This window comes from Phyllopteryx taeniolatus, chromosome 12, assembly GCF_024500385.1.
Source record: "Phyllopteryx taeniolatus isolate TA_2022b chromosome 12, UOR_Ptae_1.2, whole genome shotgun sequence".
NCBI lineage: Eukaryota > Metazoa > Chordata > Actinopteri > Syngnathiformes > Syngnathidae > Phyllopteryx > Phyllopteryx taeniolatus.
Window position 1 is genome coordinate 12,158,260 of NC_084513.1, and position 251,756 is coordinate 12,410,015.

The 251,756-nt window shown below is 39.8% G+C and overlaps 9 protein-coding genes across 31 annotated transcripts in view; 3 read left to right on the forward strand and 6 right to left on the reverse strand.

The window, feature by feature from the left end:
* fign (fidgetin) overlaps positions 1-13,000 on the reverse strand; it is a 78,441-nt gene extending 65,441 nt beyond the window's left edge. For both annotated transcript variants that reach the window (XM_061793144.1, XM_061793143.1), the window contains exon 1: positions 12,842-13,000. The gene's annotated coding sequence lies outside the window, so the exon portion shown is untranslated. The remainder of the gene's footprint in view (positions 1-12,841) is intronic.
* A 22,658-nt stretch (positions 13,001-35,658) lies between these two features.
* grb14 (growth factor receptor-bound protein 14) lies at positions 35,659-67,727 on the reverse strand. 11 transcript variants are annotated; one of them, XM_061791562.1, is made up of 18 exons: positions 63,010-67,586; positions 62,793-62,924; positions 62,509-62,694; positions 60,395-60,518; positions 49,839-49,995; positions 48,394-48,515; positions 48,221-48,295; positions 46,103-46,240; positions 43,843-43,953; positions 43,669-43,764; positions 42,978-43,040; positions 41,815-42,090; positions 41,409-41,525; positions 40,536-40,602; positions 40,180-40,267; positions 39,947-40,040; positions 39,307-39,583; positions 35,659-38,992 (listed from the first exon to the last, which is right to left on the reverse strand). In XM_061791562.1, exons 3-17 carry the CDS (start codon positions 62,661-62,663, stop codon positions 39,437-39,439), a joined length of 1,830 nt encoding a protein of 609 aa, XP_061647546.1. In that variant the 5' UTR covers positions 62,664-62,694; positions 62,793-62,924; positions 63,010-67,586; the 3' UTR covers positions 35,659-38,992; positions 39,307-39,436. The 11 variants fall into 11 exon arrangements, with proteins under 11 accessions (XP_061647546.1, XP_061647544.1, XP_061647547.1 ...); XM_061791560.1 differs by having other exon boundaries at positions 62,787-62,924; XM_061791563.1 differs by lacking the exons at positions 62,793-62,924; positions 63,010-67,586 and adding an exon at positions 67,596-67,727.
* Positions 67,728-67,826: 99 nt separating this feature from the next.
* On the reverse strand, positions 67,827-98,246 carry cobll1b (cordon-bleu WH2 repeat protein-like 1b). 6 transcript variants are annotated; one of them, XM_061791553.1, is made up of 14 exons: positions 97,785-98,037; positions 97,317-97,397; positions 82,665-82,853; positions 80,658-80,862; positions 80,345-80,570; positions 78,517-78,561; positions 78,337-78,431; positions 77,674-77,910; positions 74,703-74,832; positions 72,890-73,016; positions 72,704-72,786; positions 70,045-71,318; positions 68,421-68,564; positions 67,827-68,348 (listed from the first exon to the last, which is right to left on the reverse strand). In XM_061791553.1, the coding sequence occupies exons 1-13, from the start codon at positions 97,823-97,825 to the stop codon at positions 68,427-68,429; spliced, it is 2,871 nt and encodes a 956-aa protein (XP_061647537.1). In that variant the 5' UTR covers positions 97,826-98,037; the 3' UTR covers positions 67,827-68,348; positions 68,421-68,426. The 6 variants fall into 6 exon arrangements, with proteins under 6 accessions (XP_061647537.1, XP_061647540.1, XP_061647539.1 ...); XM_061791556.1 differs by lacking the exons at positions 97,317-97,397; positions 97,785-98,037 and adding an exon at positions 98,044-98,246; XM_061791555.1 differs by lacking the exon at positions 97,317-97,397.
* A 62-nt stretch (positions 98,247-98,308) lies between these two features.
* Positions 98,309-108,111, reverse strand: slc38a11 (solute carrier family 38 member 11). The gene is made up of 12 exons (XM_061791571.1): positions 107,883-108,111; positions 107,687-107,807; positions 106,984-107,058; positions 106,763-106,897; positions 105,802-105,867; positions 105,606-105,712; positions 105,448-105,527; positions 105,236-105,306; positions 101,747-101,908; positions 101,557-101,669; positions 100,017-100,148; positions 98,309-99,927 (listed from the first exon to the last, which is right to left on the reverse strand). Exons 1-12 carry the CDS (start codon positions 107,892-107,894, stop codon positions 99,688-99,690), a joined length of 1,314 nt encoding a protein of 437 aa, XP_061647555.1. The 5' UTR covers positions 107,895-108,111; the 3' UTR covers positions 98,309-99,687.
* A 2,899-nt stretch (positions 108,112-111,010) lies between these two features.
* scn1laa (sodium channel, voltage-gated, type I-like, alpha) lies at positions 111,011-150,815 on the forward strand. 3 transcript variants are annotated; one of them, XM_061792397.1, is made up of 27 exons: positions 111,011-111,295; positions 120,398-120,714; positions 120,965-121,083; positions 121,280-121,369; positions 121,459-121,587; positions 122,485-122,576; positions 123,285-123,548; positions 124,279-124,342; positions 124,998-125,139; positions 127,118-127,321; positions 130,355-130,603; positions 132,892-133,236; positions 133,894-134,014; positions 134,101-134,339; positions 134,423-134,596; positions 134,674-135,030; positions 135,196-135,678; positions 141,603-141,729; positions 141,808-141,962; positions 142,119-142,292; positions 143,992-144,114; positions 144,425-144,700; positions 144,788-144,844; positions 144,960-145,097; positions 147,035-147,139; positions 147,224-147,494; positions 147,591-150,815. In XM_061792397.1, the coding sequence occupies exons 2-27, from the start codon at positions 120,451-120,453 to the stop codon at positions 148,736-148,738; spliced, it is 5,910 nt and encodes a 1,969-aa protein (XP_061648381.1). In that variant the 5' UTR covers positions 111,011-111,295; positions 120,398-120,450; the 3' UTR covers positions 148,739-150,815. The 3 variants fall into 3 exon arrangements, with proteins under 3 accessions (XP_061648381.1, XP_061648379.1, XP_061648380.1); XM_061792395.1 differs by lacking the exons at positions 111,011-111,295; positions 120,398-120,714; positions 120,965-121,083; positions 132,892-133,236 and having other exon boundaries at positions 121,107-121,369; XM_061792396.1 differs by lacking the exons at positions 111,011-111,295; positions 120,398-120,714; positions 120,965-121,083; positions 132,892-133,236 and having other exon boundaries at positions 121,107-121,369; positions 133,897-134,014.
* A 5,322-nt stretch (positions 150,816-156,137) lies between these two features.
* LOC133486770 (tetratricopeptide repeat protein 21B-like) lies at positions 156,138-169,361 on the reverse strand. Its single transcript, XM_061792398.1, has 29 exons — positions 169,236-169,361; positions 167,966-168,095; positions 167,767-167,877; positions 167,526-167,692; positions 167,334-167,456; positions 166,509-166,666; positions 166,106-166,190; positions 165,915-166,013; positions 165,638-165,830; positions 165,476-165,573; positions 164,516-164,716; positions 164,323-164,452; positions 164,082-164,239; positions 163,698-163,922; positions 163,333-163,571; positions 163,061-163,133; positions 161,518-161,628; positions 161,279-161,414; positions 160,804-160,910; positions 159,246-159,434; positions 158,959-159,069; positions 158,788-158,869; positions 158,528-158,678; positions 158,291-158,449; positions 157,977-158,172; positions 157,631-157,855; positions 156,996-157,116; positions 156,796-156,863; positions 156,138-156,702 (listed from the first exon to the last, which is right to left on the reverse strand). The coding sequence occupies exons 1-29, from the start codon at positions 169,257-169,259 to the stop codon at positions 156,625-156,627; spliced, it is 3,948 nt and encodes a 1,315-aa protein (XP_061648382.1). The 5' UTR covers positions 169,260-169,361; the 3' UTR covers positions 156,138-156,624.
* A 147-nt stretch (positions 169,362-169,508) lies between these two features.
* Positions 169,509-184,256, forward strand: ttc21b (tetratricopeptide repeat domain 21B). Its single transcript, XM_061792934.1, has 29 exons — positions 169,509-169,716; positions 170,552-170,681; positions 170,782-170,892; positions 170,972-171,138; positions 171,225-171,347; positions 171,497-171,654; positions 172,112-172,196; positions 172,322-172,420; positions 172,509-172,701; positions 173,811-173,908; positions 174,052-174,252; positions 174,351-174,480; positions 174,557-174,714; positions 175,894-176,118; positions 176,184-176,422; positions 176,558-176,630; positions 177,878-177,988; positions 178,071-178,209; positions 178,969-179,075; positions 179,286-179,474; positions 179,628-179,738; positions 179,825-179,906; positions 181,348-181,498; positions 181,587-181,748; positions 182,612-182,807; positions 183,056-183,280; positions 183,376-183,496; positions 183,615-183,682; positions 183,761-184,256. The coding sequence occupies exons 1-29, from the start codon at positions 169,693-169,695 to the stop codon at positions 183,836-183,838; spliced, it is 3,954 nt and encodes a 1,317-aa protein (XP_061648918.1). The 5' UTR covers positions 169,509-169,692; the 3' UTR covers positions 183,839-184,256.
* Positions 184,257-187,398: 3,142 nt separating this feature from the next.
* galnt3 (UDP-N-acetyl-alpha-D-galactosamine:polypeptide N-acetylgalactosaminyltransferase 3 (GalNAc-T3)) lies at positions 187,399-197,320 on the forward strand. The gene is made up of 11 exons (XM_061792379.1): positions 187,399-187,842; positions 189,357-189,898; positions 191,331-191,503; positions 192,012-192,161; positions 192,248-192,482; positions 192,548-192,665; positions 194,026-194,226; positions 195,408-195,539; positions 195,747-195,848; positions 195,960-196,112; positions 196,209-197,320. The coding sequence occupies exons 1-11, from the start codon at positions 187,840-187,842 to the stop codon at positions 196,320-196,322; spliced, it is 1,923 nt and encodes a 640-aa protein (XP_061648363.1). The 5' UTR covers positions 187,399-187,839; the 3' UTR covers positions 196,323-197,320.
* A 242-nt stretch (positions 197,321-197,562) lies between these two features.
* Positions 197,563-229,440, reverse strand: csrnp3 (cysteine-serine-rich nuclear protein 3). 5 transcript variants are annotated; one of them, XM_061792380.1, is made up of 6 exons: positions 229,195-229,440; positions 228,551-228,591; positions 207,454-207,622; positions 204,127-204,386; positions 202,743-203,039; positions 197,563-201,635 (listed from the first exon to the last, which is right to left on the reverse strand). In XM_061792380.1, exons 1-6 carry the CDS (start codon positions 229,199-229,201, stop codon positions 200,628-200,630), a joined length of 1,782 nt encoding a protein of 593 aa, XP_061648364.1. In that variant the 5' UTR covers positions 229,202-229,440; the 3' UTR covers positions 197,563-200,627. The 5 variants fall into 5 exon arrangements, with proteins under 5 accessions (XP_061648364.1, XP_061648367.1, XP_061648365.1 ...); XM_061792383.1 differs by lacking the exon at positions 228,551-228,591; XM_061792381.1 differs by lacking the exons at positions 228,551-228,591; positions 229,195-229,440 and adding an exon at positions 227,455-227,610.
* Positions 229,441-251,756: the final 22,316 nt, after the last annotated feature.

Here is a 251,756-nt window from a genome sequence, read left to right on the forward strand (position 1 = left end):
TAGAGCTCTACCAAGGTTGAACCATGAACAAAAGCGACTTGCGTTAACAGCTCACTTCCTGTTTCATGGTAGATGAGGTAAAATGACACGACCAAACTGTTTTCTAATTCAGGGATATGTGTAATGGTTCTAGCTTGACTTCAATGGAAAAAATACACAAACATTTTCCAAATTGGGTCGCGTTGTGTGTTTGTCAATTTATCATCACAGTGAATGACTTAAGGCAGTGAATTAAATATTCAAACTGTGTATAATGTAACAGACAGATGGCTTAAAATCCAGTACAGTACATTTGCTTTGTACAGTTCAAATTGTATTTAACTTTAAAGTACAATACATTTGGATGTACAGTGGACCACCTAATCACAGATTTTTTTTTAACCTACCTCCCTTTATTCACGTCAATCCCCCAAACGTTGTAATGTTAAATACAATACTATACATACTATAAATGTATTTCAATACACACTTATATATAATACTTTTAGCCCTTGCACACACTTTAGACATATTTAAATTTGTTAAAACACACTTACACACAAACAAATGTTAGATTATTTTTTTTTAATAGCAAATACTATATCTATTGTAGTCCCAGTGTACATTCATGTGCCTTTAAGAGGCAGGGCCTGGCAGGGTGGTGTGTGACTTCAGCGATTCCGCATGACTGTCTGCGCGTGCATTGACGACTGTGGCTCTCCTTTCTCACATGTGATGACATTATTATATTACATGTCCTAGGTTTACAGTAAAAGTTTACCATAAAAGCCCAAAAACCACAACGGTATAGTGGGACTCAAACGATGACAGACTCTGCAATGTGCGATGGAAAAAACAATGACAACTCAATATATGATCATTTGTGGCATGATCTAACTATGGTGAGGATTAATACAGCCACGGTTTTACCACTGTGAACTGCTTCAGCAAAGAGAGGCTGTGTAAGCTGGCAGAGAGACGGTTTTGTACATTTCTGCTGCCCTGTCGCTTTCTCTGCGGGGTGTCTCCTGGGAAAATCAAGGGAAGGGGTGAGGTCGCGGGGAGTGGGGTTGGAGGCGGGGGGTAGGGGCTCTGGCTGCAAACACACACACACACACACACACACACACAGGAATCACATCTCTAAAAGGCATCGCAATGTCGGCTCACTGATGCTGCTTATGTGTGATTAAGCATCTGCCTGCAAACAGCCCATAGTCTGATGACCCTGTTGGTGTGTATCTCTGAGGTGTTGTAGCACTCTCTCTCTCTCTCTCTCTCGCTCTTTCACTCTCTCTCTCTCTTGCAACCTTCACCCCCCACCATGTTTTTCCCTCTGCATCCCTCCCAGATGCCAGGGACGACTGTCTCAACAAGAATCGCTCCCATGTAAGAGGCAAGGCACTGCTTTGTGAGGCTGCCTGAAACTGACATTAATCCACTTTTTCTTCAATAGACTGACAAGAGCATGGGATGGGTGGTGTCACACTTTGACAGTGGAGAGGCAAAGTTTGGCTCTGGCAGGCCTGCTAAAGCACTGCTGCTGCCTGTAACAGTCAGAGAAACACAAATTGGAGATCCAGGGGAAATGATCTGTAAAGAACGTGCACGCCCATGGTGTTAAAGTACAGCTGAAGAAGGGAGATACACAGTATAAACAAAGTCCTGTGTTTTATAGTCATTTATTGTTCTTACACACTTTTTAAAAAGACTGACCAACAATCAATAATACTATTATGTGACATTATTAAGCCAGGATTTGTCAACAATGAAATTAAGTAATCATACAATTACAATGTAATTTTCCTGTGAACTAGTATAATGTGCTCTACTAAGCCATTTTACCATTAGTATTCAATGTATTGTATTTCTCACGATACACCAGCATAATATCAATACAGCGAACCCCTCCAAAATTGCAGGTCACTGTTTGCACCCCTGCTACATTTCGGATTTTTAAGCAATTGTTTTTTATGTTGTTGTTTTTTACAGTGTACAGGCAAGTCCGAATTTAGAGTTACGCGCCTTCAGTTGAGTGTCACATTGTGTCGCAACATTCCAGGCAGCACTGAACTCTACTGGATATACAGCAGTACATGCAGCAAGAACAAGAGGTAGAGAACGTTCCAGAAACTAAGCTGCAGTAGGCTAAAAGTCGTTTTGACGGAGCAGCACGAATATATGCCTCCGAGGATTGTTGTATGCTGTTTGTATGTGTTGCAGCTCTGTGTGTGTAAAAATAGCATTTGTGTGAAGGTTTATAATTATTGTAACAACTATGCTAATTTCCCTTTGCCCGTCTATGGCGTTTTGCATTGTATGTTGTCACTTAGGAAGCGGACTTGCATTTGATGAAATTACATAGTTTGCTAAACATTTAGTTAAAATATACATTTAATTCTCTTCTGTTTTATCTGTCAGTTTTACAGTAATCTGCAACTGGAAGTAGTGAGAGATAGTGGCGTGACGGCCGGTACGTGGGATGATTTAAAACAAGTATAATAATGATGGTGCATTCAATGAATTGATTTCTTTAATGATTCAGAGGGTTGGATGCCCGCTGTTGAAATAAGTCTGTCATCTATCATCCACCACACATGGCCGAGGAGCTCACGTGTCTGTCTGCTTGCATGTGCCCCTATCAAATTCCAAAATTGCATTCGATCACCTGCGCCAAAACTTTGACGTGGTATGAACAGGCGCAGGTTTACATGGATTTTCTGACACCAAAATCTTACTCCGCCAAACACATCTCCAAGGGCATACCCTCACTGCACCGAGAAGCCCAGCTTGGCACAGACAGGTCTGCCAAATAGGTAAAGACGCGCAGCGAGTCTTGCGCTTGCACAGCAGCTGAATTATGGTAATATCATATAATATTGTGGATTATTATGTCATTTCCACCTTTCTTAGGATTTTCAAGGTTTTGAGTTACAAAAAGGTTATTAAACTATTTTTCCTCTGTTGTTCTGAATGAGTTTCTTAGAAATAAATGTATTAGATACTTATGGGTAAATGAGGCCCATTTCTGTCATGCTAGCAATATTTCCAGGGTGAAGATTCCAAACTGTTCTGTTAATAATTATCCAATGAAGGATGTAACACGGAAGAGGTAATGTGCTGTGTAATATGAGGCCACTCAGCTGTTTGTCAAGTGAGTGTGCTTCACATCTTGGCTGGCTTCAAACAAAAACTCTCCATCTCTCTGACATCTGCAGGAATGTTGAGTTTCACCAGGACCCCTCAGTATGTATCAGCCCATGTGGGGACGATTGTTTTATTAAGAGGAATTTGACCAGGTCACATGCAAAGATTAATTATATGCTCTATACAAGCAATTTTCTTCAGACAACCAAATTATGCAGCAACATAACTCAATTTTCACAACACTTGTGCAGCTGCTTGGCTGCAATGATGCAGGACTCCTGGTCCGTTTAAACCCAGTTGTTGACTTGATTACTTTAAAATCCATCATTAGATTATACACTCATGGGCTATAACATTGGGTATACCGGTTAGCTAATCTAATAAACTATGTAAAAAAAATGCATATAAAAAAATATTTATGCATGGAGATGCTTAATAGCGTAAGAGTTGCTTGACTTAATTTAAATGATCAACAATGTGGAAAATGAATGATTTCATCCATCCATCCATCCATCCATTTTCTACCGCTTATCTGAGGTCGGGTTGCGGGGGCAGTAGCTTTAGCAGGGATGCCCAGACTTCCCTCTCCCCAGCCACTTCATCCAGCTCTTCCGGGGGGATCCCGAGGCGTTCCCAGGCCAACCGAAGGATGTAGTCTCTCCAGCGTGTCCTGGGTTGTCCCCGGGGTCTCCTCCCGGTGGGACATCCCCGGAACACCTCACCAAGGAGGCGTCTGGGAGGCATCCGAATCTGATGCCCCAGCCACCTCATCTGGCTCCTCTCGATGTGGAGGAGCAGTGGCTCTACTCTGAGATCCTCCCAGATGACCTAAGCGGCCGAAATGATTTCATCCGTCCATCCATTATCTGAGCCGCTTATCCTCACAAGGGTTGCGGGAGCGCTGGAGCCTATCCCAGCTATCATCGGGCAGGAGGCGGAGTACACCCTGAAATGGTAGCCAGCCAATCGCAGGGCACGTCAACAAACAACCATTCACACTCACATTCACACCTACAGGCAATTTAAAGTCTTCAATTAACCTACCATGCATGTTTTTCCATGAATTTAATTCATTTATCTTACGTCATGTTGCTCTTCTTGAGACCTCAAACTAGTTGAGATTGAACAACAGCGCCTCTGGAGGTCTGTTTTGCCTCAATTGCTTCAAGACATAATTAATTAATCAATCAATCCACAAAATTACGTACCGAGTCAGAACACACAAATGTCTTTATGTTGCTGCTTACAGCCTATAAGGGACAGGTTGACACGGTATCTGGGGATCGCAATGATATGATATGACATGATGTGAGGTATTAATTGCCATTGTATCGCTCAATTATTTTCAGCTTTGGTTTCAGTTTAGCCACAACATTTCTCAGCATTCATGCAAATGCTGAAGGAACTGTAATTTCTTGGTCCAAATATACACTAATACTTTGACTTAAGAGTGCCCTAACCTACCAGTTTTTCTAGATACGAGCTGTCACTTGGTTGATTTTTTTAATTTGTATTGAGAGCAAAAATTTGAGCGAGATACGACAGAGCACTTTCAGCCGTTTACTGAATGGTACAAACAGTCAAACACACAAATACAAAATGAAACCATTAGCAAAGAACTACAGTCAGCCAAAACTCACACACAGAATCTCGCACGAAGACTAATCGGCCATTTTCCTGACATCACTCACAAGACCACACCCCTTAAAGGCACTTATATAACACCACAGCTGTTGTTGTTAAGACTCAGTTTGCTCCAACGTACAGTAAAACCACTTCATAAAAAATCTGTTTATTCCTTTACACTTTTATTCTGTTTTTACACTACAGTGCTTTTTTATTTATTAAAAACACAACAAAAATGTGGGGAGGAGAACAAATTGTCATTTTATTCTAATAGGGGGAACATTCATTTGAAATAATAGTAAATTCAGTTACGAGCTTGGACACACAAATAATTAAACCCGTAAGTCACCATAAGTGGCATTTTATTTGAAAACTGCCCGTAGGTGTGAATGTGAGTGCAAATGGTTGTTTGTTTGTATGTACCCTGCGATTGGCTGGCAACCAGTTCAGGGTGTACCCCGCCTCCTGCCCGATGATAGCTGGGATAGGCTCCAGCACGCCCGCGATCCTAGTGAGGAGAAGCGGCTCAGAAAATGGATGGATGGATGGGTTTTGTACTGGCATCATGACATGTAACTTATTGGTGTTTGTATGGGGAATATGCACACCATTGTGGAGACATAAGAGGTCTTCAAGGATTTCGCTGATAAACATTGAAGTGTTAAGGAAGTATGATATGGTGTTGGTGGAGTGGGAGACATTGATTTGACAATTGATCCCAATTGTTCAAGCAGATATTCTGTTTTGTCATGCACCACTAATTGCATTTAAATGAATAAGATAGTGCTCCTAGGGTGATAACTGTACATTTTTCAGTGTGGCGTTACTCTCCATACCCTGTGAGACACCAATTACATCAAGAGCTTTCCTAGCTGCACAAAGACTCAAAGCTGATGGGGAGAATCAGTTGAGTCATTTGGAGGCCTTGCATATCTAATGTTCGGGTGATGGCAGATGCCTTCACCCTACATTAAAGTCACCCTATGAGAACGAGTGGCCTGTGAAAAAGGACTACAGTAAAACTGACAATGGCAGCTCTGGTTTTTTTTCTACATTTATAGCGCCCAGCAGGTGTCAGCTACAGCAGTCGCTCTGCCCCCAATGACACCCCATGGCTGGCCATCTCTGACGCATGAAAGAAAAGCAAGGAGATGGATCGGGCTGGGTGGGGGATGTTAGCTGCCGTCTGGGATTAGGTACCTGAGTCTAATCTTGAGGGGCAGTGGGCTCCAGTGGCGGTAAACTGTTTTCTGGGGGAATTTCTCGCCGCCTCGACCAGCTGATTATTTCCAGATTTTAGTTCTGCCCGAGCGGAGAAGAGATCTGCACAGTTTTGCCAGGCGTGGTTGAGAGTTACACTCAGATGAGTTGCAAGCAGGTGTTAGCACTAACCATTCACTAAATGTTAGCATCTTCAATTCTAAAAGTGTAGAGGGTAAATGTGGTAAGGAAAAAAACCCAAAAAAAACAAAGGCATTCAGTTCTCTATGCCTTCCCCCTTCCACCCGTGTCAGCACTGCTCTGTCTACTCTTGCTCATTAACCTTGCTTGTTCTTCCACTTCATAGAACTGCTAATATGCCCACCACCCCCAATGCTTAGAAGTCTCTGGAACCCTTTGAATGAGGGTAATACATGCAGGCATTGAAATACTGGGGAGATATTTGCCTCCACCAGAAATCAGCTACATTCACCACCCAATTCATTAGGTACACCTACAGATGAGATGTATAAATAAATCTCCTCACAAAGATGCATGGTCTTCTTTATTTCTTCCAGCAAAATATAAATGTGAAAAATAAATAATTGTTCAGTAAGTACTAGTTAAAGTGACCGTATGCTTGAATTTATTTGAGTTTTTATTTTTTTAATAACTGCAGAAATTTAGTTTTAATAGCAAGCAGTTATGTAATGTAGTTTAGGAAGAAGATAATTGTGGGTGCTGGGGGGCAGTGCAATTATGAAGAGTATGATTTTTAAAATGATGCATAGCTAATTGTGAAATATATTATATAAACAGTATTAAACATGGATTTTTATTTAGAACATTCTTATTTAAAAAAAAAACGTCTTGTTTGCATAGTTAGCAAAATCTTGTGTGTAGCTGTCATGTAATATAAGCCTGTTTATGACGATGAGGTACAGAAGATCATGAATAGCAACGCCTCATCCCTCCAATATGTGTGGTTTCTCATATTCATTCATTCATCATCATCATTCATTAGTAAATGTTATTTTTTAATTGTTTACACTATATTGCTGCTGCCCAGTGAAGTCAATTTTACAACAATTTCAGACATTGTTGACCAAATGACCCTGCATGCACTATCAACAGTGTAGCTAAACACAATGAACATGTTTTATAATGGCATTTTTAACAACAGAACTGTCCTTTAAAAAGATCATTCCTTTTCAGATGGCACTTCCCCCATTTACATTGTTTTGAAGATGAGCAAAACATCACAAGACGATCAAGACAAGAACCGAGCACCCACATTTTGTTAAATAATTAAGTGCCAACAACCTTGGATAACAAATGGAATGTTTTGAGCATATGACGGACAATAAAAGTATAATTTTACTGATCACAGTCTGATTGATGCATGCAGGTAAATATGAACAAAGACATTATTCATTCAGCTAATTTCAATGTAAAATATATCTCTAATAATTTTAGAAATCTAGTAGTGACAAATCAACTTTCCCCATTAAATTGAATCATGATATTAATAAATTCTGGCCCACCCCCACCAAAAAAAAAACCAATAATGAAAATAGCACTCTGTAATATAGCAATCTATAAAAACATAAATTGAAAGTGAAGAATTAAAAAGTTTGTGCATCATGATGAATTCATTATCGCTCCTTCTGGTGTGTGCAACATGGCCACCAGGTGGCAGTATAATACAAGTGTGCCGACAAATGAAGAAGAGGTTCACGCAAATATTGCAAGTGACTCAGTAATCTGCAGTAATACGGTAACAGTCATTTTTCACAGAGGATAAAGAATATATGCCTGTGAGTATTGTTAAATTGTCTGTCTAGATGTGTTGCTGCATCATTTGTGTTCAAACAGCCATTCCTCCAAGTGTTATAACACTGCCACATATATGCTAGTCGTTAGCCTATCTATGGTGTTTCCCATTATGTTTTAACATTAAGCGAGTGGACCTAAAGTTATGTGGTTGTTTGAAATACACTTGTGTCTTTGTTTTATGTTTAGTTTGACAAACCTCAACTTGGAGTGTCAAGGTTCTTTTTTTTTTTTTTGGAACATGTCATTATTAAAAGGGACATCGGAAAAAAAAGAAACTTGTTTCTCATTCGAACGAGAAAGTTTAAGTTATTTACACACACACTAGTGTCCTCTTCTGTTGTCGTTCTCTCAGCTGACGTGCGCTGGAAGCAAGTTGTAAATAAGCTACTTTACGGCTACCCGAACGCAGGAAGCTATCGCTAGCAGGTAAATAAGCTACAACTCACAGGTAGACGTTTCCCATTCAAATGAGAAACTTTCCTGTTCGAACGAAAAACTCTCTCATTCGAACGAGAAACTTTTTCATTCAAAAGAGAAAGTTTCTCATTCGAATGAGAAAGTCTCGTTCGAATGAGAAACAAGTTTTTTGTTTTTCCTTGTCCGTTTAGGGGATCCGTATACAACAAAGTAATGGCTGTGAAAAGATGCAGGTGGTAAAGATGTCTACTATATTTTGTTGTAAACCAGTTTGAAACTGAAACGTGATGTAGACAATTGTCACTGGACAATAAAATAATACTAAAAATACTACCAGCACAATGGAAAATGCAAAACAAATGTCGAGCTTATGCAACATGTACAAGTTTCGTACACAAATAAAAGTGTAACAGTGCACATAATGCACATACAGAACCAGTATGTTCTGTCAACAGCTGATATTTTTGATAAACTAAATGCTAACGACATTAACTAGAGTCTACGAGGATTAAAAAATACAACAACAACAACAAAAACAAACGCAGAGTCGTGTCCATACAAATTGATTGCCAAATGGTTGATGGTATGTTGCAACTGTTGGTTACCATAGGAACTATACTAACTACACTCATGCCCTGTTATTACAATTAACCCATTTCACAGCTCTTTCTGATTGTGTTATTTGACTATTATTTATTTTACAATTTATATACATAAATTAGAGTGAAATAAAACTTTTGGTGTAAAGCAGATTATGTTTCTTTATTTCCTACTACAGCCACTTCAGGTGATGAGCTTGGTTTTAAAAAATGATGAAAAGACAATTTCCCAAAACAGCGTACTGTTGTCAGTGGCGTCAATGGCCGCAATTACTATTGTTACAATTATTTTTCTTGACACCTCACAAACCCCTTAGCCACATGTTCTTACCTGCTTGTCCTCCAATTTGTGTAATTCTGAGCCAATCAGCCATCTAATTTTAAATTAATTACCAGTAAGGTCCAAATACCAATTTGATGACGTACAGACTGGCATGGACCTTTAATTACAGTTGTTCTTTTTTTTTTTTAAACGTCTTAATCACATTTTCTGCAAGAATGTTCAAGTTGTGGAAATATGTAATGCCAATAGCCGCTTGAAGGGACTTTTACTGTAACCATGACGACAAAGGAAAGGTCCTATAACTTTATGAAACTGGGAATATTAACACTGCAGTTCCTCTCAGCCTTAACAAAGGAAATATGGTATTGTAAATCTTAACTTTAACCAACCGACATTTGACTCTAGTAAATTATGTTACCCCCCTTTGGGAATGTGGGCTTAAAGTAGATTGTGTGTGTATATACTGTAAGACATTTTGGTCTATATAGATGTTTTAAATCACATAATTTGCAGAACATGTAGTTTTACTAAGAAATAACACTTCAGGGTAGTGTTAGTTAATTTTAAGATTGTCTCAACATCTATTGTATCCAGGGAAAAATTCAAATGTACACATCAACAAGAGAACACTGGGTTTCTCTCAGAGGTTTGAAATTAATTAAGTTTAACATTCAACCACTATCTGTCATCCATAATTTTTCTAATGAAATAATAATGTTAGATATAACTTAACAGAACATCCAGAGAGAGATTATCACATCCTGTTAGAAATTGTTCAGTATTTAAAAAATAATAATTATAATGGATAAAAAGACTATACACCCTTGTTCAAATGCTGGGTTTTTGTGATCTAAAAAGTTGTAAAGGTCGTAGGTTGCATTAACGGTGGAAAAAGTTTTGAAATGATGTAGCTCTGTCTTATTTTTTTAATCACAAAAACCTGTCATTTGAACATGGGTGTGTAAATTTTTTATATCCACTATCATTGATCCTCTATGCACTCCAATAGCCCACCAAGGAAGTTTAGTAAGACACAGGGGTCTTTCTGCTATATTGCGGTTCAGAATTTGCGGCCCCGGCTACCCGCGGATTTCAAATGTGAACAATAAATTATTGTCTCGCAAAGTCCTCGTTATATTGTAACATCGACACAGTCTACTGCTGGCGGATAATTTATGCTGTGCACTCCAAATCATGAACGTCATAGTCATCATACTGCTGATTCATCATCTTCTTCACTCAAGTTTTATACAGTCACTGCTAAGTACACTGAAATTTATTTACAGTACGTACAGAGTGGACCCGCACTAAAATCCGCAGGACATTGACACCTCTTATAATTACATTGGAGGAAAAAAAATAATAGAAAACTTAAAAACTTTACAAGATTGAAAAAAGAAATTGAACAAAAATGTGTAAAAAAATCTGCCGACAGGTGCATCTGTGGGGGCCGAACCGCGAATAGGCAGAGTTCCAGTGTATTAATTTTGGGTTTATGGGTTTACAGATACGTACGATGTGTTTAAAGAGTAATTTATGGTTTAAACTACAGGAAAAAAAAGTGCCAGGTATTCATGGATTTTCACTATCGGCACAGGTTTTGGAACATAACTCCTGTGAAAATGAGTGTTTACTGGAACTTATGGTTTTCTTATCAGTGTTCTGTCATTTAAATTTTATATAGATTCATTGATTTATTTAAGTAGAATGACACAACCTTTAACATTTATCCAGGGTTGGGACACTTGCGACACACTGCACTGTCAAGGGGCTGGGTGTTGTTGCAATTGACCAGCAAGAAATTGGGTAATTTAATACTCTTTTTTTTTTTTTTACATTAATAACATTCTGACAGTCACAATCAATACTGAGCATTACTACCTTTACAAAGGAAGAAATTGAGCTACAGTCTATTAGTACAGGACCTCATGAGAGAATGCAGGCATACGTATTTTCCAACATTACTAATCACTAATAACCAAGATTTGGGTCATTCAGCAAGGACAATGATTTTAGGTTTATTTCTTTAAGGACATTGTTTTGTTCAGTCTCCACACAATGTGTGACCATGGCTGTTGTTTCATTATGCTTTGCTCACTGAAACACATACGGCTAACTGACTTGAGTGGGTGCTCTGACAAAATAATCTAATTAGTAGGTGCAGAAAGACACGGGGAAATCAGAATGACCCTACAATCATAGGACAAATACGCCTACCGAAGCTTCAATTCTCTCCTTACTTAAGCTTAAAGAGTATATCAAAGCTCTTTGTTGTCTCTATTCATCGCCATTTGATGGCACGTTCAACACTGTAAAACCCTCAGCGCTCGCTCTAATGATGACAAAGGAGGCCAATATGGCAGAGGGATCCAGGGGAATTTTACAAAATCCTCATTTAAAGGTCTAATAATTAAGCTATTGATTAATTAGTACTACATTGATTTACAGTCACACTTTATCAAACCATGACGCTCTAATTACAGTGCCATTATGCCACAGGCTGACCTACTCCTTTTTTTGTCACATGTAATGAAAAAGCATTTCTTTAACAGCCTTTTAAATTTTTGACCTGTAAAATTTTAATGGGGACTATGGTGGGTGTTGAATGTGGATTGGCAGTAAAGTCATGGGTGGCTAATGTCTGTGAGGCTGGTTAAGTGGCTGTACACACACCGGGGGCTGAAGAACCTCTCTAGAGGGATTGGTCAGGATTGCTCTGCTTCAACAAATTAGTATCCGAAAAAATACATTTAATGGTCATAACAAATCCTGGCTTTTGTAGTGTTTACATTTCAAAAGGGTGAAAACAGTAGTGGTGGACCTGCAACATGTTTTGAAGATGCCTCCGTAGCAAAATCATCTCAAACATGGTGTGTGCGTGGTGGTTAGTTAATGAAGAGGTGTTGAACAGGAATTGAATATGAGGTTCCACTCCAGTGTCATAAAATGGCACTTCACATACTCAGGAACCCGCATTTTCCTCCTGAAATTCCAATGGGGACATGAGTGTGTGGTAAAACCATCAACGCAGTTTCGCCTAAACATTGGAAAGAATCAGGGGGGTACAGTCTTGGAATGTTGCACTTTATGTGGTGCCCCCTTGGCCTGCTAAGTATCAGGGTGGGGCATTTTCATAAACCCTCCTTCTGTCTGTATGCAGAAACAAAAGAGGCTGAAAATATTCAGCCTGACTACAGGATGTGTTCTCCTTCCTCGACATGCTCAACACATGCAATAAAAACTCCCTGTTGTAGTTTAACAGAAGTGTCATGAATTCAAAATGTAAAAAAAAAATGGAGAGACACCGGTATAATTATAGTACTTAACTTGAAAGGGGACATATTATGTAAAACTGACTTTTTAATTGCTTGTATACACACATTTCGGTGCTGCGGAGTGCCTGCCCACCCATCAAGTGTGAAATTGTACAACCAAGTAAATGTTTTGTAAGCCTCCTATGTCAGAACATATCTTTACGTAAGCCATTCTGATCTGGGCCCTACTATTACTACAGTAAGTAAAAACATGACCCTCACACGTTTCAGTTTCTCCACCCATGATTAGCAACTCAATGTGTGCCACCAAATTTAATACATGTATGTGAATTTGCCCTTCAGAAAAACAACATCGTTAACACTGTTTAGGTCTCAATTAGTATTTCTGCTTGAGCTACTTCAAATGTGCAAACATTAGCAACAGGTCAGCTAGCCTAGCATGACAGAATAAAGGTAAACATCTCTCAGTGCGTACTCACCTAGATGTGGCAGGTTATAAGCCCAGCTTCAAACACACTCACGCCTTGCACTGGAACAAAGGTATGTTATTAGGAACAATATAAAAATATAACCTTGTATTTTGAAACAAGGAGGGAAAATAAGTTAGCTTTTGCGCCACTTGACAACTGGACCTTTTCTTCGGTGGAGCTCTATAGGGGGTATTTAACATCTCTGTTGTGCTAGGCGCCATCTAGTGGCCTGGCGAATGACTGCACTTGTAATTGGATCATTTTATAAGGCAGAATATAAATTAACCTTGTAATTGGATCATTTTATAAGGCGGTATATAAATAAACATAGAAATCGGGCTATCTGATTTAACACAGTTAACTTTAAGTAAAAACGGAAGGTATCTTTAGTTTTTAAATTTTTGCAATTTATACACTCAAGTTGTTGTTTGTCCCCATCAATGCATATATGCTTGATGTAAAATGCATTTATCATGACTAAGGAAGTCCATCCATCCATTTTCTATACCGCTTATCCTCATTAGGGTCACGGGTGTGATGGGTCCTATCCCAGTTAACTTTACCCGGTACACCCTGGACTGGTTGCCAGCCAATCAATCGCAGGGCACATACAGACAGACAACCATCGACGCTCACATTTACAGCTGTGAACAATTCTGGAATCTTTCATTAACCTAACATACATGTTTTTGCAATGTGGGAAAAAGCCAGAGTAACTGGAGAAAATGTGCAGAACATGCAAACTCCCAACAGGAAGGCCGCAGCAGCCGAGCCTGGATTCAATTCTCAAACCTTGAACTGTGATCACTCGGCTCGAGTAAGTAAGTACATTTTGTTTATATCTCATTTTATCTCATTAGGAATGCGCATTTGTTCTCAGCCTCTTCTGCCTCTTCCTCTGTTTTGCCTCCCAACACTCCTCTTCCTCTTCTTTTCTTTGGCTGTTGTCCCCGTCCAATGCCTTGTCCTTCCATTGTCAGACATTTTAACATTGTGTTGTGCTGCAGCTATATATACAGTAGATCATACTTGCCAGTTGATGGTTAGTCAAGATTCACGCTGGGGAAAAAAAAAAAAAAAAAGGTCTGATGGAAAAGTCCAATGGATATAATTTGACATATAAGGACAACCTGTTCATCCATTTTGCATGTAAAGAATATTGCAATGGACTACGTTCAATGTTTTTCAACAGAGAACACTAGAAAACATTTCGATCAACATGACATAAGCAATTGATAATGTAGGAAACAGCGGAGAAAACAAGTTTCACACGTTCCACTTCAAGTTGTGCCCTCTTGAGTTCACAGAACTCTCTGGTGTAAATGGAAACCCTTCAAAGACTGTATTTATTGACATTAATATAACATGAGAGAGAACCTTTTCAGGTTAAAACATAATGGAGCACTTTTCACAAATATTCTTCACTTAAAGCCACCCACATGGTTTTAAATGCTTTACAGATGCATATTACATGATCTATTGTGTAGATAGATAGATAGATAGATAGATAGATAGATAGATAGATAGATAGATAGACAGATAGATAGATAGATAGATAGATAGATAGATAGATAGATAGATAGATAGATAGATAGATAGATAGATAGATATTTAAAAGGTTGAAGCTGATATCGTTTCATATTTTAATGAGCATGAACAACCTCCGTGATTTTGCTGTATCAGAACCTATATCCACCCCACCTTTGTTTGCACCCTGTATTTGCATTTCAAAGGCTGCCCCTGGGAAGCCGCTTTGCATATTTACATCTGATTAACGACTTTAAATGAACATGTCAGAAAGCGAAAAGTGTTCACGGCTGACATAAAGAGGCGCCGTTCCGATTCCGTACCACAGGCTGCGGGAACGCTTAATGCGGGAATGCTTAACACAAGGGGGGATTAATTATAGGATATCAAATTACACATCTCGGAGTAAGTTTTATGACAAGAGCCAAAGTAGTAATGTAAAAATGTCCCCGTATACCTAAGAAGTACAAAGTGCCATATTTCCTCCTGGCCTTTTTACTCTTCTGAAAATATGCGAGACGTTTGAAGTTGAAGTAAAGCGTCCAAGGAAGGGTTTATTTGAACTAATGCTCGTGTAAGAGTGGAACTAGACACCAATGGGAATTGAACGTCTAACTGCCTCACAGCATCGTCTAACGCCTAACGTATTGTGTCATATTATTCTTGTTTCCTACAATAATTCAGCGCCGCTAGAGGCAGTACTAATTGTTTTCTGCTCGTTTCCTTACCATCAAATATTATAGCGAGTGCCGTGGCCAAATTACATTTCTAAATTTGCTGTACGACCATGATCATCTATATTTTCTTTGATATAGGTTTTATTAAGTACATCCTTTCTTTTCAACCCAGATGCTTCGATGGTAAGAGAAAAATTAAATAAAGCCTCAGCATTTATAAATATCAAGGTACCTTGGCCTCCATTTCTTTTTGTTATATTCTTCGATGTCCTTTTATTCTATTGCAAGATCATTTGGGTTGGAAATGCCCAGGATGCTGTTTTACAAGCTATTGATTTTTCATCTCTCACCATAATATTCAACATGTAAATAAGTTTTTCACTGATTGGATCGATGTTTATCTTAATTTGAATATGACGTAAGACCGCAGCTGTGGCGTAGTCTACACATCGAATGTGTAATTTGTTTCTACGGCCGACAGCTGTAAACAAGTCGTACTTACCAGATACACTAATTTCCTCGCTCAACATTCTCCAGGTCGGCTCATTTTTCAGCAGGAGTGCCTGGTGCCAACAAATCACAACGATCATTGTATCCGCCATTGTTTGAGGATGTTAGGAATCACACAGCGTTTTCTCAACACCGATTGGCTGTCTCGACACAGCGTCAATCAAATTTGAGTTGAGTGAGCAGGTAGTTGAATATTAATTGTCAAGTCTACGTCGCCGATTTCAAATTCAACCGTTTTGCAAGCGGTTTGGTTTTCAAAAGCTATTGCATACAATCGACAAACCGCACAGATGTCACACTTAAACTATGTCACAGACTCCTTTTGATCCAGGTTAAGCATAAAACAGTAGGGAAAAAAATGGAGTTTGATGGCACGGGATGATCATTTAAACAGGTAACATGTAAGTTTGCATTGTTAAGAAGAAGTATTTTTTGTTGCGTTCTTTGTTCTGCCGAGCTCCTACTTGGTATAAAATATGAAATAACTATGTGATTATTAATTGGGCCCATTGTAATTTGAGGGTTGTGGCTCGCATATTGTTGGCAGCTCTCCACGGGCTCTGTCTGTGCAGGAACGTGTCGAGGGGCTACCCGCCGCGATGCCTCAGCCATTTAGAGAGCAGCTCGCCACTCGCCCATCGGCATACCAATGAGCGGGGTTAAAAAGGCATGGCTCCTCTCAGAGACAGCCTTCCTTCGCTAGCTCGGCTCCAAAGGGTCTCCACGGACTAATTTCCAAAACCACCTCTTAATGTGGGCTTGTGTCAATCACCTGAACAGACAGCTTCATCCCCTGATGTGGAGTACTCACACAGTGCAGCCCGGACCACCAAATGCACTCGTACTTCTTTGACAGTGCAAAACCATATGGAAAGATAAAGCTGTTTAATGGTTTCAACACTTGGAACACGGCAGCTTTGTCCACATTTACATTCGGTCATTTGCATCACTGTGATAATGGACTTTTAGAAGAACACGCATGGACATTAGAAGTTAAAAATCAAACAATTTCTGGATGACTCTCCAAAGTTGATACTTGACATTGAATTAAAATCACTTCTGTTTGCATTTTAATAGATGGGAATCTAGAAAGTTGTACTGTCTGTTATTAAGTTAAAGCTGTTGATGTTAATTTAAAAAAAAAAAAAACTGAAAAATGTAACTACGTTGATGGAAAGCTGCATCACAGTCAAAAGAATACGAATTGTGAAAATAAAGTATCAAAATCAAGTAAAATATTGAAAAACAGTTGAGGCAAAGATAGTTAAAGTAAGATCATGTACTTTCACAGCCCTGCAAACTACAACAATTACAAACGTATTGTTGAAGTATTTGTGAAGTATCAAAGAGGGGTTGACAAGTTTCGAAAATAAATAACTGTTTTCATATTTGTTAAAACAATCATTATGACTTGACAGTAGAACATGATAAATACAATCTGTTCAAAAATCAATCGGCCCTATCTTGTCAAGAGACCAAAGGCTTGACGTACAAGGTGTCAATCATTTGGTGCCGACTTGCATGCACACTCATCGCGGGCACACGCCCTCAGCTTCGCAAAAAAACAAACAAAAACAAAAACTTAAAAGATAAATTTGAGTGCTGTAGTAGCACTCCATTATGAATAAGGTGCTTTACTGGGATAAAAAGGTAACAGGTCAGCACGAGGCAGCAGGGGTTTGCCCGCGATGAGTGTGCCAGCGAGTGTGTGACAAATGATTGACACCTTGTAAGCCACGCCTTCGGCTGTTTTTCCTCGGGCGCTGTGGTTTCTTGTATCTCAAATAAGAGGCACAAGATGGGGTGTGAGACAACTGATTTTTTTTCACAGATCATATTTATCATCATAAAAAATATGCCGAAAAGTATGGTTCCCCCCCAACCCCACACCCACTTTTTTACAATGTGCATTAAGAATTGTTTTCTCTGTAAAGGCAGATCTTGTGATGTACGAGGTGTGTCAGAAAAGTTCCAGGACTTGTGTCACAACAGATACGTTATAAACCCCAAAAATTTAGAACCTTTTCTACGCACTGTTGATAAATCAGCCCCTAGTACTGGGGTCACAAAAGATTTGTTTCAAGCCCAAACTACAAATTATGACTTATCCCCATCAATGGGGGACAGACAATCCCAGCACATCTCCACAGAGACCCTCGTTCAGTGTGTGAGAAGAGGTGAGGCTTGTGGCAACTCATCAAAGCTTCTTCTCTATGACAATGCACCTGTTCACAATGCACTGAGCATCTGACAGTTCCTGGCCAAGAAAATCATCGTCGTGCTGGAGCATGAATGGAAATGCCATTATTCTCACTATTTGTCAAAATGCCGCTTATTGAGAAGTGAGTTGCATGGAGTTTGCTGCCACCATACAACACCCACATCTCGAGTGTGCGCTCGCAGGTCAAAGCAAAAAAAAAAAAACTCAGGTCGCTCGTATCTCAAGGCACCACTGTACTTAAATAATTCCGCTAGCGGTATCATACTGCATTTATGATTTGAAGCTAAACAGTCAAATGTACAGTAGTGTAGCAGCTAGCAGAAATGAAGTCGTCAACTTATATCTCACGTCACGCTTCTGTGGCTTTGCGGCGCACTGAATAGCGGCCAAACCATCCCTCATACAGAGTTTTACCTTTTTGTGTTCCAATCCAAGATGACATACGACACGCGAGATGATGAGAAAACCGTGGGGAGGCTTCCAGTAGATTGATTCTCCCATCGCTTCATTCTTTTCTAGTTAGTCTTTTATTGGTTACAAAGGTAGAGGCGTTGGGAAGCGGCGTGAGAGAGGACTGAACCGGTCTGCCCTGTTTAATCCACGGGGGCATTGAAGGAGGGTGATCACTTCTTAAGCGCACAAAGGCCTACAAGGAAATCATTGGCGTCCATGAGATCCCAAAGCTGATTTAAAGCAGAGATGTCCCAGCTTGGGCTCGAGGCCTTTACCGGGAATAAGGCCATTCTGTAGCATAACAATCTAAGACCCCAGAGGAAAGCTTTATTCATGGTCAAATAAAGTCTCAGGTTTTGGATGTCCTTTATAGAAATAAAGACCTCTTACAGGAAGAAAAAGAGCTGCTGGAATTATTGTTCGCTTACAGGCAGATCAAGTCCATCTTTACTCAATGCTGGATGGATGAATAGCAGACAAGCTGCTTGGAAATGAAATCCTCGGTACGGTCTATTCAACAATAAATAGGAACCTGAAAATAAGGATGGGGTTTACACACGCACCTCACTGAGAAACCAGTTGGTTGCAAAAGAGTTTGCGAAATAATCAGCGTGCTGCTTTTTTTCCCGCAGCTTCAATTCAAAGCTATTGATTGCACTTTTGAGCTTTTATCTCACTGATGATGTGCATTCATTCAAACAATGTTAACATTATTCCAAACTAATAGTTCCATTTATAACTTTTATTGAAAATAAGCCTTTGTGCACGGGCAGAAAACTCCAGCTCTATATTTCTGAGTTTTAAAGATAGAGTGCATAATTAATAAGAGGGAACTCTGACTTTAAGTCAATGAAAATATGTCATTAATGTTATTATTCATTCACCTCTGTGGTGCAGAATTTATATCACAGAGACCTCATGTGTTGAATTCTGATTGCATATATTTCCATTTCTCCGACATCGGGGGACCCGAGAGCGGGTAGGGGGACATCTGGGATGTTCTGGATGAAAAAGACTTGAGTGACGTTGGTGTAAATGAGTCTGGAATATTTTTATTTCCTTTGTGCTATACTTTATACATTTAAGATGTTCATCTACCTGTGGACCCTTTTTGTCCAACTTTTAACTGTTTATTTCATCGGACTTGTATAGACACTAACTGGTTACAACAATTGGTACACCCGCAAAATCTAATGAGGGTGACAAAAAATTAACTGCCATTGTAAAGATAATGCTTCGTTTTGACTGACACTGTCAGAGAGGCATACCTTGAATAATAATAATCAGCAATATGTGTATTATTAGCAGCCCCAGCACCAGGCAGTGCGAAGGCCATCTTGGAATCGCTGTTTATTATAATTCTTCCGAAGAACTAATTGCCTTTTAGGGGGCACGAACACGCCCTAAATATTACTATTTTTATTTTATTTTTTTGCAAAAGGGTGAATCCTGGTTTAAATGTATCCAAAAGCTAATTCAGTAGCACATCTGGAAAAGTTGCAACAACAACAAAAATATCAGCGCTTAACACCACTTTCACCAATAAACTACAAATTTGGGTGGGCATGTCTATAACAGGATGGACTTTGTTTGACAAACTACAATTTGGGAATTTGCCTAGATGGGCCCCAATTGGAAGACGGTATCTGAGATAGTGAAATTGCGAATCTTTTTTGCCCACATCGTTAAATGTGGGCACAGCATGGCATCAAAGATTGTCAATCATTTTAAGGAGTCACCATGAAAAAGTGGTGACAAAGGCACAGTCATCGCTGCTTGTAATTAAGTAGCACTTTGCACAGAGAGAAGTCACAAAATGCTTCACATAGTTAAAACAAAATCATAAGTAAACTTGCTGGCATCAAGCAGAATCCCCGCATCGGCAAAACCAAAACAAAAAAACAGCATGTTTGTTGAGCCATTAGCATTACATTGTCAAAGAAAGCAAGACATTTTTCTAAACTTCAGATTGGTCATTAATTTCTAATAATAACAGACCTTCATGGAGACTGACCAATAATATTGATTTGTGCAACAAATGTGGACTTGACCAAATTCTGCCCAACATATAAAATACAGTTAGTATAGTATAAAGTTAACACAAGAAGAGAAAAAAAAAAAAAGAAGAAGTAGTAGTCACTCAAAACAAATAAAAAGCAATCTCGTCTTTCTGGAAAGCCTGCCCAAACAAATGTGTTTTTTTTAATCAGCTTTTTGAAAATGGCCACTGAAGAAGCTGCTCTCACCTCAAAAGGAAGCGCATTACACAATTTTGGGAGTGAAAGGCTGTCACCTTTACTTTTTTTATCGTGTGTGATTCAGATTAAGTAAAAAGCGATAAATTGTGGTTGTAATTTGCAGTAGTGGCGCTTCGAAAATGCTGAGAGAGGACAAACATTAATATCCCTTTATGATGCGAGTCAAAAACGAGGAATTATTACCTCTGCCAAAGTGAAGAAGCAGGAGCTGTAGTTTTAGCTGATGTTTGTTGGTTGGCTTGCAGGCATACTTAAAAAAACAACAACTGATTGCCAGTGCTGAGGGTAGGTACATGCTGGGGGAGAATCTATAAAAATGTAAATCTGGTTAAAAAATACAGATTGTGCTATCTATTTTTCTTTTCGCCATTCGACTCAAAATGCAAATGGTGGAGTCCTGTTCATCTACAGTATTTTTATTGTCTTACTTCATCCTCCTAGAATTAAAAAGTAGCCTGGGCGTGGGTGCATACGCAACAATGCTCTTAATCCACAATGTGCTGTATGGCTACAGTATGTTCACTATGCTGCTTAAATAGCGAAATACTTTACCAACATATACTATACCAACAAGATTTGAGGACTGCTAAATTTTTAAACCATGATGTCTTTGAGAGCAAACTGATGTAGTTGGAGATGTACTTCAAAGCTATGTGCTGCTGTAGTGGTTATAGAAAACACTAACAAAAAAAAGAAGAAAAAAAGAAGAGAGTCAATTTATATGATAAGAGCTACACTCCATGTAAAGTAGCTTATGTGGCTTACAGTACGTGCACAGTATTAACCTATTATTTGTACTATTTGCTGTAAAATATTTTGACATGATTTTTTTTCTTAATATAAATTACTTGTAGATTATTGCATTCAATAGTCACACCCACATTACGCCATGTCATGTTCCTTTATATATTTCATCAGTTAAAATAAAATAAAAAAACAGAGAGCCTAACTAACGTTTTGTTGATAAATTTAGAAATTTTCACTAATCCCACTTTTTTCTTAATCCTTTTACACATTAAAGACAAGTTTGACAAACATTGGTTATTTTAATCCAGCTAAACTGTTCAACTCTTCTTCAACCCAATAGTTTGGAGCGATAGTTGTTCAAGTCCCTGTAAAGTGGCAAGTACAAATGCCATCTAAAGCTGACACACCACAAAGAAAAGTGTTGTTAACAACCCCGCCAAATTTCAATAATGAAAAGAAAAAAAAAAATCAAACACAAAAAAATGAGGCTTCAAAATCAATCCGTTTTCTCTGCTCTCAAATGCTTTGGGCGTGTCCGCTGAATGCGCTGAAACCACACCTCGGTAAAGTGTCCACTGTCAATTAAATACCGCTTCTATGGCCTGGTTAATTTGTCTAGCTTGTTTCTTATGCCTACACATAACTTCATGTTTGAGCCGAGAAAATCTATCTGCCTAAAGCCTTTGATGGCTGGAATATATCGCAGTGTTTTTTCACGAGGCGCTCTAGTGTGGCCACAGCAGCCTGAAAACCTGGTCCAAATGTTGGTCTCAAGTCAGACTCCACCCCCCCCCCCACTCCACTCTTCTGCCTTCTCTCCATGACGCCGCACACTCACGGCTGACAACGAGGCGCTCTAAAGTGGCCACGCCATCCCGAAGCCACACGCAGGCCGTCAAGTCGGACTTTTATCCTCATTATTCTCCCTCTCTCTGCATAATGTGCATGCACTCATGGCTGACAACGAGGCACTCTAAAGTGGCAACACCAGCAGACTATCTGAAGGGAAGATGAATTTTCACCTTTCAATTGTGCTGGATAACCGCTGATGTGAAAGAAGACGCTAGGGATGGAGGGGCAGATGCCGAAATGAATCATCGATCGCCCTTTTAGCCATGCCCAAAATATCAGAAAAAGTGAAAGGGTGAAAAACTGTTTAAAGATATATCTGGACAATTCAGCACTGTAGAGTTGTCAGTTTTCAGACACAAATCTGAATTCACTTTACAGGCTCTTCTTTTACCCTATTGGTTAGTGTGATAGTTGCTAATACGCTCCTTTCAAATTTTTGGCCCAAGATTGAAAGGGTGATAAACGTTGCTTTCAAAGTGCAGAACAAGAGGTGGCGCATTTTAAATGAAAGTCGTGAAGAACTGGGCAAAAGAAATATAAATATAAGTTTACTTTTGTACATTATATTTTGAATAGTTTAGCAAGCAACCGACATTTTATACACACACACACACACACACACACAAAGCCCAAAGTCCGTTGGCGTTCCTCGCTCCCGTTGCAGTCTTTGGAGAAACATGACAGCAATTACTCTGGCAGCTCTGTGAGTTGTCAACCCCTGCAAACCATTACACGTGAATATGTTGTGATCCCCGTGTTCAGTGTGTTACGGACAAAGATGAATTCCTTTCCTTTTAGTGTGCAGACATTTCTGAGGTCACGGCCGTTCTGTCCATATCCGATTTCCCGGTGTATATTTAGCAAGCCGAGCAAACTGCGGGCCGCAGCAGAGTCTGAAGTCTTCCTCTGTTGTCGGCATATGAGGGGTCAAAGAGGAATCTTTTGAAAACACACAGATAGGAATATCGTCCGGCGCTAAATGAAAGAGGTTTACAAAGTTGTGACTATTCTCCTAAATGTCTGACCAGAGCAAAGAGATACAGTATTCAGGCGAAATACTCATAATTCTACCTACACCTACTCCATCTCTTTTTTACCTTTAGAAAGGTGGAAGCTTCTGGAAGTCAGTTGACAGTCAGATTCAATTAACTTGTTTAATAATAAGGGGCACAGGCTAGGAGTAAGCTGTACACATCAGAGGTCCAAAGGTACGACTGACACGAGTTTGCAATCAGCCTCAAAGTAAACGCACACAAAAAAAAAATAATAAAATGTGTACCTGTATAGAATAGTCAAAAAATAGCGGCAGCAGTCTTGAGGACTTGAAATGGTGTTTAGCCACTTTTATAAGCTGTCCGCCACATAGTGATGTGCATGCATGCATTGTGGAGCTGCTGATAAATTGAATAAGCTCGTGTGCTGTAAATCCCACAGATGAAGGACAAGCTGTAGCTCATACTTGCCACAATCTGAAGGAGGGCAAAGCTTCAGGGTGATGATAGAGAGGGAGGAGTGAAAGCACAGTGAATTCAATGTTTCCTTTCTTTATATATTCATGTCAAAATGGAGATGAAGGCAAACGGATCACTATGGATTGCTGTGTTTTTGTCACTGCTCGAGTGAGCCTGCATGTTTTGCAGTTGTAGATAGTAGTTTTGGTCCGAAACAGGTTGTTGTGTGTCGTATTGAATAAATCTCATTGTGATATCTCGTCCTTTGAAAGTCTTACATGACATACAAGTGTGCAACAGATGTTAAGTGCATGCTTATGCTACGAGTGTAATCTCAAGATTAATTTTTTAATTCCCTACTGCGTGTTGGGAATTAATATGCAACACAATGCACAGTGGAACCGCCAACGTCGAAGGTTTTGGAGAAAATTAGGATTATACAGTATATATTGCCCAAACCTCAAAGGTCCTCGGCTCAGCGAGCTACAATATTTTGGCTTTTTTTGGCAATGTTTATTCTAAAAGATCAGTTGCAGTCATGGATGAAAGTCACAAGAAAGTACAGTGGTGCCTTGAAATACGGGTTGAATTCATTCCCTGACCACGCTTGCGACTCAAAACAGTCATAGCTCAAATCATGTATCACTATTGAAATGAACGGGAACGCCTTTAATCCATTGCAGCCTCCCAAAAAAACAACAAAATGTTTTTAATAAGAAAAACGGGACTCTATAATATTGTACTTAAAACATAGAGTAATGCCATTATTAACTATCTGAACTCAAAGATCTAAGACTTTTTTTTTTTCTATGTACACAAAAGGCTTATTTCGCTCAAATATTGTTCATAACTCTGTGTTCGAGCGCACTTCTCCTTAGCCGAGATAATCCGTCCACCTCACAGGAGTGTTTTGTTTGAGGAGTTTTTATTGTTTCAAATAAATCAATTACCCAAATACTTAATGCGATAAAAGAATAAAACAATGTATTGAGCTCTACATACTTTGCCCACCCCTGGGATGCACATCTGCCTCACAATCCGAGGTTCTGGGTTCAAATCTGGCCTCATTGCTTTCCATGTGGTTTGCATGTTCTCCCCTTGTTTGCGTGGGTTTTCTCAGAGTACTCTGGCTTCCTCCCACGTTTCGAAATCATGCATGTTTGGTTCATTGAAGACTCTAAATCAGGGGTCACAAACCTTATTGAAAGTGAGAGTTACTTGTTGGGTATTGATTAATGGGGCGAGTGCGAGCCGTTTGATACAGACTTCTGAAATAAACTTGCTCCAATTATGTTAGTAATAATCATTTATTTGCTTGGATGGAAGGACGGATCTATGTCAAGACACTGATCATGTTAATGATTTCTCCCCAAAATAATCAACAATGATTTAACAAGATAGTAAATAGATACATATTAATTTCGAGAATCCCTGCTCTAAATTGTGCCCTGTGATTGATGGTGACCACTTTATGGCGTATCCCGCCTCTGGAAGAAAATTTATGGATGAATGCAGTACTTACTAAGATTCAGCGAAACCCTGTGACAGCCAGTCTGAGCATTTCCAAGCAATATCTGAGGAAATAGTCAAATCCAGTTGAACCAGTGTGATTTTAATTTGAATTAATGTTTCCCAAGCAGCGTTGTTTGTAACAGTGCGGCAGCGTAATGAAACTGTAGGAGTACATGTGTTTGATAACCGCAAAGCCTCACCTCTCGGCATGATACAGTCACTCCCTGTGGTTGCTGTGTTGGAGCGTGCCATTAATGTGTCACCGTGCGGGAATGAATGGCTGATCAGTAGGTCGTGTAATATGATTGTGCTGTGTTGATGCTTGTAGGACTTGTGGGACTGGGGCCACACCGGAGCGCATCGGTCACTGATAGAGACGTGATTAGTCAGCAAAGCCTTAGCGAAGACGTACTGTGAGGAGCTACAAATATTCTGACCATTTGTAGAAATTTGGAAGATACGCTTGTTTCTTTGCTTTCTTTCACGATTTTCATTAATATTCACATTCAATGTGTGCTACTTATTTTACAGTTGACAATAAGAGTTCAAAATAATGAAGAAATTCATGTTAGTCATTCTTGTCACTTTGTTGTTGTTTAAACTGGTGGCGAATTTTGGGATGTGCGACACGTGCGGCCGCATAGAGAGGCAATTGCGGCATTTTATCTCGTCGGTGTTATTTAGAGTGACTTTGACCTCAGGTTGTTTTAGCTGTATAAAGCATACACAAATAATATTGGCTAATATTGAGGTCATTATGGTGTTTTAAAATTATTTATTTAAAGTGCCATTTACGTCATCAATAAACAAACGTAGGCCGTTCCACTTGAATTGGTGGCATTTACGTCCCCCGGAAATAAAATGAATAAATGTAAAATAAAGTTAGCTTCACATTTTTTACGTATTTTAACGTAGGTAATGTAAAGTAATGTAAGTGGCCTCCAAATTGACCCTAAATGTTTTATGTGAACTACAGTACCTTCAACACTGGAATTTTTTAATTTGAAGGCGTATTTAGGGAGTCAATAAACAAACAAAGAGTACATGGGCCTAAGGAATGTGTGCCTTTTGCGTCCCCAGGAAAAAAAATATGCATAAATGCACGATAATAGCTAGATAGATAGATAGATAGATAGATAGATAGATAGATAGATAGATAGATAGATAGATAGATAGATAGATAGATAGATAGATAGATAGATAGATCCTAAAAGATTCATTTAAACTACCTTGAAAATATGTAGTATCACATATTAGACTTTACCATGAAGCATATTCATTTAAATCCTTTAGAAATGTTATATTTTTTACATATGTGTGCTACTCTTAACTTTATTTTCTTTAAAAACAAAAAATGTGTTTAAAATTTCACACTTCAGTCATTTCCCTGCATTTTCACTCAGTCCAGCTACCCTAACACATTACCCCCACTGAAAAATGATGAATATTCCACGAGTCACATGGTCCACAGAAAGTTGCATCATTCAGATCCTCTGCAAGCCATGGGAAGGCCAAACGTCACTTGTTTATTTTTCTGTGTATTTGATGATATTCCAACAACGATTCAGGGGGAATCAGCACAGTCCTGTCCTGTTACCTGAATTGTCATTTGTTTATTTTTAAAAAATAATGTTTTTATTGAATCACTGTAATGGGCTAAGGGGCCAACATGCTGTTAGCATAAATGCCATGGCTACATTTCATGGACAATGTTTGCTAAGTCTATGCTAAAAATTCACTCCTGTTACGTTCAGTCCTCTTACTCAAATGAGGAATTCGGTATAATAAAACTGTCATTAAAAAAGTTGCTTGAGATACATATATATATTGAGTAGATCAATATACCAGATTTAGAGTTGAAAAAAGACTTTTATTCAATTACTTTTGTTTTTAAAGAGTTGCAACATGCAAATGGTACCGATTTGGTGGAATGGCCCACAAACAGTTACTGTTTGCAGTATGGTACTGTGTACTATGTATACCAGGTATAACGTACCTGACACATAGGGTTCTATTTTTGTAGACAGTATATCTGCGGCGGGGTGCAAATGCCGGCAGATCCTGTTTTTCTTGCAAGCGCAAGGCTCACTGCACGTGTTTGCCAATTGGGCAGACGGTTTCCGCCAAGCTTGGTGTTCCATCGCAGCGAGGGTTTGCCCTTGCAGATGCGCTTAGTGGAGGGACAATTTGGTGGCAGAAAGTCGGTCGAAAGTTAAATCTGCTCAGACCACGTCTAAATTTTGCCGTAAGGTAAACCGCTTGTCTGACGAGATTTTGGTAAGTTTGATCAGGGCACAAGCAGAAAGACTGAGGACTACGGATATATTTAAGTCGCCGGCGGTTATCACCAGCTCATTCTGTATTTAATAAGGGTACCCGCTCCCATTGACTGTTGCCACACATCAAAGCAGCCCACCCACTCTCTGATCTAACCCGCCCCTGGCGCACAGCTGCGTTGCCCACCGGGCTGAATTTACGCCAGTCACAAAATAGGGCACAAAATCTTGGTAAGCAAGTTGAATTTTAATTATTTTAAATATCCAGCCATCCATTATTAATATCGCTCGTCTTTGGAGAGAGGCGAGGTCTACACTGGATTGGTTGCCAGTTAATCGCAGGGTACATATAGACAAACAATCGCTCACACTCACATTCACACGATTTACAGTCTTCACTTAACCGAACAAACATGTTTTCGAAATGTGGGAGGAAGGCTGAGTACCCAGAGAAAACCCACGCAAGCACAGGGAGAACATGCAAACTCCACACAGGAAGCCCCGAAGCAAAGGAGGGTACAATAATGAATAAATGACAGTAAAATGTGATGTCCATGATGTATTGTAATATGAATCTTGGATTAAAGACAAATTAATGAAATGTACATCTATGAGGTACATGGTAGAGGTGTCGGAATCTCAGTATCGCATATATTAATACACAAGAACAGTATAATGGAGCCACTTTGACTGGTAAACTGCAAACAAAAGAGCTGAATAGAGACATCAAAGTAAGTACACAAACAGAATAGATTACCATAATTTAGAATCAACAACATGCTACACTAACACAGATTTTGACTCTGAGCCAGATTATATGGAAAGTGAATCCGTTCGCAAATGCCCAGCAAAAGGTCACCATGGTATTGGATTTTTTTTTTTTTTTTTCTTCCACATATCTTTCAAAATACCTCCTGGCATTGCAAATACTTTTGACCACTGTGTAATTCTACGGGGAAGGATGAATCCCCACTCTTCCATGCCCCCATCGCTTTCTCTCACTCTCTCCTCTTCACACACACACACGCACACAACGGCTGCCAATCCGTACTGAAAAACATCGCTCTGGGTTATTCATCGATTGGCGAATGAAATGCCAACATAGGCTGCTCTGCTTCTACTTCACTGTGCTCTCAAAAATGGACCATTTCCTCATTCTTCCATGAGGCTTCCCACTCTGTTCAGGAGTCACTCGCACACAATGTAAATGAGAGTGGAGGGGAAAAAAAGAGAGAAGAAGCAGGTGAAGCGATCCAGTATGTGTGCAAATGCGCTCATGCCCATCTAATTCTGCGGGAAAAATACATCTTAAGATTTGCTCTTTGACCTCAGCGCATTTCTTTTCACACAATATAGAGAGCATCCCTGAAGTTAGAGCGAAGCACATTCTACCGAACACGAGCACTCTTGGACGCTGTGCCTAGTTGTGCTGAGTGCTGAGAGACAATTATTCACACAAATGCTACTGTGGATTGAAGAAATTAAGAAATATTTGTCGTGTTATATGTAAAGAATGTAGACAAGAATTCACACAAGTGCTATGCTGCATCAAAATTATTACTGAGAGACAAGTGTCCATACGAATGTAATTGTGCAGCCAAAAAAAAATGTGAAATGCCGAGACGAGCGGTCACATTATTTCTCTTCTGCGTCTTGTGAATCGTATTTCTTTTACGTGAGTGTTGTGAGACCATCATTCACACTAATGCTATTGTGTTAAAAGTAAACCGATTTTTCTTATTATTGAGTAAATACTGAGAGAGACAAGCATCCGCACAGATGCTATTATACGTCAGAAATATTGAGTGAACGCAGGGAAACAAGTGTTCACGCCAATGCTACTGTTTGTCAGGAAATGGGAATGCTGAGATACAAGCATCAGCACTAATGCTATTGTCCTTCAAAAATGTGTGAATGCTGAGAGATAAGCATCTGTGATGATGCTGTTATACGTCAACAAATATTTAGGGACTGCAGAGAAACAAGCTTTCACACTGATGCTATTGTGAGTATTTACAAGTATTTACACTACTGCTATCGTGTGAAAATAAATCTTGATTTTTCGTATTAGGTAAATACTGACAGAAAAAGATTTATACTAATGCTACTGCATGTCAACGTGTGAATGCTAACAAACAAGCATCCGCACTGATGCCATTATACATCAAGAAATATTTAGTGAATGTAAGAAAACCAAACTTTCACAATAATGGTACTGTGAAGTCAATAATGTACGAATCCTTAGTGACAAGTATTCACAAAAATGCTATTTACATTAGCATTAATGCTACTGTGTGTCCAAAAAATAATGTGGAAATGCTGAGACAAGCATTCACACTTACATTACTATGTAAATATATTGAGTGAATGCTGAGAGATAAGTATTCACACTAATGCTACGGTTCAAAAAAAAAACGATGTGCAAAGGGCCAAGAGACAAGCAACCGTATCAAGTGTTTGTGTGCTAGTGTGAATCGATAATATTACACGAATACTGAGGGACAAGCATTTACGCTAATGCCGTTATACATCAAAAATATTGTGTGACTACTCCCTCTAGTGGTAAACAAACGAATCACTGAATTAAATGTTTAAACTGTGCATAATGTCACAGACGCTTAGGATCATTTTAAAAATATTCATTATGAATAAAACCTCTGAGACAAAAGGACCACTGCTCTAATACCTGTAATATTCTTTGGGCGTAAACTGCAATTTCTTGTTCTTCCAGTAATACCCTTCCCAAGTGTTACACTGTCAAACATCTCAGCTTAACTTTTTTTTTTTTTCCCATGTCTCGCTTCCTTTCAAGCCAGAAAAAGTTTCCCGTCTCCAAGTGAGACCCCCTCCTGGTTTTTCCCCTGTCGTTTCCCTTTCCCAAGCCAGCCGTTTGATGGCCTAAAACATCAGTCCATCACCACCAGGAGCTGTGGTTTATGTCTCCCCGCTGTCCATCGCTCACTGTCTGCCTTCCAGTGTGAGCTCCTCCCTGCTGAGTCGAGAGAAGTGAGCAGGGTTTTTTTTTTTTTTTTAAATACATGGAGGAGTGCCTCTGTGTTGTCCAGTTGCTGGGAGGCCACACAGGCTGGTACACTTCAAATCCGCTGTTTGTTCATCTGCGCGTGGCCTAACTCATTCCACTCTGTGGCTCACTCCCTCAAACGTGCGGATCGTTTCCAACTCAACAATCTGAATCAAACGACATCACGCACGTCTTCATAAATGTCAGGATATGCTCCGCTATCATGTAAACACTCGGCCCGCTGGGCTGCGGCTACCTCGGTCTGGCCAGTGGAGGTATGTCTTTCAGATGGGGATTATGGAGGGGCGGGAGGCTGGGGGGGGACGTGGCCTCAATAGGGCTCCCTCGGAGCAAAGCCAGTCCTCCCATGTTAATTTCTCAAGGACATGAAGAACCTCTGCAGCGTTTCAGCTTTGAAGGTGGGCCCAACAATACAATAACAGGAACCCCGCTGAATGAGGAGAATGCACACAGGGATTCAATAGCGCTTCATCTACCTGTGGCTAGGATCACAAAGGACAGTTCTAAGGTGTTTTTTTTTTTTTTTTTTTTTTTTTTTTAAGAACAACAGACAAAAGAAATACGTGCCTTGAGATACGAGTTTAATTTGTTCCGTTACTATGATCGTAATGCTAAACACATTTTCAATGTTTCCCCATTGAAATGAATGGGAATGCCATTAATCCATTCTAGCCTTATCCCCCCCAAAACAAATATTTCTTTCATGTTTTTCCATAAGAAAAACAGCACTCTATAATTGTGTACTTTATAAAAACATCATAATAACAATCGAATAAAATGTAAAGAATGAAACCATTTACGCATCATGATTAATTCATTGCGACTCCCTCTGGTGTGTGTGACTTTGCCATTGGGGGGTTGCAGTATAATAAAATCATGGAGACACAACTCCTGTACGTGACTCAATAAATTGAAATATACCAGTCGTTTTTGTTTTTTTGCAGAGAAAATATACCTGTGAGTATTGTTATATTATCTGTCTATAAGTGTTGCGCCGCCGTTTGTGTTCAAATGTCCTTTGCTTAATGGGCTACAACGCTGCAATACCAACATTGTTTGCTTACGTTTGTTGTGAAGTGATTTCATTGACACCATACGATGCTCAAATTTGGTGCTCGTAAGTCAAAGCAGAAAATCGCCCGAACGACCGGGTGACTCGTATCTCAAGGCACCACTGTACAGTACAGTATACTGAATACTCCATGGCCACAACATTAGGTAGACCTGCTGGAAATTTATCCAAAAAGGATTTTTAGACTTTTTAGATGAACAGGATGAGGAGGAGAACAGAGTAGAATCATTATCATTGGTAATAGTAGTAGTTGTCGTCAGCATAGTGGTATTAGAAGTATACTACTGGTATAGTAATAATAGTATAAATTAATGAATGATTATGACATACAGTGGTGCCTTGAAATACCAGTGTGCCCTAAAGTCCGACTGGTTTATTTGCAGTGGAAGGACAATACCAGTTGGTGGCGCTAATGCACCATTAAGATGGTTTACCAAATAAAGCCCACAGAAAAAGAACAAGGAAGGAAAATACATTGGGTACAGTTGTGTTTTGTTTTTTGGCATTTTCTGCGTATGTGGAGAACATTTACATTTATTACCGTGTTTTATGCATTACAACACTGTTGAGTGCCATTTTTCTTATCAACGAAGAGTTAATGGGGGGGGGGGGGGGGAAATTGGGTTTCTTGGGGGGGCTGGAACAGATTAATTGTATTTCCATTCATTTCGATGGGATAAGACCATTTCAGATATGGTATAATAAATATGGTGTACTATTTGAATGCCATATCTTTACATCCATTTCTAGAATTTCATTTTCTTGATTTGATTTTAAATTGATCTTAATTTGTATACTTTATATATACAGTATATCCGATACCCGTCTATATTATCCATATTTCACCTCTATATATTTTTGCCCTCGTAGAGGCTTCTATCTTTTTTGCATAATTCCATTTTCTCAGCTTGTGAGATGTCAAAGCGTATCGCTGTGCTTTGTGCTAGACTGTATAACTAGGTACGTTATCAATAAAGTGGTTCTATGTTGCTATTTTCCTAAAACTATATAATTATGTATAAACATTGTATAATTAATGCCTCTAACAGTGGCAGTCATATACTAAATTCTTGACATAGATTCTGCATATGCACCAACAGTAAATGCGTGGTGGCTGACTGTGTGTCTCTGTTTGAACTCATATGGATGTTTCATAATTTAAAAATAATAATTAAGTTGGAACAAAAAGAAGAGCTGCAGTCATGCCGAAATGCAATCTTTCTTGTGTTCTTGTTTGGATCAGTTCCTGCAGGATCTGCATTAAATATGAGCATTCATCACTCTCTGTCTGAAACAGTTATTTCACAAGCCGCACTGTCTAGCTCTAATTGAGCCACTTTACATTCTAATAAGGCATCAAAATGCACAGGATCAGGCCAGACCCGGTTCCCTTATGTATTAGCAAAATAGGGCTGTGGATTGGGGGGGGGGGGAGAAAAAAATAACACACGACTCCACAGAGACTTGAATGCTCGTGATTGATTATCAAAACTCCAAATTGCAAAGCCACATCCATTATTTGATGAGTGGATACGATGTTCATGTAATTAACAATGTGTAACCATTACAGCGATTCAAAGGACCCCTCCGAAAAATATATCAGGATTTTAAGACAGGCAGTTTATAGAGCAAGAACTGTCTGGGCAATTATCTGAGACATAATAAATCTGCCTGGCTCATAGTGTAAGAGCCCTTGCGCACCTCGTGCACTGTGGAAGTCTTTACGAAAGGCATTAAGAGAATCCTGAACATTTATACATTAAAAACAGCATCTAACCCAGATATTTCAAATGGAAAAGATTCTTCTGAATAATACAACGTAGGTTCCTACTCAATATGCTTTTTTTTTTTTTTTTTTTTTTTTTTTTATTTTTTTAAAACCAACTACCCGGAGGAGTTTAGCTTGGATTGTAAAAGTCTAAATAAACACAACATACTGTAGCAGTAAAAATATATATATATTTGGGACATTGATCACGATCAAGCATTTAATAAAGAATGACACTGGAGGACACGGTTTTAATAGCAAGGAGAACACGGTTGTGTGTGCATGACCTCCTCGTGACCACAGCAATATTCTCTTTAAACAACATGATTGTTTAGCCGATATCTATAAAAACCCAACGGCCGTAATTGGCAAATAAAAAAAGCGCTTTAACCGCGCCGTATCGGCAGTAGTCGTAATAGTTGTAATAATCCGATCGATGCTGTTGAATGTGCGTTTGCAATCTGAAACTCGGGAGAATATACTGTACTACTATATTCTGTGCATTTTACATAATGGCCTTTGTAGCTAGCTGGTTTAACTCTTTTTTTTTTTTTGTCAAGATGCAATCAATATATAACACACACAACACAACATTATGTATGAGTGCTACTGGCCCGACAGAAGTATAAATATCATGATAATATTCATATTATTATTGTAAGTAGTATTTGATGTATGAAAAGCACTGTATAAATAAAGTTTTACTACTAGTGAAGCACTACATGTTGATTGCGCACAGTTTAGCCTCACTAGTAGCATATAGTTGTATTACAAGTATGCCAAAGTTGTCCTACTAGTGAATAAAAAAACTACTAGTACATGGACCTTAAGCTGGAGACCAAGGATATCGAATACATGCTCAAACGGCTTTCTATAATGAACCCTTATTAAATATCCTTGATGTCCAGTTTAAGGTCCATGTACTAGTGCACCCTTTGCCCGCACTTGTAAGACAATTCAGTGCATTAGTAGAATGACCGTCTTCCTAGTAAACATTTTTCCACTACTCTAATACATTTCTGCATACTTGTAGGACAACTATATGTTACTAGTGAGGGAAAACTGTGACACCTATGTGCTACTAGTTCTACTAGTGATGTGTTTGATGTTGACTGGAGTAGAATTGTATTTCACTAATAGTACTAGTTGCACAACACTGTCAACTACTGCACCTTTGCGTCACTGGAAACATGTAGTTGTACTCCTACTAGTATGCCAAAGTTTTTCTACTAGTGTGCACTAGTACATGGACGTTAAGCTGGACATCAAGGATAATGAAATTAACTATTCTAAAACTGTCAATATCCTTGTTATCCATCTTAAGGTGCATGTACTAGTACACTCTTTGTCCTCACTAGTAAGACAACTACATGTTACTAGTGAGGTAAAGTTGTCAACAAGTACACGTTTGCCTCACTAATAATTTATAGTTGTCCTACTAGACACGAGAACAACTGTTTCTTAGAACAACTGTGTCTCACGAATAAAAAAAATTTTCCCACTACAGAATGACATTTTTACACAATAGTACGACATTTTTGGCATACTAGTAGGACACCTACAAGTTAATAGTGAGGCAAAACTACTAGTTAGCATTTTGGTACTGCTAGTAAGGCCCAGGATGTCTAGTGTCTAGTGTCTGACACATGCCATGACTAGTCGGGCCTAGTAGTGCTACGAGAGCAGCACAAGAGTTTACTGTTAAGTTTTAATTGCATACTAGTGGGCCAAAAGTGGCACTAGTAGTGAAAACAAATGTTACTGCTCCATATGGTAATTTCCTTGAGATGACTTTTGTTAAGATTTGGTGCTTTGTAAACCACCATTGACCCTGAGATACAATCAACAATGTGGACCTTTTTTGGGTGGGTCGAAAACAAAAAAGCTAGCTTTGAATTCCCCCACATATTTTTTTACAATTAATACAGAGCATTCATTCAACTACAGAAGCTATTTTTTTTAATAACAAACTTGCCTCATAATCATTTTTAACATTTGTTGTTTTAGTATTTTCCTGAGTAAGTGATTATTGGACTTAAGGTCTCTCTGAGGTCTAAACAGGGGTAATTATTTTTACTCCGGAGGGACATTTTACTCTGAAGCATTCTTGACAAAAGACTAAGGGGAAAACTCTGTTGTTTTGGCCACTCGTTTATCTGACAACAGCATTTTGTAACTAAAAACGGAAAGTTCAGAAAACGGATCTCAAAGTGGAGGCTTTCATTCCTATCTAAACCTAGAAAAACTACTAATAATAATCTAGAAAAATGGCGAATGCCTGCATAACAATGTCCTGTCAAGACTCATACCTTCCATAAGCCAAATTCTCAACCCAAATATAAGTACAGTTGGACCTTGATTTTATGAGTCACCTTATAGTGTATTGCTTGAGTAAAAGTCTTACAGTGACTGTGACATTTGCTGTACTTAAGTATCAAAAGTCGTTTTGTTATTAAATGTACTTGCTGGGTATTGGAAGCAAAAAAAAAAAAAAAAAGATTAATAAATGAGGTGATTGGATCGATGATTTTATTTATTTAATTTACTTCATTGATTTATTACTCTAAATTGCCCTTAGGCGTGCATGTGTGCGCGAAAGGTTGTTTGTTTATATGTGCCCTCCGATTGGCTGCGACCAGTTCAGTGTGTACCCCGCCTCTCGCCCGAAGTTAGCTGGGATAGGCTCCTGCACGCCCGCGAAACTTGTGAGGATAAAGCGGATGGATGGAAAATGGATGGATGGATAGTTTACTTCAGTGGTGTACAGTAGTTAAAGATCGGCGTGCATATATGGACCACATCAATGCGGCCTAGACAGGCTAACTAATAGCATCGCTGTCGCGTTGGTATGACCCTTGAAAGAACTAATATAACAATACTCAACCGGCACATATATTCTTTATCCTCTGCAAAGAGCAACTAATATTTCTGCAGCTTACTGAGTAGTTGTGACCATGTCCGTATGTCTGCATTATATTGTCCCCAGATGGCCATGGCGGGCACACCAGAAGAGACACAATGTCCACTGAAATAAAGCAAAAAATGTTTAATTATTTACATTATATTACATTATGTTATTACTGTCTGTTTACAATATTATATATATATATATATATTTTTTTTTTATTATTATTAAAAACAATACAAATATTGTTTATTATATACAAACAAACAACCATTCGCACGCACATTCACACCTATGGGCAATTTTTTAGAATTCATGCATGTTTTTAGGATGTGGGAGGAAACCGGAGTGCCCGGAGAAAACCCACGCAGGCACGGGGAGAACATGCAAACTCCAACACAGGCGGGGCCGGGGATTGAACCCCGGTCCTCAGAACTGTGAGGCCGCCTCCTTTGAAACAGCTTTTGAAAATATATTATACATTGTTCAAAGCAATTTGAAAACATAACATGCTCTTTATTGTTCTTAACGTCTTTAAATGTGGGTCACAACTTTGCAACAAAAGGAAAGAGCGGGTCCCAGGGTGACAACACTTGAGAACCACTGCTCTAGTGTTCCTGCTTATGTAGTCAACCTAAATGTTTAGTGCCACCGCTAATTATTTTCCCATGAAAACCACTGGGGAAGTTGACACCTCTGTGAGAGCGCGAGCCGAATACAAGCCGTGTGGTGGTGTGAAGTGCAAAGAGTGCTGCTGGTTGTCCGTGAGGGCCAAGACAGAGCAGAAAGAGAGAGAGAGAGAGCGAGAGAGAGAGAGAGAGAGAGAGAGAAAGGCTGGAAGAAATGCAGTGTCCACAGGCCGTTAGTGTTGGATGAATTCATTAAAGGAGGCGCATTCTCTCCCAGCTGCCATCTCTCCCCCTGCAGCCAGGCGCCGATCAATGGCAGGAATACATCCAAAACAACATTTAGCACAAGACCTAAGAAGCAGGGGTACATTTAAGACTTATGTGTTTGTGCACGTCTCCCCTGGATGTGAGCGCTCCCTTTCAAAAAAGCTGCTATTGAAGTGAAGCCGGAGAGGCGTCGGGGCAGTGCATTTATATCACAACAAAGAAGCTTGTTTAACACGGGTGCTTCCAGACGAGACATTTTGGCCGTTTGCTGTTTGAGCGGGGAATCATTTGCAGGGTTTACTCATAGCGGGATGGGGCCGTGGAAAAATCAGACGTAAGTGAAAGGATGAGTCATTACTTGCACTTGTAATAATTGTACACATCCTTAGAGAAAGGGAATACACGCAAGGCACTTTGGAGTTGGTCAAGTGAATATTACATGTTTATGATCTAATCTAACAAGGTTAGGGCTGTTACTATCGAATATTTTCTAGAGTCCATTACATTACAATGAATGATTGTTTTTGTAATATCTTAAACTATTTTTGTCCCCCATAAATTGTTGAGGATACAGCAACTGGTTGGGTGTGTAACATGTAAGAAAATAGGCAAAAATTCTGATTATGATTTTCCAAAGTAAAAGCAGATGTTTGCAAATTATTATTATTTTGATTAAACACAAGAGATAATCAGTCTGCTTTCATGAAGGATTACAGAAATTTGAGAAGATTCACTGTTGGGAGAATTTAGATGGATTTAGACAATTTTAAGTAAAACAATGGGATCATCAATCATCAAAAGAGTTGTCAATTAATTTGATAATCAATTAATTGTTGCATCTCCAAACAAGGTCGAATACAGTAACCGTATGAACAAAATCTCTCATAATCTCAGTTGTTTTTATGTTGTCATATGTTCATCATTATGATTGTTGTGTCCAGTGGAGCAAAGCACCATACCCTTCTGACAAGTGTTCATTCTGATCATTTGTGCTAACTTGTACTTATTAGTGTGGAGTTGGACCTAATTTTGTAGCCAGAAATTCAGTATGATGCTGTCTATTGTCAGCAGTATCCATCAATGATAATTATTGCAACTTACGTGAACATAAACGTAAATTGATTATTTGACTTATTTGACGACATCAAACTGGAACACAGCCAACAAAATGCTTCTACTACCATCTAGTGGTCATGAGTTAACCTGCACCCTAGGTGCTGCTGCCTCCCACACTGCATCCACAATGTAGGCCACATAATGCCTACATATTCCTCATATAGAATGTATTAAATCACATTTGGCAATATTGGGTTAATGTGTAGCGTTCACGTGCAATATGGACCAACTAAATTTAACTTTAACCGTAGGAGGTTAAATAATAAATAAGTGAACAAAGTGTAGGTAAAGATACACTAGTTAGGAAGCTTATTATATTTGAGAAATATCCACTGGATAAAGCCTGGATTTATTATGTCAAATTTAAAATAAAATCAGGTTATACATGATTTATTGGACGTATTTTCTTGGTCTTTATTAGATCTATTCAAAATATACATACACGTCATCCTATATACTTGAGAATATTTGCTTTGAGAATTTGATGAATTGGAAATGTTGTGATGTTATATGACCGTATCTTATGTTGTAATTTAAGTGGCGTTTTGAAGGGGTTTATAGTGGAACAACAGGTCGGTGCATATCAATAAATTAGAATTTCGTTGAAAAGTTCATTTATTTCAGTGGTCCACAAAGTGAAAGTCATACTATATAGGTGTATTAATCACATATAGGTACTTTTCATGAGGCCAATTTAATTTCTACCTGATTTCTACATACATTTTTTTTTTTTTTTTTTCCCCCTAATATTTCTTGAGATTGTGAATTTTGGGTTTTTGCTTGTTATAATCACCACCCAGTCCATTAACCAAATCCGCTTCCTTGCCCTATTGAGGGCCACGATGGCGTTGGAAGAACAGAAATCCTACCTTGCACCTGTCACAACACATCACACAAAAATATTTATTACAAATGCTTTAGCAGGCGATGACATTCACTTCAATTATTCATTACAACTTGAAAAAATATGAGTGAAGGACAAAAAGATCATTCAAAGTATGTTATATATTTTTTTCTTTTTTTTACCAATAGACTTTGAATATAAAACAAAGGGGGAAAATATTTTCCAACCTTTGCAAAATGCATGCCTAATGTAATAATTATAAAATATAATCATTTAGTATAATACAGTAAGAGCTTACAGTCAAATAAATGTCAAATGTTGCTCTTTCAGCCAATAGACGACGCACCTTGCAAGCCTGTCGGGTCTTTGCATAATTTTGCTTCCATGCACAAGATCACTGCGGGTGACTGCCCAGAAAAGAGGCCTCTGAGAGGAGGTGACTTTGAGGGTTCCATGGCGGCGGTCCCTCCCGGTTGTCACAGGGTGGTCCCGGTGCAGTGTTGTTTGAGTTTGCAGGGCAGCACGCCCCGGTTCAGCTGGTAAAACTCCACCAGCTGAATCAAGTCTGAGAAGCGTGTGTGGCCGTCGTCGAGGCTGTAGGATAACTCCCCTGCGTCATCCACCTGCGGGGTGGTGGGAGTATGAATATGCACATTCAAAGAGGCAGAGGCACAATCAATGAGGAATTCCTGCCTGCGAGTGTCATAGTTAGAAAAATCATCAAATGAAAGGTTTGTGGAATTGTTAACTGGTATTTTTGTGTCTGTGTACATGCATGTGCCTTTAAGAGGCGGGGTTTTTTAGGATGTTGTGTGAAATTGGTGAGTCTGGATGTGAGCCGTGGCTGACAGCAGCTTCAAAAAAATAAAAAAATACAAATAAAAAAAAAGTACATATGCATGTGTGTTCCGTTTATGTATGCAAACACACCTAAGTGGACATGACAACCTAAATGATCATCATAAAAGACAATCCATGGTACTCACAGGTAAGATTTGGAAGTGTTTGACTTTTTGCATGTGGCACAGTGACAGTACAAATGTCTTGGGGTTGCTCTGACTGTCTCTCAGAAGAAATAGCCTGAAAACCCAAACATTTTAACACAATGATTGTATTGGATCTCATTAGATTGTATACTGTACATAATGTTGTGATCAGTGAGACAGTATGATTCGCCCCTCATCATTTGATAAAGTCGTGTCCCAATAGAGCTTCTTACCCATCAACTGGACCCTGCTGAGTGATCAGACGCTGAGCTTCTTCCCGTGACAGCTTGCCATGGAACCAGGGCTGGGCTAAATGGAGAGCTGAAGTGCAGGAAACAATACATCAACATCAACATCAACTTCCTGTAACTTCTGTGGGCACTCAAAGCAAATCAGCACACAAAATGTGTGTGTTAAAATCCAGTTGTATCCGATTACTCAATTAATCGATGGGATAATTGGTAGAACACGCAATTCTAAAAATGTTCAATTGCTGCAGCCCTAATACAGATCCACCATACTATATAAGTAACTAGCAGCACAAGGACTGGTTACAAAAAAACACAAAATGAAAGAAAATAAACCCAACCTATATTTAGTGAGCTCTGGGACGCAGAAGGGCTTCCATGTGCACTCAGACGGTGGCAACCTTTCCTCTGAAAACACACCAAAAAAGATTTGAAGAAGACAATTGAGATTCCATCTGTTTAACATTGTGGGCTCTATTTTTGTAGACGGCGAATATGTGGCGGCGCACAAAAACTACCGTACCCTGATTCAATAACAATTTTTGCTCATTGATACATTTGGAGACCTTGTTTAACTTAAAATTGTCCAAATCCTCTGAATTTCAGCCATTCAAAAGTAAATAATTTTATTCAAAATAATAAAGCAGTAAATAATAATAATTGTAGTAATTATAATAATAAAGCAGACTAATTATCTTTGTGTTTTATCATAAGACATTCGCAAACATCTTTTACTTTAGAAAACTGTTACGGACCAAACCAGGAACTGAATCATAATCAATTTATGCTTGTACATTTTCTGCACTGTCAATTTGAAATTATGTTTTTGAATAAAGGATTTGTTTTTAATCCGATTTTGTCGATTAATCGGAAAACAAAGAATCTACAGATTCATCGAAGCAAGTGACAAAGCGATTTACGCATCCTCCTCTTCTGCACAGAGACATCTCCATGCGAGACTGAGTGCGCCAGATTTAAAGGCAATGAGAGGAGCCGCTTTGATTGGACAGGATTGAAGTCAGCTGTGTTCACGCCCACAGCGATGTAGACTTCCCTTTTTTAAATATGACGGTTTGCCTCTGTGTGCGCAATTACCAACACTCGGTCTAACCCGCCTCCGTGCAGATTTAAGGCGGTCACAAAAATAGAGCCACATGTCTTTCCACATTTGGAGTGTTTTCAACTCCTTTGCCTTTCCGAGGGGTCGAACTCACCCTCCATGCCAGGCCTTCCTGCACGGCCACAGAGAGAACCTCCGAGGGGTTTTCGATCACCCGACTCTTCTGGCCCGAGAAGTCCATGGCCACCAGGGAGTTCTCGGAGATGCTCCGCTGAAAGGTCAGGTTTCACTTTAACACACTTGTGATATAGAAGTACACTGAATGTTGCATTAATTGCTGTCTCTTAATTTTTTATTTTTTTTATTTTTGGGGGGGATGGGGGGGGGGGGGGGGGGGGGGGAGTGCACTACGCATACACTTCCCCTACAGGTGTAGAGGGTCTCGGGGTTACTTTTATGCTACTGTGGTGAATACAAATTAACTGTTGTACAAGTGTACTTCTATCATATTAATAACCAATACAGAAATAGTATGAAGGTAATACATATTTTTCACTGACTGGATATAAACTGGCGGCACGATGGACGAGCACATCCGCCTCACAGTTCTGAGGACCGGGGTTCAAATCCCAGCCCCGCCTGCGTGGGTTTTCTCCGGGTACTCCGGTTTCCTCCCACATCCCAAAAACACGCAGGGTATTGAAGACTCTAAATTGTCCGTAGGTGTGAATGGTTGTTTGTTTGTATGTGCCCTGCGATTGGCTGGCGACCAGTTCAGGGTGTACCCCGCCTCTCGCCCGAAGATAGCTGGGATAGGCTCCAGTACGCCCGCGACCCTAGTGAGGAGAAGCGGAATGGAAGATGAATGAATGGATATAAGCTTGTATTTAGCATTCTTTTTGTGTATCTAAAAATTTGTTTTTTGTATGTTTATTTGTTTTTTTTTAAGTAACGAAATTAAGAAATACATGCTGTTCTTTGGACATCATCAATAATATGGATCGCCAAACTGGGGTCGCCCATGGCAATGCCAGAGGCTTTTTTTTTTTTTTTTTTTTTGCTTTTTACAAGCCCGTGTTCCATCAAAAGGATGTTACTTTCCTCTTTTAAGTAAAATGATTACATATTGTTGCATAGACTGGGTACCTCTACTGTACATGTAACCAAAGAATTATTATGTATTTTTCTACCACAAATTAAATCAACACATTCTGGTCTGCCCAAATGATAATATTAACACTTTTGCTAAGAAGTCACGAGGGAATAAGACAAGACGTAGACAAATACGACTCAGTAGTTAGATCCTCATACTTTGGGCAAGACTGTTGGTCACATGACGTGACCATCCCACTTAAAAGGAGAGGTGGTGAGCTGTCCGATTTGAGAGCACCTGATAGTGTTATTTTTAGAAGACAGAGAGTTCATGAACATATCTTTATGCCATAAATAGATTGTGTTCACTCCCGCCAGCTGGGTCTCAGGCTATTCTGGGACACCATTAAGTGAAGGTGCCTCATTTGTCCTAACTATTTATACAGCAACAACTGCTACTACACTGCTTAGCTTCTCCTTATTTAGTAGTATCACACGATATTTCATTTGACACAATGGACACGATAACATGCTTGAGAAGTTAACGGTAGGAGGTAAACATTTACGAATTTGATAAAATACTGATATTATTCTTGATTCACAATTCACATCTGTGAGAAAACCAGCTTACCATTGGGGAGGCTTTTTGTTTCTGGTGTGGCTGCATGAAGTTTTGGTACAGTTGCATCCCATACTGAAAAAGAACAGTGCATTGATGAATGATATCTTCGACAGTCCTACACTGGAGCTCCTCAACAAATTATACGTGGGTTATTTGATTGTGTTTAAAAGAGCTGGAGGAAACAATTGGGTTTTAGCTCCCAGTCTCCCTCTCCAGCTGTATTCAATCACTTTAATAAAAAAAAAATAATAATAAAAAGTTGTTAACCAACATGTGAAGATTATTTTTTTTGAACGAAGACAATGAAAGTACACGAGTACACGTACTTACATTTGAGTACTCGCCAATACCTGCTGATACTTGAAAATTCTATTAAGTCTTGCAACAGGCATGAAATTTTTTTCGTATCATCAAATATTGATCATACAACACAAAATACAAACTTTTCTTGAACATGGTATGAGTGTTACTCAAACTCTATATACCCAATACTCGAACACATGTTGGAGCAACAACTTGTCAATACGGACATTTTAACATCCAACTGCCTGTTTTTCTAGAAGTCTTGCCACACATTTCACTTAAGCGTTGCCTGTAACAAAAGGTATTTCAGTTATGTGGCATCTCAGTCTGAACATTAGGGGGCACTATGTAAAAATGCACGGACTATTAAAAAAAAAAAAATTGAATCCAAGCCAACCTTGAACAATCGCACGGCTGTGATCCAGCACGTCCTAGTCTGCTCATCATCTGCGCACAGGAGCTTCATATCCCGGGATGAAGTGCACTTTGTGGACTACAAAGACAAGACAGATCAATTTAAAGACACCTGAAACAAAGTAAGCAAATGGCTACGGATGGATAAAAACAAGACCTTAACACAGAAGCCAAATTCAGTGGGAGCCCCGTGTGCTTTTTTGGCTGACAACAGTGTGTAGACATTTGAGTCAGTGAAGTCAGCGATGAACTGAAGATGCCATGGGTCCTGTAATCAGCATTATAAAGATATGTATATTCATATATATTTGTTTCTCTCTCTCTTTTTTTGTCCTGTTCGGTCAAGCAGAGTCGAAAATCTGTATCCCTTTTTTGCCGGAACAGTTTTACTGTGTCACAGTGGAGTTTTTAAGCTTCCGCTGTGGTATTATAATTGAAGTTTATTGAGAATCAGACTTGATCAGTTGAACAGAACAAAGTTTCTAGAAGGGAGAGAGAAACAAAGACAAAAGACAAAGCACTAATTGTAAACAGGATGAGAAAAGTAAATCATTACATTATCTCCAACAATGAAACATTAATATGAGTGTTGTGTGGTGCTGTAGTGCTACACCCTGTGAGGAAAGGACAGGACAAGGACAGGAGAAAAATGAATATATGAAATTTAAGAAAATTCTTTGCTGACAATTACAGTGGTGCCATGAGAGACAAGTTGAATTTCTTTCCGTGACTATGCTTGTAACTCAAAACATTATCTCAAATGATCTTTCCCCATTTAAAAGAATGGAAATGTCATTCATCTGTTTCAGCTTCCCAAAAAACAACAAAAATGTATACTTTATAATGTGTATGTTTCACTTTATAAAAACATGAAGTAATGACTTTATTAAATAGAATGTAAAGAAATGAAACAGCTTTTGCCACATTTTTTTGCTTCAATTCAATGGACATTTTGCTGCTCCTTCTTGTTGTCCACACCTTGCCCGCCGGGTTGGGGGGCAGTGTGGTACAGACATGGATATACTGCACAACTGCAAGGAACAAATTACATAATAACTCGACATCCCCTCAGGAAGAAAATTCATACACCTTGAAACCACCAACAGGCCAATGTCGAAACAGCAGGCATATTTGGACCGTGACAATTTGGGCTAAAGACACAGATGACTTTTTCAATGTCACTGACTAGTTTTATGTTTTTAAAGAAGCATGCTTTGATTTAAAAATAATATTTCATTTATTTTTGTTATTATTTTGGGTATGTTTTATGTTTGACTTATGAATGTACAGCCCTTTCTTCAGCTGTTTTTTTAAGTGCTCTATAAATTAAAGTAAATTAGTTAAAGTAAATGAGTGATAAGGTTGGATGCAAGCATACTGCATTACACGACTAAATCGAGAGACTCAATACTGGCCAACAGTTCCAAAGATGAATCTCTACATGGGGGGAAAAAAAAACAACTCACAAAGACTACCATTGTTCAGCTTTCATGTGACACATTCATGTCTTTCGACTCTCCCTTTTAAAGTAATAGCGCAGCATTTTAGTGTTTGCGCTCACACAAGAGCGATAAACAGCGATTGACAACAAAGGTCCACTGTAGCAGGTTAAAAGATTCGTCGGCATTTTTTAAATAACCTTATCATGACCTTCTTTGAAATTCTTAATGTCAATACCTTTTATGCACACTCTGTGGTCACATGACTACACACACGTGCAGAACCACCACACCACAGGTGCACTTGCACAATCAAATTCAAAGCAATACAAGAGCTGTAGAAACAATTCTGCCTTTACAATGAAGAAATCATGTAATTGTACCACTAACCACAGTTATGCAAATGTATATTTTCATTTTTGAATCTAAAAGTTTTATAGCAATTATTTTAGACCTATTTTCCATGTTTTCATGACCATAAAACTGCCTGTCGAGAAGTTATCAGGAGCATTCTGCCTATTCTTAATGCCTTTAGGCTGCTGAGAGGCAAATCAAGTTCAGCCCGTTCCACTACTCCCTTGAAACATGACCGAGATAGAACACCAGATGAACCGCTGACCTTTTGTGTCGACAAACTAGAACAAATCTACCCAGATAAAAAGATGTTTTTTTTTTTCCTCTATTCCTGTCCCAATGTTTTGTCTACGGGCAGCTGGTAATATGCAATCTCTTCAACACAAGTGCTTGAGTGATAATGATGCTCACTGCTTAGTTGTGAGAGGCATTTATTTGAAATAATAATAATAATAATACACTAAGGCATACTGAGAGGTATTTTGGAATTCTTGTGTTGCAACATGAACGCACCAAAAAAATATAAACAGCTCTCGGGATGATTCTACAACCACGATCAAAAACACTGTGATAAACATATTATGGTCAGTGTTATCTGTCGCTGTTTCACGTTGGCTCACTCACCTTAGAAGTTCCCTTACTGGAGACATAAAGCCCTGACCTCCGCAAGATAAAGTACAACTTCTTCCAGGACTTCTTGCCTGGCTCCTTGGTGTGGAGATGTCCGTGAATCTCTGGGCAAGTGCTGGCGCTGAGAAAGATCTGTTGGTGTGTAAATAAATATACTTGTTCATATATGAAGGCTGAGGAACTTAAGATAACCCTTACAGTACGTACTGTTCAGGCTGGCCCATTTTGACATTTGTCAGCAGTAAAAAAAAAAAAAAACAGTGGTGCCTTGAAATATGAGTTTAATTTGTTCCATGACCACACTAAAAAAGACTATCTGAGATTAGCTTTCCCCATTGAAATGAATGGAAATGCCATTAATCTGTTCCAGCCCACCCACCCCTCAAAAAAACTACAGTAATGACATAATTAAATAGAACGTGAATAATGTAACAGTTTTTGCTGATTTTTATTTATTTATTTATTTATGCTTCAATTCAATGGACACTGTGATGGTCCTTTTGGTGTTTGTTCCTTCTGGGGGAGTATTGAGACACAAATAAAGTTTCAGAACTGACTCAGTAAGCGGCAGTAACTTTTGTCCTTTTTTGCAAAGAAGATATGCCTGCGGGTATTTTTATATCATCTGTCTACATGTGTTGCTCCACCGTTCGTGTTCAAACATGCTTTGCTTTATGGGCTACAACACTGCAACACCAATATTTTTTTATTATCCTGTCTATGGTGTTTGTTGTTAGCATTAAGCTAAACAGACTTTATTAAGGCAAAGCTATCTAATCTCCAAACTCTTAAGTGGGGTCACTTGTATCTCAAGGCATGTATTTAAAATTGCCATTCTTGTGTGCAGGTTCTACAAAGTGTTTGTGCACTGAGGCTTTCCCAGGTCAAATTTGACATTGTCCTCTAAAATGGATTTTAGATTTACCATTGCGTGCTCAATCAAGGAAAATGGTGGGAATCTTGAAACTGTGATACTATTGCACATGCCATAAATTTGTGTATGTTTTTATGGGACAGTGGTAACATTGTACAAGAGGGAGCTTGAAACGGTCCTGAGAACTGTATGTGTTTCAACCACATTTGCACAGGTTCTCGCAGAAACATGCACCTGTTGGTCTTTGAATGGTCAGGGGGGAATCTCCAAAGAGTGAAAAAGTCAAACAACATAAGGATCATACATACTAAACATAAAGAACAGAAGTCATACAGGGGTCATAGGGTGCCTTGGCACAGGCACGAGATCTGCAACTGAAAAAGCAAGTACGGTTCCTGCAAAAATACAGCGCATCCCAAAAGTCACTGTACATATTCATTTCTGGTATCGTTCGGCCAGACATGAGGCCATCAGCATTTGAGAGCTTGGACGTTGCAGTTTTTGTAAGCATACCATTCCCTTGGCCATGATAAGGCATGATTACTACCGCCTAGGAAGAAGCTTTTTCTGTCCCCTACTGCAGTGCCAGTTTGAGAAGCTTTATGGCAGTCCCAGTGCTCCAAAGCATAGTACAAATTATGCGAGCCATGGCGAGTTTCTTAAAACCGAAGCTGTTCTTGACAAAACCGCACAGCTGAAGGCCTGCTATTACCGCCACTGATGAAAACAACGGAACTCCTAGAGCAGGCGTTCACGCACAGCCAGGGAAAAAGTCTATTCCAGAGGGCTGCACTGGAAATCACCATCAATCAAAGCTTGAGTCAGCGGATGTTTCGAAGAGTTATAAAGCTTTACCCGCACTGACTTAAGCATCATAATCTTCCACTAGTCACCTTTTTGCAACACTGCTCCAATGTTATTTGGTGAGCCTTGGGTATGGGGAATGATACGCTTACAAAAACTGCAAAGCCTGAGGTGTCAAATGCTGATAGCCTCACGTCTGTATGTGACCTTCTTCCCCGAACATGTGGTCAGGGAGGAAGTCCTATGAATGACACCTGAAACCAAATGGAAAAAAAGGAAGTGTATTTTAGGACCCCCTGTACACTTTCCCTTCTTTCTGAAACATTGATTGTCAGACAGGCTATTAATACATTTTGACATACTGTATTGACTCGGAACATACTACATATGCATGGAAAATGAACAGTATGTAAGGAATAAGGAGGAGTTGGTACCTGTACAAGTTGAGAGTGATCTACCACCTCATTGGTCTCACCGGATATGGACACCATATGGTCAGGGAAGAAGTCCTACAAGAATTCAAATGGTTGTTCACATTGGCATTGCATAGAGAGATGTGCAAAGTGGTTCAAATGACATGATGCAGACGTTTCTATCACAAACTCACCAAGGGTTTCCTGAAAAACTCATATTTTGCATAATTCTTCCTAAAATTTAGCCGGTTGTCTGCATCCATTCCCCAGCTGGATATCACCTCCATAATTGACTCATGGTCCTCAATCGTTCTCTCTAGTCAGGACATGAGGGGAACATATCATTATCATGTTTTTATTTTTTTGTTTTTCCCTGTTTGCACTACCTACAATGTTATGTATGGTCAAATAAGCATTACCGACTTAAGATATCATTCGGATCAAATAACTTAATAGACAGCTTTGCTAAGACTTCCCAGCGATAGTTTTAGTGGATGATTATCTTTTTTATTAGCCTTGGTGTAATCTCCACATAAAGCATCACCCTGAAGTCAAGGAACTCTGCATGATTTATTATTTTATCATTCAACTATTCAAAAGATTTGATTAAGACTTTTTGTCATGGTCACACATCCATGCTTCATGTTGTATGTAACTAATTATGATGTCTCACATAACATTGACATTTGGGGTCCTTTTTGTCCCCCTTCAAATATATTCAAAATTAATTTATTCTTTTTTTTGTAAAATAGCTTTGAACTGTAGGATATTGCAGTTTTATTCAAATGTATTCAGTTAAATTGTAATTGCTTGGAACATGACTGTCACAGTAATTAGTTGCTTTGTTTAGATTTTAATAACGTTGAATACACTGTAGTATGCTACAGTGGATAAACTTTTAATATAGAAAAAAAATCCTTATTCAATTGAAAAAGACATTTTCAATTGGATTTACTGGAGGTCTGGCTTTTCGTTTAATTTAGTGAAGCCATGTGATTTGGATGAATGCTTTCCCAATTTCTAAAAGTGTGTCTGTGAGCAAGTCATTCTGCACTTTCACTTCACTGTTACGAAAAAGTGAGGCTAATTTACATATTGATAACCTCCACCCTTCACCAAATTTCTCAGCCAATTATTTACGTAGCAGCTATGCTGGGTGAAGACCCAGAGCCACTTTCAAGCCATCGCTCAGCCGTCAGACTTCACTATCTGAAAGACGATTATGCAGAAACAGGTGCGAAGCCCCCTGCTAAGGTTAGCCAAAAGGTAAGAAGAGCTGCAATGGAATTAATTAAACTTTGTAAACAGCGTTAGCTTCTGATAAGCGGCACGCTCCGTAAAGGTGTTGACAAAATGGTGGTGTCTTTGTGTTAGGTGACATGTCCATGTGCTCAAAGTTTAGCGTAAGAAGTGCTGCCTCCATGAGTGAAAATGCTTTTATTGTCTTAATTTGCTTTTTGCCCCCACTCTGCGCTCTGCTCTCGCAAGTAAAATCGCCGCCTCCGTTTGTCAAGGTAACAAAAGACAGACTCACCATTGACCAAGCATTATGTGGGGTGGGGCATACAGTCGCTCTTTTGCATGAGACAAGCCAAACCCAGTGAATTAACTTCCGAGTTTCCGTTAAATCAAGTCTTACCTATTCCCAGATGGGAGAGGTGCTCGTAAAGAGTCAAGCTGTGCTCATCGATGCAGTGGCTCTTCAAGGCAAACAGCTGACATATGTCCCGGGCAACAATGTCACTGGGGACCTCTACCGCTCTGCTGGTGTTATCTTCATTATAAATCTTAATTACCTGCAAACAGAAATGTCAATCAAAACTTTTTTTGTTTTAATTGCAAATAAAGTTTTTTCTTTTGTTTTGATGCAAAATAAAAATGTGCAATATGAAAATATTTAGAATGAATGACGCTTGAGAACATTTTTTTTTCAGCTTGTCATCTTCAGTATCTACTATATATCTGATCATTAAAATTGATCACAGTGATTGTATTTTAAGGCACAAAACTTTAAGTCACACGCATTTGGAACTGAAAAATATAGTATTGCACTTTAAATTTAAATCAACTTGTGAAGACCTAGGAATTATTACTGTTTGATTTTCTACATGACCATAATATTGTTAAAATTATCCTTGGTCCTCACCACAACACTTCCTATGTACTTGTTTCACGCTCCAATTTATTCTGCAGGCGGGATTGTACCCCCTTGCGAGCTGGTTTTGAACTTGGGGCCGTATGTTTGACACGCCTGATATAGAGCAATATAGTTTACAAAAGTACTTGTAAACCTCGAATGTTTAAGTATAAATACTTGCATTAAAATATCTCCTTGAGTTCATGTGACGTTTGGTCAGGACAATGCAATGAATAAAACATCACTGCAAAATATGTTTGTGGTCACACTTTTTTTCTTCTGGCTTCAACATACTTAAGATTTTAAATGAAATAAAACTGATTGACTTCTTCAATTTGCAAAGCCATCTATACATTTTCTGCTTGACTGTCTTTCTGTCTGTCCGCTGCAGCTAGCTTGTATGTTCTCCCCTACTTTCTTCATTAACATAATTTAAAATCAGTAAAGAGGCTTTGAAATCACAGATTTGATGAGTACAAAACCTTGCATATGCAAAGCGTGACTCTAGCATATATGCCTGACAAATGTTGTTCGACATTGACCCCACCTTCCACCTCTGTTTTTTGGGCGCAATTAGGAAATGTCGGTCATATAGCCACGTAAAGTTTTCAGCGGTGCAAAAATCTTATGTGTAGTATTGTGGTTAATTTTGCACCAAACAGTCAGGGATTGCACAAACATTTCTTCCTACTTGTACGTGTGTGTCTGAGTCACAGAAGGCATTGCTCAACTGCATGCATGTCATGAGAGTCAAGAGGAGAGTGGGGGTAGGGGTAGGGGCAAAGCAGGAGCATGTGCGCCGCAGATCAGCGAGGGGAACAAGCCTCAAGAACTCGAATAAATGCCCGTCAGATATCAAAACACGTTTGGGGAGGAATTAATGACAGAGAGGGGTTGTTTTTTTTAATATTGATGAATAAAGAAAACAAAATTGGCAAAAGGGTACTTTTCTCATCCAGGGTAAAAGGGCCAATGCTGAAGCACCACTAGGGGTCTATGTGTACACGTCCCTGCTTGATGTGTATACAGTGGTGCCTTGAGATAGGAGTTTAATTTGTTCCGTGACCACACTCGTAACTCATATCACAAATCGCAAATCATATTTCCACATTGAAATGAATGGAAATGCAATTAATCCTTCCCAGCCTCCCCCATTAAAACAACAAAACATTGTGTAATGTGTTTTAATGGGGGGGGAAAAACACTCTATATTATTATACTTTATAAAAACATTCAGTAATGCCATAGTTAATAGAATTCAAACGAATTCAACCGTTTTTCTCACACATCGCATCAATTGAACGGCCATTTTGCTGCTCCTTCTGTGTGCCTGCCTTGGCCACCTGGGGGCAGTATACGATAGACAGACGTATATCGCTCCTCTCAGCTTGTCTCAGGTCCTTCCAGAGGATAAAGATGACTGTGAGTACTGTTATATTAGCTTATGCGTTGGTTCACCTTTTGTGTTCAAATATCCATTGTATATCCTGTATAAGCGGAATAGATAATGTTTGGATGGATATATGTGGTGCTTCCCAATATGTGTTAGCATTAGCATACATGTACAGGCAACTTTCTTTGTTTGATGTTTAGCTTGACAGTGAACTCCAACTGGGAGCGGCATCACTGTTTGCCGCAGTGCGGCTAATTGTGAAGTGAGGTGAGTTCATAGCGCTCCCATCTCTAGTTTGCACTCTCAAGTCAAAGCAAAAAAGATTAATAAATAAATAAATAAAATCAACGACTCGTATCTGGAAAAATTCTTAAATCCGGTCACTCGTATCTCAAAACACCACCTTACTTTGTTTCCTGGTAGTAAACACTCATTCAGTACTTGTAGCAACGGTTTAACATCCACCATCCAATCAACTTGTTGCATTTCTATGTGGCTCTGCACACTAAGACCTTCGAAAGTTAAACTAATAGCTTTGTAGCTGGTCTGGGAGACAGCTGCAGGGTAAAGGACAGCACATGATTATTACTATGTGGAGAGAAAAAAATGGGACGAGGACAAGTAGTCGTACATGCATGTAAAGAGAGGAGAAACATCAGTGAAGTGTAACAAAACATTTAGATGGCAAGGCAAAAAAAATAAGGGCCGAAATGAAATTAACGGCGGATTTCCTCCTGCGGTGGCCTTCGCTTGAAAAGACAATTATTTGTTTCAGCGCGTCGTCCACTTGACCAAATATATGCCGCTCCTCCAAGAGACGACACATTTATTTTCCCTGCAAGGAAGTGTGGCATCTGTAAAGTTGGCATTGTATTGGAGTGCAGATTAAAGAGGAAGCAGAGCATTCCAGAACAAAAGTTGCATCGCTCCAAGAAAGTGAAAGAGTTTTTGAAATAGATTTATTTCATATGGGAGGAACACAACAAAGTAGTGTCCAGAAAAATGATTTGAAAGAACAAAATGGCGAACTACAGTATCTTCACTGAGTGAAGGAGGTCATAATACAATACAGACACTAACTAAATATAAACACTGTTTATTATTTTTTTTGATGATGACATTGCATTTTGACGGTCCTCACCATGCTCAGGAATTCAAATTTTTGCAAGCGAATGTATTCTTGTGAAAATGTACAGTATGTATTTTAGGATTCCCAAACATGACCCCGCAAGACTAAATCAGTTGTGCACCCTGGAAAGTAAAAAGAAATATATATATATATAAATAAATAAATGTACAGAAAATGTACAGTAATGTATTTTAGGATTCCCAAACATGACCCCGCAAGACTAAATCAGTTGTGCACCCTGGAAAGTAAAAATATATATATATATATATATATATATAAATAAATAAATAAAACACTTATCCCCCCACTACCAGTTTCACTGATCAACACAAAATTTAGGGCACGTCTATTATAACAGGACACCATAACAGGACCAATGCCGAAATTGAACAGGTAGTAAGCTGTTTTAGCACGAAGCAGCTATTTTAGGTGAATTCCAGGGCTCATAAATCAGAAGCATGTATCCTAGACTAGTAATTCCCAGCCACTGTGCCATGGCATATTGGCGTACATGAGCGCTCTTTGTCCAGTTTCACTTAACTGGTCAGAAAATTATTTATTTTACGACAAAAAAAGGTTTGTTCATCTATTTATACCAGCGCCGTATACTGACAGCCAGAACAATTCCATTCTCATCTACTAGATAGCAAATGTTACAATTAACCTTAATACCTCGAGAATAATAGATTCATGCTCAACTAAACAGGTCCAGATGTTACACTGATTGGATAAATGAATGAGGAGACCATCATTATTACAGAATAAAGGTATATACTTTTTGACATTTTTTCAATGTAAAATATCTAGCTTGACTCAATAAAGGTCGGGAAACACCGTCTTAGACAGCTGGGTGATGAGGTGTGAGATCCCCTTCATCTCTGTTATTAGCTTTAAAGATACAATATATTTACTAATTCATCCATATTATAGTGTAATAACGTGAGTATTGTAAATGAGGCAATATATATCAATTAAACAGATAGTCTATTTATCCATCTATCCATCTACCGCTTTCGAGCTTTAAATAAACAATGTTAATGAAAAATTGAACATGATTATATTGTAATGGCAGAATTGGTGAAATACCAACAGTACCATCGGCCGGAGGGGGAAAAAAAGTCAGTAGGGCAAGCAAAGCGTAAATCTACACATTGTGAGCGTGCACGGCTGAACGGTCTTGTTGACCTTATCTCAAGGATGGGACAGTGTGAGCCACTTGGCCAATTAGACTCGTCTGCTTCAACCTTGAACCGCACCCCCGCAGCTGCAGCTCTATCTGAGTGATGGTTGAGGAGGTGGCCTCCAGCTTTGTCTAGCAGCCGCACAAGCAACTGGAAGCGAGTCGCCGCGAAGACGCTGGGAAAGCAAATAACCTTTGCTTAACTGCCCCTTTTCACTTTAATGTCCCTTTTTTTATTGTTACCATCAGTCAACTGCAGCTAAGTCACACACCTGACATTCATGTGAATTACAGAGTAACGTTGCATAATTTGCTTTACAGGCATTTTCTTACCAATGTGGAGATTTAAAAAGAAAAAACAAAAACAAAAACAAAAAAAACGACATCATTCATTAGATTCATCCGGATGCATCCAATTTTTGAGAGCTAAAAATAACTTTAAAAAAAAAAACATTTCTTTCTGCATGGTGTGACTATGATTGTGTTAGCGCAAGAGTCGCCAGCTAAGCTAGTCGTCACAACTCAGTCAGCAAACATCAACAGCTAACATAGCACTAGCAACATCTTTTTAGGCACCAATAGAGTAAAACTCTTTGTGTGTGTCTGTGCATGTGTGAAGGGAATTTAGACAGGAAGAGGTAGGAAACAACCTTTTATGGCGTTTAGCTACTTTTGACATTTTATTGTGGCTTACCTAGCTACTTTTCGTGGCGTTCAGTGTACGCAAGCTACATTTTAGTGTAGCTTATGCTCATAGTTTAGCTCACTACATTTTCCAAGTAGTTTGCCTGCGTTGGACAATCAATTAAGGAGCACAAATGATCTCTATAAGTTGTATTTTTCCCTCATATGTCAGAAAGGGAAATTTCCTTCTTTTACTATTAAAAGTGCCAATCCACTATATGTGGAACGTCATGTGATCAACGCGGGAAATGGTATAGCTGTGTTTGCTACACTAAAGAGCATAACTAGGATTGATGACATGATTGTCTGAAGCTGAACTTGCTAAAATATTCTTTATGACTGGTGTCTTTAGACAAAAGTTTAATACATTATATCATTTATTTACACTAATATGATATCATATGTAAAGATGAACAACGCCTGAATATCAGCTGTGGTTATTAAAAAAAAAAAAAAGACATGGTAGATGTTTGAAATTCCCACACATCCCCTTCGCCATTTACGCCAGCTAGGAGGAAGTGTTTTTACCAGTTTTAGATTGCGCATGTACCGGATTATGTTATTTTTAATATAGGTAGCACTATAATTGGACATAATCTGGTTGTTTTAGAACTGATTATGTTAAAATATAGTTTCCCCAGCTAAATTCCCTATTAAGAGGTAAAAGCATTCAAAATCCAGACACATCAGAGGTCAGCAAGCATTGCTGAACAGAATTCAGGTTCCACTGTATGTTCATTATTCTTATTGTAGTGTTGAAGAAGTGAGTGCACTGCATCATAATAATATAATACATATGTAATACATATACAATATATAGACAGACACACACACACACACGCGCGCGCGCACAGTATATTACAGTAGTGGATCTTATTAGATTGTGAAAAACGAGCAATTTTCATTTTGATTCACGAACCTATAAACATGTGCAATACATAGTTATTGTATTTGGACAGTGATGTAGTTTTTATGGTTATTTCTTGTGAAGATTGAATAATATGACAAATGATATGATAAATATGACATTAGAAATTATAGCGCTTTTTAGCAAAGTACCTCCATTTCCAAGGTCTAAAAAATTCACAATTGACATAGTAACTGTAAATATAACATCTCTAAAGATATAGATCTTTTATAGTCATTGACTGCCTGACGTCTGAAGAATGTACTTTGTGTTGTATACTGTCCGATTTTTTTTCCAAAGAGTACAGTAAAAAACAGACAGCCAAATTGACAAAGAAACAAATAAGAGCACATAAGGTATACTGCTAATTGAAATTAAATTGAAACGAAAGCTTTATCAGACATGTCCTGAACCCTTCATGACTTTGATTTTAACAGAACTAAATTAAAGTCACAAGATAACTAAGATTTGGATTTCTTCTAAAACAAAAAAAGAAGGTTGCACTTTATCAATATAGAGTAAAAGGAATACAACTTAAAAATAATAATAATAATAATAATAATAAATAAATAAATAAATAAAAGATTGAACGTTTAGGTTCCTACCCGCTTCTGAAGACAAAGAGGTGTGATGGCAGGCAAGGTTACTCTTCTTGCATTGAAGTTCATGCTGCAGTCTTCAGAGAATATTTGAAAAAACATCCATACATAGTCACTATTTAGGTTGATATTTGTTTTCGAATGATCAACACCTTTTACCTGAACAGGTACAGACTAGACTTTCACTACTCTATATGGGTAACTTAAGTGGCGCTACATTAAAATGGGAGTGAGATCTGTTGCAATTTAAGTGTGAGAAACAAGTAATGTTTCCTCCCCAAAACACAAACTCCTCCTTTGTCCTTGAGAAAGTAAAAGCTTCCCGTTCTCCCCCGTTTTTTTTCTTTCTGAAAAGACTGCAGCAAACATGTTTTTATTTTCATTTTACTTAAAAAATACAAGGTCAAGGAGGGCAAGAGAAATTTACTTAAATACCTACTGATGGTCATTCATTCACTATTTAGTCAAAGGTTTAAATTGCAGTTGCACGATGCCATTTTTTAATTATAATTTTTTTTTATTTAAAGAAGTTACCTAACGAGTCAGTCATTTATAATCATCCCATTTCATTAGGTACACAACGTCGTAAAAAGCTACACAAGAACTGTATGAGAACTTCACAAAGCTAACAAGCCTGCTTCCACAAAAAAGTAGATCATATCACAGCCAGCCAACCGTATCCTTGATAAGAAGTGTGAAGATATATACACAGAGAACTAAACCCTAAATGACCTTTTCCACCCTGTATTATATTTATGTCCTGACATATATATATTTATAAAAAAAAAAAAAAAAAAAAAAAACAAACATCATGGCTCACAACATAACTTGTGTAAAGTTTTAAAAATGTGTCCAAAACAAAAGGCAAAAGATAACCGGGCATAACATGAGAGTCACCGAGAAAATCTAGTTAGTTTCAATACAAGAACTATAAAAAAAAATGCAAAAATAAAGAAAAAAAACTGTACTTACCTAGTTAATAATAATAAACTGTGAACTGTGACATATTTTCTATTTAACAATACTGTATGTTCATGTGTCTAACTACAAACCATGCATGACTATATTTTTTTTTCACCATTATCCTCCCTCTTTGAATACAAATATAGCACATGTCGTATATTTAACCCCACAGCAGCGAACATGGTGCTTTGGCACCAATCGTGGTCCACCCTCGCCACTCATAAGAGTTGGAAGCAGCAGTAGCAGAAGAAGAAGCAGTAGAAGGAGCACCCTTCCCATAACAGGGTTGACTTTATCTCCCAACACGGCTCCTGGACTGGTGAGAGTCCAGACAGTCAGACGCTGCCACTTATCACAAAGCTAAAATGAATAAGAATTAATGGAGCCCAGATGATGATAAAGTCTCCACTACTCCCATAACAGAGGCAGCTCGTGACACATTGTCCTTGACCGGCCTTGATCCAATCAAGAACCCTGAGCAGGGTCAATTAGCCGGACCGTAAATGTACAAATGCAAGTATGCAAACAACACTGACCTAAAGACGTAGGTGTAGTTATACAGTACTACTCCTTAAAACTGTCACTTGACATATGCATACATAAAGCATACAAAAAGTTTTCCTCCTAGTCTGTTTCATTCCGAGATGATGTTTGCAGTTCCGTGGATTGCAATTTACTATAAATAGTCTCCTAAAAATAGTTGAACTTGAACTGCAATTTAAGCTGTCACAACAACACTGCTTCAGTTCAACTAAAACGTGCAGAAGAATGTGATGTTTATTTACTCCCGCCACACACTCACAGTACATTTTTATTTAAATTGAACCCTTGAAACTACAAGTAGCATCCACTATAAGACAGCTACTATCCCTAATGGATAATTAACCATTTGTAATAGTGGAGTAATGTTATGTTATGGATACAGCTATTGTTAGGTTTGCTGTTGTCTCATGGCCATCCATTGGGTACCTGCTCGTCTTTGTCTTTCTCTGTCTCCCTTGTGGCTGGTGTTCCCTGCTTCTGGAGGTGCGCCTTCACATTTCCTGCTTCTTATCAATATTGTGGTTATTGCTGTAATCATGGGACTATTACTACTGTTGATATGGCAGTTGTTGTGCCCATTGTTCTTACTTCGCTAAGTGCTAGCTCTGGTAGGGGTTAGTCAGTTTTCTTAAATACAGTGGACCCCCGCATACTTGCAGTTCAGCACCCGCTGAATTTATTTTCTCTTTTTTACGTTTTCTTTTTGGTTTTTTCTTATTGGCGGTTTATCCCTGGGTCTTCAAGATTTTTGAGGGTTTTAAAAACAACTTTTTTTTTCACAATCCAATTATAAATGCCGTCAATTATCCACGGATTTTCAATATTTGCGGTCCAGAATAGCAAGAGTCCGCTTTACATCCAGGGGTGCCTTGGGATAGTGTATAAGTAACCCGATGAGATGTACAAGTAATGTACAAGGAGTTTGGTTCTTAATCTGCTCATCAATGTGAATTGGTGCAATAAAGCACTCTGACTTAGTGGTTAGCACGTCTGCCTCACTGTTGAGAGGTTCTGGGTTCAAATCTTAGCTCAAGCCCTCCTGTGTGGAGTTTGTGTGACTTTTTCTGAGTACTCCAGCTTCTTCCCACGTTCATTAAAATCTCAAAATTGTCCATAGCTGTGAATGTGAGTGTGAATAGTTGTTTGGAAATCAAGGGCCCTGCCATTGGCTCACGACCAGTCAATCGTGTCCCCTGCCTCTCACTTTATGGTATGGGTGTGTTATTGACAAAAGCTCGTGGTAAAAAAAAAAACAACATATCTGATTGATGTATGTACAGCATAGTTACTCTAAAATTGGAATTGAAAGCAGTCGGCATCTAATTGTAGTTTATGTGCTGCAGTGTGACAGATGTAGGCTTTATACGTTTACAACCCTGGGAAATGATATAAATTTTTGTTTTTCTATGAAGAAAAAAAAAAGTGAGCAGCATTTAAGCTGTCAGTGAGGAATACAGTAACAGTGTGTCTGGTTATGGGTTTTGACATGCAGTATTGCTAGATAGTTGGTTCCTTTTTTTTTTTTTTTTTTTAATTTACACTATGATTACATTGGATATACATGTTTCCAAATTGTTGATCATTTAAACAGAGCCAATTGAAGGTGCATCTGTCATTGTATTGTATTGTACTTTAACTTGGCAGTCGATCTTAGCTATGAGTTCGGCCTTACAGAGGCCTCTTTGGAGCAAACTACAACTTAACGCCAGCCATACATGTACAGTAAATACTATAATGCTAGTTTTTGTATTTTAGGATATGAATCTACTTCTGATGCAGTTGGCCATCAAAACTGAATTATTGTGTATCACAGGAGCGTGTTCGCACGAGAATTTAGTAGGCGTAAGTTGAAGAAGGCATTATTATTATTTATTTGTTTATTTTATTTTTTATTGGTAAAAACTACAAAGGAATGTCCATAGATGACCATAATGTATTGCAATGGACACCTTCTGGATGTTCTCAGGCAATAAGACTGTAACTGCTCTACCTAATGGGGAAATTGGTAAATTACGGTATCGTTAAGCATTCAACCTTTTGCCAAAAAATATAAATAATAATCCAGATACCACAAAACATAAATGCTAACATGCATTTTGTTTTTTGGTTTTTTTTACATTTTGACCTGAAGTCTTCATACCATTTTCAATACAATACAGTACAGATGTATCCTATTTTCGAAATGTATAGTTGATGAGAATACTCTCTGTGTTGTTGGATCTTTCAGAATGTGTGCAAAAGTGCAAACGATTGTGTATGATTATTTTTTTCAAACGTAAATAAACAAAATATGAAAATGGAAAAAAAAAAGTTTTACTTTCCCCCCCCCCCCCCCAACAACTTCTTTCACTCTTTTTTCAGTCTTGTGTCATTGTCAATCAGAAGATATACATAAAAACAATGATATTAACTGTAAGCACGCTTCTTAACTCACAAACACCAAAAACTCACAAAAAAATAAATATTACATTATTCCGGGAGCAGTCAGAAGAATAACTATAATCCCTATGGAATACTGTTATATTGGAATTACAGTATGGTAATGATAACAACAACAACAAGAAAAAGTAATGGAGAGTAACCAGAGAAATCAACTAACTATACAAAAGCTTAAAATTATATTACTGTACAAATTAATAAATAGATGAAACAGTGCTTACCTGAGTTGCACTTGTTTTGGTCCAAGGTAATAAAGACTCAGGGGCAGAGTGTGAGAGTTTTGGAGCAAGACCTTCAGGAAAAGAAGGTGGACCAGGTGAAACTTCACTGGCCTCTTTTTTTAACCTGGAGAACGGAAGTACACACTTAAAATGAACCAAAGAAATACATCACCTCAGTGGAAAACATGCAGAAATATTTGAAATATTTGCATTCAAACCCAAGTAACTTTACCGGGGGGAAAAAAGAGTTGTAAGTACAACCCCAATAGTAAATACATTATTGAAATAATACCTCCCTGTACACCAATAGTGATTATTATCTTTCTAAACGCAGACCTTTGGATACTGTAATTGCATTGGACACTGATTTCATATTAGAATGCACAATCTAACGTGTAATTGGTACTGTGTGTAATGTAAAATCGGTCAAACTTGGCTGGCTGTAGTCTATGAGCTCAAAGGCATTGGTTAGAAATTGTGTTTGCATCTGATGGAGGAATGCATAGTACATACTGTACAAGGTGTGCAGCCTCAATAGTTATGAAGTCAGTAATACTGTGTCTTGCGTGAAGGGTAGAAAGTCAATCGAATTACTATAGACTGCTAACATGTAGTCATTTTAATAAAGATTATGTGTTTGTTCAGGAAAATGTCTGTTCTAACTTGCAATTTTGTTTCCAACTGTCCAAAAAAAACCATCCAAAAGTAGCTTAATGCTTTGTAACTACAGTACTCAACTGCGTGTATTTCTGTTTCTGCATGTAGCAGATGAGCTATAGCAGGGGTGCGAAAAGTATGGCATGCGGGCAATGAAAATGAACAGTGCATGTAAAAAGTCTACACACCCCTGTGTAAATGCCAGGTTTTTGTGATGTAAAAAAATGACACCAATATGAATCATTTCAAAACTTTTTCTACCATTATTGTGACATATAACCTGTACAACTCAATTGAAAACATAAAAAGGGAAAATAAATATATAATAATAATAATAATAACTACTGAGATAACGTGGTTGCACAAGTGGCTGTGTTCAGAATTAGCCAATCATATTCAAATCCAATGTTAAATGGAAGTCAGCACATATCTGCCACTATTTTAAAGCGCCCCTGATCAACCCAAAATAATGTTGTTGTAGTAAGCTTTTACTGATTTATTTGCTTTCTAGCAGTAGTCTGAAGGTTTTATGCTAACACTAACTGCTATTTTGTAGTGTTCATAATTCCTTCTACTTTATCTAAGGTATGGTTTGGTGTTCTTTTGGTGATAAGCAGTGTTGTGTTTGCGTCAAAGATACCTTTTGGAATTATTGCTCAAAAGTTTAATCTTGGTTTCATTGGACCACAACATATTTTCCTACATGCTTTTGGGAAGTTCTAGCTGAAGAAAAACTGCCCCAAAGGATGAGGCTGCCACCACCATGATCCTCTGTAAGTACAGTATGGTCATCTTTTCGTGATGAGCAGATGTTCGATGTTACTGAAAATAAACTATTTTATCTTGTATCCGCATTTTAACGCTTTTAACTTAAAATTAACATATTTGTTTTAATTGATTTATTTTCAATAAATCAATACAAGACGAAAATAATTTTTTTTACATCTACACATAACATTTTATTTTATTAAATAACTGATGAATTATAATTAAATTATAAATAACATTTCAATTTAGAAATAAGAATGCTTTTGGATTAATTTTCTTATTTCTTTTATTCATTTTATTTTACTTCATAGACACAAGACCTGGCTTATTTGTGCATTTTCAAAATCTAATTTGGCTCTTGAGCACAAAAGTTTTGCCCGTACAACCTTTGATTAAACTTTTTTTTCCCCCCCTTCTTAATATGAGGCGCTCCTCTCTTGACTTTCCTCGCCACTCTGCAAACAGCACAGTTACTGAGTTACTCATTATCTCCCACAAACCAACAATTGCCAGATTTGATTCCATCATGTTCAACTTTTGCTGTTTAAATAATTCACTCGTCCTTTACGTGACATCGGGTGAGCGCATTTATGGTGCAAAGTCTACACTCTCTCCTGCAGCTTATGTATTGAATTTATCTAACATAATTATAAGCCAAAAAGACAGCAGAGTACACCATGTCATCATACCTGTTGCCTTGGCAGGGTGAAGTCCTCTTGACTTTTGGTGTCAGTAAAGGCTCTTGCAAGGAGATGAGAGCCTCGCTCCCATTACTCCGGCCACTCTGGTAAATCTCTGCTTTGGCTCCAAGGCTTCCAGATAAGTCACCCAATGCGTTATTCATATCACCACACTTAAATCCAAGGCATCATCATCTATAACAGGGGAACAGGGGGGGGGGGTCAAAAGAGACCAGCAGTTGAGTGTGAGAGTGTACTGTAGTGTGTGAGGGTGCTCCTCCACTCACGCATACTGTATACATGAGTCATCTGGCTCATCTGCCGCCACACAAGGCTGCCTCAGTAGGGCAAGCCGACCCCTCCCACACAAACGTGATCCATCCATCACGATAAAGATATTTTAGCCAATGCGCGGCCGTCCCCCACTGTGACAAAGCAACCAGTGAAATTAACGTTAATATGATTTATCAAAAAGTTCATTTGAATGGAATTCTTTTTACACTCACGGACTTTGAGCTGCAGCACGGTGGACGACTGGTTAGCACATCTGCCTCACAGTTCTGAGGACCAGGGTTCAAATCCCGGCCTCGCCTGTGTGGAGTTTGCATGTTCTCCCCATGCCTGCGTGGGTTTTCTCCGGGCACTCCGGTTTCCTCCCACATCCCAAAAACATGCATGGTAGGTTAATTGAAGACTCTAAATTGCCCGTAGGTGTGAAAGTGTGCACGAATGGTTGTTTGCTTATATGTGCCCTGAGATTGCCTGGAAACCAGTTCAGGCTGTACCCCCCATCTCGCCCGAAGATAGCTGGGATAGGCTCCAGCACGCCCATGACCCTTGTGAGGATAAAGCAGTACAGAAAATGAATGGATGGATGGATGGATGGATGACTTCGAGCTGTGCGATATATTGTAGATACGCTATAAAATGTTTATCGGACGACATCATCCTCTATCAATCAAGATCTATCAATACTCATTTAAAAATTATTTATATCCTTTGATTTACCTTGCCGCTACGGAAGAAATCATGAAATTTCATTTTAGTCACTGAGCAATACTTCAACTGGATAAATGGCAGGCATACTTTAATAATTTACATTATTTGCACTTTACTGCAGCATTCCTTGGAAAGTGGTTGTACTACCAGATATTTTAAATGGTATTTATTTGGCCACTGGACATTTATGTTTCACCATATTTTCATTAATATCTTAGTCACTGCACCGTGTGGTCTATATAAAATGAATTTTATAAATAAATGCAGAAAAGTTCACATAAAAACCATCTAAAACAATATATTAGTAAAATAAGCAATTTCAAACATCACTGGTCACCATGATAATTTTTTTGCCTATAAAAACACACTGCTGTATACAGTGGACACCCGCTTATTACGGCATTTTCAAATTCACGTTCACAGATTTATTATTATTTTAATTTTTTTTTTAATGGAACCTATGCTCTGTTTTTCGCTGAAAAACAAAACCTATTTTCTGTTTTTGTGCTCAGGCTCAAGCAATAACGGTATTGTTTTGTCGCCATCTTGTGGTATCTTGGAGCTAAGGAACTACAGTAGATAAACGTCTACACACCCCTGTTCAAAAGCTAGGTTTTAGACCAAGCTAAATCATTTTAAAACGGTTTTTTTTCACCATTGTGACCTATAACCTGTACATCTATTTTATATATATATATCTTTTCAAAAGGGGCAGTAAAAATAAACTGAAATAATGTGGTTGCACAAGTGTGCGCACCCTCATAACTGGGCTGTAGCTGTGTTCAGAATCAACCATCAAGAACTGGATGTCTCTCCAAATTGATGAAAAGCCTGGTCAGGGAGGCTGCCAAGTGGCTGACAGCAACACCGAAGGAGCTGCAGGAATTTCTGGCAAGTACTGGCTGTTTGCATGAGACAGTAATCTCCCGTCTTCATGTCAGTTTTGAAATGATTTCCTGGTATATTTTGTATATCACAAAAACCTTGCATTTGAACATGGGTGTGTCGACTTATTGTGTAGAATTTATATCCACTGTAACCAACACACAAACTCTCAGGTTGAAGCAATACACTGTGCAAAATACAACCTCAATTCCAATGAAGTTGGGACATTGTGTTAAACAAATAAAAACAGAATACAATGATTTGCAAATCATGTTCAACCTATATTTAATTGAATACACTACAAAGACATGTAAACATTCAAACTGCAAAAAAAATTTTTAGCAAATAATCATTAATTTTGAATTTTATGGCTGCAACACATTCCAAAAAAGCTGGGACAGGGTCATGTTTACCACTGTGTTACATCACCTTTTCTTTTAACAACATTCAATAAATGTTTGGGAACTGAGGACACTAATTGTTGAAGCTTTGTAGGTGGAATTCTTTCCCATTCTTGATTGATGTAGAGCTTCAGCTGTTCAACACTCCATTGTCGTATTTTAAGCTTCATAATGTGCACACACATTTTCAAATGGGAGACAGGTCTGGACTGCAGGCAGGCCAGTCTAGTACCCGCACTCTTTTACTACGAAGCCACACTGTTGTAACACGTGCAGAATGTGGTTTGGCATTGTCTTGCTGAAATAAGCAGGGGCGTCCATGAAAAAGACGTTGCTTGGATGGCAGCATATGTTTCTCCAAAACCTGTATATACCTTTCAGCATTAATGGTGCCTTCACAGATGTGTAAGTTACCCATGGCCATTGGCACTAACACAGCTCCATACCATCACAGATGCTGGCTTTTGAACTTTGCGTCCATAACAATCTGGATGGTTAGTTTCCTTTTTGGCCCAGAGGACACGATGTCCACAATTTCCAAAAACAATTTGAAATGTGGACACGTCGGACCACAGAACACTTTTCCACTTTTCATCAGTCCATCTTAGATGAGCTCGGGCCCAGAGAAGCCGGCGGCGTTTCTGGGTGTTGTTGATAAATGGCTTTTGCTTTGCATAGTAGAGTTTCAAGTTGCACTTACGGATGTCGCGCCGAGCTGTATTTACTGACATTGGTTTTCTGAAGTGTTCTTGAGCCCATGTGGTGATATCCTTTACACATTGATGTCGGTTTTTGATGCAGTGCTGCCTGAGGGATTGAAGGTCACGGGCATTCAATGTTGGTTTTCGCCCTTGCCGCTTACAGGCAGTGATTTCTCCAGATTCTCTGAACCTTTTGATGATATTATGGACCGTAGATGATGAAATCCCTAAATTCCTTGCAATTGTACGTTGAGTAACATTGTCCTTAAACTGTTCGGCTATTTTCTCACGCACTTGCTCACAAAGAGGTGAACCTCGCCCCATCTTTGCTTGTGAAAGACTGACCAATTCAGGGAAGCTCCTTTTATACCCAATCATGGCACCCACCTGTTCCCAATTAGCCTGTTCACCTGTTCCAAACAGGTGTTTGACGAGCATTCCTCAACTTTCTCAGTCTTTTTTGCCACCTGTCCCAGCTTTTTGGGAGCGTGTTGCAACCATAAAATTCTAAGTTAATGATTATTTGCTAAAAACAATAAAGTTTATCAGTTTGAACATTAAATATATTGTCTTTGTAGTGTATTCAATTAAATATAGGTTGAACATGATTTGAAAATCATTGTATTCTGTTTTTATTTATGTTTAACACAACGTCCCAACTTCATTGGAATTGAGGTTGTACTGCACTGTATACCCGTCCGTCTGTGCTAGAGTTTGCACAAGGTTCCAAATTGCCCTTTACACCTATTCTTACAGTGTCGCAGGCAAGTGTTATTTGGGGCGGGCATTAAGACCTCTTTACAAAAGGTAATATTTGACAGGACTGGCCACTGCAGACATAAACGTTAACTCATCACACGCATGGAGGGAAAATGCCAAAAGTTGATCAGAAACATTTGCTCACAGTCCTTTTGATAGGGAATAATAGACCATAGTCAAACATCACTGAAATTGTTTATTTATTTTTTTGTTATAAAAGAAGGCAGCATGTGGATGTGAGGTGTCTAATGATGAATCAGTCTGGATCTATAAAGCAATAATCCGTAACCAGTGCACTGCACCTTTAGCTATAAATACCTATGACAACTTTCTTTTTGTACAGAACATGTTGCACTAGGTAATTTGCTTTGCATTCAAAGTGCCACTGTCACCATTAAAACATTCGATAAAAGACCATTATCACCAGTAAATAACCATACCTAAAAAACATTATTTTTTTTTTAAACGTGCATATATCCATATACCCTTTCCATTTCAAAAGACTTGATGAAAAGTGTAACAGTCGTGCCTTGACTTAAGTCTTTCGAGACACAAGCCGTTGCGCATGGCTGATATTTTGTCTTGAGATACCAGCAAAAAAAAAAATAAGTGCGCTTCAGACCCTCACCACTAGATGGCAGCAGCAAACTTTGCAACATCCGGCCACAATCAATTCACATTGGTTTACTTGCAGTGGAACAACACCAGCCACGATTGCGTATCATGAAAAACATTACAAAAGTCCCATTTATTATTATTATTAGTTGATGATGCTAATGCACCCTTAACATGGTTTGCTAACCGCCAATAAACCCCACAAAAGAACAACAACAAAGGAAAAAACATCAGGTACAGCCCTGTTTTGTGCTCACATTTCTTGTGTTTGCAGGTTATGTGGTGAGCAAAGTTTATGACTGTTTTTATGCAGTAGAATACTATTGAGTGTGATTTTTCTTATTTATTAAAAAATAAAAATCAAAAAAGACTTTAAAGGGCATTTTGGGGCTGGAGTTACCTGCATTTCTTAATGAACTGCCGAGGTATTGATCAGGACTGTGACTCAGGCAAGTGATTCAGAGGCTAAAAAATGTGATCTGGACATCCTACCTTGTTTTGAGGACCGAACCGTGATCATGGAACAAATTTGTCGTATCTCAAGGTACAACTTTATATTACTCCATTCACGTCATCATGAATATTATGTATTGTTCCTATGACTAGTACTATACAATTATTTATTGTTACAACCCAACACTGCTGTTTTAGACTTCTTTCATTAGACTTGCGGTATCATTTCTAGTCCAGCTCCTTGGAGGGTATCCTCCACCCCTGAAATGAAAAGGTTACATACCTTGTTTCTCTTTAAGTGATGTTTCCCCGCGGAAGTCCAAGTGTTCACATCACCTCCTCGGTGGTGGACAGCGACACAGAGAGTTCTCAGGTGCTTTCGGTGCAATGTGAAATGTATCACACACACCTTGTTAAGTGTACACTCGACTGTTTGCAGTGTCCAATTTCAGCAGTTCATGCAGGAAAAACCTGTCGCGTTGTACACATGCACCAATGACTTCCATGGGAGCTGTTGAAATGATAAAAGCTTTATTGTTTACTACAACAACGTGAGTAGTTCAGGTTTATTCAACATTTGCACACGGCTTTATGAAACTGATACATTTTAATATAAACAATGCAAACGAGGGGCATTTAGTACCACAAGTCAAACCTGGTCTTTACCAACTCATAAATCAACATTTAGATACTATTCTAAATAAACCATAATATACCAATATTATTACAACTCTGAAAACCATCTTTATAATTTATAGAATTGCTCTTACTTAATATCCTGGGCCAGGTAAAACAGTAATGCATTTAATGCAAGACAGCGCATTGCACAAAATAAGACATATATTAAATTATGCATGTCAACTGAAGCCATTAATGAAATGTGAACAATTAAACCAAAATACAGCAATTATCAAAAATACATTAAATCTATGTACACTGCCAAACAAGAGGTTTATTTAATTATTAAAAAAAAAAAAAAAAAAGCTTCTTGTGCCAAAATGGTTTCAGGAAACAAAAACAACTGGATGTTCTCCTCCTGAAAGAAAAATAATTGTAATTTAGGAACGTGAGGTGCAAACATTTACAGTAAATTAAATTAAATTCTTACAGTAGATCATATTTCATCATAAGGCACTGCTATGGGTGACTGTCTCCTTCCATCTATCTGAAAAAGTTCACTCGATGACACTGGTTGTTGTTCGACTCCTGGCAGAGAATCTTTGTCATTCACCACCCCGATCTTCTCATCAACCTGTTAATAAAAATGTGAACGAGAATTTGAAGGCTAAAAATCACTAAAAGGCAAGATGACACCAATACAAATTTTATGTTATTAATTGATCAGAACACATTTAGATTTCAATCTATTAAGGAGAATTAGGGCCACACTAAAAATAGAATAAAGAATCATTCTCATACTTCGACTTGAAGTTGTAGTTACAAAAAATTTACTACTATCACAATCTATAAAATCAATAATACAAGAATGAAACCATGAAATCAAATAAAAATCATACTTGAATGATGCTTAAAATTAAGCGTAGAAATAGATGACACCCACTCTAAAAAGGGTTATGACTCCCTGTATGCGCCACACGATGGAAGCAAAACACTACTTTTGACTAAATGCCGCTCTTCAATTCACTTCAACAGACTATATAGTTCCTTGGCACCAAGATGCCACAAGTTGGTGGCAAAGCACCACTTTTGTCTAAACTCATTTCAACACACTGCGTTGTTGAAAGGAACAACAATACTTCCTTGGCTCAAAGACATCACAAGAAGGATAGAATAGAAATCCATTAATCTATTAATCCATTCCAGCCTCCTAAAAAAATAAAAATAATCATCAACAAATATGTTTGTGATGTGTTTCTTAATAAGTAGAACTCTATAATACTGTCTTTCGTAGTAATAGTGTACTACTGTAAAAATATACAGCAATGACAAAAATAGAATGTAATGAATTACACAGTTTTTAACAAATGTTTGTTTCAATTCAATGGACATTGGGGCTTGCTCCTTCTGGTTTCCATGCCTTGGCCACCTGTGGGCAGTATAATACAGACATACAGATATATTGTACATGGAGACTGTCACCGGTTCTCAGTAAACTGCAGTAATACTGTATGTCGTTTGACTCGTATGCCCGTGAGTATTATTGTACTAACTCTCTACATGTGTTGCTCCACCCTTTGTGTTGAAATATGTATTGCTTAAAGTAATCTAATCAAAGCAAAAAAATATATAAATAAATAAATAAATAAATAGACACACACCAAATGACGGCTCGTAATGCATCTTGAAAAACTCTAATCACTTGGGCCACTCATATCTCAAGGCACCACTGTACTTTTAATGCTTTGACCTGAGCCTTTCAGTGAATAACAGATGACAGTTTCCAAAAAGAAATCAGTGAATAGATGAACCCGCAAGTCTCAAATCACAAATATGCGGGAAAACACTATTTCAATGAGTTCCTCATTCAGGTGTACCTAATAAAGTGCCTGGTGATTGTATGCGCTCTCTAGTATTGTTTTTGTGTTTTTCGTTCGTCTTTGGAGACATTATGTCTCCAAAGTGTTCTCTGTCAATTGACTGTCTGTTGTCGTACTGGAGCGGCTCCAACTACCGGAGACAAATTCCTTGTGTGTTTTTTGGACATACTTGGCAAATAAAGATGATTCTGGTTCTGATTCTGAAAGTGTGAATCATATGTGACCATGACTGACCTTGAACTTCAAAACTGTACTTTGCTCGATGACTGAATAGCGATTTACAGCAGGAGAACAAGGTGTCACCGGAGAGCTGGGTGATTTGGGGCTGTGGGGCAGAGAGTGGCTCCGCTTCACGGCCGAGGACACCGCCTGGGCAAAGCGGGACGGTGTGGAGGGGGAATAAGGCCTGGGGGCTGCAAAGCTCCTCAGCTTCTCCACGCTTAACCCAAAGCTCGGCTCTTTGGCCGACAGACTGCTCTGCCTTGTCATACGCGTGACTCGTGTGTCGTCCCTTTTAGGGCTCGGGTGAACATCAGTCGCAGGAGGAGCAGGAGGAGGCGGTAGCAACATTGCTCGGTCTACTTGGTCCCCCATGTGGCCAGAAGAGGGACTGGCAGTGGGACTCTTCTCTGCAGCCGAAGTTACATAATACCCAGGTGTCTTTTTGTGCTTTGACAAGCGGAAAGATCCTGGCTTTGGTTTAGTTGCGGGCGGAACTTTAGTTGCCTTGACCTCTCCTGGAGAACCTGCTTGTGAGGAGCAGAAGCTGTGATCTGCTTGAGGCGAGGTGCTGTGTGATGAGGCGTGAGTGGCTTCAGCCAGGCATCCATTGACAGTGTTTCTTGCGGAAGTAGTAGTGCTGCTCAGTATTTCTTCCCTGGGTGTATTCAAGCGCTCGCCTGCATCTTCCGTGGCAACGGGGGGCGTCTCCAGTGTCAGTGCGACTTCAAAGTACCTCAGCTTCTCGTTCGATTTCGGAGGCACGATGGTGTATGTCGTCATCCCCACCTTGGGGATGTAGTCCCTGGTTAACTCGTTGGAAGGCTTCGGCTTTGGCTCAGGGTGCGAGGCACCGTTCGACGCAGCTTTCGGGGCAACAAGTGGTGTCGACGTCTCTGAGGCTTGGATACATTTGAGGTCTGCGGGTTGCGGCTCATCTGTTGAAGTGGAGATATCCTTCCTCTTGCTGTCCGCGGACTCCAAAGCAGCCTCCTTGACAGAGGGCAGTTCTTGTTGATGTGGCAGCTCCGGTAGGGGTGTGAAATCTGTTTGCACCTGAGCGTCCTCGCCAGCGGGGCGGGATGTGCCGATAATCTCCCAGCTCTCTGAGCTGACCGACTCCCCCTGGGGGGTGGTGGTGTTTTCCAGAACAGAATCAGCCCGAGATCTGTCTGCATCTTGCTGGAGGTCACTTGATGCATCCCCTTGGTTGTCTTTCACACTCTTGCTTGCAGGGTCTTCACACGTGGACTGGCAGAGCTCGCTTTCAACTTGACACAAGACACTTTCTGTATAAAACAGAAGCATTTACAATGTGAGACAGACCGTGGAAACCTAAAAGCAGTTCAGTTGTTTTTGTAAATGAATTGAGTTTGTGACCTCTACTCCTTGGCCTTAAAAATCTGTTGGAACTTGCGGCATCATCTAAGAAAGTATTATCTATTTACTGCACGAATACTGAAGTGCATTCACGTTTCTCCACAAACATTATTACTGGTATTATTATATTATTTTTTTGACGTTCCAAAACTTCCACATTTCTCAACCGATGCAAAACATTTCAATGTCAAAATATTCAGATCATTCAGAACAGCCATCACATTCCTCAAATGTTCACTTTTCCCACAATTCCTCTAAAAGAAAAACAAGTCAAAATTATGGAGAAATAAAAAAAATTACTCAAATTTGTTTTTCTAAACTGATTAAAATCTCTCTCACTAAAATATTCTATATTCCCAAATATTTCTACTTTATATTTACCGCTATTTATTTATTTCATTTTTCATTTAACCTTTATTTATCCAGGTCAAGCAACTGAGAACAGATTCTCATTTGCAATGCTGTAAAGCAAAATATTCTCCATCCTGTAATTCATTTTTTATTTTTTTTGCAAAGTTTCACATTCATTCCTCACATTTGAATTATTCCTAAATTATTCTCCAGTATTTTAATTCAGCGCGAGCTTTTCAATCGTCGCACGCAATTTCTACAGAATTTGCACTTTCTAGTTTGTGGAGTAGCATCTTATGTGGTAACCTGTTTGGCATTTACAACACTTGTTTAAGTCATCTGTTCAACTGTATTGAATTGGCATGACAATAATTTAGTCTTTTGTTTATGTTCATATGTTATACATTTCTGAACAAGTGAAAGGTTAGGGTTATTCAATCAGAGCAATAAAGTTTTTGATAAATATTTTCACTATGGCTCTAAACTGCTCACAGGTGTGACTGTGAATCATTGTTTGTCTATATGTGCCCTGTGATTGGTTGATGACCAGTCAAGGGCGGCTCACTTCTCAGCAAAAATAAGTTGTGATAGGATCCAGCTCACCAGCAGCCATGAGGAGGACAAGCACTACTGAAATGGATGGATATTTTCACTATTAACTACCTATTAATTTAACTATTTCAAGCATTTCAAACCTTCAAAACAATCCACTAAAATTCAAGCACTGAAACATATAGGACTACACCAGAGTAACCCACATCACTCGACAATTTCCTGTCTGTGTATGGAAAAAAAAGGAGCATTTGTCCATGGTAATGCACAAGGAAATGGATTATACAAATACAAACAACACTTTTTTTCTTTTTTTTTTTAAATACCTACTTAAAACACATTTTCAAAGAAATAAAAACATATTCGTCGATTAGGCACAACAAAGCCATACCCTGCAGTTGAGATGAGTCTGGGGCAGGAGGCACACACTCATCGGTCTGAATTGCTGAATCATTCTTGGTGCTCTGTGGCTGACTGCCAAAATCAAGCAAATTATAGGAATTAAAAGTATTTCTAAGAATGATTAAAAAAAATAAAAAAAAAAAAATTCTGATTTGAGAGGCCTTAGAGTTCGTACTTGCCATCTGAGGATAGATCACAAGACTGATCTTCCCCACGGCCTTTGTCAGACATTGAGCTGACAATGGGGTCTTCTCTTGCAGCTGCTGCCGTCTCCTCCATAATTTCCTCCAGTGTTTTAGCACCTAAAAAGTATATAAAACAGCATTGTGATCGTCACACGCAAATACACTGACAGAAAAAAGTCTTGTGACACCTTTGACTCCTCTTAACCGAATAATCAATCAGACAATTGGTCAGACCCCTTTGCTCCCCTAAGGACATACTAGAAAATTAATTGCATGCTTCCAACCTAGTGGTAACAGGAAAGACCCTTTTATATACAGAAATATACAGGTTTAGATGAAGGTTAGAAAAACAATTGTAATTTTTTAAATATCCATTTATTGTTCTGATGAACTACACTTTCACACTGACCGTCGCAGTCAGGTTTTCTGTTTTTTTTTCCTGGCTCATAATGAACACTTTCAGACTTTCGTTGTAATATTGGCGGCGTAACAAAGGCAGATAGCCACGACCAGAGAATAAAATTTAACACCAGAGGCTGAATGCCCACACCCTTTGTGTTGAAAGCAATTTTTGCTCTCCAGGACCCTGCTGCTGTCATCCCTACACATCCAATTACATGAATGCTCAAAACCACAACAGCTGTGTGATCTTCAGTAAACAAAGGTCAGCTTTACCATCAAGATTTGGAATCACTGCTGTAGATAAACAACAATCCACACTTACACTCACATTATAGGCACTACCCCACCACGGCAAATTTACTTACTGCATAATAGGTCATTTGTGAAGTATTTTTATTTATTTAAGTTTCATCATCATAGTAGTCATGGGTCAACAGTTCACTCATTTGTTTAGTGTTTCCTTTTTTATGTGTGTGTGTGTGTGTGTGTGTGTGTGTGTGTGTGTGTGTGTACTATTCCATGTACAGCTCATTTGATGAAAGTGATAAGGCGAGATCACAAGTGCAGGTAATTTCAGGTCAACCCGAACGTAAGCAGAAAATAACCAGCGATCTTGATATTTGATAAGCAACATAAGACTAAGGAGCTCATGAACATCAGGAGGAGGAGAAATGAGGACAAAATCAGGAATGTCAGTTCAGTGCAGTGAGGTCAAACTTCCTCGAGGTTAATTCAGGGTGGCGACAACGTTTCTTCTGATGTAAACACACAGAGTTTGTTTTTAAAGACCCAGGCAGAAACGCTAAATAGTCTTATTGTTGCTTTAAATTGCTTTGTGTTCAGTCCAGGGTGGAACTTCCCTCACAGGACTATACAATAATGGTAAAATGTGTGTGGACAATTACCGGAAAGTAACTCCAAAGGCGGCTCATTCCACCTCAAGAGAGAAAACTACAAGGGGTTTGAAAACACGCCGTCCTTTGAAATTCAAGGACAAAAGTGGGCAGCCAGAGATTCTTTATTTACTCTGTTTTCCTTTGAGTGGCTTTTATCTTTTAACATTTTAGATTTTTTAACACAACACATTATCAATTGGTTGCCTATTTGATGGCTTCAGTTTACTTGGTTAGTCAATATACTCCAGAGTGGACAACACAACAGGGAAATTTTGCATCAAGGCGCCTAAACAAAATGTGATTAATTTCACTCATAAAATAAATTGAAAGGGCAAACGTCTACCACATTGAACTGCAAAATGTCGTCCACTAGAGGGCATAAATGTCACATAAACCAAATAAACCTGCTGGGGGGGGAATCTTCTACAGCTGTAGGTTGTTCTGAATGTACAGTATGAGTGCAATGAGCCACACTCTCAAAGTTATACATACAACAAAGACTAACCTTGCGCGTTCTCTTGAGAAGGAACTGTTTCAGGGACAGCACCACACGGGGATGTTGGCGGTGGAGGTGCCTTGCGCTTGGTTCTCTTCAGTGAAGACTCTGCAGAGGAGCCGCGACTTAAACCAGAAACCTACACAGCACAAGAAAAATCATTACTACTAACTACACATTATGTAAGTTGTAGGACATTTCATCATAACGTCATATGTAATTCCAGGTGGGAAAAAATGGCTTGAATGATTATTTTAGCCTTCATCTCTCCAGTCCATAGTTTGAATGTGTGAAGCGTCAGTCAAAAATAAGATGCTACAGTTAAAGATAACTGCGGAAAAATCACTCTCACAAACCCAATGATTGAGGAGTCTGTCCCTTAACAAGCAGTGATGCCGGTTGACATTCAAAAATGTGGTCCGATGACATAAGTAATCTAACGCGTTACTTTTTAGAATAGAGTAGTCAGATTACAGTTACTTTGATTTATCTCCCAATAGTTACCGTAATTTCCCGTGTATAATGCGCATTCCCCCCCCCCCGCCCCAAAAAAATTCAAAAATCAATGGTGCCCATTATAGGAATAGGGGGAAATGAAAAACAAAAAACGTTCCCATTGTATTAATGTATGCCGCCATCTAGGTTATGAAGAAGTGGTACACGTTAATTTCAATATGCCACTGCCACCTAGAGGTTATGAGAAAGGTGTACACTTTTATTCTAATATGCCAGCGCCACCTACAGGCAATGATAAAGGTGTAGCCTACATGTACAGTTGTGCTCATATGTTTACATACCGTGGCAGAATTTGTGAAATATTGTTGTTGTTTTTTTTGTTGTTTTTTTTAAATACAACCGACGACTGAACAACAACCATCATTATTTCTTTATGGTTATGTTTTATTTGATGATAATGCTTTTCTGAAATGCTTGACAGTTGAATCCCATTAAAATAAAACTAAATGCGTTGCGCCTGGCCCTTTGTGTTTTCTTTAAAGAATTGTACCCATCTTACAAATTCTGCCCAGGTAATCAAACAAATGAGCACAACTGTGTGTTTTCTCATTTACTAAATAAAAGTAGGGATGTGAATTTCAAAATAAGAGCATGTAAATTAAAAGAAAATATTACGTGTTCAAATAAAGTGCTTAACTTCAGAATTATTATTTGAAAATCATGCATTGTAAAAATGCATTATACAACCCCAATTCCAATGAAGTTGGGACGTTGTGTGAAAGAAAAACAGAATACAATGATTTGCAAATCATGTTCAACCTATATTTAATTGAATACACTACCAAAGACAAGATATTTAATGTTCAAACTGATAAACTGATAGCAAATAATCATTAACTTAAAATTTTATGGCTGCAACACGTTCCAAAAAAGCTGGGACTGGTGGCAAAAAACACTGAGAAAGTTGAGGAATGCTCATCAAACACCTGTTTGGAACATCCCACAGGTGAACAGGCTAATTGGGAATAGGTGGGTGCCATGATTAGGTATAAAAGGAGTTTCCCTGAATTGGTCAGTCTTTCACAAGCAAAGATGGGGCGAGGTTCACCTCTTTGTGAACAAGTGCGTGAGAAAATAGCCGAACAGTTTAAGGACAATGTTCCTCAACGTACAATTGCAAGGAATTTAGTGATTTCATCATCTACGGTCCATAAGATCATCAAAAGGTTCAGAGAATCTGGAGAAATCAGTACATACAATTAAATAGATATTTGCAAATCATTGTATTCTGTTTTTATTTATGTTTAACACAATGTCCCAACTGCATTGGAATTGGGGTTGTACATAGGTAGAAGGGTTTTCCAGAATTTTAATTAAACTTTGGGGGTGCGTATTATACATAGGTGCGCATTATACACGAGACATTACAGTACTCGTTTGTTCAGGAGAAGCAGAGCTTAATATGCTTTTGAATAATAATATGCAATTTATGCTCAGGCAACAGATACTCATCATTAACAAACTACAGTGCTTGGGAACACGAGGCAAGTCAATAACCAAGACACTTGATTCAGTCACGGTGCATGTCATAAGTGTAGACCAATTTTCAGCCTTTGTTTTAGTAATGATGAATAAAACAGACGAAAAACACTCCATTCTTAACTATCCATAACTAAAATGCACACAAGACTAACTACAATATCGAAAAAAGGCGAACTATTTATAAACTGAGCCGTCTGGGGCAATGACATCACGTGACGTGTTGCACGTTTTCCGCACACAGTCAACCCGCGAATACCCAAGCGGCGCAAACACAATGGACGCAGTAAAGAGTCTTTAAAGACGTGTACTGAGAATGGTGTGCTTGTTTATATTTAGGTGGCTATTTGGCATGTCAAGTCTGCTCTAAGTTGCTCATTTAATGTGGCTTCAACTACACTCATGTTCAAGTTATTTTTTTTCATGTTGATGACATAATTCTATAACTCGTGTGGAGTACATTACCAAGTAATGGGTACGGTTAAGCTAATAGTTTTTTTTATACTGTGGGTAAGTGATATTCCTCCCACTCGACAGCTGCTGAAAGTAACTAAAGAGTAACTTTTTTCTAACAGTTACTTTTGAAATCAGTCAAGTAACTAAGTTACGTTTTAAAGTTAACTGTGGCAACACTGTTTAGAAGTGGCTAGTATGCCACCAAGCAGTCTTGAAATTTTCTCTTTACAACTCTTTACGACATTCACTCATTTATCCTCTTCACTCACAGGTTCCGCTGGATTAATTCATATATTTATTTTTTTAGAAATGTGTGGGAGTGAATGAGTGAGTGAATGAATGAATGAATTAATTAATAAATAAATAAATAAATAAACTATTTTGGTTAATATTGTCTGAAAACAGGGCAGGTCAGCAGTAGTCAATTGCGTTTCTGCCATTTGGAAGTATCCTGGCTCCCATTGTCCACAAACATTATGAACTAGTCTATTCTTCATTGCGTTAACGTTTCAATATTTGGTTTACCAACCTCACAGTCCACTGGGATAGTAGGTTCAGAGTAGAGCCTCTGACGGGTGCTGATGTCCGCGTGGCACCTCTGTGACACAAGGATGGGGGGCTGTGGTGCCCGTCTCTTCTTGGGCACGTCACCGACAGGCGATGTTGACGACATATGTGGAGGTGAGCAGGAGCTGGGCAAGGCCACGCTGAGTGGTCGAGGCTTGCTCACGAGCACTGGAGAAGCCGGGGCACTGGCCGTCGTGGCCTTTAAAGAGCAAACATCCAATCAGGACATGATAAGACCTCTGCTCCCGAACAACATGGCACATGGTCCACCAATGGAAAAGCTAAGTCAACAAACCTCCCTCTGAATGTTCAGGTACAGGTATAGGTACACCAACACATTTTAACAAGCCTACAATACTATTTTTATAAATTAAATATTGCTCAACTCTCCAGTATTGTAGTTGCAGAGATGTAAAATGGAAATGCTCAACACTGAGTGTACATTATAACAAGCAATATCCTTTCCCTCTCATGTAGCCAAATAACCAAATTAATATGAAAATATTACCAAATGAGCATTATCTTTGCAAAGCTCTTTTATTGTACATCAGAGCATTGTTTCGGTGTACCTAATGAATTGGCCAGTGAGTATATACAGTAGGCCTATTATTACTGAAAAACTTACCTGTTCAGATGTTTTCTTGCTTTTTCCAAACTTGCTGAAGAGGCCTTTGTTTTCTTTTTCTTTCTGATTTTTATCTTTTCCAGGCATCACTGCCACTGGAAGTACACATTTGTAGTAGGCAGAAGTTTCAAGTAGTGGAAAAAGAAGCAAGAAAATAAATAAAACAGATTTCCTCCCTACCTGCATGTGTGGGTGAGGCTGGACCCGCAGGAAGGTCAGTGTGTCCTGTAAGTGGATAGGGTAATAAATATGGGCACTGCCACTAAAAGAGTGAGACGGCGTAAATATACAGACCCGTTCCAAAAAATTTGAGTATCATGGAAATGTTTATTTATTTCCATAATTCCATTCATAAAGTTAAACTTTCATAGATTATAGATTCAGGGCCCACAATTTGAACAATTTCAAGTATTTATTTGTTTGTTTATACATAATTTGGGCTTCCAACTCATTAAAAACACACACACACACAAAATCAGGAATTCAAAAAATGTGAATATTGTGACGAAATCAGCCCAAATTTTGCAGGCCATAAATGTTTTAAACTGAGTGTCACACACGAATCATTTACTAAACTCAAAGCACCAGCACAGGTTTCCCCAGGTGTCATTAAATTGCTTCAGTTTGGTTCAATTGTCTCAGTTTGGGTTCAATATGGGGAAGACTGCAGACTTGACAACTGGCCAGAGGACCATCATTGATACCCTCCATAGGATGGGTAAGCCACAAAGCTTCATAGCTAAGGAAGCTGGCTGTTCACAGAGTGCTGTGTCCAAGCATATCAATGGAAGGACAAAATGTGGCAGGAGAACATGCACCAACAAAATAGACAACCGTGGGCTTCAGCGGATTATCAAACAGAGAAGATTCAAGGATCTAGTAGAGATCCAGAAAGAATGGAATGAGGCGGGAGTCATAACTTCAAAAACGACCACATTCAGACGCATCTGGGAGATGGGCTACCACTATCCGGTTCCTCAGGTCAAGCCACTTCTGAGCCTGAGCCAAAGTAGGACACGTCTCAACTGGGCCAAGTAGAAGAAGGACTGAACTGTTGGCCAGTGGTCCCAGGTCCTCTTTTCCGATGAAAGGAAAGTGTGCCTTTCATTCGGGAATCAAGGTCCAAGGGTTTAGAGGAAGACTGGTGAAGAACAGAACCCAAGGTGCTTGAGGTCCAGTGTGAAATATCCACAGTAAGTCATGATTTGGGGTGCAATGTCCAGTGCAGGTGTTGGTCAACTCTGCTTTCTTAAATCCAAGGTCACCGCAGCGGTCTATCAGAATGTTTTAGAGGACTTCATGATTCCTTCTGTTGAGGATCTGTATGGCGATGCAGATTTCATCTTCCAGCAGGACCTGGCCCCTGTCCATAGCGCCAGAAGCAGCAAAACCTGGTTTGATGCCCATGCCATCACAGTGCTTGACTGGCCAGCCAACTCGCCGGATCTAAACCCCGTTGAGAATCTCTGGGGTATTATCAAGAGGAAAATGAGGGGCACCAGACCCAAAAACAAAGAAGAACTGATAGCAAGCATCAAGGAAATCTGGGCTTCTAAAACTCCCAGGCAATGCTACAGGCTGATTGGCTCAATGTCACGGCGCATCCAGGCAATGATCAAAGCAAAGGGATTCCCAACCAAGTATTGAAGATTAAAATATCCTTTTGAAAGTACCACATTTTGATTGATTTAATGTGACCCTAATTTTTTTTTTGTTTGTTTACAAAAAAAAAGTAAATGGTGATTTTTTCACAGTATTAACATTTTTTTAAATTCCTGATTTTGTGGGTTTTATGAGCTGGAAGACCAAATTATGTACAAGTAAACAAATACATACTGGAAATTGTTTGGGGGCCCTGAATCTATAATCTCTAAAAGTTAAACTTTTTGAATGGAATTATGGAAATAAAATTTTCCATTATATTCTTTTTTTTTTTTTTTTGCAAAGGGTCTGAATAGAGAATCGCCAAAAGTCATGACAAAATATGAAGCAAACTTTGCTAGTTTACCTCTTGTGTCTCTTGCATAAACCTCCCTGATTGCATAATCATTTAGGGAGCAGGACAAGTCCAAAGGGGCCAGTGAATGCACATCTTTCAACAGAATTGTTGTTGACTCTGCAAATTCACATTTCTCAGATATTGCAGGTAAGAGTTCAGTCAAGGGAACCTGAGGATTCACTCTTAAAATAGTTTTCTGGGTCTTCTTGTAGTTAATTACCATCCGTACAGTGGGCTGAAGAAAAGAGAAGATTTGTTTAAATGACTTTATGGAACACAAAAACAAATAGTTATGTTGACCTTTAGGGATGGTAAGATGTACCTCAGGCTTTTGAGGACCGGTCTTCTTATTTTTATCATCGCCTTTAGGTTTAAGTAAGATCTTCTCTGCATCCAAGGTTCCAATGAGAGCGCTGGGCTTCAGTTTGACGTTGTGACAGCCTGCCGTGATCAGTTCCAAAGTGTAACTTGACGGGTTGAGGCGATACCTTGCGCAGAGCGTCACTAACAAATCCATTAGAGGCTTACTGAAAGACACAGAGAACACAATATTTGCATGGTGGATTTGAAAGAGGAGTGGTGAAACCTCCTGTACCAGTCCTAACATGCAAAGTTGTGTGACCAAAATAAGTGTGCAATGTGTTCTGATATGGGAATGTTAAATCTTTGACTTCTAAGGCCTGCCACACACAAGCCACGAAGCCGAACCTGTTGCGCAGTGTGCGGGGTTGGGCAATTAGTTTTAACAAGTAGCCGACTGTCGGCCACTAGTTTTGCTGCAATTGCTGGTGAACGGCATCGCAATGTCACAGATGTATCAGTCAATCAACGAAGCATAAGTGAGACTGAGGCAGGCACCGCCAAGCCGTAACAATACAATGTGTATAATGGATGCATGGTAGGTTAATTGAAAACTCTAAATTGCCCGTAGATGTGAATGTGAGTGTGAATGGTTGTTTGTCTATACTGTATGTGCCCTGCAATTGACTCGCGACCAGTTCGGGTGTACCCCGCCCCTCGCCCAGTCAGCTGGGATAGGCTCCAGCACACCCCCGACCCCAGTGAGGATAAGCGGTTCAGAAAATGGATGGATGAATGGATGTTTATGTATATATGTGTATAACGTGTGTACTATTGTACGAGTATGTATGTATATACTGTATAGCTAGCTAGACAGACAGACAGATAGACAGAAACACTGAGTGTGCGCTCTTGTGCCACATGACCACGTATTCATACACCTCTACCTAATTATTACAGTAAATATTTGTATGGAAAAGACTTTCAGGCCATGAATATTAAAAATCACGAGAAAAATTAAGTATGGCGGTTACTGGCTGTGCCTTCTTTTGCCATTCGTAACCTCGAAAGGTTTATGTCAGAACCTTTATAAAGCGAGGACCACCTGTTCACTATTTCAAAAGTCCAAATGTCTTCACTTAATGAATCAACGTTTGGACTAGACCCCTATCCTATCTGAATCTTAATTTTATGTCATACCAAGACAGTTAAATTGGACAAATGTATGCGAACAGTTTTCAAATGTTTCTGTTCCACCATGATCGTGCCCCAGAGCAAAAAGCAAGGTCCAGAAGGACAAGATTGTGTGAGTTGAAGAAGATGAAAATCCTGACCACAACCGTAATCAAACACCTTTGTGATGAATTAGATCTCAGATGTAAGTGAGAAAAATGTTCTTCAGTCTTAATGGACAAAAATGTCCACAGACGCACGCCAAAATCTCTAACTTCTTACTTCCTTCCATCTTGATGGGTGCAAAAGCCAGGTGTCCACAGTTTATGTAAAGCTTTTTCTTAACTGTTGCATTGCACTGGAACACAATGCCTCTGAAGGTAATCCTCAAAAGAAATCCCTGAAACTGCTGTGCGGGTGCTAAAACAAGCTTTCAGAGGGAGAAAAGAAGGCAAAGAATTCAATGCGTAATCCTTTCTATTGGGATTAGTGTGATATTTCTCAAGAGGCCAGGGAGCAAGTGATCTATCGCTGAAAGGTTTATAAACAAAGTGAGAGAGAGCGTGAAACTCTGTTGATGGAAAGTCTGGGCGGAGTCGTCTCTCTGCAAGTCTAAAGGTGTATTGACACAGAAATGCTGTATGTACCTTTAGTTCACTGCTATAAGATGATCAGACCCTATAAAGACACTATGAACCATGACCATCTTGAGCCAGACAGTGTTAAAAAACCGTGGGGTTATTGCTTTTATATTACACAAATAGCTGATGGTTGAAAACTGCATTCACAGCCTATTTGGACAAGTAGATAGGTGAGTGTATAATGTTTGTCATGTTTTTGCGTGCTATGCATTTACCTCCCATGAACAGTGGTCATCTTTTCCACACCATCCGGCAAAACAACCACTAAGGAGAGGTCTTTATCAACGAGTTTCTCCTTGTGGTCCATGGTGAAATGAGCGTTTCCTGGATACCACTGGGAGAAATCCGAGGAATCCAAATTCTTCAGTCCCGGCGGGGATGGGGCTTTGCTTTTGGTCGACACCCTATTGTTGAACAAAAATATGTTATTTAATTTGATTGGTAAAAATAGAAAGCATTCTGATAATTGCTTTGAAGCAGCTAATACAAAATCTCTCTTCTGGAAAATATATAAATAATTTCAAGATACCAATCAGATTGAATAGAATGGAATTGGTTCTCCTTGGGGCTGTGACTCTATCACAAGGCAGCCCATTAAAGTTAACATTTCAAACAAGTCACAAGACATCAAGAGGGGATACTGTATATACTCATTAAGCCCGAAGCTGTCTGAAAATGGACACACGTGACCCATAATAAGAGGCATGATAGCCATTTAGCTTGTACAGTATGTATGCTTTTTGACATAAGAAAACATTACATACTCTAGTGCAGTGGATCAAACCTTTTACACCAACTACCTAGCTCCCCGCCCCTATCAACATAATTGGAGGAGGTGGACCAAAAAATGAGGCGGCAAACAATATAACAATACTCACAGGCATATGTTCTTTATCCTCCGCAAAGAACTACTAATATTACTGCGGTTGCAGCTAAGACCAGCTTCATGTACAATATACAGTATACGTATGTCTGTATTATACTGCCCCAAGGTGGCTAAGGCTCATACCAGAGAGAGCATGCACAATGTCCAATGAATTGAGCCAAAACGAGGGGAAAAGTGTATAATTTCTTTCCAACAACTGTAGTGCCTTGAGATATGAGTTCCATGACCACGCTCATAACTTGAAACACAAGTATCCATTATGTTGTACTGTAAATACATAAAAGTAATAACAAAATGTAAGCTCCTGTAACATTATGCAGTTCGGAAAACAGCACTGTGCTAAAACATACTTTAATAATGGAACAATTAGAATGTTAAAGTTGAATAGAATTTGATTAACATAAATGTTTAATATCAAACAGTTTTTAAAGATTAAAAGCAAATGTCTTGAACTTCAAAGTTAAATATAACTGAACTGTAAGGCAGTAATTCTTCGCAGACCCCTAGAGGGAACTCCTGCACCACACTTTGAAAAACACTGCTCCAGTGAGCACAACTTAAAAATAAGCAGGATTCCGCCCACCCCAACTGTAACAAACATTCATAGAAAAGAGTGGAGTAAATCACTGCTCAAACTTGTCACACACAAACAAACACAAATAACCACAGCTTTGCACCAACTTATTTGCTTGTATTGGTTATTTCCTATGATACAGATGTCTCTTCGCATTTACATGCTATTAATAAAATTGAGTTTGATGTGAACTAATGATGAAATAACAGGAAAATAATTTAAATACAATACTCCAGGGTCTAACTGTTGCATCTAGAAAAGAATAATCTGAACTGATACAAGTATAAAAATTTATTGAACCAAATTGAATTCCTTTCCAGGCATTTCGGGTCACTGACACAACTGACAATTTTTGTGTGTGTGTTTTTTTTTTTTTTTATATATTTAGTTATTCCTTAATAAATTACCATTACGGTATCCTCTCATGGCCCCCGCGGTGAAGAAGTGGACAAGCGGAGCATGTAGTCAGGCCAGCCACAGATGAAGCAGGTTTTTGCAGACCTCTTGCCCTGAATTATAGTCTGTTAAAGTCTCATGTGGGGGTACGGAGGAATCTGAGCAATGTGAGGTCACAGGCTATATGTACTGAGGTATGTCTAGCAAGGGATTATTAGCCTTGCTGTGGGGGCCAACAGTCTTTAAACACCATCATATACATGAAAACACTCACAGCACTCAATCACCAAAGGATGTGGATATCCCAGTGTGATAAACTGGCAAGCAATCTCTTATCCGTTTATCACTGAGTACAAGTGTATAATTTGACTAAACTTTACTAATGTTTACAAATGTTCCTTTAAGGAGTCACAGGGATACTGTGTGAACTGAGCTTGTATAACTGGAAATTCAAACAAACAAAAAATATGCCTCGAAAGTAAAAATAAAACTTCAGAGTTTGAACCCCTGTCACGCATAGTGTTGTACAAGACATGGGCATAAACCTCAGGAAACTTTCAGAGACCTCATTATTTTTGCAACACATTTTTCCACCGGGGGCAGTACAATATATACATATAGATTTAAACAAAGACGATGGTCACAACCGCTCAGTAAACTGCAAGAACATTTACTCGTTTTTCACAGAGGATGAAGAATATGTCTGTGAATATTGTTAAATTGTCTGTCTAAATGTGTTGCTGCACAGTTTATGCTCAAATATCCATTGTTTAAAGGGTTATGACACCAACAGGCGTGAAGAAGGAAAACTGGGCCCTGTGCAAATGTATAGAGAGTAGCCTAATATTTCTTCATAGTAAACAATGAGTTTAACAAGCTAATTAAATATGCTGGAGTACATTTGTCTCCATGACTGCGTCTCATTAAAGGATTAAGTATAATTATTTTGAAAAGCAAACAGCATAGGCGCGCTATAGCTTCTTCATTGTATTACTGACAAAACAGGACAAAGAAAAAGGCCAATCTAGAATTTATTGTAATTACTGCTTACTTTAACAGTAAAAACAAAATATTCAGCTTGTAGGCCACCAAAACAGATCACACAGGAACTACTACACCAAATGTTTTAAATAGAGCTGCATCAGCATTTCTGTGCACTTCAACTAATGCAGTCGTGCCATATTTATGCATCACATCATGCGAGATAATGTATTGCTCAAGACTTTAGGATAGCTCAAGAAAGCCCTCCACCGATAACTGAAGGATCAGTCATTTTTCCTTTGTTTTTTTTGTGTTTGTATAAACAAGGGGTGTTAAAGAAGAATAAAGTGTTATCACCAGGTAGAATGTTTGTTTTACTACTAACATTGCTTAATTTTTTTATACTCGTACAACAATTTACAATTACCATTTACAAGGTTTCATGAAGGCCAGTCCAGTGTTGCAGAATGAATCATGTTCAACCTCAAAGGATTCATTGTATTGAAGGAATGACCAAAGCATGCATTTGGAAATGATAAAAAAAAATGTGTCATTAATTATGATGATTTAAAATCAATTATGCAAAAGCACATCCACTAAATGACTATAAAGCCAATTTGATGTTAAGGCTCAACTGTACCAATGTTATTACATGTCCACTTGCTATTGAAAACTGGAATATTCAGAAAACTGACAGGGAATAAAAACCAAAAACCAACAAAAAAACGAATAGACAGTAGCAAAACATACCAAATATTTCCACTCTAAAAACACCACCAGTCTAGTGCAAAGTCCTGATTTCAAGGTCCTGGTTATTTATTTGACATTGACTTTGGAATTATTTGCTGAGTGGTTAGCACATCTGCCACCCAGTTCTGAGGTTCGGTGTTCGTATCCAGGCTCCGACCTTCCTGTGTGGAGTTTGCATGCGCTTAACATGCTAGTGTGGGTTTTCTCCAGGTACTCCGGCTTCCTCCCACATTCCAAAAGAAATGCATGTTAGGTTAATTCAAGATTATCTATAGGTGTGAAAATGAGTGTGAATGATTGTTTGTGGTGTATGTGCCCTTCCATTGGCTGGGTGATAAGTGAACAGCGTTGTCATGTTTCCGCGACACCTCGAGCAGGTGACAGCAGCTCAGACGAGTGTGTGTGAGCGATTTTATGCTCATGGGTTTTTTTTCTTTTCTTTTTTTTTTTTTAAGTAGACGAGACATGTCACAGCTTGACTGTGCTGATGCCTCTTTGACAAGGGCTTCCCATGCTCGCAAACAAGTCTGTTCAATAACACAGAACATACACTTGACTACAGACCAGGAAGTAGCAAGCCTTCTGTCATTGTGTCGCCCCGCTGCTTTCATCATGTAAGGATCTGCTGCTCTTCGGTTGTGCAAACAACAAGAAAACAAACATACTCATCGACCACACCAAAGAATACAAGTCGTACAAGAAAATGCTGCTACAACAAAAGTAATGCTCAGTTCTGAATGACTCTACCAGAGAGTAGATGTAGTACTTGATGTATTAATATAACTGAAGTCAACTTAATTATTGCAGTTTAAATTTGCAATTCTTTATAAATAACATCATGTTGAGATGTGTTTTTTTTTTTTTAAAGCTGTAAGAAGGGCAATTAATTGCTGTGAGCCGTATTGTGATTGGTGGCAGCCTCTGAGTTTAAATGTAGAAAAACAACTACATTTTGTATCCTTGTGTATAAAACCTAAATTTGGTAAGAGAAAGTTTTGGAGGAGGAAAAGACACATCATCCAAAGTCCTTACATTCCAAACCTGATTCCAGCTGGGATGATCCCTTCCAGTCAGTTACATTGCTTTTATTTAAAAACAACAAAAACAACTAAAGATTAAGAGTTAATAAAGAAGCTAAACTTCACCTTCAGCACTTCCGTTATTTCAACAGGCTCCAACACACCAGTCCAATACACCCCACACTTGGGAGTCAAAACAAAATGCAACTGTGACTTCAGGAAAGGTTCCGTGACTGGCAAGCCACAGTATTTTACACACGTGCAAAAAAATGTGGAGAGCAGGTGTGACCGACCTGCTTTCCCCGCTCATTTTGCCAACATTTCATTCCACTCGCTTACCTCAAGCTGCCTCTACTCGGTGTCGCTTATCTCCCGCGAGCTGTCAGACGGACTGAAGGCTATCGAGCAGAGCCTCAAAAGGCCCACCTTAATGCCACGCCTGAGCTGCAGTATCACAAACGCGTCTCCTCCACCTAAATCCTGCTAGGCGGGCTTGGGAAAAGCTGCAGCGCATGTATGTTGATAGCACTCCCCCTGCGGTCACGACAAGAAAGGTGTAAGCAGCTTTGCCTCCCTGTGTAGACATGAACCTGTGGGCGTGGTCACAGGAGCACTGTACATTCCAAGCACGTGGCTCTTGATAACTACCGTAGGTTAATTTGACCATGATACTAGTGTTTTCTAATCATGATTGACCTAATCAGGAATGAGATGATTGTGTTAGCAGAGCAAAGGGAACTGAAGGTTTACAACAAACTTGGAAATATCCCCACTCGAATTTAATTGAATCAGGCTCTGTTTGGCATTTGTTTTCATTTAGAAACAACAACTTTTTATAGCCACACCTTACCCGTGAACTGTGACTCACTCCTAAATCATGTCAAGGGCTTGTCTGTTGAGCGAATAATGGCACAAAAATAATTACATAGGTGCAATTCTGATCTAAATACACTCATAAAATCTTTACATGGTATGCATTTAAAAAAAAGATGCAGCTAGCTAGCAAACTACAATACAAATTGTGTGCTTACTGTCAAGAGTTTGAGAGATGTAGCCCTCCAAGGAAAGGAACAATGAAAAAGTTAAACATTTTAAAATTACACTGGGATGGCAAATAATTATGATGAATGCATGACAACAAATAGAAGTACAGTTAACCCACGCAAATTCACTGTTCGGCATTTTTGTATTTTTTTGGTAACCTTTTTTTTAACAACCTGTCCTCCATCATTTGCTGAAAAATACTTATTGCTTTGGCAGCATCTTGGTGCCAAGGAACTATGCTGAAGTGATTTGAAGAGCTTCATTAAGACAAAAGTAGTGCTTTGATGCAAATCTTGTCATATCTGTAGGCAATTATAAAACAGCAATAGTAGCTATTCGCAGCAGGGCATGGTCCCTAGTCGCTAGTCCTCACGAATAGCGAGGGTTCACTGTATTGCAAATGTGCCCTATTAAGGGTTTAAAAGGACTGTATATGTTTTACACATTGAGTTTGCTGCCACACTATGATTTGGTAGAGCATTTTCTATTACAGTAAACCCCTTCAGATTTGTATTACAGCTGTTACAGTTGTGTTTGTATTCTTTCAAAAGTGTGTTTAAAGACCTTGAAAAAAAAATGAAAGAGTCATAAATGCTATAAAAACATGCCTACGTTGTATTGAAATAGGGTATTTCAAGATCACGGATTTCAGTTATTGCGGGGGTGGTCTGAAATGTAACCCCAGCGATAGAGGAGGGAATTACTGTAATTAGTATTGGTCAAATTGAAAGAAACATTTCTCAGTATGATGCAGTGGGCTTCTACACTTCTCCCACTTACATATGCTGTGCAGAGCCATGGGTGAGAGTGAGCCTATTCCAGCTGCTATTGGGCAAAAGGCGGAGTCTACTCTGGAGTGGTAGCCAGTCTATCATAGCGCACATATAGACAGATAACATTAATACTTGCTGACTCTTCTAGTAGGTTCAAGTTTTGAGAGATTCTTCTTACGTCACAATTTAATGTTGTCTGGCACTTCTCTTAGGTGAGTGGACAGTCATTTGAATGCATTGTATAATGCATACATCTGTGATTCAAGTTTTATAAGCAGCATTATCAGCCGATACTTGTCACACATTATTCATTGATATGATGACAAGGGCTGGTGAGGCTGAGAGAGACTCTTCCTAAACCTGATCTTAATAATAATAACTTGAGGTTTGACTTGTGACAGGTAACTGTGTCGTTTCTGAGGAATCAGTGCCAGCAGAGGGGTCAACGCATGAGGCACAACAGAGTGGGGTTAAGATAATTCAATTTGGATTAAAGATGAATTAAATTGTCCATGCGCGCAGGAAGATGAGACATCGGTATGCAAGCTCATATCTGCTGTCATCTGGGGGTCTTATTGCGACAGCCCTATTTTAAAGAGGAAATAAAAGTCGCCTGGGCAACTTGGGTTGGAAGCGGTTTGCTTGATCCCAAAAAAGGAATGGACTTAATTATTACCGCAGTACCTTGGGATTTTATTTTTTCGACACTTGGAGGGTGAAGACTTGAGACTTCCTTGTGACTTGCGTGTGCATGAATTTTAACCTAGCTCCAAATCTTAGTTGACAGCTTTTTGCAAATACTTCTTCTAGATGCCATCAAATGAAAGGAGGGTAAGTGTTGAGAGGGTATGTGTGGGAGTGGGTCAAAGGGGTGGATCTTAAAGTGACTCACACATGCACAGACTGGCAGAAGGGCGGTTGATCCCTGACGAAAGACATAACACAGCGGGACCATGAGCCGCAGCTGGTAATTTGGTGAGAGGTCACTCACAGTCAACACAAGCTTTTTTTATAAAAAAAAAAAAAAAAAGACTGTGCAGGACAGAAGGAGATTAGTGAGGCGGGATAAAAAGAGAACAAGGAACTCTGGAAGAACTTGCAACTTCCTGTGTCAATAATTTATTAATTCCAGTGTTTTGTATGTACAATATGAGCACTGACCACTACCCAACCCTGCACAGAATATTTCCACGCGCTTGTAGCATACAGCTGTATGCCGTACTGCGACAACTGTTACGACAAAGTGTCATAAAGCCAACAGTGTCCTGATGTTTGTGCGTTTTTTGATATTGATAAAGTTCTTGTTATCATGATGAGTTATCGATGGAAGATGAGATGTAAAAATAACACGTGATTAGCGATTAGTCTACTTCAAGCTCTAAATATCGATGCAGAGTATTGAAGTCGACTCGTCGACCAATTGGTACAACCACTAGTACTAATATTTTACAACAACACATCAAAGAGGCCTTAAAGTGTTAAAATCTTTGAGTGTTTTTTTCCTCACATTATTTGACAGGGTTAAAAAACTGCCTTGTCACCAAAAATGGTTGAACTGCAAAAAGTTGAACTGGAAATTGGGCTTACTGTTTTGTTCATGTGACTTCACATGAAACACACGTTTGACCAACAAGTGCACAGAAAAGATTGTGATTACATTATCACAATTGCTACTGGTGATTTGGACACAGCTTAGTTTTTTGAAAGTTGGACTACAGAAAAGGCACGTATAGTGCTTTATACTATACAATGTCCTTTCATTTGGAATAATGCAGAATTGCTTACAACAGATCTCAGGATGCCATTTGCCCTTTGCTTATCTGAGCAAGTGAAGTTTCTAAAGTGAGTGTAGCAGAATCTTATTTACTTAACACCTAGGTCTCAACTGGAATGAATGCAAAGTTGTGCAACTCTAAGACCAGGAGATCTTACAGTGTTTGAATGTCAGCCCTAAACAACAATTAAGCCTCCTAACTTGACAATTACCAAGAGTCTCTGTGTATAAAGCATGGGGGCCCAACAGACCAGTGTAGCAAAGAATGTTAAGTGGAAAGATTTATATCCCATTCAATGTCAGAGTTGTACATTTTACTCTTTTGGCAACTTGTTTCAGGTCAAGGCAGTGACAGTAAAAATTGTGGAAATCAATTTGAGCCACTGCTGGCCATGAATGACTTGTTTATCTGCACAAATATCTCATCTAAACACTGAAAATGAAGGTCAAATAAATTCTGATAAGTGTGTTATCCAAAATACTGTTATTCCAGATAAGTGAATGTTCCTATTAGCAGCATACAAAGGGCTAATTCATACTGCATTTTTCACAGGGCGAGAGTGGGAGGAATTAACTGTCACGTCCTGGAAGAGATTTGTTCCAGAAGTAAAACTTGTGCCAGTGTTCAACATTGATCTGTGCAGTAGGTCGAAGGGATCGTGGGCAAAGTAGGAATATAATTGTGCACTTTTGAAAAAGAAATCTATTGATCACGTGCAAAAATGGTTGTCTTGATAACCCATGTGATTGTGTGGCATTAAGTATTCTTTGGTATTTACGGTCAATGCGTTGGCTTCAGTGTGGTGACAAAGACGACCCATTATTCCCAGTCCTTTGGCTCGTTGCCAGGTTGTCTGTTTAAATCCTGTGAGGCAGAATGCATCTGCGAGATCAAAAATCCCTCTTTTCACGTACTGTACTCTAACCCCCTTCATGTGCCTGAACAGTGGTTATAACAGCTGCAAAAATATTTTAAACTGTACATTAGCTTATGATAAGGAGAACATTGCCGTGGTAACCTTGGATCACCTACTTTAACTGTGTATTATATTAGGGGACCAGACTGGACAGCTCTCATGCTTGTTACCGTGAGGGTCAACGTTAATGTTCAGTGGTTTGTGCAAGGCTTATACAAACATTGCTACACGCTACAATAATCAGACACTCAGATTCTGAGTTCAGCACATAAATTCATTGGTTTGGCTTTTTCAGCTTCTGTCCGTCAGCTCCAATTCCTTCAGATTGAAAAAAATACACAAATGACAACAAATTAAAGCGACATGCAAGCAAAGGCGACTGCCCTGAATAAGGAAACAGGGCTGTTTATTCCCACACAAACTGTGGTCTTTTGTCATGTCCACTAATGCTAAAGTTTGACAAAGTAAAATTTGGTTTATGCTTCTATGTGAAAGATTAAGCTCATGGTTGTGAGAATCTTATTTAGGTGAGCTATTCGTGAGTGTCTCAACTTCACTTTCAGTCTAGTTCAGTGTTTCACAACCTTTTTTGAGCGAAGACACATATTTTACATCAGGAAAATGTCACCGCACACCCCCCCCAAAAAAAATTCACAAAAAACTATATATACTGAAATAATAATGATCTTGTCTAAACTTGCTCACAAATTAACAGTGTGAAATCTGGTCCTGTTTAGTTGGACACAATGATATCTGTTGTATGAATGGCAACAGGTTACATGTTTAAAAAAAAGAGCATGTTCTGTAATTGTTCTGCCTGACACTGTACATCGCTGGCATATGAGAGATGAACAAAGATACATAGAGAAAAATCATTTTTGGACCAAATAAGTGGAATTGGATAATTTTCCACGAAACAACTGATTAACTCCACGGCGCAGTGGTTAGGAATCAGTGGTCCAGTAGTATTTGTTTCCTGTGTCTTTATGTTTCTGGTCTAGTTTGTTAAAATAAACCAGTTTAAAAAAAATTTAAGTACGTTACCCAAGGGTCTCAAACTCATTTTTGTCACGGGCCACATCGTAGTTATGTTTTCCCTCACATGACCGTTATGACTGTGAACCCATATAAATGTATGATCACTACATATTATTACAACAAATTGATGCATAACGAGTTTTGAAATCAGTGATAACTGTTTGTTCAACTATTACTTGAAAAAGGGAGCTTACAATCTTTTTAAAAGTGAAGGAAATTAGCAATTTTGGCATTTGAGCAAGAAACGAAGTCGATGCATACGTTCCTTTTGCGGGCCACATAAAATGATATAGCGGGCCGGATCTGGCTCCCGGGCCTCGAGTTTGACACCTGTGGTATAGGGGGAACCATCATTTGCCGTTAAAGACTGTGGTTAACTTCTTTTTGTACTTAAAATGTGACTACGCCTATAGTGTTAATATTGTTTCTTATTTTTCTGGAAACAGCTTGACCCTGGAATTTATTATTTATATTCTATTGTTTCTGATAAGAATTTTTATTTTGATTTTTTCCCGAAATCTGAACAAATCAGATTTCAACGGACTGAAACAGTAAATGGTTTATCGTAAACATCCATATGATTTCAGATGGTCAGTATTACTGTTTTAAAATGACCAGTTACCAGTGTGTTTAGTGAGAGACCAGGTGCAAAATCAAAAACTGTTAGCAAGCCAACTGCACAACAAATGAGAAGCAAGAAGAATCAAGTCCCACGGAGAACAAGTAAGACGTGCACCTCTTATTATGATAATTGCGATATGAACGTTTCATACCATTTTAGGTCTGCGACCAACGTCCCTGAGCTAATTTTGTCAAAACACAGATGTACCAATGCACTCTACGCTGAATTTGAAATCTGATTGGTTAAAGAAATACTAGCATTGCTGTTATAGTTTTATTTACATTGGCCAGCACAGCCTATTCTGAAGGCCCTGGGCAGATTAGATTGACATGGCAGCACATTGAGGCTCAAATATTATTGGACAATAAAACCCAACATCCTCATACATTTACTGGAAGCAGTGAAGCCAAGACAAACGCTATGAAATGAAGAGAAGAGACTTGGACTAAATGTTGCATTCAGGTTCATGTACAGACAAGAACACGACGCAGGTAAGGAACTGATTAGCAGCACATGACAAGACCAGGTGAAACTAATCACAGACAACAAGAAGTGTCGAACAGACGTAGGAAACCCTAATTACCTAACTGTGGAAAATAAATAAGGTTGATTGGAAAATTGCACTCTAGCGGAAGCCTACTGCTTCCTTTCACCATCTTTGAATGACACTATTTATATTTAACATTATGAAGGATAATGTTTGTGATATAATTCTCCTGAACGCTCCTGCAAAAACAAGCACAAGTCTCTTACCTCGATATGCCCACAAGCTTTGCCCATCTCTCCTTGGCATAATGCGTGTATCATGTGAGCAGCTGTGCGCTTGGACCGCCCACGTGTCTAGAAACAGCTGTGGTGATTTGCAATACCTTAACTCATTCCACATTCTGCCCTGAAGAACAGCAGCACTAGTATGTGAGCTCATGCTTGAGTTTAAGGTGTGTCCAATTAGAAGGTGCCAAGCCGTCAACACTGAGACTTTTACTGAGTAGATACAGTATGTCTTGATGGCATACAGTCATGTAATCACAGTTAATAAATAGCACAAGCTCCAATAAAGCTTTCAGATGGATGATTGTAGTCACAAAGAAAGACATCTTGAAATGAGTACGTATTCACTTCATATCGTAGCATGGACAGTACAAGATTCAATTTGTTTTGGTCCAATCAGATTTAAGCCTCTACGTGTCAATCTAATCTGCCCAGAATCTTTAGAATCAGTAATGATGGTTGATGTTAAACTATTTTAGCGATGGGACTGTTTCTTTAACCAATCTGATTTCAAATTCAGTGAGCTGGGCTAAGATTACATCAGCATTTTTCCATCCTCTGATTGTTTGGTCAGAGCAAGAAAAGTTCGACTAGCAAAACACATTTGTAGCGATCTGCACATTTTAGTACTGTACATTTAATAATCAGCATCCCCGGTGAGTATGATGTCTATCAAAATTATGTGATGAGATAAATATTGGCGGCACGGTGGACGACTGGTTAGAGCGTCAGCCTCACAGTTGTGAGGACCCGGGTTCAATCCCCGGCCCCGCCTGTGTGGAGTTTGCATGTTCTCCCCGTGCCTGCGTGGGTTTTCTCCGGGCACTCCGGTTTCCTCCCACATCCCAAAAACATGCATTAATTGGAGACTCTAAGTTGCCCGCAGGCATGACTGTGAGTGCGAATGGTTGTTTGTTTCTATGTGCCCTGCGATTGGCTGGCAAACAGTTCAGGGTGTACCCCGTCTGTGACATGGTTTAAGTTTGACATATTTGCGGTTCCGGTCGATTGAATGCAAAAGCCAATAAACAGCACAGGGCTTGCAAATGACCGGATCAAATTTCCATGTGTTTGTGACGTAGGTAGTAACTAATTATTCAAGTACATACCTGCCCACTTCGTGGTTGGTACCGACCCACTCAACCCAGCTGAACGGCAACACGGCATTTACTGGTTTTAAGCGAGCGAGTCTTAGCCGCCACAACATGGCAGAAGCTTCACTCAAATATAACCCTAACATTTTAACATACAACTGTATGTTTTTTTCTAAAAGTCTTACCATACATTTCAATTAAATGTAGCCTTCAAGACAAGGCGCAAGGACTACTGAAGTGATACAGTATCACACCATCACTTACTTCAATTTACTCTTGACTGTTCAGTTTCAGTTTCAGTTTCAGTTTATTTTTGAAAGGGGACAATGCAATTTCATAAAACACATGAAGTACACATGGTTAAAAAAGCCAGAATTAGCCAGAAGGCTAGTTTTCATCTGTTTTAGAAAAGTAAGGGGCGGATTAGCCCACCACCACAACTCACGGGGCATTTGCCTGTCTACCTTTAAGTAGCACATAACTAGCAGTCGGCTTAAAGTGTTGTCATCCATTTGTATCTTAAAGTATCTCCACCCGGCTGACATAGCTCCTACCCAAAAGGTCTATGTCAGGCTGGTGAAGTAGTATCGGTGTCGCTATATTGGAGCATTTTTATGAGTATGACTACAGGCATATAGAGTCCCTAATACTACTGACTTGACAGATTCTATAGGCGCAACACGATAGTGGCTATATGAAGAAGTCAATTAAATCAGGTAAGTCCCCACTGTGCGTCCAAGTACCAAATACACTGCCTTCCACTGCCTAATCTTAAATAATGAGTACGTAATCACAAGCGTGCTAGCAATTAATGTGTCCTGGACCAGAACCAACCCCATGGTTCTGGCTTGGGTCACCATTGGATAACACATGAAGAATAACTTTGGAGGATGCATGCAGTCTTAACTTGACGCCCGTCCACTAAATATTGGCTCCGAAGACCACAGAACATGTGCCATCCCGTTTATAGAAAAGGGTGGCTAACTTCTCTAAATAAACCACAGATTTCGGTTCCCTGCCACTCTTCACTGAGCTGAACTCACTCTGCTAACAGAAATATGAAAACAAATCACACTGAGAAATTATTTTTGTAAAATGTCAAACTCCTAAGTCCTAATTCCTAAATATGATGTGCATGATGTTACGTGAGACTGTACAAATTGCAAGAGATTGTTAAGCAAGCCTCAAAAGGACTACCGGTAATTCTTCTGGGTGTGATTCTGCTTTTTTCATTGACCTCATTGCAAAACTTATTTTAAAAGATTGTCACGCAAAACTTCAGCATTCTTCATGGCGAATGTTTTTCTTTATCTTTGGCTTTCAATGACAGTGACTTGAATGATACTTCAAAATTTGCTTTTAAATGATGGTGGCAGTTGACCCTGGAAGACATTATGTAATTTTTCATACTTTTTCTGGAAAAAGTGTTTTTAAATCCAAAGAAATTGGATGTTGACTATCATCCCAAAATGGATTGTGTTCCTTCGAGGTTCCACTGTGTGTGGCATACTCAAATGGAAAACACTGCATTCTAAGGAATGGAAAGTTAGCATCAGTCAAAACCTCCTACTCTTCCTCTCACCTTCAATTTAAACACCCAAAAAAGCTGCAATATCTCAAGAGTTGCCAATAGAGCAAGTAACAAGCTCTGGAAACTCACTCCTCCTTTTTTAATGATTTCAACCGCTGGAATACAGGCGGTTGACATCATCTCCCTGAACCAGAAATAATGGGAAATTCCATCGTGTCCTCCGCTAAAACTATCACGTGACAATTTAGGATTTTGTTTATAGGATACACAAGTAAGCACATAATTTATATAAGCAAGGAGGCGGATGGGGGGGGGGGGATCATCCGGTTTATCGCAGTAACAGAGGAGGCAAGAGTGTCGTGCCTGCTAAATATTTCCCATGACCTCAGCATATGTTCAAGGCAAATTCTCACTCAAACTGGGTGAGCAGGAAATGGGGGGGGGGGCAAGGGAAGGGTTTGTTCAGAGATCGTTGAAAACATCTACAACAACTGTGATTTCACCAAGATGGGCTCTGTGAAAGGAATGTTAGTCGTGTCAATGACCTTTTACTCACAAAGGTTGCATTGTGAGTACGCACGCTGCTGATGATGGCTCGGTAGGGGTTTGCAGGGACACACCTATGCAGTTTTCATTTAGTCATAAATACAAGGGCCATAACAGCTGGTGAGAGGAATGACAAATGCTTGCTGCTTACCTCTTAGCAGTGCTGCATTGATGAGGCTGTGATAAATGATCATCCATGACTAAACTCATCGGCTTGACAAAATTTACCAGACTGGGGGGGGGAAAATAAGTCATGCTTCATTTTCAGCTTGAGTGTTGCATTAAGGTACACTTTTTTCCATGATAGGCTGAGAGAGATAATGAGATAGGAGATAGAAAGCTAGAGAATGTGGGAGATAGAGCGCGATAGAGATGGATATACATGAGAAAAACAAAGAGAGAGAAATTGATAGATGGTGATGGAGACAGAGAAAGCAAGGGACTGAGGCAGAAAGTGAATGAGAGAGCTGGAGAGAGAAAGATGAAGAAGACAGATGGAGAGAGCGACAGATCAAGAGATACAGAGAACGGGAAAGTTATACTGTAGATAGTGATTGACATAAGCAAGCGATCGATAGATCGATAGATCGATAGATAGATAGATAGAATATGAGCTTACCATAAATTCAAATGTTTTTCGTGGCGGTTTTCAACATCCATGAGCCGTCAGAGGGATGCGAGCTCGTTGTAAGCCGCCACCAACATCAGTTTGGGGACGGAAAACGGGAGCCTCATTCGTCCTAGTTAGGCGTCTTTCGCCTCTTTAAATAAGCCATCCCTCTTTATTTTTCACCGTGTTGATGCCTGACATTCGGATATTCTACCAGTACTGTACTCGAGTCTGGCAACTTTTCTTCCCCATCATCCCGACAACTTACATCCAAACGACGCTGCGACACCGCAACGTCAGGCTGTAAAAGAAGTGGGGCGTTCCTCCGTGCGGTTGGCGTCCATCCTGACGGGGCGTTTCAATCAAATTGTTAGCGTTGTGACATACAAAAGTGGAAACGCAGCACACCCTTGGAAATGTTAATCCGAAAGCCCCCCAAAAAACTGAAGTTAGAGGCAAAGCTAAACAAACACACGAACAAGAATTCTTCTTTGCTGGTTTACTTTTAATGAGCACGTTAAGTGTGTCAACAGTGACACCTCCTGGCAACTAGTGGAAACAACCAGCTATTCCCACTCAGTTTATAAATGTTTCGCAACCTTTACTTAGAAATTTAGGGATACCTGTATTCGGCTTTCGAGTGAAATTTCATGATGGACCTAAAATGCACTATTGAATTCACTGGTGAACTTAGTTTAACCTCTTAACTTTTAATGCACATGAATGCATGTCCAACACGTTCAATGTTTCAGTACTTTTTCCACAACTTGCTGTTTGACAACAGCTGAAAGGGAAAATTCACAACAGGTGTTTGATCCATGAAGCGACCGATATATTTCCTGGTTAAGTTAGAATTGGTATTTAAACAGTCCTCTTCGTCTTGCGGTTCACATTTGAACATCACGAGACCAAGACGACACATATTCTGTTTTCAGAGGAAAGTGAATGATCAACATTAATTAACAAAAAATGATAATAATAAACAAGCGTTGTAGCCCCAAATGGTCATTAAAAACAAGACAGAGGTTTTATTACTAAAAAGTATATTTAGTATTATTGTAATATTATGCAGTTTTAACATCACCACTATACTTAAATATAACTAATTTAAAAATCTGTACTTAAACAATGATTCAATTTGAATCTTTTGCCATGAAAGTTAAATACAAGTTGTACCTAAATGTTTGAAAGGAAACAGTTCTAAAAGATTAAATGCAAATGTATTGTATTTAAAAGTTAAAGCTAAACTGTACTTACAAAATGTACTGTACAGGATTAAAAATAAAAAAATAAGATACTTTAACATTATGCAGTTTAAACATTTAAGTGATTCTGTTCCGTACCATAAGAGAGAGCTAGCGTACCACACGTGGTATTTGTAACACATTTTGAGAATCACTATCTTAGCGCTTCAAAGAGTCAGGAGGTTGCAACAGAAATACAGGGGGATAGGAAGAGTCACAGAAAGACAAAGAAGTAGACTTCTGAAATAAAATAAAAAAACACTTCTTCTTAATTTTGCTGTTCAGCTTCTCGTTAGAGAAAAGCAAGTTGTGCAAAAAGAAACATTGAAATTTCACCCCAAATTCCAATATCACTAACTCTATGCGTGTACTGTAATGTATTTTACATTATAAACATCTCACAGCATACAACCAAACAAACAAAAATCACAAAAAGTATATGTACAGAAATAATGACGATCTCGTCTCTACTCAAAAATTTACATAAGTGTGAAATCTGGCCCTGCTTAGTTAGACACAAAGCTGTTACCGTATTCTGTTGTATGCATGGCAAAAGGTGAATACACGGGTTCATTTTACCTTCTGTCATCTTGTGGAAGAGCATTTACTAAAAGAAAAAGCGATGTGCAGTCCAAAAGAACATTCCAATGTTCTGAGTGTCCTCCTAATCACACAGGCGATACAGTGGTGGAGACATTGGCATCCGCGCAGTAGAACATCTCCACGCCGTGTGAACAGTCTTGGGGGTAGAGGCTCGTCATCGTCAAGCCAGTGATCATGACGAATACCCCGAGAATAATCAAAATGGAGGGAATCAAGTTTTCACGGTGATACCAGCGTCCAGGGGAAAGTTTGAGGAAGCACGCAGAGGGGATAATGAAGATCAGTGGTGTGGCGCTCAGAACACCCTGGTTGATTAAGCAGAACACAACACGAGATTTAAAGGGGGGGGAAAAAACTAGCAAAAAACTAACATTTCAGAGAACAAGTGACTTACATTCAACTCCAAAACAATTCCCAGGCAATCGTAGGCCAAAGATATCGCTGTACAAACTGCAACTATGATCAGAGTTACAGACATGTGTTCCACTTTGGAAAGCTCTCGACCACAAATGGAATTCGAAATCACCTGACAAGAGGAGAATGTGTATACAAACAAATTGCAAGGAACAAAGTTCGTGGTAGGCAGATGATTGGGGGGGAATGCAATGGAATGACTAGCACAGGTGTCAAACTCAAAACTCATCCTTTTTGTGTCTGACTAAAGCAAATTCAATGTCTACGTCATGTTTATGCTAAGTGAGCTTGTTCTTTTCATTTTGGCAGAAAATCTGCACGGAAATTGCACTTTTTCGTCACTTACTTAAATACAAGCATTTTTTCCAAATCTCTTCTTAACATAAATTGAACCAGCTTATGTGCCACCTGGGTTTAAATAAAATTTGGTGTTAAAAATACATAGAAAAAATAAGTGCATGGGCGATTGTGTATATTGTCGGGCGCGGCCCAATGCGTTGGTCACATGATGCAATGTGGCTGCTGTCACCCGCGCGAGCATGGGGGTATAAAGAGGCCTTCAGTCAGCGTTTTATTTATTGCATTACTTATTACTTACTAAGACCTTTGACAAAGAGTTTGGGAAGATGATGTACTCACAGTCGTTTGCTTTTGTGACATATTATAGGCTCTTTTTCCGGACTGTGGGTCGGCGTGAGCACAGACTGTGACGTGCATGGCTAGCACTGGAAACTTGTCCATGCCATTTTAGTCAATGACAGCTTAATGAATGAGCGATTTGAAGTCATAACGACCCTACGTGGGAAACCGTAACCACAATTTGGCAGTGACAAAAATGAGTTTGACACCAAAGCTGTGGAGTGCAGTTTTCAAAGTGGCTAACGCTGAAAATAACTTAGCCCTGGCGAATTTTGTTTCAAACAATGTTTAAAAAAACTGGTGTGAATTTTTGAGAGTCACTTTTTGGGACGTTTACAACAATATTTGTCAACTGAGAGATACATTAAATAGTTTAATCCAAATATTAATTCTGACACATAAATGTTAAATGTGAATGCTACATCCATCCATCCATCCATTTTCTGAGCCGCTTCTCCTCACTAGGGTCGCGGGCGTGCTGGAGCCTAACCCAGCTATCATCGGGCAGGAGGCGGGGTACACCCTGAACTGGTTGCCAGCCAATCGCAGGGCACATACAAACAAACAACCATTCGCACTCACATTCCCACCTACGGGCAATTGAGAGTTGTCAATTAACCTACCATGCATGTTTTTTTTTGGGATGTGGGAGGAAACCGGAGTGCCCGGAGAAAACCCACGCAGGCACGGGAAGAACATGCAAACTCCACACAGGCGGGGCCGGGGATTGAACCCTGGTCCTCAGAACTGTGAAGCAGACTCTCAAACCAGTCGCCCACCGTGCCGCCAAAATAAAAATGTAAAATTAAAATCTAGATATTAATGTTGAATCTAAATAAGAGTGACTATTCCTGTGGAATCTTTTAAAAAGTACAGCTTACCTCTCGAGTAACAAAACACTCCAGCGGAAACGTTGTGATGATGCTGACACTAAAACAGAAGCGACCGAACGTTGCCAAGTTATCATTTCTGCAGTAATTCTCAAATATGTCTCCTAGCCACAGAGAGAAACAAGGCAGTCAATGTATGACAATAAGAAAAATACACATGTGCTGATGTTCATATATATACCTTGCGTGTAGCCCGTAAAGGTGACATAACCTGCCAACGCAAACGTGGCACTGATTATTAGCGCGGAGCCCACCGAGATGTGAGTTACCCGAGTCCAGTTGGTTAGTGTGGGTTGCACCAGAGAGCCGTAGATCAGAAAGCTGTTGTGGTGACATATGAAGGCTGAGAAACACAGGAGCAGAAAATTACAACTCCAATTACCCAACAGAATTAAACCAACACAAGAAACACATTCCCAGTGGTAAAAAGTAAGGACCTCTTTGTACATCGTTACTCTACCTAAGTAGATTTTTCAGGTATCTGTACTTTTTCTGACAATGTTTTACTTTTACTCCCTAGATTTGAAAACAGGTATATGTATTTCCTACTGACTTTGTCAAAATAGAAACGACTTATCGTAGTTTAACACAACCAGTTGAGATCTTGACTGATAGGCAAATGTGTTGTCTTGTAACAGCCTAAAAACGACTAATCTATAAAAAAAAAAAAAAACACAAAAGTAATTTAAAAAAATAAAATAAAAGCAATGTGTATTTTTTCAGCGGCACGCTGACCGGCTGGTTAGTGCGTCTGCCTCACAGTTCTGAGGACCGGGGTTCAATCCCCGGCCCTGCCTGTGTAGAGTTTGCATGTTCTCCCCGTGCCTGCGTGGGTTTTCTCCGGGCACTCTGGTTTCCTCCCACATGCCAAAAAAATGCATGCTAGGTTAATTGACGACTCTAAATTACCCGTAGGTGTCAATGTGAGTGCGAATGGCTGTTTGTTTGTATGTGCCCTGCGATTGGCTGGCAACCAGTTCAGGGTGTACCACGCCTCCTGCCCGATGATAGCTGGGATAGGCTCCAGCACGCCCACGACCCTAGTGAGGAGAAGCGGCTCAGAAAATGGAAAATATTACTGCAGTTTACTGAGTCAATTACAGTATTTGTGAAAGTCTTCTTCTTGTGTTTTGATTACCGTCACACACAACAGAGTCACAATAAATTAATCTGGTATATATCCACCAGACAGTCGCAGGGCTTTTCCACACCGCGACAATGAGGCGCTCAAAAGCGACCACACCAACTCGAATTCCTGGTCCACATGGTGGTTGTCCAGTTGAACATTTTGTTTTCCCCTCACTCTTCCGCCTTCTCTCCATGATGGGCGTCCACTCACGGCCAACGCTGAGGCGCTCTAAAACAGCCACGCCAACATGTTCTTACACAAGTGTATACCATCATTTCTCGTGTATAATGCACATTTTCCCCCCAAAAAATTGTCAAAAGTCAATAGTGCGCATTGTACATTGGTAAATTGAAAAAAAAACTTTAATATTTTATAAATGTATGCCGCCATCTAGACGTTATGAAAAAGCTGTACACTTTCATTCCATAACCCACCGCCACCTAGAGGTTATGAGAAAGGTGCACACTTTCATTCTAATATGCCACCACCACCTAGAGATTATGAAAAAGGTGTAGCCTACACTTTCATTCCAATATGACCAGCGTACGTATGACTGTATATATGTACAGTTGTGCTCATAAATGTACATACGCTGGCACAATTTGTGAAATATTGTTTTTTAAATATGACTGATAACTGAACAACAACCATCATTAATTTCTTTATGGTTATGTTTTGTTTAATGATAATGCTTGACAGTTTAATTTGAACTCCATTAAAATAAAATTAAATGTGTTTCACCTGGCCCTTCATGTTTTCTTTAAAGAATTGTACCCATCTTACAAATTCTGCCTAGGTCATCGAACATATGAGCACAACTGTGAGATTTCCCATTTACTCAGTAAAAGTAGGGCTGTGAATTTCAAAATAAGAGCAAGTAAATAAAAAGAAAGTATTACGTGTTCAAACAAAGTGCTTAACTTCAGAATACTTATTTGAAAAAACTAACAAAATACAGATAATACTTCATTTTCATCATATGGGTCGAAGCAAAATCGTGCCTTGTAAAAATACATTATACATAAGTACAAGAATTTTCCAGAATTTTTAGGTCAGCTTTGAGGGTGCGTATAGTACATGGGTGCGCATTATACACGAGAAATTACGGTATACACTTATACTTAAGTACAGAGTGTGAGTACTTTTGCAACCTCTGCAATAACATTTGGAATCCAGTTGCTTTAATCCATTCATCCATTTTCTATAACGTTGGTCCTCCCTAGGGTCACGGGTGAGCTGGAGCCTATTTTAGGGCACACCTTGGACTGCTTGCCAGCCAATTGCAGGGCACCTACAGACAAACGACCAATTATACTTGCATTCCCACCTATGGACAATTTAGTCTTTAACAAACCTAAGTTGCATGTTTTTGGAATGTGGGAAGAAGCCGCAGTACAGGGAGAAAACCCACACATGCGCAGGCAGAACTGCAAACTCCACCAAGTAACGCCGGAGCTGAGATTCGAACCACAAGCCTCAGAACTATACGGCAGAATTGCTAATCACTTTTGCAATGTGCTTTGCTTTTATGGTGTCCTGAATGAGTCTTTGAGATCCACGACACATGACCGTTGAGACCATTGATATCCTATGCCATGTTGACAATGCTATCTTGCAAAGTGTGTCTTTCCTCGGGGAAGCATTGCTTTCTTTAGGACAAAGAGAACTATCCCTGCCTCTGTTTCCTATCTTTGCAGGGATTTGTTTTTTGTTTTCTCCTTGCTTCAAGTAAATCCCATACGTAATGTTTTTACCATCAATGCATTTTTTTCAGGGCCATTGTTTTTCCTGAGGGAAGGTGATGATAACAGAAACAAAATAGAATGAAATGCTTTGTAAGGAAATAAACTGCTTTTTGTCTCGCATTTGATTTACTGCATTTTGCCATAGGCAAACAATCATTTCAGTGTGGTTATAGAGTCAGTTATTATGATGAGTTTTTTTTTTAAGCATTATATAAAGTATCCCTTAATAGGGCAAGGAACCAAATATATAACTTACGTAGAACCATAATGCATGAGAACAATGTCATTTGTTCCAGCAATGAGTAAAGAAAGGTAATGATCATAATGAAAAAGTTATTAGGAAATATCAGGGAACAAATGCATATTATGTAGAGAGATCATTATTATGTGCTTGTTAGAAATGGTAACTTGAGTAAAAGATCGTACTGTACTGTGTTTCAATAATTTCTAAGAAATTTTATTCAAGAGTGCCTTAGACAGGGTTGGAAAAAAATATTTTATTTAACATTTATTTAAATTATTACTATGATTACTATGATTATTATTATTAACTGTTTTAATAAATGCAAATTTAAAAAATCCATTATACTGTACATACACTTCCTAAAACAGACAGGATAATGAACCTTTTTTTTTTAAAATATTTTGCGACACCAGGAGAGGGTTGCGAGAGGTAATTTACAATTCAAGACAGCGAGAACAACATTTGTTTATGTTTTAAAATTGTCTGAAAACCAAATAAATATTCCATCAATGCATCTGTTCATTTAAATTGGCATCTTGCATGGAAACTCACCAAAAGACATGACGCCGACAGCCTGAATCGCATTCCACTTTGCAAAAAGCCACGGGGCCTCCGTCGGAGGTCTAGACAGAAGCCACGTTTTGTGTTTAGTCGTCAGCCATACCGCAGTAACGCATTCTCACGTTGCAATGTCAGTGCTTAATAAAGGGGAACATTTAATGATTTTTTCAATGACAACAGAATGCATGAATGTGTAATCATACACTTCAGGTCCCAAGGTCACTGCTCTGATAATTACAATGACGAGGATGATGACTGTCAGTATCATTGACAGGAAGGACACCTGGTGACAGACATGGATTTTTTTTTACAGGCAACTAAAACAAATGAGACCTGCAATTCTGTAATAAAGGCACTTTACCTTGCCCAGTTTCTCTATATTTCGATAAAGTGAGAGAGGCAGTGTACATAAGACGGTGGACATTACGATGACAAAGCGGCGGTCAGCGACGATGTGACCTGGGCCAACTGCAGACATAAGCCATTTAAAAAAATATATATATTATTATTTTTATTTTAACACTTTGTATGCTTAAACAGAATTACTGGCAATATACCTCCAGGAATTCTCTGAAATACTTTGGTGAGTGTGTCACCTGTAGTAATGTTGTAGCTGATCATAGCTGTTGAAAGAAAACAGAAACTTAGTGGGATTCCAACTCTCAGTTTACATAATGATTCTAGAAAATGTGCCACAGTGGCACCTCTAAATTTAATTGCTACTGAAGTGGTACAAATCGGAATCCGAAAACAATTTTCCAGAGAAATCTGCCTCTAAAGTTTAACCATCAGACCAGATTTTTAACCCCAGTTGCTGGTTGTGTCACAGTTCAAATAGTCTAAAGTGTGTACATTGTTTTAAACTTTACATTAGTCTGAATGTACACTTATTATTATAAATACTCTATAACTTAGCATTGCTTCATGACATATCAGACTGCAATTTCATTGTAATGACAAGAAAGTTGCATAGCCTGCCTCCTCACAGAGTTACACCAAGCACAGTGCTGGATTTGCGCTAGTCACTAGTAGAGCCCATCATGAAGGGGTTAACTTATTTTAACATTTGAATGATCAGTTTTTTTTTTCACAATTTAACAGCCCACGTATTATCTGTTTGTCACACTAGTTCAAATAACATGTTTTTTGGGTCGATTCTGTCGTTACAATAACAACCAGGGGCAACGGTAAGACTTTGTTGCTAATTAGCTCATATTTAGTTACTTCTCCGACTCTTTCAGGTACTTTATTTTTAGAAAGTGATGAGCAAAAGATGTAGAAACATTTTGTGGTGTTATTGGAGACTTCTGGAGACTCTGGGATTCCCTCTGCAACAGGAGCTGTTCACTCCTTTACATCCAGACTGCGAATGAATGGCACATGCTCAAAGAAACCAGTAGATAATAACCATATACTGTAGGTCGACCGGCATCTTAGAAAGGATACTGTTTTACTCTAGGTTCCAATGGACAAAGGTTTTCTTGGGCTGAACAACATGTAAATCTTTATCCGACTTACCAATGAATGGATAGAGGAACTGCAGCACTGATAAAACGAGGAATCCTGGAAAACCAAATGTGCTTTGGATCAGCGACTGATAGCTGTTTGTCCCTGACAGGTTGCCTCCTTTGATGAGTAGGATGATTGTGTAGTCTGCCATGACAAGCATAAGTATACTGTTACCAATCTGATAAATCTAAATGAATATGTATAATGATGAAAATATTGACTTCACTTACCGGTGATGAATGCAACAACAATCAGAAGCAAAATGCCTAAAGGGAGTCCTGCTTGGTTCAATGCGTACGGTAAACCTGGTTTTAATTAAAATTGATTGGAAACAAACAAACAAAAAAATCTATTATAGTGAGCTGACATACTCATTTCATAGCAACTGGAAATAACACCAACATGACTTAATATATATCTCGAAAATACAAACAACCCTCTGTAGGGTTTTTAATAGTTCTCCGGTTCCACTGTTGATTCAAATTATTTTTAACTGCATTTTGTGGAACGTTATAATTGTGTCAGAGTGGGGCAAATCAGGCTTTCTTGAGTCAAGTGTAAAAAGTAATTGAAACCACACAGGCATGTTACAATATTGCATGCATACATCAAATCCCAGTGCTGTGGCTATGAGCCTTAAGCTGGGGTCACAGAGATTGCTTGACACAGCAGGGATTCAGGTCCTTTTTGGAGGCTGAAAGAGTTAAAAGGGGGCCAAACAGGCGCTGGTCATATGACCAAGAGCTTTTACCTCTGCACAGCACAGCACAGCACAGAATCTTATGCAAGCTTGTGTTTTTTTTTTTTACAACAAGTTAGTGTACTGACTATAAAAAATGCATAATAGAAATAACTATTAAAGACCATTATCACTTAAATCAAACAGGAATTAATTTTACTTCAATTAGTGGATAAATTAATATTCAACCTTACCTATTACCCCAGAGCCGATGATGGAATTGATGAAATTAAAGCATGCAGATATCATGGAATATCTTGCTTCCCTTGTAGCTTTTTGGGAGGAAATTAAAGTGATTCCTTGGTCATTGCTTAACTGGAAAATGGGAAAACAAAGCAGTGTTTAAAGCAGAAAACATTCTCGTGCCTTGTGTTGTATATTGAGGCATACCTGCTGAGCCATTGGGAGCAGTTGCTTGTCCGTAATGATGCTTTCTTTGTGCCTTGTCTTGAGTGCCTCCAGTGAAGAAATGTCACGCTAGTGCTGGGAAAACTTGCCTTTTGACGCCACTCAAGATTTTCAAAACAACTCCACAACGCCCCCAACAGGTCGCGAGTGGACTCAAACTATTAACTTAGGCCAAGCGCAACAGGATGTCACCTCACAGGCATTACATACTATGGCCTTTTATTGCACGCGAGGAAATCTGGTATTAAATGATTACTAATATAAGTGTATTGTAAATTTGACAACCACTTGTTCCAGCTCAGAAAAGGGAAATAATTGGATCAATGCAACGACTAATAAGACAAAGGGCAAGTGTTTTCCCACCGAGAGAATTATTATGTGAATGCTGAGAGGATCAACAGTAATTCTGCATTTTAAAAAATGCTAAATCAGCATTGCTTTATCTCAAGCTCTACAAACGCGAACTTATGGATAGAAGATGCACTGTTGCGATAATGATATCATGGCATTACTGAATATTATAACACTTAACATCTAATCAGATGCCTAGAGGGCAGTGATTGATCCAAAAATTATTTCCTTACTGCAAATAATGTATCTTTGTTCAGTTATCTATGCCATTGACATATAGTAACAGTCAAAATATTTACTTGCTAAATGCTCATCCACAAGATGGCAGAAGATGTCATGAACTCGTGTGTCAATCTGTTGCCATTCATGTAACAGAATAATACCTCTGTGTTTAACTAAACAGACCCATTCAAAATGAATGTTGTACATTTGTAGGACTTTTAAAGTATAATCCATCTATTTTCTGTACTGCGTATCCTGACTTGGGTCGTGGGGTGCTGGCGCCTATCCCAGCTATCTTCGGGCGAGGGGCGGGGTACATCCTGAACTGGTCGCCAGCCAATCGCAGGTCACACATAAACAAACAACCATCCATCATTCACATTCACACCTATGGGCAATTTAGAGTCTTCAATTAACCAACCACGCATGTTTTTGGGATGTGGGAGGAAACCGAAGTACCCGGAGAAAACCCACGCAGGCATGGGGAGAAGATGCAGACTCCACACAGGCGGGGCCGGGGATTGCACCCCAGTCCTCAGAACTGTTTGGCAGATGTGCTAACCAGTCATTCACCGTGCCGCCTATATTATATTATATTATATTATATTATATTATATTATATTATATTATATTATATTATATTATACATCCATCCATTTTCTGAACCGCTTCTCCTCACTAGGGTCGTGGGCGTGCTGGAGCCTATCCCAGCTATCATCGGGTAGGAGGCGGGGTACACCCCAAACTGGTTGCCAGCCAATCGCAGGGCACATACAAACAAACAACCATTCGCACTCACAGTCACACCTACGGGCAATTTAGAGTCTCCAATTAACGCATGTTTTTGGGATGTGAAGGAAACCGAAGTGCCCGGAGAAAACCCATGCAGGCACAGGGAGAACATGCAAACTCCACACAGGCGGGGCCGGGGATTGAACCCCGGTCCTCAGAACTGTGAGGCTGACGCTCTAACCAGTCATCCACCGTGCAGCTATATTATATATTATATTATGAAGTCACTGATGGTGTAGTGGCACAGTCGCCTGACTTTGGTGCAGGCAGAAGTCACTGATGGTGTAGTGGCACAGTCGCCTAACTTTGGTGCAGGCAGCGTGGGTTCAGTTCCCACTCAGTGACAGTGTGAATGTGAGTGCGAATGGTTGTCCGTGTCTATATGTGCCCTGCGACTGACTGGCGACCAGTTCAGGGTGTAGTCCGCCTTTCGCCCGAAGTCAGCTGGGATAGGCTCCAACGTCCCGCGACCCTAACCAGGATAAGCTGTGTTGAAAATGGATGGAAAAAGGAAATGGATATATTATATAATATAATATAATATAATACAATACAATACAATACAATACAATATAATATAATATAATATAATATAATCCATTTTCTGAGCCGCTTCTCCTCACTAGGGTCGTGGGCGTGCTGGAGCCTATCCTAGCTATCATCGGGCAGGAGGCGGGGTACACCCTGAACTGGTTGCTAGCCAATCGCAGGGCACATACAAACAAAACAACATTCACACTCACATTCACACCTACGGGCAATTTAGAGTCCCCAATTAATGCATGTTTTTGGGATGGAAACCGGAGTGCCCGGAGAAAACCCACGCAGGCACAGGGAGAACATGCAAACTCCACACAGGCGGGACCGGGGATTGGACCCCGCTCCTCAGAACTGTGAGGCTGACGCTCTAACCAGTCGTCCACCGTGCCGTTATATTATATTATATTATATTATATTATATTAGCTATTGTTCAAGTTACTGTAAAATGGGGTTTGGTAACAAAAAAAATGCTTGCAATAGCTCAATGTTATCATTCATTATACCATGGAAGTTGACACAAGTGGAAGTTATACCATGGAAGTTGACACAAATGATTTGATTCAGCGGCCCACATAATATGATGTAGTAAGCCAGATGTGGCCTTTGGGCCTTAAGTTTGACACCAGTGCACTAACTGCTCTAATTATTTAATTTTATTTAATTATGGCATTACTATATACTTTATATAATACAATATTATAGAGTGCTATCTTCTTTATTTAAAAAAAAAAACAAGGGGGTGGGGGGCTGCTGGCATTTCAATTCATTTCAATTGAATTAGGCGAATTGAGATCCGTATCTCAGGCACCATTTTGGTTCTCGTCTCGATAAAAGTTTGGTTTCAAGCGCCAAGCATTTTTTGAGTTAGCACCAAAAGTCACCACCAGATGGCAACACCCCCCCTGATGACGTCCTGATAAAGAGAAGCCCCGCCAAACAAATGTAAAGCGTTGCAAAAGCGCCCATTCTGCAACAAATGCTAAGTTTAAAGCTAATTTCACACCTTTAACTCCTCCATTTGGTCGCCTTCTGGAAAAAATAAATACTCTTATTCCTAAATGACATTGTGATCAATGAAAAAAAAACAAAATCACAAATGTTGTATTGCTCAAGTCTATATTTTGTATTGCATTCATACACGGCCAAATATTATTGGCAGTTTCACACAGTAGTCTACTGGATTCGAACGCGAGAAGTCGTGCTGGTGGTGTCTCTGCCCTCTTTTGGTACCCAGGAAGCTGAGAGGTCCACCAGTCAGACAGGCGCACGGAGAGCAGATGAGAGGCTCTCTCTCTGGCAAGCTCTCCTTTTTTAATGGGCTCTTTCCTCTAGGAAGTCATTGGAAGCAAGCTTGTTACCAACCACCAAGACGGACATATTTGTTACTTTTAACAACTTCTTTTTTCTATTCTTTTTTGGGGGCTCTCTGAAGTTCGAAATAGGACATTTTCTGGAGTGTTGGTCATCTGAAAATAATGGAAAACTAATGGTAAGTGCAACTCAGTGTGTTTCTCTCTCTCTCTCTCTATCTATCTATCTATCTATCTATCTATCTATCTATCTATCTATCTATCTATATTCTTCATTTACTTTACATTGACATAAAAATTGTACACTGTAATTTTGTATTAGTATTATCTTGTTTATTGCATTGTAGTCAACAACATCAATCAATGTCTAAGGGATTATTACTGAGCTTTGTTTTGTTTTTAATGTCACTGTTGCCCCTGTTTTGCATGGGGAAAAATGACAGATGAGTCTTTCCTATGAAGCGATTTTTCACCATGAGCTACAGTGCAGTCATTAATGGGAGCGTCAGCAGTGCTAAGGCCACACTCCACCTCTGAGCACTTCCTGTTTGCATGGCTGTCAACAGCCTTATTAGATTGCCGTCAATTACAGACTGTCCTGTTTGCTTTCTTGCCAGAGTGTAGACATCTGTTGCCTATGGAAGCTCGCACGTCAAACATCTACGTGTAGGGAAGTGTGTGTTGGTGGTTCCTTGTCGCCAACGCCCTAAATGAGCAACATCTTAATCGTGTTGTCTGCAAAGCATTGGTGGTGAGCACTTAAGAGCAGTCCCATAGGAGGTTACAGATTCAATACAGTGATCACCCAGTACGGGTTTTCTCATAAAAAGCACATTATTTTATAGTTTCACAGAGAAAGGTCCACCTATCCCCCACCCAAAACAAGGCGAGTGTTTGGAAAGCCATTTGCACATTTATTTAATATATCCATGTACTAGTACGCTCTTTGTCCTCACTAGTAAGACAATTCAGCGCACTAGTAGAACGACTGGGTCTTACTAGTAATGTTTTTTTTCCCACTACTGTATGATATTTTTTCACACTAGTAGGACAACTTTGGCATACTAGTAGGGCAACTACATGCCACTAGTGAGGCAAATGTGTGCACTTGACAACTGGACACAACTAGTACTACTGGTGAAGCGCTAGATGTTAACTAGCAGTATATATAATGTCACTAAGAGTTGTCGACTAGTGCAGTTTTTCCTACTAATAGTAAGACTGTCATTCTAACAGTGCGCCCCAGTTGGTCTACTAGTGCACTGATATGTCTTTCAAGTGAGGACAAAGAGTGTAGTAGTACATGGAACTTAAGCTGTGTATCAATTTATTAGATATCCTTGTTATCCAAATAAACTAGTTGACAACTTGTGCTAGTACCAGTAGTGAGAATGTAAAATTCTACTAGTCAACATCTAACGCTTTATTACTAGTATTAGTAGAGCGCAGATATCAACTAGTACTAGTTTTGCCTCACTAGTAAAATGTAGCTTTTCTAACTAGTATGCCAAGATTGTCTAGTGAATAGAAAAGTAGTGGTAAAAAAAACGTTACTAGTAAGGCAGTCATTCTACTAGTGCAGTGAATAATCTTACTAGTGAAGACAAAGAGCGTATTAGTACATGGATCTTAAGCTGGATATCAATGATATCGGCGGCTTTCCATACATGCCTACTAGCTAGGGCTAGTAGTGCTTCTAATGCACCACAGTAGTTTCCCAGTGACGTTTAATTGTAAGACACATTCGTTCTGCAGGTGTGCTGAATTGTCTTACTAGTGAGGACAAAGAGCATGGATCTTAAACTGGATAGAAAATACATTGTATAAAAGCTCTAAATGGCTACTAGTTGGGTTTAGTAATCTTTCGAGCTCAGATGTGTTGAGTAGTTTACAGTTTACTAGGTACCGTAATCATTTAACAATATTTTTTTATCATTGTTGTACAGTATGTAGAACTGCACTGCATCATAATGAGAGGAGTTGGTACAAAACTAATATTTGGCTTCCCTCATAATAGAAACACCTCTCATTATGACACCATGCAGTTCTGCTAATACAATAATCAACACGTTAAATGAATACCTTTCTGACAAGTAAAGGTCTTTGTAAAGGCATAATTGTAATTGACTATATTCACTTTAAGACCCAGTTGTGAGCTCACATCACAAAGCTTCCAAGAAGTTCCAAAAACGACACTAATATTAATTTCATTTCATTAAAATAATGTGTGTTTGCTGTCAACAATAACATTACATTTGCCAGTGTTGACACAGGCAGCAGTGAAAGCCATCAGTAATTGACATTGTTCTTTCTTCTACTCGCTCCAGCCTCCAAAATACTTCGAATCATCCATTTCATGGGCCAGTTCAGTATTTAAAATAGTGATTTGTTTTAAATATTCAACACTTGCACTGCATGTTTTATAGTCTTGCTGGCTAGGGGAGATTAACAGGGCAAAAGTTAGGAAAAGGGGTATACAGTACATTGAACAAGAATATGTTAAAAAGACATAAAAGGTGCATTGACAAAAATATAATACTGTATTAAGGTTCAGACTCCCACGAAAAGCAAGAAAGCACTGATTAATAAGTAGCTCATTAACAGGAAGTTCATACTAAGCCAAGGGTTATTTTTCAAAAGTGCTCCTAATGTCTACAAAATGTTTTGTTTTGTTTTTTTACTCATTTTCTCAACTGAGATCATAATCCCAATTGAAAACATCGTCAGGTGAAGGACTGTACATTGTGCTCCGGTGAAAGTTGAACGTACGATGATGCTTGGTCAAGTCGGTGATGCCGACAGGTTGCCGATAAAGCGGAGTGGCTCTATTTGAAGCTTCAAAGCGTCAGCGCGTATCTCAAGTGGATTGTAATGAGTTGCTAGCGGACGAATGATGCACGCGTCGACCTCACTGGGTCAACATCCTGTCAAGGTTAACCCCGCATTTGCTCTTTTCAAATGTGATCAGAAAGGCTAAAGTTATGCTATTCACACTCTGTCCTGTCACAGCAGGAGTACTCCCACGTACGAGGTACTTTATTAGTTGTTTGTAAACAAAAGTAATCTGAATATTGTCGCTGTCGGGCAGATGCCTCGCATCTCCAAAATCACTACTTTTCAGGAAATCCAAAAAACCCTGTCTTGCTTGAGTTACCAAATACCTCAACATTTAAGTTGGTATTATACACTACCTTATATTCCTATTATTTACTACTGCGCACCATCATCAACACTACACCAACCCCAAATAATGTTCTATTGCTAATTTAGTACACTGTCATTGAAAACAATGGAACAACCCGTTGTCACATCAAAGTCTCCGCTCACGCCAATCACCCAACCAGACAAATAGTTCACAAAAGCAAATGACTGCTGTTACATCACCTTGACAAACTCTTTTTCAAAGGTCTTAGAGTTATTAGTGATGCAATCAATCATAGATGTCAAACTCAAGGCCCGGGGACCAGATCTGCCCCACCACCTATTTTATAAGGCCTGCAAAAGCAAATAATGTGTGTCAACTTCCATAATTCTTGCGAAAATCTGTACCAAAATTTCAAATTGTCATATATAATATATGATATATTGACATTACAAGCATGTTTTTGTTACCAAACCCCCTTTTACTGTGACTTGAACAATAGTTGAACAAACTATTATCCTTGACTTCTGGTTTAAAAAAAATCATCTTTGTATAGCATTGATGGTTTCTATAATTGCATAGTGATAGTCGTGGTATTAAGAGGTGGATAAAGTCGTGTAAGTCTACACTTAAGGCCCAGGTAACAAATACACGGCCCGCCACTGTTGTCATACGAATACAGGTGCTGACTCAAAAATTATGCCTTCACAAAGATACGTACTGTCAGAGAGATGTTTATTACTGCAGTTTTAGTGTTAGCTGTGTTATAGAACTGCACTGTATCATATTGAGAGGTAATATTTTTCCCCTCTCTCTCTCTACCCTAGCTAAAAAATGTAACCAAAGCATTACAGTCAGCTACGTAAAAATATTAATAAAAACTTGAATGAATATCTCTGACTACTACAATGTCAATCGAATTCAAGCATTGTCTTTTCATAGCACTGGTATTTTTACTTATACTTTATTGAACTGTCAAGGTGTACCTAATGTTGTAGGTGAGTGTCAAAAAGCAAAAGCATGGGGGGAGCATGCAAACTCCAAACAAAAAGGCGAGATTCAAACCTGAACATGAGAACTGCAAGGCAGATGTGCTAACCGCTAGGTCACTGTGACCACTAGATAATTGTTTCAACCAACAATACTCAGGATGTACAGTATTCTGCCTGTAATATATACAACAAAATTCAAGCTATTTGTGGAAAAATTAATAATTTGAATGTATTTTTACAGTGTAATTATTGAGCAATGTTCTATTAGGAAAAACACCTCAGGATGAAATTAGCTCATTTTTTAGTTAATCCGAAAATAACATACATAACATAAATTCCATAATATAATGCACAGGCGAACAAACCAAAACACAGTTAAATTAAATAAAGTATTATTAATTTATCGGTAACAGGAGAGCTCAAGTCAAGAAGACAGAGAGCGTTTATACCAAATGAGGAACTGGATCTAAGATTACCAGGTAAACTATGTACTATATAGAGTAACGTATTAAGTATTGGCTATATGTATTAGGGTTACACATGCAAAAACAGACTCTCTCAATGAATCTTTAAGTTAATATCTGCATATCCATTTGATATCCACTTGGAAATCACTGCTAATAAAGATATATTGAAAGTTTTCAGCCCTCACTCTGCTGCTGCGATTATGTCACACATGCAGCCCAGTGCTGTGGGCACTTGATTGACCAGCTTTGTTTGTGATTGATTTCTTGCTTCGCAAAAGCAAAGTGTGGAAGTATAGTATTACACTATTAAACCGAAGGCAAAAGCTCTCAGTGGCAGAATGCTGCAGTCTGAAGTGCATTCATATTTAATAGAGCAATGGGCTCCCTCACACATCACAGCGGTCAAGCCTATTAGGAGGATGAATCTTTTCATGCTGCTAAGGGAGGGAAGTCTCACCTGCGATCCATCATAGTCATATCAAATCTTAATTTTATCCAGAGGGGGGGCATAATTAGATCTAATTTTACCTCCCTTGGTAGGAATTTCGATGTGTCCTCTCTGGAGCTTGGCTCCTTAAGACGATAGCCTCTGATGAAAGAACTGAATGGAATGGTTTTATTCTTCTAGTTTAATCACAGTCATTTTAAGTATTTGGGGGTGCGTGATAATGATTTTTATTATGATAATAATTTTCCTGATCAGTCGCCTTCTTGGTTTAACTTGAAGAAATCTTTATAAATACAGATATCTTCAAGATCTGTTAGTTGTGGACAGGACTGTGACACGTACATCATCTGGAGTTGTACACGACCAATATTTATCTAATAAAATAACAAAAAATACAAAGAAAATACATCATACTTACCAGAGATGCTAATTATTAAATGTATTAACGTGAGCATGTCGCTACAGACGTGTTTTGCTAGTCATACTCTGACTAACCAATCAGAGGACAGAAATATATCCTCTGAGGCCACTTAAAAATCTGGTTAAAGAATTAGTCCAATTGCCAATATTGTTTAAGTTACATTAGCCAGCACTACTGACTCTGAAGGCCCTGGTAGATTAGATTGACATGACAACACATGGAAGCTGATATCGGATTGGACAAAAAAAAAAAGAAAATCCAACATTCACATACAGTATACTGGAAGAAAACCGTCGTAACAGAAATGTTACGAATATAATTTAGGTTGTAAATGAATGTAAGCATGAATGGATGTTTGTCAATATGTGCCCTGTCATTGGCTGGTGACCAGTCTAGGGTGTACTCTGCCTAAAGTCAGCTGGAATAGGCTCCACTTGCTACCCCATGACCCTATTGAGAACAATACAGTTTTTGATCACGTTCGATTTTCCTTAACAACATTTTCGTCTTCTCGCCCTGATTTACAGTATAATACAGTATATGCGCAACAAACCTCTGCATCCGTTCAAACAGGTGAAAGCACTTCCTTCCAGCACAGGTAAATGACGGAACTCTCCAGCAGGAGACTGTGACAAAGGAACTTTAAAAGTCTACAATGTCTTTTGTTTTACACAAGATGTCTTCAAGAGCTACAAAAGATGACAAGATCCTATGTTTAGGCTTCATTCGTGCATATATCATATCATATTTCTATAAATAAATGATATACATGTATTTAACTTTTGTCCACAGACACCAGCCATAAAGAAAACAACATTCTAGCAAGTTCGGCTTCAAACCATTATGTCATCAACCCCATAGCTATGCTCGTTATCGCAGCATACACGGAAAATCCTCTACCGTTTTCTGGGTTTGGTCACGTGACATTCCGCATACAGCGGATTGGTGGGTTGGGGTTAAACAGTAAAATTAGACTTCGTCACACACACCTATGTTGTAGCAGCCAAACACTGCAAGGTAACTCGCTATTTCTTTGAAGTTGGCTATCAAATTCATCTATTCAAACTATCAGCACTGTAACAAAACAATGCGTCAACCACCAACATGTTGGCCACGGGTGTGCCCAGAGATGTGTGATGTCAAGAGAAAACTATCCATAGGAACTCACTATAGAAAATGGATGGATTCATAAATGGATGGATGTTGATAGTTGAGGCCGATGGAACGTAAGACCAGGAACAAATCCCGATTGCTCATTGAGGTTAGTCGAGTCGGGCATCTTATGTCAGGTATCAGTCAGTCACAATTGGGTTCTTGTTTTGGTACAGCGATATACTTGCCTAACAGCAAGATGTGTTTTAATATGAGCCACTGAGAATTAGAGTGGGCTAACTTCATATCTGTCATTTTGCAGGAGGGTGCTTTAAAGTTTTATAGCTGCAGTAAAATCTAGGGGATTTATATTTTGGTGATTTAGATGACAATGTCTGGAGTTGGGCATGATTTGTCATGGGTTACAGGGAGAGAGAGGTGTGGGGCGGATTCATGAGAGTCGTGTCGGGTGAGTTGGCTGTGACAGGAGTGACCACTTTAGCTGATTGCTCTCCGTTTTTACTCATGCAGTAGGGTGTTGGCCACGAGTGTTGGTTTGTGTGACAATAAAAGAATGACTTCGACCAGCAGTTTGTTGTCAACTCACCGGAGACTGGAGAGCCTGCAGTGACTTTGTCGTCATGCCATTTGTTGTGGACAATTTGCCTTTTGTTTTGAAGCAGATGATTATTTAAAAAGACCGCCAGCTGACATTATGTTTGTGTGTCTGTGCTAGGCAAACTGAAGCGAGACAGCTCCTTGTGAACAAATATTGCATCTGAGCATACATGATCTCATCTAATGCACTGCGTCCGACTGCTAAGATAGAAAACCAAGCAACAGCTTCTTCTGAGAGCCCAGAGCTCAGAAGTCTACTTATGGTTCAAACACCTATTGTCAATTTTGCCGTTCAGCTTCTTGTCAGAGAACAAACAGACTCAACTAATAAATTTCCTGGTTCAATGACATCATGAGACCGAGACGACGCCTAACAATTTATCAGCAGTACTTCGCCATTGCAAGGCTTCAAACTGTATATTCTCAGAAGGAAGTGGCTTCTGAGCTTAAAGTGTCATCAGCAGGTTGCAAAAGAGCAATGGGGCCTCCTCCGAAAGGCTAACCTTCTAGAATTTATACCACCTTTCCTTAATGGAAAACATCATTGGGTCAAGGGCAGATGAAAATGTTGTTTCTTTCTAACATAGGAAAGGACATCACTGTTTAGAATGAATTCGACTCCACTTTTCCTGACCAGTCATCGCGTGACAGCAATTAAATTTCGTGCAAGAAAGTACTATTTTCCGAAGATGGACTACAAAAAGCGCTGCTTTGATCCCTGCATACTTAATGCATTTATTTCAACTAGATTGTCGCCAACAATGAGACTCACTTAAGAGGCTGAACTTACTTCCCCGAGTAGTCTTTCTTAAATGTCAAGTTATCTTATTTTCTGATGGTCTCAATTAGGGGCTACAAAAAAAACTATTATCCATCCATCCATTTTCTGAGCCGCTTCTCCTCACTAGGGTCGCGGGCGTGCTGGAGCCTATCCCAGCTGTCATCGGGCAGGAGGTGGGGTACACTCTGAACTGGTTGCCAGCCAATCGCAGGGCACATAGAAACAAACAACCATTCGCACTCACAGTCATGCCTACGGGCAATTTAGAATCTCCAATTAATGCATGTTTTGGGGATGTGGGAGGAAACCGGAGTGCCCGGAGAAAACCCACGCAGGCACGGGGAGAACATGCAAACTCCACACAGGCGGGGCCGGGGATTGAACCCGGATCCTCAGAACTGTGAGGCTGACGCTCTAACCAGTCGACCACCGTGCCGCCAAAAACTGTTATGATGTTGTCTAATATTTACATTGTTAAATTATTGTTTGGTAGCATAACAGTAACTTACTCGCATTTTGTCACTTATCATCCATAGAAGTTTTCTTGTTCTTCCGTACGCTGGTGTGTCTTTGCGTAGTCAGTAAACTTCACAAGTGGCCTGTTGCTTTAAATATTGCTACCTTAAAGGATTATAGGTAACATCCTTTCGTGAAGGTTGATCAGAAGTAACCTAGTGTAAAGGTTGCATTGAACCACCTTTACGAAGCATTTTTTAAAATTCAAACGACCTTTCCTCCAAGTCAGTCATTTCGCTCGGATAAAATCAGAAAATCCTTAAGCAAAAACGAGAATCCGAAAGAGGCCAACTGAGAGACTGGAGGAGTCACAGAAAGTCCTTTGAAATGTCAATGGATAGAACACCTGTTGTGAATTATGTTCACCTATAAAGGTTATACTGTATTTTAGGTTCATCCTAAAATTTCACGCGAATAAAAGGCCAATATCCCCACCTTTTTGTAAGTAAATGTATACACTTCCCAAATGGGGGTTTGAGTTTTTCCTTGCTTAATTGGGCGGGGGGGGATAGTTCAGGGTATGTCGTCAAGCTCTGTCAACTATGGGCCTGTGAAACATTTTGAGACTCTGTGATTAAGGGCTATACAAATAAACATGTATACTGTATATACAATACTTTTCAAAGTTTGGTCCAAGTGGCCACTGATCTTAGAGTTTCATCATCAGGATTAAAGGGGAAAATTGACTTGTTAAAACCCTTGAAATGACCATTCTTCATCAATCATTCTATCAGCCATTTTATGTAGAGTATAATTCAAAATATGTTCTTTTGCTATGACGAAATAACACTCTTCTCTGTCCAGGCCTTTTTTATGCGGGATGGTAGCTGTGCGCTCTGAAGGTGCAGAATGAAAAGATGGCGCAGCTGCTTGTACCGCCAGGACCAGACAGCTTCCACCGCTTTAGTTGCGAGTCCCTCGCCGCCATCGAGAAGCGGATCGCAGAGGAGAACGCCAAAAAACCAAAGGGAGAGAAGAGAAAGCGCAAAGATGAGGATGAACTCAAGCCCAGTAGCGACTTGGAGGCGGGAAAGTCCGTCCCCCTGGTGTACGGGGAGGTTCCCAAAGGAATGGTCTCCACCCCGGTGGAAGACCTGGACCCCTACTACAGTAATCAGAAAGTAGGTTTGTTCAAGCAATAGACTTAATCATATGAACCGATGGATTTCTCTTTGGCTTGGCTGGGGGGAACAAGGGCCCGAGTAGTCAGGACCGATGTGTCTTGACAAGAAGACAGTAAAAACCAGATGTAAATCAGCAGTCTACAAAATCTGATTAGCGATTTGTTGAGTTTGTTTAGGGAACCACAGTGCAGAGTGGTAAAGTGTAAATTAGTGCTGATATGATTGGTCAACTGTCTTTGTTTCCCAGACGTTTATAGTAATAAACAAAGGAAATTTCATCTTCCGGTTCAACGCTGCTCCTGCATTGTACCTCCTGAGCCCTTTCAACCTCCTTAGAAGAATATCTATTTGGATTTTGGTCCATTCATATCCTTTTTCTAACGTTTGATTTATTCTCAGTGCTCTTCTTATCATTTTAAAGGAGCGAATCTTTGATGCAGCTCTTGGATATTGGCTCTCTTTAGATTGTGCAGGTGTACCTAATGTTTTGGCAAGTGTTGCTTAAGTTACGGATACGCAGTGTTCATTCTTTGTCATGCTTTTCCTTGACACCTGTGTTCACATTGTTCAGCTTGGTGATCATGTGCACTATCATCACCAACTGTGTATTTATGACACTGAGTCGCCCGCCTGACTGGGCCAAGAATGTTGAGTATGTTGTTTCTCTGGTCACTCACTGAATCCTATACTACACTACAAGTGCTGATATTCTTAAGAATAAACATTCTTTCTCTCCAACAGATACACTTTTACTGCAATCTACACATTCGAATCCCTTGTAAAAATTTTAGCCCGAGGGTTCTGCATAGGCAAGTTCACCTTTCTTAGAGATCCATGGAATTGGTTGGACTTCTCCGTCATTGTTATGGCGTAAGTACTTTCACACAAAAATGTATGCACTGAAGTGAACATGTTTTGTCTGGAACAATAATCAATGGGAGCAACCTCACTTGCCGTAACCTAAAGCCCAAATTGTCACAGCCACAGAAGTAGCAGCATAACAGGGAGTCTGTTGGAACTGACATTTCATATACCCATCCATCCATTTTCTGAGCCGCTTCTCCTCACTAGGGTCGCGGGCGTGCTGGAGCCTATCCCAGCTGTCATCGGGCAGGAGGCGGGGTACACCCTGAACTGGTTTCCAGCCAATCGCAGGGCACATAGAAACAAACAACCATTCGCACTCACAGTCATGCCTACGGGCAATTTAGAGTCTCCAATTAATGCATGTTTTTGGGATGTGGGAGGAAACCGGAGTGCCCGGAGAAAACCCACGTAGCACGGGGAGAACATGCAAACTCCACACAGGCGGGGCCGGGGATTGACCCGGGCTTTGCACGGGCATGGCCGCTTTTGAGCGCCTTGTTATTGCAGCGTGGAAAAGCTCCGCGACAACCCGGTGGGATATATTCCAGCCACCAGAGGCCTTAAGCAAATATATTTTCAGTGCTCAAACATGTAGGGAGGTATAGGCATTAGAAAGATGCTAAACAAAGTGGCATCCCTTTTTCAGCGCGGTGTGGTTTCACGCATTCAACAGACACGTCCACAGCGTCTGAGGAAAGAGAAACGGGCTTATTTTGTCATGTTTTTGTAGTCTTATTTTATATAAAATGTTTGTTTCTTTTAATCATTCCATTTTGTCAGGGTTGTTAACATCACTCTTCTTTGTTGTGTCAAATTTATAAGATACATTTATTTTCAAGATGCAGGGATTTTAAGTGGCATGTTCTTCATTCTCAGTTTTAATTGTACATTTTTCTGTAGGTATGTAACCGAGTTTGTAAACCTTGGCAGTTTCTCAGCTCTTCGTACATTCAGAGTGCTGCGAGCTTTAAAAGCTATTTCTGTGATCCCAGGTAAGCCGTAAAGGTAATACACATTGTCATTTACCTGTATCACTAACATTTTATGACAAAGTTAGAGCGAGACCTGCCCCAACTGCACATTTTACACAGAAATGCTCATTTTACTACCGCTTGTTTCTGATTAATAGTGGTGCCTTGATTTACAAATTTAATGACTGAGCTTGTAACTCAATTTACTCATGTCTCAAATTGTGAGTGAAATTGGTGCAGTCCTAAAAAGGTACCACTTGATATTTAGTGAGGGCAGGCTCAGTTTCATAGACTTAATCACAAAAATGCATGATCCATTATGTCTGTCTGGTACTCTTACTGTCACCTTTAGCAACTGCTTTCAGTCACAGTGAATGTTATTCTACATTGACAAAAGTATTGGAACATATTCCATAACTGGCACAGGAAGCGAAAATGAAAGAAAATACATAATTGGGGTTGAGGTCAGGGCTCTCAAGCACTTCCAGACCGAACTCATCGTGGAATAAAGATTTAAGAATTCAGCCCAATCCCTGATTGGTTCGTTAATCGATGAAGAGGTGTGTCCCAATACTTCTTGTTTGGTAGTTTAGCTATAGGCAGCAGTGTTTTATTTCTACTATATGCTCTGTATTGTTGTACTGTATGTCAATTGAGCTCATGTATTGCTTCATTTGTTGCTGCCGTTGACTACTTGACATGGCCTAACAATGCCACTACATTTGGTAGGCTTGAAGACCATCGTTGGCGCGCTGTTCCAGTCGGTCAAGAAGCTTTCTGATGTGATGATCCTCACTGTCTTCTGCTTGAGCGTCTTTGCCCTCATAGGGTTGCAACTGTTTATGGGCCATTTAAAACAAAAGTGTGTGTTCATGCCACTCCACAATAATTCCGCCATCAATGGCACATTTTCCAATGGGACCTACATGGACGGAGCATACAACAACTACCAGGAAGAGGCTTTCAACTGGACAGAGTATTCACTTGATAATAGTGAGTATTTGAAAACTTTGACCTTTCACCCATTCTACCTGTGTAAAAGACGTGGGTTTTCTCCAGGTACTCCGGTTTTCCTCCCACATTCCAAAAACATGCATGGTAGGTTAATTGGAGACTCTAAATTGTCCGTAGGTGTGAATGTGTGCGCGAAAGGTAGTTTGTTTATAAGTGCCCTTCGTTTGGCTGGCGACCAGTTAAGCCCGAAGTCAGCTGAGTAAAGCAACAGCACACCCGCGACCCGAGTGAGGATAAGCGGTTAAGAGAAAGGATGGATTGATGCCCACAATGGCTGACGGAAGAGGAGAAATTGACTTGGTCTTGGACATATTTAAAAATCCATTTTGAAGGCGGTCTTTTCCAGAAATGTTAGCCATTGTGAGGAGAGGTCGGCCAACCATGAAGCTAACTGGCTTGTCTCAGCTCGTTTTAATTATAGTATTGGTGGTTTCTACAACTATGAAGTGGTAGTGGTGGTATTAAGAGGTGGATTAAGTCGGGTTAATACCCACTTAAGACCCAGGCACAAAATACTAGGCCTGTCATTGGCTTCTATGCCCACTGTTTTGTCCCCTTATTAGATCATGACAAACTAAAGCCTCAACAATGACCATGTGTGATGTCATCATTACTTATTCATCACAACTGTCTTGCACTGCAACCGCTCAATTTTTGATCTACATTTGTCCGGGCTTTCACAATAGTGAAACTTCATTGTCGCCAACAGAAAATTACTATTACCTCCCGGGCAAACGGGATCCATTGCTTTGTGGAAACGGCAGTGAGGCTGGGTGAGTTACAACCACAGTTATATAATAAAGGGGCCATATAATGAAAAAAAAAACTTTTAATTGCTTGTATACACATATTTGCGTCTACTCTGTACCCACCCATCGAGTGTGGAATTACACAATCAAGTACAGTGGTGCCTTGAGATACGAGTGATCGACTTTTCGAGGTACGAGTCGTCATTCGGCCAGTTTTTTGCTTTGACTTGTGAGCACAAACTTGACATATGAGCGCTGTACAGACCCTTTCCAAATAAAAAATTATATCATGGAAAAGTTTATTTATTTCCATAATTCCATTTAAAATATAATATTACATCATCCTGCGTCATTTACAAAAGCAGTAGATGAAGAAGTACTGTTCTTCGTTTGTGTCTGCATGACTGTCTTATACTGCCTCCTGGTGGCCAAGGCAAGCACATCAGAAGGAGCAGTACAATGAATTGGATTGCAGTATTTATTCATGATGCACAAACTGTTTAATTCTTTACATTCTATTTAATAATGTTATTACTAAGTACAATATTATAGAGCTATTATTGTTTATTATTCACAGAACAAATTTAACTTGAATTTCAAGGCACCGCTGTATAATGCATATGCTGCATTTTGGTGCAGTATGCAATATGTGACACCTTTTCTTTTCTTTTTAATGTAGGCAGTGTCCAGAAGGGTTTTCATGCATCAAAGTGGGAAAGAACCCAAACTATGGTTACACCAGCTTTGACTCATTTGGATGGGCCTTCCTTTCTCTCTTTAGACTTATGACTCAGGATTGTTGGGAAAACTTGTACCAGCAGGTAAGCCGTAATGTCTGAGAGATTATGAAACATTTTCACAAATGTTTGATTTCATTTAATTTTGATTGGGACAATGCAATTTCATATAAAACTGATGTGACGGCACTGCATTTCATCAGTAAAATAAATACAATACACTCAGTTGGCTCTATTTTCATGACCGGCTGAAGTCCACCGCTGTGTTTGGCGTAACTGCGAGGAGGTGGGTTAGAGCCAGTGTTGGTAATTTCATGAACCGGCATAGCAAAGTGCATTTAAATGTGGGACATCTGCGCTGGTGTGGGATTCATCACAGCCGACTTCAAACCTGTCCAATCAAAGCGGCTTCTCTCATTTCCTTTAAATGTGGCGTACGAGTGGCACACTGATAAGTCTTTCACATGAAGAAGAAACTGATTTGCTCGAGTCCAGGAGGTCAAAGCGCACAAACTACGTTTCTAAGGAACTGCAAGCAGACCTCCACAGCCTGATGATGTGAAGAAAGCTTGGGGTGTGTGTTGGGGGGAGGGGGGTGATCACATCTATGCTGTGGAATGGGCACTTGAAGACCACCCCCCAACTGATCTTTCTTGCATGCCAGTATGTGGGATACTTTTAAAAATATATTAACGACGACAATTATAATAATGCTTTCAATGAATTGATATCTACAATCATTCAGAAGGTTCGTTGCATGATGTTAACATACTGTATTTATGAATGAAATACAGTACATCTGAGCCACCACACATGTCAGCGGAGCTCACATATCTGTCTGCCTGCACCTCCATCAAATTCAAAAGTTCGAAGTGGTCTGAACAGGCATAGTTTAGACAAAACTTTCAGTCACCAAATTGTCAAATGCGACGGGCGAATGTCAAAGGACCCATCCTCGTTGCGTCGGTACACCCATCTTGATGCAGACCGGTCTGCCAAATGCAAACAAACACGCGCAGCAATTCTTGCGCTTGAATGAAAAGATTTTAGGCTCGAGCGCACCTGCGCAGTCTACGTAAATGGAGACCAATATATCAAATATGTTAAGACAAGATTCAGTGCAGTTCTCATTTCATTTAAGTCAACACTTAACCTTCAGGGTGAACAAATTAATTTGATTTTGATTTACAATGAAATCCAAAGCCTGTTACAAAGAAGTTTGATTGTCCAAATGAAGAATGTATTGCTTCACTCTTAATATTCATGGTTCATACGTTAATGGATGTGCTGTATTTCTTCTGTCAGTTTGTCTGAACACAAAAACAGCCCAGGTTGGTCTCTGCCAAAGGCTTCTCACATTACAATATTTGACAAATACATTTTCAAGAGGTTGTTCAAACAAAGCTCAACATGATGCGCAGGTGTGTCTTGACCATCAATGAACAGAGACGAGTCGAGGCGTGACTCAAACAACACAGTCCCGTGTGATAGGTTCTGTCACGCTCTGCTGCTTAACTTTGTTAATGTCTCTCAACATGTCCAGTGAAATAACAATTTATCTGAATACCTTTCAGAATTACGGTAAGCATTATATTTTTTAACAGTACACAATCAATTAAATGAAGGTCCACCATGTGCCCATAAAATGCTAACATTGGCCAAAAATGTCCACCCTGTCATTGTCCACCCTGTCAGCAAGCGCACATATTTTGCTGTCGGTAGGTACGTTGTCTGCCTGCAGTTAATTTATTTCAAAAACAAAAAAGGGTGGAAGCTTGACCAATATGCATTTCTAACAGCATAACATCTACTTAAAACAAGGAAAATGAAGTTAAAAGGAAAATCTCAACTTCTTTTGAGTAATTATACAAATTTTTTTTACAGCAAACAACATTCAGAATAAAGAAATGTACTAATAAGACGTCATGTACAGTAGTTGTGCACAAGGCTTATATATTCCCACTCAGTGATTCCAGCAGGTTAAGCGGTAGAAAATGGATAGTAATTTACTAAAAATTCACAAGAACTGCAAATATAACTATAATTTGTTTGTTCCCGATAGACACTACGGGCATCAGGAAAGCCCTACATGGTGTTCTTCGTGTTGGTCATATTCCTTGGCTCTTTCTACCTAATCAACCTGATTTTGGCTGTGGTGGCGATGGCGTACGAGGAGCAGAGCCAGGCCACTATCAAGGAGGCTCAGGAGAAGGAGGAGGAGTTTCAGGCCATGCTGGAGCAGCTCAAACGACAGCAAGATGCTCAGGTGGGTCAGTTGTTTCACAGAAATGTGACAACGAACTCAAGTCAAAAAATTGCCAGCTTGTTGTAATGGAATTATGGTTAGGTGTTTAAGAAGTTGATTGCAAGAGGGAAGAAGCTGTTGGAATGTCTACTAGTTCTAGTTTGCATTGATCGGTAGCGCCTACCTGAGGGAAGGAGCTGGAAGAGCTGGTGACCGGGGTGCGGAGGGTCCGAGAGGATTTTGCACGCCCTTGTCTTAGTTCTGGCAGCGTGCAAGTTCTCAAGGGTGGGTAGGGGGGTACCGACAATCCTTTCAGCAGTTTTGATTGTCCGTTGCAGTCGGAGTTTGTCCTTTTTTGTAACAGCACCAAACCAGACTGTGATGGAAGAACACATTCGATGACCGCTGTGTAGAACTGTCTCAGCAGCTCAGGTGGCAGGCCGTGCTTTCTCAGAAGCCGCAGGAAGTACATCCTCTGCTGGGCCTTTTTGAGGACGGAGTTGATGTTGGTCGCCCACTTCAGGTCCTGAGAGATTGTAATTCCCAGGAACTTGAAGGTCTCGACGGTTGACACAAGGCAGCTGGACAACGTGAGGGGCAGCTGTGGCAAAGGATGCCTCCTGAAGTCCACGATCATCTCTACAGTCTTGAGCGTGTTCAGCTCCAGGTTGTGTCGGCCGCACCACAGCTCCAGCCGCTCCGCTTCCTGTCGATATGCAGACTCGTCACCGTCCTTGATGAGGCCGATGACAGTGGTGTCATCTGCAAACTTCAGGAGTTTGACAGTCGGGTTCGCTGAGGTGCAGTCGTTCGTGTAGAGAGAGAAGAGAGGACACAACCTTGGGGCGCCCCAGTGCTGATGCTGCGTGTGGATGAGGTGGCCTCCCCCAGCCTGACCTGCTGTGTCCTTCCCGTCAGAAAGCTGTAAATCCACTGGCAGATGGCAGGTGAGACCCTGAGCTGGAGAAGCTTGGATGAAAGGAGTTCAGGGATGATGGTGTTGAACGCTGAGCTGAAGTCCACGAACAAGATCCTCGCGTAGGTCCCTGCACTGTCGAGGTGTTCTAGGATGAAGTGCAGTCCCATGTTGACTGCATCATCCGCAGATCTGTTCGCTTGGTAGGCAAACTGCAGGGGGTCCAGCAGGGGACCTGTGACACTCTTGAGGTGGTCCAGCACGAGACGTTCAAAGGACTTCATGACCACAGATGTCAAAGCGACAGGCCTGTAGTCATTCAGACCCGAGATTGCAGGTTTCTTGGGGAATGGAATGATGGTGGAGCGTTTGAAACAGGATGGAACTTCGCACATTTCCAGAGATCTATTGAAGATCTGAGTGAAGACTGGAGCGAGCTGGTCCGCGAAGACTTTGAGGCAGGATGGGGACACGTGGTCCGGGCCTGCCGCTTTGTTAATCTTGTTGTTTGAAGATGCGTCTCACATCCTGTTCATGGATGGTTAACGCAGAGGTCAGAGGTGTGATTGTGGTCGCGAGTGCGGCCGGGTGGGTGTGTGGTGTGAAACTGTCCTTTTCAAATCTGCAGTAGAAGGTATTCAAGTCGTTGGCTAGTGTGCTATTGTTCTCAGCTTGGGGGGATCGTCGCTTGTAATTAGTCAGCGATTGGAATGCATGCCAGACTGATTTAGAGTCGTTTGCGCTAAACTTATTTTCCAACTTTGCTGCATAGATCCTCTTTGCAATGTTAATTTCTTTAGTCAGCTGGTTTCTAGCTCGATTATACAGGGCCCTGTCCCCGCTCTGATATGCGTCCCTCCTTAGCTTGGCGAAGCTGCTTAAGTTTAGCAGTGAACCACGGCTTGTTGTTGTTGAATGTGCGAAATGATTTTGTTGGTACACAAACCTCTTCACAGAAACTGATATAGGATGTGACAGTGTCCGTATATTCATCCAGGCTGCCAGCTGAATTTTCAAAGACACTCCAGTCTGTGCAGTCTAAACAGCTTTGAAGTTCCATCTTTGCTTCATTGGTCCACTTTTTCACTATTTTCACTGTAGGCTTCGCGCATTTAAGTTTTTGCCTGTACGTCGGTTTTAAGTGAATTAAGCAGTGATCAGACGAGCCCAGGGCTGCACGAGGTATAGCACGGTATGCGTTTTTTACCGTAGTGTAGCAGTGGTCTAAAGTATTATTTTCCCTGGTAGGACAGTCGATGTGCTGCTTGTATTTAGGGAGTTCGTGGTTGAGTTTAGCTTTGTTAAAGTCCCCGAGAATAATGAGGGGTAAGTCCGGGTGTTTTTTTTTCAATTTCGTTGACTTGTTCGGCGAGCGTTAGCAGTGCGGCGTTCGTGTTAGCTTGAGGCGGTATGTAGACTCCAGCCAGTATGTACGATCCGAACTCACGTGGCGAGTAGAATGGTTTACAGTTTAAAAATAGCGACTCCAAATGCGGGCTGCAGTGTGTGCTGAGCTCCGTGACGTCCGTACACCATTTTTCGTTGATATAGAGGAGATATAGAGACATATAGAGGAGATATAGAGGGATATCCCGGCGCCCTTTGTTTTCCCCGATGATTCCATGTCGCGGTCCGCTCGATGAATGTGAAAGCCGGGAAGCATGAGCAAAGCATGCACTCACATTCACACCTACGGGAAATTTAGAGTCCCCAATTCATGAATGTTTTTGGGATGTGGGAGGAAACCGAAGGGCCCGGAGAAAACCCACGCAGGCACGGGGAGAACATGCAAACTCCACACAGGCGGGGCCGGGGATTGAACCCGGGTCCTCAGAACTGTGAGGCTGACGCTCTAACCAGTCTCTACCGTGCCGCCTGACTCCAAATCAATATAAATTAAAAGTAAAGTGGAAAAACTTCTATAGAAAGCAGACCTATTAGGATTATTAACATTTGTACTTTTGTTTTGGCATTGTCTTGAAAGGCCATCAATGTATTCATGTTAAATGTCACAACATATAATCCAATAACAGGGATGCTTTATTGTGTTACCAGAGATTAAATTGCTTTTCTGAATGGCTTTTTCTGATTTAAAATGCGTGGTTTCTGAATCTGATATTTTCTTCCGCGCTCTCCAGGCTGTAGCAGTGGCATCAGCAGTGCACGGTGAGGTCAGCGACCACGCCGGTGTCATGGAGAGCTCCTCAGAAACCTCCAAACTCAGTTCAAAAAGTGCCAAAGAGAGATGCAACAGGCGAAGAAAGAGAAAAGAGGAGGGCAAGGTCCCAAAGTCCGAGTCTCAGGAGAGTATTAAGAAGTCCCGATGTCGCTTCTCTGTGGAGCCCAATATACTCCACTATGACATGAAGTGCTCATCAGCCCACCAGGTTCAGTACCATTTGTAGGGTGATCTGTTTGTGGTGTTTTGTCTTGTCTTCAAATGTAATGTCGCTCTAAGGGCCTGATTTACTAAGCTTTTTATGTGTAAAATTGGCTCAAACTAGATGTTGACGCTGATCTACCAACAGGGCGCACCCAGGATTGCGTGTAAAATAATCATTCAATATCAATTACAGTGGAACCGTTGAAGTGGAATACAATTTGGAATTACTCTATACCAACATTTGATGGGGAAAAATCTGACCCTAAAGTAAACAAATTGTTGAGTTTCAACCATCGTCATCATGAATGACAAGGTTAGCTCAAACTGAACCAAACAAACGGCAAACTGCCACAGTTCTTCTGAAAGATTAAGATTAACATATTGCATAATACCTCAAGCTAAGAGCTCAAACCAGTAAGCAACAAATAACAGCTTTTTTTTCCCCTTTATCCTTGGCTTTTTACAGTTTTTTTGCAACTCTTCTTACAAAAGAAATACAGTGGTGCCTCGAGATACGAGTGACATTACTTATGAATTTTTGAGATACGAACCGTCATTCGGCTGAATTTTTGCTTTGACTTGCGGGCAAAAACTTGAGATACGAGCGCTGTTTGAACAAGCTTCAATTTGGAAAATAGGGAACAATTTTGGAAAAAAGCTGAAGCTGGGCGAGCACAGAGGTTGGGTCAAATGTAGATACTGTAGGTATAGTTGTAGTTGTGTAGTATTAGCATTTTAGCATCAAAGATACTGTTACATCTCTGTGACGCTGAATTTTAATTTGATACTTCTAATCACTAGTCTTACTGTCTGAAGTGTTAGTACCTGGGACACCTGTGGTAACTTTGGACACAAGTCTGTGTCCAAAAAAGATTTACATTTATGTGCCTCTTCATTTAAAAATGATTAAAAGGCAACCAGACCCAGATATCCTAATTTTTTTTTTAAATTTCAATTTCATTTCAAAAAACACCTTGGTTTTGTCACACGAGTGTCCAGAAAAGCCCCCCCTGACAACTACTTTTGATCTAATTTTCCTTTTTGTTTTTTGATCATTGTTATAACCAGGCCTAAAGGCCTGACAAGTAGTCTCTGCCCAACCTGTAGCACACAAAACCCCTGATATAGCCCTCCCTTGCTTCAGGTCTTTGTAGGACTAACCTGCAAAAAAAAAAAACTCTCTCAAAATTAGAAAGTTGCTTCACAAATAAAGTAATTGATTAATAAAACTGCTCCTCAAAAAAATCTTCTAAAAAAGTTATTTTAAGCCTTGGTCGCGATGTCATAACCCTTTTAAGCAACGGATATTTGTGTTTTCCTTAAAAACAAAGCATTATTTTAGTTTTTGGGGGGGAGGCTGGAACAGATGAATGCTATTTCCATTCATTTCAATGGGGAAAGATGATTTGAGTGGTTTGAGTTATGCGTGTTGTCAAGGAACAGATTAAACTCATATCTCAAGTGTATGAAAATTTGTTTTGGAATACAAAAAAAAAGGGATGTCGACTTCAGTGGTTCCACTGTTTGTACCAAATTAATACCAGAAGACTTATATGTAAATACAAATTTAAACATTCTCTATCTCAAAAGGTTCTAGTATTCATGAACTGCATTGCATTTACCAGGCACAACACTAGGTCTACTTGCACAATCTAAGGAGCTGTATCAAAAATTCTGCATTCATAACCTTCGAATGACACTGGACGATAGGTGTTCATTTACTCACAATTTAATTAACATGCCATTGGATTGTGTAGGTCTACCTAATGTTATGTTTATGTAGTGAGTACAGTCTTTGAAAACACTCCATATCTTTTTGCTTGCAAATGTTTTGTCATGCACTGCATGTCCACGCTGACGTTCTTTATTCAGTAATACATGCTGTTGTTATTTTTATTAAATAGAAATCAAGCCTGAATAGCAAGCTTCATATGCTCATGGTGCATCATTATCCTGAAAATCCAAATCTCCATCTTCATCTTCTGAACTCTTCTTTGCTGATGATGTCACCAAGATGCTTTTTAAATTTGGTTTTCCTTGAAATGCTTTTCACCAGTACAGCCACAATTACTACTTTCTTCCTCCTCCACCTCCTCCTCATCATCATCCTCGTGGTTTTGAGTCATTGCAAATATGGTTTTTAATTTGCCTTGTTTTCAATGCCGATTGCGCATTGGTCATCATCATCATCATGCCACTCTTCATCTCTCCACTAAGTCCCATTAATGTCATCAGTTCATAAATCTTCCCGTATATTCGTCCTTGCTACTGAAGAATATCTTTCTCTCTTAGTCCTTTCTGAGTATTCACGGACATCCATTGTCATCCAGACGGAACAGCAGGACCAGCATTTTCAGTTTCCAAAGCCAATCACGAGATGTCGGCTCAGAAAATGAGTTTGCAGATGATGAGAACAGCATTTTTGAGGACAACCGGAGTCGAAGAACCTCTTTGTTTTTTACCCGGGGGTGTGACCGCAACAGCAGCAGTATCAGCCAGTCCAGCTTCTTTCCACATCCGCTACTTTCACCCTGCAGGATGAAGCAGAGCACTGTAGACTGCAATGGAGTAGTGTCCTTAATGGGTGTCGAGTCAATTCCATTATCACCTATGGGGCTCTTTCATCCTAAACTGACAGTAGATATGGCCTCCAATAGAGACAAAGTAAGAAAGGGTTGTCCCGTCTTGTTTCACCTCTGCCATATCATCAGTAATAATTCTTTGCTTGTTGTCTTTTTCCTGTCTGTGTTGTAAAGCATGCATATTTAAATCAATTAAAAGGGTATTTATATTGCTTATTCACAAACTGCTTTCATTTTTAATTTTACAATTAAAAAAAGACTGTCAGTGCCTGGGGTACGAAAAGCTCAAAAGATAATAGAGCCTTGGCATTGGCAGTGTAAATTTGCTGAGAAATCAAATTTCTCAAACCATTCTGGAACACCAAAGAAAATGACTTATATAGCAAACCCAAGATACAATAAGAGGATGTGAGGAGTATAAGAGATGAAATCAGATGATAGAACACCATGTTTCTTCAGTTCAATTCAGTTCATTTATTGAATTTCTATTGTAAAGGGTTCCAGAATATCTGACCCAAACTGACCCACTTTCAGTACCCATTCATATACCATCCCCCAAATACCCTTGATCAGGGCAAACTGAACTGAACTGTAAGGATCGTCCAGCGATGGAAAAAGTGATACAGTATTTGCTTTTGGACTAAATACAGATACTATCACGTCATATGATAATCCTTGACTCACTCAGTATTTACAGAAGTGTTTCTCCCAGCAGGCTGACACCACCAACACCGAAGGCGGAACAAACCAGGAATGTATCGACTTTCCTGAGGACCCAGAGGCCAGGGACAGAACTCACAGCGTAGCAAGTGTCATAACCAGCACAATGGAAGGTAAGTTTTGGATGCTGCAATATTTGTGTTGGGTTTTCATATTTTAGATGTTGAAAAACGCCAAACCTAGCTTTTATTTACAACAGAGCTTGAGGAATCGAGGCAGAAGTGTCCTCCCTGCTGGTACAGTTTTGCAAACACTTTCCTTATCTGGCAATGTTGTCCAGTCTGGCTTAAGATAAAGAAGGTGGTCAAACTAATTGTGATGGATCCATTTACGGATTTAACCATCACTATCTGCATTGTACTCAACACCTTATTCATGGCCATGGAGCATTACCCAATGACTAAGGATTTCTCCAGGACACTAAGTGTTGGCAACATGGTGAGTTAAGGAACATATAAGTATGTTCATTAACAATTTAGTTACCATGTTTATGAAAATAAGGTATTTCTGTTTCTTTCAAGGTATTCACTGGCATCTTCACGGCTGAAATGGTCTTCAAAATCATTGCTATGGATCCATACTATTACTTTCAGGAGGGATGGAATATTTTTGATGGAATAATTGTCAGTTTAAGCTTAATGGAGCTGTGTTTGTCCAATGTTGTTGGAATGTCAGTCTTGAGATCATTTAGATTGGTAAGTTTCAACATGCAAAACATTCACTGAAAGAAGTTGTAGATTGTTTTTCTATCATTGTCTTTTTCTTTTCACAGCTGCGAGTATTCAAGTTGGCCAAGTCTTGGCCTACTCTCAACACCCTGATCAAAATAATTGGTAACTCTGTGGGAGCTTTGGGCAACCTGACACTGGTGCTGGCCATTATCGTCTTCATCTTTGCTGTAGTGGGCATGCAGCTGTTTGGGAAAAGCTACAAGGATTGTGTGTGTAAAATCTCCAGAAACTGCAAACTGCCCCGCTGGCATATGAGTGACTTTTTCCATTCATTCCTCATTGTGTTCCGAGTGCTTTGTGGAGAGTGGATAGAGACCATGTGGGACTGCATGGAGGTGGCTGGACCAACCATGTGCATCATTGTCTACATGATGGTCATGGTTATTGGAAACCTTGTGGTACATTTCCATCTCTTGTGGTCAATTCATGAGTCATCCAAATCTATAGATCAAGCTAATTTATGCAGTCAATAGATTTTTACAATAACACTTACTCTATGTAAAGTTATTGCAGTCTTACATTATTCAGACTTTGATCTCATTGGTCTTATTATGCTTTGATAGGTGCTGAACCTGTTCTTGGCTTTGCTACTGAGTTCATTCAGTGCAGACAACCTCGCTGCCACTGAGGACGACAGCGACACAAACAATTTGCAGATCGCCATTGCACGGATACACAATGGCATCGCCTTTGTTAAATCCCTGCTTCAGAGCACCTGTAACAGTCTCTGTCTACAGAGCAACTCGCAAATACAGGGAGAGGATAAATCATCCCTTGAGGATTTCTACAAAGGTTCAGAACCCAACGGTATCCCTAACCATACCATTAAAGAGCTACCGAGGAACGGAAATGGAGATGTGACTGGAGTGGACAAAAGTGGGGACAAGTACATTGTGTGCAGCAAGACTGATGATTCCATAATGTCTTTCATCAACAACCCCAGTCTGACTGTCAATGTTCCTATTGCACTGGGGGAGTCCGACTTTGAAAACCTCAACACAGAGGACTTCAGCAGTGTCTCATCCGACGCAGTGGAATGCCGTGTGGTAAGGATGCTCTTAAAATTTCTGTCTGAGTTTATGATCCTTGAGTGCCAAATATTTTTTTGTATGAGGAGTGTGGTTCTTGACCTGCTCAATGTGTTACCTTAACATCTGTTGTGAAATGGCACTGTATAAATATCATTGACTTGACTTAATTTGACCATCTCTAAACTTTTGAATGTACACATCCTAAGTGTTCAATGTTTGTGTACTTTTTGCTCAACTTGCTGTTCTCTAACAAGGAGCTGAACATCAAAATGAACAACAAATGTTTGATCCACAAGCCGACCGATACAGTTTCTAGGATGTCCACTACTATGCCTGTCTGTGACTCTTCCAGTCTCTCTGCTGCAACCTGTTGACACTCTAAGCTCAGTGGCCACTGCGCTCTGAGAATGTCCTGTTTGATGGCGAGGTACGGTTGATCAATAGTTAGATGTCGTCTTGGTCTTATGATGTCAAGATGTGAACGGCATAATGAAGAAACTTGTTTAAACGCCAATTCTAATTGAACCAGGAAAAGTCCATTAATGGGTCCATCACCCATTGTGAACTTTGCCATTCAGCTCCTTATTAGAGAACAGCAAGTTGTACAAACAGTACATTTAGAGAAGGTCAAATTAAGTTCACCTGTTAAGGTTATAGTTCATTTTAGATTCATCCAAGCCCAATATCCCCAAACTTTTGTGAGTAATATCACAGCCCAGGGGCCAATTGAGGATGATATTTTAAAGCCCTCTACTTGAGATCAAAGTGTAGCGTTAGTGCGGTCTGTGCGTTTTTTTTTTTTTTTTTTTAATGATTTATAATCTACCATAGCTCAGGTTCATGGTTGCTTTCGGCAGTGTTTGTTGACAGTTAGGCAAAGTGAATTAGCAATGTTAGTCACTTGGTTGAAATGTAATTCCGAAGTGATACCAAGTGGAAGGAAAATGTATCCTTTCAGCTAGTCCCCGTCATGTCTTTCTCAAACCTGCCGTAAAGAGAACGGTTGGTGACGAGCACAGCCAATTTCAGGAAATACGGGAGACGGAATGTTTTTTTTTTGTTGAGTACAGGTGCACTGGTGGCATGACTCAAGTGATAGTGGTCTTCTCCCAACCCAAAGATTGTTTATTCGATCCTCGGCCCCTGTGACCATGTCCAAGTATCCTTGCACAAGATACTGAAGTGTTAAAGTTCTTTGAGTACCTTGAAGGTAGAAAAGCGCTACACAAGTGAAAGCCCACTATACCCCAAACGTCTTATATGCACAACTAAAGCGCTAAAGAAATACAGCATCAGACGTCATTACTCAACTAAACATGCTGATGAGTATGCAAAATAACAGGGAGATGATAGAGGGTCACGATCATATTCTGAACTGTTGATAATAAAGATTGAGAAGATTGGATTAGTTGTACCATACTTTTTTTTTTTTGAATTCTTGAAACACGTTTTGTGGAATAAACAACCCAGACACACCCAGTGGCCTCCGAATAAATTGAGTTTGAGATCTCTGGTGTAAAGGGTCCCAAAATCCAACCCAAACAATCCCACTTTTAGTTTTTTGAATCACAGCGGTATGACGGGGTACTGTTGATTAGTCAACATAGAAGGGTCTGTTTTCTTCCGATTTATCATGGATTAAATTATATGAGATGATGCCACACTGTGGAGGTAGCTTACACAGCAACCTACATATCCGGCAGGGACGAAACACAAGCATTAGCAGGGTTTACCAGATCCAAATCATAAAGAGCCGAATGAACTACTGCATGAGAAAACATTTGGCTTTTGTGGTCAGATGGAGCTAGTTAATCGGAAGAGAACAAAAAAAATAGAAAACACCATGGGCTTCAATGGCACTAGAATTCCAAGCCTTTTTTTTTTCTTGTCTACAGATACTGTCAGCAATCAGCAATTCGTGGCATTATGTTCAATTTTATTGTTGAATTCATTAGCAGGTAACTGTGTCCTTCTGGTATGATGTCACATTATTTACATAAATGTAGCTATCACAACCATACACAATGCATGGCATTGTCTAGCCAGAGTTTATATTTTCAGATCATGGCCAAGCTGAACTGTACCAACGTAGGGTATGGACTAATTGAGCACTGAAAACAAGAGTATAGTAGTTTTCTTTATCTTAGGATGTTATTGCTGCACCAATTCCATGAAAGTAATAGATTTTGTGGTAGCGAGATAATAGTCCTATAAAAACCAATGGACTATCCAAAGTGAAGATGCATTTTCGGGGTGTAGGCATAGCTAGCTAGCTAACTGCGCATCACAATTGCGCTGGATAACCGCTGATGTGAACAAAGGCAGGAGGGGCGACTCATGCCGGGGCCCAAGTGCGTCACTGCGCCCCGTTTTAGCCACTCCCCCATAAAATCTGGAAATCTGACATCATGAAAAACTGTTTAGCGCTAAATCTCCACAATTGAGTACTACAAAGTTGTCAGCCTTTTTTCAGCAATTATCGTCAAAAATTTATAATGTATTTAGAAACAAATCTCTGAATTCACAATGAGTGCCCATATAGACAGCAAAAATTCCAGAGCACATAATACATCATGCACCATTCAGGTCTAAAGGACCAGTTTGTCTTGTTTTGAGGCAAAGCTTACATTGCAGAGGAAACACTCCACCCTTGTTTAACACGTTACCCTAAAATATGTGCATTCCACAATAATGTTTAGGAAGAAGGCTTGCAAGAGCACTTTACTGTACATTACACTCATAATGGAGATATAATCACACAAAAAACCTTTTAGCCGACTGGACTTTCTCTTAACTTAATTGCCCTCCAATGTTTGTGTCTTCACCGATACTGTTCATTTTTATTCTTTTAAATATTTAACTTAACTTATGTTTCTTCAAATGTCTGCTGTTTTAATACTTTCAAAGGTGAGTTTTATATTTCATATAATGTAGTAAAACAATAATTGCTTGCTCTTAATTTTTGCACAAATTCATCACAAATAACTGAAAGATTTAGAGTGGTATATTTAAAGCTTAATTGACAGCACAAACACATTAACTTTAGTGCTCAGAGCATATCCCAGTTACATGTTTACATCATTCCCCACACAGCATTAGCCAGTCCCAGTATATCCGAGGCCTCCTCCAGTATTTACCAGGAAACCTTTCAGGCTGTTCTCATCCTCTAACTCTTAGCAGACACACCCTGTGCAAAGGCTGGGAGAGGGCAACTCTGCTTGGATACATACGCTAACATTATGACCATGATTAGATTTGATTTTGATATTAGTTTAAAAAGCCTGCCTTTACAGAGATGATAAAGCTTACTTTTATAAAGTATTAAATCTACGTTTATTATTGTGATTGTAGTTTAGCATGGTGTAAAACTGCACTGTCATGTTTTTACACTGTACAGACAAAACTACTGGGACATCTGGCTATTACAACTACAGAAGTGGAAAGTTTGTTAAATTTAGTTGCTGCTTTGCAGTATGCCAGTTTCCTTTGTTCTTTCCACTAAATTTTGCAGTGTGTCCGTGGGATTTTAGAATTGTTGGGACTGAGAAAGGGCCTGGATCACAATCTTTATTCTTGTTCAACCCAAAGGATGGGCTTGAGGTCTGGGTTCCGTGCATGTCTTTATAGCTCTTGCTTTGTGGACTGGGGATGGCCTGCTTTAAAAGAAAAGGGCTTTTCCCAAAAGGTTTGCACAAACTTCTCCACAAGCATGAAGCTGTCCAAAAGGTCTTGGCAATATGAATCATTAATATTCAGGGGGAAATAAGATGTCTTGTCCAACTTCTGATTGATTATTGGATTGATTAGGAAGTGTGTCTACATACTTTTGCAAAGATAGTGTAGTTTGCCTGGGTCTTCAGCATACATTTTTAATGATTTATATATGCTTATGTTTACTGTAAGCACATTCTGTGGTGTCCCACAGCCTCCTAAAGGTGTTTCAGTGTTGGTAGCAAGCAGCAAAAATCAATTAAATTAAATTCAAATTAGTGTTGTTGTTTTTTTTCAAAACTCAGTTAAAAAAATAACATGGGAAAAAAATATTCTAAGGGACAGTATAAAATACCAGCTCAAACACCAACTATGAAATGTAATATTTAACATTGTAATTCAATTTCAATTTTGTCGTAATATGTGGATTTCTTAAAATGTGACAATACATGACAGTGCCATGCAAAATGCTTGAAACTGTTTAATCTCCACAGAATCAGAGCAACACCCATCCCAACAATAACCCCAAGATATAGTGATACGTTGACTTACAGGTGCCCCAGAGCTATAGTCACCCATACACTTTCAGCCATTTATTGAATGGGACCCTCAAACACACAAATACAAAATGAGAACGCTCGCAAGGAGCTACTGTAGGCCACAACTCACCTTCACCTGTCACTCAAATACGTTTGCTCGTACGCCATGTGCTCAAGTGTCTGTAGTCAGCTACTGGCTGAATAATGTGTCCTTCTAAGAAATAGCTAATGTTCCCGTCTGTTATGAGGAGACTCACACACACCACCACCGAGCGAGGCGCGTACAGGATGCCTGCCGCGGTCGAGTGAGCTCCTTAGCACGTGGGCTAGCGAATGGAATAAACCGTTAACTTTCCATGAGTTTCTCTGTTATGTGGCTCTACATGCGGCACATGGAGCCATCCTTTGGAGTATTGGATGGACCCAACGCCGGTCCATCAGCCCACTTGCGGTTAATGGCTAGTAGCAGGCCAATTCACAATTGAGTTGTCCAACTCGCCGTCGGCTCGCTGCTTGAGCCCCGCATGGGTCACCAAAACAGAGACACCGTGGCCCAAATAACACATAACACGTCAGGGAAGGTGCATTTTTCAGGTGGTAGGCATAGCTTGATGGCTAACTGCACGATGTAGTGGTAGAAATCGGCCAAGCTAAGCTATTACTAAGTAACTTGCAATTGCAGTGAACAGCCACAGACGGTGCTCGGGACTTACATAGCAGTGGAGGACCGACCCATGATGTTCCCTGGTTGTGTCAGCGCACCCCCGTTTAGCAAACCAAAAATCCTGAGATGATGAAAAACTGTTTTAACACTATATCTTCATTTTCATCACTTAACTTCAAACATATTTAATGTATTTGAGGGGAAAAAATGAAAACACTTTAAAGTACTTAATGGAACATATTAATGGCATTTCAATTCATTTCATCCATCCATCCATTTCAATGCCAATTATCCTGTTCAGGGTCGCAGGGTGCTGCAGCATATCCTAGCTGACTTTGGACAAAAGGTGAACTACACCCTGGACTGGTCATCAGTTAGTCGCAGGGCACTTATAGAAACAGAAAACCAGTCGCACTAACCTTCACACTGTCACTGAGTGAGAACTGAAGCCACACTGCCTGTACCGATGTCAGGCAGTGACATTAATGTACACTACACCATCAGTTACTCAATTCATATCAATGGGGAAAATTTATTTCATATAGGCTACAACTAAATTGAGTTATGAGCTTGGTCACAGAACAAATAAAATTTGTAAGTCAAGGTAGCACTCTATTTGTACTCCAAAGAATTGAAAACATAAAAAATAGTCTCAATTTGTAAAAAGGCCTGCCAGCATTGCTTACCTCAGTTCACCAAAACATTTGTGGGCAATAATTGACATATTCATTAAAAATACAAGATAGGGACATAATTTAAAGTTAAATAAACGGGCTTTCTAGCACTGTTACGAGAGAGAAATATTCTACCAAATACAAATTGTCAGACTTTGTGTTTATGTAAATTATTTACCAATGAAAATGTGACTGTTTTGTATGTTCTTTTGTGTTTTTAACATTTTATTCAAAGGGGAAGTATTAGGTTGGCAGACTGAGATGTCTTGCTTATATCAACACCTGCCATTTATCATGCTTCTGTTCTATGTTAGTCTCATGTCAGATGCTTGTTTGGATTCATCCATTTAGACTGTCGATGACGATGGCCAGCTCAGCACCTCTGAGGGCAGCACAGTAGACATCGGGGACAAAGATGGAGACTCTCTAGACTTTGAATTAGAGGAATCTATGGAACCTGACGCCTGCTTTCCTAACAGTGAGTATCAGTCCAAACACAACCACGACTGATCTTTGCGGTCAATTTAAGAAGTGCTTGTCCTTTGTTCCTGATCAGGCTGTGTACAGAGGTTCCAGTGTTGCCAAGTAAATGTTGAGGTGGGCTGGTGGAAAATATGGTGGACTATCAGAAAGACCTGTTTCAGAATAGTGGAGCACAACTGGTTTGAGAGCTTCATAATCTTTATGATCCTGCTTAGTAGTGGTGCATTAGTAAGTTACTTTCTTACTGTATGGCTGTAATGACCATGTGCAAATGCAATAGTGAGTGACATGTTAAGAATAAACATTTCTGTAAAGGACCGCAACAGATTTGATTATTGCTGAAATACTGTATGTAAACATATTTACTGTTTTATTTCAAACCAGGCTTTTGAAGATGTCTACATTGAAACCCGTAAGAACATTAAAGCAATGTTGGAGTATGCAGACAAAATGTTCACCTACATCTTCATCTTGGAGATGTTACTGAAGTGGGTGGCCTATGGCTATGCCAAGTATTTCACAAATGCTTGGTGTTGGCTTGACTTCCTCATTGTTGCTGTAAGTTGATCTATCTTGAAGAACTGTTAGAACACCAATACTTATGCCTGGATAAGACTACAGGATTTTAGCCCCATCATTGGACCGATTTGCTTTCACGGAAGATTTCCCAGATGGGGCTTGACATATTTTGTTGGGAATGACAAATTGTGGGACCAGCAACAGAAAAAGCTCTATCCCCTCTGATCTTTCTCTTAGACCTCAGTACCTCCAATAGTAGCTGGTCAGCTGACCTGAGAGACCGAGCAGGAGCATAGGACTGGAGTATTTAAAGATTTAAAAAAAGAATGCTAAAATTATATCTAAAGTGCACAGTCAGCCAGTGAAGAGAGGCCAGAATCAGAGTTATGTGCTCCCTCTTATAAGTTTTAGTTACGAGGCGAGCAGTAGCATTTTGAGTCAACTGAGGATATTTGAGACAGGGCTGGCTGACTCCAAAATAAAGTGCATTACGGTAATTCAGGCAAGATGTGGTAAAGGCATGAATCGCTGTTTAAAATTGCTGTTGTGCAAAAAGGGGCCTCACCTTTGCCAGCTGCCTAAGGTAAAAAAAATAATAATAATTTTTAAAGAAAAACGCTGGACCACTGCACCAATGTGTTGGTTCAATTTAAAATCACTGTTCAATTTAAAAACAATGTTCACGACTGTTGTTTCACTATTGTGTCAAGAAGCCCAAGTCATATGCGGGGGACTTTCCAAGGGCCACTGGGACCAAACACCATCACTTCTGGTTTCTTTTCATTAAAATTAATAAGGAACCTGGGTGATACATTAAAAGTTGTCTGTCCTCCTCAGATTTTTGGCATTCAATTTGTGTTTGTTTATAGCAGTACGTATGATACTTCAGATTACAACGCGTGTCAAAAATTACAGTATATCTTCTTTCTAATGTTGATGAAGGTTTGACATTTTCTCATGGATAAACTCTTATTCCTGATTGCTTTTTTGAATAATCTCTACGGTGTACTTGGTGCATTATATACGGCTACGCATTTTGATTTAAGATGTATTACTGACTAAGGAATTACTGTATGTCTGGAACATTTTATAGTGTTGACAAAAGTGAAAGAATTTAACTCCTAGACCCACATTTAAACAACTCCACGACAAAAATGTAAAGTATGCATCTTCCTTTGCCCATAGCAACAATTTTTCTTGAGCCATGAAAATATATCCTCTTAAAGCTTCCAGTATCTGGAATATATCCCACCGGATCATTGCGGGGCTTTCCATGTCGTGATGAGGCGCACTAGCCACCAGCTAGCTCGCGTGTTAGCAGGGTTGGGCCGAGTAATAATAAATCGCAATTGTGCCAGATAAACACTGATGCAAACAAAGGTGCTCAAAATCTTATACAGTGGGGTAGGGGGGACTCATGTCTGACGCAGAAGTGTGTCACTGAGCACCGTTTAAGCCACGCCCAGAAAATCTGGATAACTGAAATGGCATAAAAAATGTTTAACGCTAATGTTCCACGATTGAGTACTACATAGTTCTCAGTCATTACACGTTGTCAGCAATTAGCTTCAAACAAATAGCTAATTCACTTTAAGGAAACCCTGCTGACTAACAAATAAACAATGCAATGAAATATATCCTCATTAGCAAAGGTCATGATCAAATGTCTGAAATGCATGTGTCTATTCAGCCAATGACAGGACTGCAAGCATATTTTTGTTGTGTGTTTGCGTTCCAGGTTTCACTGGTCAGTCTGACAGCCAACGCTTTGGGATTTGCTGAACTTGGGGCCATCAAATCTCTGAGAACCCTGCGAGCTTTGAGGCCCCTGAGAGCCCTTTCGAGGTTCGAGGGCATGAGGGTGAGTCTTTTGGAAACTCTCATCAGCTCCATGTCATACATCATTGTCACCTGCTACGTTACTAGTCCATTTGCAAGACCTGGAGAGCAGATGCATATGACCAATTCACCGCAAACTGTTTTTACTGTTGATTTGAGAAAAGATTACCATTGATACTAGTCTTAACACACCTAGGTTTCAACTACCTTCAACTGTGATAAAATTATCCCTGATAACCTGAACTCAGTGTATCCTTTTTGCGCAATGAACAGAGCTACATGTATTCTGCCATTTGATTGATTATATTTGTTTTTGGTTTGGTGTTCTACAGGTGGTTGTCAATGCTCTGCTGGGGGCGATTCCTTCCATCTTCAATGTACTGTTGGTGTGCCTCATCTTCTGGCTCATCTTCAGCATCATGGGCGTGAACTTATTTGCGGGAAAGTACTATCGCTGTGTCAACAGAATCTCAGATGAGCCTTTCTTGCCCACTGAAGTGCAGAACATGACACGATGTTTGGCCTTAGGGAAGGACGCTGCTCGTTGGAAGAATATTAAAATCAACTTTGACAATGTTGGACTGGGTTACCTTGCACTGCTGCAAGTGGTGAGTTACAGTTACATCAGCATCTGACTAAATGAGCTTCTAAATATGATGACTAATTTTAATAGATAATTTGGAACATATACACAGGCTACCTTCAAGGGCTGGATGGACATAATGTATGCTGCGGTAGACTCGCCAAGCAAGGTGATAACATTTAGTTTGGCTTTTACAATGTACACAGCATAGGATTCAGTTTCTTTTTTCTATATATGGACCAGAAACAAATGATCATGAATGCTTCTGTGTTGTACTATTCTAGAATGAAGAACAGCCAGCATATGAGATCAACCTGAAGATGTATCTGTATTTTGTTGTTTTCATCATATTTGGAGCCTTCTTCACACTCAATCTCTTCATTGGTGTCATAATTGACAATTTCAACCAGCAAAAGAGAAAGATAAGTTATTAGTATTTTAACCCAGTAGTGTATATGATTTTGACTTACAGTGTAACCTCTTAGGTCAAACCAATTTCATTTGGCCTGACTACCATTTGCCTCATGCAGTGCAACACACTTATTGCACAGGTGTGCTTTAGGCTGGCCACAATAAAAGGCCACAGCTTTAATGATTGGTGTGTACAGGGGAGGAGATGTGTCAGAAAACCAGTCAATATCTGGCGTGACCACTATTTGCCTCAAGACCTTTCTGGTCAATCTCCGCATAGTACAACCCCAATTCCAATGAAGTTGGGACATTGTTTTAACATAAATAAAAACAGAATACAATGATTTGCAAATCATCTTCGACCTATATTTAATTGAATACACTACAAAGACCAGCTATTTAGTGTTCAAACTGATAAACTTTATTGTTTTTAGCAAATAATCATTAACTTAGAATTTTATGGCTGCAACACGTTCCAAAAAAGCTGGGACAGGTGGCAAAAAAGACTGAGAAAGTTGTGGAATGCTCATCAAACACCTGTTTGGAACATCCCACAGGTGAACAGGCTAATTGGGAACAGGTGGGTGCCATGATTGGGTATAAAAGGAGCTTCCCTGAATTGCTCAAAGATGGGGCGAGAGAAAATAGTCAAACAGTTTTAAGACAATGTTCCTCAACGTACAATTGCAAGGAATTTAGGGATTTCATCATCATCTACGGTCCATAATATCATCAAAAGGTTCAGAGAATCTGGAGAAATCCCTGCATGTAAGTGGCAAGGCCAAAAACCAACATTGTATGCCCGTGACCTTCGATCCCTCAGGCGGCACTGCATCAAAAACCAACATCAATGTGTAAAGGATATCACCACATGGGCTCAGGAACACTTCAGAAAATCAATGTCAGTAAATACAGTTCGGCGCTACATGCGTAAGTGCAACTTGAAACTCTACTATGCAAAGCAAAAGCCATTTATCAACAACACCCAGAAATGCCGCCGGCTTCTCTGGGCCCGAGCTCATCTCAGATGGACTGAGGCAAAGTGGAAAAGTGTTCTGTGGTCCGACGAGTCCACATTTCAAACTGTTTTTGGAAATTGTGGATGTCGTCTCCTCCGGGCCAGAGGAAAAGAACCAGCCGGACTGTCAAAAGACAGCATCTGTGATTGTATGGGGCTATGTTAGTGACAATGGCATGGGTAACTTACACATCTGTGAAGGCACCATTAATGCTGAAAGGTACATACAGGTTTTGGAGAAACATATGCTGCCATCCAAGCAACTTCTTTTTCATGGACGCCCCTGCTTATTTCAGCAAGACAATGCCAAACCACATTCTGGACATGTTACAACAGTATGGCTTCGTAGTAAAAGAGTGCGGGTATTAGACTGGCCTGCCTGCAGTCCAGACCTGTCTCCCATTGAAAATGTGTGGCGCATTGTGAAGCGTAAAATACGATAACGGAGACTCCGGACTGTTGAACAGCTGAAGCTGTACATCAAGCAAGAATGGGAAAGAATTCCACCAACAAAGCTTCAACAATTAGTGTCCTCAGTTCACAAACGTTTATTGAATGTTGTTAAAAGAAAAGGTGATGTAACACAGTGGTAATCATGACCTTGTCCCAGCTTTTTTGGAACGTGTTGCAGCCATAAAATTAATGATTATTTGCTAAAAGCAACAAAGTTTATCAGTTTGACCATTAAATATCTTGTCTTTGTAGTGTATTCAATTAAATATAGGTTGAACATGATTTGAAAATCATTGTATTCTGTTTTTATTAATGTTTAACACAACGTCCCAAGTTCATTGGAATTGGGGTTGTATGTCTGCTGGGATGTTTGACTTATGAGGTTTCAATGTATTTCCACAGAAATCAGGTATTTTTATTTAGCTCAGTAAATAGTCGCTTTGCAGTTATTTAACATTGCTCGCATCCGCTCTATACTTTGGAGGTCAAGACATCTTCATGACTGAGGAACAGAAGAAATACTATAATGCCATGAAAAAGCTGGGCTCAAAGAAGCCACAAAAACCTATTCCCAGACCATCGGTTTGTAGCTTTAAAATCTAATCTACATTCTAAAACTTTGTATTCATTATCACCTTAATTACATTCTTGCATCTTCCATTTCAGAACAAGATTCAAGCATACATATTTGACATCACCACAAAGCAAGCATTTGATGTTGTGATCATGGTTCTTATATGGCTTAACATGGTTGCTATGATGGTGGAAACTGATGACCAGTCAGATAAAAAGAAAGACATTCTCAGCTGGATCAACGGGGTCTTCATTTGCGTCTTCACGGGCGAGTGTTTGTTGAAGATGATCGCACTCCGCCAGTACTTTTTCACTAATGGTTGGAATGTGTTCGATTTCATTGTCGTCGTTCTCTCAATTATTGGTACGATTCATTTGCCTTTACTGGGGCGTTCCAGTGAATCCTAATTAGTGAATAGGATTTTGTACTTGACTAACAAATATTTTCTTCCTTCTTTAGGTATGTCTCTCTCAGAGCTGATTGAGAAATATTTTGTGTCACCAACTTTGTTCAGAGTCATCCGACTGGCTCGAATCGGACGCGTGCTCCGCCTTATTAAAAGTGCCAAAGGAATCCGCACCCTCTTGTTTGCCTTGATGATGTCACTTCCTGCCTTGTTCAACATTGGTCTCTTGCTTTTTTTGGTGATGTTTATCTATGCCATCTTCGCCATGTCAAACTTTGCTTATGTGAAAAAGGAATCAGGCATTGACGACCTTTTCAATTTTGAGACGTTTGGCAACAGCATGATCTGCCTGTTTCAGATCACCACCTCAGCTGGGTGGGACGTCCTATTAGCTCCCATTCTCAACAAATATGAAGACGACTGTGACAGTACCATGGAGCATCCTGGCAGCGCTGTCAAAGGAGACTGTGGATCTCCTTCTGTTGGCATCGCCTTCTTTGTGAGCTACATCATCATCTGCTTCCTTATTGTGATAAATATGTACATTGCAGTTATCCTGGAAAACTTTGGTGTGGCCACAGAGGAGAGCGCTGACCCACTAAGTGAGGATGATTTTGAAATGTTTTATGAGGTTTGGGAAAGGTTTGATCCAAGTGCAACCCAGTTTATGGAGTACAACAAGCTGTCTGAGTTTGCTGATGCCTTGGACCCACCATTACGCATAGCCCAGCCGAACAGGATCGAACTAATCTCTATGGATCTTCCCATGGTGAGTGGCGAACGCATTCACTGCCTGGACATCCTCTTTGCTTTTACTAAACGGGTTCTTGGCGAGGGTGGAGAGATGGACATGCTAAGGGCGCAAATGGAGGAGAGATTCATGGCTTCCAATCCTTCCAAAATGTCATACGAACCCATCACGACCACCCTTCGCCGCAGGCAGGAGGACACATCAGCCGTGATCATCCAGAGAGCTTTCAGAGAGCATTTGAGGAGACAGGCTGCTGACAAAACATTTGCAGAAGCCAAAGATGAGATTCCAAATGACGAAAAGCCAGTTGACAAAGAAGATCCAGTCAGGGACAAACTCAATGAAGTTTCTGGTTCAGATATAAAGGAGCCTTCAACCTATCAACCGTCTGAAAATGACAATGCTGAACTGGATGTCACAGGCAAAGACGGCACTGAGCATGATTCATAAAAAATGTCGGAGATGCCTCAAATACATTGTACGTAATGACAAAATGTTTACAATGGCATTAGACTCCTTCTCATAGTGTGGATATCGATGCCAAGCTGACTTGAGCTCATGAGCCTAAAGGTTGGTGCCTAAAAGGGTAAAGCGGCTCATTCAGCAGTGAAACCATTTTCTAAGAGCGAGACTGTTTGAAGGGGATGGGCAACATTTCACAAGTGTTCGAAAACTAGTTCAAGCTTTACTTTTTATTGCAGCTAGCTTTGCTTTACAGTGTCTTGGATTATAACTATCACCGACTGATCAATTGTTTTGCCTACTTATTTTAAAAGCACTGTCAGGATGTAATTTCTTGTAGAATCCATCGATTGCCTTTTCTCACACTTTTTTTTCAAACTTTAGAAATCTGTGGTTTGTTCAGGGGGAACAGAATTGCTGTTACGCTAGCTGTGTCTAGAATACTTGAAAAATCCAACGGACAATGTCAGACAGCCAATGTGGATTCACAATTTTTTTTCCCAGAATTATGCATGCAAGAGCATTTGGTGTGGAGCATATTTTCATCAGCTGCTTGCTTCGTGATGCAAAGCAAATCATGACATGGCTGTTTTTTTATAAATACAGTGGAACCTCCAAAGTTGATGATAATCCATTCTGTCATGTTGGTTGACTTCCAAGTCAACAATTTCCATACAATATAATACAATGGGATTCTGTATTAATTGTATATTTTTAAGTAACATTTGTGATACAAGCTTTAAGGGAAGTGAATAATAAACTGTTTACTTTAGCATTTGCAAGTTGTACGACTATTGGCACTTAACTTTGGATGTTACACTGTAGTGTCCGTGATAACAGGAAACATCTCCTCAAGCCAGTCATTCCCAACATTTATTGAGTCAAGGCAAATATTTTACACTGGAAAAAATCTCATGACAAACTGCTAAACAAAAATTGCCTTCTGTCATCAAGTGGAAGAGCATTTAATTGTTCTGCCTGTATGCATAAGTAGCTGGCATAGAAAGATGGACAAAGATACATTATTCGCAGTAAGTAATTTTCAGACCAACTAAGTCAAATTGGATAATTTCCTGTGGCACACCTGATGATCTCAGTGGTTGGGAAGCACTGCCTTAAGCGAATGTTGAAACAAGTCCACGCTGACCTGACAAGTGTCCGATCAGTCACACTGGGCCAGTAAAACTTTGCACATTCATTATTGTTGCATCATCATTGCGGTTACCTCAGGTCACTGTGTGTTACTCAGTGTACCATTTTCCATAAAGCTGATTACATAGAACTTGTATCATGAAAGTGCTAAGAATATACTCCGGGCAGACAGATTATCAGTAATACAGTATTGTCTTAGTTGGGCGGCGGTGTCACTAGTCACTACTGAAAAGTGTTTCATACACAAAAGCATAAGACACCTCCTCCTTCATGTCTTAGTTGTTGTAGATGATAATCAACCACTGTATTATTTAATTAGTATAAAGTTGTGGACTCGTCATAATATTGGTTACTTCTGACATAAAACAAATGCTCAGTTTTATCGAGGTAGTCCGATATTTGAACAGCCAGCAGAAGTTAAAAATTCTAAAGTTACATAAAAGGTCACTACTTTTTCAAGGACACATTTAAACTTGTTTTTGTTTTACCTCGCAATCGTTATCATGATTAATATCAAAATTAGAGGTACGCAAGAATAGTTCTTAATGATTGTACATGGACAAGTCACCACAAATTCAATGTGACATTGCTCTTAAGTAGTTTCCTACTTGTGTTTACATTTTACTGGGGCATTTTTGTCATTGGGATGGTTGTTTCCATATAGCAAACTACATCTACTGTTCCATGTTATGAGAGCATCATTACATGAATGTGAATGTTTTGCATGTAATTAAAACATCCAATACATACATTGTTTTGATCATGATGACAAAAGGATTTGATTAAACAGACTCTAATATCTCCCATCATTAATATGCATAATGCTTGTAGTGTATAAATATATTGCATGCAAGACACTGCTATAACCCATTTCAGTGAAAAGCCAAAAGAATAAAGACGACATGTACCTCAAGTATGCCTAATACTTTTGTTTTCTCGTCCAACACAAATTATTTTATCTATGAAGTCACCTTTGTGTGTACATTTTTCAGATAAAAAATAAACTTGCACTTGGAGATACATGTTTTTTTAATGGAAGACAGTGATATTAAAGAACATTTGTTTTAAAAAAAAATACAAGTGGTGCCTTGAGATATGAGTTCAATTGGTTCTGTGACTACACTTCTATCTCAAATCGTATCTCAAATCATCTGTTCCCATTGAAAAGAATGGAAATGCAATTAACCCCTTCGAGCCCTTCCAAATAAACAAACAAAAAAATATATGTTTGTTGTTTTAACAGGAAAAATAGCACTATGATATTGTACTTTATGAGTATTAACTTAATTACATATAATGTAAAGATTTAAAGAGTGTATGTATCATGATGATTATTGCTAGAATGCAATTCATTGTGCTGCCCCTTCTGGTGTGCCCACCTTTACCACCAGGAGGGAATATACTGTAATGCGGTCATGGAGACACAAACTAAGAAGGATAGTGCTTCTTCGACTACTACTTTCAACTAGGAGTGGCATTAAACAGCTTGAAGCCTCTTTTTTGATGAATTGTTCAATATTTGCCTAACAGCTGCTTATTATGGAGTTGACTTGAGTTCACTGCCAGCATACAGTGCTTGGATCTCAAATTAGCGCTCGCAAATCAAAGCAAAAATAATAAAAAAGAATAATTAATAATAATAATAACAATCAGCCGAATGACGGTGAACACCTGGACAAGACACGAGTGGCTGGAGGGCACTGATTGGTTGACACAAAGTAGAGGGCTGACGAGAACAAGTGGAGACAAAAACCAAACAAGCAAACAAGACATGAACGTCACAGGAAAACTTGACGAAACATGAGACAAACTAAATCTAATGAAAACAAAGTAAACAAAAACACAGATCATGACAAAATAGTGAACTGTAAAATAATAAAATGCCGGCAAACCTGTTGCCAGTATTTTACTGTAAAGAAAGAAAATACAGTAAAACACGAATTTAATGAAACCAGCAATCACAGTAACATACTGTAAAGTTGAAAACAGTAGAAGAACTGTAAAAAAATGTAAAAAAAAAGTTACAGTGCAGGTCACTCGTATCTCAAGCAATCATTGTACTTGATCATAAAAATAAAAATAATTTAAAGACTAAGTGTAACATGCAGTAATCTACTTTTTCTTTCATGTGCGCTTAATTACTATTTCCCTTATTAATGAAATAAGCTCTATAAAACAACAGTCGATATTTGTATTCTTCATAAAAAAATAACAATTATCTGTGTCTACAACACTCCAGCTATGGACCATGTTAACCATCAAGAGGCGTCACTTTATTTTCAAATTGATTACATTTCTGACATATTTTTCATACTTGAATCTAATGTGTATTATGTTTCAGCTAATCTCTCTTGAATGAGCTCTAGTCTGGTTTGTGAGTGTGCTCTGTGGTTTCTGCCGGAAACAATTCGGGTCATAAATGGGTTAAGTATTTTATTAATTATTAATAACAGTCAAAATATTGATTCCAGTCAAAAATCCTTTTTTTACAGCTAAACCCTGAGTACAGTAAACAAAAGGATGGTGACCAATTATTAATTGTATCAACTGTCCTGTCTCACACAGGATTGTTATCGTTGCCTGAGTAGCTGAACCCAGCCGCTTTATTTTATATTTTTAAAGGGCACTTCCAAAGATGTAATCACACAAAATTTGACACCCCCACACCCCCCAGGAAGTAAATAACACACAAGTATACAACTGATTTTGCTGACTAGCTCAGGAGCCACCTGCCAAGTGCCAACTATCCTGTGTTGGACTGCGATATGGTGAAATTTTGGAACTGAGAGAAAGAAGGTCAATTTGGCTTTGGATCTTGGAAGGAGAAGCAGAGTAAAAAAAACAGAGAGCAATCTGAGAATGCAACCCATAAGAGCTCTAATTCTATTTGCCTAAAATGGGAAGACGATTCCATTAGATTAGGTTGTGGTGAGTTCCTCCTAACCTCCCCTATGTCCAAGTGACACACATGCTCTCTCTCTCTCAACCACTAAATTGCAGTTTCAATTGAACCACTCCCTCAAAAAAAAGTCACAAGCAGGCCCTTGTCCAGTTTTAAATACGGACATATCATGAGATAATTGGCACCTGGATGCAAAGACGGTCTGCACCAATCATACGACAAGTTGAAAAAAGAAAAACGAAAGCATTCATTAGCAAAGGCCTGCATCACTGAGTAGGACTCAAGTATGACTTGATCAATAATGGCTCATAGAAACCACAATGGAGAGGGCCATTAGAATGCTACGGTAGTATAACCCAGGGCATGCATATTCCACAGTCTTTCCTCTAAAAGGTTTTCAGAAGCATTCTTTCTAAGTGCAGCAGTCCATGCAATATTTATTACTTTTTGCGATTGACAACACCTCAATCATGTAACTTCTCTCTCCACAGTTAATGCTAATTTGCTTATATGATTGACAATATATACTTCTCTTGAAAGGCTTGCGACAAGATTGAATCATGTCTGTGAATTACATTGTGCGCTACAGGATACAGACAGCTGCCTCACCTCGACAGCAATGTGATTTACGCTTCCATTGATGTGTGCTGCAGAGAGTTAATGATTTTGTGCCACAGTTAGTGGCTAAATAATATCTGACACGGCCTGGAAAGGTCTCTCCTGGAACAGTTGTACCGTCCATGCTGGATACATGCTGCTCCCACTATTGAATCAACGCTGCAAACCAACAGCTTATCAGTCAATGCATGACGTTACATAATGGCTGGATGGAAATATAATTCCACAGTTAAACATTGCAAAGATGCTTCGACTGGTAATAACGCACAAACATCACAGTTTGCTCTGTACTTTAGATTACATTTAAAAAAAAAACACTTACATATAAAGCCTGCTACGTACATTAATTTAACCTGTGTACTGTAACAATATGATGATTTAAGGCATATTGGATTATCCATCGATCCATCCATTTTCTGAGCCACTTCTCCTCACTAGGGTCACGGGCGTGCTGGAGCCCATCCCAGCTATTATCAGGCAGGAGGCGGGGTACACCCTGAACTCGTTCCCAGCCAATCGCAGGGCACATACAAACAAGCAACCATTCGCACTCACATTCACACCTACAGGAAATTTGGAGTTGTCAATTAACCTACCACGCATGTTTTTGGGATGTGGGAAAACCGGAGTGCCCGGGGAGAACATGCAAACTCCACACAGGCGGGGCTGGGGATTGAACCCAGGTCCTCAGAACTGTGAGGCAGACGCTCTAACCAATCAACCACCGTGCCGCCTCATATTGGATTATTCCAACATAATTTTGAATTAATAAAAGTCCAAAATCCACTTATCTTCTACCATATGGCTTAGACTGTGTTGATTTTATGGCATTATTTTTGTTAGTGTAGCTCACAGTGCCCACACTCCGTGTGGCCCCTTGATTAATTTTGGAACATTATAAAAATGCTTCCTCCGCCATACATGGATCAGTTTGAAGTTGTACTACACCGTTTACTACTAGATGGCAGACATCACTTTGTAGCACTTCCACAGGTTCTTCTCTCATTGGAAAAAAAAAATTTGTGGCCCTGGTGAATAGCTCAAGGAAGCAGCAACTTAGTAGAAAATATTGCGTAATTACTAGGAAGAACAAGCGAGGATTGACAGGTGGGACACCAGCTAATGCTAACCTCTGCTTAACAATGGGTAGACCTGAACGAGATCTTACTGTATCGCACACAAGTCACAGTCAGGTTCATGTTAATAACGCACAAAAATAATGAAAGCCGACAGTTAATTAAAACACACATTCAACGAACTTCGGGTAACGTAAACACACAAACATTATTGATTAACGGCCTTACTACAGAAAAAAAGTTCAGCATTGCATGCCGCAATGCGTGCTGGGTGTGGAAGACTGCAGAAGAATGGCCGATGTTTTGGTCGATCTCAACAAAAGTACACAAACAAGGGACTTTTTCTTCTTCACAAGAATTGCTGACAGTTTGTTTGTTCGTTTTGCATGAGGAGTTGTGTCACTTGTGTCCTCCAAAAATACGGACATATTTAACAGCATTAAAAAGTGTTGCACACACATATGGTTGCTTGGACAAGCAGCAGGACAGGGGAGACACAACAGCACTCCAACAAAGCAAAGTGAACAGTGAGTCGGCCTATTAATTTGGGGATTTTAAATGACATGCATGCAGCAATGTAGTTAAATATTTAAAATCTTGTGCAAAGACTGAAAACAATGTAGTACTTACTTATGGAGAAACTCTGTGACAGGTTAGACCCTCTGTTGGTTATTTCGTAGACAAGCGCAAGCTGGCGTATCTAAAAGAGGTCTGCACCACAGTGGAAGTGAACACAGCCGACTTCGATCATGTCCAATCAAAGCAGCTCCTCTCAGTCCCTTTAAACGCCGCGCACTAGTCGCACCCTGAGTCTCAACATGGAGGATGCAGACAAATTTTGCCCATGAAGAAACTGATTTGCTCGTCCTGGAGGTCGAAGTGTGCAAAGCGCCTTTATACAGAACTGCAAGCAGACCTCCATGGGCGGTAGATGTAAATTTGGCTTGGGGGGGGGAAATCACAAATATCTGTGCCATGAAGTGGGCACTTGGCCCCCAGCCCCCATCGTTATTGTGCCCACCTTAGCTGTGCCGGCAAGCGAGATGATTTAAAGAATAATGATGATGATGAAATTAATAATAATAATAATCTCTCAGAAGACATTTTCGCTGGTCCAGAACGCCCAGCTTGGCACAAACCTGTCTGCCAAAATGGCAAACACGTGGCGAGCCTTGATACACCGCAGATTTGTCTTGACAAAAATAGAGCCCATAGTGTTACATTATTTTTTAACATTTAAGTTTTTATGATTTTTGCGGCGTGGCTAAAATGGCACCCAGTGACGCACTTGGGTCCAGCATGAGTCCCCTCTACCCTGCTATACATGAACTTGAATTCTTTAATCATTTAAATTTGGTAGACTTGTTAACAACACTATTCTATGATGTATATCAAATACAGAAATGTATTTTCACTTTACAGAGACTTTAACATGTATGCGCCACACAAGGTACTAGAGAAAAACTAGCCATTTACACAGCTCAATACTGCGGTTGAGTCAATTAAAAAAGAATGGGAAAATATATTTTTTAAACCATGAAGGAACATAGCCTTAAAAAATAATCCTGTTCACGATCACTAACAATTAAGTAATAGTATCGTAAGGTAACACAGGGCCAATTACATTTATTTTGTCGGCATGTGAAAAACATCTGAAGCAAGATTAGTGAGTACTAATACCTAATAAAGTAAATAAAGTAATACCTTAGCTTCATCTTGTTAATGGTGATAGTGTAATATTGTGTGGTATGTATTATTGTGGGCACGACCAAGGAGGTGCATTTACGTTACAGGCAATTTATTACACGGTTAGCACTTTCAGTAGCATGTTAAGCTAATATTAGCAAGCTAACATGCACCTACCACTCAACTATTTATTGAGTCAAATTACTGTTTTTTTATTTGACAAGTATGACTACAGAAGCACTACATTACCATGCAACCAATTTACAGTAATGTGATATTGGAAATGATCAATCAGAGAGGGGTACAACTTACTTTAAATATTGATCCTAAGTATTGCATGATGTTTGGGTCCAACTGAACTGCTTACTCAACAAATACTGTACAGTAACTAAGTTGAATTCCAAAAGAAATACTTCTCCCAAAACCCAGCAGTCAAACTCCTATACCCTCAAGGCAGCACAAGCTTTGTCCAAGATGTCCTTTCTAATTTTTGAAAAATTGGGATGAGTAGCAAGCACCTGTAGACAGACGCAAAGAAAGCAAATGAAAACGTTAGAATCCAAAAATTAAAACACACACTCACAGAGAGAAGGATTTTTACGCTATCTCACCTTATGGCACACATCTATGGCATCAAAATTCTGTTTTGCTTTTAAGTAGTTTAAAGCAAGTTTGTATCCTGTAATGACACATTATATTATATATTATTAGTTCATTTACCTTTGGACATACTTGAACATAAATTGGAAACATATTATTACATCATTTATTTTTGGACAGACTTGGACATAAATTATCTACGTAGGCCTACCAACGATTGGGTTGAGTTGATTTCCATATTTCCAAGCCAGTTTATAGTTGAATGCTGCATCACGAAATGCCTGTTCTTTTTCCATTATGAAACCCCGATACTCATAAGCTTTACAGCATGACTGCAGAGAAAATGTTCAATTAGAATCATCATATTCTGCTTCTCCTGTGACATCTCCAACTATATTCACCGCAAATGACGTCAGCACCCGAATAGAAGTCGATCTTTTAGTCGTCATGAAATATGTTTGTAATGTTTGAGAGAACTTGCGCATAACAGCCGTGTCAGAACTTGGACATATTTCTGAACTTAATATTGGCTATGTCTATCAATGGGTAGCATGGTTAAAAAAAAGATGTTTCTACAAAATTCACCATGTATGTCAAATCATTGAAGTGATATTTTACATTGAAATTCGCGGGATTCATATTTTACTGGCAAATTTAGCTATTGCCCTATTTTGACCTGCACAGATGTATCAGATCAGTTCAGTGAGAATAAAGTATGCATTCATTATCCAAGGTTGTTCCGTGGTTCATTAGTATTAAGTTATACAATTATAAATGAATGTCTAAAAACGGGTTTTGTGCAACGTGAGGCTGTGAAACGCATACAGCATTAAAGCATTGACTGACCTTGTTATGGTTGAGGCATCTCATTAGGAGGTCATCTGCTAAGTCATACTTCCCTGAATGGATGTAGATGTTCGCCAGGAGCAGCCAACTCTTCTCAAACTCGTCGGCGTCAACATTAATCCAGGTCATTTTTGCTATATGCTTTAGTTGGTTCCTGGCTTGAGGAGTTTGTTTCAACATCATGAAAGCCATTGCAGTGCCCAACAGTGCTGGCAGGTAATCTTGCTAGAATAAAACACAACATCCTGATTAGGATCAAGATAGCAACATCACCCACTCCTTCTCCTGCTTTTCTTAAGTCCGTACAGTAAATTGAGAACAACATAACAATTTTCAGTTTGCTTACCACATTAGTTGCGATCTCTTTGAAAATAGAGAGGGCTTTCTCTATATTGACCCTCTGTTTCGTGGCCAGTAAGCAGTAGTTCCCCAAGATACGGAGCTTTAAGTGTCCTCCAGGTGTTTCTGGCTTTATCTCCTTCAAAAGCTGATGTGCTGTTGTGACAGCACCCCTCTCCATCTCCTGCATCTCTGTAGAGTTCCTGATGAGAAGAGATGTGGACCGTCCGTGATAACCCATGCATAACGTCCAACCTATGTTCCTTGTGTTACTGATACTTTTTCCTGAACCTTGTGTTACTGATACCGTAACACACTTACCCAGTTCTAAAATCTAAGTTACATAATTCGACTCCCATAAAGTCATTGTTGAGATTTAGGTAGATTTCAGTCATCTTATGGACAGCATTCTGACCCCACTTGGTGTCTTTTCTGGCCTGGTTGAAGTGACGCAGCGCTGCATTAGGTTCTCCTGTGTACCTGAGCAACAAGCACAAATTTAGTCATACAACATGCAAAACAGATGCCACTTATAATCTCAAGAAACATCTGACTCACCAAAGATAAAGTCCTTTGCAGTAGTTAAAACCAGGGTCAAATTTAATCAAGGTGGATTGTTTGTCTACCCTCTCAAAAAATCTGGGCATGTCTTCCAACTTTCCTGCCTTCCTCAGCAAATCAATGAGACGCGACACGATTGAGAAGTTGTCTTAAAAGAAGGTTCAAATTGATATACATTCAGTGAGGCGTATTCACCACAGCTAACTGAAGTCATCATACACTTTCTCTGCATTCTCAGAAATATGATGTTTTTGCACCTGGCTTGCTCTCCAAGAGTTGCTGACAATGGAAATCTGCTTGTTCATCATCTTGTTTCCTCAACATAAGATCAGCCATCATCTAAACAAAAGCAAATGTTGAAATAGGTTCTACTGATCTGTTTCAAGCGGATTATGGTCAGAGAGGTAGAAGACAGAAGACGAACACACCAGAGTTGCATCCTTATTAAACTGGCCGTTCTTCAAGATGACACTACATTGTTCCTGGCATGCATCAACGTCATCTAGCGTGAGGAATATCTGTGCCAACTCCAGCATCACCTAGAATTCTATGTTTCATCAGTTTTATGAAGGATATAAATCCTACCCTCTTCCCAAATGCAACAATCCACAAAAGGGTTAATACATGTACGTATGAGATTCTAAAAGTTGCTCAGGGTAGTCAATTATAGCTGAAACAGGGAGGCCACGAGATTTTTTGATTCAGTAGTGCGAACCTTGTGGTCTGTCTCACAATGCACAAGAGCATCTTTGTAGGACTCGATTGCTCTGTCGTAAACCCTCTGGCTCGTATAGTGTTGAGCGATCTCAGTGCAGATCTTGGCAGCCAGTTGCTTCTGGAAGTCGAAGCTGTCGGGCTGCTCCAATTGCACCCGCTTCAGCACTCTGGCCTGAATGTCCCGCGCCTGGCAACATTGCCATTCATCAGTGACAGCAATAACAATAGAATGGAGGTCAACAGGGAATAGACATTCTCAAAGGTGTAAACATCGTTGACCATGTAAGCATCACTACACAGTACAGTCACAAGATGGCAGCAAAATCACACAAAGGCACAGTTAAATCATGAGTGGCTAGTACATTCTAATAGGCTTTTATCAATGTTTTACAGCCATTTACAGGTCTCAACTGCTAGTTTTAGTAAAGGGTTGAGAGGTATCTGTCTAATGTATCCAGTTCATGGATCATCCTCAAACAACTCACTCACCTCCATAAAGGTATGTTTACACTATGTTCCCAGCGGCCAAATGAGGCGTTTACTCGAAGCGGAGTGCACTGTGGGATTTGGGCCCTTTTTTCTCCGTATTCAAGTGTTGCTAAGTTTTATCACGGTCTATCACGGTGTCTGTGATGGGCTGAGGGAGGAAGGGGGCTGCTGAGTCCCGGAGGCTACAAGGCGTGCATTGGTTCAGCCCGTGGTTTACAACCTTCCCGGCACATAAGGTTCTGATGGACACCCTCACATCACATTTTAACAAAAACTAATCGAACATCCACAGCAATCACGGCCTGTAGTGTTTGCCCATCCCATCTCCCCGCCTTGTTTCAAAACAATTCCTTTTTGTCCATTGTGGCCTGAAAGAGTCAGTGTGTGTAAAAACGCTTGTGGCAAAGTCCAGTGGAAACTAAACAAGGTACAGGTTTTACAGAGTCTATCGAACAAAAGGACCGCACAAGCGTGTATATATACTAGTAAACAAAAGCGCGACGTGAAAATACCAACAACTACTAACAACTAAGAAAGGTGGACAGAGAGCCACGGGAGGAAGACATACAGTTTATAGTCAAAATGCTAACCAAAAAAAATCCTATGCGAGACTATGAAACAAGCAGCAGAAAATCACAGTAGTACTTAGTGGTAACACAGCACATGAAGAGTAACTACTGGCAGAAACAGGAGATCGCAGGAAACGAGCACGAGAGTATCAAAAGCTGAGGCAATGGCACCTAGCAAAAAATTACTCAGCATCTTCCTCCCATCTCTTCTGTGTTCAATGCCCTGCTGATGAAGATTGCCAGCAGGTGTGATACAGGAGACTACGCCCACCAATACACTCCAAGGAAACGGCAACACAAGGGAAACAACCAGCATAGGGTGGCAACAAAACAGGATCGTGACAGAAACCGTGCAACCATGGCACCGGGAACATAGTGTAAATGTAGCCTGAAATAGAATCAAATGTAAAACAAGTATAAGTCTCAGAAATACATCGCATTCATAGATAAAACATTGGATACAAGAAAGTAACCGAGAGAATATTAAAAATGACTCACCCTTAGTAAGGATGTTAAGGCTTCTTCAGCTTTGTCAACCCTATTTTGGACCTTTGCCAACAGCATCAGATAACGGCAATCATCTGACAGTGCACATAGTCCATTCACTAGAATGGCCAATGGAAAAGATAAGAAACAAACAAAAACAAAAACAAACGGTTCTGTTTGGTCATGTAAGGGGCAAAATTTATTCAACATTACAAATCTTTCTTTTTTAATATTATAGGAATTTCTCACACACATTGTTTGTTCAATGAAGCAACAATTCCGAAGTTTGTGCTTTCATCGAAAAACAGGAAGAAAATAGATTGTTTTCATTGGACAGCGATGATAAGACCTTTTCACGACAATGTGCAATTTGAATTTGAGGATCTCGCTGGAAGGGTTGTGGAAAATTTTCCACAGCACAAATCGGTTCATTGTGATGTTTTCACTGCATTGGCTGTGTCAGGACGATGTAAGTACTGCAAAGTACCTGGCTTTTGGGAGAGAGCATCATGCAGCACACTCTCACAGCGCTCGTACTGCTTCATCTTCATTAGCAACTCGGCCAGGTCATAGCGCAAGTTCTGTTGTCCGGTCTTCAGTGCAGCTTCGTAGTAATGTAATGCCTGTGTAAAAGATTTGTGTGTCAACACTTTGTTCTCGCTGAGTGTGAATCCAAATTTTGAATTTAAAAATACAAATACAAAAACGCATAATGCAAGTACAAACCTGGTCAAAGTAATGAGTCTTGACCAGAAACTTGCCAAACTTGCTGACTAGAGCTCCATCTTCTGGGGTTTTCTCCAGAGCATGCTCATAGACCTCAATGGCTTTCTCTGGCTGAGGGTACAGCTTTTTTTAAGATTAGTGACAGACAGTGGCGAGGCCAGTCCTATTTTGGGCTTGAGCCCACCCAAAAACCTGTTTTAGCCAACCCTATGATTTCGTCCTCAAATTAATTTAAAAAAATACATATTTTAGTTCCTTTTTTAGAACATAGCACACGCTTTGGTAATGAAAAAAAAAGTAAACCTCGTGAAAATCTGTTGAGAAATGAGCAAGTTATGACTTAATTTCAATGTCCATACATTGTCTTTGAAGGGAACATCGACCCTCCGAACATGGCCGCCACGTAGGCACGTCAGTCAGCCTGGCTGCGACAGCGGGCGTATAAGTCTTCATATCTATTGTCAGAACTGCTACACACATTTCAAGCTGTTAACGTTAATCACCAGGTAATACTTGATGTACAACCCTGACACAATCTATGAAATGACAGTTGACCACACGGCGATGCTTCATGCATCTTCTTAAATTGCTCTCTCTGTTATGTGCTGGCTTTTTGTTTTGTTTTGTTTATTTATTTATTTATTTATTTAAGAGTATGGGGAAGAAAATGCCAAAAGGTCTATGCTTTTCTGACAATAAACCAGACTTTTATAATGTATTGAATAAATAGATAAATACAGTAGATATTATTCACAACTCTGTGTCACCATGTGCATATTATTATTATTATTATCATCATCCACCTAATGGTCTTTTTCAAGGCCTAAAAAGTTTGATCAAATTTCAGAAGGGTACTTTCCAAAATTAGGTCATGGGCTCAGCCCACTCAAAGTACTCGACCTAGACTCGCCTGTGGTGGCAGGACATTTTGTTGCTCTGTTTTAAACAATTTATAGGCATTTTTCCATTTAATTTTTCCAAAATGTTATGTGGCGGACCGCTGGTTAGCACATGTGCTTAACAGTTCTGAGGACCGGTGTTTCAATCTGGCCTCGCCCGTGTGGAATTTGCATGTTCTCCCCGTGCCTGCGTGGGTTTTCTCCGGGTCCTACGGTTCCCTCCCACATCCCAAAAACATGCACGGTAGCTTAGTTGAAGACTCTAAATTGCCCGTAGGTGTGAATGTGAGTGAGAATCACGCCCGCGACCCTTGTGAGGATAAGCGCTGCGGGAAATGATGGCGATGTGCCCAAGAAACACAATAGATGTACATGCACAAAATATGGGTTGTTTATGCAGTATGGATATCGATAGTGACTAGTGATAGTTTAATATGGTTATCTTGCAGTAGAAATAGCCACTCCACAAAACTGAACTCTTTCAATACTGCTCAAGTTTAGCCAACAACAATTTCAAATGCTACATGTACACATTTTAAGTACACAAGGTCTTGAGCTTTTTATACAACAATTTAATTGTGCAAATAAGTGACTGTGAAATGCTGTATATAAACACATGCAGACCAGCTGTGTTTGCCACCTACCTCTAAAATGTGCATGTAAGCTTCCCCGAGCAAGACGTGTGAGTGAGGAGTGGGTAGCTTGTCCACTATTTCCCTAAAGAACAGACCAACATAGCACATTTAATTCAAGAGATTGTATAGTCTTTCTGTAGGAATGGGTTGTATGCTATAATTAATGCATTTCCAATTGTGTGTTCCAATTTTATGTTTTGTTTCAACAGGTCAGTGATTGTATTTGTGTACAGTTGAGAAACTAACTGACATATCGAGATGCTGTCAGGTGAGATTCTCACCTGTAACAGCTTACATACAGACGCTTATCCTTTTTGTGGTTTAAGTAAATGTCTGCCATTTTCTCCTTGGCTTGAATGTAGTAGGGCTGCTCGTGCGTAATGTTTCTGAGCATATTCAGTGCCAACTCTGTGTCACCATGTAACAGTGCTAGATCTACATTGGCGATGGTGACTCGAAGCTCCTCTGGAGTGCCTGAGAATTTATTGATGGCATCCTGCATTACCTTGGCTGCTTCTTGCTGCAATAAGAAGACATATATTTTAGTATGTAAACAATGTAAACCAAACAAATATTTCCCATTTCCCGAACGCAATTTAAATAGATTAAAACACTGGACTATGTCGTGTACAAGTCTTGTTTGCACCTGTTTATCACTGAGCCGCAAAGCCTCAGCTAACTCCAAGAAGACGGAGACACAGTCAGCAGAATTCAGTTCGATCTTTTTGTTTTTGGACTTAGCTGATGATTCAGTCCCGCAGACCCCAGGAAGACTCATTGCCATTTGCAAAATCTGAATCGCTTCAGTCAGCTCACCCATTTTCTTCTTTGCTTGAGCCTTGATCAGGAGGTACAACGGATGTTCTCGAATCTGGAATGGACGTAGTGGACTTAACTAAGGGTATGAAAATATGTTGAAATTCTTTTTAAGGAAGAAATGGTAATCATTTTGTCTTTTACTGTGACAAACTAAATAAAAAGTTTAACCCCAGAACCTTGACCACCCATGGCATTTAATTGATGCTCTTACCTCAAAGTTATGGCTGAGGCAGAGTTCAAGCGACTGGAAACACGAAGTGAAATTACCACGCAACAAATGGATCTGTGCCATAAGGAGATGAGCCTCCGTATGAGAAGGACACTGTTCAAGGCAATGTTGTAGACTGCGCTGAGCAGCATCAACATCACCTGAATGATCACAGACGTGCAGTACGCCTAGTTACTAATAATTAGTAGAGAAGCAGCCAGCACATTTCGAATGCAGTCCTCACCCGACTGATACCTGACTTTGGCTTGCAGGAAGACCCCTTGAAGGAGGCCTGGTGCAATCTTGACCACTGTTTCCAACAAGGTAGCACAGTGCCTCAGCTGAGGAACAGGAGACTGGCCCTGAGTTGAAGGCTGAATCAAAAACAGCCAAAATTATTTAAAAATACGACTTTAAGGTAGGAACATAAACTGTACCTTAGTAGGGCACATAGAAAGATACTCCTTGACAATCTGTAAGAGAAAGTCAGGGTTCAGCTTCTGAAAGAACTCCACACCCAAAGGGAGACCCTGGATAGTAGAGAAGTGGGTTTCCACTGCTTCCTTAAGGAGCTCGGTTACCTCTTCTTGGGGGTGGCGCTTTTTAATTGCCACAAGCGCAAGCAGGTAGAGGATTTCCTAATGAGATGCAACAAATACTTAAAAAAAGAGAAGGTGTTTTGAACAAAGTGGATCCCAAAAAGTAAAATCTCCCACTGAGAACACGGGATAAGACAAAACAACTGCAGGAACAGAAACAGACATCTTGACAAATTATTCAGATTGATACCTGATCTTTTTAATATGTCCAGTACATGGTGTGTCAGAAAGGTTTAGGACTGGTATCAGAAAAGATATACAAATTCAAACAAGGGCTGGTATCACACAAGATTTTCAAAACAAAACTACAAGTTTCCCCTTTGAAGTAATTCCCCTGGAGACAAACACACTTTCCCAGCCTTTTCTTCCACAGACTTATACATTCCTTGAAGGATTCTTCTGGGATCCTCCGTGAGCCGTCGTCACAACCATGTTGATGTCGCCCACATGTTCAAAGCAGGTCCCCTTGGTGATCCCTTTGAGATTGGGAAAGAGGACAAAAATCACACGGATCCAGGTCGGTTGAGGATTGTCAGATGCTCAGGGCATTGTGACCAAGGATGGTGACCAAGGATGAGCGGCCATGAGCTGTCCTACCACAACTCTCGCAATCGAAGCAAACGGCGCAGGATCTCTTTTGTAGATGTGCTGGTTGATCGTCTGGCCCACAATGAAGGGGAAAACTTGCAGTTTGGGTATGAAATATCTCTTTTGTGATGCCAGTCCCGGAACCTTTCTGACACACCTCATATATGCAAAAGATATATAACACAAGTAAGGAAATTGCATAAACTTTACCCCTGATTTTCCAGTGGTTTGTTGAATTTCTGTCAGAAATTCCAGATCTTTCTCAGCTTCTTCTAGGCAGCCCTCTATCAGCTGGCACCAAATTATACCTGTTCAGTAAAAGAATAATACACCCTAACCTTGACAAGGGTTCACGTACACTTTGCAATTTACCAGTGAGTGCAGTGAGGCTCATCTCATCCAAAGTCATGGCTGTCTTATACCACTTCATCGCCTGCTTCATTTTACCCTGAAGAACCATAAGGTAGCCCAACTCTGCTGCTAAATCTGAGCTTTCTTGTGTCACATTGAAGGCTTTTTCCACCATTCTGAACACCTGCTCAAGCACCATCGCATTCCGTCCGCACTAGGAGGAATCAATGCGGCAAATGCTAACATTCCATACAAGATAAAACTGTGGCAGAAATAGACAGGAAGAATTTTGTCTTACAACTCGACTGAATGCGAGAGACATCCTGTAAGCAAGTTCGGGGTTGTGTGGTTCCTGGACGTCCAGACTTTTTATGAGGTTGAAAAGATGCTTTGTTGACTGCCACATGGGAGAGAGACAGTTTAAACAAATAAGTTAGTTTATTATTGGTTTACTACTCTAATAGTTCAAAGTTGTCTTGGGTTGTGTACCTCAGTTATATCTCCATTGATACATAATGAATGCAGAGTTAGCATATGTAGAGCATCCAGGTTATTTGTATCCATTTGTAGAACCCTGAAATGGAAGTTGTGAAATGGTTCATCCATCCATCCATTTTCTGAGCCCCTTCTCCTCACAAAGGTCGCGGGCGTGCTGGAGCCTATCCCAGCTGTCATCGGGCAGGAGGCGGCCTACACCCTGAACTGGTTGCCAGCCAATCGCAGGGTGAAATGGTTCATTTACACTCAAATTGGATAGCATTTGTAAAGGCAGACTAGTGATGACAACTGATGTTTGTTTTACTCTTCGTAGTCATTGCAATCCAATGTGCTTTTGCAATGACAAAATTGTAACTTTGGAGAATCGCATGGCAGAAACCATCTCACTGCTTACCTGATTGCTGTCTCTGTGGTTTGCTCCCAGTCTTGGAGGTTTAAAAAAAGTGTCATCTTCTTAATAAGAGGAGGCAAAAACCCAGGGAAACTGGCAATGACCTTGTTAACCACATCTAATGCTCCAGAGTAGTTTTGACAATATTCAAAGTATTGTGCCTAGGACAGACAAACCAAAAATAAGAGCCTGAATAAACGCAACAATATATTATAGTACTGAATTCATAAATACGCTTAAAAAATATACATGTTCAAGTTCAAATAGTTTGAAATTACAACAAATATTGGTTCCACTAATGTCTCACAAATGTGCTTTACTGTAGAGATTAATACGTTATTCTACTTTGTTCTTAGCTAGCACCTTAATTATTATACTGAACAAGATTATAAATGCCAACACTTTAGTTTTTGCTCATATTTTTCATAAACTGAACTCAAAGATCTAAGACTTTGACTATGAAGGCATATTTCTCTAAAATATTGCTCACAAATCTGTTTAAAATTGTGATAGTGATCACATCTCCTTTACGGAGGACAATCCATCCACGGTAGATGGTAGCGATGGTAGTTTGGTAGACATCTAACATCCAATTTAAGATTTTGACAGATTTGTGCACAAAATATGAGAGGAATAGTCTTTTATGTAGGTAGAAAAGTTAACTTTTTTGAGTACAGCTCATAAAATATAGGTGTGAAAACAAGTGATGCTTCTATATTGGTGTTCAGTGAATATAAGGAGGAGTAGCAAATGTGACAAATCATAACAATTTAACAACAGTTTAACAATGTTTGAGAAACTGAATTCACCTTAACTTTTCAATCTCACCTTTCCCATCAAAGCAAAAGCATCTGGTCCGTCCTTCAGTCCTTCGTCAAAGTATTTTGCAGCCTTTCGGGCGTAGTCGTCTTTCCCACATGTGACATCTATCCATGCTTTCAGGATTATCCCCTGTAAAGGTAACAACAGTTCCCCAAAGGTTCACACAACCAAGAATGAATGACAGTAGTTTTGTTTTACCTCTTTCGAGCCATTGGAGAGTTTGATCATTCGCTCTATGTATTCCCTCGCTTTATCATTCCGTCCCAATAGCCAAAGAAACATCCCAGCAAAGTACAGACCCTGGGGAGATGTACTTTTGCGATCCTCTCTGATTTTAGTTTCAAGCTTGCGAATAACATCCCTGTCTGTGATTACAAAGACAACCATTAAGATAACACTGAGTTAAATTTGTTACAAATAATCGAATTTGTTGGCTTACCTGGCGTCGTCTTTTTTTTCTCAGCGTAGATGAGTGCCATTAGAGAGCAGAGTGACACATCTGATCTATCCTTTATCGCGTCCAACTCGGCTGCAGCTTGTTGAACTTGACCTGTGATTGAATGATGAAATTGTTGTACAAATGAGAAAGAGAAATTCCAACAAGATAGTATTCTTTCATTTGATCACGTCCTTCTCACCTTGCATTAAAATGCCATATGCACGGAAGACACTGAAGACAGGCTCATTTCGAAATTTCTTCTGTGCAGTTGCTGTGGCATTCGCAACATGATTGAAGTATTTTTCATTGCAATAATAGCGAATCAAAGCCTAGAAACGAAAAAGATCCCAGTGTTAGATTATAGCAAGTACAATCAAAGCTGATTAAATATCCATCCATCCATCCATTTTCCGAGCCGCTTCTCCTCATGAGGGTCGCGGGCGTGCTGGAGCCTATCCCAGCTATCATCGGGCAGGAGGCGGGGTACACCCTGAACTGGTTGCCAGCCAATCGCAGGGCACATACAAACAAACAACCATTCACACTCACATTCACACCTACAGGCAATTTAGAGTCTCCAATCAACCTACCATGCATGTTTTGGGGATGTGGGAAGAAACCGGAGAGCCCGGAGAAAGCCCACGCAGGCACGGGGAGAACATGCAAACGCCACACAGGCGGGGGTGGGGATTGAACCCCAGTCCTCAGAACTTTGAGGCAGATGCTCTAACCATTCGTTCACCCTGCTGCTGCACCAAACACAACTTTTAGAATTATGGCCAAAAAGTTCAACCTCGGTTTCATCGGACCATGCATCAAAACGTGTGGGAAAATATGTCACATTGATGGTAGATAAGTTTTTGAAATTATTTATCTTGGGCTAATTTTTCTACATCACAAAAACCTGGCATTTGAACAGGGGTGTGTAGACTTTTTATGTCTATGTATGTTTATGTATAATTGACCTGTGTATTTTTGTTTCGTAGTGTGCCATGATTTTTTTCTAATGTAATTAGAGGTACGAGGGAACTAGTATAAATAAAACTAGTCATTCATAGACTATATTGTAATATCCATCCATTTTCTGAGCCGCTTCTCCTCACTAGGGTCGCGGGCGTGCTGGAGCCTATCCCAGCTGTCATCGGCAGGAGGCGGGGTACACCCTGAACTGGTTGCCAGCCAATCGCAGGGCACATACAAACAAACAACCATTCGCACTAGTTTCACAAAATCTCTTTGTAAAACAGTATATTTTTGTGCGTGTTTTAATTATATTTATCACAATTAAAACCACACAAGGTTCAACTTCAAATCCCTCTCCAGCCATTCTTCTCTTAAAAGTAAAATAAAGTAAGCAAGAGATTTTTTTATTTTTTTTTCGTGGATAACCTTGAGCTACATGTAAACAGCTTTACAACGTGGTGACTACCAAACACACGTTCGTTCAAACCGATAAAGAATCTGCTTACCATTGCTGTGTCTTTATTCTCCATCTTGACTGAGGGACTTTTTAGTTCATAGAGCTCAAGTGGGAATGTGTGTTATTTTAGTGTGCTTACAGTACATACAGTACATGTTTTAACCTCGCATTTTACTTCAAAGCCACTTTATAGTTAACCGATGACGCGTCGATAAAGGAGCTTCTGTTTTCGATTTGCAGTATTCGCACCAACGCTTGTATTTTCAAGCTGCGCCTGTTGGTGACAGTGTTGCGTCTGTCAACCTAGACGAACAACGAAGAAGAGAATGAGCCGTCTGCTGTTACCAAGGCAACGCGAGAAGAGGGAGCTCAAAATGGCGATCGGCCCCACAAAACAGCAAAGCAACACTTTTGTTATTGTTGATCATAAACACTAAGACCATATGGATAAATAATATCTTATTCGCGCATCAGTTGTTGCACACGCATAGCGTTTCTCAGCCAAAATGGAGAAGGAGGAGACAGCACTGGTGAGCGCACATTTTAACTCATTTACTTACTATACATGGACGTAATGTAGTACGTACGGGGTGTTTCCATCAAATTACGAATATTGGCTGTGCTCAAGACGCATAAAAATTTAACAAGGTAGTTAGCGTTCTTAGTTTGGGTCATTTAGAGCGATAATGTGATGAATCATCACAACGTTTTGTGTTTTTTCGATTATTTGTTATATTATTATTTGCGTTTGCTGTGTGCCTTTACAGAAATGGGGAAAGATAATCAGTATTTACGTAGAAGTACAGATACGGTAAAATTAAAAGTACTTATTCTGCTCCTGTTTAAAAAAAAAAAAAAAAAACAGTATAGACTCTAAAATGTACTTAAGTCAAGTTGATTTTTTTCCTTACCAGGACTGAATTGACAACAGGTCCTTAATGAGCACCTGGATACGTTTATAGCTTTACATCTGCTAAATTAGATAATGATAACTGAAAAATACACCTTACTATACAGATACTATAAATACAGATACTTGTGTTAAATAAAAAGGCGTACTGATTTAACGCCTCTACTTAACAATATTGACTCTAATTTTGTTAACTACAAAAAGTACAAAGAAAAATGAGCTCAGCTTATACTGTCAATAAGTATATGTTTACGGGTTTTTTTTTTCACATTGAGTTCTACAGAGGTTTAAAAAAGTAACAAGACTTCTTTGACAAAGTAAGGACAGTCCAGATATCTGTTTTCACATGAAGGGAGTAAAAGTAAAATATAGACACTTGAAAAATCTACTTCAGTACACTAACTTCTTCACGTCCCACAACTGGAGCTATAACTCTCTGGTATTGTTGTTCTCAGGCTTTAATCAGATATTATTGCAACGAAAAATATTTCAACCATGCTGTGAACGCTGCAGCAGCTGCTCTGACAAAATTCAGAGGTGACCCTGTCCTCAGTTTCTTCCATGGATATGGCTCTTTAATGCAAGGTAGACTGAACACAATACACTAGCAATACATAACCTCTTACAAAATTGTCTACTTGTAATATGCATACGTAACTAACAGATTGTTTTTAATTAACTACAGATTCAATTCTAGAAGCTACAGCAGAGTTGCACACACTAAAAGATGCACGAGATGTGTCTCTGTGCACTCTAATGGCACTTGTCAACATTGAGAAGAAAAAGACAAAACCAGGTAAGACAACAAGGTTCTTTTATTCATGATATAAATGTATCAGTTTGGGTAATATTTTAATTTGTTTTTGTCATTGCAGACAGAGAAGTTATACAAGAACTTGAAGCAAAAATCAAGGAGGATCGCAAAAGCGCGTCTCCTCAGAGTCTTTACCATGCTGGTGTGTTTCTCTGGCTATTAGGCCGAAATGATAAAGCGAGGGAATACACAGAGCGAATGATCAAACTCTCCAATGGCTCCAAAGAGGTAGGACAATCATGGTGTCGTTAGAGTAAGTGAAACATTCAGGAGTTGGTGTCCTGGGAAAAGAATATGACAAATTTGTTCTCCAGGGTATAATCCTGAAAGGATGGATAGATGTGACGTGTGGGAAAGATGCATATGCCAGAAAAGCTGGAAAATACTTTGACGAAGGGCTGAAGGACGGACCAGATGTTTTTGCTCTGATGGGAAAGGTGAGTTCGAAATAAATAGTTTATTATTGAATTTCATTCCTCAACCACAGTTCAAACTGTTATGATGCGAAGATTCGTTGAACATTTGTATACCTGTACATCCTCTTGCTGTGTTTACTATGATTAAAGGGATTTCTTTTCTATCCTAGGCACAATACTATGAATATCGTCAGAACTATTCAGGAGCATTAGATGTGGTTAACAAGGTCATTGCTAGTTTCCCTGGGTTCTTGCCTGCTCTTATTAAGAAGATGAAACTGTTTTTAAACCTCCAAGACTGGGAGCAAACCACAGAGGCAGCAATCAGGTAAGGATTGAGATGGTCTCTCCCTAGTGATTCTCTAAAGTTAACAGTTTGTCATTGCAAGCACATCAGTCCTCCATGATTCTATTTATTTATTGCACCTTTGTTTATCCAGGTAAGGCAATTGAGAACAGATTCTCATTTGCAATGCTGACCTGGCTGCAGACAGCAAAAGCAAAACAAAGCAAAATAAAACCAAATACAAATAAATACAATAAAAACCAAAGTATGAAAACATACTGCAATTCCAAGAGTAAAAACACCAGTTGTGCTCACTAGTCTGCTTTTACAATGCTATCCTACCCAGTTTAAGTGTATGGTGCCACAATATTGTCCATTCATTGGCAGCTATTCTAAAGTCAGAACTTTTTACTGGAAGCTCATTAGTCTTCCGTCGATGTCTTTATCAATTATTAAATGCAAAACCCTTCAATTCAAACGTTGCTGTGTCTCATTTCAGACTTTTACAAATGGATAAAAACAACCTGGACGCACTACAGATGCTAACACTGTATTCCTTATGTAAAAATGGAGATATTGCTGAGGTACCTCAAAACTATAGCAAACATGACCTTAGTCCCAGTAAAATGTTATATACAGCTGTTATATGTGACATCAAAGTGCTCTTAAAGTTTCATTATTTGTACTGTTTCTGTATCTCGCTTGGCAGTCAACAAAACATCTTTCCAACCTCATCAGCAGTCTGGACATGTTTGAACCACGCAACCCAGAGCTTGTTTATAGAATGTCTCTTGCATTCACCCGAGTTGTAAGAGCTACTATTCTTGTTTGTTTTTGCTTTAGTTTTGTCTGATGTGGAGTTTCACAATTTATTATTATGCATTGATTCCTCCTAGTGTGGACGAAATGAGAAAATCCTGGAGCAGGTGTTCAGAATGGTGGAAAAAGCCTACTACATGACAGAAGGGAACTCGGATTTAGCCACGGAGTTGGGCTACCTCATGGTTCTTCAGGGTAAAATCAAGGAGGCCATAAAGTGGTACAAGACAGCTATGACTTTGGATGAGACAAGCCTCTCTGCACTGACTGGTAAGTTGCAAAGACTAAAGCTAACGTAGAGATCCACGGGAAAATAATGACTTACAGAAAGTCACAAATGCCAAATTTTTTCGAGATCAAAAAATGAGACCAAGATAAATGATTTGAAAACTGTTTTTCCCCACCAATATAACCTATACCCTGTACAACTCAATTGAAAAAAAATTATCTTTTCAAGAAGGGAAATAAAAATAAACAACTGAGATAATGTAAAACTGAGGATGTGGCTGTGTTAAGAATTAACCATACACATTCAAACTCATGTTATATGGGAGTCAGCGCACACCTGCCACCATTTAAAATGCCTCTAATTAACCCCAAATACATTTTTTATTTTATAGTACACTTTTCCAGATATTTTATTTCCTTTGTAGCAGTAGCCTGAAGATGTGCAAACACTGACTGCGATTTGGAAATGTTCGTAATTCCTCACACTTTGTCTAAGGCCCCAGTTACAGTTAAAGAAAAACACCCCCAAAGTATTATGCTGCTACCCCCGCACTTATCTGGCGGTGTTTATTTATTTATTTATTTATTTTTTTTTGCATTGAGCAGTGTTGTGTTTTGGGCAAACATACCTTTTAGAATTAATTATAATTCAAAAACACAACACTGCGTATTTCCAAAAGAACATACCTACAACGAAGCATGATGATGGGTTGAGGGTTGTTTTTCTTCTGCTGGAATTTGGGCCATTGTCAAGTGGTATCAAATTATGAACAGTTCCAAATACCCGTTGGTGGTAGTGCGAAACCTTCAAGCTTCTGCTAGAAAACGTCAGGAAAAGCCTACTAAATCAACTGATATGAATTTAGGTTCAATCAAAGGCACTTTAAATGGTGGCAAGTGTGCGCTGACGCCCATTTAAGATGAGTTTTAATGTGATTGTTTAATTCTGAACATAGACATCCCCAATTATAAGAGGGTGTGCACACTTGTGCAACCACATTATATCAGTTGTTTATTTTATTAATGGCGGCAATGTTTTTGATATGATTTATCTTGGTCTTATTTTGTACATCGCAAAAACCTAGAATTTGAACATTGATTTGTAGTCTTTCACATCCACAGTGTATGTCCATTATCATTTTGTTGCACAGGTATAATTCAATGCCAGCTGATAGAAGGCCGCCTTGAAGATGCAGACCAACAACTGGAATTTCTTACAGAAATTCAACAATCCATAGGAAAATCAGGGGTATTATTATTTAAAAATAATGCTATTTAAATGCTATTTACAATAATTGTCACCACAGGGCATTTGCTCCTATGGGCAAATGTCAATGTTTGGTTCCATCTCAGTCTAGTTATACATTTTACATTTTTTTCCCATCTCATTAGGACATCCTCTACCTGCGTGCGCTTGTAGCAATTAAAAAGCGCCACTCCCAGGAAGAGGTAACCAAGCTCCTGAACGATGCCGTGGAAATCCATTTGTCTACTCTCCAGGGTCTACCTCTGGGTGCGGAGTACTTTCAGAAGCTGAACCCTGACTTCCTGTTACAGATTGTCAAGGAGTACCTTGCTCTGTGTCCCACTAAGGTACAACTTATAAATGACAATAAGGTTTAAGTTTCCACCTTGAAGGTTTGTGTTAAAATTATTGTTGTAAAATTCTCTTCTCGACTGATGCTGTTTAGCCTCCAGCTCAGGGCCTGTCTCCTGCTCCGCAACTCAGGCACTGTGCTGCATTGTTGGATACAGTGGTCAAGATAGTGCCAGGCCTCCTGCAAGGGGTCTTCCTGCAAGCCAAAGTCAGATATCAGTCCGGTGAGCACTGCATTTTAAATGTGTTAGCTTCTTCTTTAACTGACTTCTTAACTATTGCATGTCTGTGTCCATTCAGGTGATGTTGACGCTGCTCAGAGCAGTCTACATCACTGCCTCGAACAGTGTCCTTCTCATACGGACTCTCATCTGCTCATGGCACAGATCCACTTGTTGCGGGGTAGCTTTACTTCGTGTTCCCAGTCGCTTGAACTCTGCCTCAGCCATAACTTTGAGGTAAGAGCATCGTCATTGCCATCACAATTTTCTACAGTGACCTCAGCTGTGCAAAGTAATTCCCTCTTTAGTTGGTGGTTAACACTTCCTCAACAATACAATATTACCAATATATTTTGTTCACAATACAGCAATTGGACAATAATTGATCAATTGCAAGAAAAAAAAAACAATCCCTGTTTTCATGTTACCAAAAAAAGAAAAGATAATCTATTCGGCACAGATACATTTATTAACCCTCATGCATTTAATTTTATTTTTTTAAAGATGCATTTACAAGATAATGTTAACTTGTTTCTGTTATATGAGTGGAATTGATTGTCATAATTACGCATAATAAGAAAAGCACTTTCTGAATTTGATTTATTATTATTTATATTCTTGTGTCTGTATACTTCAGCATGAATATTACTGTTCAATACGATTTATTTTTTTTTCTGAGGGGGGCCACTTGGAGGAGCCAGTATTGAGACATTTTGATCGCCTGCATTTTTAATATAAATACTGATACATACACACAAACACTGCCTTGTGCGTATGTATCAGTATTTTTATTGATATTGTATTGCAAACAACAAGCGATGCAATATTTTGATGTACGGAAGGGACGAGTTGTGTTTTTTACTCACAGCTTCCATTTTATAATACAGTGGAACTTCGATTTACATACAACTTTTTCGAGAAAATAAAAAATACTTTGGCTCAAGGACTATTTGCGGTTAACGAACAGTCTTGGCATTGTCGTGAAAGGCTAAGTTGTGCTTTTTCTCGTGCCGTGTAAACATCCTTGGGTCCATGCGTGCACACATTGCAGGTATCCTTGTTTTTGGCCATTTTAGGCTAGCTGTATCCATGGTGAATGTAAACAGTAGCTACTGTATGGGAAAAGGCTAAGACATTGCACAGTGATTTGTTTGCAAGCACATTGTTTTTCTCCTTTCACTTATTTCTATATTGCACAGTAGTTTAATTTTAAACACACACCAATTGAAATTAGGTAAATATTACATAATTCTGCAGCTTAGTCAGTCATTTTAATGGGAAGCATTACGCTGGTTCGCAAACTTTTCTGTTCAGTCACGGAACATATTAAATCCACAAACCAAGATTCCACTATACATCTTTCGTAAATGACATGGAGAAAACATTTTGCCCTAATAAGCTACTTGTTCATTTCAGATTCGAGAACATCCCTTGTATCTCCTGATCAAAGCCCAGGCAAAGAAAAAAATCGGTGAACTGACTGAGGCTATTCAAATTTTGCAAATGGCAATGAGTCTTCCTGGGATCTGCAGGGCTGGATCATCAGCTAAGTCCAAAAACAAAAAGATCGACCTGAGTTCTGCTGACTGTGTCTCTATCTTCTTGGAGTTAGCTGAGGCCTTGTGGCTAAATGGAGAACAGGTATAAAGAATGTATATTTGTAATCTCTATTGTTTGTAAGATCATATACCAATTTAATATTACAGCATGAAGCAGCCAAGGTGATGCAGGACGCCATCAATGAGTTCTCAGGGACACCCGAAGAGCTCCGTGTCACTATTGCCAATGCAGACCTGGCTTTGCTTCGAGGTGACACAGAGTTGGCACTGAGCATGCTCAGAAACATTACACGTGAGCAGCTGTACTACATCCAGGCCAAGGAGAAAATGGCAGACATATACCTCAACCACAAAAAGGATAAGCGTCTGTTTGTGAGCTGTTACAGGTGAGTAGTAGTAAATTGGATCATGATGTAACTCTGGATTATTTATAGTTGTGAGAAAGTATACCAACACTTTTATCCCTATATATATCTGTTTAATGAGGCACGTATTCAATGTGATCTTGGTCTGTTCTCCAGGGAAATGGTGGATAAGCTACCTGGTCCTCAGTCATGTGTCTTACTGGGGGACGCTTACATGCACATTTTAGAGGTAAGTGGAAGAATCAATTGAATCAAATCATTTTTTTAAATGTACCCTTTACAGTACTTTCATTAGATTCAGTTTTGAGATGTACATTTTTAATTGTAATCTAGTCTTTACTCATCATATACTACCTGAAAAAGAACATATAAGTCGTTCGGACTCTGGAATTTTACAGCTACTGTATTGTATTCGAGAATAAGGTGTAACTCAAACTCAAGTCAAACTTCAATCAACTATAGTACACATTTGAATGGCGAGTCGGCATTGGTATCCCGTGTGGGTAATCATGGCCCCCTACTGGCACTTTTTTACTTTACATATTGGACATCCAAAACAAACTACAATGCTATGGCAAGCGCTTTTAACATCTTAACAGTTAGACTGGATATGTGTTGCAGATATCTGTAATTCATAAATTGTGTTTAATGGGAAAAAAGTTGTTTACCCAAATATTCAAAAATAATACATTTTCGATATATAATACCGTGATACCGTGATATTTTTGCTCAAGAATATGGTACCGTCAGAATCTGATGCCAGCCCATGCCGAGTCGTGATTCCGATTCAAGGTATCCTTAATTTACCTCAATTCAAGATACAGTATCTACATGCCTCTTTTCAGAGATCTTAAACTAAGTTTTAACTCTGTGAAATGATGTTGGTGATATCTGTGACTGGAATTATGACTAGTCAAACTGATGTTGTAGGTATCTCAAACTGGAATTACAGATATCTACAAGTCAGTTGCTGACATCTGTAATTTACGAACAGATCTCTGCAACTGAATTGTAGACATCCGTCCATTTTCTGAGCCGCTTCTCCTCACTAGGGTCTCGGGCGTGCTGGAGCCTATCCCAGCTGTCATTTACCTAGGCGATATGACTAGTTTTCACTAAGCACAGTAATGTTCTTGACAAAATTTTGGAAACGTGGAAATTCAGACAAATTTGGATAAATTCTTCTGTAAGTGAATTTTTATAGGTTGGCAGCTCTGCTTTAGTCACTATTATCCTGAGTATTTTCAATTAATTACTATGTTCATTATACAATTATGCATCGTGTTGAGTTATCTTTTGTACTTATAAACAAACCAAAACAGTCATGAGTGAACTATACAGTAGTTAATTCATTTCCTTCACTTTTTAAAGCAGCTTTGACAATTATTCCCAGAAACTTCCGCCTATTCATTTTATGCTTAAATTTAAACCATGCTAATTGCCCTACCACTCATTGTTTGTTATGTTGATCCTCAGCCAGAAAAAGCCATTGAGGTATATGAGCATGCTCTTGAGAAAACCCCCAAAGATGGCGCTCTTGCCAGCAAGTTTGGGAAAGCTCTGGTCAAGACTCATTTTTACGCCAAGGTTTGTATCAACATTTGCGGGGATACCCATGATTGCCTCTCAGAAAGATCTCAGTGTTGATGCAATGCTTCGCATTACGCAGGCAATACATTACTATGAAGCTGCACTGAAGTCTGAGCAACAGAATTTCTTGCGCTATGACCTGGCTGAGCTGCTGATGAAGATGAAGCAATACGAGCGCTGTGAGAGACTTCTGCATGACTCTCTCACCCGTGAACCAGGTGCAGTTCTTCCCATACAACACAGTCTCAACATCACATCACCACAGACCTCTGACAGGGAAAAGAGGACAGTGGATCTACAATGCTGCCCTGTAAAATAAACTCAAGACATTTGTTTCTTAATGCATTATACGTTTGAAGATAATTGCTGGAAACATGCAAAGACTGAGAACTATGTAGTACTTTATACTGAGATATAGCGTTAGGCTGCTTTTCACCATTTCAGTTGTCCTCATTTTTTTAGAAACTTTTTTTTCAGAGGGGGGAGGGGGCTAAAACAGTGCCTAGTGACTCACTAGGGCCCCTGGCATGCAGTCTCCCCTCTCCCACTATTTAAGAACTTAAGCGCCTTCGTTTGCATCAGCGTTTCTGCCGCAATTGCGACGCCCAGTTTTCTACCTAGCTATACCTACACCCCGAAAATAACATTTCCCTTAAGGCAATCCACTTGCGTTGCCCCCCCCGAGTGCCTCGTCACTGGCCATGAGTGGGCACACATCACCCACAGAAAGGTGGAAGACCGGTTAGGGAGTATTTATTTATTTATTTTTAATCCCACTTGACAACCACTGTGTGGGCTTGGCATTGGTGTGGCCGCTTTAGATCGCCTTGTTGTCGCCCATGAGTACGTGCATGTCATGAACAGAAGGCAGAAAAGCAAGCAAAATTACATGTGAACCTGCCCAGCTCTTTTTTTTTATGTAATTATATAGTAATGGACGTCATTGTAATTTACAATTTTTCTGTCTTCCAACAAAGTGAATGAACTGACCGCCCTCTCAGATGATTGCCGCTATCTAATGCTGTTGGCAAAGGTCCAAAATAAGGTTGATAAAACAGAGGAAGCGTTAACATCCCTACAAAGAGTAAGTGGTCCTACTTGTTAAGTTCTCGATTAAGATTTTATATTTTGGATCAATTATGCCATTATCTCTCAGCAGGTCTGTATTAGTATTTCATTTAGTAATGTGTACATAATACACTGAATGAAGTATTAACGGCAATGCTATTCAGTTATGTTTTATAATGGATAGCAGTTTTTATTATCATCGTATCATTATGATGTACTGTTCTAGGCCCGAGATGTGCAGGCGAAGGTGCTAAAGCGCGTGGAATTGGAGGAGCCTGACGCCATCCCCATGCAGAAGCAACTCGCTGCCAAGATCTGCGCTGAGATCGCTCAACACTACACTAGCCAGAGGGGCTACGAGAGAGCAATCAAGTTCTACAAAGAAGCTCTTGTTTACTGTGAGACGGATCACAAGGTCCGTACTACTGAATCAAAACGTCCTATGTCCTCCCTGTTGCAGCTGTGGTGGACCAGCCTGAGCATCTTTTAGTGTCATCCCTACATGTATTTACCCTCTCTTAGACTGTTGGATTTGAGAAGAGGGATTCACAAAACTCACTATTTCTAGGTGATGCTGGAGTTGGCCCAGATTTTCCTTACCATCGATGAGGTTGATTCATGCCAGGAACAATGCAGTGTCATCTTGAAGAACGACCAGTTTAATGAAGATGCAACCCTGGTGTGTTCAGTCTTTCACTGCATATTCGGCCATTATCTGTTGGAACACATTAGTATGTCTTATTTTCAACATGTGTTTGTGTTTAGATGATGGCTGACCTTATGTTCAGGAGACAAGACTATGAGCAGGCTGTCTTCCGCTATCAACAACTCTTGGAGCGTAAGCCAGGTGCAAAATACACAATTTCTTACAATCAGTTGTTATTTATGTGCATGACTGTGCTCGGTCTTGGGCCCACTAGCTTTGTTGTTTTAATGTCCCTTTTCACAGCAGTCATTGTTGCACAGTGAAAAAGTGGCATGATATAGGGATCAGGAAGGAAGCCATCATGTTTTAGTGTGGATCTGCATACATTAATTTAATTACATCAACTGTCATAATGTTACCACCCAGTACTGAAATATATTTATATTTATAGAATAACCTCATTCATTCATCTTCCGTACCACTTATCCTCACTGGGACCGCGGGCGTGCAGGAGCCTATCCCAGCTGACTCTGGCTGAGAGGCGGGGTACATCCGTAGCTGGTCGCCAGCCAATCGCAGGGCCTATATAAACAAACAACCATTCACACCTATGGGCAATTTAGAGTCTTGAATTAACCTACCGTGCATGTTTTTGGGATGTGGGAGGAAACGTAGTACCTGGAGAAAACCCACGCAGGCACGGGGAGAATATGAAAACTCCACACACTTCGCTTGACTGAAAAACGGTAACAAAATAATCTCATAAATACCCAAGCTTCTACAGCCAAAACTGATGATTAGGCACTCAACTGTATGCAAACTTGCTAATGGTTAGCCAGTTGACAGCCAGCGGCTAACTGCAATCGCTACACTCTCATTTGCTAACTCGCATGTCACTCACCAGGCCAGGCCCCACCTTTTAAAGCCACACACATTCAAAGTCACAGATATCATAATGTGGATCGTGTTGATGGCGACTCGAAGCAGACAACAAAAATGCCTGTGGCTCACATGCACATGTTGTTTAATAATGCAAAAAAAACATATCTGATTAATTGATGGAATCATTGGTAGAATAATGTATTCTACAATATTCGATAGCTGCAGCCCTACCACCTTTCTGTAAATCACTTTGGCGTAGTGGAGCCCTGCACTTTACTGAATGACATTGTTCTATAATATATGTATATGTACAGTACATATATGGTAATCTTGACGTTGTTTAAACAATCCATTTTCCAAACTTACTGGTGGGCAGGGCACATGCAGACAAACAAATACTCACACTCTCACCAAGGGGTAATTTATAGTCTTCAATTATCCAACATGCTTGTTTGTTTGTTTTTTTGTTGTTTTTTTTGGGAATGTGGGAGGAAACCGAAGTACCCTTAAAAAACATTCAAGCATGAGGAGAACCTTCAAACGCCATACAAATGGTCTCAGCCAAGATTTGACTGACTGTGAGGCAGATGTGCTAGCCATTGCTAAAAGTACAAATACAGTATGTTGGCCCAAGACCTTTGCATAGTTCTGTCCACATATTTGTGGTAACTACAGATTGGTGTCTGGTTGATTGGAAAAGGATATCGAGCATAATCATTTACATTTTTAAATTGTTCTTTTTTTTCTTATTACATTTTAGACAACTACCCAACTCTGTCACGTCTCATTGACTTGCTGAGGAGGGCAGGGAAGTTGGAAGATGTGCCCAAATTTTTTGATAGGGCAGAGAAACGTTCTTCTCGGGCCAAGTTTGACCCTGGTTTTAACTACTGCAAAGGACTTTATCTTTGGTGAGTCAGATGTTTCTTGAGATTATGGTATCATCTGCTTTGTACTGTACGATATACAGTTCAACAAAAATTTGTGCTTGATGCTCAGGTACACAGGAGAACCTAATGCTGCTCTGCGACACTTCAACCAGGCACGGAAAGACAATGATTGGGGTCAAAACGCAATTTATAACATGATTGAAATCTACCTAAATCCTGACAGTGACACGATGGGAGGAGAAGTATTTGAGAATTTAGATGGGGAAGTTGGGTGAGTGGAAAAGCACATAAAATAAGATTTTTGGGTGAGTGGTGCCTTGAGATAAGAGGTTTTTCTTTTTTTTTTATCTTATAATGTAAGTTTATTAATGAGAAAAATAGAACTCTATAATAATTACAATTTCTAAAAAACTTACAGGAATGACACAAATATAATTAAAATGAATTAAACAGTTTTTGTCACACTATCCCATTCAATTCAATCCACATTGTCTGATGTGTGCGCTTTGGCCACCATTGTATGACAGACATACTTTTATACATTGAGACAGACGAGACGTCACAACTCCTGAGCAGTAATATTTGTTGTTCTATGCAGAGGATAAAGAATACTGTTATATAGGCACCCTCGATTTGTTGCTGCACCCCTTGTGTTCAAATATTCATTGCTAAAAGGGTTGGTCAAAACAACTCACATAGATGCGAATGATCATCTCGTGCCTATGACGACGGTTCCCATTATTTGTAGCTTTAAGCTAGTTGGCTAAAGGTTAAGCTACATGGTGATTTAATACACAATGTGTAATGCTATTTTGTTTTATGTTTAGTTTGACAGTAAACTTCAACTATGAGTGGCAATAAACAGCTTGCAGCATCTTTTGTAAAAATATACTTATTCTGACAAACCGCTGCGCGTTGTGAAGTGAGTTATGTCATCTGCCACCATATAAAACTATATCATAGGTTCGCCCTCGCAGGTCAAGGCAAAAAAAAATAAGAAGCCAAAACGGCTCATATCTTGAAAAACTCAAGTTGAGCCACTTGTATCGCAAGGCGTCACTGTACTGTATCCTCTTACGATATAACTCAAAAGGTTCAATTAAAACGGCAATGTGTGTCAACCTATCTGCTCAGGAACTCAACAGAGAAACAAGAGACGGAGCAGGTTGCAGTGAGAACTGCCGAGAGACTTGTAAAGGAGATAAAGCCGCAGACACCCAGTGGACATATACAGCTCCGTATCCTGGAGAACTACTGCTTACTCGCTACTAAACAGAAAGGCAATATAGAGAAAGCTCTTGCTGTTTTCACAGAGTTTGCAACCAGTGAGGTGAGTAATCCATAATGGCATGCTTGAGTGACTGCATCCTTCCCAGTGTAAATAAACATAACAGCACATTATTTTATCTTCTCTTATCACCCATTACACATGGGCAGAATTGCTAAACTAGCTGCCTTCACAATGTTACTGTGGTTTTGTAGATCGGATCGTTGTGAAATCGGTAACCAGACAAGAAGGGGATGGGGTGGTGTTGCTGCCTTGATCTTGTTTGACCAGGATGTTGTCTTTTAATTTAGAAAGACCACGTGCCAGCATTGTTAGCCATGGCAACGGCATACATGATGCAAAAACAAACTCCTCGAGCCAGGAACCAACTGAAACGTATAGCAAAGATGACGTGGAACATTGTCGACGCCGACGAGTTTGAGAAGAGCTGGCTGCTCCTGGCGGACATCTACATCCATTCAGGGAAGTACGACTTGGCAGATGACCTCCTAAAGAGATGTCTCAACCATAACAAGGTATGTCACTGCTTTAATATTATTAATGTACAACCTTTTTTTTCTTAATCAAGAATGTTTAATATCAAGAATTTAACTCAATATTTTCTCTGCAGTCATGCTGTAAAGCGTATGAGTATCGGGGTTTTATAATGGAGAAAGAGCAGGCATTCCGAGATGCAGCATTCAACTATGAACTGGCCTGGAAATATGGAAATCAGTCCAACCCAACCATCGGTATGTTGACCAGAATCACTGCCATGTCCACTTCTAGTTATGAAGATAAATTTGGGTTAAGATGATTACCGGTATATTGCAAAAAAAAAACATAAAAATCTAACAATCTGCATTTCAGGATACAAGCTCGCTTTCAACTACTTAAAAGCAAAGCGGCATTTTGATGCCATCGATGTTTGCCACAAGGTGAGATATCTCACGATGCTTACAGTTGGAACACCTCCCGTTATTTTGTAATCACAAATCATTCCCGTCCATTCACAGGTTCTTGCTGCTCATCCAAACTATCCAAAAATGAGAAAGGACATTTTGGACAAAGCTCGTGGGGCCTTAAGACCATAAGATCTTGAACGCCTGTTAAATTGTAGATAAATGTCAAGAACACTAAAACTTTGGTTCAATGTTTAATGTTTGGTTCATTTTGCAGTTACTTTGTGGAAATTAATCCATGCAGGTCACAGTGGAGTTACTGTGGATATAAAGTCGACACATCGCTATTGAAATGCCAGATTTTCTTTTTTTTTTTTTTTTTTTTTTTTTTACAATATAGTATAAAAATCTGCCATTTCAATAGGGGTGTGTAGACTTTTTATATCCACTGTATATACCCTGTTGTAAAACAGGGGGATCATGTAGTTATAGTTAGTTCTTTCTTAAGCATAGTTTAATAAACTTTAAATTCAGTATTATTATTTTTTTATCATCAATCTCCAATGTTAAGGAAATATCCAAAACACAATAAATGAAGATTATTTTTGTATTGTTTTGTGTCATATTCTCATAGTGTCTTTCAATCCTACACCCTCTGGCCATATGATTAGCTACGCCTGTATGAAATTATACAATACAATATCTGTGTCATAATTCAGCATTTACAAAGATAGTTTAGTTTTGAATCACGCTATTAGAGATGTATTCATTCAACAATATGTTTATTGTAGTTGTAGTTTACAGTGGGGTTTAACTACTGTTTCTAGTATTTTGCTTATATTAGAACTTTTTAATTGAATCTCACTGATTATGCAGTGACTCTGTTAGATAGCATGCTTGTAAAATACATTTTTGTATTTTTTTTCTATATTCTCCCCCCCCCCCCCCCCCCCCCCCCCCATTTTAAACTAATTAATGTGAGCTTTCACAATTATTTTAAGGGAATTGTTTAAAGATAAAGCGCATGGACAAATTGTTCATATACAGTTGCATAGCAAAATTGCCCATTTTTAACTTTTTGTTACATTACCAGTTCCGTTTTTTCCTAGAAACCACACAGACACCATCTATTTCAGAGAAGCCTGTGCAAATCTTGGGGAAGTTGTTTATTTGTTCCCCGAAAGAAACCGAATCCATCACAGCTGCAGGACAAGAATTGCAGAGGCAAATTACAGCGGTTGACAAGTCGGCCTTGCCTGGAAGTCCAAGTCCTGGATTTACCAAAATGCCATCCAACCACGCCCCTACTTGTGTACAATATTTTTATATTAACTGGGTCAGGTGTCATCAAAAAGGGCAGGTCTATGCAGTATTCCATCAACACTTCCAGCTAAGAACAGCTCCAGGAGCCAGTCATGAAGTGGTCCAACAGGAAGTGAGAGCGGGCGTGGAGGAAGAGCGTGTGCTACCGTTGCAGTGGGAATAAAACAAGGCGCTACCGTTGACGCCACGACCAGGTTCTGAAGAAGGTCGCTGATGCCATTTGTTCAGTCATTGCCAGAGCCAAGCAACAGCAAAGACCAACCAAGTAATTCATCTCTTTTATCAAGGCTGGAGAGAAGACCAAGGTACAGCAAAGGCCGTCGACTGGTCTCTTGGCAATGGCCAAGGACTGGAAGCTGGTGGTCGATTAGGGGAAGCACATCTGGTTCCCAGAGGCCATTACAATAACATCTCTGAGACCAGAGATCAGAAGGAAGGGTAGGTGGTCATGCTGGAGCTCACTGTTCCATTGGAGGACCGGTGGGAAGAAGCGACTGAACGGAAGCGAAGCAAGTACGTTGAGCTGGTTGAGGATTGCCGCAGTCAGGGGTGGAAGACTTGATGCCTGCCATTTGAAGTTGGCTCTAGAGGGTTTGTTGGTTGGACCCCTTGCGAAGCCTACCATCACTTGGGCATTACAAGTGCCCCACAAAAGGCAGGCAATCCGGCACAGCACTGAGACAGCAGAAAAGGCCTCAAGGTGGCTGTGGCTAAGGAGGAACGAACTGTGGCGTCGGCAGCGTTTTAAACACATGCGCACACACATGCACGCACACTGTTTTGTCTGAATGGCTTATTTATTCATTCATGATATTTAGAATTTATTGTATTAATTAATGGTATTTTTCATTGTATTCAGTGCATTATTTCATTGCATTCTAAAGCCTGACCAGGGACTAAGACTACGTGATGCGCCCATTACATTGACGCAATGTAACACAAATCTTACTACAGTACTGCATTGTCACTGTACGGAACGGGGGCCCGCCACTGATGAGTGCATTGCAAGATGTATCAAAAACCTTACAATGTCAATAAGAAATGCTTGCTAAAGTTTGTGGGTTTTCTTTGTATTTAAATTCTAAGTCAAGGTTAATCCATAAAGGTTGAATCAATGCAACTGGACTCTTGTTTGTTCCATTTGGTGTTTTTTTTTCTTCCTGTTTTGTGAAAATAATAAATTTTAAAAAAACAGGCAATCATGCTATTAGGCTAACGAAATAATAAATAAAAAAAAAGTGTGGTAGTCTTACCACTAATGGTAACTGGGCTCCCTCTAGTTGTACATGAAAGAATCACTGCATAAGCACAGTTGTTTTCAACTTTATGACAGTACATTTGCATTAAATTTTTAAGAACATTTTGTTTTTAAACGTTTATTGTGGAACAATTTATTTCATAATTTAATCAGTCCATTTTCCGTACCGCTTATCCTCACTAGGGTCGCAGGAGTGCTGGCGCCTATCTCTGCTGACTGTGGGCAAAAGGCGGGGTACACCCTGAACTGTTCACCAGCCAATTGCAGGGCACGTAGAACAAACAACCACATCACATTCACACCTACGGGCAATTTCGAGTAGTTTTTGGGATGTGGGAGGAAACCGGAGTACCCGGGGAAAACCCACGCAGACACGAGCAGAAACTCCTTTCAGGCCAGGCCGGATTTGAACCCGTGTCCTCTGAACTGTGAACAGATGTGCTAACCAGTTGCCCACCGTGCTGCCTTTCATTATTTAATTTACATTTCAATTGAATAATTTAAGTACAGTTGTTTTGCCCCCCTATAAGCACAATTTAATGTTCAAACTGCACAGTAGCTTACAATAATAGTACATTTCAGGAATAAACCCTGTCTTGTGTTTGCTGAACACCTGTAGGACTACTAAACTACTGTATTTTCATTTTAGTCATGATTGTTGTTCTTGGTGAGCTAAGTTTTTTTTCTTTTTCTTTTTTAGGTTTAGTTTGAGAGTCACCGAAACACCTTATGAGACGTGGATGCTTGCAGTGTGGGAGGCAGTCCAGTTGAAGGCAGACACGCTCCACTGTGGCCAAAGCCACTTTCCCCACGGGTGGGATCCACGTCGCTGCTCTTCTTAACATCAAACTCTTTTTTTTTTTTTTTTTTTTTTTTTTATCGCGACCATCAACTGAAGAAAAGAGCTGGGGGACTTATGATCCATCGTGCTGGTAACTGTCAGGTAATGAAAACACACACACAACACACACAAATGTAGCAACTTGTTTTTGCGAATGAAAGTGTTTGTTTTTTTGGTTTGTTTGATCTTTTTACTTTCGCCCAATTTTGGCGAGAGGAGCCGATTGGATGCGGTGCACGATAAAGCGCGTTCCTGCGCTGGTTGTATCCCAGCAACAGTGCGGATGAATGAGGCTCTTGAGCGAACCCCGCTGCATGGCGTCATCATTCTTCATTCAGCCGCTCCATGACGACCCGGGAATTGAAACTTTATGGCAACGCGTCTCCGTGTGCTTTTAAATGCTTTTGCAACAAAACAAAACACATTTGCCTGACAAGAGACTTTACATTTTCCATGTGTTCCTCCTTTTATTTCAGCCATGGAGTTTGACACGGTGGTTTCGGCTGTGCGCACGCGCATCACTCGGTCCCCGCCTCCTACCTGAGAGCAACGCACCTGGATCCAACGAGACGGAAGTTTCGCGAAGTACAAATCTTATTCGGATTTATTTCGTCTCCGCGGTAAACAGCAGCTTTTCTCCTCGGCGTCGGTGTGGGCACGGACGTGTTGCCCCGTCGGAAGGCGACATGAATTCGGTCCGTGCGTTTTTGTTGGAGTTGATTGTGGAGCCTTTTTTTTTTATTATTTATTGCACGTCTGGTTCACTGACTCATGGTAAGTTTTGTCCCGTCCCCCCCCCCCCCCCCCTCCTGTTCCTCTGACGGAATCCTCAGCGATGGGGCTCAGTGATTTATGACACTTTCACATTTATTACGTGATTAAATATTAATTCTACAGTTACTCGCTGTACAATCACTGAACAAGTTGTATGTTTACCTACAGGAAGTAGTGGAAAATGTTGTCCAATACTAAAAACTCTATATCACTTGAGAGTCCCTTTTGAGAATGCCCCATTTTACAAAAATAAATACAAAAATAAATAAAGTCGATTTTGCCGCTTATTGAATTTCATATTTCTATTGCATGACGTAGATGTTATGCCGTCGGAAAGGCGCAGGTTGTTAAGCTCCCACACTATAAATTAACTGCAAGTAGACAGTGCACATGCAAACAGGTGTGTGTATGTGTCTTTTTAAAAACGATAGTATTTGTGATGTGATATTGTCTCTGTGGTGCCTGCGTAAACGTGAAATATGAATTCAAGTTTCTTGACTTGATCTATGTCACGGCCGGCGCGGTGGGCGACTGGTTAGCACATCTGCCTCACAGTTCTGGGGACAGGGGTTCAAATCCCGGCCCCGCCTGTGTGGAGTGTGCATGTTCTCCCCGTGCCTGCGTGCGTTTTCTCCGGGCGCTCCGGAGAAAACTCTAAATTACCCATAGGCGTGAATGTGAGTGCGAATGGTTGTTTGTTTCTATGTGCCCTGCGATTGGCTGGCGACCGGTTCAGGGTGTACCCCGCCTCCCGCCCGAAGATAGCTGGGATAGGCTCCAGCAGCCCGCGACCCTAGTGAGGAGAAGCGGTAAAGAAAATGGATGAATGGATGGATCTATGTCACTAGGCAAGATCTCCGGCTGCCCTTTCCACTCCCGAGCTAGCACTGGCAACATAACAAACACGTGTGCTCTCACAAGTGGGTCTTCTACACGGAGACAACCAATCAGAGGAAAGTGGGGTGGTCTTAGGCAAATATGGACAAAGCGGATACAAAACTGTGTCAAACAGAAGTAGGGGGCTTTTCTGGACACGTATGACAAAACCAAGGTTTTTTTTTTAAATGTATTTGTTTTAAACGAAATTGACACTTTCATACAAAGTTCATGTTAGAGAGTCACTCTATGGAGGTCTAAATAGCCAAAATACAGGACCTTTAACCAATCACAACTCACTCATTAGCAGAGCAATGTGTTGGACATGCCAAAATCAACTACTCCTTTTTGAAAAAAACTTGTCATTGTACTAATATATACAAATGTTTGGCCACTTATAAAAATAATCTCATGGTATTAATTAATTGTATTTTTCATTCTATTCAGTACATTTTCATTGCATTCTAAAGCCTGACCATGGACTAAGATGAAGTGTTTCAAGTCAGCATGTGAATGTAGAGCTACATTTTCACAATGACCGAGTGATTCTGTTGAGGACTTGAAAGGCACTTTTATCGTGATATTGACCCTAAATGTGACACTGAGTTTGACACTGGTTCTCTATCAATTTATTGCAGTTGAGACTGCAGTTTAAAACCAGTCGGCCTATCCACCCAAGAAGAATGACATATCTGCGCAGAGTACTCCGACGACGACTGCACCCTCTTAAACTGGCCGCAGTGGCTCTGGTCTTTGTCACGTTTGTGTTCTTCATACAATGGGAAGTGGAAAGCCAAAGTCAACAGAAGGACCCGTGGCTAAAGGACATAAAAGAGAAACGGGATACCATGCTGGGCATGGTGATGGGAGCAGTTAATAACTTCAGGGATGCCATGCCAAAGATGCAGATTAGAGCCCCTGTGCATCAGAGGCACAGTGCAAACAGTGTGACCTGTTTGTCGGGTCGCTACACAGCTGTGGAGCTCAAACCGGCCCTGGAGAGGCCTCCCCAGAACCCGCTGGCTCCCGGTGCCGCTGGCAAGCCCTTCCGCACGGACAGCCTGAGCCCCGCAGAACAGAAGGAAAAGGAGACTGGCGAGCAGAAGCACTGCTTCAATCTGTATGCCAGTGATCGCATCTCCCTGAGCCGAGACCTGGGCGCAGACACAAGACCGCCGGAGTATGTTTGCTTGTGCACTCTTCATCCTGTTCATACAAAAGACCTCATGTTTACCTGGATCTTAAACTCAACATGGAGTCGGGGATGTTTGTGCGAACAAAATGTTGCTCACTCCTTTCCCAAATAATTGCTCAGCACCATAGCTGCATTCACACCTACTTATTTGGGCTATGTCCATTAACAACCGAATAGTCTGATAATGGTAATAAAATAATAAAATTCAACTGGCAAAATATGACGCAAACTATAGACCAAAAACCCCTACCAGTGCTATGTCCATTTATAACTGAATAGCCTGATAATGGACCTATAGACCACAAAACCTCAAGTCTTAATTTTGAAAAGTGCCGTATTGTAATGTTAAAATGTGCTTTTCACCATTCACTGAAGCTTGCTTAAATTGTCTCAGTAAATTTTAAGGCAAACCCTAAATGACAAGCAAAAGAAACGAACAATGGAATCAAGGTCATTTTTCATTTGGTTTTAAGTAACTTTTTAACATTCTTAACTGTTGTCAAATAACTTAAACAAGCAAACATAAATACAAAACATTTAAAACTAAAAGAAGTATGTCTTCTAAATTTGACACAACACAGAGGAGTTGTTAACAACCCTGCCAAATTTGAAAGCTTGAAAAAAAATCGCTACCGATATGAAATGTGGCTTCAAAATCGTGAAATATCAAGCCATTGTCTGCTCTCAAACGCTGTGGGCATGTCTGCTGAATGAGCTGAAACCATGTCACGCTCCATTGCCAATCAGATGCAACTAGTATAACCTGAAAATGGATGTTGCTACTACACTCCTCCTTTTTGATACTGCCCTTTCTTTGAAATAAGTGTTGCAAAAAAAAAAAAGAAAAAAGTCATCCTGAGGTCTGGCACAAATATCGACATATCGGGACATCTCTTTGAAAGCACACACTCATTGGTTATGTTTCAAACTCTGTAGCTTAATGTGACTTTCAAGCATATTTTTTTAACCTTCAGACCTTCCACTGTAACTTCCTTGGTGGAGGTAAAAAAACAACACAAGTTTTTGCGTAACATCGATTAGCATGGGGGGGGGGGGGGGGGTGTAATACAAGACTGGAGTCTAAACTCCACGGTGTTTGGTTTTTGCAAGCGGAGTTAGACACAAACCACAGAGATGATTGCTCTCACCGAGACTTTGTTTCAGCATGCCTGCCCAGTTACTGTGGCCAGCTCAGTCAAAGGCACTTGCGTTTGGTTAATTACAGCACACCCCAATACTGCATCTCAGTGCTGTATTTGTTACAGACAGCCATAGAACATGCTGTTTAATCTAACTGAATCAGATCATTTCTCCCGTTGCCGATTTGAACGGTGTGTCGCAGCAGCAATCGAACATTCCACAGAGGAAGCCTTCTGGACCACTCGGGACAGACAGATCTTTGTGCTTCTCTCTGCAGATGTATTGAGCAAACCTTCAAGCGATGCCCTCCCTTGCCAACCACCAGCGTGATAATCGTGTTTCACAATGAGGCCTGGAGCACCCTGCTAAGGACCGTGTACAGTGTCCTGCATACATCCCCTGCTATTCTTCTCAAGGAGATTATCCTGGTGGACGACGCCAGTGTTGATGGTAAATGGGCCCACTAGGAGCCTATCACTCTTTTCTGAAGGGTTTGATTTCTTGCGGCGTGGTGGAGAGAAAGCCCTTTCTTTCCCTTCTGTAGCTCAAGGAAGGGAGGCCTTCGAGTGAATACTTTCCTAAGAGGACTTCACAGTCAGAGCTTAGAAATGACTCTTGTAAACAGAATCCTGGGAGGGAAGTAACAGAATCTTCGGGGAGAGTTCAGTCGATCTGCTAGATTCAGTTACGTGTATGGAGCCAGGCCACAGGTGGTGCAGCAGTATTAGTGGGTGGAAACTAGTTTGACCAGATAGTTCGCCATGTCGAGGATTAGCAGAAAAGCTTGTTCTTCTTTTATTCTGGTTGAGTCATGCATGCCAAACAGTTTCATTATTATTATTTTTTTTAATCATCACCTTGAGAGTCCCTGCCCCTTTATATGGGACTCTACCATATGGTTCATAAATCAAAATCTCTTTCACAGTCTCATTTTTATCTCCCTTTTTTTCCCTTTCAGATGTGCTAAAGGATGAGTTGGACGAGTATCTGAAAGCCTTGAGTATCGTTCGGGTCGTTCGGCAGGTAGAGAGAAAAGGCCTCATCTCCGCTCGGTTACTGGGCGCATCTGTGGCTACCGGTGACGCGCTCACCTTTCTGGACGCCCATTGTGAGTTCACACATTGCATGCCAGCCCAAACACACTTACAAATGTTGTCAGGGAGCTGCGTGTGATGTGGTTTCTTGTGTTGAAAGGTGAGTGCTTTAATGGATGGCTGGAACCACTGCTTGCCAGGATAGCAGAGAACTCGACTGCAGTGGTCAGTCCTGATATATCGACCATTGATCTTAACACCTTTGAGTTCATGAAGCCGTCCCCGTACGGCCAGAACCACAACCGGGGAAACTTTGACTGGGGCCTATCCTTCGGATGGGAGAGCCTTCCGGACCATGAGAAAAAGAGGAGGAAGAATGAAACATGCCCAATCAAGTAAGCCGAGCAGTCTCGCAATATCAATTTTGTGAAAACTTCTTTTTAATTCAAGTGTTCTGTAGGACTCCCACGTTTGCCGGCGGGTTGTTCTCCATCTCCAGGGAATATTTCTACCAGGTCGGAAGCTATGATGAGGAAATGGAAATCTGGGGTGGCGAGAATATTGAAATGTCTTTCAGGGTAAGACCTTGCCAAGCCATCAACATACCTCATTCCCAGCAAGCACTAGAGCCTAGTTCAGTCGTGGTATGCATTTTATTGTGACTTTACTGCAGAGTACCTGTCCGGTATGTTCAGTAGCCTTTCATTAAGGTGCCTGTCTGCGTGGCAAGCGTCTGTAGTCTTGAAATCGGTGGAGCTGCAGACGCGCTGCTGTCCATTGATTGGTCAAATTATCTGGCTTGTTGCGAATGAACGTGTCGATGCCATTATTCCATGCTCTTAAGCTGCAAGAGTAATGTTACAGCAGTGGTTCTGTGTGGTACACAATTACTGATTAAAATAGTCAAACTGTGAATAATGTTTATTTATTTATTTTTCAGTTCAGTTGGGGTGGAGGACTGGTTAGCACATCTGCCTCACAGTTCTGAGGACCCGGGTTCAAATGGGAGTGAATGGGAGTGTGAATGGTTGGTTGTTTATATGTGCCCTGCGATTGGCTGGCGACCAGTTCAGGGCGTACCAGAGTCAGCTCGGATAGGCTCGTGGATGCCCGCGACCCTAGTGAGGATAAGCAGTATGGAAATTGAATGAATCAATGAATGGGTTCAGTTGAGTTTCGCTTAAGTACCATACATTTGCATATAATCTTTTCGAACAGTTTGTTTAACCATTTGGGTACATTTTTAACTTACCTCAATACATTTTAATTGGATCATTATTTTCTATGTTCATGTTTAGAGTTTATGTTCAAACTGTGTACTATGTTACAGTAGCTAACATAATCCTTGTACGGTGTTTTGTGCTGTGGGATGTATTTTCTTTTTTTTTTTTCTTCTTCCCCTTAAATGAATACAGTGATTTTTGTTAGACTCCTTGTCCTTGGCTCATTTTCTGTGACGGCATGTATCAGAAAAAATTTTCAACACATTTTATATTACAGGATGTGCATTTTGTTTCTGACCTTGCCCTTGCAACATTGTAACATTGTTGTAGAATTCAAACACCAACACCTTCTGCTCTCGTATTTCCCAAACATTTTACCAGAGGACTGAAATTAGTCCATGTATCAGATTTCAGAATTGATTACAGATTTCCACCAGACCCATGGACACTGGCTAAGATACAAAAATATGAACACGGCACAAGGATTAAATATACTGTATTTTTAGGAATAGTACCTCTGCCTTATGTTTGATGAAAACTTGAGCCTAGTACGCTAATTTATTTTAATGTTAGTCATTATGGTGCAGAATTCTTTTTTGAGGTGCTACTTGGTAGAAACACTATTGCTGAATACCTGATCCAATCTGTACTGTGGCATTACTGAACTGTGCTTCTTAATGGAAAGTGTTTTATGGCATTCTTATGTAACCTGCAGGTCTGGCAGTGTGGTGGACAGCTGGAGATCATCCCATGCTCTGTTGTCGGCCACGTTTTCCGCACCAAGAGCCCCCACACCTTTCCCAAGGGCACGCAGGTGATCGCCCGCAACCAGGTCCGACTGGCTGAGGTCTGGATGGACGAGTACAAGGAAATCTTCTACCGTCGTAACCAGCAAGCCAGACAGATGGCCAAAGATGTACGTGCTACCTTTCATCAGCATTTTTCCAGTCAATCATTTCAAAATCTCGATTTTTGCAAGCTGCTTTTAAGTTTAGAACCTCTCTTCTGAAGGCATGTTTAAACCTATCCTTTTGTTAATTACTTAGCAGCAGCGCTAGGTCTCAACGCTACATGCTTGGGGGAAATACATTCTTCAGGGTCAAGTGTAGAATTACAAAGAGAGTCCAAAGTCCAGTATTTACCTCATTCAGTAGAAAGGAAGCACATTGTTTGAAAAGAAAAGAAATAAATGGCCGTGACGAAAGCTTGCTGGCAGCAGGCAGAGACCAAAGAGCCTGGAGGAATGCAACGCTGGTAAATGACAGAGGCTCGTAGCATTTCCTGACATAGGTGCCATAAAAAGCTCCCTCAGGGCTCCACCTCAAGTACCCTTCGAACACGCATTCCTCAAGGAGTCCCCCGCACTAGCTGTGAACATTCAGGTAAGTAAGTAGCATCCTCTTCATGTGATTGCTCCCCTTATTCCAAAAAAATCACTTTGTTCAGTCTTTCTTCTTGTATGCAACACTTCAGCTTTACAGTTTTTTGGAGCAGTGTTGACCAGGAATCTGAATTTGACCAAATTTACTTGGATCTATTGTTATTTCTTAATATTGTTGTTTGTGTTTATCATATCTTAATTTTGAGAATAGTCTCCAACCATGAAACACTTTGTATTGAACAATGCTGTCTTGAGGAGTTGTCCCAGAGTGGTCTACGTGAATGAACTTCCACTGCCCAAAACTGACATACAGTGGGAAGCACCATAGGCAGACGGGCTAACAATTAGCATTTATGTGGCAGTGTTTAAGTAACCTGCAGACATCTGAACAACAACACATGTAGACAGATGATATAACAAAATACAAGCATGTATTCTTTATCCTCTGTGAAGAGCATCTATAAGTATATTATTATAGAATGGTTAGTTTTCTTAAAAGTTTTTTTTTTGGGGGGGGGGCTTGAACGGATTATTTCCATTCATTTCAATGGGAAAATATGATTTGAGAGCTCTCAAAGCCCCGTTGTATTTTCCGTTTCAAACAAAAACTTATGCAAATGCATCTCCAGCCTAGACATGTATTTGGCAACTATTTGCTAACAAATTTGAAAGTGGATGTCATTGCAGCTATACCAAATTGTTGTGCCCACCTACAGAAAACCTTCGGCGACATCTCAAAGCGCATAGACCTTCGTGAGCGGCTGCAGTGCAAGAACTTCTCCTGGTATTTGAAGAACGTCTATCCAGAGGTCTTCATGCCTGATCTGAACCCTCTGCGCTTTGGCGCGGTAAGGTTGGGCGCCGACCTGTCAGCCATCTCCCCGACTCTAATCCTCAGAGCTCAGTGTGGCTGCTGTGGGTTTCTCCTCGGGACCTCCAACGGGTCGAGAGGAGTTCCAATTTGACGCCACTGACTCTCTCCAGACACTCAAGTTGTTTGAACAGCTTGCTCGGGTTTGTTGGCTTTTCGTTTTGAGTTCTTTCTTTGTGTTTAGGTGAAAAATGTGGGCAAGGACTCGTGTCTGGATGCGGGCGAGAACAATGACGGGGGCAAACATCTGATCATGTACCCATGTCACGGATTGGGAGGGAACCAGGTTTGTAAGAAAATGCCTTTTTATGGCTTATCGACAAAAATCTAATCTGGTTTAACCTTCAAATCACACTTTAGTTTTTTCCCCTCCCCTCTCTTTTGCGTGCATCTGTAGTATTTTGAGTTCTCCACACATCACGAGATTCGACACAACATTCAGAAGGAGCTGTGTTTGCACGGAGCGGAGGGGGCTGTCAAGCTGGAGGCCTGCCAGTATAAAGGCGGGAATACAGTTGTGGATCCGGAGCAAAAGTGGGAGCTGAAGGATGTATGTTTGAACCCTTAGCATTTTTCTGTCAAATTGTTTGCAGTTCCAGAGCTTTTCATTGCAAAGAAATGTGTTTTTGTGTTCCTCTTCGACTAGAACCAGTTATTCTACATACCGAGAAGGAAAGTGTGTCTGAGTGCCCGTTTTGAGCATCCTGCTCTGGCTCCCTGCGACCCCTCGGACAGATACCAGCTTTGGTCATTCATCTGAATGTAGAATCATTTCTTCAATATCCCTTTTTTATTATAGATTCCCGACTGCAATGTTTTAATTTATTTTTAACACATAAAAACGAACAGTCGCTGCTTCAAAGTCTGAATATCGGGAGAAAGCAAGGTGGGGGTGGGGTGGGGGTTGTCGTCCCCCCACCCCAAAATGTGAATTCAAAGATTCTTTGGAAGAATGAAGATGCACTGTGCTGACTGGTGCCTCTTTTTGTGTTTGAGATCAAATATATGGACAAAAGTATTTGGACAAAATGACTTGATCCACACGCTTCTACTTTTCTGTAGCACGCAATATCGGTTCTCGTTCATCCTAAAGGTGTTTAGTGGGTTTGACGTCAGGACTCTCAAGTGCTTTCCCACTAAATTAGAAGCATACTATTGTCCAAAATGTGTGGGTAAGATGACTACCCAATTAAGATTTAGAAATCCCTTCATTGATAAATACTTAGGAGCTGTGTATTTTCACGTCTCCTTGTCAACATATTGTAATGTGCTGTACTTGCACATATGAAGGCAACATCGAATATCTATTAAATTAAAAGAAAATACGATTTGTGCACTAATGAGACTAAATTGCTAAAGCTGAAACACAAATATGAGCATAGTCCTTGAAGAATATATTTTATGACAGCTTTCAACCAGTGCCTTAGATGTTATTTTATTCTATATGAGGTGGAAAAAGGTGAGCTGCTGGTTGAATGGGTGAAAGTGTGCAGGGAATACTGTTGTGGGTCATCAATGTCATTGTTTTCTTGCTATTTGAGCTGGATTTGAAGTTGGCTGGCTCTGGATCCACGTGATGCAAGGCCCCATGTTTAGCTGCAACTGTATGATTTCATTTAGTCACAAATTTGGATTACCACCACACGCAGCTGCTTTGTGCTAGAAGTCCTAAGTACTGCAATCTTTAGCAGCCTTACTGTATGATTTCTTGTCAAATGGGAACTTGGAAAATAAATATGAGCAGTCATTTGTCCAGAAGCTCCGGATAAGCAATAGGTGATTTTTATTTTTGAATTTTTTTTCTTCACCAATGGTGCTTCACAACTTTTAGTTTGTGATCGTTAAGGAGAGATGACGTGGACGTATTCAAATGGTGGCTTTTGTGTGTGTGTATTGCAACTAAAGATGCCATATTTTGAGCCCGGTGAATGACGCTGAAGGTGATCAATGAGCTCATCTGGTCGCGAGAGGGCGCTGTAGACTCACACACGACATTTACATGGCATTAAAACCATCAAGACCAAATGACATTTATTTCAAAACCATGTAAAAATTAAAACGAAGCAAATTCTATCTACAGATAAAAATCAAACATTTGTGCAAAACATATGCATTTCACATAATTGAAAAATGAAAAAGAAATCAGGCACATTAAGCTTCACAAGTCACAATCAGCATTTATAAATTGACCATTTAAAAAAACTGAAGCAATTTACTTAATACTGACTTCCCACAATAAATACACATTTCAATATATCACTCAAATACTGGGGGAAAAAAAACTATTGACCGGATGCAACATTATAGTGTCTCGCCCTCACTGTCCTGTATGCTTTGGCAAAATAAATCGGTACCATCAGGGCTCTGTTGATTCCCTCCATTGCCTGAAAGCAGTCTACACATGCACAAGTTCCAAACTACTCAACACAACCACTGAAAAGCAAATATTCCTGCATAAGCAGCAGAGCACTTATATTTGATTTCATTAAGTGCTTACTTTGTAATTTCTCTCCTTTGTCATTTTCAATGACTCAATTATTAATATGAACCATCTAATATCAAGCTGTGATTGTCATCCATTTTTAATGTATGTATTGGCAATTATAAGAGAAAGAAATATGCAGTGTTGAGCCATAGAGGAAACAAAAAAAGAATTTGTGGACTACCATTAGTAGATAACTATTGCACACAACAACCTCATTTAATGGATCCACATCAATAACCCTCATTTATTTAAACGAGCAGACAGCAATGTTGTTTGTACTGCGTTCAAATCAGAAAAAAAAGTTATAATTAAAACAAATCTATAACCAGAAAAGACAATACATTATTTTAGATAAATATTTAGTGGTTACTTTGTGTTCAGTATGAATTTGAATAAGAGCTTTTTGGAGACATTTCAAAGTGCTATTTAATTAATTTCCCTGTATGAATGAAACACTTTCTAATGTGGTGAATCTTCACTTTTCCACCATTCAAGTATCGATAAAAAAAAAGAAAAATTGCGGCATCCAACACTTTAGCCCCACCTTTGACAACTGAGAACTCAGGCTTTTTCATGCTTTTCAAACCATAGAAAAGCATATCATAGTAAGGAAAAAAACAAGCGCACATTTTTGTTTTGTATAAAACAACATTTTGTTCCCCTTAAATACTGCTGCAATTCCCAAGAGCATGCGTATTATCAAAACTTTTACAATATATACTGTACGTATACATATAATTCCTAAACAATAAATAAACTTGACGGTAATCCTTTTTGCACACATTTGACACATACGATAGACATAAAAGTTCCATCTAAAGTACAATATTTGCTCGAAACTAGAACTTTACGTCTGAAATTACAAGATAACATTGCACAGCGTGACATAATTGAGCTTTGTTCCGTGGTAACGTTGTCATTTGTGTGACCTCCGAAACATTTCTACGATGAAGCGATGAAAATGTGCCACGGCGCTGTGATCTGCTTTGAAACTGAAAGTCAGACAATGCAAAGGTCCATGAATGCTATGCGCTCCCTAAAAAAAAAACACCAAGATGTCCGTTTGGATTCCCAGTCATCCAGTTCATGGTAATCAGCAAAGGTTGAATCCAGGCAATTAAACTTTTCTTGTTTGTTAAAGACGTTTGACTTTTAATCCAAAAGGCTTTTTTAATGATACATTTTAGATGCGGAGTCTCCTTATTTATTGTTTGCAGTGTGGGATCCCTGCTGCTGGTCACAATACGGTGTTGTTGCCTGGCGTGGCTGGTGAAGAACTCGCTAGGGCCACACTTCCCGTGGAATGAGAATCTTTGGGGAAAGGGATGTAACTCAACTGAATTTTATTTATAATTTAAGAACAATAAAACAATAACCAGGGTTAAAACAATTTTTAAAAATGTAAAGGCGAGTTTTAGAAATGGACAGCGAAGAGGCTTGAATAATGTGCACCGGGAGGTCATTGCAAAGTTTGGGACCAGCGACAGAAAAAGCACAGTCCCCACTGAGCAACTGGTCAGCTGACCTGAGGAGTGTAGAGATGGAGCGGCAGAGTCGTAAGGTGGGGCGAGAACATTTTGAGATTTGAAAACAAATAGGAGAAAATTCAGGCAGTGGACAGGCAGCTAGTGGAAGGAGGCCAGAATAGGGGTTATGTGCTGCCTCTTACATGTTCCAGTTAAGAGGCAAGCAGCAGCATTTTGAGCCAATTGGAGACGTTTGAGGTAGGACTGGCAGGCTCCAAATCATTTTGACATTTTGAAAAGAAAAAAAAAAAAAAAACAGAGCAGAATCTCAAAATAAAATGTGAAGGGAGGCCAGAATTCAGTTAAGAGTTAAGTGTTCTCTCTTACTCAAACCTCCGCTGTTGAGAGATGACTTTTGGAGTTTGACATAGACGGCTTCTTTTACACCAGCGGCACTCTATGTCTTGAATTTGGATGTCATTGTCCTCAGAGCGGGGCTCCAGATGACCTTTTTTGTTTTTACTAGGAACATAGTGGTCCCTAACTTAAAATTTTATGGACGCAAGCACAAAATTTAGGGGCACACACTTTTAATATTCACATTTCCTCTGACTTTCACCGTATTAGTGATTATACTCAGCGTCTTATCTCGAAAACAGAATTTCCTGCCTTTTTTCGTCATGACCGTTTCCTCACAAATGGAGTCAAGGTTTTGGGGGGGGGAGAATTGAAGCATTGATAATCGAGTTTATAGTGAAAGAGTTATGTGAAACCTGTAGATTTTCACATTAACAATTCATATTTAATAATAGTTAGGGGCAAAGTTCAACCATTCAGGGGCAGTCTGGTGCCCTGCCTCAAAGGAATATCCTTTCTCAAGATGCAAATGAACCGCTGACTCTGGACTCGAAGAAGCCTTTCGCCGATGTTGTTGCCATGCGCCTGTTCAAAGGCTGCAGAGGTCACTGCACTTCTCACTACACTGCACTGCATTGCATTGGAAAAAGGGAAACTGTACACCTAAAATGTAGAACTGAAACATCAAAAATCGAGAAAAGTTCAGTTGCCTTGATTCAACCTTTGCGAGCAAGTAAAGATGCAAATGTGAGGCCTCCTACACAGCTGGTAAAGAGACATTCTTGGTACTTGTTACAAGTAAGTTCAGATCGGGGTGTCCGTTGACACTGGACTGCTGCGGCGGCTCGGCTGTTGCACATGAGCCGTGAGTGCTGAACGGACCGTGGGCGTTATTGTTCAGGTAGTTATGAAACTGGTTCTCAGCCGGGTCCACAAAGTCTGCTTTGGACGGCATCTGCTTGTCGTTCTCATGGGCGTAGTGGCTCAAAGAGGCCACCGGTGCACTACCGCCCAAATTAAAATTCGTCGAATATTGTTCCACCGGCTGATTTGGGAAGGCTCCCTGGGTTTGGGGGCTGATGATTGGCTCTTGGAATGCTAAGGCTTCCCCGTAGGGTTCGCCCGATTGGCCGCTTGGGCCACTGGGGGCGGAGCCAGAATTCCCAAGCTGATAGTACTCGGCCGAGGAGGAGTTCATTAAATAAGCGTTCCCGTTCACGAGGTTGTCGTCGTCGCCGTAACACAGCACGGAGGCCAAGGGGACCACCTCGGTGTGACACAAGTTCTCCGACCTCTCCTCGTCCTCGTCTTCGTCCTCGTCCTCCTCCGAGTCGCTGTTGGCTAAACTCTGAGTGCTGGAGTCTGAAAGCCCGCTGAAAACGCTGCTGCTATCCTCCTCGTCTTCGTTGTCCTCTTCCTCGTCGTCCTCGTCATCCTCATCCTCGTCCTCGTCCTCGTCCTCCAGCGGCTCGTCCATCTCGCCGGGCGTCTGCAGATGCACGCCGGTGCTTTGCGGAACGGCGTCGGGCAAAGCGTAGTCCAACCTTTGCTGAGACTGAACCAAAGGGTTTGAGCTCACTGCGTCGTTGCCGTGGTAACCGTTTGTAGGGGAAGCTTGCTCCTGCTCACGACTCTTCTCCAGCTCCAGCTTCATTATGGTGTGCAGGAAATGGGTCCGAACGCGGATGGGGTTAAACTCCACTCTTCCACTTGAATTGCTGCAGCCTTCTTTTGTGCAGCCACATGGAAATGACATGCGGTCCACCTAGAGAAAACAAAGCATTTCCTGTCATGGGCTACACTTTGGGATCATTACATGAATTTAAAAGCAACAGTGCTGTACAGCCATTTTTTTAACCCATGTTTTTCTCATGTAAAATGGGTGCCTTGGCTCAGTAAGCGCTGGGAAATACTGAATTGGATCCAAGGCATTCATTAAAGTTGTCTTGAACTGTTGGAATGCATTTTTATAATAGTAATAAAGTGGTGCCTTGAGATAAGAGTTTTATCCATTCTGTGAAAACACAAATCCCTCATATCTCTAATCATCTTTCTCCATTGAAATAAATTGAAATGCCATTAATCTGTTCCAGCCTCCCCAAAAAACAAGAGTTTGCAATGCGTTTTTAAACGAGAAAAATAGTAATGATATAATTGAATAGTATTAAAAAGACTTAAACGGTTTTCAGGTGGAACGGTAGACGACTGGTTCGAGCATCTGCCTCACAGTTCTGAGGACCGGGGTTCAATTCCCGGCCCCGCCTGTGTGGAGTTTGCATGTTCTCCCCGTGCCGGCGTGGGTTTCCTCCCGGCACTCTGGTTTCCTCCCACATCCCAAAAACATGCATGGTAGGTTAATTGAAGACTCTAAATTGCCCGTAGGTGTGAATGTGAGTGCGAATGGTTGTTTGTTTATATGTGCCCTGCGATTGGCTGGCGACCAGTTCACGGTGTACCCCGCCTCCTGCCCCGATGATAGCTGGGATAGGCTCCAGCACGCCCGCGACCCTAGTGAGGAGAAGCGGCTTAGAGAATGGATGGATGGATAAACGGTTTTCATCACACTTTGCATCAATTGAATGGCCATTGTGCTGCTGCTCACCTTGGCCACCGGGGGGCAGTATAAGACAGACAGATGGATTTACCACAAATGGACATCTATACAGTATAGTACAGCCTTAGCTCCTCATAGAGGATAAAGAATATATGACTGTGAGTATTGATATATTAAATACCTTAATGCATTGCTGCACCGTTTGTGTTCAAATATCAGTTACTAAAAGGGTTACAGATGCATTATATGCATTCGAATTGCCCCAATAATCATATGAGGAGGTCATTATACATTTATGTGATTTTTGTCATAACTTACCTGGCACTTGATCCCCGCATTGCTGCAGGCGCAGGTTTCTGGCTCACAGAAGACTCTGCAGTCACACCCACAGTCCTCTCGGGACATGCGGATGGCCCGAAGTTCGTGCTTCTCCTCCACGTCAATCTTCTTGACCCCGGAGGTACGCAGCAGGGCCCGCCGCTTTTTAGTGGTGAGCGGCTGCAGGAAGAAGTACTCATCCACCTCCGTGTTGTCCAAGTCGATATCGTCATCGGAAATGTCTTCAGCGGTGAGTGTGTTGGCCTCGTCAGACTCGACTGTTCCATTCTTGGTCAGCTAGAAAATAGAAGAAATCACAAAAGAACCAAAACTTTCAGGAACTATAAAATCTCAAGTCACAAAGTACAATGTTCATATTTTGCGCCCCCGCTATACTTTTAAGCAAAGGTTTTGCATCGGGTTTTACAGTATACTAACTTACTGAAATGCCCTTGCAGCCACAGTTGCCGATGCAACTTTCAGATGTTTATTGAACGCCAGTAAAACACAGTGAGCACACTCAAGCAGAAGCTACTGTAGGCCACAGCTCTCACCCAGAGCAGGCATAAAATGTATTTTCCATACATTTTATGCCTGCAGTTTTATTGTGTGTGTTCAAGTATATTTACAATGTGTTTAAAAAAGCGTTTTAATATGTGTGAAGCATGTGTGAGGGGTAACACCATAAAAGTTTTTTTTAATATGGTCTGTCCTATCGCTGATTTTTACTAATAGCGGGTTGGTCTGGGCTCAGTTTTTTTTTTTTATTGTAACTGTTTTATTGTAAAGTTTATTCTTATAGTTTTGTCTATGTTACGGCACTGTTTATTTTATGTATACTGTGTCTGTCATTTGGTGTTATATCTTTATGTTTCCTATACGGGACAACAGATGGAAATTAGCATTGTGCTAAATCTTTGCACGTCAATTAATATGCACTGTAGATAGAGAAATGATGGTCACAGTTTAATCTCTGTTCTCATTAAGTCCAAAAACTCACTCTGGTGAAACAAAATGATATATAATTTTGCAACCTTTGATGTGGTGCCGACGACGCATCCGTACAATTTCTATCAACGACAGCGGAATAAATTGTTGATTTTGGGGTGGTGTTGTGTTGATGTTGGTGCACAACCGTATATGATTGTAATGTAAGGTATAATACCAACTTGAAAGCAAGGTGGCGTTCTTTTGAGTTCCTGAAAAGTAGTCATTTTGAAGATGCAAGGATTTCGCCCGACACTGACGCTATATACGCACTGTGCTGTACGTAATGTTGTTTTCAATAAGTGCATAGATAAGTAAGGTTGAATGCAAATGAGTTGAAAATTGTGACGGGCATTACTCCAAAGAAGCCATGTGTGGAATGAAACCTATTTTTTACCTTGAGTTTGATGGAGTTGAGTTTTTCCTCCTTCAGGTGGTCCCTCAGCATGTCCCTGTGGATTCTTTCCTGCTCCATGGCAAACTCTCCGAGGGAGTACTGCCTGACCCAGCTGTGCCTGTTGGACATGCCCAGCGTGCTACCGCCCTGGCTGGGCACGCTGGTGAAGCCCTGCCTCCTGCTGAAGTAGTACACGGTCACCTTCTCAAAGTGCACCCTCCTTGTGCACAGACGCTTCTCTCTCTTCAAGATGGAGTCGGCTGCGGGGGAAAACACCGCGTTAAAATCATGACATTACGAATATCAAGGGCCCATTAAAACATTTTTAGCACGTGTTAAAGGTGAGATACTATGAAAATTTGACGTTTTAATTACTTTTTTACAAATGCGTACAGTATTTTAATGTTTTTTTTAACCACCAGAGAACTGTATTAAATTGGGAAAAGATGCGTAATAAGTCTCCTTTAAATAATTTAACTGTACTCTCATTTGGTGGGGAACACTTTTAAAGCAGTCATGAGATGTGGGGCATAGATTTGCTGAGAAAACCAACCCTAAAACCGTGAAATATGAGAAACACTTCTTCATATCAGGAGCTTTGCACAACTGTGTTGTGAAGGAAATGTCATCCCAGTTCTGTGTTACCACAGAACGCAATAAGGGCGAGGAGGGCAACAGTGGAGTATAAATAATTCCCCAGCTGGCCCTGAGTTTAAGAGCACTACTTCACAATATAGTGACGTCCCTTATCAGACATTAAAGTTCTACACACGGAACAACAATGCTCTGCTGTTCTGAGCGAGAGACACCGCCCACATTGGTTCTCAAGGAAAACAAATGCTAATCAGCTTGTTTTAGCAGATGTTTCAAGCTCGTTCTAAGTGTGCCCGAATGTTCGCAAGTGAGTCACTGGATTTCCCCTCCATCATATGGCGCTGCGACTACATGACAACCAACAGAAGGTCAGCCTTCGCGGGCCCCCGTCCGCTGGCAGCTGCGGCTGACAGAAGCCACGCTCTGACCCCAGGGACGCACTCCTCTCCTTATGTCAGCTCTCCCCTCACCAACCCTAACATTAGGTACACCTGTATTCGCATCTGATGACATCTAATACAAGTGCTTTATCAAAATGAGTTTTACAGAGATACAAAAATATGGGATGACAACAGTATTTCACCCTCTATCCTTTAGGATGCCAAAAATGTTTATTTGTTCGCAGGAAGAGAACATTCTGGCTATACAGTGTCAAATCACTTGTAAATCAAATCATCTTTTCCCATTGAAATTAATGGGAACACCAACAATTAGTTTCAGCCTTCCCTAAAAAAAATTGTCGTCATGTGTATTTTAATGAGGAAAAAAAACACTCCGTTGTATTGTACTTCATAAAAACATACAGTAATGATGTAATTAAACAGAATTAAAAAGAATTGGACTTTTATTGGCACACAGCATCAATTTGAATGGCCATTGTGCTGCTCTTTTTAGTGTGCTCTCCTTTGCCACCTGGGGGCAGTATAAGCGAGACAGACGTATATGCAGCAATCCCTCGTTTATCGCATGGGTTACATTCCTCACCACCCCTGCAATCGAAGAAATCCGTGAGGTAGCAAACAAGTATTTGTTGAATTATTTTCAAATATTTTATATATTTGTGCTTATACTGTAATACTATGTATGCATGTGCATTGTGTACCTGGCTTTAAAAGGCGGGCCTTGCCTGTTGAGTGAGGTGGAAGTGAGCGAATGAGGACGTTCAGATAGTCGGCTGGTTACTGGCTTTAGGTTTAGCCACTGTGTGTCCAGAGTGACCGCGTTAGTTGAGGCCATCGGCAGTAGGGCAAGAATGTGCTTGTATTTACTGTATTTTGTTACCATTTGTTCAATAAAGCAATTGAAGAAACCCTAGGACACTGAACAATAAAATAGTGGTTAAAATCACATAGAGAGATTAATAAAATAATGTAAAATTGCATGAAGATAGATAAACGTACATAAACAATAAATAACACAATATACATGGCAGTGGAAATGCAGGTTCAGGAAAGGGAGTAGGCAGTCATGAATATGTGGGTTTTGACTCTGGATTTGAAAAGAGGAAAAGAGTCAATGTTGCGGATGGCAGGTGGCAGGGGAGTTCCAGAGTTGGGGAGCAGAGCAGCTGAAAGCTCTGGTTCCCATGGTGCTGAGGCGTGCAGGGAGAACATTGAGGTGAAGAGAGGAAAAGGATCGGAGGGAGAAAATTCAAGTGGCGATATGGAGGAGGTCGGACAGAGATTGAGATGAGTCGAAATAGAGACATCTGAACTCCTCTGAGCGCTTCAGTACCGTACAAATATTAGTCATTCTTCACAGAGAATAGAAAATATCACTGAGTGGTCATCTGTCTACATTTGTTGCTGCACCATTTGTGTTCAATCGGTTGCTAAAAATGTTATAGCACCTCAAGATAGATGCTGTTTAGTATTAGCATTAAGCTAGCAGACTGAAAGGCTAACCAATATGGTTGTTTAAATACACCAAGTCAAAATATCTTTGTTTAAGGTTTAATTTCAACTGATAGTGGCAATAAACAGCTCAGAGTTTCTTTTATTAAAGAACAGTTCACTATTCACCAAAGTGCTACTTATGTGAAGCGAGTCGAGTTCACCGCCACCATGCAAGCTCGTATCTGTAGTCCGCGCTCACAAGTCAAAGCAAAAATATCAGCTGAACGACGGCTTATATCTCGAAAAATTCACGTCGGGGCACTCGTATCTCAAGGCACCACTGTATTTGTATTGATGCTGCATGATACATCGTGTTCAAAATCCAGCTTTGTCCCACCGCTAGTTCCTAGACACAGCACATTTTAATGTACATACAGTAAGTGCAAACAATAAACCGCCCCGGCTAAAGGGGCTATTTTATCCCAAAATGTAATTCAAAATAGGTAGCACAGACTATTATGTGAACCTCTTCTTAGAAAGGAGGTTACAGGGTTCATGCACAAAACAGCTTGGAAAGTCATCATCTCATTCATCTGGCTGGGCTGGCATGCTGATTCTGTTCTTAATAAAAGGAAGCTGCCTGCACACGCCCGCCTTTCTATTACACCAGTGGTCTCTCAGCATCACTTAGCCTCTCCTCTGCACACCTCGGACTCTGCATTCATATGGCACTGCCTCTTACTAAAGACCAGTTCAGCCACACAACATTGGAATCATACCATTAGTTTCAATGTGATTCAAATGACCTCCTTTGTTTCCTTCCCTCTAATGAAATGACAACATTCCTTTTCCCGCTCGGATTACGCGGTTTGTTAGCAACTCGGTGAACGACACTCACGGGTGAAAGGGCCAGAGGCGGACGGGTTGACGCTGTCGCTGCTATCCCCGCTCTCACTGCAGGATATCTCATCATCAGACTCCCTCAAGGAAGAGCACGGGGAGGAGGAGGCTTCCACCTCCTCAAATTTCCTCTTCAGTATTCCACTCATGGCCTGACACATCTGCACCTGAAACACAAAGACAACAGAGGGGCCACGCATTATTTAATATCCAGTTTAGGAGGCCACAGTAATCCTCAATACACTCAATTAGCACCACATACGTAGCCACAAATACACACACACCCCTCCCCCAAATCCCTCCCTCCCACCTCCAACTCTCCTGCCGCTCTGCCTGGCGCTCCCCCGGCAATTGATCACCTTGGCACAAAGGAGGAGCGATGGCCAGCGAGAGCCGCTAATTGCATTCTCGATCTGATGTAGAGGAAGTTCATTTGGGTTCATCAAGAAGGGGTGAGGAAGAAAAAAAAAAAAAAAAAGGGAGGCTTGACCAACAGCGTAATGCATTGAATTTATGACAATGGCAATGCGCCTTTTTGGAAATATGTGTTCCGAATATTCAGTACATGTTGTTTGTGCTACAGAAAAATGAACAGTATACAAAATGGCTTCAGAATAAATGACTCTCTCTTTTGGGGAAAGAAGACAACTAAGTAATATACAGTGATAGAAGAAATTACACACCCCTGTTCAAACGCCAGGTTTTGTGATGTAAAAGAACTGAGACCAAGATAAACAATTTCAAAACATTTTCCTCCAAAACCACCTGTATTACTCAATTGAAAAAAAAAAAATAATTCAAAAGGGAAAGTAAAAATTCACTGGGACAATGTGGTTACACAAGTGTGCACACCCTTTTAGAACTGGGGATGTGGCTGTGTTGAGATTTTACCAATCACATTCAAACTCATGTTAAATGGGAGGCAGCACACACCTGCCGCCATTAAAGTTATCAATTCATGTTTATCGCTTGACTAGGATTTTTAGTCGGATAGAATCTCTCTCTATTCTGAAACAGTTTCGAAGCCAGTGTCGTGTCAGTGTATAATAATTGTGCTCTGACAAGTTCCCATAGTGAAGGTCTGCATGGATGTACTTACTGTCTATGTAACTCAACTTTCCATAGTTGATGTCCCCTGCTCTTCTTCTTCATACAGCAAACAAGTTGAGTCTGAACAACAGCACCTCTGATGGTTGTATCTAAGCAGTGCACTTATTTTTACCTCAATTGCTTCAAGACATAATCTTTCTACTCTCAACATTCAATTTAACGATTAATTTGCTCGGTATGCCCATCCCTCCTTTTTTTAACAGATTGGCTTTTGCAAAGCTTCCAATTTATTTTCGATATTCAAAATAATTTTGATCTTCCTTATTTTGTTTTGGTCTGTCAGAAAGACTTGTGTCTCGGGTGCTGTCACATGACTGTTCCACCAATCTAACTTCAGCACCAGCGACGAGATTTGATCTTGACTAGATAACGTGAAGCATGGCAGAAACTCCCCTGGCCTCACATTTAAATCTTACACACAAAATTGTCATTGTATCAGTATGACCGCACTACCAGACACTTAATATTGCTGAATGACTCTCTGTACTTTTGTATTTATGTCCTAAATGTTTATTTTGTTATAGTGGCTTGTTTGCTGTAGTACTAGAGTGGCTCCAACTACGGGAGACAAATTCCTTGAGTGTTCTTAACATACTTGGCCAATAAAGAGGATTCTTACTACAAAAACAAACCGCTATGTCATGTGCTGAGCTGCCTTGTTCCCGTTTTTTTCCCTATGTAATCGTTACCCAATAGGCCTATTGTGCTGTTCCATGAGTGTAAACAAAGAAAGTTAATCAAGACCATTTCTTTATTTTGTAAAGAATTCCTTCATTATTGTTGTAGTTAAAGTGATATTGATGGGCATTATCGGAAGTTGCACATTGCTATTTTAAATTTTTGCCTATTTGTCATTTATGAGCTAATTAAAAACAATAATCAGTCATTACCAGTTACTCGGTAATCAATGAGTTTTTAAGTAGTACTTATTGTTACTCAAGTTATTACTCTTTTGCCTTTTACTTGTGTCATATTATTCTTGAGTAACATTACTTTTGAGTACAAGTTTTGGTTACTCTATCCACCTGCAGTGACTTTGCCAATGTAATCATTTCACTCAGCGACCCCCAAGGAAGTTTACGAAGAAGAAGACAACCAAGTAAACAAAGGGCGACCATGGAGGACATCCAACCTTTTGAGTGCAGTGTGTCGAGATTCACCACATTACATGTTTTGCGTCGGTATCCAGATAAAGCTACCAAAAGGGTTACAGTATGTTACAGATCAGTTGTTTTGGCATCATTCGCAACCTTTGACAATCAGAATGCATAGAAGTTGCATGCACCATGCTCAAGGGAATTCAACAGCACCGTTTGATAGGAACATCATAAGCACCGAGGCATTGTGGATCTTTTCGGTCACAAAATTTGTTTATGGTCCTCCCTTGAACAAATCTGAGTCCCTAATAAACCCGGTGTAACAGCACTGCTGCTTTTGTGCACGAAATGACTGGCAGCTCCGCAGCTTCCCGCCTTGGAAACAACAAAGACGGCCGGCATCTTCACCGAGCCTCATCCTGTCTATCTGTCAGAGCAGGTTGTGGGGGAGTTCCATTCACAGACGGCCGCCGCGTTTCATCTGGGGCTCTGCTATCGAGTCATTACAGATGCAAATGCTTCCTGGGAGACATGCTGCCTGAGAGAAGAGATGCGAAGAAGAGGTGCAGCCCAGATAGGAGAACCAGCATTGCCAGAAAAAGAGGCTCATTGTTCCTCAGGGGTTATGATTTTATTCTTTCCTTTAACTGCGGGGGTGTTGCAACCGCCAACAGCTTTGTGGATTAACCACCGCTACCTAAAACAGAGGTGTGCGATCCACCATTCGAAAGTGACAGCAAGGGTCAAGTCAGTATTGGACTCCCTTTTATAAATTCAAACAATGGTATGGAGGGTGCATCATCGCTTCAAAATCACTTGAATTCTCAAATCTTTGTCCATTCACATCAGTATTCAGTGCTACCAAGAAACATTCCCGCTTAACTTCTTGTTATGGAAATTTCCACCAGAAATTGCGTGGGCAGCGTCCAAAAGGTTCCAAATTAGACACCATTGTTAGCAACCTATGTGTACGTTTTAGCTCTCTGCTGAGGCTGCATTAGGCTTTGATATTAAAAGGGGTTTCCATGGAGATTCCAGTGTACCTAGTGCTTTCCCATGTGACAGTGTGTCCAGAGCAACAAATTGCACATGGACGTCCCTACATTATTACACCATGCAATATACATATACTGTATAACTACATATACATATGTATACATGTTCACAGGGAAAAAAAAGCATAATTATAGAAATACTACATACATATATTTGTATATAGTGGATGTGTATATGTATACATATGTATAGGTATATATGTACATACCTATAAATATACACATATAAATACATATAACTGAGATAATGTGGTTGCAGAAGTGTACACACCCTCTTATAAATGGGGATGTGGCTGTGTTCGGAATTAACCAATCACATTCAAACTCATATTAAAAGGGACTCAGCGCACACCTGCCACCATTTTAAGGTCCCTTTGATTCACCACAAATAAAGTTCAGATTTTTGTAGTCACATGTTATAGCACTAGCCATACAATATAACGCTGCAGAATCATAATTTTCATCATCAGCAAATACCAAAAAAAGGTCCAGTGTGTGTGCGTGTATATGTACAAATATCTAAATTTTAAGATATTAATCTACATCACTTAAGCCAATGCTTAAAATTACAAACTGTTGTTACTATTGGTTGGATGGATATCCCAATTTAAAATAAAAATATAATAAATACATAAATAAAAGTAAATAAAAATCAATCTTGGAAAGCCTCTGGGCACACAAATGAACTGCCTTTTCTATCCTGTAATCAACCGCCACTCATTGATATTACATTTCTGTTCTCCCTGTGAGTCACAATGACAAGCACACACACACGCGCACACACACACACACACACACACACACACATACATACACACCAAGGAGATGACAACAGGCAAACATGCATGCAGCATAACGACAACTCCCACCGGCGCCGGCCGGCCGACCCTCGCGGGGACCACTGACCTGCATTCGCTGGCGGATTCCGACTCTTTTCACCTCTTCTCACAGCAGGACCGCTACACAATCATTAATGCGGCAATTCACACATGATGGATGAAGAGTTCCCATTTTGTCTCAGTCTACTGACTTGCAGCGGCCCCAGAGGTCCATGAGCACGAGGTTTAGAAAATAAGTGAGAGAGAGAGAGGGGGGGGGGGGGGGGGGGGGTGATGCAGGCTGAGAGATGAGTCTGTCGATACTGTATGCTTTATTACGAGACGCAATAAGACAATCTTTCACACTTTAGCTCCCTCTTTGTCATAGTGTTGCTCTCCCTGCTACACAAAGGCGCATTAGTGGAAGCCGGCTTGTCGGCAAGGAGGCTGAATGGAGCTGAGGCACAGTCAGCCTGAGAAGTCACATGGGTGGATTGTCTGAGAGTGCAGGAGAGAGAAAGTGAGAGAGGGAGAGAGCGTGCCTCCTCTCCTGCTGTCTGCAGATATTTTTACCAACATGGTAGATGGGAAAGGGAGGGTGTGTGGGTAGGGGCAGAAGCAGAGGTATGGGGAGGGGGGGCATCGAGGGAACGTCAGAGAAATGGATGAGGAGGTGTATTTGGGCGAGATGGGAAAGGGGGAAAAGGTTAAAGAAAATGCTGTAAAACCATCTGATAGGAATAATAAAATAATGGTACTGCTATATTCAAACGGCACACACAAAAACATGGGAGGTCCAAAACGTCATCATGCATGACGTGACGTCAGCAGATCTCACAGGACCTGAGTTCAGTGAACATTTAAAACATTTCATTATGACATAATTAATTAGACTATAAAGAATGAATTAAATCAATTGTTTGGCTTTGCCAACACAGTGCAAACAGTGCACGACATGCTAAGTAGCCGCATCAATATTGACCCAAAAATAAAACAAATGAAGCTTGTTGTACTGTATCAGTTTCACGTCGCGAGTTGGACATTTAGTGCAGTTTACGTCAATTCGCCGTCACGCTATCGACAGTTTGCCTGTGATGTCATGCACCACCATATTGGAAGTTGACGCATTGTTTTGTTCCAGTATTTATTGAGTGCTTGAATAGAGAGGCAAAATAGCCAACAAACAAAATACTCACAAGACCAAAAACTACAAGTGTCAGGAAATGCAAAATGAAGCTAATCGACATGACGACTGTGCATTTGTTAGCCCCAATAGCATGTTGAGCATGTCTGCTCTTGTTTGTACAATTAACATGTGAATGTGGTTTGCGGTGGCATCCCCGGGCTTTTCTACTTACGGTTGGTGTCATCTGACAACCATTCATACTTTATATATAATCTTAGTTCTGAAAATTTGTTCATTAGGGCCCAACCTTTTAATCGTCCTAATTAGCCATTTTCAAATGGGCAAACATCTGTCGATTTTGTACTGATTTTTATTTTTTTCCACACATTAACACATTACAACATAAGCCAAAGATAATTACATTCAAACAAACAAACAGAAATCAACGAAAAAGAAAATTGACGATTTTTGCTGATTTTTCGCTCTTGTAAAGTAAAAAAAAAAATACTAAAAGACAAAGTATTGTAAAACACTCAAATGTTCTGCCTCTAATTCATATATTTATTGTGTTGTGTAATTGTCAATATAGAATTATCTTCACTATCATCACTGCAAAGATGAAGCTGTTATGTATGTTGCTTTGAAACGTTCCTAGCTAAGAAAGACGTGTTGATATTCGTCTCACTCAGCTGTCATTTGTAAACATTAACAGTCATGTTCTTCCTGTAACAGGAAAACTTAAAGCCCAGAGTTGTTTGCCTCTAGCCGGATTAGAGTCATTAAAAACAATCATCCATTTACACTGATGGGATGCTTAATACTGTCATATCGCCTACAAAGAGAAAAAGAAAAATGCTTGATTATCCCATACATAAAGCATTTCAGTATGTCATACTGTATTTCATTTTTACTCAATCTAGAACAGCACGTGTTGTAAAGCCCTGAAGGTCACTACAGGTGGCTAAAGCAGTTTTCAGCTAATGTCAACAATGGCATTGTGATTAAAAACCAACATTAGCTCTCATTATCTCTGCTTTTGGTCTATCTTACTCCCCGGGGAAGCGTCTGGCTCTTTAATGGCTAAATTGTGCACAGTGCTCACCAGGCAGCCACTAACTGTGTCAGTTTGATGTGGCGCAGGAAGGTAGCGAGCTTTTAGTGCTTTTTGTCAGAAAACAGCTGCCTGCTGAGGCCAGAGAGCACGCTGTGGGAGCGCTGAGAGTCAAGACAAACAGTAACGTCACAGCTGGTCGGATCAACAAAGAATATTGTTAGAAAGGTTCCCAAAGCTAAGCCAAGCTGCTGCTCCTTCAGAGTTATCAGATATCATACATATGACTGATGTGCAGACATTTGCTGTGTCAATACTCAGAGTTAAGCATCCATGCATTGCGACACCGTTTTTCTTATCACTATCAATTATTTTCTTTCTTTGGCAACACATCTTGGAAAAAGCATTCATGAGCAGTTTCTAACTAAATTAGAAAATGTCATCGCACAATCAATCAATGAATTAACGATGAATAGATTGAATCAAAATAGTGAATTTTAAGCACTTTTCTGACTGGGAAAGGAGAGCAACTTTTCAGCAGCTTGGCGAATGAAGGGAAAACAGTAAAACACAAACATTAGGCCTTATTCACCAACAGATTGCAGCTCATGGGCACGAGCCTGCCATTTACAATAGATTCTGACTGATTAACATATGCACAGTGATGTTAAGAAAATTGGCCGGTACACACGTGTCATGAATATAACAGTAATTTTGCATGTACGCTCAACTTGTGTGCAGAGTGAGAACATTTGAGGCCCACTCATACTCAAAGGCACACTCACACAGGAGCTGCTGTCGACCACAGCTCACAACCAGATGCTCACATGCAGACTCGTCCAATCAGATTTCAGCCTCTTTGTGCTGCCTTGTCAATGTACTCTGCCCAGGGCCTTCAGAATCAGTAATGCTGACCTATGTAACTTAAACTATTAGCAATTAGAATGTTTCTTTAACCAATCAGCCAGCCAGCCTTTTTCTGGCACCAACATTTTTCCAGCCTCCGATTTATTGGTCAACGTAAAACTTGATATGGCCAACGTCAACTAGTAAAACACGTCTGTAGCAATCTGCATTCGCCACACATTAATATATTTATTTATCAGCATCTGTGGTATTAGATGTTCGATACCACTTTTTTTCATACCGATACCAGTATGAGTATTCAATCTTGAGTACTCACCGATACCGATTCTGAGTACCGATATCACTTGTATTTTTGATACAAAAAACTTCAATTAACACGATTACAGATAATTGTGAACAAAGACCTTCTTTCTGACGCAGATGATGATTCGCTGATGGGTCAAAGTGCCGCAGTGTAGCACCAACTACTGGCGTGGAGGACTCAATTCATGTCAGTTTTTTTTTTATTAGCCCCAAGTATCAGTGGCCGGTGTTGATAGCCTTCAACGAGAACCCGATACCTTGAAATGAGGCCGATATCGACCCAATACTGATGCCTGGAGTATCGGTACTCGACCATCCCATCCAGTATGATGTATTTTACATAAAGTATTTTTGTTTTCATCATGGGTCACTGATGGTGTAGTGGTACAGTCGCCTGACTTTGATGCGGGCAGCGTGGGTTCAGTTCTCACTCAGTGACGGTGTGAATGTGAGTGCGAATGGTTGTCCGCCTCTATATGTGCCCTGCGACTGACTGGCACCCATTAACCAGGATAAGCGGTGTTGAAAATGGATGGATGGATGTTTTTGTCACGATGTTAGAAAAACATTGATTCGTAATTGCTCCAAAATGTACATGACACAGTTGCGTGGTAAAAAAATAATTAGTATTATTACTGGGTTTTTGTACATTATTGATGGTTTCTATAATTGCGAAACATTGTAGGCCCACATAAAAACACACTACAAAATCTTGTGAAAAGTCTTCGCAGAAGATTGGATGCTTTTATAGTTGTGACTTCATATTTTCTTTTTGTAGGTGTAATAGACAGTGTGGCATTCCAGATTAAAATTCGATTAATTGTGCAGCCCTGGTCTATTTCATGTTCTTCACAGTAGTGGTGGTTGTATATTATTTAAAATTTGTTATGTTTTTTCATAAATGGTCCGCCCCGTTGAGACATCACCTTTTAAATATGCAGTTTGAAAACGAGGCCAGAGGAAGTGCACCGCTGAGCGCTCCAAGATTACACGGCTGCCTCACAAAAGAGCAAAGAGCAAGTCAGGCTAATGAGAGAAGTGCAGCAGGCAAAATAAGAAGACGCTCACTGTTGTTTATCTGTTGATGTAAATCTTGACTGATTTTTTTCATACAACAGTATTACTGGCTTTGTGCACATTAAAACCCTTCTTTCTGTTGTCCGTTTCCCTCTAATGGGAATTCAGTATAGGAAATAGTATTTATATAAGCTCGGACATTCCCAGCGAGTGCATGCCTAAACAATACAATACACGTAATATAAACATAATGCTACTTGTCTTTATTGAATCCTAGTGTAGGGCAACAGGGACTTGTTCTTGCTGAATCTATGGAATTCTATTGTCATTCGATAGGTCTGTGATCCTACTGCATTTGTAAATATGTTTCATCAGTGTTTTCAATAGCCGGCTTCATTTAAAATATTTTTGATCCATCCAGAGTGTCAACAATTAATGTTTTGCTACTGCAACGAAACATATATCAAATCCTAACCTATTATTACCCGGTTGTCTGGTCAATTTCTCCTCAATTTGTCCCTGGAAGGCACCTTGTGCACGTCTGTCTGAGTATCACATTTATATTCTGTCCTATTACATAAGATGCAAAGACTGGAGAGATGCCATGCATTTGCTCCGCCAATGCGCTGACCTATATTTCCTTTCCTTAAAACGATCAAGGCCAACTGAAGACAGGAAGCATACAAAAACAAGCTTTTAGAATAAATGTTCTTGTGTAGTCATAATAATATTGAGGTCATATGCAAAACAGTTGGCCACCTCTCATTGTGGTGGATAAAAGGTACCTTCCAAAACATGAATGGAATTTTCTCCAAACAAGCAAATGAGGATCACTTGAAATCCACTCCAGCTCTTGTATATTTTAGCTACTTTAGATGAAAGATATTTTTAATGCTAAATACAGCGGTGCCTTGAGAAACGAGCTTAATTTGTTCCGTGACCACGCTCGTAGCTCAAAACACATCAACTCTCAAATCATCTTTGCCCATTGAAATGAACGGAAATACCAGTTTGTTCCAGCCTTCCAAAAAACATCGATAGTTTTTTGTAACCTGTTTTTTTAATAAGAAAAAATAGGCACTGCCATCTTCTACTTTATAAAGACATACAGTAATTACATAATTAAATAAGAGTTTGTGCATCACTATTTCAAAACTTCACTGTCGATTGACATTGTATTGATCATTATGGTGTGTGCGTCTTGGCCACTAGGGGGCAGTACATAATTGTACAGACATACATAATACAGAAAGAAGAGTCACAACGAGGGCCCGACCGATAAATCGGCCAGCCGATTTGATCGGCCAATGAATCGGCTATCGGAATTGTATTCTGACAAATATCAGAATTGGGATCGGCCTCAAAAAGATTGACTCAGTAGGCTGCGGTAATATTTGATGAGGATAAAGAATGTATGTCTGGGAGTATTGTTATATTGTCTGCCTATATCGTTCGTGTTCAAATATCCATTGCGTTGACGACTGTCTAACTAGTAAAAAAATTTCCACTACTAGCAGGACATTTTCTGCAACATGGAATAGTAGGACGCTACTAGTACTACGAGCCATATTATTAAATTCTACTAGTTAACATCTAGTGCTTCACTAGTACTACTAGTAGCATGCCGATGTCAACTAGTGCACAGTTTTGCCTCACAATTAACATGTTGTTGTCCTACTAGTATGCAGAAATGTCATACGGTAGTGGAAGGCAGTCCATGCAGTGGAGATGAGGGGGGGAGGAGAGAAAGAGAGAAAAAAAAAAAAACAAATAAATAAAACTTACCTCATTCTAATAGTACACCGAAACGTCTTACTAGTGAGGATAAAGAGCATACTAGTACATGGACCTTAAGCTAGATTTTAAGGATAAAGAATAAATACTTAAACATCTTTCCATAGAATTCACAAAAAATGAAAGCGTCCGCATTATAAGTACTTCATAAAGCTGGATGGTTTCTCTATGACACTTGGTCAAAAAGGTTTTCACTCGCACTGTGTCAGCAAATTGTTGATCTAAACCAGGGGTGCTCAATGCGTCGATCACGATCGTATTGGTAGATCGCATGAGATCGTGTGACAAAAAAAAAAAAAAAAGACAGCCTATCATCCATCCCGTTGCTTGATTGATATACATATATAATCGATGATATCTGAATTTTTCTGACACTTAGGTCATGCACATGCGCAAACAACGCTGCTAAAAGGTAACTGCAGATGCGCAAACAACGGCGCCAAATGTGTCAAAACTAACAAGCTAGTCAGTGAGTTACCTCCAATTTTTATCTCTCGGTGTTTTCTCTTAAACTTAAGAAAGGGTATAAAAATGAGTGGGGGAGCTGGACCAAGTAAGAAGACTAAAACTTACCACTTTCAGACGGAATGGGACGAGGAGTATTTTTTCACGATGACATTTTCGAAATGCGTATGCCTCATCTGCCAGTCTGCCATCGCATTACCAAAGAACGGAAATGTGGAGCGGCATTTTAGGACTGTGCATGGAAAATACGACACTAACTACGCATCCCTGGCTGATTCACTTCAGTGCAAGTCATCGGAGTAAACTCAGGAAATGACCAAAAAATTACATTGTTAATTATGTTGTGTTGTGCAAGATTGGCGCATGCGGTGATGCAGGGTACATCAACATACATTGGTGCTGAGCTGTGTCGGCGGCCCAGAATTTTAGCTCACTGGTAGCGCTCTGTACGCTCTCAAACCGGAGACATGGCCGCGGCCCCCACCCTCCCAAAAAAAAGGTAGATCGCGGGAGGTTGGCTGCTTGAAAAGTAGCAAAAAAGTTTGGGCACCCCTGATCTAAACTGTCACAACGTGCTCTTGAGGGAGTTTTATGCTTCTGGGGATTGTGTGGACCATCTTTAAAGGGAAGATTTTCATGATTCATCTGAGCAACCCATCTCGGGCATTGTGGCTCCTTGTCATGAAGTATTTCATGGACCGTGCCTGCGGTGGCCAAAGCAATGTACTGTACATCAAAACAGCTTTGCTTCAACACGCAGTTAATGCTCAACCAGGAAACAGGTGTACTGAAACCCACAATTAAAACCCTAAGGGCCAACGGTAAGGTCTCGTGTACCTTTCAATAGATCTTAAAATGTTCTCATGGTCCAAAATAATATTACTCCACTGTCTACAACCTGAGGTAGAACTGCACAACGTAACGAGAATTGATACCATTTCCACTAAACTGACAGAAGACTATTCAGTTGTGCACTACTGCTACAACCATAACAATTGTTAAATTAATAAACTTGTAAAACTAAAAAATAACTAAAAACAAATTTAATAAACACTTATAAATGATGATCTTTTACAATGTTAGTTTGTTTTCTGAAATGTAAATTTGTTTCAGCTTTTGTTATCTTGTTTTCAGAAATGTAAATTTGTTTCAACTTTTGTTTGTTTTGTTTTGTTTGGAGGACACCACCTCATCTACACGCACCATCAGCACCGGGGCGCCCCAAGGATGTGTCCTCTCTCTACTGCTCTTCTCTTGCTACACGGACGACTGCACCTCAACGCACCCGGCTGTCAAACTCCTGAAGTTTTCAGACGACACCACAGTCATCGGCCTCATCAAAGACTGTGACGAGTGCGTATCGACAGGAAGTGAAGCAGCTAGAGCTTTGTTAATTTGTTTTCGGAAATGTAAATTTGGTTCGTGTTTTGTTAATTTGTTTTCGGAAATGTAAGTGTCGCACAATCTGTTAGCTTGTTTTGTACTTCCCAGCCACCATATTGAATGACACAATTGTTTTTGCCAATAATAATGTTTTAAATCATAAATATACCACAAACTATGATCCCAAAACAATCAAACTCATCTTCCATTACCCGTAAAAATAAATGTCTGACAGATTATTTCATGTTTGAAAAGAATTACTCCATAACTTTAGCTAACAAATCAGGCTAAACGTAGCTACTTCTCAACATACACAAATCTTAGTTTCTCTGTGGAGATTGATCACTTGAATGTACTTTCTTGACACCGCCACACCAATTACTACTTTCCTATTTGGCACCATCATGAGGCATCTTAGGGCATTACAGAAAGCCCACAAAAAAACAACAACACACAAATAGCTGAGAATAAGTTTTATAGAAAGAACTCAATAGTAAATAGTGAACTGCCAATAGGCAGGGATTCACTGTATATAATTCTTATATATATATATATATCTATATACACACATTTAACGTGCAAGAAGGCTATTTGTAATAAAATTAAAAAAATTATTCAGTTACACAGACATAGACATGGATTATTACATGATTATTGCCCTCTATCATGACGCTGTTGTTTATCCTAGGCAAAATATTGTGTATTATAAACACCGTTTTGTGAGTTACTGTGCAATTCACACCCCTAACATCCAGCTATGCTGGCCTAGCACATCATAAACCACTTGTTTTTACACAGCACACGCTACAGCAGATCATGTCTTCTTTTTTCATTCTCATACACTCAGAGAAACCGAGGGTGCATCCCAGTGGAACCAGCTGATAGAATTGAGAAGCCTTGAAGACAAAATCCTGAAACCACAGAAGAGTTTGGATTCGGCCACATTTATCACCTGTGTCAAGCTCGGCCGTTAAATGCAGCCTTGGAAGAAGCGATAGAGAGAAAATGCGGTAGAGAAACTGATAGCGAGAGAGAAGAGATAAGGTAGGTCTCAGCTGGACTTTGCTGTGGCCGAGATGATTATACAGCAGCAGACGATTACCCCCCTCCACCAAAAACACACACACAGCTCAGACATTCATCAATGTTGTTTTGTCGAGGTTTGGTCTTAAAATAAATGGCACGGGTGCCAGTGAGAGGTCAGTTAGTCTTCATCTGCATGTATTAACATCACTTATATGAATGGTGCAGCTGAATTTACACCATCTATATTAGTTTAGAGTAGTGCCTGGAGATACGAGAGACCCAACTTAAGAGGTTTTTTTTAGATACGAGCCATCGTTCGGCTGATTTATTTATTTATTTATTTTGCTTTGACTTGCGAGCAAAAATTTGCACGCTGTATTGTGGAAGTGAACAGAAAAGTTGCTCTCACTTAGAAAACAATTAAACAGTGAACAATTCTTCTTAAAAAAAAAAAAGAGTCTTTTAGCTGTTTAATGCCACTCCCAGTTGAAATGTATTGTCAAAATAAAACAGAAAATTAAACATTGTGTTTTTAAAACAACTAAATTTTTGCCTTAGGAAAGTCTACCTAGAGTAGTGATTTCCAACCTTTATGGAGCCAAGGCACGTAATTTTACAATTGAAAAATATCACGGCACACCAACAAACAAAAATGTCACAAAAAGTGGATACATTAATTACTGTATGTACTTCCTGCCATCTAATAGAAGAGCATTTCTTTGTTCTGTCTGTCACCATGCCTCACTTGCATAAATAGATGACTAAAGATACATTATTTCTTGGAAATAAAAGATTTTTTTGAGCAATTAAGTAAAATTTGATAATTTGCAACGGGACACTAATGTGCCCTGGCACACTGGTTGGGAATCACTGACCTAGAGCAATGCTAACAAAGAATGCAAAAAGTCAGACAGCCTAATGACTAGCATTGGCTTTGTGGTGTTATTAACCCTTTATGCAACTGGTATTTGAACACAAACAGTGGAGCAACACGTAGACAAAATATAACAATATTCACAGGGATATATTCTTTATCCTCAGTGAAAAAAAGGCTAATATCACTGCAGCTTACTGAGCAGTTGTGACCATCTCCATATGGGTCCATCCGCGGGTCAGTATTATACGGCCCCCAGGTGGCCAAGCCGCAAGAAGCAGCTGCACAATCGCAATGAATTCATCATGATGCACAAATTTTATTCTTTACATTCTATTTAATCATGTTATCACTATATTTTTCTAATGTGCAATATTATAGAGTGCTATTTTGGATTTTTTTAGTTTTAAAGTAGTAACTGTCTGAATGTTTTTCAACTACTAAAGCATTTCTGCTAATTTACCTGAATTTTTCTATGGTGTTTTGCATTATTTGTTAGCATTAAGCTAGCTGATTTTTGTTAGATGAAATTATATGGTTTGGTTGAACATTTTGGTGTTTAAATATATACAATGTGTTGTGTTTTATGTGTCAGTTTTACAGTGAACTACAACTGGGAGTGACAAATAAACAGCTTGAAGCAAGCACGCTGTGCCTCTTATTTGGAGAACTGTGCCAGTGAGAGTGAGAACCGGCGCTAAGGAATACTTTGAAAAGTGTATTACTGTTTAAGTAAGTTTAAGTGTATTTCAAGAATTTAAAATGTGTTCAAAGCATGTCGGAAGGATAAAACTACTATTAAGAATATATATTTTTTGATATGGTCTTTCCGTATGGTGGATTTTCTGGAATGTGTCGCCCGCAATAAACGGCACTTCACTTTATACTGCATTTGATAATGAGGAATTTAATGGACAACTTGCTTTGTAACTCATAGTTAAAAGTACTGTACAGTACTAAATCTGTGACAAACTTGTAAATGGCCTTTCATTAATTTGTCATGTCACGCACGCAAAACTTGCAGCTGACAATTTCTGCAAAATGTGTGCAGCGGGCGGTTTTATCCCCACAGTGTGATAAAGATCAGATGGTGTAACTGAGCAAATAATTAAGCAAAGTTGTCAAATGTCCTTGTATTCAATCTCAGTCAAGCTCTGCAAAAGAAAACGACACATATCCATTCCCCAATTACAGACAAAGGAATCCAGTTATGGAAATGCGGCGACATCTACGGATTTATGCAAATGAGACTTTGCATGCTCGCTGTACATTTGTTAACTTGCACTAGCCTGAGGCTGCAGACAGATCTGCTCGGCACACATTAAAAGGAGGGGTGGGGGTAGTGATGTGCGGGTGCAAGTGGGCCGCTCAGCCCTCACGGACACAGGAGCTGCACTCCCTCCTGCAGCTATGCTACATAGTGCTGGGAAGCATTGATCTGTTCTTCTTCCACTTAGAACAATAAAGGAGAGGAAGCATGGCTTTCTATGTACACAACTAAAGAGCAAAGATGACCACTGTGGCTTTGGATTACAGCCTCATGTGTTGTAAATAATATAATTTGCCAGATGTAACAAAAAGGAGGGATCACAAGGCACCTGGTGTACGAGAAACCAGTCCCACAGTCGGACTCGTGTTTTTGATTTGCTCTAATTCTAGTCACAACCACATGCAGCCCTAATCAGGAACCCTCAGCCATGATGTCAATCACAATGCTCAACTACATTATTCATGCCTCTATTTCTTATTTATGACTGTATTTTCCCATGTTATCGCAAAGTTCACAAAAGGCAGGCTCGCTGGCAGAAACAGAGCTGCCAAAGCATTTCATGGAGACTGGGATGCTTTCATCTCGCACACAGGATGAGAAGGCTGTGGGATTTGGGGTGTTCACATTCCGCAGACAAGCCTTATTATTTATATATAAACGTCTATCATGGTGTGAATGTGAATCTTTCTTTTTAATAGATGTAACAACACACTGCAAAATACAGTACTCAAATAGGTGCTCATTTTCCTATTAATGACGCTTAAACTCACTGTTGTGTTTTATGTTTTTGTATTTTGTCACATGTTGATTAATAAATGCATGTTCGCCAATGTCAATTCAGACTTAACTGCCATGCTTTCAAATCATATTATACTCAACAACAGACGAGAGAAGCCAGGAGCTTCACTTGTATTGATTCAAAAGGGATTTTTCTCCTGATATCTAAGAGTCTAGCACAGACATTAATAACGTATGCTCCTTACATAGTGGTGTCAACAAAGGTAAAATCAAGCGAACGAAGCTAAATGCTCAGGGTTTAATCAGAGGATGGACACTATTACATTAAACACGTACTGATCAAAACTGTGATATGTGCTTCATAGATCTAATTCGATTTATTTTTTTCATCTGGTAAACAAGGTAAGCAGTTGAGAGTTCTTGGGACGTGAAGAAAATTATTCTATGAATGCAGCAAAGAGAGGTTTGTTTTGTGGCAGCACAGTTGACTGCACTAACAGTTAGGGTACCTTTAAATGTATTGTTTTTTTTAAATGACTTACAACCGCATTCACATTGCTGCTGTATTGATGATGCAATCCGGGGTTTGGGAATACAGTATGTAAACATTCTGCAAACCCCAATTTCAATGAAGTTGGGATGTTGTGTAAAATCTAAATAAAAACAGACTTCCAAATCCTTTTCAACCTATATTCAATCGAATACACCACAAAGACGAGCTATTTTATGTTCAAACTGATGAATGTCACTGTTTTTTGTTGTTGTTGTTGTTCTTTTTGCAAATATTGTCTCATTTTCAATTTGATGCCTGCAACACGTTCCAAAAAAGCTGGGACAGGGGCAACAAAAGACTGAGAAAGTTGAAGAATACTACCCAACCCCCCCGCCCCCCCACACACACACACACAAAACACACTTGTCTGGAACATTCCACAAGTGAACAAGTTAATTGGAAACAGGTGAGTGTCATGATCGGGTATAAAAGGAGCATCCGCGAAAGGCTCAGTTGTTCACAAGCAAGAATGCGGCGATGTTCACCACTTATATATAATCCTGACCATAGGTGGGTTGTAAACGAGCTACATTTACTCAGTTACATTTACTTAAGTAACTTCTTGGATAAATTGTACATTTCAGAGAAGTTTTAATTATGCAACATACCTTTTACTTGAGTATGTCTGTTGAGAAGAAACAACCTTTACTCGGTGACACTGAGCTACATTCCACTTCGCTACTTAAATTGTTTTATCTCCAGGTATTTAGTACTATTTGTGCAATCCATTCTAATTGATGATGATAATAATAGTAATAACAACATATTTTTAATTCTAATTGTCAGGGAGCCTTGTGTCACATGGCTCTGTTTCACCAATCCAACATAACTATTAGTGACTAGGACTGGGAAGTCGACTTCAAAAATAGGTCGACGCAGAATTTCTGCCTTAAAGCTCTGCCAGGACCCAAAAAAAAAAAAACAAACAAAAAAAAAAAAGATTCTGCCCGGAAGCATGTTTGTGCCGCCTGAACCAATGTTTCACACGGCCGTTTAGTTATTATTATTTTTTTAAACCTAAAATAGTAATCACTAGCGTGCTAATGCTAATCGCGAATGCTAACTGTTTAGCAAACGCTGATTTTGTTGTCGCAAATTCTGTACAGTTCATAACATACACTCAGTGCCAACATATGCCGTTTTAGAAGTCCAGCCCTCAGAAATGAGAATGAAATGCATGTTAGCAGTTAAAAAAAATTAGGGCCGATTATTCGAGTACTCAAAATATCTATAGGATAATCAATTATAAAAATATTTGATTGTAACAGCCATACTAGTGACGTTTGGCTCCATTTCACGCATTACACAGGGTCATACGGTCGACACGGCCCCACATAGAAGCAACATCTTCAGTGACTCAATTACATGAAAAATGGCAAAAATATACACATCTACTAATTACCTTAAAGATAGGCTCTAGCTCACCCACAATCCAAGTGAGGATAAGTGGTATATAAAAAGGATAGATGGACTACAAAAAAGAAAAGTTAAGTCATGCCTTTGTATCTGCCTAAAATGTCCGCATTTCAGCCTACAAGAACTCCACTTGGAACTTGAGAAACAAAGGAGGCTGTCTCAGTCTGTGTTTGCAAGATGTAAGGCTCTGTGGAATAAAATCAGCAAGTCAAACACAGCACGTAAATGCAAATTGCAGTTCGTCTGCACCCGTTTGAGCTCTCTGTTACTTGCTGATGAAAGCACAGCACAGAAGATAAAGCTGTACATTGGCAGAAGAACAGATTTAAGCTCTGCTGAAAAATGTGGGTGAATCCACCTGTTGAAGCTCAATATAATCAAATTATGCATTATATATATATAATTATATAATGAATCATCCCTGCCTGGTGACTAGTGCTTCACGTATGTAAACAAAGGAATTTATTTTAAGATAATTTATTGTGGCTGAATTTTTGTTTCAAAGTGATATTGTTGGGCAATATTTGAATTAGCATATTCCCATTTTTATATTATTTGACATTCATGCGCTACTTAAAGTTAATAAATCAGAAGTTAATCACCAGTTAATCAGTACTTGAGTAGCTTTTTCACTGGATATTTACTTACTCCAATTATTACTTGGAGGAATACTTTTTACTTTTGAGTCATACAATTCTGAAGTAAAATTACTCTTACTTGAGTACTATTTGTAGCTACTCTACCCACCTCTGATCCTGACTAAAACAACCAGATTTCACACAATTACAGTAATACCTTGACTTGAGTCCCCCAAGTTCCAAATTTTTTGAGTTACAATCCGTCCTTTTTTTTTTTTTTGGCTTTGTTTTTGTTTTTTGCGAGACAAAATCTGAGGTATAAGCAACCCACAGACATGATGCTCCTTGAGTGAAGGGGGGGAAAAAAAGAGTAATTAAGGTATTTGCATGTGGGTAAGGAGCGCTATCTATTTTGTATGGATGCCAGCTTATGACAACAACAAAAAAGGTTTATGCTTGAAAATGTAACCTTTCCATTGAATTAATTATTGGACTCAATTTCCACAATGTGGGAGGAAAAATTATGTCAACCCTTTGGAATTCCTTAAATTTTTGTAAAAATTGGTCAGAAAATGACTGATCTTCATCTAAGTCACAAGAATAAACAGAGTTCACTTAAACGAATGCCACACAAGCAATTATTTGTTTCATATTTTTAAAGCATTACATGTGAGGGAGGAAAAAGTAAGGGACTTAATAACTGATTGACCCTCTGGCAACAATAACCTCAACCAAACGTTTCCTGTAGTTGCAGATCAGATGTGCACAACAATCAGGAATAATTTTGGACCATTCCTCTTTACAAAACTGTTGCAGTTCAGCAAGATTGCTGGGATGTCTGTTGTGTGGTGTGTTTTGAGGTCATGCCACAGCATCTCAATCGGGTTGAGGTCAGGAATTTGACTGGGCCACTCCTGAACAATATTTTCTTCTTCTGAAGCATTCTGTTCTTGATTTGCTTCTTTGTTTTAAATCAGTTTCTTGTTGCAACACCCATCCACTGTTGCACTTTAACATTTGGACAGATGGCCTCAAATTCTGTGAAATATCTTTATAAACTTGTGTATTCATTTTTCTATTGAAGATAGCAAGCTGTCCAGGCCCTGAGATAGCAAAGCACGACCATACCATGATGCTCGCTCCACCTTATTCATGTTTGGGATAAGATTTTGACATTGGTGTGCTGTGCTATTTTTCCACCACACATGACATGTTCCTCCCAAACAATTCAACTTGGTTTCATCTGTCCACACAACATTCTGCCTGTAGTGCTGTGGAACATCCAAATGCTCTTTTAGAAAACTTTTTTGTTTTTTTTTAGACAGCAACGCCTTCTCCCATGAATCCCATTGTTGTTTAAAGTTTTACGTATGGTATATTTGTCAACACAGATGTTGGCATGTGCCAGTGATTTCTGTAAGTCTTCATTTGACACTCTAGGGTTCTTTTTTTTTTTACCTCAATGAGCATTCTGTGCTGTGCTCCTGCACTCATCCTTCCAGAACGGCCACTCCTTGGAAGAGAAACAACAGTGCTGAACTTTCTCCATTTACAGACAATGTGTCTATCGATGGACAGATGTCAAGACTTTTAGGGATACTTTTGTCACCTTTCCCAGCTTCATACAACTCAACAATTCTTAATCGTAGGTCTTTTGAGCAAGGCATGGTACACATCAGGCTACTTGAAAATTCTAACCTGGTGTGTGTTTCCTAACGGCCAGAGCAGCTTTAAGCCAGACCTCCAATCTTGTCTCTGTGATTGGAATCCAAGTTGGCTGAAATTGGATCACACCTGACTTTGATTAGCTCTTGGAGAATCCATAGACAAGAGATTCACTTGCTTTTCCCTCCCTGTCCAGTGAATGTTATTTACGTTATTTTCAATAAAAATATGAAAACATATTTGTTTGTGTGGTCTTAGTTTAAGCACTGTTTGTTTATTCTTGTGATTTAAATGAATTTCAGACCACATTTTATGACCAATTTATGCAGAAATTTAAGAAATTCCAAAGAGTTCACCTATATATTATTCCTCTCACTGTAAATTCCCATGGAAAGGTTCAACTGTGGAATATTTCCAACATTCCCCATCTTAACATCCCTATGCAAACTCACCAGAAATGTTCCACCCCTTTGCACTTTGCAACTCGATGATGTCACCAGTCAAACTAATCTAAAATGAATATTTCTAACATCATTGTCATCAATGAAACATCTTGATAAACAAACATCTTCAATAGCCGCCTGTCTTTTAACGCATCGCAAAAAAACGCTGAGAAACGATTTCATGCCACTGATGTTTGATTCATAAGCGCCGCATATCAAGCTCGCAATAAATATTCTAAAGAGTCTTCTTTTAATGAGCGTGATATCAGATGCGTCTCTGTGGTATAATCCGGCGAGACTGGTGCAGATGTCTGTGTTGACTTTACACTGCATCAACAGCACATCATCTCGTGTTACCAGAGGGTCGTTTGAGGCAGAGTAGCAACAGTTTTGTGTGTGGATGTTCATGTAATCACCAATTCAGGTTCATAACAATGCGATCTTACCTTTAGAAAATGATATTGCACTGCAGCTGCCTGCTTCTGTCCTGTAGAGGATTAAAAAATATATATATAAATAAATAAATAAAATCACCATTAGCTTCTGCAGCAGGTTGCATAACGTAAGGCAGAAAAAGAGCTCATGCAACCTGATGTAAGAAGCCGAAATAAAGAGAAATAACACTAGGAAACTTTGGCACTAGTAAGAGAGATGATTAGGGAGATGGATAGTAGTGGGGGCATCCTGGTGGAGGCAAGTGTAGGGAGGTGGGTGTTAAGACTAACTGTACTGCAGTGGACTCTGCAGGGATCCAGATTCTCTTTCGGATCAGGAAGCTGGCCTTGCTGTCTAATTGTCACGCTGTAGCCAGGGTGACACACATGTGCACCCCCTCCATAAATGAAAGGGGGGGCTATGTAACACAGACACATCCATTGTGCAGAAGAAGCAAAAATGATGCACTGTTCAGGCAAGACAAAGAAAATGTGGCTGCAATTTTGGAGCCAGACTCCAGGTAGAGTTTGGACAAATGTCATGTAACATACTGCATAGCAAAAAAGGGGGGAAAAAAACATTTGAGACCCAAATATGAAATGTTCCATGCAAAGACGTTGCAGTCAATGTGCAACTAACTTGTGTTTCGACTCACCATTCATGTGGTTGTGCAGCCAGTCAATTAAATCAACGCCCCTCCCTCACTTCCATGCAGTGTCTCGGCATGCAGAACCTCCTCCGGTGCGGTGGGCTGCACTGGGATCCGTTGATGGGGGCACCGTCCGGAGGTCGGCAGACGAACCGGTCCGGTTGAAGCGCGCTCCGGTGCCTTTTCAGCAGCAGCAGTAGCCTTCCTTCCGGCTGCCGGGGAACAATGGTGTGGCATCAGACTGACAGGCTCCCGGGCCAACGTGACTTCCTCCGTCCAATCAGGGCTCAAACACTAGGAATCAGCCGCAGAGCGTTTTTTTTTTTTTTTTTTTTTTGTGCACTGTTTGGATCCCAGGCAATGGTGAGAAGTAACAAAGAACAAACACGTTAGTCTTAAATTGATCAGGAATCCGAACTTTACTTGACTTGTCATCTTTCTGACAATCCTTGGCCTTAATTCAGAGATTTTTTTTATACATGTTGTTGCTTGTGTTAGCCTATACCACAAGCTTCTGTGCTCAAAAAAATTATCCATCTGAAAAAAAAGGACATAGGATGTTTTTTTTCTCAATTAGCATTGGCTAATTCAGCATTTTTTGTTCAGTTATTTTGTTTAGCTCATGCAGGAGCTGTTGTCACCAGAGGTTGCGGTGGAAAAACTCTGTTGGGGTAAAGTACTCAGTACCGTACATGCACTATATGCAAGTTAATTAAAGAAGGAAACTGTAATGTGTGCTAAGTGTACATTTTTAATATAGGTACCAAATATAATTGATAGCAAATACTAATATTTACTTTTGTACTGAATAGATTTCAGCCTTTACATTTTTACTTTTATGTACAGTTAGTTTGGGTTCTCTCTCTCTTGCTCTCTCTCTCTCTGTCTGTCTATCTATCTATGGCATGTTGAAGTAATAAACATGCACTTATTGGAAGCTTTATTAGGTACACTTGCACAATCTAATTGGACCAATGCAAAAACTATATTAAGAAAACATCTAAGATAATAATGATCAATTGTGGCTCCCACTTTTGTCAGAGAGGTGTTCATTTTCTGCATGTAATAAGTTTATTATGCTGTTGTAGACCTCCACAGCATCACACAGAGAGGTGTTTCTGTTATTTTGGTAATTGGCTATGTAATTGTGCTACATGACAAACATAAACGCCTCTCAATATGATACAATACAGTTCCACATCACGATAATAAACATTAAATTAATACTCTATGACCCTGGCAAACGATCTTTGCCAACGTGGTTATTTTATTCACGTGTTCCTAATGTTTTGCCAGTTGGGTGTATTTGAAAGCAAGATGTAGCTCACAACACCAGACGTCATGTTTGTGCTATTCCACATTGGCTTAATGTTCACCTGCTGTGACCTCGATTCCTGCAGCACACTGCCACCCTTTGGTCAAATCGATAAATGACAACTTCACTGCAGACACCAGACATTGAATATTTGTTTATTTTCTGAAGAAAGATGTCATTTACGTGGGTGGCTGTTGGGGTTTTACGCCCACATGTGGAGTATTGGCATACATTAGGAATGCATTTACATGAAGGCAATAGATCATTGACGTCTGAAAATATTTGGAAACGCTTGTGGTTCTCACATAGAGCAGCAGATGGTGCTACCGTTATGCTGGAAAATAGACATTACATTGCACGGGATTTATACAAAAGTTATGTAGCTATATGACATGAAAAAAAAAAAAATCAATGTTGATATATACAACTCAGCATGATACATTGCATATCTACACCGCAACAATAGGGGGGGAAATGTTAAATTCTTACCTCTGAATGGGTCAATCAAAACTGAGCATTATTAACATTTTAAGGCAGAAGGTATTATACAGATCTTGTATTGAAGCTTGTGAGGGTCTTCCTACTAAAGTGGTCAAAGAACAAACACAACATCAAGTAAACATGACTTGGATAAGCTCCAGCTTGTATAAGCATTACATACAATGGACAAATAATGTTTTTTAATTTTTTTATTAAAAAGAATTGTTGTGGCATATTCATTATTTTGTTAAAATTTTGAATCATGTCATGAGTATTCTCTGAAGGCTTACACCTTTATTTTTACAACCTTATTAGGGCTAATGAGAATGTAGTGTTCTGTGTAAAAGCAGACCTTTAACCAGCGGAGGAGTTTTACTGCCTAATATCTTCACTCATTTCTACAAGTAATGATGCACTTGAGCTATTTATTTTTTCTTGCTTTACTGCTCAAATGCCATAGGCCATGATTTGTTGCTTTAGTAGTGCTGTAATGCCCATTTGACTAGAACGTTACTCAGTAGATCGAAGACCTCTGTCAGGGTTCAACTGTTAAAAGAAGTGAAAAATAACTGGAAATAGCATATTGCATATTATTGTTTGTTTGTTAGCAGGGTGATTGGCTGGCAACCGGTTTAGGGTGTACCCCGCCTCCTGCCCGAAGATAGCTCGGATGGGCTACAGCAGCCCGCAACCCTAGTGAGGATAAGCGGTAAAGAAAATGGATGGATGGATGTTAGCAGGGTAGTTACTGGTTCATTGAGGATGATGACACTTATTGATAATACAGTGGTTCTCAAACTTTTTACACCAAGTACCACCTCGAAAAAAAATACGACCTTAATGAGTAACAATGAGCAACACTTATTATTTATTTACTACAAATAATGTGGCCTATGTTTGTTCATCTATCTATTCCAGTGCCATATAGTGACAGGTAAAATAATTTACTGCTTTTCCACTAGATGGCAAAAGTTACATTTGACCTCTGTATCCACTTGATGTCATTCATACGACTGAAAGATCTCACAATTAGTAAATTTGTGAGTAAATTGAGATGAGTTTGTTCCGTGACAATGCTCATACTGTATCTAAAATCATCTTTCCCAATTGCAATAAATGGAAATGCCATTGATCCTTTCTGGCCTCCCCAAAAAACCCATAGAACATTTTTGAAATGTGTTTTTTAATAAGAAACTTTTTACTCTATACATGAATAACATAATTACATAGAATGTAAAGAAATTATAAATTTTTTTACTTCAGTTCAATGGAGGCGGCACGGTGGCCGACTGGTTAGAGCGTCAGCCTCACAGTTCTGAGGACCCGGGTTCAATCCCCGGCCCCGCCTGTGTGGAGTTTGCATGTTCTCCCCGTGCCTGCGTGGGTTTTCTCCGGGCACTCCGGTTTCCTCCCACATCCCAAAAACATGCATGAATTGGAGACTCTAAATTGCCCGTAGGCATGACTGTGAGTGCGAATGGTTGTTTGTTTCTATGTGCCCTGCGATTGGCTGGCAACCAGTTCAGGGTGTACCCCGCCTCCTGCCCGATGACAGCTGGGATAGGCTCCAGCACGCCCGCGACCCAAATGAGGAGAAGCGGCTCAGAAAATGGATGGATGGACAGTTCAATGGAGATTGTGTGATTCTGGTGTGCTTGTCTTGGCCACTTGGGGCAGTATAATATAGACATGCAGTGATACAACGATGGTCTCAGGTCCTCAGTAAGCCACAGTAATATTAGTAGTTTACAGAGGATATAGGAAGAATATATAGCTGTGAGTATTTTTATAGTATCTCTCTACATGTGTTGCTCCACCGTTTATCTTCAAATATACATTGCTTCAAGTGTTATAACACTGCAACACTGATGCTATTTGTTAGCCCTTCTATGGAGTTTTGCATTATTTGTCAGCATTAAGCTAAACTGACTTTTCTAAGTTTTGTATTATTTGTCAGCATTAAGCTAAACTGACTTTTCTAAGGCAAAGCTATGTGGATGTTTTAAATACACATGCACTTTTCTTTGTTTAATGTTTAGTTTGACCGTAAACTTCAACTGGGAGTGGAAACAGCTTGAAGCCTCTTTTTTTTTTTTTTTTTAAATGTTATTGATTAAATGTTTTTTGAAATTTTTTATTTAATTGTCATTTGAATTGTTCACTACTGCCAAACTGCCTCTTGTGAAGAGAGTTGAGGTCACTGCCACCATACCCCTCTCATGAACGGAACAGAGGACAGGACCCAAAATGCACGACTCCAATACAGATGGACAGTTTCAAAAAAGAGAGGTTTAATATACGAGCAGAGGTCGGTACACAGGCAGGCAATCCAAAAAGGCAACAGTATCCAAAAAACGTGAGGCAAAGAGGCAAGGTCAAAAATCAAAACAGGGTCTAGCCTTACTATGAGTCGGTGACATGGAAACAAGGAATGCTGGAACGTGACAACAAGGTACAACGAACTGGCGACCAGAGACAAGACGAATGAGACAAGAGGTTAAATGCATGGGGTAATTAGGGTAAACAAGGCACAGGTGGGGAAGATGCTCTCAGGAGCAGGTGTGTACGAGACAGGGGGAAAACAACAACCGGAACACAAACCCATGACAACCACATTTTGGGATTTCAGTTGTATCTCAAATTTTTGTTTCCAAGTAAAAGCAAAAAAATCAGCTAAACCATGGCTCACATCTAAAAAACGGTTCCCTCATATCTCAAGGCACCACTGTACAATACGTTTTGTGACATTTTTGATTGTTGGTGGGATTTGTCCAATATAAAAGACTATATGCATTGGCTCAATAAAGGTTAAGAAACAATGATATGGTACACCTCCAAATCAGTCATCCCTGAGGGATACCAACCTGTCCAGTTAAGAAGGAATTATGTTTGTACAGTTCAGCTGCTGTTGAGCAAAGAGACCAGACGACAAGTGGAAAGGAAAGGCAATTAGCAAGATAACCGCCACTTTCCTGTCCGCTACCTCTCTGGTTTTCTGAATAGTATAGTTATGAATGTGGTAGCATGAGTGACACAGTAAAACTGTTCCAGCATAAAAGGGATACAGATGCTCCATTCTGCTTGACCTAACAGCCGAACAGGACAAAATAAATGTGGTAGCACGAGGCTCTATCTCAAGCCCACTGAAGTTGCTCAGGTAGAGCAGCTCATCCAGAAGAAGCTTTGTTGTGTTGACTCGAGAGCGTGTAAAAGATACCAGAAGACAGGCCAGTACCACCGAGAGATAGAAGGGGTTGTAGGTGGGCAGCAACCCAGCAACAGTAAAATGTCCTAGCCACTCCTTTGTACAAAGAAGAAAGTGATCTTCCACCTTTGTAACCTGATGGCTTGTGGATGAGTGAGCAGGCTTTACATGACACTCTGCTGTGGCCTCACCTTAATAATGCATCTCTCTCAAGTTAACACAGCTCATCCAACGTCTTTCAACACAAGCACTCTGTGTGACGAAGGTTTTGACATCCTGACAAATCACTAATAATCAGCTCTGACCGATGATCACTACATTGTTTTCTTTATATTACATGTCGATCTTCTGTTTTGCCATTTTCACTTTTAGGACCACTAAGTGCATCTCTTTAGGGCTATTATGTGTCTCTATGAGTGGCCTCTTAAGCTGCAAAGAAAGTGGAAGCCGGCCGGGTGTAGTGACCTGTGTCCTCTTTCTCCTACAGTCATCATCCTGTAGATACGGTTGCATGTCTGTGGAAACTCAATCAAGAGATGAGAGAGACCAACGAGCGAGTTGCTTCTGCTCCCGGAGGCATTATTTTAAGATGGAACTTTAAACATTTGGGATAACATCTACTGTGAGTATGCTTATTGTTGTGTGGATGCATGCATGTGTTTTTGAATGAGGGTTAGCTGATGAGTATGCACACAGTAAAACATAGGCAAATCAGTTCATGCTTGAAATTGCCCCCATCAAGTATAACTGACAAGTGTTAGTCAATAATTGGAGCAATTAAACACTTAAATGTACAATAATATCCTTTTTCTGGCATCTGATTCATTATGAATTTGATGAGGAATGACTATTTGCTTTTAACATCTTTGCTGCGGGGAATTAAGTCAATATCCTCTTGGTCACATCTTAGTTATGGTTTCTGATGACTGAAAATCATAAACGTATGAGCACCTCATCATATTATACACAATGGTCCCTGCATTTATTGTTTTTATGTTTTGTATTTTTTTTTCATCAAATTGAATTTGCAACCAAATATTTAAGTATACTGTTCAACTATTGTTCGACTTAAATTAAGAAGGGATTTTGTGGAAAGGTTTGAAATACACGTTAAAAGTTTGCATTTTTTAACAGATTTTCTCTCAAAATGTAAAGAACAAATCCATTTAGCAAGAAACTTGAAGTGGACACACATTTTTTGTTTTAGTGGGCCACATAAAATAATGTGTCTGGCCAGATCTGGCCCCTCAGCCTTGACATTGACACACAGTGACTTGGTATAACGCCCACATGAATGTGGAATACACAATTGTGAGGAATCAAAACAAGATGGGGCGCTCTGCTGAAACTACATTTAAGATGATGATCACGTGATTAAATGGAATGGGAAAGTTATAACCTGCTGGACAGCAAACCTGCCAAAATTCAAGCGGTGCAGTAGTTGCACTCTCTATGTTTGTTCATCTATCTATGCACTCACATTCACACTTATCTTTTATCTTTATTTTTAATGGAACTATACATGCGATACAGTACATACTCAATCTTACATAGGCTTCAAACCTTTGCTTTTTTAAACAAGAACATTTAAAAAGGGATTTCAGTTTAGAAAGCAACACATTTTAATTTAGAGTGTATTGTAGGAAAATAGAAACCATTTTTTTAAAAAGTCAAAAAATAAAATAAATGAATAAGTAATTTATTGATTTTTATCCTGCAACAGATGAGTTAGTTCGTTTTTTAACCCTTCCACGACACAAAGGTTTAGTATAGTGATTATTATTTAAACAAACTTCAGTAGCTTTTTCAAAACTGTAAATATTATCAATATTTTTACAGTATAACATACTGTACTCCTCTGTCATTCCATTAGAACGTTTTCATTATGATTCCCTTTCTTAGCTGATTGGCTGGGCGACATCACATGGTTCTCCTCCCTGTTGTAAGGCATGCGGGTTAATTTTTACTTCAATTAGCAAATAGTGTCCCTTACACTATAAAAAGCTAATCTGCTTGTGTAACAGGAGCAGTAAACATAGCTGTATGTGAACAGGCAATGACAGTAAAATTGTTTTCGAACCAACAATTATTTCAGTTCGAGTTCATGATCATAGAAAGAAAGGCAAGAAAAATTCTGACAATTGCATAATGTTCCATTCCAGACTCCTGTAGGAGGCGGTGGTAAACCATTAAAGTGACAGTGGGTGCCAACTATATAGACAGTTTATGTAATGGGGTTTTATGCTAATTGGCTGTGTATTAAGTCACTGGCGGTGTAGTGGTTCACTCGACTGACATCCGTGCAGGCAGCGTGGGTTCAGTTCCCACTCACTGATGGTGTGGATGTGAGTCAATGGTTGTTTGTCTCTATTTGCGATTGTGACTGTGAACAGGATAAGTGGTGGATAGATGCATGGTTATGTTTTTTTTTTTTTTGGGGATGGGGTGTGTAATCCCAGTAACAATAGTAAGCAAGTAATAGTAAGAGTTAAATGTCTCCTTGAGGGATAATAGCGAGAATAATACATTTAAAAAAATATTTTCCCTTTTACAGAGAATTTATAATCGTAAATTCTTCTATTAGATGTCATTACTGCTTATTAAATCAATATCTCCATTAAAATGCATTGAAATGCCAATAATCCGTTCCAAACCCACCAAACATCACCATTTTTTGTAACGTGCTTTAATAAATAAAAATAGGACTGTGTTGTCATAAAAAAATACAACATAGTAAAAGAGATTGTAAAGAAAGAAACATTTTTTTTTTAAAAGTCCAATCACTTAACATCCTGTACCTTTAAGGGGTGTGGCCTAGTGAGTGCTATGAGGAGCTGGAGTTCTGTTGGCCAGTTAGTCTGCATGTAAGCATCTGGGTGTGAGTTGTGCCTGACAACAGCTCCTTGTGAGTGTTCTCATTTAGTATTTGTGTGTTCAACTGTTTGTCCCGTTCAATAAATGGCTCAAGGTGAATCAGTAATTGTGGTTCTCCTTGCCCACATACAAGGGCATTACAATGTACAGTATTGAAACATTGGCTATTTGCGTAGAATATGGACCAAGCCCTGCCACCAATAGCAAAAATCTCCAAGTAATTTATTTTGCCGTGTGTGTGAGGCAGCGTGTCATATTCCAGCACAGGGGGGCAAATGATAGCGTATCCATGACAACGTTTACAAATGAGCTTGTAAATCATCCCCCGGTATGTAAGAATCAACGTGAACGTCAAATGGGCCGTGAGGCATATTAGCATCCTGGATTGACACGTTTCGCACCTCTGCAGCTAGTGAGCGCTGTGTTACATAAATAATGAAAGCAGGAGTATTAAAGCGTGTGGGGCCTCGTAAAGCTGGATGAATTATTATTTCATCAGACTGGATGAGGCTCATTTGTATTCCGATTCTTTACTAAGAGGAAAAAGGCATGAGGCACAGAAGCCTTTATACAGCTCAGTCCTGCACTGTGATTGTAATCACTTTATTCCCTCAGTGTACGGTTAATTTGATGCTGAGTTATGTGTTCAAGAAAGTCTTTAAAAGGCAGGAGAGTCATTAAATAGGAAGGAATTAGTGACACCTGAATGTCATTGAATGTCTTTTTGCCAAGTCATTAAAATACTGTGCTGGCTGGATTTAGCCACAAGATGGCACACATCATTCAAAAAGGTACAAAGTGTGAACCAAGTGGGTCTTACACTATTTACATTACATCAAGTACCACCTCAAAAAACCCTCAACCACAGAAATCTTGCTTTGTCTCACAGCAAAATGATAATACAATATCAGAGCGAGAGGAACAAGGTCTGCTTTCTTATCCTTGCATTAAAACAAAATATATGAGGTGATAATTATCACAGACTACATTTTATAAGTGCAAAAACATATTTTTCTAACATTTCCCTCCTGTTTGTACTTATGAAATCAAAAACTACTAAGATAAATGACTGATTGATGAATGTGATATAGAGCTTGGTTATGAGCAACTGCCCCTAACAGCACAATAAAATGAAAATGCATGATTACTATGGATGAGACAATCAAGGCAAACGATGAAAAATATAAAATCAGGGGAAAACACAGTGTACTAACGGTTAACCCCTATGCCTCACAGTTCTTAAGGTTCTGGGTTTGATTCGCCGGCTTCCTGTGTGCGTTTTCTTTGAAGCCTAAATTGTCCTTAAGTGTGAATGTGAGTGTAAATGGTTGTGTTGTTTTATGTGTGCCCTGCGATTTGCTGGCGATCAGTGCACAGTGTACCAGTCAGCTGGAATAGGCTCCAGCTTACCTGCGACCCTGATGAGGATAAGCGCCATAGAAAATGGATGGATGGACTTTTAAGTGCCCTCTTATATGCTGTTTGTTAGATTACTGTTCAACCAGGTAGAATTAGTTGAATCTTTAATGCAACAAAAAATTAATCCCAAGCTATATAAGCAACACTTATAATGAGATTGAATACAAATCGACAAATATTTTTAATCCAAACAAACACGATGCTGATCCAACATTAATAAAAACATTCATTAAGGCTCGGCTCCCAAACGCCCGACTCCGTTATTAATCTCTAAGCCACCGCAGGTTCTGCAGCCTGTGTGACCTGTGATTTAATATGCTTACATTGCAAGGCCCCCTCGCGGCAGTAGAGATTAATTAAGCATGATACATTTTGCATAATATCCGCTCCAGTCTAATAAAGTTTTGTTGAAAATAAATCACTACTGGTCAACTGTTAGTTATGAAAAGGAGAAAAAAATGAAGGAATGATTTTTTTTTAGTTGTCCTCAGTCAATGTTGAAAAATGTATTGTCATTGCATGTTCAATAAAAATGGTGCTGTTCAGCTGCATCCACTCCATTTGGAGCGCTCGGGTGAAATTAAAAGACCAGGGGAAAACACCAGGGGAAAACACCCCCCCCCCCCCCCCCCCCCCCACACACACACACACACATACGTGTGCACATTAACAAACGAGGGTTCAAGATGGTGGTGACATGTTGCAGCACGGACACTGAAGCTGACAAGGCGTCAAGTGGCTTGACACAGCAAGCTTGAGGACCAGAATGGAACAATGGCATGTAAATAGATAGTTGACAGGTCCCACAGAAGCCTTTAAGACATTTTACAACCATCGACCCTAATGTTAGACCCGATGCCATCGTTCATTCACTGAAGTGTCGTTTGTAGAAAACACCCAACTTGGACATGACGTGCAAATTGACTACTCTCTATTCGCCCACACGATGTACTGCAGTGTGGGTCACCCTACTTTAAGTCATGGGGCCTCTTCTTTTGTCACTTGAGACATTTATTTTTAGATTTTTTTCGTGTGTCCGTGGTGTCTTTTAATGCCGATATTGAGTGTCAGAAACGACTATGTCATGGCAGAGGCAGCTGCTAAATATATTCCCTGTTGCCACCAATGTTGGTCGTGTGTTTTGTTGGCCATTGTTTCTTGGAAGGCAGCATTTGTCATACAGCACACATCGTTAACGTTCCGGTTATCCTGTTTCGCTTTGCTTCAGCATGTAGGCCGCTCGCCGCTTCTGGAGTTGGGAAACGTGTTGTGGTGGAGTCTAACGTCAGATGACAGCGATCGGTATACTGATGGACGGTGGTTGACGGAGACGGTTCGGAGCCATGTGTCACAATCAGCTTCCAGCCTCATATAACCGTCACATAGCTGTCATTCGGTCATCCTGAGAGGAGTTGTTTCAAACGTCGACAGAATATGTTTGGAAAAGAGCAGGCCCTAGGCCAAAGGCTTGTTTTATGTGGCCCACAAAACCATGCTGCAAATGTTCCTTAATTTCTGCCATTGCCAATAGTCACAAATATAGCAATAGCAAAATATGTTTAATTCTTTATATTTTGTTTAATTACCGTATTTTCACGACCGTAAGGCGTACTTAAAAGTCTTACATTTTCTTATAATGTGGCGCGCCTTATGTGTGCACCGAGTTCCAACATCTATAAATGTTGTAGTGTGATGAGCGCTCCGCTCGACTTTTTTTTTTTAAGCATATCCTGCCGACACGCTGCTTACGCAGAGGAAAAGCGGACATGGCTGAGGACAGGGGAAGGAAGCTAAAGCCACGCCCCCAGTAGGGATATAGCGCCGTTTTTTAAATGTATTTATTTATATATATATATATATTTTATTTATTTATTTATTTATTTTTATTTTTTTTATTTTATTTTTTTACCGCTTTACTGACTGGGCTAAGACTCCGAGGCAGCGCCGGGCGAGTTACGCCACAATTTGTGAATGGATTGTGGATGCTGGCGCTAACGTGTCTGCTTGCACTGTTGTTCGAGCTTCCGCACAGCAACGAGACTGACTCGAACCTGGCGTGTTTGATTGAGAACTTGCCCAGCTGTTCATTTCGGATACAGAACATGAGGACTTTGGTGGATTTGTGGATGAGGATTTATCAAAAAAATAACGTGAGTACATTGTTAAATATTTCAATAAAGTACAACCGAACTCAGTTTTGCTCCCGCTGCCTTTTTAAAAACATTGTTTTAGCGTGCATGCATGCTACCGTATGTTTTAAGCTAGCGTATGTTTTACCATGCCTGCGCCCAATAATACGGTGCGCCTTATGTATGTGTTAAATACAGAAATAGACCCCGTAACTGAGACTGTGCCTTTTAATACGGTGCGCCATATGGTCGTGAAAATACGATATGTCACAGCTTCCCATTTCCATCCATTTCATAGCCGAACAGGAAAAGATTCTGAGACAACCAAATATTGTATGTCGACTTTTAATATATGTTTCACATTCACAATGTGCGTTGTCATCAGATTTCTACATTTGAAGTCGGATTCCACTGATTTACCCTGATAGGGACGCAACTTTCATTCCAATGCACTTTTTCTTTCGGAGGTCAGCAATTTTTGACTACTATTTTCCTGAATTCAACATACTGCATGTACCTGTTCTTGTTAGTTTTGCTTGCGTCTCCTGTGTCACCCAATTACACGCCCTTGTGTTCTCCCAACTGTGTCTACTATGATTAACTGCTCTGTGCAGTCTTTAGTTGGTTTCTTGTCGCTGTCCTCTGGTATTGTTCTTTCATTCCCTTGTTAGTTGTTCATTTTCCTGCCCAATTTTGTTTCAGTGAGTTCTTTCCTGCATTTTATTATTATTATTTTTACATTCACAGTCCACCTTTCTCCATCTTTTTTGCAGAAAATACTACCAAAAACAGGTTGAGGGAAATATAAACTCCTCAGGTACATGTGAGGATGTTATAGTCATCAATCATGAGAGAAGTTCTTTGTTGGTTTGTTTTATAGTTACTATATATGTCAAGTCCTGCCTCAACTCACTTCTGCAATTATGGTCTCCATGCAATGAAACGATCAATCGATCATATATTTTCAAAGCGGCTTGGCTTATGTACATTAGTTGTCATTAACTTCATTAATAAAATGTGAATGCAGGTTTTAAATTGAAAGCCATCCAAATTTTGCCTCAGTGGTTTCGATGTTGGACGGGGTCAGAGTACTTCGCTTTCTTTGGTTTCATCTGCAAGCATGTCGATATATTACGACATATGGAAAATGAATAAAATTTTTTAATTAATAGAATATCAAATTCTTTCGAGGACCTTGGTCTTATGTTTCAGAGAGAGATCAGGAGGGTCAGCCTTCCAAACTCATTCCGCGTTCACTGACGGATTGATTTGTACTTTCTCTCTGTAAAATCTAACATGAGCGGTGGAGGGTAAAATGCGGTCAATCCTTTATAAATAGTATAAACAGCGTTTTGACTTGGCAACATGAATGAAAATCAATGTGAGAATTCTGAAGTGTATATTTTATTCAAAATTAGGTTTTCTCAGGTTTTTTCCATTGTATGAAAACTTCAACTGTGGCTAAAGTCCAACAACCTTTCAAACCAGAACCTCACAACTGTAAGGCAGACGTGTTAAGCAGCAGCCCGACGTGCTGCCTACTGAAAAAGCCATTTCACCAAAATATATAGTCCAAAATTATTACAACCCCAATTCCAATGAAGTTGGGACGTTGTGTTAAACATAAATAAAAACAGAATACAATGATTTGCAAATCATCCATCCATCCATCCATTTTCTGGGCCGCTTATCCTGATCCTATCCCAGCTATCATCAGGCAGGAGGCGGGGTACACCCTGAACTGGTTGCCAGCCAATCGCAGGGCACATACAAACAAACGACCATTCGCACTCACATTCGCACCTACGGGCAATGTAGAGTCTCCAATTAATGCATGTTTTTGTGATATCCTTTACACATTGATGTCGGCTTTTGATGCCTGAGGGATCGAAGGTCACGGGCATTCAATGTTGGTTATCGGCCTCGCCGCATACATGCAGTGATTTCTCCAGATTCTCTGAACCTTTTGATGATATTATGGACCGTAGATGATGAAATCCCTAAATTCCTTGCAATTGTACGTGGAGGAACATTGTCCTTAAACTGTTCGATTATTTTCTCACGCACTTGTTCACAAAGAACAGCCATAGCAGCCATAAAATTCAAAGTTAATGATTATTTGCTAAAAACAATAACGTTTATCAGTTTGAACATTCAGCTTGTCTTGTCTTTGTAGTGTATTCAATAAAATATAGGTTGAACATGATTTGCAAATCATTGTATTCTGTTTTTATTTATGTTTAACACAACGTCCCAACTTCATTGGAATTGGGGTTGTAATTACTAAAATTAATAGTATATACCTGTTAGGGATTGAACGATCAAAATTTTTTGTAGTCTCAACACTTAACTACATTTTCTTTGTATAGCACTTAAAGAAAAAACACAGCTGAAACAAACTGCTGTACATAAATACAAATCAAACATAAGACAATTTAATGTAATATAATTTAGAAACAATATAACAAAAAAACTAAGTTTAAACAATCAAATAAATGAAAATAAGATACTAAAACTTGACAGAATCTCAAGTTGTTTTCAATAAAGCCAAGGAATAAAAATGAGACAGGTTTTAGAAATCGTCGCCTTATTAGTTGATCATAATATGATGGCAGTCGAGTTTTGTTTGAAATATCATTAACATAATTAATATTTCTTCAGCACAGTACAGCGGTACCCAACCTTTTTTGCGCCACGGACCAGTTTCCTTTAAAGTCATATTTTGACAGACAGGCATAGAAAGAAAGAAAATCAAATGGCTCAAAATACAATTCACCATTGCGCTAATTGTAGTTGTTGTAATTAGTGACAGTCCTGTGCTTTTTTTTTTTCTGCAACAAACCAGCCGGTCTCATCTTGGGTTCCAAAGAAAGGACTTTCAACTGGCCTGTCTGCTGCCGTCGCCGGGCTATAACGCTTTGTGGAGCGGCGAAATGTCCGGCCAACAAGACAACAATCTTCATACGGGTCCATGAGTACCAAAATAAGATGGTGGTAGATAAGAATAGCAGTTAGCCTTGCTATCTTCAGCTATTCTGATCGGCGCTAGTCTTTAAAGATTGATATCAGTGGGACCTCGGGACTGGCGGCGAGGAACGAGGGCAGCGGCGCAAAGCGAAGCAGACGGGCGAGTTGAAAGTCCTGTAAATTGACCATTTGGAAGATGAGATGCCCAAAACGAGATTAGCGATTTGTCGACTTCAAGCTTTAAACGTCAACGCGTGGTAGTAAAGTTGACTCGTCAACTAATTGGTTCAACCCGATTAGTTGACTCTATGATTCCATACATTGGAATCATATAGTCATAAATAATATTTTTTATTGCCCCAGACTACTATTAATACAATTTTTTTTTTAAAGTTAAATTAGATTAGGCAATTTACCAATATTGTTGAATTATTTCATTGTTTGTGTGACATCATGCCAGATGACTGTTCGATCAAGCTTTGGCATAACATTTTGGCTTAGCGCTATATTTTGGAGTGTGCTGTTTGTTCGTGATTTACTCACAACAACTCTGTAATTGCGATATTTTCCCTTATCCACTAATGACAACCTTTGGCTTTGTCCACATTGCGGTCAGGCGACTGACACAAATCCTCCCAGTTCTCTGCATGAGTACCAGTCGTGTGAAAACATCAAACAGAAAGTTCATTAGCATAAGTCCAATCAGCATCAAAAACATGATGCAAGAACGCAAGGGCAGAATTGCAAATGCGCCACGCTGAGCATCTGAGCCACAGAGCTGCAGCCTACCCTTTTTTCAAAGCACCTTTTTGTTTGTTCCTGTTCTGGTATTCATTGCTGTATGGTGATGACAAAAGTTGTTTAGTCTTGATGCATGGGGCCAAATGTCATAATATTAATGCAGGATCTAGTTTGAAAGTATGTTTGAAGAATTCAGAACTGGCAAAAGGGTGTGGCGGTAATCAAATCAATTTACTGAAACTTGCCAGTCATTTTTAGTCTTTCTAATGTGCGATTTATTTTCAATTAGCATACTACAGTTGCAGAGCACTCGCACGCCTCGTTACCATGGATACATTGGCTTACATCTAACAGCTACAAGGCCATTCGCATAAACGCTAGGTACTTCATCATAACATCGTCAATCAAAGAAGTCACACACAATTACACTCATATAAATCATTTCATCATCTTGGAACGGAAATAGATATCCGTTCATGGGTCAGCCTGTTTACATCGTAAAACCTTTAGTACTTTTAAAAACTAAACTAAAAATATTAAAGTCCCTGTGAGGTGAATTCTGAGATTTTTTTTTTCTAAATACATCATACATGTTTCAAGATAATTACTAAAATGTGCAAAGACTGTGAACTATGTACAGTACTCAATTGTGGAGACTTAGTGTTAAACTGTTTTTTTACCATTTCAGTTTTTTTTTTTTTTTTTAGGGGGGGTGTCTAATACAGCAGCCGAAGATGCACTTCAGAATCTGACAGGAGTCGCCCCTCACCCACTAAAAAAGAACTTGACATAGCATCCATATAGTCCTACTTATATATCCATCATACTCTATGTTCTATCTCTTATTTCTTCTTTGTCTATTATCTACTGTGTGTATTCCTTGTACATAGTGCCCCCTAGTGTGCAGATTGAGACACCAGCCTACATTTAAGTGCAATGTGTGGCAAGACTGTTAGAAAAACACAATTCATCACAATTTCATCACAATTGCAAGACCTAATGTCATTGGTTCAACTCGTTATCGGCAAATACTAAAATTTAATACATGTACTCAGTCTGAAAAAAGTGGTATTGGTGCATCCTTGATTTAATTAAAAAAAGTTTTTTGAGGGGGGAGTCATTGCAAATCACTGCAGGTGTATAACTTTTTTGAATAAATACAATTTGCAACATTGCTGGAATACTTTTGAGGGCAACAGCATAAACGGCCGCATTGCTGTTGTCAGGCGTCTTGGTCGATGGGAAGATTTGCTTTATTCATCGGACTGAACAGTCGCTGACTTCACAGGTAATCAAAGTTTCAAATTTGGCTTATTTGCATTGCTATTGTCACTGTGCAGTGGAAGCAGCTATGCAGTGTGAGCTGCTTCAGAGCTCGGTATGCAAGCGTTAGCCAGTTGACATCATTCAGCAGTGATTTAGTGGCGTTTGTGTGAACATGGCGGCCTGTCAAATTCCTTCCTTGAGTTATCGCTTCAGTCATCCCCCGCCCTTCACGCTACTATAAACTAAACGCTGTGGGATATACAGTACGTCTCAATCTGTACACTGCACAGCTAAAATGTTACATTCTTGTTGGCAGTTTGCAAAGACTTAATGTATTCATGCCCCGAGCAACAAGACCATATTTTGTATTAGCTGACTTCATGAAATCACGTCAGTTTGAAAATAAAATAAAATTTGACGAGCGTGAGGAAATACTCTGTACATTTTGAAGCAGCGCGATAATCCTACTGATATCATTTTCAATCTGCATTTGCTGTTCCTGCTTCTTCTCTCATGGAAGACTTTGAGGGTTAAAACGTTCCTTGCTGCTGCTTACAAACAGATGACACTGCCTTAACTTCAGATTTTTCTAATCTCTTTAAACATCTAAGGAGCAGGAGACGCACCTGCGCGAGTTAAAATTTTTATTTTTTAAATTTTCAAACAATTAAATGTGAATGTGAGTGCGAATGGTTGTTTGTTTATATGTTCCCTACGATTGGCTGGCAACCAGTTAGGGTGTACCCCGCCTGCTGCCCGATGATAGCTGGGATAGGCTTCAGCACTCCCGCGACCCTTCTGAGGATAAGCGCCTCAGTAAATGGATGGATGGATAAAAACAAAAACTCGTATGCAAAGGTTTTGAAATGTAAAGTTTTAGAGCCTTGGAGTGTCAATTTTCAGCTAACCTCGTTGAGCATTATCTTTCTGACGCCCCCACGATCATTATCATAAATTACAATAGTGAACAGTGCAACAATAATGAATGCATAAATGGGACAATTTTACTTATTTCTGTGTCCCTAGATGTTTCAGTGCTTTACACATCCCAGTTTACTTACTCTAACCTTCAGCAACTTACTGTAAACCTTCAACAAGGCAGAACAGTAGTGTAGGGGTTAACACTTCTGCCTCACAAGTTTGGGTTCGAATTTTTCCTGTGTGGAGTTTACATATTCCCGCCGTGTTTTCTCCAGGTACTTGCTATGTCCCTCATTCCATAAACGTGCACGTTAGACTCATTAAAGACTCTAAATTGTACACCACACAGTGGTGCCTTGAGATACAAATGACCAAACTTATGAGTTTCTCAAAATACGAGTCGTGATTTGGCTGAATTTTTGCTTTGTCTTGTAAGTGTAAACAAGAGATACAAGCACTATATGGTATCTGTGAACTCAACTCAACTCACGTCACAATAATTTGCAATTTAGCTGATCGTGAACACGCGGTTTAATGCCACTGCCAGTGGAAATGTATTGTCAAACTAAAAATAAAACAAAGAGAATTGGATGTTGAGTGTTTAAAACAACCAATCAACTTAACCTTAAGAATGCCCCCTCTAGCTCGTTGCTAACACATAATGGAAAATGTAATTGACAGGCTAACAATTAGCATCAATAGTTGCTGTGTAAAAACTGTCTTTGTCATCCTCTGTGAAAAAAAGACCAATATTATTGCAGCTGCAGAATCTCTGAGAGTAGAGGTGACTCTTATTTGTTTGGGTCTGTATGACTGTATTATACTGCCCCTAGTGGCCAAGGTGGGCATACCAGAAGGAGCAGCACAATGAATTGATTGAAGCGTTGAATCATCATGCACAAACAGTTTGTTTACATATTATTTAATTTTGTTATTCCTCTGTACAAGTACATTATTAGAGACAAATTTCCTCATTGCAAGTTTCTTAATAGCATTTCCAGTAATTTCAATGGGAAAAGATGACAAATTGAATTCTAATGTCAAGGCACCACTGTAAATGTTTTTTTTTTTCCTGCTCCCCCCTACAGTTATGTGTACATTAGTTTTAAGTGGTTGTTATTAAATGAACAAATTGTCAATTTGCAAATAAAACATATAGGCAAATGCCCTCTGTCTTATATTGTAAACGTGTAAGCACCATACACAACTCTGAAAAATAATCAAAGCACTAACACATCAACATGAGAAGTGTCCTGGCTTGTCCATCAATATTATAGAGTTCTAAAGGGGTTGCCATGACAGTGGCCAAGTTGTATTTCTACTTATTACACGCTGCCAGCACATCATCAAGATAATTTAGATGTTGTTGTTTCAAGGTACATTTTCATTTATATTACTTTGAGATTATCATCCATTGTAATTATGCGAGTCACTGCCAGTGGCGGGCCTTCATTGGGGATTTACATGACCTAATTAATCCCCTTAATACCACCAATTACATAATTGCACACAACTGTGCCATGTAATTGGAGCAGTTCAGAATCAAAATGTATTTAATGACATGACAATAATATATATTTTTAATCAAATACATCATACCCACCAGCGATGCTGTTTATTAAATGTATAATGTGTGCTGATCGCAACTGACATGTTTTGCTAGTTGTCGTTGGCTGTAACCAACTGTGAGGCCAAATTTGAAATCTGATTTGTTAAAGAAACAGAAGAGAATAGATTGTTGGGAATAAAATCTACAATTTCATAGAACAAATATAATTTAGCTTGCAAATGTAGGTCAGTGCTTCTGATAGTATTTTGGTGCCAACAGAGAAGGCCTTGGTAATAATGGTTCATTGTTCTGAGTTCCCACTCAGTGATGTGCTCTGTGATTGATTAGCAACCAATCCAGGGTGCAGCCTGCTTTTCGCCCCAAAGTCAGCTGGGATAAACTCTAGCTCCCCGCGACCCTCAACAAGATAAGCGTAAGAGAAGATTAGAAAATGCATGGATAGATGGATGTAATTATGTTGACGAACCCATGACTGAACATTTTAATGAGTCCCCTAACAAGCCCAAATTATCCAATTTGTGGGTTATGACCTTTTTATTTGCTGCTGCAACAAAATCATTAGCCTTGCTGTCATAATGGTCCTCTATTATCCATTCGTCTTTGTATTTCTGATAACGACCACAGTGTTGGTCACACAGTAAATGTGTATATTGTAAGTGTCACAATAATTACTGTAGTCTACATTGAGCAGCTTGCCAAAGATGAAAGCCTTGAAGATAATGAACAAATAGCTTCCTGTCATGGTCATTTTACATTGTCACACATTGTTACTCCATTGGGCTATTGAGCTACCAGAGGTGGACATGTGTCTTCCATCAATGTTCGGCTTACAAGTCAGTAGACCAGCACAGCGCAATGTGATGCCATCGTGTGCAGAAGGGTCTCACACACACACACACGCGCACACGCACACCACTTTTTGCAGCACATCACCGCCATCATTCTCTCTGATCTACAGCCCTTGCTTCAGTTCACTCTCAGCATCTTTTACACCCACACTGCAGACAATCCAAAGAGGAAATTAATTTTCTAAATGCTTGCATGAAAGTGGAGCACTTTTTATTGGTCAGATAGCCACATTATAGTTTAATTAATTAAAGCTCAGTTGGCTATTCAAAGTATCCCAATGCATCACTGCGCTTAGTGCGGGCACAGATAAGGAATAATAATAAGAAATGGTGTGAATAGAAGCTTTGATCGCTGCGATTCACGATCTCACTTCTGGTGTTCTGTGGAAGAGATGCGGCTCATTGACATGCGTCCCATGATGCATCTGTCGGCGGTCGGCATCCAGTGCTCACTGGAGCACGGGGCAGAAGTGATGCCAAGTCTCCAGCGCATCAACAAGGAAGGCGGATTGTATTTTTAAAATTGATATTACCCCCGGCGGCACGGTGGTCGACTGGTTAGAGCGTCAGCCTCACAGTTCTGAGGTGCGGGGTTCAATCCCCGTCCCCGCCTGTGTGGAGTTTGCATGTTCTCCCCGTGCCTGCGTGGGTTTTCTCCGGGCGCTCCGGTTTCCTCCCACATCCCAAAAACATGCATTAATTGGAGACTCTAAATTGCCCGTAGGCATGACTGTGAGTGTGAATGGTTGTTAGTTTCTATGTGCCCTGCGATTGGCTGGCAACCAGTTCAGGGTGTACCCCGCCTCCTGCCCGATGACAGCTGGGATAGGCTCCAGCACGACCGCGACCCTAGTGAGGAGAAGCGGCTCAGAAAATGGATGGATGAATGGATATTACCCCCTGAAAAAATACAACAATAATTCTATATTGTTCCTATTCTTGCTATAGGAATAGTATATTTCAAATAGATGAAATATTCTTCTATCACTTATGTGCAAGATACTGATGAGGTTATGCTTGATGACATGATAAGAATCTGTGAATTGGCTGACTGGGATGTCAATTAGCTGTGGCTTATTTCTAAAACGATCATTGGGTTTTGCTGAACAGAAGAGAAGATGCACAAATAAGCTTCTATTAAATCAGTTTGAACTTTGATTACATTTCTTCACAGTCAGGGATTGCTTTCAGTACATGCATATGAAAGTTGGATTTATTTATTTTTTTGTCCAATCAGATTTCAGCCTCTATTTGCTGCTATGTCGGTTGTGAAACTTTTTTGCATGTATGTCTATGTCTGTATTATACTGCCTCCAGGTGGCTAAGGTGAGCACATTAGAAGAAGCAGCGTAATGTCCATTGAATTGAACCAAAACCTGTGGCCAAAAAAAGGGCAATTATTCATATTGTATTTAAAGATACTGTATGGTTTTATAAATTATAATATTATAGTACAATTTTAAAAACATTTTTGGAGAGGCTGGAACAGATGAATGCCATTTCAACTAATTTCAATGGGGAATGATGATTTGAGATGTTTTGAGTTGAGAACAAGGGGTACATAAAATGGATGGATGGATCAATATACCATTACCTACAGTTTGTACTATTTATTTACTGCAATATTTTTCATAATAATATAAAATGCTAGTCAAAATTTGGGAAACATGTTTTCATGTTATTGAACAACAAAGTTATCTTCTACCTTCTACCTAAAAGATAATCACTTGGTTTCAGTTGACACGGCCACAATTAGGGATGGGAATTGGCATCTGTGTCACAATCTCCATTTATTGAACTCAGCTCGGAAGTGACTAGCGTAAGATCGTCCGAAACAGTGACACAGCAACAGTCGCCTCTTTAGCACGTCATCCCCACGCCGCCACACATTTCAGGCAAGGCTAATCGATTTCCACTAATGTACTGCGATTCAAATTGACAGGTGTTTCTAATACAGTATATGATAATATGATTAAAGCAGCCCTTGCACCTCATTACATTGTGTAGATCATTTTTGTGAGTGGTAGGTTTCAATTACATTCTCACTGTTTGATATGAAGCTGAATAATTCAACCATCTCATGTTGGCCAGGGGAAAAAAGCGGCAAAAAAATCTGACAGCTACAGTGATTGGGTTTCCTCGAAGCACGATGTAAACAGCTCCGAGGCGTCACTCTTATTTAATCGAATGCTGTTACTAAGAGCTCACAGCAGACTTAATAACCAGCAGCAGACTGGGTGAGTAAGAGGAGCAATGATTTACTCATTCACACTTTAAGGCTCTCCAGCAAACACTTGTTTGTGCAATGAGTATTTCGTCGGAGGGCTGAGAGCCAAAGCCCCCAAAGCTGAAGTTAGAAAGCGAAGACAATTTATTCACTCTGGAGACCAACCATGTTTGCTGTTGGTACTTGTTTTTACATAAATTGTGGTTTTCCTTTTGATTTTGGCATAATGATTTTGGACTTTGGACTTCATTTTGGTTGCACTTTGATTCATAACTGTCATCACCTTCAGTTACATAGAGTGGATCCCGGTCATTATCATCTAAGTTACCTGAAAGAAAATAAATGTTAAAACAAATAAAAATAGCGCAATTGTGATCTAAGTCAAAACATATGCCAGATCTATCAATATTTCATGAAAGATTCAGTGAAACATTCACTTACGCTAACATGCACATGCACTGGTACCTAACCTACAGCACTACTTCTCTCAAGCTCTGAACCACTTTCTGCTATGTTTATTGTGGCAGGTGAAGCCTGGTTTCATGGGCACGGACATCTTGGAAATTGGAGTTGGCCCATCGTTGCACTGATGAATCAGGAAAAGTC

Excerpts from the sequence above, each read along its gene's own strand:
- ttc21b (XM_061792934.1), top strand. The coding sequence starts at position 169,693 with ATGGAGAAGGAGGAGACAGCACTG. Across the intron at positions 176,119-176,183 it reads TGTGGCTAAATGGAGAACAG|CATGAAGCAGCCAAGGTGAT; the intron begins GTATAAAGAATG and ends TTAATATTACAG. Across the intron at positions 178,210-178,968 it reads CTCTCTCACCCGTGAACCAG|TGAATGAACTGACCGCCCTC; the intron begins GTGCAGTTCTTC and ends CTTCCAACAAAG.
- galnt3 (XM_061792379.1), top strand. Across the intron at positions 191,504-192,011 it reads GGACGACGCCAGTGTTGATG|ATGTGCTAAAGGATGAGTTG; the intron begins GTAAATGGGCCC and ends TTTCCCTTTCAG. Across the intron at positions 192,666-194,025 it reads ATATTGAAATGTCTTTCAGG|GTCTGGCAGTGTGGTGGACA; the intron begins GTAAGACCTTGC and ends TGTAACCTGCAG.
- cobll1b (XM_061791553.1), bottom strand. The coding sequence starts at position 97,825 with ATGGATGTTGAAAACCGCCACGAAAAACATTTGAATTTATG. Across the intron at positions 82,854-97,316 it reads CAATGCAGCACTGCTAAGAG|GGTGTCGACCAAAAGCAAAG; the intron begins GTAAGCAGCAAG and ends GTTCAACAATAG. Across the intron at positions 73,017-74,702 it reads TTCTCAAGAGAACGCGCAAG|GTGCTAAAACACTGGAGGAA; the intron begins GTTAGTCTTTGT and ends TATACTTTTTAG.
- slc38a11 (XM_061791571.1), bottom strand. Across the intron at positions 105,528-105,605 it reads ATATAGAGAAACTGGGCAAG|GTGTCCTTCCTGTCAATGAT; the intron begins GTAAAGTGCCTT and ends GTCTGTCACCAG. Across the intron at positions 99,928-100,016 it reads GAATTGTTTTGGAGTTGAAT|GGTGTTCTGAGCGCCACACC; the intron begins GTAAGTCACTTG and ends TTAATCAACCAG.
- scn1laa (XM_061792397.1), top strand. The coding sequence starts at position 120,451 with ATGGCGCAGCTGCTTGTACCGCCAGGACCAGACAGCTTCCACCGCTTT. Across the intron at positions 121,084-121,279 it reads ATTTGGATTTTGGTCCATTC|ATTGTTCAGCTTGGTGATCA; the intron begins ATATCCTTTTTC and ends ACCTGTGTTCAC. Across the intron at positions 145,098-147,034 it reads TCAACCAGCAAAAGAGAAAG|TTTGGAGGTCAAGACATCTT; the intron begins ATAAGTTATTAG and ends TCCGCTCTATAC.
- grb14 (XM_061791563.1), bottom strand. The coding sequence starts at position 62,663 with ATGAATAACGCATTGGGTGACTTATCTGGAAGCCTTGGAGCCAAAGCA. Across the intron at positions 48,516-49,838 it reads CCTCTCCCATCTGGGAATAG|AGAGAACGATTGAGGACCAT; the intron begins GTAAGACTTGAT and ends TGTCCTGACTAG. Across the intron at positions 43,954-46,102 it reads CCAGTAAGGGAACTTCTAAG|GACCCATGGCATCTTCAGTT; the intron begins GTGAGTGAGCCA and ends TGCTGATTACAG.
- csrnp3 (XM_061792380.1), bottom strand. Across the intron at positions 207,623-228,550 it reads TGCAATATCATTTTCTAAAG|GTGCAGATGTGTCAGGCCAT; the intron begins GTAAGATCGCAT and ends TTTGTGTTTCAG. Across the intron at positions 201,636-202,742 it reads ATGCGGGGATCAAGTGCCAG|GTGGACCGCATGTCATTTCC; the intron begins GTAAGTTATGAC and ends TGTTTTCTCTAG.
- LOC133486770 (XM_061792398.1), bottom strand. The coding sequence starts at position 169,259 with ATGGAGAATAAAGACACAGCAATG. Across the intron at positions 163,923-164,081 it reads GCCTCAGCCATAACTTTGAG|ATTCGAGAACATCCGTTGTA; the intron begins GTAAGAGCATCA and ends CGTCCATTCCAG. Across the intron at positions 158,679-158,787 it reads ACTCTTGGAGAGCAAGCCAG|ACAACTTCTCAATCGTGTCG; the intron begins GTGCAAAAACAT and ends CCTTCTTTTAAG.